General features: G+C 43.0%; 4 protein-coding genes and 1 pseudogene across 12 annotated transcripts; 2 read left to right on the forward strand and 3 right to left on the reverse strand.

Annotated features, from left to right (window-relative positions):
- The first annotated feature begins 21,841 nt into the window (after positions 1-21,841).
- Positions 21,842-67,334, forward strand: NPHP3 (nephrocystin 3). 7 transcript variants are annotated; one of them, XR_016232817.1, is made up of 27 exons: positions 21,842-22,284; positions 23,716-23,841; positions 24,349-24,499; positions 26,806-26,958; positions 29,803-29,936; positions 31,729-31,889; positions 36,097-36,250; positions 40,035-40,109; positions 43,804-43,977; positions 46,562-46,665; positions 48,753-48,867; positions 49,103-49,246; positions 49,716-49,813; positions 50,799-50,901; positions 51,248-51,330; positions 52,546-52,730; positions 54,898-55,062; positions 56,664-56,758; positions 57,180-57,302; positions 58,750-58,989; positions 59,131-59,372; positions 60,461-60,536; positions 61,868-61,995; positions 63,134-63,374; positions 64,983-65,108; positions 65,665-65,780; positions 66,329-67,334. XR_016232817.1 is itself a non-coding variant. In XM_008266202.5 (27 exons), the coding sequence occupies exons 1-27, from the start codon at positions 21,904-21,906 to the stop codon at positions 66,507-66,509; spliced, it is 3,978 nt and encodes a 1,325-aa protein (XP_008264424.2). In that variant the 5' UTR covers positions 21,848-21,903; the 3' UTR covers positions 66,510-67,334. The 7 variants fall into 7 exon arrangements, 3 of the variants coding, with proteins under 3 accessions (XP_069928912.1, XP_008264424.2, XP_089187304.1); XR_016232814.1 differs by having other exon boundaries at positions 52,592-52,730; XM_008266202.5 differs by having other exon boundaries at positions 21,848-22,284; positions 52,592-52,730; positions 58,800-58,989.
- A 2,377-nt stretch (positions 67,335-69,711) lies between these two features.
- UBA5 (ubiquitin like modifier activating enzyme 5) lies at positions 69,712-87,220 on the reverse strand. Of its 2 annotated transcripts, none has more exons than XM_051859000.3 (12): positions 86,567-87,220; positions 83,288-83,333; positions 83,083-83,172; positions 80,302-80,411; positions 78,401-78,487; positions 76,763-76,847; positions 75,420-75,524; positions 75,123-75,250; positions 72,465-72,600; positions 72,150-72,225; positions 71,909-72,015; positions 69,712-69,894 (listed from the first exon to the last, which is right to left on the reverse strand). In XM_051859000.3, exons 1-12 carry the CDS (start codon positions 86,725-86,727, stop codon positions 69,811-69,813), a joined length of 1,215 nt encoding a protein of 404 aa, XP_051714960.1. In that variant the 5' UTR covers positions 86,728-87,220; the 3' UTR covers positions 69,712-69,810. The 2 variants fall into 2 exon arrangements, with proteins under 2 accessions (XP_051714960.1, XP_051714959.1); XM_051858999.3 differs by having other exon boundaries at positions 83,026-83,172; positions 86,567-86,969.
- Positions 87,221-87,342: 122 nt separating this feature from the next.
- ACAD11 (acyl-CoA dehydrogenase family member 11) lies at positions 87,343-184,018 on the forward strand. 2 transcript variants are annotated; one of them, XM_002716554.6, is made up of 20 exons: positions 87,343-87,520; positions 100,511-100,610; positions 102,553-102,678; positions 103,271-103,432; positions 107,302-107,466; positions 117,146-117,287; positions 118,685-118,806; positions 124,560-124,666; positions 127,088-127,214; positions 133,180-133,257; positions 133,937-134,075; positions 137,313-137,420; positions 139,219-139,317; positions 165,181-165,247; positions 165,857-165,942; positions 166,851-166,922; positions 167,770-167,924; positions 180,090-180,206; positions 181,059-181,168; positions 182,912-184,018. In XM_002716554.6, exons 1-20 carry the CDS (start codon positions 87,372-87,374, stop codon positions 183,024-183,026), a joined length of 2,346 nt encoding a protein of 781 aa, XP_002716600.4. In that variant the 5' UTR covers positions 87,343-87,371; the 3' UTR covers positions 183,027-184,018. The 2 variants fall into 2 exon arrangements, with proteins under 2 accessions (XP_002716600.4, XP_089187305.1); XM_089331179.1 differs by lacking the exons at positions 165,181-165,247; positions 165,857-165,942; positions 166,851-166,922; ... (2 more) ...; positions 181,059-181,168; positions 182,912-184,018 and adding an exon at positions 139,750-139,980.
- ACKR4 (atypical chemokine receptor 4) lies at positions 140,599-145,917 on the reverse strand. Its single transcript, XM_008266199.5, has 2 exons — positions 145,102-145,917; positions 140,599-142,184 (listed from the first exon to the last, which is right to left on the reverse strand). The coding sequence occupies exon 2, from the start codon at positions 142,173-142,175 to the stop codon at positions 141,123-141,125; it is 1,053 nt and encodes a 350-aa protein (XP_008264421.4). The 5' UTR covers positions 142,176-142,184; positions 145,102-145,917; the 3' UTR covers positions 140,599-141,122.
- Positions 184,019-213,587: 29,569 nt separating the features above from the next.
- LOC138849508 (pannexin-2 pseudogene) lies at positions 213,588-216,046 on the reverse strand (annotated as a pseudogene).
- Between the last annotated feature and the right edge of the window lie 72,312 nt (positions 216,047-288,358).

A 288,358-nucleotide genomic window follows, 5' to 3' on the forward strand; every position in this document is an offset into this window, starting at 1 on the left:
GCCAGCGTTAAGTGTACAACATGGCTTTTTTGTCATGGATTGAATGTGCGCTCACACACACAGACTCACATACACACCCCTACCTCCCTTCCCAGCCAAGAGTAACTGGCACAGGGTGAAGACTCTCATTATAATTCAGTCAAGGACAAGGTATTGGATACTCTCTGTCTGGCTTCTCAGATCTTGCTGATGAAATGAGGATTATGTTTTCCTTGAAGTATAATTGTAATCACAGGTAATTTTTGAGATGTGTATACACATCTTGAAAGGTCTTGAAACTTACGATAATAGAGAAAATTTCTCATCATATTTTTATCATTTTTGACTAGAAATGAAAGATGAAAGAGTATAAAGACTTTATTAATGAGATCATCTAGAAGAACCATTGTTAGAAATAGGACTTTTTTAAAAAATGAAATGTTCTATCTACATATATTTGTTGTTAGAGAGGAATGTCTCTTTTAAAGATTTCTATGTTAACAACTCCTCAGGGGTAGCGTATGTGAGGAACTGTGTGTTCTGGTTGCTTTAACTCATCTATGCATTGCTTCTCGGCTTTTTGGCTAAGATCAAGAGTGGTATTTGTCTGTGGTTTTACGCTACTGGCAAAATTCTGCTTTGCCAACATTCTCAGATTTAACATGTAATCTTCAAAGAATACACAATAGATGCAATGGGTCTTCAGAGAGTTTGCAGAAACGTGTATTATGGAAAAACTATGCATCTACTTACTTAAAAAATTTTGCACCAAAATATATTTGGTTTTTAATTCCATTTCCATGGACTTTTTGAAGTACACTGGGTATTTATAATATGCACTCATATTACTTCAGTTGTATAGCCAATGTTTGTTACAGTAAGTCTGCTCTTGTTAGATATTTTTGGAAATTCCAGAAGGTTTTGCTTTAAAGCACCAAAACTAGAAAAATACACAGGTTTTATACACAGACACACGCACACACGTGCACATGCACACACGTGCACACATGCACACGTGCACACACACTCCAAGCTTTACTCAGTCACTAGCGCTACAATCAGCTCATGTACACTAAGCACTGCCTGCATGCTGCTCACTGTGCTGGGCGCTTACTTTTTGGGCATCACCTCCCACCCCTCACTCCAACTCTGTGGAGCAGATTCTGCCTCTGTTCCCATTTTATCATCCTTTTATTAATGCTGATAAAATAGTAACGCTTAAAAAGTCTAACCAAAATACTCAAGGCTATATGCATTCAAGGCACTAACCTTGGTTAGATAAAACCTCAGTCTGAAGTATAGCAATTAATATATGCACAAACCAGACTGTTAGTTGCTGAGTGGTTTTAGCACAGAGCTGTGGTGTCCACATGTATACACAGTGATCTAAAATGTCAAGGTTGGAAGGAGGAAGTAACTGCAGAACAGACATGCTGAGGAGCACATCACCCTCTCCATCCCAAGTAAGGATTTCCAGGTCTCTCAGGCATATAATTCCAAAGCTCAAAAAATAACCTCTGGAAAATATCAGTTAATAGTTTGTGTGGGGAGCAGCTCGGACTAGACTAAGTTACTGGAATTAAGACTTATTCTATGCATCTGCTCTCCCACAATATGGCGCTGGGAGAGGAGAAAACAGCTTCTACCCAGCTGCCTCCAGTTCAGCCAATAAACTGTAGGACTTGCTCCTGATTGGAGGAGAGCGGCGTGCTCGGCGTGTGGGCAGCCGAGTTGGGATTGGCAGAGGAGGACTATAAAGGAGGAGAGAGACGGCATGCACCAGGAACATCTAAGAGGAACATCTAAGGGGAACACCTGTGCAGCCCCCGAGAGAGCCGGCCGGCGGTGTGCTGCTCCCCTGCGGAAGTGGGGAATGTGGCAGGGGGAACCGCCCTTCCACGGAGGTGGAAGGGATAGTAGCCAACCCGGGAAGAACCAGCAGCAAACCCGGGGAGGGCCGAGCAGACGAAAGAACAGCGCAGGGTCCTGTGTCGTTCCTCCACAAAGAGGGGGAGTGACAGTTTGCTGTGAATCAGTGTTGGCTTTGCAATTTCTGATTACTATTTTGGAAATGAGTAGAGCTGATCCCAGCACAGTGGTCTTTCTTTGGTTGCTGGATTTGGGGGAGTTAAAATCCGAAGTTCAATAGGAGGTGGACACAATCATTAGAACACTGGGTAGCATCATCACCCTGGACACTCACAGAGTCCTGAATGTGTTTCTATTTCCCACTGAGGCTTTGGTTAAATTTCTAGTCTCATGTTAGAAAATGTTGTCTGTCCTACTTTAACAAAACTCTCTATCGGGGAACAGAATTCACAAGGTAATTACTATGGAGTGGTTGTGTTAGTTCAGTGTTTGTCAGGGACCATCATTATCTCTGGAGAAATTTTTTGTCCTTACGCCACTCTCCTGCTCCATGCCAGAGACCCTTAACACTGTCCACTCTCCAGATGGCCACAACAGCCAGGACTGAACAAGGCTGAAGCCAGGAACCTGGAGCTCCATCCAGGTCTTCCATATTCGGGTTTTCCACAGCACTTGGACTGTCAATAATGCTTTCCTAGGAGCATTAGTAGGGAGCTGGATTGGAAGCAGGGTAGCTGGGCCTTGAACCAACACTCCAATGTGGAATCACATCATCACAGTGCTGCACCACAGTACAGTCTGAAACTACTTGTTTCATTGACACATAATAATTATACAAAGTATGGGGTACAATTTGATGTTTCAGTAAGCAAACACAGCATGTAATGTCAAGTCAAGGTAATTAGCATTTCCATCACCCTAAACATTTGTCATTTACACATGCTCAGGTTTGAGGGCATCTTTCCTGTTCTACTGGAAACACAATTAGATCATTCTTTTAGAACCAGAAGCGTGTTGGCTCTCGGCTAATGAATTTTGTGGTTAAAAAGCACACATTTTTAAGTGATCTGCTTTTCATTTTGAGGTAGCTGTGTTGTCAGTCTGAAGCTATGGACAACTCCAGAATAGAAAGACCCCAGGTTCTGGTATAGGTCTTAGCATTTGTTTCTAGGCTTGAACTAGTTTTTGAGAAAAAAAAAAAAAAAAAAAAAAAACAAAAAAAAACAAAAAAAAAAAAAACGGAAACTTTTCTGCCTCCGTTCTCACGACAGTTGATCTTTCAGGTCAGTATCAGGCGTTTGGCAGAGCAGTTAATATGCTGCTTGGGACACTTGCATCCCATGTCTGGACACCTAACATTAAGTTCCAGATTTCTGCTAATGCACACCCTGGGAGGCAACAAATTATGGCTCAGATGCTTGGGTCTCTGCCATCCACATGGGAGACTTGGATTGAGTTCCAGCTCCTGGCTTCAGCCTGGCCCAACCTTGGGCATGGGGAGCATTTGGGGATTGAACCAGCAGATTCTCTCTCCCTCTCTCCCCTTACAAATAAATAAAATAAAAATCTCCGAAGTCTACAATGAGACTATGGTTTCATAATCCAAAGGAAGCCACTTGATATAGGTAAGACAATTTAAACTCATAAGGAATATTTGTGTCTTCTATTAACCGAAGAGGAGTAGCTGCCCTTGGTGATCTTTCAGACAGCCTTGCTGCATCTGACAGTAAAGGATGTCTTTAAAATGCACCTTCTTCGTTAAGATGTGTCATTTTTCCTCACTCTTCCTAGGGTGTTGCATACATTGGCCATTACATCTGTTCTCAATGACATGTCTTTTGTTCTAGGAAATTGTTTTTCTTAAATATAATAAATTTATTTCTTCCTTAGAAATAAGATACATGCATTTTTATTATATTTTTATGTCATGCAAATATAAAAAGTCTCTACATATCATACAATACATTCACTAAAATGGCTTATTTGCATAATAATACTTCATATTTAATTAAACTGTCACCCAGGAGTCTCATACATTTTCAAAGTGTATCTGTATTTTATACATGAAGGAACTAGCTGAGGATAAGCATAGAATCTACTCATGGATACATAGTAATTGCTGAGCAGGTTGAAGTTGAATCCTTACTCTAACATCCCAGTGAAATACATTAGGATTAGCTCATCATTGTCACCTGCCCTCTGCCCTGAAATTTTACTTTTGTTTTATTTCTTGATATCTTTATAGCACAGTTTTTTTTTGGGGGGGGGTGCTAGAACCATTAACATAATCAAGGTTTGTGACCCAGGAGATTATGTAGCCACTACAACATCGGAAGCCCATATTTATTCAGGTACTCACTGCACAACTTCTGATTCAGCTTCCTATCATGAGTCGGGAAAGGCAGCAGAGGATGGCCCAAGTGCTAGGGCCCCTGCCACTCATGTGGGAGATCCTGATGAAGCTCCTGGCTTCTGGCTTTACCCTGGCACTGCCCTGGTTGTTGTGGTCATTTGAGGAGTGAACCAACAGATGGGAGATGTCTCTCTCCTCTGTTGCTCTTACAAGTGAATAAATAAATCTTTTTCAAAAATCTGAATTGAAGCAGAATAATGCAAATATAAAATAAAACAAAAGTGGTCAATATCCTTAATATATAAATTTCTGGAACAAACTCATAGCAAATTAAAGTAGGATCCCTATAGATAATTAACCAACAAATGAGCATAGTATATAAAACAGCTATTCAAGAATGAAGAAAAGAAGTCTAGTAAATCCATTTTAAAAATTCAAAATCCTTATTAATAAAAGAAATACAAAATGACACTGCAAGAAAAACCTTCTTTAACATATCAAAGGCTCAAAGATTTTAAAGGACAATATTCAATGATAGAATGAGATGGGACAGCCAGTCTCCTACTGCTGGAGAGAATCCAAATGGTCACATTATTTTTTGCAAAGCATTTGGGGATATCGTGTATTAAGAGCCTTAAAATATTTAATACTGTTTGGTTTGGTAATTCTGTCTCTAAAAATACACCCAAAAGAAGTAATCTAAAGTGTACATGTATATATAAAAATATTTTCATTGCAAATATTTTTTGTTGAAAATTAGCCTTTTATTAGAAATGTGGTTTAGTTGAAAGAACATGGATTCTGTATTAAATCTATCCCTGTGTGATCTTTTTTTATTTATTTTTTTTATTTAGTAAATATAAATTTTTAAAGTACAGTTAATGGATTACAATGGCTTCCCTCCCCCATAATTTCCCTCCCACTCGCATCCCTCCCATCTCCTGCTCCCTCTCCCGTTCCATTCACATCAAGATTCATTTTCAATTATCTTTATATACAGAAGATTAATTCAGTATATATTAAGTAAAGATTTCATCACTTTGCACCCACACAGAAACACAAAGTGTAAAATACTGTTTCAGTACTTGTTATAGCATTACTTCACATTGGACAACACATTAAGGACAGATCCCACATGAGAAGTAAGTACACAGTGACTCCTGTTGTTGACTTAACAATTTGACACTCTTGTTTATGGCATCAGTAATCTCCCTAGGCTCTAGTCATGAGTTGCCAAGGCTATGGAAGCCTTTTGAGTTTGCTGACTTTGATCTTATTTAGACAAGGTCATAGTCAAAGTGGAAGTTCTCTCCTCCCTTCAGAGAAAGGTACCTCCTTCTTTGATGACCCTGTTCTTTCCACTGGGATCTCACTCGCAGAGATCTTCCATTTAGGTCTTCTTCTTTTTTTTTTTTTTTTTCACAGGGTGTCTTGGCTTTCCATGCCTAAAATACTCTCATGGGCTCTTCAGCAAGATCCGTGTGCCTTAAGGGCTGATTCTGAGGCCAGAGTGCTATTTAGGACATCTGCCATTCTATGAGTCTGCTGTGTATCCCGTTTCCCATGATGGATCGTTCTCTCCCTTTTTTATTCTATCAGTTAGTATTAGCAGACACTAGTCTTGTTTATGTGATCCCTTTGACTTTTAAATCCTATCATTATGATCAATTATGAACTGAAACTGATCACTTTGACTAGTGAGATGGCATTGGTACATGCCACCTTGATGGGATTGTATTGGGATCCCCTGGCATGATTCTAACTCCACCATTTGGGGCAAGTCTGATTGAGCATGTCCCAAATTGTACATCTCTTCCCTCTCTTATTCCCACTCTTATATTTAACAGGGATCACTTTTCAGTTAAATTTAAACACCTAAGAATAATTGTGTGTTAATCACAGAGTTCAACCAATAGTACTAGAACAAAACAAAGAGAAAATACTAAAATGGATAAAGTATTACATTGTACATTGCAAATATTATTTACAACAACCAGGAAGAGAGAGAAAGAGAGAATAAGCTCAATGTCCAAAAATAAAGGGATAATTCAATAAATTATAGCATATTCATAGCATGGCATGTAATCCAGTCCCTAGCGTCATTTATGGAGTGTTTTCAACATCATGTGAAAAGACTGATGAACAATGTTAGAGGTGGGAGCAAGTTAGAGATCTATATACACAGTATGACTTCAAGTATGTGATATTAAAATAGATTATAGACCTAAACATAAACCGAAAACCATAAAGATTTTGAAGAAAATATAAAAACATGTTTTTTATAATGTTAAGTGGGCAAAAATTTCTTAGGCAAAGTGTAGACAGTGATACCCACAGAGGGATAAATTAGACTTCATCAGAGTTTAAAATTTGTACTCAACAAAAGGAAGAATTCAAGAAAAGAAAATCCACAGACATACACAAAATGCCACAAATCCTATGCCTGATGAATAATTTTATACAGAATATATACTAAATTACTATAAATTAATAATAGTAATGAGACATTTGTCCAAGAGAAAAGAAAACTTATGTCTACATAAAGGCTTATACAAGACTGTCCATAGCAGTTCTAGTCACAATAGCCGAAAACTGGATTCAGCATCAGCATGAGAATAAACAAAGCACAATATATTCATACCATCGATACCACTTGACCTTGAGAAGGCATGAGCTGCTGACCCACATAACAACATGACAAAGTCTTAGACATAATATTAAGTGAACAAACAACATATTGACTTATTATGATTATTAGTTCATTTATATAAATGTATAAAACAAAATTCCTGCTAATGTGCACCCTGGGAGGCAGCAGTGAGGCCTCAAGTGGTTGGGTTCCTAACATCGATGTGGAGCCCTAGATTGAGGCTCCTGACTTTGGCCTGGCCTGGAACATATTGTGGGCATTTGAGGAGTGAACCAGTGAATGGGAACTTTCTCTCTCTCTCTCTCTCTCTCTCTCTCTCTCTCTCTCTTTCTCTCTCTTAATCTCTGTCTTTCAAAGAAATTAAACTTTGACAAATTAAATTTAAAAGACTTGTATACTTCTCTGTCACTCCCCCTCTTCACGGAGGAACGACACAGGACCCTGCGCTGTTCTTTTGTCTGCTCGGCCCTCCCCGGGTTTGCTGCTGGTTCTTCCCGGGTTGGCTACCGACCCTTCCACCTCTGTGGAAGGGCGGTTCCCCCTAGCCACTTTCCCCACTTCTGCAGGGGAGCGGCACACCGCCGGCTGGCTCTCTCGGGGGCTGCACAGGTGTTCCTTCAGATAGATGTTCCCCTTAGATGTTCCTCGTGCATGTTGTCTCTCTCCTCTTTTATAGTCCTCTTCCACCAATCCCAACTCGGCTGCCCACACGCCGAGTACGCTGCTCTCCTCCAATCAGGAGCAGGTCCTGCTGTTTATTGGTTGAACTGGAGGCAGCTGGGTAGAAGCTGTTTCCTCCTCTCCCAGCGCCATATTGTGGGAGAGCAGATGCATAGAATAAGTCTTAATTCCAGTAACAGTCTAGTCCGAGTTGCTCCCCAAACTTCTCAATATATTTAAACCAAATACAAATAACATAATACCTAGTTTGACAATTAAGGAGTCATTGGTTACCATGCTATCCCATAATGCTCTCAGGGACTATGGGAAGGTGCTATTTCAGTCATTTTAAAAATTGTCTCCTGAGACTGGTGCTGTGGCATAGTGGGTAAAGCCACCACCTGCAGTACCGGCATCCCATGTAGGCGCAGGTTCGAGTCCTGGCTGCTGATCCACTTCCCATCCAGCTTTCTGCTAATGGCCTGCAGAAACAGTGGAAAATAATGCAAACTCTTGGGCCCAAACTCTTGTACCAATGTGGGAGACCCAGAAAAAGCTCCTGGTTCCTGACTTTGACCTGGCCCAGCCCTGGCCGTTGCGGCTATTTGGGGAGTGAACCAGTGGATGGAAGATCTCTCTCTGTCTGTCTCTATCTCTCTCTTTCTCTGCCTCTGCCTCTCCTTTGTAGCTCTGACTTTCAAATAAAATTAAATAAACCTTTTTAAAAAGTCACATTTCTGAATTTTGTGCTTTTCCTACATCTGTTACTTTGGGCCCCAACAGTTGCTTTCTCTACTGTCAGTGTTCCAGCCTGATCCAACTTTTCCCAATCTGCCATCACTCTGGAAGCCCATATCCAGCACAGTAGGGCTGGGTCCTCGCTGAGGCTTCCATCCTCTGCTGTGGGTAAGGGGACTGCTGGACACAGAAAATACATGGCATTCTCCCAGCATCACTTTTCCCCATTCCCATTGTGGGTTTCAGGTAGTATTTTGCACGGCTGTGGTCTCCCTGTTAAGTCAGCTACATGGAAGTGACAGCCATGTATTTGTTGATTTCTATTAGTGATGCATGTATGTCAGACCTGCTTCTGTCTGAACTCTAACCCTTGAACTCTCTCAGGAAGTTGGTTCTGTGAAGTTCCCAGACACAAGGGCATGGGATGGAGTGGGAGGTAAGGTAGAAAGGGTTGTACTTAATTCTCACAGCCTGTCTATGAGGCACATGTTGCCAACTCCATTTTACAGCTAAGAGAGAAAAAAAAAAAAAAAACTAACAGAAAAAAGCAAGGCTTGGAGAGATCAAGGAACTTCCCCAAAGTCACGTTGCTAGAAAATAACAGAACTGGAATTCAAACCCTGGAATGTCTCACTGCCTCTGTACCTCACCAATGCTGGGGAAAGCACTGTGATGAAAGTATGGCTCCAGCATTCTGAGCATCATTGCTGTGGCTCTAAAACTCCACAGAGGGAAAGCTAAATGAAAGGTGAGCAATCCTACAGAAGAGGGGCACAAAGAGGAGATTTTAGATGAATCTGAAGTTTCTTCTTAGTTGGCATCTTTAAGCTGCCCTAAAGAGAAATAGGATCAAAGCACTAAGGATCAAAATGAATGTGAGTAAGGTGCAGGGGGAGGCAGGGCAGTGGGCTTGAATCTCTGGAAACTGTTTCTAGTGACTGGGATTACACTGGCTTGGGGGAAGTGGTGAGATCCTATTGTTAAGACACAGCTGTGACTTAGGTACCTGATTTGAAAACAGGCAGTGGCTACCCCTTCTCTGGGAAAGATTAGAAGATGGACTTCCATACAGTGGCATCATTTGAGCTATAAATGAGTGTCCAGTGGTGAAAGTGTATTTGACAAAGGGAAATGTAAAAATGGATGGAGGGGAAAAGTTCAAGAGTAAGAGGCTGTGTTCTGATATTAACTTGTGTGCAGATGGCAACTGAGCTCTTGGCTGAGGACAGAAACATTCAAAACCAAGACACACTGGAGAAAAAGTAAGGGACACAGTTTTGTGGAGATTCCTTGGGTCCAGTAGGAGTGGAGAAAACATTAATTACAGATAACAAAAAGTGGTTAAGCTACCCCCTGTAATTTTGTGGTATCAGTTAAGGTTTCCTCCACCATGAAAAACGAATTTTCTTTCCATTTTCTGCATGGCCTTTTTTTGGCTTGAGCTTTATTTTGGTTTGGTTTGGTTCAATTCCATTCGTGAGTCTACTATCATTGAATAAGCTGATGTGTGAGACAATTCAGATGCTGCTGAAGGAAATTGATGAAGGGCCCAGCACTGTGACAGAACAGGTAAAGCAGCTGCCTGTGGCATTGGCATCCCATATTGGCACTGTTTCGAGTCCCAGCTGCTCCAATTCTGATCCAGCTCTCTGTTGGTGTGCCTGGGAAAGCAGCAGGCTCAAGTGCTTGCACCCCTACATCCACATGAGAGACCTGAAAGAAGTTTCTGGCTCCTGATTTTGGACTGGCCCAGCTCTGGCCATCACAGCCATTTGGGGAGTGAACCAGTGGATGGAAGATCTCTTCTTTCTCTTTTTCTTTCTTTCTCTCTCTCTCTCTCTCTCTCTCTCCTCGACCCCCGTGTGTGTGTGTGTGTGTGTGTGTGTGTGTGTGTCTGTCTGTCTCTCCTTCTCTCTCTGTGAGTCTGACTTTCAAATAAATAAATACATTTTAAAAATGAAATTGAAGAAACAAAAATGGAAAAATATCCCATGTTCATGGACTGTGAGAATTAATGTTGCTAAAATGTCCTACCCAAAGTGATATATAGATACAGTGTAATCACCTACCAAAATTCCTGTGAAATTTCTCATGAAATGGGAAAAACAACCCTAAGATTCAAAAAGGACCTATAATTGCCATTTTAATCTTAAAAAAAGTACAAAGCTGGACACATCACACCAAATGATATCAATGATGTTTAAGATTGTTTTAGCTGTTCAGGATCTCTAGTGTTTCTATATGAATTTTAGCGTTGTTTTTTCCACATCTGAGAAAAATGTCTCTGGTATTTTGACTAGGATCACGTTGAATCTGTAAATAGCTTTGGGTAGTATAGACACTTTTGATTATATTTATTCTTCCAATCCATGAACATGGAAGATTCTTCTATTTTTGTGTGTCTTCTATTTCTTTCTTTAATGTTTCATAGTTTTCATTGTAGAGATCTTTCACCTCCTTGGTTAAATTTATTCCAAGGTATTTAAATTTTTTGTAGTATTGTGAATGATACTGTTCATTCTCAGCCATGGCATTTTTTGTGTATACAAAGGCTATTGATTTTATATCATGCAAAGTTACCAAATTATTTTATGAGCTCCAATTATCCCTTAGTGGAGTCTTTTGGTTCCCCTATAAACAGGATCATGACATCTGCAAACAGGGGTAGTTTGACTTTCTCCTTTTCAATTTGTATCCCTTTGATTTCTTTTTCTTGCCTAATGGTTCTGCTTAAAATTCCCAGAACTATATTGAATAGCAATGGTGAGAGTGGGCATCCTTGTCTGCTTCCAGATCTTAGTGGAAATGCTTCCACTTTTCCCCATTCAATATGATGCTGACTGTGTGGGTTTGTCATATATTGCCTTGATAATGTTGAAGAATGTTCCTTCTATACCCAATTTGCTCAAGATTTTTTTTATCATGAAATCATGTTGTATTTTATCAAATGCTTTCTCTGCATGTTTTTATGTATTGAGATAATCATATGGTTTTTATTCAATTTGTTAATATGATGTATCACATTTATTGATTTGCTTATGTTGAACCATCCCTGCACAGCAGGGATGATTCCCATTTGATCCAGGTGAATGATCTTTATTTAAAAAAATGTATTTATTTATTTGAAAGGCAGAATTATGGGGAGGGAGGGAGAGAGAGAGAGAGAATCTTCATCTGCTGATTCACTCTCCAAATGGCCACAATGGTTGGAGCTTGGCTGATCCGAAGCCAGGAGCCAGGGGCTTCTTCCTGGTCTCCCATGTCGGTGCAAGTGTCCAAGTACCCAGGCCATCTTCTGCCGATTTCCCAGGTGCATTAGCAGGGAGCTGGATGGGAACTGGAGCAGCCAGGACATGAACTGGTGCCCATTTTCCATGCTGGCATTGCAGGCAGTGGCTTTAACCTGCGATGCCACCACACCAGTCTAAGTGAATGATATTCCTAATGTATTTTTTGCATTCTATTAGCTAGTATTTTGTTGAGGATTTTCGCATCTATGTTCATCAGGGATATTAGTCTATAATTGCCCTTCTCTGCCATATCTTTTTCTGATTTTGGAATTAATGTGATGCTGGCTTCATAGAAGGAGTTTGGGAGGATTCCCTTACTTTCAATTGTTTTGAATAGTTTGAGAAGAATTGGAATTAGTTCTTCTTTAAAGTTTGTTAGGGACTGGTGCTGTGGCCCGGCATGTTAAGCCACCATCTGTAGTGCTGGCATTCCACATGGGCACCAGTTCAAGTCCTGGCAGCTCTACTTCTGATCCACCTCCCTGCTAATGCACCTGGGAAAGCAGTGGAGTATAGTCCAAGGGCTTGGGTCTCTGCACCTAAGTGGAAGACCTGGAAGAAGCTTTGGCTCTGCCTAGTGCTGGTCGTTGCAGCCATTTAGGGAGTGAACCTGTGGATGAAAGATCTCTCTCTCCCTCTCTTTCTCAGTAACTCTGCCTTTCAAATAAATAAATTACTAATACAAGCTCCTGTTAGTGTTAAAAATTGAAGAAATTTGTAAACATGATAAATCCTATCTAAAAGATAAATTCTCCTATGTCATAAGCTCTTTAAATTAAAACTGGCCATTTTTATCCATGCAATGCTGGTGAGGAGAGACATGAGCTGACTCTGTTCTCTGTGGCTGATTTAAGTCAGAAAAGGCACATCCTTTCTTTGAGGTGAGGAGGAGTGTGGAGGGCTTGGTTTCCTCTGTAGGAGCTAGCTAAAGCTGGCTCCTTGCCTGCTTCCTGGCATGTGGGCCTGGGGGTGGGGAAGAGGAGATGATGGGCTATGAAGTGGGTGCTGCTTACCAGATTTAGGATGTGGTTCCCCAAAAGACATTAAGGGTAGATGTGACTTCACAGCTGAACGTGATATGGAGGTGGAAGGACACTGGGCAGTTGTGCATCTGAGGAGTAAAAGGACCTCTTCAGGGAGTAAGAAATAGGCAGGTCCTGCCTCCTACAGCTGCTTCTGCTCCAGGAAGTAGAACTTTTGCCTGGCTCAGCCCTGGCTATTGTGGCTATTTGGCGAGTTAACCAGCAGACGGAAGAGCTTTCTTTCTGTCTCTCTGAACTCTGCCTTTCAAATAGTTTTTTTAAGAAAAATCACTGTAGCTCTCTCTGCAGCACGGACTTCTGTCTGTTCTCATACAGATATTTATTTAGCCCAGGGTGACCTGACCCAGGCAGTCCTGCCTTTAGAGAAAAGCCCCCCCACCATGTCTGCATTGCCTTTATTTGCTTCACCCTTGTGCTCACCCAGGCACTACATCCCTCCTAGGCACTAAATTCCTCCGCCAATGTGTAGCCCCCAAAGAAATGCAACTACAGGAAATTTTTGTGAATTTACTGAAGGCTCTACAGACTTTTCGACATTTCCCCTCTGCTTTCTGTTCCTCTCCCTCTACCATTTGCTTCAGTCTCCTGTCCTTCCCAGTTCAAAGTAATTCCTGATGCCCCTCCATCAGTCAGGGTGGGTTAGGCTGTGCTGTTGTAGAGAACAACCCCAAGACCAGTGGCTTACAAACACACGTGCAGGGGAATGGGCCTCTGTGAATGTGCTTTGCGAGGATTTCTGAGCCTAACTTTATGTTTGTATCTTTTACATTATGGAGAGTTACTCAGACACTGAAGCTACTATACTATGCCAAGTGGGACCTTACCTATGGTGCCCTAAAAAGAGCAGTCAACTTTACTTTGGCCTAATGGTTTAGGATCACATGAGAATTTTAAAAAAAAGTTTAGCTATGTGTGAACTTCACTCACAAATATTTTGATCCAGTGTTTTTGATGTGTTGCACAGGACTCTAAATTTTTAATGATATCCCCAAATAACTGGAAATCATCCAGGTTTAAGAACTACCTCCTATTCTTTTTTTTTTTTTTTTTTGACAGGCAGAGTGGACAGTGAGAGAGAGAGACAGAGAGAGAAAGGTCTTCCTTTTGCCGTTGGTTCACCCTCCAATGGCCGCCGCTGCAGCCGGCGCACCGCGCTGATCCGATGGCAGGAGCCAGGAGCCAGGTGCTTTTTCCTGGTCTCCCATGGGGTGCAGGGCCCAAGCACCTGGGCCATCCTCCACTGCACTCCCTGGCCATAGCAGAGAGCTGGCCTGGAAGAGGGGCAACCGGGACAGAATCCGGCGCCCCTAGCGGGACTAGAACCCGGTGTGCCGGCGCCGCAAGGTGGAGGATTAGCCTATTGAGCCACGGCGCCGGCTCGAACTACCTCCTATTCTAAGAATAAACAAACTATAGCTTTCAAATCAAGCTAGCCTGCCACCTATTATTGTAAATAAAGTTTAGTTATGTCATTACACAGTACCCTATAAATTTGTATAATTTTTAAATCTGCTAAATTTTTAAATAAAATAAAAAAAGTTTAATTGGAATGCAATGTGCCATCTGTCTGTGTATTATGTAGGACTGCTTTTATGCTATGATGGCAGAGGTGAATAACTGATGGAGACCATATGGCCCACAGAGACTAAAATACTTTCTGGTCTTTTATGGAAAAACTTGCTGATTCCTGCTCACACCTCCTCCATAACTAATTTCCAGTCATGTTACTACTTGTGGTCAGAACTCAATAAGACAACGTAGAGGATCATTCATGAAAACGACACCTGGGCTAAATGCTTTCTGGTCAGTTTCAGGTGAAGAAGATGATTTTTTTCATATGTGCAAATTACCAAATTAAGTTTTCCTGCATTATACTGACACCTAGTGATAGAAATGTCAGTTATACTGACACCTAGCAATAGAAATGTTAAATTACAGTTGCTTAATTAGACAAGTGTTTCTCCTAGTAAATTATTAACTCCTGAAATTAATAAATCATACTTAATAGATTTTATAGTAAAAAGCTTTAGAAATTAAAGTTAATTTGACAGAATTGAGCCAGAATAAATAGCCTGAAAGAAGTCTAGCAATGTTAATGGGAACTAGAATCCCTTCCTTCTCTGGAGTTCCTCTCTCTTCAAATATTGTTATTCAATGCGGTATTTCCAATTAGACAGGTCATTTATTCCAAGGTGACAAACTTTCTCAGATACATTATGACCATTTGTGATGTCATGTTTATCTCTAAAACACACTACTACTGATATGGCCAAAATCACATGAGCATCCACTATGATGAAGTGTGATGGAACCGAGGCTCAAAGAGGAATCTCCATGTATGCAAACACGTGCCAAGATGGTTGCCAAAGGGCATTGCGCACCATGTTGTCAGTAATGAGACAGATAGGAGCTGGTGTGGTGGCACAGGTGGTTAAGCCACCCCTGTGATGGTGGCTTCCCGTATCAGAGCATGGGTTCAAGTCCTGGTTGCTTTACTTCCCATCCAGTTCTCTGCAAATGTGCCCAAGAAAGTAAAGGAAGATAGCCCAAGTACTTGGGTCCATGCCACCCACATGGGAGTCCTGATTGGAATTCCTGGATCCTGGCTTCAGCCTGGCCCAGCCTTGACTGTTTCAGCAATTTTAGCAGATAGCTGTGTGTGTGTGTGTGTGTGTGTTGCTCTGCCTTTCAAATAAATGTTTAAAAAATAATGAGACAGGTGGCAGAAATGAAACCACTAGTATTCAACCCTGACAACTGATTAGTAGTCAAAAGATTCTGGAAATTCTGATCTCATTGGTCTGGGATGGAGCCCAAGCACCAGCGTGCGTTTGTTTATTTATTTATTTATTTAGTTTTCCAGGTGATTGTAACGTGTAGCCAAGGCTAAGAATGATTATTCTACCACAATGTTTCTTAAATTTTAGTGTACATTCAAATCACCTGGAATCTTTTTAATATGCAAATTGCAACTCAGAAGTTCTGTGATAGCATCTGAGAATCTGCCTCCTAACAAGTGTAAAGGTGAAGTCGATGGTGCTGTCTGTGCACCACACTCTGAGTAGCAAGGAATAAAATCATTCCTAGCCACAATTTTTTTGAATATTTATTTATTTAGAAAACTTTTATTAAATAAATATAAATTTCGAATGTACAACTTTTGAATTATAGCAGTTTTTTCCACCATAACCACCCTCCCACCCACAAACCATCCCATCTCCTACTCCCTCTCCCATTCCATTCTTCATTAAAATTCATTTTAATTATCTTTATAAACAGAAGATCAACTCAGTATATACTAAGTAAAGATTTCAACAGATTGCACCCACACAGACACACAAAGTATAAAATACTGTTTGAAGACTAGTTTTACCGTTAATTCTCATAGTACAACACATTAAGGACAGAGATCCTTAATGTGTTGAGTAAGTGCACAGTGACTCCTGTGGTTGATTTAACAATTAACACTCTTTATTTATGACGTCAGTAATCACTCAAGGCTCTTGTCCTGGGCTGCCAAGGCTATGGAAGCCTGTTGAGTTCACAAACTCCGACTTTATCCAGACAAGGCCATAATCAAAGTGGAAGTTCTCTCCTCCCTTCAGAGAAAGTTATCTCCTTCTTTGATTAGCCACAATTTTTATGCGATCTCAAAGGGTCTAGGGTCTTAAAAGTTATCACCTGGCCCTAAATACACAAATTCACAAGTTCCAGTCTCAGAAATTAAAACCCAGGATATCTTATTTTTAAGCAACTATCCAAAGTAAATCTGAGATTCACAGCCTGAGGACCAAACACACACAGATTATATAATTCACAATTTGAAAACAGCAGTAACACTGATCATTAATTTTGTAAGCTTCTCAGATAGAATACATGGACTTTTTTTTTTTCTGACTCCAAGTATGAGAAAAAATTTCCCCTGAAACTTAGTGGCTTAATCCAGCAATTTTATTATATCTCATGATTTTTGTGAGCCAAGAATTTATGCAGAGTCAGCTGGCTGATTTGCCCCTGTGGTATAGACTGAAGTCACTTAGTGTCCAGCTGGTGAGTGGGATAGGCTGAGGAGTCCATGATAGCTTCACTTCACATGCCTTGGTTAATGTGGCCAGAAGACTGGGCTGAGCTGAGATTCTCAACTGGAAGGCCTGCACATGCCTTCTGCAGTCTGGCAGTAAATCTCTTTATGTGGAGGCTGAAGGCTCCCAGAGTTTCCAAGTCACAGGAAGTGGAAGCTGCCAATGCTCTCCAGGGCTAGGCTCAGAATCCTGCATGGCATCACTGCTGCCTTAGTTTATTGGGCAGGGCAGTCTCAGAGCTCACTGAGATTCAAGACAAGGAGTCAGAAGCAGGCTGGCGGCCTTGGACACACAACCCCATGAATAGCCCCACAAACAACTGCTCAGCCCTCACCCCCATTCAAAAGAGCCCCATGCTTGGTTTGATGTTTTCCACTGACATCTTGAAATTCTAAGTTTTAAACAAAGGAACACTATATTTTCACTTTAAACTAGGTCCTAAAAATTATGTAGCCTTTGCTAGTCATATACTTCACTTTCTAGTAAGAGAAGTGTTTAAAAAAAATTGGTGGTCAATTCCTGGAGCAAAGACAGTCTCTTCAACAAATGGTGCTGGGAAAACTGTTTTTCCACATGCAGAAGTATGAAGCACGACCCCTACCTTAAGCCTACACAAAAATCCACTCAAAATGGGTTAAAGACCTAAATCTATGACCTGATACCATCAAATTAGTAGAGAACATTGGGGAAACCCTGCAAGACATTTGCACAGGCAAATAGTTCTTGGAAAAGACCCCAGAGGCATAAGCAATCAAAACCAAAATTAACAAATGGGATTACATCAAATCGAGAAGCTTCTATACAGTAAAAGAAACATCCAGGAAAGTGAAGAAGTAACTGAGAGAATGGGAGAAACTATTTGCAAACTACACAACTGATAAAGGATTAATAACCAGAATCTACAAAGAGATCAATAAATTCCACAACAACAAAACAAACAACCCAGTTAGGAAATGGGCAAAGGATTTAAACAGGCATTTTTCAAAAGATGAAATCCAAATGGCCAGCAGATACATGAAAAAATGCTCAAGGTCACTACCCTCAGGGAAATGCAAATCAAAACCACAATGAGGTTTCACCTCACCCCTGTTAGAGTGGCTTTCATACAGAAATCAACAAACAACAAATGCTGGTGAGGATATGGGGAAAAAGGCACCCTAATCCATTGTTGGTGGGAATGTAAACTGGTAAAGCCACTATGGAAAACAGTTTAGAGAGACCTCAGAAATCTGAATACAGACCTGCCATATGACCCAGCCATCCCACTCCTGGGAATTTACCCAAAGGAAATTAAATCAGAAAATAAAAGAGTTATCTGTACCTCCATGTTTATTGTAGTTCAATTTACAATAGTTAAGACATGGACTCAACCTTAATGCCTGACAACTGAAGACTGGATAAAGAAACTATGGGATATGTACTCGATGGAATACTAAACAGCAGTAAAAAAAAAAATGAAATCCAGTCATTTGCAAAAAAAAGGATGAATCTGGAAAACATCATACTTAGTGAAATAAGCCAGTCTCAAAGGGACAAATACGGTATGTTCTCCCTGATCTGTGATAACTAATAGACACCTAAAAGAAAATCTGTAGAAATGAAATTGACACTTAAGAGAAGCATTGACTTGAACAGCCCTTGTCTTGACTGTCAAGGAAGAGTGTTTTTTTCTTTCTCTTCATACTATTTGATGAACTCTTAACAGAGTTAATCAGATGTGTATAAAGTCAATTGAGTAGATCTTGGTAAAAAATAAGAGTGGGAATAAGAGAGGGAGGAGGAAGCTTGTAACTGTAAAGCTGTATAGTTCTGCATACATTCCTATGGACTTCTAAGTGTACAGTTTAAAACCTTGTCATGGGACCCCAAATCCCATTAAACTGGGTGCTAAAAATATCATCTTAAGAGTTAAAGTGACCATATTAAGTGTTAAAGTGATCATACAGATAGGATTAAGTGTTAAAGGTGTTAGGTAGGAAGTTAGATATGAGCTTATGTGTGTGTGACATAAAGGCCTAAAGAGAAGCCATCTATATCCAGCATATGCATCTACATCTCAAAGTCATCCATTTCAGGGGCACCCCAGTGTTCGCATTCTGCCCTGCCCCCTTCTACCTGCCAGGTTGGAGTCCCCGCCCCTTCTACCTGACAAATCTTCCACAGTCTCCCAGATGCAGCCCAGTATCTGCATTTCAAACACCCTGCTCCGGATCCCCATTCTCTAGGGGGTCCTGATCACCCTTCCTTTGAACCCAGGATGGCCCCAGCTAGGCTTCCTCCTGTCTGCTACCTTCAAGGAAAAACTCAGATAGGAGCTTCTTAATATTTACAGCCATAAAATCCTTTGTTTCAGGGGGAGATGTGTGAAGACAAAGACCCATCTCCTTAACCCCTCCCACCCTCATCCCCCCCCACTCCCTCCCCCTCAACCAGGCTGCATGTTCAACCCTCTGCCTCTATGCTGAGTGGTCCGCCTGCCTGGCCAGGTGTAATCTCTCCACTCAACCATGTAACCTTGCTTCTTCCCCTGTCCGAGCGACGGCATTCTCTCTCAGGTCCTGTCTGGAGAGGTGCCTATCCGTTCTTGCGGATGTCTCTACCCTAATAAACTTTGCTACTTTTTACTTTCCACCACTCTGTCTTACGCCTGAATTCTTTCTTGTGCAAAGACAAGAACCCTGCATTTCTCTGGTAACAAAGGGATCATATAAATGAGATCAACTTGTAATAATAGATAGAATTAAAAAAGAATGTTCCAACACAGAAAGCGGTCTACACAGCAGACTCATACAATGACAATCACTTTAAATTGCACCCTGACCTCACAATCAGCCCTTAAGGCATTCTGATCTGGTTGAAAAGCCCATGAGAGCATTTCAGGCATAGAAAACTAAGACTCTGTGGCAAAAAAAGTCCTACATGAAGGATCTCTGTGAGTGAGACTCCAGGGGAAAGAAGGGCCCATCAAAGAAGGATGCACTTTTCTCTGAAGGGGGGAGAGAACTTCCACTTTGTTTATGGCCTTGTCTAAATACTGACAGATTGTGGATTCAAAGGGCTTCAGTAGCCTAGGCAGCACATGTCAAGAGCCTCAGGTGATCCCTGATATGTGTAAGAGTGTTAATTGTTAAATCAACAACAAAAGTTAATGTGCACTAACTTCCCATGCAGGACTTCTATTAGTGAGTTTTATTAAGATAATTAACTAAGACTTGTTCTCAGTTTGTGTGTGTGTGTGTGTGTGCAAATTGTTGAAATCTTTACTTAGAGTTGGTCTTCTATGTATAAAGTTAATTGAAAATGAATCTTAATGGAGAATGGGACAGGGAATGAGAGAGGGAGGAGCTGGGGTGGGAGGGCAGATATGGTGGGAAGAATCACTATATTCATAAAATTGTACTTATGAAATTAGTACTCATTAAATGTTTCTTTGGGAAAAATAACACACACACACACACACACACACACACACACACACAGAAAATTGGTGGCTATCTTTAATCAACCACTAGCCTCCTGCAAGTGATTTTATTCCTCACTCTGTGTTCAGGGTTATCGTTTCAAAATGCAGCACGAGCTGTGTGTGCTAAACTCAGCGTAAAGAAAAACAGATTATGAAGTTGAAAATTAGACAAACTTGTGTAATGTTTCATCATTAAGAAATATGTTGGAAAACAACCACATTATCATACTGAGTATCCAATAGCATCCTATTTGCTCACTGCTGGACTCATTTTAACATTGACCAACAGTGATCTAAGGCCAGTATGCATGCTCTGTGTATACCAAGAGCCTATGATGAGAAATAGCTGAGATCCCTTCACAGAGGGCTGTCTCCAGGATTTCAGCCAAACAGATTGTTTTGGAACACCTGCACATGTCTGTGTAAATCAGATCACTGAGGAAGGCAGTGACAATTAGTCCTTGGGCTTTTGGGGAGCTGAGGCCATATTTGATAGCTCTTTGGACCACCAGCCATTTTCAGAGATGCTAAATAAGGTTTGCTGGTGATAAATCTAGGCAAAAAATGGTCCAACAGCCATAATGAGAGCTACTGCTATAACCCTAGATTGACAGAATGCGGGCCCAAGTAGGGGAGGAGAGGTCAGGAAAACACAGAACACAGGGCTTTGTGCCTCGTGGGCAGTGGCTGATGAGTCGGAACTGTTGCTGTGAGGTCATCCAGAGTTGGCTTCTTAGACATCGCAGCACGCCTTTGAGAGAAGCGAGGTTCAAAGTTTGAGCTTTGGGGCCGGCGCCATGGCTCACTTGTTAATCCTCCGCCTGCAGTGTCAGCATCCCATATGGGTGCGGAGTTCTAGTCCCGTTTGCCCCTCTTCCAGTCCAGCAATCTGTTGTGGCTTGGGAAGGCAGTGGAGGATGGCCCAAGTGCTTGGGCCCATGCACCCGCATGGGAGACCAGGAGGAAACACCTGGCTCCTGGCTTTGGATCTGCGCAGTGCTGGCTGTTGCGGCCATTTTGGGAGTGAACCAATGGAAGAAAGTCCTTTCTCTCTGTCTCTCTCTCTCACTGTCTATAACTCCACTTGTCAAAAAAAAAAAAAAAAAAAAAAAAAAAAAGAAGAAAAGAAAAAAGTTTGAGCTTTGACGGTTGCTGGACAGTGCTGAGAGGAAGGAGAAGCCCTTCTGGTGTGAGCAGAAAAGCAGGCTGCCAGGGCGGAGGAAGGTGGGCTGGCGGGTGTTCCGGGACGGGGAAGATACCGCGTCGGGGCACTCCTCCTTCCTAGACCGTGGAACCCGGGAGGCCTTAGTGCCAGAGGCCCTCAGGGTGTCTGTTGGAGGACTCAGGCCTTGCTAATTTCATTTACGCAGGAATTGCCTCGGGTCTTTAGCTGAGGGACACTGCGAAGGAGACACAACGACGCAAAGTTTTCCAAAGGATCTGGTTGGAAACCGATGGGTGACCCTCAAACCTCCGATCACATCGAGGGTACAAACAATGAGAAATTAGCAGAAAGGATTTGACAGGCGGGATGTCCTTCAGGGGCCGTGACGGGGCGAACGCTTCCCTCACCTCAGGCGCAGGCGGAGGAACTTCCCGCCCCCTCGCTGTCCCACCCCCCTGACCCGCCCACGGGCTCGCCCCGCCCCTCTGGCCCCGCCTTCTTCCCTCGCTCCAGTGGCTGCCCCGCTCAGCTCCACTAGTCCCGCCCCTTTCGCCTCGCCCTCCATTTCGGCCCGCCCCTCCTGTCCCCGGCGCGCGTCGCGGCGGCATGCCATGGGGACCGCGTCGTCTCTTGTGCGGCCCGCGGGCGGGGAGGTGATTGAGGACACGTACGGCGCGGGCGGCGGTGAGGCGTGCGAGATCCCGGTGGAGGTGAAGCCCAAGGCCCGCCTGCTGCGCGGCTCGCTCCGCCGGGGCGCTGGGGCCGGGCCCGGGGCGCAGGCGCGCGGCGCGGGCGGCGGCGGGCTGTTGGGGGCCAGCTTCAGGTCCACCGGCTCGTCGCTGCCCGAACTGGAGTACGCGGCGGCCGAGTGCGAGCGGCTCAGGAAGGAGTACGAGATCTTCCGGGTCAGCAAGACCCAGGAGCTGTTGTCCATGGGCCGCCGCGAGGCCAAGCTGGACACGGAGAACAAGCGGCTGCGGGCCGAGCTGCAGGTAACGCCCCGGGCGGCGGCGGGCTCGGGGCTGCCGGCTGTCCGCAGACTGGGCGGTGGGGCGCCCGGGGACGGAACTGCCCCCCTGGCTGGCTGTGGGGCTGCTGTCTCCTGTCTACACGGGCTCCTCGGCCGCCCTTCCTTCCGTTTGTTTCCGGTTGCTTCTTACGCTCCAAGACGTGGCCTGGGTGGACTCAGCTGCGGTCCCTCACCCCAAGACAGGTGACACGTCTTCAGGCAGCTCCGCGACCTCGCCCTCGCCCCATTCCACCTGGGGGCGCCTCCCGGTGGGGCTCAGGGCCCCGCGTCCCTGTGCAAAGCTCCTGGGATGTTAACAATGTTGGCGTGAGTTTTTCTGGACGCCTCCTGCTTTTCACCCTCTGAGGTGCTGCAGTGGGAAACCTTCCTAGTCAGATTCCTTAGTTCCCTTATTTACTCTAAACCCCAATGCGGGTCCATTTGTAATTCCTTAAGATAGTATATAAAGCCGAGGTTGCTTTTGCGTAAGCCAGATTCTGAGACTTGGAGCCGTCGGTTGTGTCATTTGTTCTTTTTCTGTCTATGGAAGAGGCTTCTAGGCAGCCCAGGCCCCTGAGATCATCACGGTAGGATCTGAGTGAATTCCTGGTTTTTTAAAAGAAAGAAATCTGCCTCCTCATTTAGGTGTTCCTGTGGTCAGGTTGATTTTTTAACTCCCTCATCAGCCGATACCTAAAGGGTGCTTGTTGGTTTTGGTGTCTTAGTGTTTTCCTGCTGGGCAGTGTTAATGTATTTGCCTGTAGAAAATGGACTTGCGCATTTCGTGTATCCACACTGCGGACCGTGTGCAGGGCACACGGGAAACAACTTAGATGGCAGGTAGGAAAGAAGGTGGAGGTCAGCGGGCAGAGTGCGGCGTTCCCGGAGTACTCCTGCTGCCCGCCTGATTCCTGGGGAAGCCTACTTGCTTCCTTTCTCACATTTCTATGCATGGAGAAACTCTCCCGCCAGACTTTTCTGGGCGGCCTGCAGTGTATCAGACACTGCATGGGACTTGGGGTAGCAACACAAATAAGATGTGGTGCCAAGGAGTGCAGGGTCTCTCAGAATTAAGTATCCTTCAAGTGAAGCCTTTCAAGTTGTACTTTTAAAAGAGTCTCCTAAAGATGGGACAATGGAAGTAGAGGGAAGTTCAAGAGCTGATGGAGATGATGCAGAATTTCAATGAAAAATTGATTTCCATTGAAAGCTTAACATTGATGTGACCTCATTTGCTATAGTTCAAGTGTGTTTGCATTTTCCCATCATGTGTTTGAATGAAATGGCAACATATAATTCTTGAAAATTGGTACAATAATAGGTTGTTAAAATTTCAAGATATGTAGCATGTCAGAATGTCGAATTTGGGAGAAAGGCTATTTTTGTTAAACAGTAAAAAAGTAAATTATTCCAGGCACTTCAGAAAACTTACCAGAAGATACTTCGGGAAAAAGAAAGTGCTTTGGAAGCAAAATACCAAGCAATGGAGAGAGCAGCTACATTTGAACATGACAGAGATAAAGTTAAAAGGCAATTCAAGGTACGCTCCTACATCTTTACCCCCAAAGTGACATGGAATAAAAAATAGTATATTATAAAAGCTTCTATAACGTTGTGGGGAACAATTAGGAACAAGTCATGTATGGCTTATGAAAGTGATAAGAACCGGAATAAGTGCTTTTTACATTTTTGAGTTGGACGTGGTACCCTCGAGATAGTTCAGACAAAAAATATAAAGGTGAACATATGAGTGGGGATTTTGGAAAGAATGTGGAAACGTTTGGGGAGGACGTCAGGTATTTAGGGGAGACTGAACGTCACTGTGCTCGCCAGCCCCGCACTGCAGACGTGCACCCTGCTGGCATTTATTTCAGTGGGTTCCAGCTACAAGGCAGTAAGATAAAGGCATTGGGATTCTCCCTCCTAAGAAAGAGTGTATTGTGGACCAAATGCACATTGGTTTTATGAATGATAGTTCCTTTAGAAGTTGAAGGCATGACTTCTTTTTATCACAAAAATGTTTTCAAAATGTAAAATCTTTTTAAAGATTTTTAGGGAAACCAAAGAAAACGAAATTCAAGACTTACTAAGAGCCAAGCGAGAGCTGGAGAGCAAACTTCAGAGGTTGCAGGCTCAGGGGATCCAGGTGTTTGATCCTGGGGAGTCTGATTCGGATGACAACTGTACAGATGTTACTGGTAAACCTATTTGCTGTTTACGGTTTTGTGTGCTTTCAGCATAACTGGAGTAAAATTGTAGAGCCAGCTTAGAATCCTGCCGTATCTGTATTGGCTAGGCTATTGCTTTGTGTATTGATACAGATAGAATTGTTCTCTCTTTTTCAGTCAGCTGTTGGGGCACCCAGGAAGTCAGGGGCTGGGGCTTATTCTGTCTTGTTGCCCTGCCATGTCTACTCCACAGCTCTTCCCTCTCTGGTCTCAGATAGCTAAAGGGAAGAAGAGAGGGGGGAAGCAAATTCCTTTCTTTGAAGGCACATCCTGAAAGGTATACAGATCACTTCTGCTCAAATCTTGTTGGCCGGAACTATACCTAGGAAGACGGGAAAATGGAATCAGTTACTGGGCAGATACGTGTCTGGCTAAAATGTGGAGTTCTGGTACCAAGGGAAGAATGGATATTACAGGTAGTAGTCTCTGCAGCATTATTTTTCCACTCAATGATGTGTTCTTTGCCATTATTGTTTAACTTTTTATTAATTTTTATATGTTTGAAAGGCAGACAGAGGGAAATTTCCCATCTACTACTGGTTTACTATTCAGATACCCACAACATCCAGGGCCAGGTCAGGCTATAGCCTGGACCTGGGAACTCAGTCTGGGTCTCCCATGTTGGTGGCAGGAACATAACTACTGAGCTGTCACCTTCTGCCTCCCAGGCTGTGCATCAGCAGGAAGCTGGGAACTGGACCTCAAACCCAAGCAGTCTGTTAGGGAATGTGCACATCCTACACAGTGTCTTGACCACTGCCCTAGACACCTGCCCTACAGCTGCACAGAGTTGTTTCCAATGTAGTTTGGTGAAATATTCAAGGAATTTTTTGTTTGGGGGCAGGTGTCTGGCCTAGCAGTTAAGATAGGATGCTCATGTCCCATGTTGGAGTACATAGGTTCCACACCTGGCTCCACTACTGATTTTAACTCTTGCTAGTATAGACCCTGGGAGACAGCAGTGGTGACTCAAGTGACTAGGGTCCTTCTACCCATGTGAGAAGCCTGGGTTAAGTTCTAGGCTCCTGGCTTGTTCCTCCCCAGCAAGGGGCCGTTGCTAGCATTTGAGGAGTGAACCAGTGGATGGCCGTGTTCTTAGGCCCTCTCCTTCCCCAACACAGAATGTCTACCTTGCAAATAAATAAATTCTTGATAATTTATAATGAAACATATATAAGGTGTCTTTCCAGAAATAAAAGTCTGAGGTCAGAATGAAAGGATTCATCATGTTCCAAGAAAACACTAGCAAAATATGACTAATTCTGGGAAAAGATAAAGATTTTGTTTTAAATGTAGAAAAATATAGTTACTTTCCCACTTACAAGGGACTGTAATTCTTACAGACTGAAGCATTGTGGAGTAAAATGATTTTAATTTCATTTTAATTCATTAGAATCTGACCAGCAACTTGGCTTTTAATCATAACTTCTGAGGAAGAAATGAAGTAGTTTTTACTGGCCAAGAGTGACTGAGAAAATATGCCTTTATGCCCCTGTATTATTAGTCTTGGTGATCATTTCAATATTGACATTTCCAAATATGTAGTGTTTTAAAACTATTGTACTTGTCGAGGTAGCAAAAACTGTTCAGTATTCTTTTCTGCATCTTTCTTATTATTTGTTTCAAACATGAAGGAGGAAAGTTGAGGGTAGGCTGCCCATTTCAGATTTAAACAGTAAGCTCAAGTTTGCCAGAGATTTAGCCCGCATAGCAGTGTATGATCAGGAGGCCTTGTAGACACTTGGCAAATATGATTTCTTATAGAATCATCCACATGTCATCTGCAGCTGTTGATTTAGATGTTAATTTTCCTGCCTTGGGAGCCTTAGAACCATGTACTCTCTGCTCAGAGAGCTTGCATCCTAACAAGTCACAAATATTAATTATTAGTGTGTTAGTAGAATGTATCTCTGAAGTTCTTTCCTTTAGATTTTAATTGATAACTAAGCTGTATAGTTAGAAGTGGTTTTTAGAATTTCTTCTGGGGATGTTTTTAACTGCTGTCGTTATAATTCCTTTATTCTTATTTCTTTTCATCTTTCTCTATTTATTTCCTTTTTTGAACTTGGAATGATAATCAGAATTATGCTAAATAGTGCTTTAGAACTTTGCCAAAAGTCAGTGGCAAAGTGCTTTCAAAATCATCGTTTGAGTCTTTACTGTCTTTATGATGTTGTAGTATTTTTAAAATTAGAAATCCTGTTCAGTATGTGTGATGAGTTTTTGAACATTCAATAACTCAGTTTTCACAAAGTAAAAACCTCTTGTTTTAATAGCTGCTGGGACCCAGTGTGAGTACTGGACTGGCGGAGCCTTGGGGAGTGAGCCCTCCCTAGGAAGTATGATCCAGCTTCAGCAGTCTTTCCGAGGCCCTGAGTTTGCCCATAGTTCTATAGATGTGGAAGGACCCTTTGCAAATGTCAACAGAGGTAAGGCACACTGTTTACCAGTTATGCACCAGCAGGAGTGACTGTTGTGTTATCTTGGGCTAGGAGAACCACCATCAGAGAGAACGGTATTTGTGTTCTGGGCATCTTCCATTGACAAACCATCATGCACTGATGCTATGGTGAAATTATATAATTCAAGGCATCCAGGCGCTAGCAACTGCTTCTGGTCTGAATCCTCAGGTGTTTTAGTTGAACAGGAAGAATCTTAAATAGATTAACTGAGAAACTGGGTTTTAGTTTTTCCCTCTGCTTGTTTCATAGTATTGAAGGTTAGAGTAGGTCATGGAGCAAAATATACAAATACTTCCAAAAGTTCCTGGGAAACTGGCCAGTGTGTGTCGCAGTGGGGTAAGGCACCACTTGTGATGCCAGCATCCCATATTTAGAGTCTCCAATGCAGCTCCCTGTCAGTGTACCTGAAAGGATGATCCAAGTACTTGGGTCCCTGTGACCCACGTGGGAGACCTGGATAGAGGTCTTGGCCTCTAGGTTCAGCATGGCTTACTGGCTATTGCAGCTATTTGGGGAATAAATAAATGGATGGAAGAGCGCTCTCTCTCTCTGTCTCTGTCTCTTTCTTTCTTTCTCTCTCCCCTTCTCTCCTTCCCTTCCTCCCTCCCTCCTTCGTCCTCCTTCTCCCTCCTTTCCTCTCTGTCATTCTGCGTTTCTAATAAATACATAAATCTTTTTAAAAACTTCATGGAAAATGGAATTAAAAGATAAGATTATATTGGTGCAAAGAATCTGAAATCCATGCATACAAAGGGTCTTCAAAAAGTGCATGGAAAATGCATGTTATGAAAAATTCTGCATAGATTTCAAAATATTTTTGCACCAAAATAAACTTTTTAAAAATATTTATTTATTTGAAAAGCAGAGTTATAGAGAGGTAGATAGAAAGAAAGAGAGGTCTTCTATCCTCTGGCTCACTCCCCAGATTGCTGCAATGGCTAGAGCTGTGCTGATCTGAAGCCAGGAGCTTCTTCCGGGTCTCCCACAAGGGTGCAGGGGCCCAAGGACTTGGGCCATCTTCCACTGCTTTCCCAGGCCATAGCAGAGAGCTGGATCGGAAGTGGAGCAGCTGGGACTCAAACCAGCGCCCAGTGCCGGCTTCACCCACTACACTACTCTGCCAGCCCCAAATAATAAATAAACTTTTAAAAATTATGTTTTTTTCCATGATTTTTTTGAAGTGCCCTCATACAGAAAGCCTAGTTAGGTAATGTATCTTTTTTTTTTTTTTTTAATTTATCTTATTTATTTGAAAGGCAAAGTTATTGAGAGACTGGGAGTGAGAGATTTGCCATACACTGGTTCACTCTCCAAATGACCACAATGGCCAGGGCTGAGCCAGGCCAAAGCCAAGAGACCAGCGCAGCTTCTGGATCTCCCATATGGGTGCAGGGATCTAAGCACTTGGACCATCTTCTGCTTTCCTAGGCCCATTAGCAGGGACCTAGGGAGCTAGATCAGATGTGGAACTGCTGGAACTCGAATATGGACTGCCAGTCTCACAGGTGGTGGCTTAACCTGTTATACCACAGTGCCAGCCCCAGGTAATAGAATATTTTGATTATATTTATATAACCTGGTGTCTAAAATAACGCTAAGATCTCAGAATTTCAGTATCACTATAGACACAAGAAGTTGTAAATAGCTTTACTCCTTTTCCTTCAAACTATAAAATTATTTCCTTACTAACAAAATGAAAATAATTTTTAAAATTTGCTTTTTGATTGAAGCAAAAATTTCTTAAAATTTTCATTTTTGGGGCTGGTGTCATGGTGCAGTTGCCACCTATGACTCTGGCACCACACATTAGAGTGTTGGTTCAAGTCCTGACTGCTCTGCTTCCAATCCAGCTTCCTGCTGATGTGCCTGGGAAAGTAGTGGAAGATGGCCCATGTACTTGGGCCCCTTGCCACCCATGTGAAAAACCCAGATGGAGCTCCTGGCTTTGGACTGGCCTAGTCCCAGCCGTTGCAGCCATTAAGGGAGTGCCCTGCAGATAGATCTCTTTCTCTGTCTCTCCTTCTCTCTCTCCCTTGCACTCTGCCTTTTGGATTAATTTTTAAAAAATTTATTCTCACTAAATAGCATAAAGTTATTTTTCATTTTATGCCGCTGTTGAGGTTTCTTTTCAACTCAGTGTATTTCAAGAATAGTAAGAAGGTGACACCACAGGTCAGCTTGGTTGTGTAGGTGCCCCTCAGGTAGCAGACTGAACGGTTCATGTGCAGTAGTTGACAGGAGCCACTGGTATCCAGGGAGGATCACTAGTGACTGTTGTCATTTCCTGTTCTGGGTAGAATTTGGGGAACTGGGGCGGTGCTGTGGTGTAGTGGGTAAAGCTGCCGCCTGCAGTGCCGGCATCCCATATAGGCTCTGGTTCTAGTCCTGGCTGCTCCACTTCCAATCTAGCTCTCTGTTATGGCCTGGGAAAGCAGTAGAAGATGGCCCAAGTCTTTGGGCCCCTGCACCCATGTGGGAGACCTGGAAGAAGCTCTTGGCTCCTGGCTTCAGGTCAGCTCAGCTCCAGCCGTTGTGGCCACTTGGGGAGTGAACCAGCAGATGGAAGACCTCTTCCTCTCTCTCTCTCTGCATCTCTTTCTCTCTCTCTGTAACTGTGACTTTCAAGTAAAATAAATCTTAAAAAAAAAGAATTTGGGGAACTGGTTGCCTTCTAATGTTATTCTAGAAACTAAGTCGGTATTGACATGTGAGATTGAGTTTATCGTATAAACCTGTTGTGTTTTTTTTAGACTTTTGGAGTCATTAGATGTACTTCTAACAGCTTTTTCCTGAACTTTAATTTTATTTCAGATGACTGGGATATGGCTGTAGCTAGTTTGTTGCAGGTTACTCCCTTGTTTTCACACTCTCTATGGAGTAACACTGTCAGATGTTACCTCATTTGTACAGAGGAGACCCAAGTGGAGATGGATCTTTTCCTTAAGGTGAGGATATTTAGAAATTTGTACTTACCAGTGTAAAACAGAAGTCAATGTATTCTATTTATGATACTGTGATATCTATGTAAATAATTTATTTCCTATTTGACCATACATATTAAAGAGCAAGAAGCATCTTGGGCTTTTCTTAAGAGAAAATCTGTTCAATGTTTTTATTTTTATTTTTTTATTTTTTATTTTTTTTTAACTTTCTGCGATTAACTGTTAGGATAGGAGCTAACAGAAAAAGAAGTTTCTGGGGCTGGTTTTGTGGCATAGCAGGTAAAGCCACCACCTGCAACACTGGCATTTCATATGGATGTTGGTTTGATTCCCAGCTGCTCTACTTCTAATCCAGCTCCCTGCTAATATGCCTGGAAAAGCATCAGAAGATGGCCCAAATGTTGGGGCCCCTACCACCCACGTGGGAGACTCAAATGAAGCTTCAAGCTGCTGGCTTTGGCCTGGCGCAGCCTGGCCATTGCAGCCATTTGAAGTGTGAACCAGCAGATGAAAGATATATCTATTTCTTTCTCTGTTTCTCTCTGTCTGTTTCTGATTTTCAAAATAAGTAAAATAAATCTTAAAAAGTTTCTTACTCATTGTAGTTTTGAACATCAAATTAATATGTTAGAGGTTTTTTTTTTTTTTTTTTTTTTTTTTAGTATTTTCTTGAATATTCTTCACAATGTTTAAAACCCTCATTGGTCATACTTTAGATAATATTGTTACTACCTTCCAGTACTGTTGCAGGTAAAAACAAAATAAAATCTTTGTCATGGGCTTTGATTTTTGGTGGTGACTGGAGTTGTAGTAAGGCAGGGGAGTGAATTCTAGCCTGCTGGCCAACTCTGGTGTGCTGTCTTTGTATGGTTCAGAGCTAAGATTAATTTTCACATTTTAAATGGCTGGGGAAAAATGTCAAGAATACTACTTTGTGACATGTGAAAGTTACATAAAATCCAGATTTTAATGTGTTAGTAAGGTTGCGTTAAGACACTGTCAGCGTATTCACTTACATATTATCTATAGCTGCACTGCTTTGACACTTTAAGGGCAGATCAGGTTGTTGCATGAACCATCATACTACAAAGACCCTTGCTAAGGCAGCCAAGTGGTTAAGCATTGTTATTTTTGTAAACTTTCTTGCCATGTGACCCTTTAAAAAAAAGTTGGCTTATTACTTTTCCCAGTGAATTTTAAATAAATCTACATGTGACGTGCAATATCTGCTATATTAATATTCTCCAGACTGCTGATTTGTAATACATTCATTTAGCAATCCTTTGTGATATTACTTAGTTTGGTAAAAAGATTTTAAATCTTTAAATCTAAGATTTTAAATCCCAAAGCTTCCAATTCAGTTCAGTAATTGAATGTAAGTTATTTCTGAGATGAGATCATTTTGAGAACATCACAGATTTCTTGCCTAAGTGTAGTAATCACTACTTAGTAACTATTTATTATAAACCAACATGTTTGTACCTTGTGTTTGCTTCAGTGTTCTAATATGTCATGAAGCTTTTTATATGCAGATCTACAGGATATCCTATTTTAGGTTTACTATGAAGTAAATAATTTTCTAGGCTAGAAAATAGCCAAAGTTAAGCTATTATTTTTGCTTTGGAGAGGAATTTGTCTTTTTTAAGATGTTCATTAAAAAGTGATTACATCATTATCTTTTAATTTTTTATTGGAAAGTATCCAGCATAACCTGTTTTGATGCATGCTTTGTTTTTAGCTCATGAGATCTTTACTTAAATATGTTATACTTTTATATATTCTAATTTGCTTTTAGGTCTATTCACCTAAACTTAAAAGAATGTGTGAGACAATGGGATATTTTTTCCATGCTGTTTATTTCCCAGTAGATGTTGAAAATCAATTCCTCACTGTAAGAAAATGGGAAATTGAGAAGAGTTCATTAGTTATTTTATTCATTCACGTAACGTTACCAAGGTAAGCTGAAAAAAATCTGTAGCTTGTTATAGGCATTAGGCTTTAAACAAAATAGATTGCAAAGTGAACTGCAAAGATGTTTAAATTGTAATATAACCAAAAACAATCTGAATTCTGTTTTTTTGCTGTAAGATTTGTTTCATAGGTCATACAATTAACATTATCAGTGTAAAGATTATTTTAAACATGGATGGATTGGCAGACTGTAGCCTAAGGGCGAAATCTAGCCAAGTGTCTATTGGAATATAGACACATGCATTCATTTATGTATTTTCTATGGCTGCCTTCCTTCTATAATAGCCAAGTGGAATAGTTATAACAGACCCCGTATGTCTAGCAAAGCCTGAAATACTTACTATATGACCTTTTATCGAAAAAGTTGCTGATATATGGTTTTAATAATGAACATTAACCTTCACTGTTTTCTTTCTTTGGACACAGATTAAGAGAAGTGAACATTAAATGGTACATGTGTTCTTGAATACTTCTATAGTTGTTGAATCATAATTTAAATGCTCTGAGTAGCTTACTAGTTCAAAAAGCCCAGTAAAGTGAACTGTTTTCTTATAATGTGAATACATTTGTGCTAATGAATTTTGTCTACAAATATTTTTTAACCAGTTAGATATCTAGATAAAAGACAAAGTAGTTTTTATCAGAGGTTAGCTTTCCTTTTAGATTTGTCATCTGATTGAAATTAATCTTTTCAAAGCATTTTTTTTTTGATTGTGGATCAGCTCTGACATTAATTTATACAGAAGTGTGTTGGGGCTCAAGTTTGACCAGAGTTTTCCTGCAGTGTAACCTACCATTGATCCTTGAGACTGAGCCCCAGTGGCCTGGAGGGCAGGGAACTTCCTGGTCAATGGGCCTCACCCAGAATGCTTAAGGAGTCCTTCAACTGGATTGCTGGGTTTCATTATTATCCACCCTCTTCTTTTTCTCACCCTGTTTCTATGTTTATTAGGTTATATCTTGTTTTATTCCTGAACATTTGGATGGTGTTTGATGTTACCTTGTAATATGTCATTTGTTTTTACATTATTTTTCTTTAATTTATAGCTTTAATTCTTAAAGCCATATTTTTTCACTTCCTTAAATTTGTTTAAATACTGTCCAGATGTTTTCTCACTCTTATCATCTGTTTCTAAATTTAAACTCTTAATGTTTTCTCTCCCTTCATGTTCCTTTCATATTTTATTACTTTTGCTTAACTAATTTCATTATATCTCCTTTAACAGAACTTTCATATTTTAAAAAATTGTAACTATTTTAAAATAAAAATTTTAATGTCTTACATTTAACCTTAGCTTTTGCCTTTTGCCTTGACTTTATTTTGCCTTGTTTTTTCTCTTACTCCATTTGCTTATTTTATTTCATTATTTGTTCCTTTCATGGTTGTCAAGCATGGCTCTAGGAATGGACTTCACACTACAAAAAAGGGAACCTTTGTCTATCTCAGGTTTCTCCTCTCTTGAATTACACCCTGCTGGTTTCCCATCCTTCTAAATGATCCCCAGATCTCCCTGGGACAATGTGGGGGTTCTACCCAGAAATACTTTTTTAAATAAGATTTATTTATTTTATTTGAAAAGCAGAGTTACAGTGAGAAGGGGAGACAGAGATCTATTCGCTGGATCATTCCCCAAGGTGGCCACAGCAACCAGGCTGGGCCAGGTTGAAGCTAGGAGCTTCATCAGGGTCTCCAGTAGGTGACTGGCCCAAGCACTTGGGCCATCTTCTGCTGCTTTCCTAGGCACATTAGCAGGGAGCTGGATCGGAAGTGGAGCAGCTGGGACATAAACTGGCACCCATATGGTATGTTGGCATCACAGGCAGCAGCTTCACCCACCGTACCACAATGCTGGCCCTAGAAAATACTTTTCTGATCAGTAATCAATCCTTGTGTGCAGATTGTACTGTTCACAGGTTTCTCATACCATGCAGTCATCCCAGAAGAAGTTCTGTCTTTAAAAATTCATGGTTTTGGTCTGGCTGTTTGATGTAACCATTAAAACACAGCTTGGAGTGTCTGCACCCCATATTGGAGTGTCTGGGTTTGAGACCTGGCTCTGTTTCTGATTTGACTTCCTGCTAATGTGCACCTTGGGAGGCAGCAGGTGATGATTCAAGTGCTTGAGTCTCCACCACCCATATGGAACATCCAAACTGAGTTCTGGGCTCCTGGTTTCAGCCTGGCCTAATCCTGACTGTTGTAGGCATTTGGGGACTGAACCAATGGATGGATGGAGGATCCCTCTATCTCTCTGCCTTTCAAATAAAAAAAAAAAATAGGATTCCACTAAATCTAAGTCTATAGCTACTATCTGTGTACTTGAGGCTTCTCCTGCCAAGTAGACCTACATACAAAAAAAAAAAAAAATCAAACCCAAAAATCCCCACCGTCTTTAGAATGTGAAATGACTTAGCTATAGGAGCGGAGAGTAGGCAGGAAGAGGTGGTGCTTAGTGAGGAACACGGGCACTGTGCTTCTTGGTTGTCATTCATTGCACAGGGAAGGCCCTCAGGCCTCTGACACTGCTTGTCCAAGTAGTTGTCTTCAGTGGATTTAATTTAACCTGTTTCCCTTCACGGCAGAATCATAGGAGAAACCTCTTACAATAAAGGATGAGGGCCGAAATACAGAGTCCAGCAGAGGTTGGCCGAGTGAAGGTTTCAAAATGGGCTGTTCTTTGCTCATGACTGGGCCTCCTTCATTGTCAATGCCCTAGTTGGGCAAGGCAGGCTCACTGAGCATGCTTGACCCTGAGTAGAAGGAAGGCTGCCCTGCCTCTGGAGAGCAGGTGCAGGTCCTGGTTGCACAGAGGGCTGACGGATGGTTTTCTTCAGAGTGACACCAGTCTTTCTCAAGGGAAAGGAGTTCAGTGCCCAAAGGGTAATTGTGTCTTTTAGGACATCGTAGGACCTTTTCCTGGCTTCCTTCAGTTCTTTTTAACTAACTCTCTTACAAAATACCTTAAAGAATTTGCTTACGCGGAAGCTCTTGCTTGTTCTGTGAGTGAACTTTCTTCATTGCTCATCAGCCTCCAGGTGTAGTGATCACTCCTCCCCTGTGCTCTGTCTCCTCTGGTCACAGCTGACTGCATCCTGAAGTGCAGATTAGCATGTGAGCTGGCTTTCCTTACTAGCGACTTCAGCAGTTTGTTTCATCTCTCCTATCTACTTCTCTTCCACAACATTATTTGAATCAAGTCCTAGAGAGCATATTTCATTCGAGTCCTGGGAGTCAGTTTTGTTAGGAATGATTCTGAAATCTGAGCATGTGGCTGGACAGAAGGCCCATTCTTTGTGTTCATGTAGGCCACATACTTCTCCCCAAGCAATTAACAAATGAACCATTAGAATTCTAGAAGTCTATACAGCATGCTCAGAATAATTTAAAAATGGAAAACTGTGGTTTGGAGAGATTGAATTAGTGCAGAAATATGTAAAAAATTAAAAGCATTACTTCTTCTGATTTTTATTTGGGGTAGTACTTTGATTTGTGAATTCTGAATTGTGTAAGCTCCCCATTATACCCAGCACATACACAATCATTCCCCAATTTGCCTCTCTGACAATTTCAATTTAATACTTCCTAGAAAAGGATTGGTTGCAATGTTCTTTCTGATGTAGAAAACCCCAATGGATTAGTCTAAGATTGTTCTAGAACTTTTGTAAAGAGATAATGATTTCCTGTAGCAAATTTAATTTTTTTTAAACTTTAGCCTCAGTCAAGGTTTTTACTTGCCATCTAACCCCCAGATACTTCTTAAAAGAAGTATTGGGTATAAGGCTTTGGGTCATTGATTAGATGAGAAAAAGCTGAAAGATGAGAGACAAGAAAAATCTTGAAACCTTGGGGCTAATAATACCTGTGTTTGAATTTTAGATCTGTAAATAAAATTTTGTTTTTTATTTATGTAGTCTCATGAGTCTGATCCATTATTTTGAGCTATGTTTATAAGGTATATGTACTTTACAGTGTAATGCATAATTTCATATACTGACTCTGTCAGCTGATGAACACCATGTATTTTAAGATCAAGCTAAAACAGGTATAAAAATACCAAGTTTTGGAAAGTTTCACTAGTTCTGCGAGGGAGCCTTTTCTGACCACTTGTCACACTGTAGTGAGACCCATTGTTGGCGCTTGGGTTGGTTGTTTGCTGCAGAGTAACACAAGAAATGCTAATTTCCAATCTAGCCTTTTATTGGAAGACTGTGAAGAAGCTTTTCTGAAAAACCCTGAAGGAAAACCACGATTAATTTATCATCATTTGGAAGAGGGGGAAGTCAGTTCTGACTCTGTGCAACAATTGCTTGATCAAGTTTCCAACCTAAAGACCAGCAAAGCCAAGGTAAAGCTCATAGGATGTTTTTTAGAGCATGCCTGGCAGAGGGAAGAGCTAGAACAAAGGCTGTGAGGAGTGGGCTGGAGCCTGGTGTGTTTGGGAGGGGAGGGAAGCCATCACAGCTGCAGCAGAAGGAGTGGGGTACAGGAGAGGCACCCTAGGTCCATCCTGAGGTGGGGAGCCACTGGAGGTCTTGAAGCAGAGGAGTGATAGGACCCGATGTGATCCCGCAGCAGGAAGGTTCTCAGGCCACTGTGTGAGAATGGGCAGTAGCTTGGAAGGTGCTGGGCAGAGTCTGAGAACTGCTGCCAGCATCCAGGTGAGAGATGTGGTGACTTGGGTGAGTCGGATGCTAGGGGAGGTGTCAGGAAATGATGGAGTCCAGGATAAATTGAAATAGAGCCACCAGGATTTCCTAACAGGTTGGTTGTGGGCTGTGAGACAGCAGGAATGTGATCTGTGAATGAACAAATTAGATTCTTAGGGCTTTTCTTCTAAGCCCTTATCACCTGACCAAGAGTTAGTGTACGATTTTCTTATAGTGACTTTCCTAAGAGAATTGGAAAAAGCCAAAAGCTGATGATGGTATAAGAGAAATTGGGTCATTCTTAGATGCAAATAGAGATTGCATACTTTCTGTTACTATATTCTCAAATAACTTGGTAAACTTTTAGAGTTAATATGAAGGATACAATTGAAAACAGGCCTTTGTCTAGGGTGTGTTTTTTTTGTTAAGTTTTATTTATTTGAAAGAATTACAGAGAAAGAGAGATAGGAGAGATCTTCTATCTGCTGATTTCACTCCCTGAAAAGCCACTGCTACTAGGGCTGAACCAGGACGAAGTCAGGAGCTTCATTTGCCTCTCCCATGTAGGATGCTAACATCACAGGCAGCAGCTTAACCCACTATGCCACAATGCCTGCCCCTGTCTAGGGTTTTTTTTTTTTTTTTTGAAGATTTATTTATTTAATTGAAAGACAGATGAGATGGGGCTGGCGCTGTGGCGCAGAGGGTTGATGCCCTGGCCTGAAGTGCTGGCATCCCATATGGAAACCAGTTCAAGACCTGGCTGCTCCACTTCCAATCCAGCTCTCTGTTATGGCCTGGGAAAGCAGTAGAAGATGGCCCAAGTCCTTGGGCCTCTGCACCCATGTGGGAAACCCAGAAGAAGCTCCTGGCTCCTGGCTTCGGATTGGCACAGCTCCAGCCGTTGTGGCCAATTGGAGGGTGAACCATTGGATGGAGGACCTCTCTCTCGTGCTCTCTGCCTCTCCTCTCTCTATGTAACTCTGACTTTCAAGGAAATAAATAAATCTTAAAAAAAAAAAAAAAAAAAGAGACAGAGTTAGAGGGAGAGACAGAAAGCAGAAAGGTCTTCGATCTATGGTTCATTTCCCAAATGGCTACAATAGCCAGAACTGGGCCAGGCTGAAGGCAGGAGTTTTTTCCAGGTCTTCTATATGGTGCAGAGGCCCAAATGCTTGGGCCATCTTCCACTGCTTTTCCCAGGCACATTAGGAGGAAGCTAGATCAGAAGTGAAACACCCATGACTTGAACAGGTACTCATATGGGAAGCTAGCATTGTAGGCTGTGGCATAATCTGCTACACCACAGTGCCATCCCCTTTCTAGATTCTTTTTTTTTTTTTAAAGATTTATTTTATTTATTTGAAAGACAGAGTTACAGAGAGAGGTAGAGACAGAAAGAGAAGTCTTCCATCTGCTGGTTCACTCCCTAGATGGTTGCAGAAGCTGCACCATTCTGAAGCCAGGAGCCAAGAGCTTCTTCCATGTCTCCCAAGCAGGTGTAGGGGCCCAAGGACTTGGACCATCTTCTACTGCTTCCTAGGCCATAGCAGAGAGCTGGATTGGAAGTGGAGCAGCCGGGATTAGAACTGGCATCCATATAGGATGCTAACACTTCAGGCCAGGGCTTTAACCCACTGTGCCACAGTGCCAGCCCCAACCCTGTCTAGATTCTTGACAAAGTTATTTCTCTGTGCCTAACCAGGAACAAAAATCAAATATGAATACAAACATTTTCCTTTATATCTTTTAGTATTGAAAAGGTAGGTTGAAATCAGCATGACGTATTAAAGAGTATGAAATAAAATTCATTTTTATGATTTTCAATGCCATTTCTTTTTTTTTTATTAATATCATCCTGGTACATTAGATTCCACAAGAGAAGATAAATTCATCTTTCTTTTCTTTATTCTATAAATAGTACTTTAAAAAATTATCACTCTAGGGGCCAGCATTGTGGCATAGCAAGTTAAGCTTCCACCTGCTACACTGGCATCCCTTATGGGCACCGATTCAAGAGCTACTCTGCTTCTTATCCAGCTCCCTGTTAATGTGCCTGGAAAAGTATCCGAGGATGGCCCAAGTGCTTGGGCCCCTGCTGCCAATGTGGGAGACCCAAAAGAAGCCCCAGCTCCTAGCTTTGGCCTGGCCCAGCCCCAGCCCCAGCCATTGAGGCTATCTGGGGAGTGAACCTGAAGGTGGAAGACTCTCTTCCTCTCTAACTCTGCCTTTCAAATAAATAAGTGAATCTTTAAAAGAAATAATACACCAGAAAAATGAATTTATTTTATAAAAATAGGAGTAAAGTAAGCTGCCTACTATGATTTAAAGTATAAGATAAATTTTCATTCTGGTTATTTGACATGCTTTTTGAAATCATTTGCTTTTTCTAATTTTATCAAATATTAACTACTTATTAATAATATACATATTCTTTACAGATAGAGGATTCTTAAGTTTTATTTATTTGAAAAGCAGAGTGATGAGAGGAGAGAGAGAGAGAGTTGTCTTCATCTGCTGGTGTACTTCCCAAGTGCCTGCAACACCCAGGGCTAGACCAGGTTGAACTCCATTCAGGTCTCCCACATGGGTGGCAGGGACCCAACTACGTGGGCCATCATCTGCTGCCTCCCAGGTGCATTAGCGGGGAGCTGAATTGGAAGCAGGGGCAGGACTCAGTTCCAGGCACTCTGATGTATGACATGGGCATCCCAAGCGGTGGCGTACTTTGCTGCACCACAATGCCTGCCTCAAGGGCATTCTTTTAGCAAACTCAGGACTGTTGTTTTATATAGCCAAATGACATTTTGCTTTCTTTGTTTACTAACATAAGAATTATTTTGGGAAATGGGAGCAGGCCTTTGGCTTAGCAGGTAAGCTGCCACTTAGGATGCCTCCATATCGGAGTGCCTAGGTTTGAGTCCTGGCTCTGCTTGCAATTCTAGCTTTGTTCTAAAGTGCACCCTAGGAGGCAGCAGGTGATGGCTCAAATAGTTAGGTTCCTGCCACCCACTTGGGAGACCTGGATTGGGTTCCTGATTCCCAACTTTGACCTGGCCCAGCACCAGCTGTTGCAGGTATTTGGGAATTAACCAGCATATGAAGTTCTGTTTCTATCTACCTCTCAAATAAATAGGTAAATTAATTTTAAAAATCGATTTTCATCCTTTTTAAGGTATGTCTGTTGAGTGGTATGGAAATATATGAGACAAAATTTGGATACAAACAGCAAAAACCATAAACTTTTGGTTTTGTTGCATCTAAATCTTCATGTGACCTTGGACAGATTATGTGTCTCGCTTTCTTCTATGAAATGGGGGTGATAACAGTTTGTCCCTCGTGAGGTGGTTGTGTGGATCTATGAGCTAATTAAAGCACTTAGACCAGTAAGTCCTGACACATACTCGAAGTGTTCACCAGTATCTCCTGCTGCTGCTGCTGCTGTTTTTGTCATTGCTAAACTTCTTTTTTGTTAACTCCTAGATCATTGATCATGTGGGGGATCCTGCAGATGGAGTATATAAAACTTATATTTGTGTGGAAAAGATTATTAAACAGGTACGTGTGAATTCCTGGTTATGATCTCATCTGAAGTATTTTTAAGATTGTTTCTTTTCTTTTTTTTAACTTTTATTTAAAAATATAAATTTCTGAAGTACAGCTTTTGGATTACAGTGGCTTCCCCCCACCCCCATAACTTCCCTCCCACACACAACCCTCCCATCTCCTGCTCCCTCTCCCATTCCATTCACATCAAGATTCATTTTCAATTATCTTTATATACAGAAGATCAATTTAGTATATATTAAGTAAAGATTTCAACAGTTTGCACCCACACAGAAATACAAAGTGTAAAGTACTCTTTGATTACTAGTTATACCGTTGATTCACATAGTACAACACATTAAAGACAGAGATCTTACATGGGGAGTAAGTGCACAGTGACTCCTGTTTATTTAATAATTGACACTCTTGTTTATGGTGTGAGTAATCACCCTAGGCTCTTGTCATGAGTTGCTAAGGCTATGGAGGCCTTTTGAGTTCACCAACTCCGATCTTATTTAGACAAAGTCATAGTCAAAGTGGAAGTTCTCTCCTCCCTTCAGAGAAAGGTACCTCCTTCTTTGATGGCCTGTTGCCTGTTCTTTCTGCTGGGATGTCACTCACAGAGATCTTTCATTTAGTGTTTTTTTTTTTTGCCAGAGTGTCTTGCTTTCCATGGCTAAAATACTCTCATGGGCTTTTTAGCCAGATCTGCATGCCTTAAGGGCTGATTCTGAGGCCAGAGTGCTGTTTAGGACATCTGCCATTCTATGAGTCTGCTGTGTATCCCACTTCCCATGTTAGATCCTTCTCTCCTTTTTAATTCTCTCAGTTAGTATTAGCAGACACTAGTCTTGTTTATGTGATCTCTTTGACTTTTAAATCCTATCATTATGATCAATTATGAACTGAAACTGATCACTTGGACTAGTGAGATGGCATTGGTACATGCCACCTTGATGGGATTGAATTTGAATCCCCTGGCACGTTTCTAACTCTGATGTTCAGGGCAAGTCCGATTGAGCATGTCCCAAACTGTACATCTCCTCCCTCTCTTATTCCCACTCTTATATTTAACAGAGAACACTTTTCAGTTAAATTTAAACACCTAAGAATAATTGTGTGTTAATTGAAGAGTTCAACCAATAGTATTAAGTAGAACAAAAAAAAAATACTAAAAAGGATAAAGTATTAAGTTGTTCCTTGACAATCAGGACAAGGGCTATCCAGTCATTGTTTCTCATAGTGTCCATTTGACTTCAACAGGTTTCCTTTTTGGTGTTTGGCTAGTTGCCAGGGAGAACATATATTTGTCCCTCTGAGACTGGCTTATTTCACTCAGCATGATGTTTTCCAGATTCCTCCATTTTGTTGCAAATGACCGGATTTCATTGTTTTTTTTTTTTTTTTAATTGCTGTATAGTATTCTATAGAGGCATGTCCCATAATTTCTTTTATTTATTTATTTATTTATTTATTTTTAAATTTTTGACAGGCAGAGTGGACAGTGAGAGAGAGAGACAGAGAGAAAGGTCTTCCTTTGCCATTGGTTCACCCTCCAATGGCCGCCGCGGCCGGCGCGCTGCGGCCAGCGCACCGCGCTGATCCGATGGCAGGGGCCAGGAGCCAGGTGCTTTTCCTGGTCTCCCATGGGGTGCAGGGCCCAAGCACCTGGGCCATCCTCCACTGCACTCCCTGGCCACAGCAGAGAGCTGGCCTGGAAGAGGGGCAACCAGGACAGAATCCGGTGCCCCAACTGGGACTAGAACCTGGTGTGCCGGCGCCGCAAGGCGGAGGATTAGCCTAGTGAGCCGCGGCGCCGGCCCCCATAATTTCTTTATCCAGTCTACTGTCGATGGGCATTTAGGTTGATTCCATGTCTTAGCTATTGTGAATTGAGCTGCAGTAAACATTAAGGTGCAGACAGCTCTTTTATTTGTTTGTTTAATTTCCTTTGGGTAAATTCCAAGGAGTGGGATGGCTGGGTTGTATGGTAGGGTTATATTTAGGTTTCTGAGGAAAATCTTTGCAGATGATATGATTCTTTACTTAGGGGATCCAAAGAACTCTACTGCCCTGTAGTATGTCCTGAAATCTGGTCTTGTGATGCCTCCGGCTTTGTTTTTATTGTACAAGATTGCTTTAGCTATTCGAGGTCTCCTGTGCTTCCAAAGTAGCAGGATATAAAATCAGTGCACAAAAATCAACAGCCTTTGTATGCACAGGCAATGCCACGGCTGAGAAAGAACTTCTAAGATCCCATTCACAATAGCTACAAAAACAATCAAATACCTTGGAATAAACTTAACCAAGGACGTTAAAGATCTCTGCGATGAGAATTACAAAATCTTAAAGAAAGAACTAGAAGAGGATACCAAAAAATGGAAAAATCTTCCACGCTCATGGATTGGAAGAATCAATATCATCAAAATGTCCATTCTCCCAAAAGCAGTTTAAGATTGTTTTCTATAAAGTTGAGGGTTTTCTGGAGAAAATCACTGGCTTGTTTCTTGGAAAGCCTGGTTGTTGTGGTGGGAGCCCGTCCTGTGCCACAGTGTGTCTTTCTTGCCCGTCTGTCTCAAGGACACTGTGGTCCTTCAGTGGCTTCTAGGTTTAAGATGTGTTACACAGCTACTCGTTAAAAAATAAGCGTTTGGGGAGAATATTTGCTTTCCTCGATCAAAGGCTCCTCAGATTCTGTGTGTGCTCTGGATTCTCAGATGTTAGAAAAGTGCTTACATTTTCCACCCACGTCATTCCTAGTAGCACAGAGGGTGGAACGCATCCAGCAGGATGAAGACCTGGGCCGGGAAGGGTGTAGAGCTGGAAGTCTCTCGGAGGCCTCATGTTTTATCTTTAGAATATATGTGGGGTATATATTCTACTTGAGAGTATGATGTATTTGGTCTTAATATAAAAACTCATTGAAAAGTATGTATCAGCAAAAATGTGATAATGCTAAAAAGAAAAATGGCGCCTCCATCTTTAAGTAACATGAGCACAGTAGGAAGATGTATTGGGGTTGGCCTATGTTGCCTCTACCACCTGACACTTCCCCCCAGGAACCAGAGACCCTCTGTGGATGAGGAGTGAAGGAGGTGATTACTTTTCCTGATGAACTTGCATAAAATACATGGAGGCTTATTCTTGGAGAAAAAAAAGTGAGCCCAAAACATAGTGCTACGAGTTCTGTCTAGTGTAGAGGTGGTTGTTATCAATTTTGATCTTAACAATCTTTGAATTTTAAGACCAAGATAAATAATTTAGTAGAAAGAAGGGCAGCAAGTGAAAGTGAACATATGAACCATTGTTGACGCTTGAAGAACAACATATTTTCAGGATCAAATGTGAAGCCTAGATGTGACTGCAAAGATGCTTGATATCAAGAATCCCTGTTTTAGTAAATTCCTACACTGTAGTGTGTTTCTAAGGCCTTAACAAACCTTTAAAACTATTGTCAGCCAGATTTAACTAAAGATACTGCGTAATATTTCTCAGGGAACAAATCCTGTGGGAGTCAAATACCTCTAACTATTTTTAATAAACAGATATCTTTGTTTTCATTAATTTTTTTCCTTGTAAATTAGTGTTTGTTTTTGTGCTTATTGACTCGTTCTTGTAGGTATAACAGTAGGCGCACACAGAGCCTGTGTGCCAAGCCCAGCTACAAGGTCTTTCTGTTCATTCACATGTTTGCTCTTGCATTCAGGACATCTTAGGCCTTGAGAACACAGACCTGGAGTGTAAGGATTTGGGCAATGAAGAGTCCATTCCAGAAAAAGACGACTTTGGTGATGTTCTGTGGGACATACATGATGAGCAAGAACAAATGGAAGCCTTCCAGCAAGCTTCTAATTCTGCCCACGAGTTGGGATTTGAGAAAGTAAGCGTTTGGAGCATTGCTGCAGTAAAGATGAGTCACTACCCAAAGACTGTGTCATGATTCTATCTTTACCAGGTTTATAATTGTGTTACTGTCTGCTCTCGTAGCTTGGTGATCCGTGTTGACATGTGCTTAGGTTTGTATTGTATGAAACATGTGAGATTCAAATGTTCTTCTGACATTTTTAGTGCTGTTTTGAGATTTTTAGTTACAATTTGGGATTTTTCAACTATATGTTTATTTTGCCATCATCTGTGGCTTGCTCTGAAGGATTGGGATAGCTTGGTGACTTGCTAAGGCTTTCTGTTCTTCCAATTCTTTTTTTTTTTTTTAAAGATTTATTTATTTATTTGAAAGTCATTGTTACACAGAGAGAGAAGGCGAGGCAGAGAGAGAGAGGTCCTCCATCTGCTGGCTCACTCCCCTATTGGCCGCTGTGGCCAGAGTTGGGCTGATCTGAAGTTAGGAGCCAGGAGCTTCTTCTGGATCTCCCATGTGGGTGCAAAGGCTTAAGGACTTGGGCCATCTTCTACTGCTTTCCCAGGCCACAGCAGAGAGCTGAATTGGAAGTGGAACAGCCGGGACTCGAACTGGTGCCCACCTGGGATGCTGGCACTGCAAGTGGTGGCTTCACCTGCTATGCCACAGTGTTGGCCCCTGTTTTTCCAGTTCTTAACAGAGTAAAAATGTCAAACATGAAGAAAACAAAGCACAGTTTGTGCAATAGCTGGATCAGTTCTTTATTGATCCCATCGGCATTTTAAATATCTAGACAAATTAGCAGAACTTGAAGTATAGAAAGAAATTTAAGTTTTAAAAAAACTTGATATTATTTAAAAATTAATGTAAGAACCAGTATTTTAAAGAATAGTACTGTGGGGGGCCAGCACTGTGGTGTAGCAGGTAAAGCCGCTACCTGCAGTGCCAGCATCCCATATGGGCGTGGGTTTGAGTCCTGGCTGCTCAACTTCCAACTCAACTCTCTGCTTTGGCCTGGGAAAGCAGTGGAAGATGGCCCAAGTCTTTGAGCCCCTGTATCCACATGAGAGACTGGGAAGAAGCTCCTGGCTCCTGGCTTTGGATTGGCGCAGCTCTAGCCATTGAGACCATTTGGGGAGTGAACCAGCAGATGGAAGACCTCTCTGTTTCTCTCTCTCTCTCTCTCTCTTTCCCTCTGCCTCTCTGTGTAACTCAAATAAATAATCTTAAAAAATCAATTGAAAAATAGTACTGGGGCTAACATTAGTAGTGTTTTAATAGAACATTTATGATTTAGACCATGTGTACTGATTCTGACATTTTCTAATTGGACTTTGATGAAGTTACTTGACCACTATAAACTTTGATTTCCTTGTCTATAAAATGAGAATATTAATATCTACCTCATAAAGTTCTTAGAAGAACTAAACCAGATAATGATTTGATATAGTACCTGGTATATGGTAAATTAGTCATTATTTTAAGAGAGATGTTGTTATTTTATAAAAGAAGAAGATGTGTTTCAGGTTATGGTTTACTTGTGCCCAAACAGTAGGTTGCAAATCTGAGACTTGAACCTTTGTCCTCCGGCTCCAAATCCTGTGCTTTGTCTTCTGAGCAAGGGGTCTTGGAAGCCATGGTTCTGTAAGTGGGCTTTGTGTGGGGGCCATGATTAGTTGTTAGGATTTAGGAGGTCATAAATCATTAAAGCCCATCCCTTGTTCCTCTAGAAGCATCTTTGAGTTCTTTGGGAAAATATTCTGTGTTCAGATATAAGAAGAAAACAAATTGAAAACCTATTCCAAGTAATCATTTATTGTAGTTGCTGGAGAATTTTACCACCCTAAAGCTCTCCGCAAACTGCCTGTTATGAGTTTCGTTTTACTGCCTTACTAGCTGTTGTTCAGACCACTGGCGCACTTGGTAAACATCCCAGCTGTCAAGATTCCTTGGGAGACTCTTCAATAAGTGCTATGATACTTTGATTTTCTGAGTATATTTTCATATCTCAACCAGTTTTATGTGTCTGGAGAAAGCCCGGGAGATATGGGTTCTTGGGCTTCACAAAGAACTTAACTTGATTTCAGAAAGACCTCAGGCAGCCTGTCCTAAGCTGATCCTATGGGGCGGGTTGGAAGAGCCACAGCCCCAGTGGCAACCTGTTCTTGTTGAGAACTGTTCTCAGCAATCCCTGGAAACTGAGGTGGTCTCTAAGGCCAAAGACCCTTCTGCTGGCAGGATTTTGAGGCTGCCTGCCGGAACCCTTGAGGCCTTCTGTGGAGTCGGAGCCCTCCCGGCAGCATCCTGCTGAACGTCTGAATGTTCAGACCCCAGGGCATCTGTTGGAGCGGCTGTCCAGTACCATCCATTTCCAGCAGTACAGGGTGTAGAAGAAATGGGGGCCCATTCTTAGTCGACTGCTTCAGGCCTATGTCACCAACCATAGAAGTAGCAGTCATGAAGCTGCCGTGGACCGAAAGTGGGTTCGTTTTTCTCATGCAGCTTTTCTCTAGTGTTTTTAGAGTTTAAGCGGAAGTTGATTCTCTTTAGTAGTATTCTTAGAGGCATGTGTTTCCTCACAATTCAAATTCATTTTTATTTTTAGTATTACCAACGCCTTAATGATTTAGTGGCAGCACCAGCCCCAATCCCACCCCTTCTGGTGTCTGGAGGCCCTGGTTCTGGAAAGTCCCTTCTTTTATCAAAGTGGTATGTATGATGCGGTGCAGTTCAGTCATTCTTGTCATATTTGTTGAATTCCTAAAGTCACTCAGCAAAATGTATTGGTTGTCCACCTTCCTGCATGGCCTGTACTAGACATTAAAAAAAGTATGGAGAAATAAAATGATAGGCGCATGCCCTGAAGTGTGTAGAATTTTAGAGTGTTACAAGATGCAGAGAGAGAAAGGATCAGGTAGTACGAGCATTCACGATTATATACAAACATCCCATAGGGCTGTGGGAGGGCTAAGTAAGGGGGTGGCTAGTGTGGAACTGCACTAGATGGAGTTTAGAGGGATGTGCCTTTATTTCATTATTTGGCTTCATCTTAAAATTATATTGGGATTTTAAATATTTGGAACAAAACAAAAGCACATCAAAATTAAGGATTACATTCACTGTGAATGTAATCTAGTCTTTAAATAATGGACTAAGGTTCATATAAGCTAATACACTTTTTTGTTGTATTTTTTAAAAATAAGACAATATTTTCATAATTATTTACATTGAGGAGTTAGCATAGATAGCTTCCTTTTTATTGCCCTTTTATTTACAATTATGTGTAGAAAATTTTTTGTAAGATTTATTTTATTCGAAAAGCAGAGTTAGGGAGAGTCGAGAGAGAGAGAGAGAGATATCTTTCATCTGCTGGTTCACTGTTTACTCCACTCCCCAAATGGCCACATGGCCAGGGCTGGTCCAGGTCTCCCACTTGGGTGCAGGGGCCCAAGCACTGGGGCCATCTTCTGCTGCTTTCCCAGAAACATTAGCAGAAAGCTGGATTGGAAGTGGAGCAGCTGGAACGTGAACTGGGGCACATATGGGATGCCAGCCCAATAGGTGGTGGCTTCACTCACAATGCTACACTACTGGCCCCCTAAAATAATCTCTTTGTCCCTCACATTTTCCTTTGGGTAACATATTTGTAGTTAAAAATGCTTGTTTTATTAATAACTGTATCTCCATTGTACAACTATTTTGTTTTGCATTAATTAGCATGAATTTATACTTTTTTAAAGTTTGAGACTCAAATGGAAATTCCCATATTTATTCAAAAGTGACTATGCATGTGATTGTGGAGACTGGATTTTTTTTTCTTTTTTTTTTTTTAACTTTTATTTAATGAATATAAATTTCCAAAATACGGCTTATGGATTACAATGGCTTCCCCCCATAATGTCCCTCCCACCCGCAACCCTCCCCTTTCCCACTCCCTCTCCCCTTCCATTCACATCAAGATTCATTTTCGATTCTCTTTATATACAGGAGATCAGTTTAGCATACATTAAGTAAAGATTTCAACAGTTTGTTCCCACACAGAAACATAAAGTGAAAAATAATAGGTGATTTTTTAAATGATGATGAAATCAGATCAGACCTATTGTCATGTTTAATCCCAGTGAGAGTCAAGTTGGGAATTGATAATTTCTTCTTCTTCTTCTTCTTCTTTTTTTTTTTTTTTTTTTTACAGAAGATCAGTTTAGAATACACTAAGTAAAGATTTCAACAGTTTGCACCCCCATAGAAACACAAAGTGAAATATACTGTTTGAGTACTCGTTATAGCATTAAGTCTCAATGTACAGCACATTAAGGACAGAGATCCTACATGAGGAGTAAGTGCACAGTGACTCCTGGTGTTGACTTTACAAATTGACACTCCTGTTTATGGCATCAGTAATCTCCCTATGCACCAGTCATGAGTTTCCAAGGCTATGGAAGCCCCTTGAATTCTCCGACTCTTATCTTGTTTAGACAGGGTCATAGTCAAAGTGGAGGTTCTCTCCTCCCTTCAGAGAAAGGTACCTCCTTCTTTGAAGACCTGTTCTTTCCACTGGGATCTCACTCACAGAGATTTTTCATTTAGGGTTGTGGTGTTTTTGTTTTTGTTTTTGTTTTTGCCAGAGTGTCTTGGCTTTCCATGCCTGAAATACTCTCATGGGCTTTTCAGCCAGATCGGAATGACTTCAGGGCTGATTCTGAGGCCAGAGTGCTGTTTAGGAGAGACTGAATTTTTTTGCTGTTGACAGAAAGGCGTTTCCTTGGCTTTGTAAGATTCCTGCCCTTCTCTTTCAGGATTCAGTTACAACAGAAGAATTCCCCTACCACACTGATCCTGTCTCATTTTGTGGGGAGGCCCATGTCCACCAGCGCAGAATCTTCCTTGATTATTAAACGACTCACTCTGAAGGTGTAGTACGCCATCTTTTGGGATTCTCTGGAGATTATGTAGATTCAGAAATTGTTGGGATAAACCAGTTGTCAGTATTACCCACTTGTTTGGGTTTTCCAGAAGATGGAAATTAATACCTGGTACACTCAGTCTTCTTGGTGACTCAGTTTTAGTGTGGAAAGTAGGGATGGAAGCACTTCCCACAAGCTGTGATAAAATGTGACGACTTCAGTTACACATTCACATCTTGTAGTTGATGCAGCACTCTTGGTCAGTATCTGCGATTACGCTGGATCCTGCTAAGCTTCTGGAAGAATTCCCACGTTGGTTAGAAAAACTCTCTGCTCGTCATCAAGGCAGCATCATCATCATCATTGATTCTATAGATCAAGTTCAGGTATTGACTTTTAACCTATTGACACCTGACAAAGAGACAGCATTATCAATAGTGGCTCTGGCGGGCGTTTAAATGACATGTTTACGAGAGGAAATTGGTGGTGTTTCTTTTGTTTCCACTTAATTTTCAGGGAAGACACAGCAGATTTTAAAGAATGTACCTTATGCCAGCAGACACACATACCTTATGGGGAAAGACAAACTGAATTTACGCAATTAGCAAACACTTTGTTTTGAAGTATTTTGGGGGCCTTCAAATTGCTGTAACTGTCAAGAATTCAAATCTGATTATAATGTCTTACCACTTGTTCTTAAAATTCTTAAAATTACAAGATAAGTCATCCAAAAATGAGATGTTAGCCCTTAATAAAAGATACATCATGAGAATTTCATTTTATTTGGGGAGCTATTCTTGGGTCGTTTTGAAATACTTTGATTAATAGATTGAATTTTGTTTTTATATTTTTAAGCAAGTTGAAAAACACATGAAATGGCTGATAGATCCTCTGCCAGTGAATGTGAGAGTAATTGTTTCTGTGAATGTAGAAACCTGCCCTCCAGCATGGAGGTATGACACCAGCTTTCCTTCTTTCAGATTTCGGAAATGATTCAAGTGCAGATGAGGAAAGGCTTTTGATATGTTGCTGTGTTTTTCAAGGAAGTGGCAGGGAGGGTCGGGAGATGGGGACCAACTCAAGAACGAGATGCAGCCTGTAGGATTTGGTGCGAGGTTAGCTCTGGGATATGCAGGAAAAGGAGAAAGCTGGAAGGTTGCCTGAGTTTCCAGCTTGAAGAAATTAAGGAAATTATGGTTTCTTGAACTGAAGTAAGAAACACAAAGGCAGGCATGGTGGGGTGGGGGAAGGGAAGTGAGTTTTGGGGCATCATTAATTTGAGGTGGCTGCAAGTAACGCAGTCTAGTGGGCAGTCAGATTGGAGTGAGCGAAGTAGGGAGCTGGCTGAGCTGAGAAGAAATAGACTAGACACAGGTTATCTTGGAATGCATGGTCCTTTTACCAGTCCCCACAAAAGCAGGGTGGTGGTTCCACCCGGAGGGCAGTGTCTCTCAACTGGTTTTGCCCCTGTAAGGAGGCTTTTTAAACATTTTCTTCTACTCCTTCCTCCTGAGGAATTTTACTGGGCATATAAACAGATATGTGTATATGTGCTTTATGTATTTTATCACTCTCCTGAGAAACCGTTTTCACTCTTCTGTGAAGAAAGCATTGTAGTAATCATTGGGGGCCAAGCCTGTGTCTTGTACCGTGCTTCATAGGCACTACACCTGCGTGCAGTTTTACTAATAGTATAGAACACAAAGGAACTGAGTAATGCATATGCTGTTCACACTTTGTTGTGAATTGATTTCTGAAAATAATTTGCATTAGATTGAATGAAATAAATGATTAGTATAATTAACACATTAATTTTTACTTATTTTATAAAGGCAGTTATTAAAAGATGTTCAGTCCTGTGATGGGTTTTAACTTGTGGGTAGATTACGATTCTTAATATATTGTTAGAACTTCATTTTTCTTTTCTTTCCATGAAAGGTTGTGGCCAACACTTCATCTTGATCCTTTAAATCCAAAAGATGCAAAATCTATTATAATTGCAGAATGCCACTCTGTAGACATTAAATTGAATAAAGAGCAGGTAAGGTGGTTTTAACTCTTTCACTCCGTAACTTCCTATAAAACAACTTATGAGGCTTACAATTCAACATTGGAGTTCTGTTATTTGATAAATGCATTCTCTTGTAATCTGACACCACATAAAGAAGCAATAACAGATTGGGGGTCTCAGTTTACAGTGTAGCATCAGGCAGGACATTTGGAGTGGGACTGCGTGTGTCTGCAGTAGGAAGGCTGTGGTAGCTGCAGAGCCGTGGCTGCTTTGTGTGGTGGCACTAGTAAGATGGCGGGAGCAGTGTTGTTTCTGCTGGAATGTTTATGGCTGACTTGGTAGTCACGCCATAGTGGCTTTTTGCATTTGTGTGCAGGAGAAGCAGCTGGAACGACACTGTCGTTCGGCTACAACCTGCAATGCCCTTTATGTCACGCTCTTCGGCAAAATGGTCGCACGGTAAGTATCGCATGTTTTGTTTGCTGCGACATTGAGAACTGATCATTGCAACCGCCTCCTGGGCCTCTCTGATTCTGTTCTAATAGTGATACTAACATTCTGTGACAATGTGATTGACAGCCGAAGGTGGAATAGGCTGTGAATTACCAGAACCTGTGGATAGATTTGTCCAACTTTCATCACAAGTTTTTCCTGTGGGGGTTGCAAGAGAACATCTCCATCCTCACACGGGGCCCACCTGTGAGCCCTCTTTATCACCTGCAGGGTCCCCTAGTACAAGGGAAGTGAAGCAGACCCCGAGGCCTGAGAGTGTTGGTAGGTAGGTATGTAGGTGGGCTGGTTTTTTTTTTTGTTTGTTTCTGTCCTCAAGTCCTAGTAAACTTTGTATCATATCTTGTGTTTAAGCTGTCCTTTAGAAATCTGTATTAGAATATCCATTAGAAATAAGCAGTTTAGAGAGTGTCACACCTTTTATATCTTCATTTTCTTTTTGGTATTCATCACAATAAATGGTTGTCATAGCACAACTCTTTGATTTCCAGACACTGAATCTAATACCCTTGTCTTGTAATTGCATGTTCTCCTCTGGAGCACCAAATTTGAAATGAAAAAAAAAAAAAAAAAAAAAAACACAAACTTTTAGAACTTTGAACTGCCCCTGGTATTGCCACTGTGAGAACTGGCAGTGTGTCTGGCCCTGGGATTAGTTGTAGATTGAGTGCAGTTAAGGAGTGCGTCATTCCCCATGCATTTCATAGTATGTATTGAATGTATTTTAAGGGGCACCAGGGACCCTTTTTTATTTGTTTCTCTTTATATGTCTTTGTGGTTAAAAACAGAAACTGCTGGTAAATACTTTGTGATGTTTAAAAACAATCCTGTTCAGTGTTTTCTGAGTTCTGACCCTATACAACTTTGATTTGCATGGCTAACTAACAGTGCTGCTTACTCCCCTGCTTCTGGGATGTCCAGGGTTTGCCTCTGGATGATGAGAGCCAGGTCTTCATCATTTTTATGTTACATAATGCAAAATACTTGCCTGACAGTCTTGATGTGCATTTATTGAATTGAATTAAATTGTATACTAAAACCAATGCAGTGACTCCAGCAGCTCCCTAAAGCTACCGTTTTCCTGTATCATGTTTTCTTGAATTCCTGTGGTCAGTTGCAGTACTTAGGTAGAGATGACATTGTTTTATCCCCAATTTTTCACAGATGTTGGCAGTTTATAAGAAATTAAATATATTCTCAATTCCAACAGTGCTGGGAAGGCAGGGAATTTAGATAAAACCCTTCACCAGTGTTTCCAGTGTCAAGATACTGCTTCGTTGTACAGGCTTGTTCTGCACTCCATCTGGGAGTCCATGGCAAATGATGGGGATAAGGAACTAATGAAACAGGTAACGTGTAATTGACATATGAAAGGAAGATCAGTTTGTCTTGCTTGTCCTTATGAGTAAATTGAAGGAAATAAAATTCTTTAAATCTTTAAGAATGTTCAGTAATGCTAGCAACCATTGTGTTCTTGTGGAAGATTGTGTTTTCATGATTATGAATGTGCTTTATTAGCTTTTCATACATATTGGTTATCCTAGTTTGCTCCTGTATGAATTGTAGGTTCTCGTCCTTCACCCCTTAAAAAAATTTATTTTTTCATTTTTGTTGAAAGGCAGAAACAGAGACAAAAGAGAGGTCTTCCATCTGCTGGTTTACTCAGCTAAGGCTGGGCCAAGCCAACGCCAGGAGCCCAGAACTCAGTCAAGGTCTTCCATGTAGGTGGCAGAGATCCACATACTTCCCATCACCTGCTGCCTGCCAGGATGGGCGTTAGGGAAAGCTGGATGGGAAGCAGAGCAGCCAGGACTTGAAATAGGTACTGCTATACGGATGCAGCTGTCCCAACTGAGGACTTAACCATTGCACCGAACACTTGCCCTCCCCCTTCTCAACCTATTTTTAAGAAAGGTTGTCCTTTCTTACTGATCTATTATTAAATATTCTGCATACTGAACACAGATGCCTTGTTAGAGAGTTTGCACATAAATATCTTTGTCCTGTTTCTTTTGACTGTATGATGTCATTCAAAGTTTTATTTTGATAAAATTCTACTTATCACCAATTTTTTCATGGTTTACACCTGTTGTATCTTAAAAAAAAATCTCTTGCTCTCATATAAGTGTTCCTGTGTGATTATGCGCAAGTTCCCTCAAAAAATTTACAGTCTTGTTCTTGGTGTCTTAAGTCCCTAACTCATGGTGATTGATTTTATTATGTAAGGATGGAATCTGCTATTTTTAATCTTTTGTCATGTGGCTAGCTGTTCTTGACTAAATGGTACATCTTTGCTGCTGCCTTGCAGTGCTGCCTGACAAATACCAAGCTCATGTATAAGTATGTGTCTGTTGCCTGTTCTTTGCCTATACCACACTGTCTTAGCCACTAGAGCTTTAAAGTAAGTTTTGACATTTGGCTGGGAAAGTCTCCTTTAATCTTCACAATTTTTTTGGTTCATTCTCCATATTATTTTTAGAATGGACTCCACATGTGTCCTGGTAACCCACTTCGGAATGTTAGTTGGAATTATGTTGAATTTAGAGATTAAAGTGGGGAGATTTATTGTGTGTCTTCCCCTTTGAGGAAAGCTAAATGACTGTCCATCTTCCTTAATATCCTTCAATAATGCTTTATCTTTTTATCCATAAATTTCATGCATATCTGTTATTAATATTAGTTTCTAAATACTTTATAATTAAAATACCATTTTAATTATTAATGTAGTCAACTTTGATATTTGACAGTTTAAAACCGATCCAATTTTATGTTGATTTCTCAGCTTGGTGGTTCCTGGGGTCCTGACTCCTTATTTCACCCCCAGGCCACAGCCTGCTCCTATCCTTTCTGTGTCTGCGGGTCACATTTGCCTCAGGGGTCCTGCTGTTGGCCAGTGTTGTTCCTTCCCCTCTCCTCTGGGGACTTCGGGCTCACCTCCCATCCTACTGTGGGTGTGAATGCCTAAGCCCATAAGTTCCTGGAAATGCTGCCTGTCCTCTCTCTCCAAGGCACAGCAAGCAGCTCCAGCTGGTGGCTCTGTTTCCTGTTTGTGTTTGGCACCTCAAGGACTTTTTCTTTGTTTTGTGGGCTATTTTTAGACTTGTTCTTTTCTGTTTTATATGTCAGTAGGATGAGTGTTTTCTTCCACTGTCTTCCCAGAATTAGGATTCTGTCATTAAAACTGCATAAACAATACATTTAATGGAGTTTAATTTTTAATGAGCTCTATACAAATATTGTGTTTGGTGCACTAGATTTTGTATATACATTATCCTATTCTTGATTAATGCCTTTTTTGGTAGTGTGTTTTATTGTAAGAAATTTGTTTCTTGATTTATTAAATTGAATTATAAATAAATTTAGGCAAAATGTTAATAGGCTTATGGAAGATTAAAAATTATGGAAATTTCAGTTAGTTATAGAGGTGTTTGTATGGTGACTATTATTTTGCCTCTCTGAATTTCAGTTAGTTACGAGGAGTTTTTATGGTGACTGTTACTTTGCTTCTCTGCCTAGATTCTCTGCCTCATCAATGTTAGTCACAATGGTGTGAGTGAATCAGAGCTGATGGAACTCTACCCTGAATTATCCTGGGCTGTCTTGACCTCTCTTATTCACAGTTTATACAAAATGTGTTTGTTAACTTATGGTTGTGGCTTGCTCAGGTTTCAGAATCTACAGGTAACTGTTATTTTAAGCATCTTCTAATAAGATTTTGTGCTTAATGAATATCAGCATATCACTATGTTATCCTGTACTATTGTAGGTTAAATGTTTCAGTTATAAGCCAGCACTGAAGTCTGCTATTTGGCATTACAGTTTTTTGGGGGTGTTTTTATTTGGGTTAGGTGTAACTTGTGGCTACTGTTATGCTGATTCCTGTGAGAGGTGGTTTCTACCAAGTGAATAAGATCTCAGATGTGCTGTACAACATCATCCCCATGGTTACCAGTGCTTAGACATTCCCTAACAGGGTGGGGCTCCTGTTTAGTGGTTTTACTGTAATACGACAGTTTTAAATCGAAAATGAGAAAGGGTTGTTTCCTTCGTTTCTTTCTGGAAGAGAATGTTCTTTTTGGTTCATGTTTCTGTGACGTGCTGATGTTACACACGTGTTAAGAGCATGGACTCTAGAAGCGCGGCCTCCTCCTCTCAATCCCTGGCTCTTCAGAGCTTAACAGCTCTCTTGCCGTGCACAGGTCCTGCTGTCCTGCTCCCGGGCAGACTGGCCCGCCTCACTCAGACCCTGAGAGCACCCAGGGAGCTGGTGCTGGGCCCCAGTGAGGCCCTGAGAGCACCCAGGGAGCTGGTGCTGGGTCCCAGTGAGGCCCTGAGAGCACCCAGGGAACTGGTGCTGGATCCCAGTGAGGGCCTGAGAGCACCCAGGGAGCTGGTGCTGGGTCCCAGTGAGGGCCTAAGAGCACCCAGGGAGCTGGCGCTGGGTCTGGGTGAGGCCCTGAGAGCACCCAGGGAGGTGGTGCTGGGTCCCAGTGAGGGCCTGAGAGCACCCAGGGAGCTGGTGCTGGGTCCCAGTGAGGCCCTGAGAGTACCCAGGGAGCTGGTGCTGGGCCCAGTGAGGCCCCGAGAGCACCCAGGGAGGTAGTGCTGGGTCCCAGTGAGGGCCTAAGAGCACCCAGGGAGCTGGTGCTGGGTCCCAGTGAGGGCCAGGTCTGGGTGGGGCCCTGAGAGCACCCAGGGAGCTGGTGCTGGGTCCCAGTGAGGGCCTGAGAGTACCCAGGGAGCTGGTGCTGGGTCTGGGTGAGGCCCTGAGAGCACCCAGGGAGCTGGTGCTGGGTCCCAGTGAGGGCCTGAGAGTACCCAGGGAGCTGGTGCTGGGTCTGGGTGAGGCCCTGAGAGCGCCCAGGGAGCTGGTGCTGGGTCTGGGTGAGGCCCTGAGAGCGCCCAGGGAGCTGGTACTGGGTCTGGGTGAGGCACTCAGCATCTACGTGTGTGCTGCATCCGTAAACAAGATGTGTTTGTGATTTCACAGGCTCACCTTTCTCTGTTGTGTATTGCTTTGACTTGGTAACTTTTCACCTTACGTTTCTGAGATCTTAAATGTAGTAATGAAAACTTTGAATTAAAATGTGTTTTGAGTTATTAAATAATAGTAGGAAATTTTATTTTAAATCAGCTTATCACATAAAGATATCTTGAATTTAAAAGTATCCTGTGATTTCTATTCTACAACTGTAAAATTGAAGTAATGATGCATCCTTTTCACACTCACTGTGAGGTACATGGTGACGTGCATAAAGTAGAATGCATGTCGTTCTCCCTAGGCCTGGGAAACAGTGAGGCTGGAGTACCTGGAAGGGCCCACGCTTACTTCTTCATATAGGCAGAAGCTGATCAACTACTTCACCTTGCAGCTCAGGTAATGCAGATGTCCCCATAGTGTCTTTTGTGCTTCCCACACTTTTGTGTCCTTGTCTCTCTTTCTTAAACCTTAAGGTATAAAACTTCATTACTATAAATAGCTCTGCCAATTCTGTTAACATCAAGACAAGATGATCTTATAAGTCTTTTAATACACTTCAGTGACATCAATGCCGGATCATTTTATTTTATTCTAACTAAACAGTTTAAAATACATGTGCTTGTATTTGGGTCCATTGTGGGGTTTCTTAGTTTTTAGGGCAATACCTTTGGAGTTTGTTTAGTTAATGGTCCTGAATGTTGTGGAACTTGTTTTCATGGTTAGATTGGTAGAGGTTGGGGTGGTGTTCTGCCTTTCTCGTAGAGTGGCAGAGGCGCGCTGGGTGTGTTCCCTCCTTGAGCCGCCCTCTCCCCCGCAGTCAGGACAGGGTCACCTGGAGAAGTGCGGATGAGCTCTTGTGGCTTCTTCAGCAGCAGGGGAATAAGCAGCAGTTACACGATGGCCTGCTCAACCTCCTCGTGTCTCAGAATCTTTATAAGAGGTAAGAAACTTCTCCCAGGACGTCTTCCCAGGGGAGTCCATCCGCTCTCAGTGGGCGTGAACTGCACACAGCATGGGGGAGATGTGCGGGCTGCGGGGAGAGCTGCTGCTTCCAGAGGGAAGCGTGGGGCACCGCTGCTTCCTGGAGTCAGAGCCTCAGAGAGTGGAGACCAGTTTATGACTTCTTGCGTTAAGCAGGTGGAGCTTGAGCCTCTTGATTTAAGCGGCAGAGGCGGTTGATGTCTGCCTCCTGGGGCTGTCAGTGTCTCGGGTGTAGCTGTCAGATCTCACTCTCGCTCCACATAGAATCTGACTGGAGATGAACTTCACCCTGATGCGTGGGGGTTGTAATTCTTCCTGTTTCTTGTGGTTGGTTTGGGTTTGTCCGTGACAGAAACTTCTTTTTGTGAGCCAAGCTTGTGACCTACTAAGCATCACGAAGATGTGATCTGCCTTGCTTAGAGATTTCTGGGGAAATGGCTACATAATTTTAATTTCCTGAGTGAGCTCTCTCAGGGCCTGCTGCACCTCTTAAATTATTTCTGATGTCCACTCCAGTTTTTCGTGATGCCTTTCTTTAGCAGCTTCACTTACCAGCTTTCTTTACCAGATTCATTCTTTACCAGCTCGCCCATCCACCCACAAGTGAAGAAGCTTCTTGCCATTTAGTTCCTTGATGAAAATAGAGTAGACACTCCAGTAGTTTCTGATTTCCATCATTTGAGATAATTCTGGCGGTGGGATTGTCACCGCCAGAGGCCAGCTTGCTTCAATGCCATCTCCACGACACAGTAAGGAATTACAGATCCGAGAGATGAAAGGAGGAACAGTAGAGCAAACGTTTATTAAAGGGTGTTCCAAGGGAGGAGTGGGCCACTGCAGAGAGCCCAGGGCCACCCTTTCTGATTTGGGGTTTTTCTCCCTAAAGTGTGAAGGGCGTTGCCTGGCGCTGTGACCTTGGTGCTCATGACGGACATTTGTGATGGACCTCTGGGAGAGGCGTATACTGTGGATTCCCTGTGTGTGTGGCAGAGAGCTCCCATGTTGTCAGGATACTTGAAGCACAAAGTGAAACTCAGAGTGTGTGGTGTTGAGGGGGGATCTCGAGGGCCCTCCCCGGTCACTCAGTTGTCAGTATATTGTGAAATACCTAGAGAGGAATCAGATGCCTTTCCTTTGGTGAGAAACCATGATGACAACAGCGACAGCAGCCAACACCGTGGTGCCATCATCTGCTGTAGTAACAGCCGTGGCGTGTAGTGCCGGTGTCCCCGCTTCTGTGCCCGAGTGTGGTGTGGTGTAAGACGTCAGATCCCTGCTGGAGAGTGTGCAGCTAGGAAGTGCTGGAGCTCAGATGCCTGGCAGTCTGTCTCCCCTCACCATACTGTAGTCCCCTCCTGATAAATTGTCAGTAACTTGCTATGAATTCTGCCGTTTTCATTCTACAGAGGACGTTTAAGTTAGTTTTTCATTAAATTGCTGTCATGTCTGGACACAGAGGACACTTTGCTGAGTTGCTGAGTTATTGGCAGTTTGTTGGCAAAGACAAAAGCGCGATGGCAGCAGAATACTTTGAGTCATTGAAGCGGTATGAGAAAAACTGTGATGGCGAGGAGAACATGATTTGCTTAGCTGATCTTTATGAAACCCTGGGGCGGTTTCTCAAGGACCTAGGCCTCCTCAGCCAGGTAAGTGGAAGTCAGGAGACAGGGTGGGCTTTTACTAGCTGCTCATCCCCCTTCCCAGGAGGTAATGCCACTTGCCTGTGTCATGCTGAGAGCTGTACAGCACTTCCCTAACTTTCATTGGCCTTTCCCCTGTCTCCCCAGGCTGTAGTACCTCTGCAGAGGTCTCTAGAAATTCGCGAAACAGCTTTAGATCCAGATCACCCGAGAGTAGCTCAGTCCCTTCACCAACTAGCAAGTGTGTATGTGCAGTGGAAGAAGTTTGGCAATGCAGAGCAGCTGTACAAACAGGCCCTGGAAATCTCGGAAAACGCCTATGGTGCAGACCATCCACGCACTGCCCGGGAACTTGAGGCACTTGCGACTTTGTACCAGAAACAGAATAAGTAAGATGTAGATGAGTAGTCCTCTGGCTTTCTGCGGCGGGGTTACAGGTTGTTAATGTACAGATGTGGGAAGCATTGCTTTGTGGCTGTGTACTTTTCCTTATCCTGTGCATCAGGTTCAAATAGTATTTCTTGGTCAGAATCTTGGTGAGGTTGAGAAAATTATGACTGCGAGATTCATATCTAAAGATGCACAAAGGGTAGAGCGTGGACTTTGGAGTCTGTGGTCTTGGGTTGAGTTCTGGCTCACTCACCAGCATGGAGAATTGCACGCATCTCCAACATGGGGTCAACACTGCTGAGAGGCCACATCCGTTTCATGGACAAGGTTTCATGGGAACACAGCCACATATGTTTGTTTCTATTAGCTGCTGTTGCTTCTGTGCTCCAGGGTCGGGGTTCCTGAGGTGCAGCACAAAGCCTGGGATACTGCCCAGCCCCTCACAGAGACTGTGCTGACCCTTTGTGTCAGAGCCTCTAGGGCTGACAGGCACTGGGTGGCACCTGGCCCCTCACAGAGGCTGTGTTGACCCTTTGTGTCCAGGCTTCTCGGGTGACAGGTGCTGGGTAGCACCCGGCCCCTCACAGACTGTGCTGACCCTTCCTGTCAGAGCCTCTTGGGGTGACAGGCCCTGGTGGCACCTCTTCCCCCGAGAAATTGTTTCCTTGGTGCCATGATTGATCCTAGTGCATGTTATAATTTTTTAATTTCTTGTTTCATTCAAGTTTTCAGCAAATTTCACATTTGTATTTAGCTAAAAGTTAGCCTGTACAGAGAGAGGTGCTATATACTAAACTAAAATTGTGGATTTTCATTGTTAGGTTGGCCTGTAGAGATTCAAAATTAATTAAATCAGTTAAAAGAAATTATTCAGCTACTCCGAGAACTAGATTTATTTATTGTTTGTCAAATTTTGTTTTATGAAGGTTTTCATTAAATTTTTAATTACATTTGACTGCCACTTGTAGAATAATGCTATAAGTAAAAGGTTTTATTCTATGTAAGCACCATTTTCATTTCACTGAGGTATGCTTATCTTGTGATTATTTACATATTGTTTGACTTAATATACTTTTTTCTTTTTAAGATATGAACAAGCTGAACATTTTAGGAAAAAATCCTTTAAAATTCGTCAGAAAGCTACAAGGAGAAAAGGCAACCTGGTAATGAGAGATTGCTTTTTTTTGTTTGTTTTTTGTAAGATTTATTTAATTACTTGAAAGGCAGAGTGACAGAGTGAGAGAAAGAGACAGATAGATCTTCTACCCATTGGTTCACCCCACATATGGCTGCAACAGCCAGGACTGGGCCAGGCCGAAGCCAGGAACTTGGACCTCCATCCGGGTCTCCTAGATGGGTGGTAGGGGTGCAAGTGTGATCCTTCAAAGCTAGGATCAGAGGTAGCATCCAGTATGGGATACCAGCATCAGAGGTGATGGCTTCACCTGCTGCACCTCAATTTTGGCCCCTGTGTTACGTTTGAACCAAGGAGAAAAAGAGCATCCTCTGAATATCCTAAGTGTATAAACTTTGCATGGTTAAGAGCTTTAAATTCTAAAGTGACCTCTAGGAAAATACTAATTAATAGTTTTTATTTATAATACATCTCTAAATAAAATTATAAGAAGTTTAACTTGGACTTTTAAAATGTGGAACTATAAAGTTCGTTTGAAGGTTAGCCTGTGGATGATAGAATTTAAAGCTATTTCAGTCTTTTATGTAAAGGGTTAGAAAAGGGAATAAAAGGGATTGACATGCTGAATTCCTATGAAGAAATTCTCCTTGAGCATAAAAAATTATTTTCATGTTTCTAAATTACTGATCAAATCTAAATGTAGCATATTTGTGTATTTTTTCTTTTTTTTCTTTTTTTTTTTTTTTGACAGGCAGAGTGGACAGAGAGAGAGACAGAGAGAAAGGTCTTCCTTTGCCGTTGGTTCACCCTCCAATGGCCGCCGTGGCCGGCGCACTGCGCTGATCCGATGGCAGGAGCCAGGTGCTTATCCTGGTCTCCCATGGGGTGCAGGACCCAAGCACTTGGGCTATCCTCCACTGCACTCCCTGGCCACAGCAGAGAGCTGGCCTGGAAGAGGGGCAACCGGGACTAGAACCTGGTGTGCCGGCGCTGCTAGGCAGAGGATTAGCCTATTGAGCCGCGGCGCCAGCCGCATACTTGTGTATTTTAACTTAGAATGCTGCTTGTATTTCTAAGACCCTAATGAGTGCTTAGCAGTGGGGTTGGTAATTATCTGCAAGTGAATTGTTCCTAATTGTTTTGAAGCACTTTGAAATATACTGTGCTGAAATATCTCAGTCATTTTCATGATAGTGTTTAGTAAGAGTTACTGATACACATTGATTCAATGTGATTCTTAAAAGAATTGTCATCTAGAATTAGAGGGAGTGAAAGGAGGATGTTTTGAGGCCCCAAGATGGTGTTTCAGGACTGAGGCGGCACCCGCTCAGGTGGTGTCCATCTTTGTGTTTGCTGCAGTATGGATTCGCCCTTTTGCGTAGGCGGGCCCTGCAGCTGGAAGAGTTGACTCTGGGTAAGGACACGCCTGATAATGCGCGGACCCTCAATGAACTGGGTGTGCTGTACTATCTACAGAACAACCTGGAGTGAGTACCATGGTGTTAACAATGAAAATAAGTACCTAATGATGCCATGCTGTCTTATGTTTCCATCAAGTCTGAAAGCCAAGAAAAAAGTTGGCTAAAAAAAAAGCTACATTTCATGTATGAGGGATCATAGCATTTTTCCTGCCATTTCCTATTATTTTTTAAGGTATTTATTTATTTGAGAGGCAGAGTTATAGACACGGAGAGGGAGAGACAGAAAGGTCTTCCATCCACTGGTTCACTCCCCAGATGGCTGCAACAGCTAGAGATGAGCCGATTCAAAGCCAGGAGCCAGGAGCTTCTTCCGGGTCTCCCATGTGGGTGCAAGGGCCCAAGCACTTGGGCCATCTTCCACTGCTTTCCCAGACCACAGCAGGGAGCTGGATTGGAAGAGGAGCAGCAGGGACACAAGCCGGCATGCCTGTATGGGATGCCGGCACTGGTGCTGCAGTGTTGGCCCATCCTGCTATTTCCTTTAACATTATTTCTGAACTAGGAAGTTAACTCTGTAGCCTCCCTTCCATGGCATATGTATTTGTGAAGGATGAACTATGTACTTACTGCACATGAGACCCTGGAGAAGAAACCTGGGATTAATGGAGAATGAAGAAAAATGTAGATGGTTGCCATGTAGATGGTTGCCAGTTTTACTCATCATTTTACTTGGTTATATACGATTCACATAGTGTTCATACTTCCATTTTATAAAAATATTTTTGGATTTTAGGTGACAGAAAAATACAACATTTGAAACTTTGGATGTCAGTAAAAAGTAATTGATATTTAGTTCACAGAGGGCAGGTTTATTAAAAATTAGTACAAACTCTAAAGGGAGGAAGAATGAAGAGCAAGTCCTTTTATTTGACTTAGGTTTAAGAATGTTAAAGGTATAAACAGTTTGTTTTGGAAAACATTTGTCTTTTAGGAGAAGAGAATCAAAGCAGTCATCCTGATATTTTGTCCCTCTAAGCCTCAGGAACACAAAGGTGGGGGCATGGTGCAGGGGATGCAGAGATGAGTTTGAGCTGAATTCATTTTAACAGGGGTCTAAGAATAAGAGATTTCATTTTGTACTTAACTAGAGCTTCAGATTGTAGCGTGCAGAAAGGTTTAACCTGCTGCGGGGTTCCGTCCCTAGGACAGCTGACCAGTTTCTGAAGCGGTCCTTGGAAATGCGGGAGCGCATTCTAGGGCCGGATCACCCTGACTGCGCCCAGTCCCTCAATAACTTGGCGGCTCTGTGCAATGAAAAGAAACAGTATGAGAAGGCGGAGGAGCTTTACGAGAGGGCGCTGGACATCCGGAGGCGAGCGCTGGCTCCTGACCACCCTTCTCTGGCCTACACCGTGAAGCATCTTGCAATCTTGTATAAAAAAATGGTAAGTGAGCCTTGCATGCTCATGTGTTTTTTTTTAAAGATTTATTTATTTTAAAGAGTTACACAGGAGAAGGAGAGACAGAGAGAGGTAGAGACATAGAGAGAGGTCTTCTATCCTGTAGTTCACCCCCTAGCCGGCTGCAACAGCCGGAGCTGTACTGATCCAGAACCAGGAGCCAAGAGCCAGGAGCTTCTTCTGGGTCTCCCATGTGGGTGCAGGGGCCCAAGGACTTGGGCCATCTTCTACTGCTTTCCCAGGCCATAGCAGAGCTGGATGGGAAGTGGAGCAGCCGGTACTCAAACCGGCACTCATATGGTATGCCGGCACTGCAGGCAGTGGCTTTATCTACTAGGCCACAGCACCAGCTCCGCTCATGTGTTATTTTATAATAAGCCAGCAAGTTCGGTGTCTTCTGAAGGATAGATGTCTTTTATATGAACCTTCAAATTGTAGTGATTTATTTTTTAACATATAATTGAGTAGAACATTTCAAGAAACTATTTGAGGCTTAATGAAGACATTGGTTTAGTTTTGTTAAAATACATTCCAAATACAAGTGTGTTCATCAGCATCCTAGTTTAATCTTCCTGCATTTCAATTCTACAGTCCCACTGCTATTATGTTTGTTGTGAAAGCAACCACAAATGTAACAAGTCACACAGTGCCAGTGCTCTGGGAGGTGTCTTTTTAGTTGATTAAATGAGCATTTTTTTTGTGTCTTGACTTTGCCTACAATTAAATGCAACCATTCTTTGCCATGGGAGGGAAGTCTGGAAATTTTTTATCTGCCCTGCAACACAATGCCTGAGAAGTCTGCTGCATGGAGTCTGCTGTGTGTGGGGGACCCTTGCTGGCTGTCCCTCACTGAAGTTGTTATAGTAAGGATACACTGTTGCTGTTTCTCCCAAACTTTCAAGTAAAGGGAAATAATTTGGAAAATCTGGAAGGAACTTGGTTGGAAATCAGTTTGTAGTTTCATACCATCTTGTATATATGTGTATGTGTATATATATATATATTTGTGTGTGTGTGTATGTGTGTATATATATATATGTATATGGATTTTATTTATTTGAGAGGTAGAGTTACAGAGAGAGAGAGGGAGAACCATCCCCTGGTTCACTCCACAAATGGCTGCAATGTCCAAAGCTGGGCAATCCGAAGCCAGGAGCCAGGAGCTTCTTCTGGGTCTCCCAGGCAGGTGCAAGGGGCCAAGCACTTGGGCCATCTTCCAATGCTTTCCCAGGCCGTTAAGTAGCGAGCTGGAACAGAAGAGGAGCAGCCAGGACTGGTGCCCGTATGGGATGCCAGTGCTACAGGTGGAGGATTAGCTTACTGAGCTATAGCACCTGCCCCTTTGATGCCATCTTGCAGTAGCAAATTTACTCTAATTGGCATATACAGAAACAGTGAGTACTGATAGGTGATCCTAAAGGGCTTTGCACATTATCAAAGAATGTGTTTCTATAATCACTGTCACTTTACCTACAATTGTACTAGATTGTCACTTATCTATAAACTTTTTCCCACAAAATTATTTTGAATGTAAAATTCTATTTATTAGAAAAGCTCTGATCACTAGTATTGATTATACTTTTGTTTTTATAGGGAAAACTGGACAAAGCAGTACCTTTGTATGAATTGGCTGTTGAAATTCGACAGAAATCTTTTGGTCCAAAGCACCCTAGTGTAGCCACTGCCTTGGTGAACTTAGCAGTTCTTTACAGCCAAATGGTAAGTCCCCACGTTGTAACTCTTCATAAATGAATGCCTTTAAGGCATAAAATATAGCTGTGAGGTAGGCGTAGCACAGTACAAATTGATTACAGATGAGTACTAATGCCTCCTTTTTTATTACTTGGATAAATTTTCAAAGTTATAGTAGTAAGGTGGTCAGTCCCTCTGGGTGTAAAACACCAACTGCTTGGTTCAGAACATAGGCTTACTTTTTTTAAGTTCCAGAGATTCCCTCTTCTCTGTCTTTAAGCCTGTACAGCATTTGCCTGTTACTGAATGAGACTGTGTAGTACCCATTGTGTAAGAATTAGGTTTGTGCTTATTTTATTGGGTTAAAGTTAAACACTTACCAAGCCAGACTTAAAACAGGCTTCTAACTTTATGTTGCTTTTCTCATTTTTATTATTCATAACTTAATGTTTATTTGTATCCTTTAGGAGACTGTTAACATTTTAAATGTGCTTGCCAACGTAGGTTGGCCAGCTAAGTGTAGGATATGCTAATACTAACCTTAGAAACTCAGTGTGTTAAATGAGTATTACTTTTTCTTAAGAAAAGACACAAGGAAGCCTTGCCATTATACGAAAGAGCATTAAAGATCTATGAAGATAGCTTGGGTCGGATGCATCCTCGAGTTGGAGAAACATTAAAAAATTTAGCTGTGCTTAGGTAAGAATTTCTTTACGTTCCTCCTGCAGCCTGATGCATTAAAAAGAGTCTTGACTCATCAGCACAAATATTTATTGCTGGGCCTGTTTTTTTCCTGGAGGGAGGAAGGCATTTTTTGCTGATCTCCTCTGATTCTAAAGCAGTCTATGGGAGCGAAACGAGGGCTACATGATGTAGGTTTGCAGCGGCACCTGTCACAGCAGACAGCAAAGGATGAGATTTGTAGCTAACTGGCTTTGGGGTGATCTGAGCAATTTGCTGTCCTCTGGGCATTATTTGTTGAGTTTTGCGTTTGCTTTTGTCTTGGGATCCACTCCCACTGCATCCATTACAACATGGTCATCTTCCTGGTGTGCACGAGACACTGGGGTGTCACACTGTGCAGAGAGAAGTTTTTGAGAAATCCATTTTATTGGTCTGCCCCAGTGAACACACTGGGAAAACGGGACATGGAGCCGTTACCACAGCTTGTCTTTCTTTATCTCATAAGGGCATTTAAAATTGTTAAAGGGGTCACAGTTTCATTTTAAATTGTTTCCTTCTCAAAGCTATGAAGAAGGGGATTTTGAAAAAGCTGCTGAGCTATACAAACGGGCTATGGAAATAAAAGAAGCAGAAACATCACTCTTGGGTGGAAAAGCTCCTTCGCGACATTCGTCGAGTGGAGACACCTTCAGCTTAAAAACGGCTCACTCGCCTCACGGTTTCATCCATCAAGGCCAGAAGTAACGGCAGAACTCACAGCCCTTTGCCCATGTAACGTAGAATGAAAACAACATTCAGCACATTGGAAAACAAAAATGTCAACAGTATTTATTTGTGCTAATGACTTTATATGAAATTGCACGGGACTCTGTTAAGCGTGAGTTGGGCTTGTGTCTGACTTCCCTACTGTGTGAGATCCAAGGATGCAGATGCTAGCCCTGCATGCTGACCAGCAGTGAGTATGAGGCCTGCATCTCTTGCTGCGCAGTTACACACGGAGTCAGAATCCATGCACGGCTCCTCAAGCTCCCTTAGCCATGTCTTTGTTTCTCAGCAGTAGTCTGACACAATTCTCTACCTCAAAGAGTTTCAAGGATTTAAAGAGATAATGTTTAGGAAGGTATGAATTGTTTTCAGTGAAATAAATTGCTCATAGCATTTGGGATTACTTTTTTTTTTTTTATTCTGTCAACAGATGAAGATCAACTGCTTTCTGTGCTCATTGTGCATGCATTGGCTCAACCCCACAGACAACAGCCATACCAGGGCAGGCTCTGTAGATTTGAGCTGTCCCAAAATATGGACCTAACATTCTCCTCTGCTCTCATAAGTGGCCTAAATCTGTCTCCTTTACCTCAAACTCAAATTAGTCTGGTACTTTTATATTGAAAGCTAAATATTTTTTACAGTTGTATAAGTATTGCCACAGTTTGGATACTGTTTTATACCTTTTATATTATTTATACATAAAATCAATGTTAATATGTGTAAGATTTCAACATGTATTATAAAGATGAAAGATGTAATAACTATACTTTGCTATTTAAAATAAAGTGCAATTCCAAGTTCTCTGTTCCCCACTCTGGTTTATAAAAGGTTATATTTTGCATAATTATTTAAGAAATACTCTGAACAAAATAAGAGGTAAATGGTTTTAATAACCCCTAAATAGTTTGTCCCACCTGAAGAACTCTGTAGGGTTTTGGTTAATATTCACAGAGTGATGCCCAGACCACATCACCACCACCTGGGGCTTATGAAAAATCCAGACTCTCAGGGTTGTCTCCAGCCCTGCTAATCAGCATGTGCATCTTAGCCAGGTTCTCAGGGGATTCATATGCTTGTGAAGCAATGGCCTAATTCTGAGCATGACAGTGGTAAGTTAGGCAGGATCTTGAAAAAAAATGAGCACCCTGCTTATCCTTTTTGAGAGAAGTTCAAGAGGAAAAAAACCTAAAAAGATAAAATAGGAACATATTTTCTTTACTACTTAAAAACATTTAGTAGGACTGTAAGTCGATTACCAAAGTTGAATGACTTGTCAACTATAACTCATCTCTGTGCTAAGGCAATTTGGGGGCTGCTTTTCCATTTTTTTGCATTAGAATCACCAGTATTTACAAGCCTAGTCAAACATGAGGGCTTTATTCTAGAAATAGCTGCCTACTTAGAAAGGTTTCCATGGCATGCAGACTGTCAAGTGGGCACTTCAGGTAGCAACAAATGCCTGTTACTAGATTTTTTTTTTCCCCTGGTAAAATAACCCAGCCATCTTTAATGAAAAATACTGCACAAAAAAATTGATGATCTGGGTGCAGTGTAAGATACCAGCAGTGATGCAGTACCAAGTTAAAAGTAGATACTTTATCAGAACACAGAATTTTGTATGTAAAACCTTACCAGATTTGTGTGTCGGAGATTTCATTATTCAGAAAGACTGCATTTCATTTTGCAAATTCAAAGCATCTCTAAGCAACTAGAAAAGTGATGTTTCAACACACCATTTAAAAATGGTAGAAGACTTAACCAGGAAAATATAAGCTTCAAGGCTAGAAAAACTACCCCCCTCTTTACTGAATTCACTTTAAACGTAAGAATTAACAGTACAGTCTTAGAATCTTAAAACTAATACACTGAACATATTTGAGACTTTCTGAAACTAATTTTCAGATCTTAAAATGGGAAATATACTTTTAGTTTTTCACTAACATTTTCTCCCTAGAGATCAGCTTGGATATTAATATCTTCAAAGTAAGAATCATCAGAATAAGAGATTAGCATAAGGGCCGGTGCTGTGGCGCAGTGGGTTAAAGCCCTGGGCGCTGGATCTAGTCCCGGCTACTCATCTTCCAATCCAGCGCTCTGCTTGTGGTCTGGGAAAGTAGTAGAAGAAGTAGTAGTAGAAGCAGTAGAAGAAGTAGAAGAAGTCCTTGGGCCCCTGCACCCACGTGGGAAACCTGGAAGAAGCTCCTGGCTCCAAGCTTTGGATGGGTGCAGCTCTAGCCGTTGTGGCCATCTGGGGACTGAACCAGTGGATAGAAGACCTCTCTGTCTACCTCTCTCTGTAACTCTTTCAAATAAATAAAAATAATTAAAAAAAAAAATTAGCATAGAAAAAGCCGACTGGTAATGGATACACCTGCATGTCATTTATTGGTCTCCAAATCACTAGGATGCATCTCTAGCCTGCCTTATTCGTATGCAATACTTCAAAGAAAAAGTTTGTCAGTTTACAGGTTGTGGTCACAATCATGGAAAATGATACTCTTCTAGTGAACAAATAAACATACTTCAGTCACTGAAGAAGCAATTTAGAGTTTTTCTTTTATGCCCACTGTGAAGACCTAACCTTGCCACTCTTATTGCCTGGAGAACTGAATTTAAGTGAAGTCTCGGGGGACCCTGTCTGACAGGTGCGATCTCTGCAGTCTCAGCCTACACTTAGGCCTCCTTCGGGAGTGCACAGGGACTCGGGTCTGCACAATAAAATACAATCTGAATATCTGTGAAGACAGCTGCCTTTTATTTGCTTTTGTCTTATATGAATAAATAATGGATGGATTTATAGGCTTGTCTCCCTTCAGGAAACCTTTGATAGGATGTTTTTATAGGTTAACTTTTAAATTCATTGTTGGTCAAGTTAGGGGTAGCAATTCCAAGCAGCGCCAGTGGAGTGCACCTCTGTCCCCCCTGTGCTTGCCCTACCTTACTGTTCTGTCCTCAGGCAAAAGGCCACAGGGGATCACTGGGTCACACTGGTCTTTTCCACTCCAAAAGGCTAAAACATTTCAACAGCTGTTTTCAATTTATAACTGCCCACAGTAGACTCTTGGCGTTTTCTTACTAGAATGAAACATTATGGGAGAGTTACTTAATTGGAAAGGGGGGGCTTGATAATAGTATTTTCAGTTGAGTATAACAATTAAGTGAAGATTATATACATCAGTTAATGTTGCCCTAATTTTTATTAGTTTAAGGGAAAATATTTTTAATTTCAAGGGAATAGGCTTAAATACCAGAAACAGAATACAAGCCAGTCCATTATTTACATATTCTTCATTTTGGCCATGAGTTCCTCCAAGCTTTCACCAGAATCTTCCACTGTTACTGCAGGTACAGCATCTTCTTGCTAATAACAAATGAGGCAAATACAGGGAAAAAATAACCATATGAAATTCTTAGTGTAAATATAACCAGTAAGCTTTAGTCACACTCAAATTTATGAGGTAAATGTTCTGTAATAAATGCCCCTTCTGAGTTTTAGGAGAAAGTTCTTTCCTTACTAGTTTTTTAATTTATAAGCAATAATTTTAACACTGGCACCTGTGCTTAAGTGTTTTTAAATGGAATTGTGGCTAAAGCTATCAATATAAAAATGCCTTCATTTAATTAAAATCTATTCTACTTGGGTGGGCATTTGGCCTTGTGTTTAAGATGCCTACTCTGGAGTACCTGGGTTCAGTCCTGGCCTCCATCCACCCCGTCTCACCCAGTAAAACTACTTCTGCATCACCACAGGCTGGCTCAACTATCCCCTGGAGAAGCTGGGCTTCTGGCGATGCCTGCAGGACCTCATCCAGGCCCTGGCCGGCAAGAGCCACAGGCAGATGACATGAAGTGGGACTGAAGATCAAGTGACTTCTAGCCACCATCAGACTACTGACCTCCCCCAGTCCGAACTGAAGGCATCTGCCAAACTCCATCCTTCCCCCCTGGCTCCCCAGGTGGAGAGGTGCCTCCTGGACTGGGGCCGGGCACCCCCAGCCCACCTCTTGTGACACAGAATACTTGAGCCACCTTTTCCTTTCCTTTCCTTGGCCCCTGCCCAGCCACCTGAGCTGCACTGCCTGCCAGGCCTGACTGCAACAGAGGGAGCCCTGCCCACTCCCACCCTGCAGGGCAGCCTGCAGTGTGGCTGGCGCTAGGGGCACTGAGCCATCTCTGTCCTCCTGTCTGCTCCCAGGCATGTAGGGAGTCCCAGACACACCCAGTATCCCTGGAAACTGACTTGCTGCACACTGATCCTGGAGGCCGGGGTTGGGGTTGGGGGAGCGGATAGCCACCACCTTGAGCGCAGCCTTATCTACACAAGGATAGCCAAGCTCAACAAGGACCCCTGGGGCAGTCTGGGGAGAGGACCCTGTGGAGAGAGGCTGCAGTCTCCTGTCTGGGACCCCCTTCCCCTCTCCTGTTTGCCCTCCAGCACCCAGCCCCTGTGACTCCAGCCAGACCCAAGGTTTCCAGTGTGAGGCTGTTTGCACATTCCTGCAAAAGTTCTTAGTCATGTGGATGGGGATACAGCGTTCCCAGTGGCCAGGCTGTGTCAGGAAGAGTGTGGCTTTTTTGATTTGTTTGCTTGTTTAATGTAAATAATAGAAAGCTTTAATATCTTTTCTGTAACATGGAGGAATATTTTACTGTCACGTTTTGGATGTATATAATATAACAAAGCAACAAGACTCAACCTTGGCTGCCTCATGATGTTTTCTAGTTGGCTGGGGTAAGGGATGGGGTGTTATGGAGCCTGGAGGGTGAGGCCCCGCCCCCTTCCCAGTGCCTCCAATCCAGGCCGGAGCCAGTGAATTAGTGATGCCATCTGCTCACAGACAGCTGGGCTGAAGACCTCCATTGGTGGAGTGGCCTCTCCACTGACTCGTGATGGTGGTGTCATGGAGGCTGATCCCTGTTCTTGAATTCCTTTAGCAAATGTTCAGTGGCACCCAGTGTGCTAATGCATATCCCAAGGGAGGCCAGCAGTGATGGCTCAAGTAATTGGGTTCCTCCCCTATGTAGGAGACCTGGATAGAGTTCTTGGCTTGAAGCTTCAGCCCCAGCCAGAGGCTGCTGCAGGCATTTAGGAGTAAAACCTCAAGATGGGAGCTTCCTTGTTCTGTGTGCATCTCAAATTTAAAAATCTATTATACTTGATCCATTAATGAGTACACAAAACCATTTTATAACTACATTTTCAAACTGCATATCTCCATGTGAACACTGAATACCCTTCTCTTTTCTCACATCTTAATGCCTATTGTGTAAAAATATCTAAAACAAGAAACAGTACATTACAAAATAGGATGGAGGTGAAACACATTTTCTCTTCCATGGCATTCACTTACAAGTAAATCAGCTATTAGAGGTACCTGTTTTGGAACTGTATATGCCACTGTAATTCCTTCAGGTAGGTCAGGAACTGGACCTGAAGAATTTTTCAGTTCCTCTTCTGAAACCTCCGATACCAGCTCAATACCTATAAAGTTAAAGTTTATCCTATTATAACCTTTAATGAATTTATTACCAAGCAGTAATTATTCAAAATCTGTACAATATTCCCTGCCATAAAATGTTTCATGCTGCCACTTCAGTTTACAGAAGAATTCCTACCCCATTCATTATCCTCATGTATTATTTCCTCCTCTTCTTGAATGACATCCTGCTTGGGCAGTGCTGCTTCCTTTCTCTGTAGAAACCAAATAGCATCACAGCTTTTACTCATTCTTGGTTACTCGAGAATCCAGACATGCTTTTTATCTCACCAAAAACAAGAACAGACTTCCATTTTTAAGTGTGGTGAATAAATTAAAAATATAAAAATCTAGAATCCATTCATCTTGTATTCCAAACCCGTTTGGATCTATTCCCAAAATCACTGATCTATGTAATGGGATCCCTCATCCATTCTGACAGATTGACACACACCTTATATTCTTCCTGCTGCTTCCTGCAATTTCTGTCATCACACTGTGGATTTGGCTTCATGGACATTGTAGGGAAAAAGTCCTGCATTGCATTGTATCCAAGGTAAAAACTAACTGTACCAAACTTTAACAGAAACCTAGAAAAAGAAATCAAAGTAGAATTAAATAAAACCATGAAAGTACTGGAAATAATGAAATTTTTTAAAAATGAGATGGACTAGGTCATGATTTTAGTAACATGCATGCTCCCTATAACTAGGAAAGATAAAGAATACTAGCAGATTATCTGCTGAAAAATACAAGCCCTCAACCCTTTTTACAAATGTTAAATTAAGAGGAAACTTCCATTGTTTTTTAATTTATTTTTTTGCTTATCAGACTGACAGGGTGAAGAATTAGGCGACAGCCAATGTTATCAAAGGAATGGGTGAACAGGTACTCCTACACTATCATGCAAATGCACACAATAACCAGTAAGCTTTAGTCACACCCAAATTTATGAGGTAAATGTTCTGTAATAAATGCCCCTTCTGAGTTTTAGAAGAGAAATGCAATAATATCTGTCAAAATAAACACTGCATAAACTCAATCCCACTTAAAAAATTCATTCTAAAACAGAAATCCAGTACTCAAATAAACATGGGGCTGGCGCCATGGTTCACTTGGTTAATCCTCCGCCTGCGGCGCCGGCATCCCATATGGGCGCTGGGTTCTAGTCCCAGTTGCTCCTCTTCCAGTCCAGCTCTTTGCTGTGGCCCGGGAGGGCAGTGGAAGACGGCCCAAGTGCTTGGGCCCTGCACCCACATGGGAGACCAGGAGAAGCACCTGGCTTCTGGCTTCGGATCGGCACAGCACTGGCCGTGGCGGCCATTTTGGGGAGTGAACCAACGAAGGAAGACCTTTTTCTCTCTCTCTCTCACTGTCTATAACTCTGTCAAAAAAAAAAAAAAAAAGAAACATGTGAGCTGTTTTCTGCAGCACTGTTAATAAACTTGTAAGCATCCTAAATGTCCAGCAATAGAGGGCTTGATAAATATGACATCCCTAAGAGAAGACTTTTTCCTTTTTGGTACTGTCCTGCAAAGTGTCCATTTAGGCAGGGCCTACTGAAGTCTGCATAGGCTATAGGCTTAGACTGTCTGTTATGTATGCTTTTTACAATGGCTTTGTCATCACTCACTGTATCAGGGGGCCCACTTACACTCTGCAGTTCTTATAATAAATTGGAAGCTTAGGAAATACAACTAAGCTTACTAAAATTGTAAAGAGAGAGAAAAAATGGTCTGAGTAAGGAAACACTTAAAGCAGTTCTACTTTAATAAAATGAGCTCTTTTACATAAATTTTACCTGCAGGGGCCAGCATTGTGGCATAGTGGGTAAAGCAGCCACTTGCCATGCTGCCATCCTATATGGGCACTGGTTTGTGGCCTGGTTGCTCCACCTCCAGTCTAGCTCCCTGCTGATTGTCTGGAAAAAGCAATGGAAGATGGTCCAAGTATTTGGGCCCCTGCCATCCACATAGAGACCTGGAAGAAGCTCCCGGCTCCTGGCTTCAACCTGGCCCAGCTGTGGCCATTGTGGCCATCTGGGGAGAGAACCAGCAGATGGAAGCTCTCTCTCTTTTTCAAATAAATAAATAAAAACCTTAAAATTTTTTTTTACCTGCAAAGGAACCTTTTTCCTTGTTTTTAGCTATGGTTAAAAAGTGAAATTGCTAGATACCTGTTTTTGGATAGCAAAGGTATTAACCCTAATTAATGTTTAATCACAAGATATGTTAAATAAGGAAACAAATGTCTATGCCTCAGTTTCCATCCACTAGTTAAACCTGCAGAGATTTGCATTATTTGATTAATGCTTCATAAAATACTTGTAAACATACAAGTATCACTGTGCCATTTAGCAAGATTCTAAATGCAGGGGATAACTGACATTCATATATAAATATACACGTGTGTTATGAAAAATTAACATTTAGCTATATATGTAAATTAAAAGTACACATATGCAAAGATATTCAAAAGTTCATGACAGTGGAATGAAAACATGAACTTAGGGGCAGGCATTTGTAGCTGTTACAATGCTGCTTGGGAAGCCCCCAACCCATATCAGAGTGCCTGGCTTCCAGTCCCAGCTCTGCTCTCAATTCCAGCTTTCTGCTAATGCACCCCCTAGTAGGCAGCTGGTCATGGCCCAGATAATTGGGTTCTTCCCACCCACATGGGAGACTATTGAGTTCCCAGCTCCTGGCTTTGGCTTGGCCCAGCTCTGGCCATTCTAGGCATTTGGAAATTAACAATAAGATTTGAACTCTTTATCTATATCTTTCTGTCTCTCTGCCTCTCAAATAATTTTTAACCTTATAAAAAATTTTAAAGTTAACTTTTTGATGCAAAAATATTTTGAAATCTACTTTTTTCATAATATACATCTACCATGAACTTACTAAAGTACCCTTGTACATAAAAGCACACATATGAAAATATACACATATGTAACTTACATCTATAAAACATTTATTATATAAATATATAAAATATTTAACACAATGTACATTCTAAAACACTAATTATTGGTAATGTCAATTTTTAAAATGTTTTGTGAAACATTTTTATCAAAAGCATATAGGACTATTCAGAAAAATTAGCCCTCACTCACTTTAACACATTTTGTACCAGGATCCCAGCCACTACTCCCATAGTGGTAGGAAGACTAGCTGCACAGACACCTTCTCGTTTCAGAGTTTTTTCATCGATATTTGCAGCAACTACAAGAGGTGGTGCACACTATATAAGACAAAAATAAAGAAAACACATTTCAAAATACATAGCCAAAAAGCATGAGATGTTCCAAATAGTATTCAATCTCACTGAAGTTTTCCTTTAATTGTAATATATTTTCAATGTCCCTGGAACTCAACTACCTAACAGTAAAACAATCCCAAATAATGCATACCGCAAAGCAAGCTGATTCTCCAGGAATGATGAGCTGTATGTGCCCGGAAACTGCATTTTCACTGACCCCAGATTCCATCCATGTTTGTCCAAGTTCATTACAAGCCTTATAAATAAAAAGGACAGAAATTAATTTACTATAAAATCTTTTCATAAAAACTGAGGGCTTTAGCTGACCAGAATAAAAGAGGAAAGCTGTAAATATGGCATTCCTTGGCATGCACCACATTCTACTTAGAGAGTAAAATGGAAGCTGGTGTTGTTTTGCAGTGGGCGAGGCTGCCACCTGTAGTTCTGGTACCACATGAGCTCCAATTCCAATCCAGCTCCCAGCTGTTGTGCCTGGCCTGGGCCAGGCTGAAGCAGCCATTTGGGAAATGAACTAGCAGATAGAGGATCTCTCTCTCTCTTTGACCTTCTTTCTCTGTAACTGCATTTCTAATAAATAAGTCTTTAAAAAACAGAAGAAAAAATAAACTGACTATTCAAGACAGTATTTATTAAACTAAATCATAGCTTATTGGATTTCTTGTCAGATGAATTTAAAAATTCACTTCAAAAAATATCTGAGAGACAACAATATGCCAAGAAAGTTTAAAACAAATATTCAAAAGAAAACATTTATTTTTGAGAAACCATCTTTAAGCAATTTACATACATTTAGACATTTAGAAGATAAAGCAACAAAAGTTAAAAGCAACGCTAACCAAGAATAAGTGCTATAAAATATTAATTTACTTTAAAAACAATACATTATAAGGATTTGCTGGCTTATGGTTTTCTATACTGGTAAAAAGAAAGTAGGATACTGTAATGTATGTAATGTCTAGCAAGGCTAGACAGTCCACAATTATTAGAATAAATTTTATTTTATTTTATTTAAAGATTTATTTATTTATTTTGAAAGAGTTACACAAAGAGGAAGGGACAGATCTTCTATCTACTGGTTCACTCCCTAGACAGCCACAACACCCAGGGCTGAACCCTTGCCAAAGCCAAGAGCCAGGAGCTTCTTCTGGGTCTCCCACGTGGGCAGCAGGGGCTCAAGCACTTGGGCCATGTTCTGCTGCTTTTCCTGGGCCATTAGTAGGGAGCTGGATCAGAGGTGGAGCAGCCAGGACTTGAATCAGCAACCTTAAGTGATGCCGGCATCACAGGCGGTGGCTTTACTTGCTACACCATAACACCAACCCCATAGACTAAATTTTAAATGTGGGTTAAGAGAACATGAAAGAGTTTAAATTCAGAAGTATTTTTTAGAATGGGGCTTTTAGAATATCATATTGATAGCAATATAATAGATAAATCCATGAGTATAATGCCTTACACAACAGGAATACTCACTGTATTTATTGTCATTCGAGCTTCAAAATTGTCCACACAGCTAAGAACTAGATCAACAGGTTTTCCTTCTTCTAATCCGCCATTACTGGTCAAAGAAAGGAAATATGTTTAAAAAAAAAAAAAAAGACAGAAAATACATTGTAATTAGACTTTATTTCTTTCCTCATTAAATGTCAGAATGTAATTATAACAGCACTTAACAGTAAAGACCTTGCAGACACTGTGTATGAGTGACTATCAGTGGTCCTGGGGCAGCACTTGTCCAGGCAGTGCAAGGGGGAAGGAGTACAGTCTGTTCACAACAGTTACCTTTCCCTCATCAGCTTTCACAGACTTAAGTCATGCTTTCCTACAAACAGAAATGTAATAAAAGCTAACTGAATGCAATTCATTATTTCAGTAGTGTTCTGACAGTCTGAAGAATACCGTTTTCACATAGAAATATAGTCTAGAACATGGAATTCCTCATTACATCACTGAATTTTCAAGGATTTTCCCCTCATTTTTAACTTTTTTAGGTTGTCTGTCTTGGACAATATATACTTCTGTTGCTGTTGTAGAGTGGCAGAGAGGGGTAGACAGAGCTCCCACCCACTGGTTCACTCCCCAGCTGCCCACAATGGTCAGAGGGCCAAAGCCAGGAGCAGGAAGGGAACTCAACTATTTGAGTCATCACTACTGCCTTCTAGGGTTTGCACAGGCAGAAAGCTAGAATCAGAGTAGAGGCAGGAATTGAACCCAAGCACTCTGATGTGAAATGATCTAGAACAGCATCTTAACTGCTATGTCAACTGTTCACCTTTTACTTAGCTCCTAATACATAAAAATTATACAAAGAATACTATTTTTAAAAACAGGAAGGTAGGGGCTGGCACTGTGGCAAAGTAGTAGGTTAATCCTCTGCCGGCAGTGCCAGCAACCCATATAGGCACTGGTTCTAGTCCTGGCTGCTTCTTTTCTGATCCAGCTCTCTGCTGATGGCCTGGAAAAGCAGAAGATGGCCCAGGTGCTTGGGCCCTGCACCTTGTATGGGGGACCCAGAAGAAGCTCTTGGATCCTGGCTTTGGATCGGCGCAGCTCTGGCCATTGCGGACATTTGGGGAGTGAACCTTTCTCCCTCTCTGTTTGTAACTCTACCTTTCAAATAAATAAATAAAATCTTTGAAAACAAAATAAGGGCTGGCGCCGCGGCTCACTAGGCTAATCCTCCGCCTTGTGGCGCTGGCACACTGGGTTCTAGTCCCAGTCGGGGCGCCGGATTCTGTCCTGCTTGCCCCTCTTCCAGGCCAGCTCTCTGCTATGGCCCGGGAGTGCAGTGGAGGATGGCCCAAGTGCTTGGGCCCTGCACCCCATGGGAGAAGCACCTGGCTCCTGCCTTTGGATCAGCGCAGTGCGCCAGCCGCAGCGCACCGGCCATTGGAGGGTGAACCAACAGCAAAGGAAGACCTTTCTCTCTGTCTCTTTCTCTCACTATCCACTCTACCTGTTAAAAAAAAAAAAAAAAAAAAAAAAAAAACCTGGAAGGTATATATCAATCTGGCAATTCACTGAATTAAGATTTCTAATAATAGATTTTCTAGTAGTGCTTGCTTAGCTGACCTGGATATTGTGCAAAATATCTATAAATAAAAACTTTACCTTATTCTATCCATGAAATGTTGAAAGTTTTCCACTGTGGTTATATTGTAGTTGTGTACTTCAAAAAGAACATCAGGATTAATGTTCCTAAGGGGGAAAAAGGGAATGATTACAGACTATCAGCAGAAATAATAAGAAAAAAAAATGGAAAAAAGGATTGAAAGAATTAAAGAACAATGAACATACATTAAAGAAGTGGAATTCAAGTGATTCAAAGAAAATTTAAAGTCCTCTTTCTGCCTCTTGTCCTTAAGGACTAGGTTCAAAAATGAGGAGATTGTTGAAAGAATTTTATAAAAACTTCCCACCCCTGCAATGCCAGCATCCCATATGGGCACCCGTTCAAGTCCTGGATGCTCCACTTCTGATCCAGCTCCCTGCTAATGCACCTGGGAAGGCAGAAGAAGACAGCTAAGTCCTTGGGTTCCTGCACCCATATCGGAGATGAAAAGGAGGCTTTTGGCTCCAGTCTGACCCAGCCCTGGGCCGTTGCGGCCATTTGGGAAATGAACCAGTGGATGGAAGATCTTTATCTGTCTCTCTCTCTCTCTCTCTCTGTAACTTTTTCAAATAAATAAATAAAATCTTAAAAAAAAAAAAAGGTATAAAAAGGTAAGTGCTGTGGTGCAGCAGCTTAAGCTGCCATCTGCAGTGCCAGCATCCCACATGGACACTGGTTTGAGTCCTGGCTGCTCTGCTTATGATCCAGCTCTCTGCTAATGTGCTAGGGAAAGCAGAAGCTGGCCCAAGTGCTTGGGACCCTGCAGCCATGTGGGAGACCTGGAAAAAGCTCCAGGATCCTGGCTTCAGCCTGGCCCAGCCCTGGCCATTGCAGCTGTGTCAGGAGTAAAACAGTAGATGGAAGACGTGTCTGTCTCTTCCCCTCTCTCTCTCTGTACCTCTGACTTCCAAATAAATAAATCTTAAAAAAAAAAAAAAAAAAAGTTTCCCATGCTAACTCAGGTCAATCAATTTACATGCAGGGAATTAAACCTGCACCACTTCAGGTAGCTCTGACTCTTTCTGGCAAAAGAACTTCTTTGTTCCTTATTCAATTCAGCAGAAGTGTGTTTGGGCCACAGAGAAAGTTCCTAGAGCAGGGATTGACAAGCTTGCCTGTGGGCCAAATTTGGCCTAGTGCCTGTTTTTGTGCAATTTTCATGCTAAGAATGGCTTTTACATTTTTAAAAGGTTGAGAGTAAAATCAAAAGAGAAACTATTTCATCATATATAAAAATTAGATGAAATTTAAATTTTGGAATCTAAAAATAAAATTCTATTGGGGCACAGACATGCTCATTCATTTTTGTGTTATCTATGGCTACAATCACATTACAGCTCCATGCTGAACACTTGCAACAGAAACCCTATGGCCCTCAAAGACTAAAGCATCTAGCATCTAGCTTCATAAGGAAAACTTTTGTCAGAGGCTGGCAATGCAGCGTAGTGAATAAAGTGTTGCCTGTGACACAAGCATCCCATACGGGTGCTGGTTTGAGTCCTGGGTGTTCCACTTCCATTCCAGCTTCCTGCTAACACGCCTGGGAAAGCAGTGGAAGATGGCCCAAGTGCTTGTGCACCTGCACCCATGTTGGAGACCCAGATGGATAGCTCCTGGCTTCAGCCTGGCTCATCCTGGGCCATTGCAGCCATTTGGGGATTGAACCAGCAGATGAAAGATCTACCTCTCCTCCTCTCGAACTCTTTCGAATAAATAAATAAATCTTAAAAAAAAAAAAAAAGAGCTTGTCAACCAATGTGCAAAAAGTAAGAGAATTCTCTGTATAAATGGTATCTCCATTTTTATATAAAAAAATTCAGGCCCATTGTATATTAGGTTAATTCATACCAAGTACACAAAATAAGAATCCACTGAATATGATCTTTGTTATTCCATTTACCTCAAAGTATGTTCTGCTGCTTGAACTTTACTTAATCCTGCTTGATGAGGCTGGAAGAAAAGTCTATTCATATTGGCCAGTTCCACCTTGTCATAGTCAAAGAGTAGCAACTAAAATGAAAATAGTGGTATTTCAATGAAAACCATAGCATAAAACCAAAAATATCAAAGACTAACCCAGTGGACTTTACACATCTGCTGGAACAACTGGGTTCACGTAATGCACACGTGAGGTAAATGCACAGTATTATTATTTATTATCCTCATTTTGAAGATGAGGCAACTAGGGCACGTGCCTGATGGCCACTCAGCTACTATCAAGTGAGAACAGCACCACATTCAGGCATTCTCAGTCCAGCATCTGCACTCTAAAAAATGCTGTGCTGCCTCTAACATGACTCACTGAGAACTTAACGTTCTGTTCCATCGGTTTCTAGAATTTGTGCCCAAATCCTACCCATACCAATCTGTTGTTAAAAGCTAAGAATTTGTTGGATGAATGAATCTTTATATAAGATACAGACAAATGCTGTAAACTTAAAATTGTAGTATAACCTGACTCCTTCTGTGAGTATGGCACTACATGACACAATGCCCTGGCTAAAACATTATTCCAAATAAAATTACCAAATAATTTTAAACAGTAAGATCACATTTCTTATCAGGAAGACCATGTTAAAACTAGGGATTTCCAAGGTTCCTGATTTAATATTCAGTGAACTTGTAATGCAATTCTCAGCAAGCTAATTTTAAAAATAAAAACAAAAATTGGATTTTCTTCTCAATCTAGAAACTAAAAAACAAAAAACTTAAGCCAGACCATAACAACATCAGATAACCCTTAACACTTAGGGTTAATAAAGACCTCACTTATACCATCTATGATCATTTTCTAACTCTACTCCAAAACATGGTTTAAGTTTATTCAACAAATATTTAATTAGGTCAGGCCAAGCAAAATTTGAGTTTCATAGCTTGTTCACGAATAAGATGTAAGAAATACCGAACTTGAGAATGGATGGTGTTGAATCATGGGTGAATCTCTTCCACTTCTGGTTCACTCCCCAAATGTCCACAACAACTGGGGAATTCAGACAACAGTGTGAAGCCAGAGACCTGGAACTCAATCCACATCTCTTATTTGGACCATCACCTGCTGACTTCTAGGATACATATTAGCAGCACCCTAGAATCAGAAGTGGAGCTGGGAATTGAATCCAGGCACTCTGATACAGGTGGGCGTCCCAAGTGGAGACTTAACTGCCACACCAATGACCACACCCCAGATACTTTCAAAGGGTTCCAGATACCTTCAGGGTTAAGATGAGAGCTCTGGACCCCATGATTTAGCTTCAGATTTATCTGTTTTACAAATTGAATAAAGAGTGCCTGAAACTTACCTGCATGGTTCTTAGTTTACAAACTTGACTACACATTGAGATCACTTGGAGTTTTAAAAAACACAGATGGCCGAGTCCCATCCTCAGAGATTCTGATTTATGCTTTATGTGGAGCCATCTGGACATCAGAATTTGTTAAGACTCCCCAGGTGATTCTAGTGCTAGCAACATTTGATGACTACTGTTATCAGTAGAGGCCTGGTCTAGCAGCATCACTGGGAGCTCGTTAGAGGTACAGGAGTACTTGCCTGCCTGGGGATCCTGCTAAAACACAGGACTGGATTCTGTAATGTCTAGGGTGCAGCCTGAGAGCCTTCTTTTCTCACAGGCTCCCAGATGCTGCTGATGCTACTACTTCAGGCACCAGACTTGGAGGTGCAAGGTTCTAGAGGTTCTCAAAGTGTAGAGGCTAACATCACAGGATCACCTGGGAACTTGTAGAAATGAAAATAAGATGTATCTCACACTGTAGTGTCAAACCACCAGGGCAGGTTCCGGCAATGCCTACTAGCTCTCCACAAGCGAGGCTGAAAACAAACTTGTGAACCACTAGTCCCCATGGTCTCTAATATTCTGTGTCAGGCAGGCCCAGGCATGTGAGTCACCTATACACAATTCTGGCCTATTTTTTTTAAAACCTGTTGAAAGATACTAAAATTTTCATAAACATTTGTTTTCTTTTTTATACTGATAAATGACTGCCAATTTTGAAACCACTTTAAGAATTTGGAGTGGAACAATGTACTGAAACTTTGTGGAGAATGCTTGCTTTATCAAAACAACAAAGGGCACATAGTTGTAGAAAGCTTCAACCACTGTGTATCTATCATATGGATCTAACATCATAGACCCTGGCTTCATAAATCTCAGATTACTAGATTATATTCTGTTTAAGAAAGCTACTTTTCCTATCTACAAACCAAATCAACTCTAGAAAAAAGTTTAAAAAAGTTTGAGCTTCAAAAGAAGTCCAGAGCATTGTCTAGTTCAAATTTTAGAGTAAGAAAAATATGCTTGCTTTCTAGTCTGTCTGGTGTAAGCACATTTTCAACAAAATGTTAGATGTTTCAGTCTTTCACACACTTCATCAATCGTCCGGTCTGCTACTGTAAGGCCAAGTTTCTAAATCTAAAACAGTTAGGCCCAGATTGCTCATATTACTCCAAACAAAAAAGTTCCTGAACACAATTAGATAGTCGTTATATAATCAACACTAATATTGGCATTTGTTTGGGTAGGGATATGGTAGAAACAACAATATGAATACATACAGCATAAATTAACAGACCAGTAGCAATGAGGAAAAAAAAGGTCCTAATTTGTACCTGATTTACTCCAGGGTGACTTGTTCCTTTTGTGATAGGCAAAGAGAAATGTTTTACCTTACCAATGCCACATCTTGTCAGCATCTCTGCAGTCACACTCCCGACTCCACCAACACCTACTATTGCTACAGCAAAGGTCCGGATTTTCTGTGAAGGAACAGAATTTCATGTGTTTGTTAATAACTTCTCATCAAACAGGTCACCAGAAATTATTCTCATTTACTGAAATAATCTTTAAAAACTTGAAAAAGGTTTATCATACCTCATAGTCACTCACAATTCCCATTCGTTTCAATGCCATCAGGCGGCTTAAAACAAAGAAAACAATGTGTTAAAGCTTACAGTCTTTTAGTGAACAGTAATCATCATAGAAACACTGAAACTTAACCAGGACAGGAATCCTTAACAGGACAGGAATCCTTCAGCAGGCCTTCATTAGAAAGAATTACCTGGGTAGCTTTGAAAACACTGATGTTCAAGCACACTCCGACGGGGAGCCGGGGAAAAATGACTTCCTTTTTGTTGAAGGCCCATGTACGTTCTAATGTGCAGCCAAGATTGAGACTTAATGCTGTGGAGGCTAAGCCTCCCCCTGCACAGCCAGGATCCCAGATGGATCTCCCAAATTAAAAGGCTTTTGAAGTTCAGAGGCTCTATATGAGGGCATTTCAATAAGTTCATGGAAAAATGGAATTAGAATTTATTATGTTCAAATTTGTTTGAAATCCATGCATAGTTTCTTCATAATACACACTTTCCAGGACCTTTTTCAACACCCCTTGTATGTATGACTTGCAATTTCTTTTTGCACCAAAGGAAACATCTTTTACTTCTTTTCCACAAATCTTTTGAAGTCCCCTTGTATTGCTTTTTCTATCACTTGATGCAATTAAGATGGTGTTGCGGGGCTGGTACTGTGGTGCAGCAGGTTAAAGCCCTGGCCTGAAGTGCTGGCATCCCATATGGGCACTGGTTCTAGTCCCAGCTACTCCTCCTCCAATCCAGCTCTCTGCTGTGGCCTGGGAAAGCAGAAGAAGGTGACCCAAGTCCTTAGGCCCCTGCACCCACGTGGGAGACCAGGAAGAAGCTCCTGGCTCTTGGCTTCAGCTCAGTGCAGCTCCGGCTGTTACGGCCATCTAGGGAGTGAACCAGAGGAAGACATCTCTCTCTGTCTCTACCTCTCTCTGTAACTCTTTCAAATAAATAAAATAAATTAAAAAAAAAAAAGATGGTGTTGAACACACATGAACTCACTTCCTATATTTTTTGATCACCTTGTACCTTCCTTGTCATTCTTAATACCTGTACTTGCAACCACATGTTTACCTATCTCATTCACTTATTAAGCTCCGGAGGGAAAAAGACCAGCCTGGGGTGTCAACTGACATCTCCTAGACAGGAATTTTAGTAAAGACAAATAGTGCAAACTAGTTAGAAAATATTAAGTGTTTCCACTGAGTTCTGAAAAGTTTTGTGATTATATACTGTCAGATTAAAATAATATCTGATATATAACTTTAAATATATAACCCACATTCCTTTCATTCCTTTAGTCTTCATTCTTGGAAGGAAAATTTCAGTCTTCATTTGTAAAACAGAAATGTTTAAAGATGCCAGATGGAACAGTTTCCACCACTTCTGATTACAGTTATCAGTTCACACTTATTCAACCTCTAAAAATTTTCATTTCATTTCCAAATTGGCTTTGCAGTTAAAAGAGTGAATTCCTCACTTCCACTGAGGCTTTGTATGTCATCACTAAAAGCTTTTTCTTTTTTTAAATTTATTTGACAGATAGAATTAGACAGTGAGAGAGAGATAGACAGAGAGAAAGGTCTTCCTTCCATTGGTTCACCTCCCAAATGGCCGCTATGGCTGGAGCTATGCCAATCCGAAGCCAGGAGCCGGGTGCTTCCTCCTGGTCTCCCATGAGGGTGCAGGGGCCCAAGCACTGGGGTCATCCTCCACTGCCCTCCCAGGCCACAGCAAAGAGCTGGACTGGAAGAGGAGCAACTGGGACTAGAACCCGGTGCCCATATGGGATGCCAGCGCCTCAGGGGGAGGATTAACCACGTAAGCCATGCGCCAGCCCCTATAACCTTTTTCTTTTCTTTTCCTATTTTTTTTTTTGTTTTTTTTGACAGGCAGAGAGAGACAAGAGAAAGGTCTTCCTTTGCCATTGGTTCACCCTCCAATGGCCGCCGTGGCCGGCGCGCTGAGGCCTGCATTGCGCTGATCCGAAGCCAGGAGCCAGGTGCTTTTCCTGGTCTCCCATGGGGTGCAGGGCCCAAGCACCTGGGCCATCCTCCACTGCACTCCCTGGCCACAGCAGAGAGCTGGCCTGGAAGAGGGGCAACCGGGACAGAATCCGGCGCCCCGACCGGGACTAGAACCCGGTGTGCCGGCGCTGCAAGGCGGAGGATTAGCCTATTGAGCCACGGCGCCGGCCTATTACTTACTTCTATATCTCTGATCTGACACAGCTCCCACCTATGTAATGGGGCAGTTAAGAAGAGGCTTGGGAGGACTGCATCCCACACAGGTATGCCTGGGTTCCAGTCCCAGCTCTGCTTCCAATTTCAGCTTATGCTAATGTGCACCCTGGGAGGCAGCAGGTGATGGTTCAAATACTTGGGTCCTTGTCACCCACGTGCGACACTGAGTTCTGGGCTCCAGACTTTGGCCTGGTTCAGCCCTGGCTATTGCAGCTGGGGAATGAACCAGCAAGATGGGAAGATCGCTCCTTTTTTCTGTCCCAGTGTCTCTGCCTTTCAAATAAATAAAATTTTAATGAGGGTACAATAGTAGCAGTCTCAGAGTTGTGGTAAGACATGCCTGTAATGTGCTTCGCACACAGTGAGAGCTCAACTACTGCTTGCTGCCAGGTGCACTGGGCGATAGTCTAACAAGGCTCACCATGTACAAACGGCATTCCATATGTACTGCCTTTTTCGACCCCCACAGCTCTAACAGGTGGCTATTACTGTGACCCCCATTTTGCAGGTACGAAATACTTGGAGAGGTTCAGAACTGCTTAAACGTACTCAGGATCTGAGTGGGAGCAGTCGGTCCGCAAAGTCCTTCCCTCAACCACTGCACTGTATTCCACCTGCTGAATCGAGAAGCCTTTCAGGAAAGCAGCAAGGAGAGGGGCCGGCGGGCCTGGTGAGGTCGCACCGTCTGGGCCCTCAAGGAGCACGCTAACATCTGGGATTAGGGCTAACCGCGCCCCGTTTAACATGCGTTGATAAACCTTTAGGAAACTCGAGGGTGACACGTAGCAGGTGTTACAGTTCATGTCTCCCGCGGAAGGAACAGGCCAGAGGGCTATGGGGAACTGGACAACGGCCCTCAGAGGCCCCGGGACGGCTGAGTCACTCGGGCTTTTCGGAGAAGACAAAGGGCATCTTCTGAGCAGTCCGTCCCGTCTGCGACGAGGACTCCCGACCAAGAGAAGAGCGGCGGGAGCCCCCTCGAGGCGGGATGGGGACAAGCCCTCCGGACCACAGGGGTTCTGGGCCGCTCTCCCGGCGCAGCTCACCTGTAGGGATTGGAATCTACCACTTCGGGACTCATCTTCTCGATCCGGGCCCGACCGCCCGCCCCGTCGCCGCCCCCAAGGACGCGCCGGCTTCTCTCCTGGGCCAGTTCGCGCTCCAGCTCCTGCACCCGCTGCTGCAGCCGCTCCACAGACTCGGCCATGGCTGGAGCCGCACGCGACCACGCAGCCGGCCGCCGCCCAGCTCGCGCAGGCCCGCGGAAGCGCCCGGCGCCTCACGGCCCGCCACGTCGTCCAGCCGCCACCGCACGCTTCCGGGGCGTCGCGGCCCTCACTCGCCGCGGCGGGAGCCGGCCTCCGTCGTCGCTGGCTCTGCCCAGCCAGGCCGCAGCAGGCCCCTGTTATCCGTGCCCTGGGCCAGCAGCCTGCGACTGGGCGCTGAGCTGGAGGCCGCGAAAACGCCAGGATCTGTTATTCCTGGGCTCGAGGCCCTGCCGGGCCCTTTTCTGAGACGGACCCCGTGGGTCTTCCGCCTGCCGGTGCGAGTGGGAGACACCTCTGCAGTGTTGCCCGTAGCGACTACAGGAGCTCTGGTTTCTTTAAAACAGAGATCGCTAACTCGTCTGGAAAATTTTAATTCGAATATACACGGTGCGTTTTCCACACTTCCAGACCTGAGCCCAAGCTCCCCCCGTTGCCTGGCAACGGGGTCGTGGGTGCGTGTTATAGGCTGAGCCAGGCCCCGCCTCCGATCACGGCTGTAGCTCCGCCCACGGGGACTCGGCCGCTCTCTCAAGACCTAGGGTTCCGAGTCCCTCAGAGTACACTGCGCTGGCGACGAGCAGTCATGGAGGCTGGAGCCGCCTATGAGCCCGATACGGTCGAGGTGCTGCCTCAGCACCGGTTCGACCTCCAGTCCCTGGAGACCTACCTTAACCGGCACCTGCCTGGCTTCGGGGCCGAGCCCGCGGCCCCGCTGACCGTCACACAGTACAGGTATCCGCCGGCCGTGGGCTCCAGCGGAAATGAATCGGTGCTCCCTGCTCTCTCCTCGGGTCCTGGGTGGGCTCCTGGTTCCCCGCTCAGGACCTTGCCTTTCGCGCTGCGTGGCGGGGACAGCCGGCGTCCCAGTGTGCGAAGGGAGCCTGCTGAAGGCCGGGACGCCGGGCGTGGAGGGCTCCGTGAGGCGGCGGAGGCTGGCAGCTCTGGGCTGTGGATGCCCGCTCTGATCCTGTGTGCTGCTCTGATTCCCGGATCCTGAAGCCATGGGTTCCAGCTGTCCCGTTTGCTAGTTGAGTTGGATGAGGTGGTCCTGGGACTGCTGTTCCCCACTTGGAGCCTGGCTTCAGTCTGATCTTTTGGACTGAATAATGACATTTTAAAACTTAACTCTAAAAGCACTATTTTCTTTAAACCCAGGGCTTTAGAGTCCTAACTTGCAGGAAACTGGAACTGAAGCTTACGATCTGGGAGTGTGAATATATTATATAAATTCTAAGAACAAATTTGCTAATTTGTAAGATCTGTCTTCTGTTTAGGCAGGAAGTGAAGTCCTGTGGGTGAAAGGTCATGCACCTTGCGTTAACACTGTATACTAGTGGCATTTTTATCACTAACGTTTATATTTTTTGCTGGTTTCAGTGAAGCTGGTAGTTAAAGGAGATGGCTAATAGAATGTTTTGGGGTGTAAAATTCAAAAGACCCAGTATCCCGGTAGATATGGAGGAATGAGAAAAAAGGTGGAATACAGGAAAGCTGAGCTTTCTGTGATAGAAGACCTGAATTGTAAACACTGCAGATCAAAGTTCACATTCCAACTGTTCACCTGCTGTGGAATTTGAACAAGCTATCTTTTGAGCGTGAAGTTTTGCTTTGACAAAAAGGGGATAATAATGTCTTCTAGGATTATTGGAGATTTATCCAACTGAAAGATTCTCAATTCTGTACTAAGTCGAAGGTTAAATAAACCATAATTATGCTCAGTAAATGAAATTAGTCATGACTTCTTTTGGAAATGTTAATGTAAGCTTGATTGAATATATATGTGTGTAACTGTGGGTCCCACAGAGAATACGCCTTTATTTCTAGGACACATGCAGAAGTTCTAAAAATTGACAACACATTAGGTCACAGGAAAAGTCTCAAAAATTCTAACGTCAGTCATTGCAAAAGCAACATTTTTGAAACATAAATTCCAAAGGCTTAACAGAGTAACAGCTAACAAATACATGTTTAGAAATGAATTGATTCATGGATTAAAGAGCTGGTAAAATGCGCAACAATAACAGAATTTAGGGAACCCTGGCATCCCATATCAGAGCTCTGGTTTGAGTTCTGGCTGCTCTGATACTGTTCCAGCTTCCTGCTAATGTGCCTGGGAAGGCAGCAGAAAATGGCCCAAGTACTTGGGCCCCTGTGATCCATGTGGGAGACCAGAATGAAATTCCTCACTCCTGCCTACAGTCTGGCCCAGACCTAGCCGTCATGGTCATTCAGGGAGTGAACCAGCAGATGGAAGATCTCTCTTGTTCCCTCTCTGTTGCTCTGCCCTTCAAATGAATAAATATATAAATCTTGAAGTTTATCAAAGTTCAGTATACAAATCAACTGCATTTCTATACTTTAGCACCAAACAGTTAAAGTGTAATTTTCAAAAAGCTTCTATCAGAGACCTTGTTGAACAGTGGTTGGAGCTGCTACTTCTATCATACCAAACCCATATCTGAGTACCTGGGATCTAGTACCACTTATTCTGATTCGGATTCTACTAATGCTTCTGGGAAGCGTTGGATGATGGTCCAAAGTACTTGGGTCCTGCCACCCATATGGAAGACCTAGATAGAGTTCCTTGTTCTTGTCTTTGGCCTGGCCCAGCCCTGGCCATTGCAAGCATTTGGGGGGTAAACCAGTAAATGAAAGATCTCTGTCTCTCCCCTTCTCTCTCTCACTCTACCTTCCAAATAAATAACTGAGCAGATTTTTTTTTAAAAAAACCTACAATCAATAAGAATATCAAAAATAGAAATTATCTAAATATTAATAAAGGGTATACAAACCCTTTGTAATATAAAAAAAATGAAACTTTATTGGGCCCTTAAAAGGAAGTTTTAAAATTGACAGATGTCATGTTTGTGACTAGGAAAACTCAATATTTTACATTTTTCTTTTTCCTCCAGCTGATCTATATATTCAGGGCAATGGTCATTAAAAGTCCAAGTTTTTATCTAATTTGAAACATTGCTTCCAAATTTTATGTACAAGAACAAAGGGCTAGGAAGAGCAGAAACACTCCTAACCAACAGCAAAGAGGGAACTTGCCATTAGGATGGCATGATTTTAGCACAAAGGTAAGCCAACAGACCAGTGAAACAGAGAGCTTACAAGAAGACCCACGTGTTTGTAGAACTTTTTTTTTTTTTTTTTTTTTTTTTTTCAGGCAGAGTGGACAGTGAGAGAGAGAGACAGAGAGAAAGGTCTTCCTTTCTGCCGGTGGTTCACCCTCCAATGGCCGCCGCGGCTGGCGCGCTGCAGCTGGCGCACTGCGCTGATCCGAAGCCAGGAGCCAGGTGCTTCTCCTGGTCTCCCATGCGGGTGCAGGGCCCAAGCACTTGGGCCATCCTCCACTGAACTTCTGGCCCACAGCAGAGAGCTGGCCTGGAAGAGGGGCAACCGTGACAGAATCCGGTGCCCCGACTGGGACTAGAACCCGGTGTGCCGGCGCTGCTAGGCGGAGGATTAGCCTATTGAGCCGCGGCGCTGGCCTCTTGTAGAACTTTGATAGAATGCAGTGCTGGTGTTGAGAGTGAGGAACAGAAGGCCTTCCCAAGAAATATGGGCATGCTTGTTGTCCATATGAAAATAAGGAATTACTCTCTTCCTCACATAGTTCCATGGGGATAATAGACTTGAATGTTAAAGGCAAAACTGGAAGTGTTGGGAAGATAGGTAAGGTATTTTCTTTATGACTTGGAAATCGCAGAGGAAATTATTGATTTCATTAAAACAGTCCTTAAGGAAAGTGAAGAGACAATAGAAAAGTATTTTCAGTATATATCATGGATAAAATATTAATATCCAGACCATAAAGAGTTATGATAGCCCAACCAAAAAAATAATAAAAGAAATAATAATAATAATGATAAAAATAAGGGAAATCAGGTAGAATTTCATGCCACCATATATATTTTTTTTAAATCAGAGAATATAAGGATGCACAAATAACAGACTCATATGGAGGTGTGAATTGGTATAGCCAGGATTGGAAAGTAACTTGGCACACTCTTATAAAGATCAAGTTGGGAAGATATGTGTGCCCTGTGACTCAGCAATTCTATTCCAACATGTGTCTTCTTCAGAAATTGTCATACTAGTGTATCAGAAGGTAATCTGCAAAAACTTTATTATACTGTTTGTAATAGCAAAAGCACAGGACACAATGTTTGTCAACAGTAGAATGAATTAATGCATTATGGTAAAGTCATTTAGTGGAATACCATACAGCAGTGAAAATTATTCAGTTGCAGTATTGTACAACATGGAATCAAAACCAAGCACAAATGAGCATGTTGTTTAAGGAGAAAAAATTCAAGGGAATGATAAATACAAAATTAAGGACAGTGAGTTATTCTGAAGGACAGTACTCATAAGGGCTTCAGAGATGTAATTTTCTCAGGGTAGTCAGAATACTGGTATCTGTGATATTATTCCTGAGGCCTTACAAGTTTTTTAAATATTCTTTTATATCTATGCAAACTTTTTTAAAAATTTGTAAAAATCAAATCATTGGAAGAATAAGGTGTTTAGAATGCTACAATGAAAGCATTATAGGACAAAACTTGTGATGTGTAGTTGAGGTCCTAATATGTACTTGGCACTGTCCCAACCACTGAGGGTATAACCAGTAAGTCTTGCCTCTGGAACCTCCATTCTATTTAAAGAAGAGAGAGTAAACAAAAACAATTTCTAAATGTTTACAGTGCAGTAGAAATTGATATATACTGAGGGGAAAAGAGAATAGCAAATGGGTATGGACAAGGTGGGGGCTTCACTGAGGTGTCACTCAGCAAAGGCTCAGGAGATGAGCATGTGAGAAGAGTGTTTCAGATGCATGACTGCCAAGGCCAAGGCCAAGGCCCTGAGGGTGAGAACCTAACATGTTGAGGAATACAGGCCAAAGTGTCTGAAATGGTGTAAGCAAAGACAGCAGGAGCACTGAGTTGAGATGGGGAGAGATTAGAGGTTTTTGAGCAGGGGAGGGAAGTGATTTGCCGTTTTAAAAAAACACAGTCTGCCAATGGTGTTGAGAGCTGATGGAAGACAGTAAAGACAGAACAAGACTAGCATATGACAGTGTTCAAGGAGAGAGGTCAGTGGCATGGGGCAGCATGGTAGAGGCCATAATACTGGGTTGTACTAAAGGATTTACTAGTAGGCATGGAGTAAAAAAGGAAAGGAGACAAAGAATATTCCCTTTTTGCCATGGTAACTGGAAATATGGGGTTATCATGAAGGGAAAGAGTTGACTGGAGAAGAAAATTTAGAATGTTAAGTTTCTTGAGATGTGTTTCAGGCATCCAGGTGCTCATGAACCTTAAGCAGTGGGATCTAAGAGTCTGGAGGTCAGACCAGAGATGTGGAGCAAACATAGAAGCTTAGGAATCATCAACACAGAGAAAATAGTTAAAGCCAGGGGATCAAAGCACTTACCCGTGCAGAGGAGGTTTAGAGACTGTCAAGGGCACCTCAATATTAAGAAGTTGGAAAATTAAGAGGAATCTATTGAGTATCCAGAGTGGTAATGGAAAATCATGGTTTGTGTGAATGAACTTAAAAGAGCAATTTTAGTTGGAAGATTGGAATGAAAGCTTGATTGAGATGGATTTCAGAGGGAAAGGGAAGAAAATTGGAGCAGGGAGCATAAGCAACTCGTGAGTTTTTCTACAGAGGGGAGTAGGAAGGCTTTGAGTGGAGAGGGGAGTAGGGTGAAGAGAAGGCTTTACCAAAATAACAGCCTGTTTGTGTACAGGTGAGTCAGTAATTAGAAGAGAGAATTTGTACAAGAGGGAGAGGGCAATGAAGTCCTAGAGAAGGCAAGAATAAGCTGGAGTCTAATTCACAGAGAAAGGGGTGTCCTCAGAAAGCAATGTGAACCTTGTTTTGTAGACTGGCCGGAGGGCAGAATGTGGGATGTGATTGGCTGCAGCAGATGTTGGGTGACTTTGTGGAGGTTCTCATCTGATCCTTTCTGTTTCCTTGATGTAATAGGAATCAGGTGATTAGCTGAGAGTTAAGTGGAAAAGGCATTAGAGTTTGAGAAGAGAGGAGAAGTTATGAAATTGTCATCCAAGGGCATATGAGAATGAATGACCTAAGCAAATATGATTGCCAAATGTGGTTCATGTTGAAGTTCAAGGTCATGGGTTTGAAGCAAAAAGTTATTTTAGTAGATCCCAGACCCTCTTTGATCCTTTTCTGTTGTTTCCATCCATACTCTGGTTGGTTGGCTTTTGCTTCCCAAGAGCCAGTGCCTGTGGCTCTTGTTTGGAGAACTGCCCTTGGGCTGCTGGAGCTTCCTCTGCCCTGACCTGTGTGGAGCCTGAGATGATTCGGGAGCAGGGACTCTCCACCGTCCTCGCTTCTGGAGTTGTGTGCCTCTCAGGTGTGACTGACACTGCAGTTATCCCCATGCCATACACCGGTTAGGTCAGACTGCAGGTACCCTCCAGGAATTCATCTTACGACTCTCTTCCCTGACCTGCTTCCCTCAATTCCTCACTAGTTTCCCGAGCAATCCTTTGCTAAGCCACTTTTTTTTTGACAGGCAGAGCTAGACAGAGAGAGAGAGAAGAGACAGAGAGAAAGGTCTTCCTTTTCCGTTGGTTCACCCCCCAAGTGGCCGCTACGGCTGGCACGCTGCACGGATCCGAAGCCAGGAGCCAGGTGCTTCCTCCTGGTCTCCCATTCAGGTGCAGGGCCCAAAGACCTGGGCCATCCTCCACTGCTTTCCCGGGCCACAGCAGAGAGCTGGACTGGAAGAGGAGCAACCGGGACAGAATCTGGCGCCCTGACCAGGACTAGAACCCGGGGTGCTGGCACCGCAGGTGGAGGATTAGCCTAGTGAGCCACGGTGCCGGTCTGCCATATTATATTTTTTTTCTCCCTCAGAATCTGCTTCTTGGCAGCCTAACTTAAAATGATCATGACTATTTCTCTTTCCCACTACATTCAGTTATATGAGTACAAGCTAAGAGTTGGGTTTAACCAGGATGGGGGTTTTGCCATGCAAATACCATGAAGTGAGAGAAGGGCCAGGGTGTTGAAAGTGCATTCAAGTTAGTGGTTCTGTAATTACCATCAAATTCAAGCTGGTTGACAAAGGACGTGGTGGCGAGAAGTGAGGTGAAGGGCTGCGTGGTCAATGGATGTAGGGGCTAGGATGGAAGGATTGTTGGAACTGAGGTTCCACAGGAGTGAGTAGAAAGGACATCGGAGATAGAAAGGCTTACAACCTAGGATCGTGCAGTGCATGGCTTGTTGACATTGATGAAGTGTACAGAATCATTCTTTGGATGAGTGACAGAGATAATGTCAAGGACTATATCACTGGAGGAGAAAAAGCCAAGATACTGATAGACCTGAATGTTAGAATGGAAATCTGTATGGATTTTGACATTATTAATAATTAAGATAGCAGTCATGCTAATGAGAATAATAATCCATCAAGCTAAAATCCTCAGGGCATGAGAGGAATGATCCAGAAGATAGTAAGTGACTACAGTAAAAAAGGGTAGAGGGTAGCAGTCTCATGTCTGGAGATTCAAAGCTGGGGAAAGGGTTTAGACAGTAGGGAGAGCAGAGTATGGAAGGAACAGTGAATATCATACTAGTGTATTTTCTATGGCTGTAACACAATGCCCGACTGAGTAATGTATGAAGGGAAGCTTTTTTAGTTACTCAGTTTATTTAGAAGTTTATTGGAGGGACTGGTGCTTTAATGGGTTAAGCTGTCACCTCTAGATCAGCTTCAGTTCAAGATTTCTCCACTTCTGGTCCAGCTCCCTGCTGATGTTTCTGGGAAAGCAGCAGAATATGGCCCAAGTGCTTGGGCCCCTGCCACCCATGTGGGAAACCTGAATAAAACTCCTGGATCCTGGCTTTGGCCTGGCTCAGCTCTGGTCATTGCTGCCATTTGGGAAGTGAACCAGCAGATGAAAGATCTCTCTCAATCTCTCTCTCTCTTCCTCTGCCCCCCCATCTCTCTCTATCTCCATCTCTCTCTGTAACTCTGCCTTTCAAATAAATAAATCTAAAAAAAAAGAAGTTTATTGGCGGTCTAAGAGTGTGTGACCCTATGGTATATGGCATCACTGTGCTGGAAGAACTTGAACGAGCAATCACACAGCAAGATGTTAAGTCAGGGAAGGATTCAAGGTCCAGGTTTGCTCTTTTATAACAACTTGCTGGGGCAGGTGCTGAGCAGTGGGTTCAGCTGCTGCTTGGCCACTGTTAGGGATGCCGGCATCCCATATTGGAGTGCTGGTTTGAGTCCCAATTTCTCTGCTTCTGATCCAGCTACCTGCTAATGCATCTGGGAAAACAGTGATCCAACTTGGGTCCCTGCCACTGACGTGGGAGACCCAGAATAGAGCTCCTGGCTCCTGGTTTCAGCCTGGCCCAGCCATGGCTGGTTGTGGGAATTTGGGAAATAAACCAGTAGATGTAAGAGCTTTCTCTTTCTGTCTTTCCCTCTTTCTCTGTCACTCTGCCTTTCAAACAAATAAATGAATCTTAAAGAATAAAAACTTGCTCTTGTAAGAACTAATTGACTCCTTAAGACATCATTAATCCCTTCCGAGAGTGGTGTCCCAATGACCTAACCAACTTCCCCTGGGCCCCACCTCTTAATACTGCCACATGGGGAACCAATCTTCCAGAACATGAAACTTTGGGTGACAGACCACCTCCAAGCCTTAGCAAGTACCAAGAAGGACATGGTTTCCATCTCCAGACCCACTGGATGGCTGATGTATAGAAAGTATCTACTATTTAGGAGGCCTACAAGGGAACCAGGGTCCTCCAATATTGGTCCTCCAATTTCAATTTATAATCTGGGATATTTAGGTCCTAGTTTGAGCAAGAAGGTGAGAGTCTGTTCAGAGAAGATTTTGAAGGTATATGGGATTATGAAAGACTGTGAGTTCCAGGGGCACAGTGGAAGGGTGGCAGGACTTGGTGAAAGGGTGGGAGAACAAGAAAAAATAGGGAGTAGGCCAAGCCTTGTGGGAATTAGAATGTAGTAGACAAATTGCAATAGGAATCTGGAACTTCTTTATTTTTTTAAAAGATTTTACTTATTTATTTGAGAGTAGAGTTACAGACAGTGAGAGGGAGAGACAAAGGGCTTCCATCCACTGGATCACTCCCCAAATGGCCGCAATGCCCAGAGCTGAGCTGATCCAAAGCCAGAAGACAGGAGCTTCTTCTGGGTTTCCCATGTGGGTGCAGGGTTCCAAGGACTTGTGCCAATTTGCACTGCTTTTCCAGGCCATTGCAGAGAGCTGGATCAGAAGAGGAGCAGCCGGGACTCGAACTAGCACCCATATGGGATGCCGGCACAACAGGCAGAGGCTTAACCTACTGTGCCATGGTGCTGACCCCTGGAACTTTTTGTGTTGATGATACACATGGGGATAAAGAGCAAGTGAGACCAATTCTGGTGGTCTCTGGGCAGCAGGGCTGTGAGTGATAGGAAATGGGAAGGTATTCATGCCTGGGGAAGGGCAGGCTTAACACTAAGTGCCCTGGACTTTTTTTTTTTTTAAGTGATGCTAATTTTAGAAAGTGCTTTGCTTTCTGACATGAGTCTCCGTTTTCACTTATTTACCATATGGATAATGGGTATGCTATTTTCACTGTAAGTAGTGTTGCCTGGAAATACAACTGGTGTGCCATGTTCACTAAGTTTCCGGAGTGACAAGGCTAGCAAATTAGTTCTCCTTGTCCACAGAAAAGGATTATTACCCTTTATTCACATCATGGTGGATAAGACTCAGACTCATGGCATCATCTGAATGAGTAGCTCCACCTGCATTTCCAAGCCTCAGAAACAAATCCCTGTAGGACCTTTTTCAGCAAAAGGAAATTGAAAAAAATATCATCCATCCTGATAACAACGACAGTTATGTTTACATCTGTCTTGGCAGCCATCTTGTCTTCTGTCTGTAGATAAATCTGGACTCTGTTCAGAGTCTACTGCCCTCCACTATCACCCCTTTCCTTTGGTGGTGAAGCCATTTGGGGAGCCATGACTATTCCAATCCTGTACAATAAGCTGTTCACACCAGGAAACCCCTGGCCCTCACCATCTACTCTGACAACCAGCTTGGTTTGTTCACTCAAGTCTATAGAATTGAGTGACCAATGATGAAGAACAGCAACCAGCTTGGCAAACTCGAACTCATGGATATCTGCACCATTCCACAGATTGAAATAAATTTTGACATCAATGCTAATAGCATCTCAAATGTGTTTGCTATAGATAGACATCAGGAAAAGAGAAGCTTCAAAGATGAATGACATTATTAGAATCATGCTAGGTAATTTTTTCAGAAGAGAAGTTGAAACTTTAGTTTTTCAATGTTTGAGGTAAAATTAACATAGCGTAAAATTCACAATTTTAGCAATTTTAGTGTACAACTCAGTTGTTTCCCATATATTCATTATGTTGTGCAAACATCACCACTATCTAATTTCCAGCGACCCAAAAAGAAACCCTGTGCCATCCAATTCGGTCTTCCTACTGTCCTTTGGCAGCCATGTTCTGTCACTAGACATTTCATAGAAGTGAAGCCACCAGGTGTACCTTTTGTGTCTTCCTTCACTTAGTGTGTTTTCAAGTTTCATCCGTGCTGTAGCATGGATATACCATATTTTCACCTGCTGATGATCTTTTGGAGTTTTCTTAAAGTACTGGTCATTTTTTTTAAAAGACTTATTTATTTGAAAGGCAGAGAGAGAGAGAGAGAGAGGCCTTCCTTCCACTGGTTCATTCCCAAGATGGCCACAACAGCAGGAGCTATGCCGATCTGAAGCCAGGAGCCAGGAGCTTCTTCCAGGTCTCCCACACAGAGGCAGGGGCCCAAGGACTTGGGCCATATTCTACTGCTTTCCCAGGCTATAGCAGAGAGCTGGATCAGAATAGGAGCAGCTGGGACTTGAACCGGTGCCCATATGGGATGCCAGCACTGCAGGCAACGGCTTTATCCGCTAAGCCATGGTGCTGAACCCCCGAGTATTTGCTATTTTGTACTGCTGTGATACAAGTATTTATTTTGTGTAAACTTTATGTTTCCAGTATTCTTGGATATATACATACATATATAGGAGTGGACTTCCTGGGCCATATGGTAACTCTATTTTTAACAAGAAGCTTTTTTTTTTTTTCTGTTTCATCTGAGTCATTTACATCATGAAAAACCAGTGATTCCCATAAGACGTGAAATGCATCCAATCTTGGAACTGGGTAGCATTATAGTAAGTGAAATAAGCCAGGCACAGCAAGATACACACTACATGTTCTCAGTCATTTGTGGAGGCTAAAGGATTGGTTCCATGCAAGTGGAGAGTAGAACAGTGGTTACTGGAGGCTGGGAAGAGTTGGCAGGGATGGGAGAGGTCAGTTCACAGGCAGCATAACAGAGAAATGAGTGTTAGTGTTCTACAACACAGCAGGGGGACTGTGGTTCACAACAGCTCTACATTTTATGAAGAACTAGAAGAGAAGAATTTGAAGGTTCCCAACACAAAGAAATGATCATGTTTAAGGGCATGGAAATGCTAATGACTCTGATTTCATGATTACACATTGTGAATATGTATGGAATTATCACACTATACTCAACAGATATTTTCAATTAAAACTGTTCTTGAATGCAGTCAATCAGACATTTGTCATTTAACAAATGTGCTCATCAGGTTCATTGCTACTGGACCTTTTGCAGTCTCATGGACAAAATGTCTCATCTCAATGAAGATAGCGTAGCTCAAAGTGGTTCCATTCGTTGACTATTGGCCATTATCTTCACTGTGCTATGCTAAAAGATGGCCACATAAGAATAGATGCTGTCAGGATCACTGCTCTTTTTTTTTTCTAAAGAAAAGAAGAGATTTGTTTTATTTATTTAAAAGGCGAAGTGACAGGAAGAGAGAGTGAGAAATCTATCCACTGGTTCATTCCTCAAATGGTCTCAACATTTGGGCTGGGCCAGGCTGAAACTGGGAGCCCAGAACTCTGTCCCAGCCTCCTGCAGGGGACAGTGGCCAGCTTCCACTGCCCCCTGGCACCATAGCAGGGAACTGAGGGTCTGTGTTTTTTGATGTGATTGCTGGGGAAGGTCTGGCTTCTTGGATGAGGATGTAGAAGGTGGATGCTGGGGCTGGGGCTGCATGCACTCTGTGCTTACTCCTCTTTCCTGGTGGAGGTGCAGTCCTGAGAGAAACTTCACAGATCACCTGTTACCTCAGGAATTGATCCTTCCATGTGTCTAACCTAGGATCTGTCTTCTATACTGTTGAGCTGTTGGAAAGTTAAGTACTTCTTAAGTACTTAAGTATTGTAAATGAAGGAATGGTTTGAGAGTTTTGGTAGCTGGAGATGATATGCTTCATCCACGTGAGGATTTCTGCTCGCCTGGTGGGGAAAGCCCATGCCGCTGGATTTGATGCCACTTGGACCTCACGTCTCAGAACTGCTGCTGTAGAGAACTGCACTCAACTGCTGGCCTTGGTGATATGTATGGGGGAGGGGATAGGTTCCTTTTCTTAAAGATTTATTTCATTTATTTGAAAAGCAGAATTACATGGAGAGAAAGGGAGAGAGAGGGAGAAAGACACACACACACACACACACACACACACACAGAGAGAGAGAGAGAGAGAGAGAGAGAGAGAGAATCTTCCACCAGCTGGTTCAAGTGGCCACAACAGCCAGGGCTGAGCCAGGCAGAAGCCAGGAGCTGGGAGCTTCATCCATGTGGGTGCAGGGACCCAAGCACTTGCAAGGGCCATCCTCTGCTGCTTTCCTCAGTGCATTAACAGGGAGCTGGATCATAAGTTGAGCAGCGGGTCTCATGTCAGCACCCATATGGGATGCTGGCACTGCAGGCAGTGGCTTAACTGTTAGAACACAACATTGGCCCCATGTGGGAGTTTCTCTGTGAGGGCAAATGAAGGAGCATAGCCCAGCTGTCCAGCAGCCATTAATTCATTTTCTGACTGATAACCCATAATTGCTTCTCCCAGACTTTATTTACCCAGGTCTAGGCATTGTTCCATGGAGAATTCTGGTCAAACTTGGATTTGCTGCCAGTGGGTGGGGCCATCTCTCCTCCCTTTGTGCTAGAGATTTGCTGCTCTTTGTCCAATATTACCCAAAAACCTGTTCTCTGAATGGCTGAGAGCAGCCCCCTTGGCTTCCAGTGTTGTGAGGGATTCATTTTCCTTTCCTGTTTATTCTAAAATTTCAGTAGGATTTTGAAAGGGAGGGAGGGAGGGAGGGAGGGAGGGAGAGAGAGAGAGAGAGAGAGAGAGAGAGAGAGAGAATGAGTGAGCAAAGGAGGGAAGGAAAAAGGGAGGGAAGGAGAAAGAGAGATCTTTCATCTACTGCTTCACTCCCCAAATGCAGGCAACAGCTGGGGCTTGGCCAGGCCGAAACCAGGGGCCTGAAATTCAGTCCACATCTCGCACATGGATGGATGGATGGCAGGGGCCTAACAACCTGAGCCGTCACTGCTGCCTCCCACTGTGCATGTTGGCAGGAGGCTGCAGTCAGGAGTGGAGCTGGGACTCCAATGCAGGCCTTCTGATACAAGATACAGGTGTCCCAAGCAGTGGCTTGCTAGCTGCGCCAAATGTCAACACCCCCTACCACCCCCCCCCCAAAAAAACCCTCACATCTTTAAAATTGACTTTTTCTTTTATTTCATCTAGATCAGGACAATCCAATCCAACCTTTTATCTCCAGAAGGGCTTACGGGCGTATGTACTCAGGAAGAAGCCACCAGGCTCCCTTCTCCCCAAGGCGCATAAGGTCTGGTATCCAAATGCACTGGTGAATTCTCTGCTGGGAACAAAATGCTTTCTCTACACACACACACTTTGGATTGCTCTAGAAGCTATTATATGATTACTAAATATTAGAAAACACATTTTATTTCTAACTGAAATTTCACTTGAATTGTCTTTTTTTTTTGTCTTTGAAAAGGCTTTTGGTTGAAATCTAATTATCTTTAGGCTCTTAAACTTGAGCAGTCCCCAGCCCTCTTGTGGATTTTCTTTCTCCATTAATGATTGACAGCCAATGAATACTTCCTGTGATACTCAGTTTGCTTTCTTCTTGTCATGTTTTGTTACATATTTTAACTATACACCTAATAATAATAGTACTCATATCTACTCACTGCATTGTTTTATTGTATTTGCTGTGACAATCCTCTAATCTTTTGGTGATAAACAGAAAGATTGGAATAAGCATTTATAGTATCCTCTAAATATTAGACTTTGTGAGAACTGTAAAAGACTTACCAAAACTGAGTTTTGTCTGTTTTCAGAAGACAGATGTTTTCCATAGATTTTTAGAGAATAGGAGAACAGAAGTCAAAGTATTGGTTAATGCTGGAAACACTGTGTCTGCAGGGTTCCTGGGATTGTGTCTATCAGGTGCCTCCAAGGCCAGCTCTGGGGATGGGCCACTGGGGACAGGCTGTTGTGGAGTGGACTTAATAGCACAGTACCAGAAAATGCAGATTTGTGCTTTCTTAGTCCCAGAAACGTGAAGTGCGTTGGCTGCTTAAGATAAACAAGTTGGCTAGCCTTTACGAAACCTCAGCCTGGCATGGCTGGAGGACAGTGCCACTCAGAACCAGAGCTGTATGCCCAGTGAGTGCTCAGTCTGCTCCTCTTGTGGATGGCAGCCCAGCAGAGCACATCTGAGCCTCATGCAAGGCAGGGCCCAAGAACACCGCATGATCCAGAGTGCTTTGTTTCAACTCCCCCGATCGCTCCCAGTCTTCACTGCAAAAGCAGCACTCCTGCTCTGCCGTCGACCTTATTTCTTCCTAATCTCCTTGTCATTTCTCTCTTACCACCTACCACACGTTTCCCAGTACCAGGCTGGTTATAAACCCTCCATCCTACAGCCACTGGCACTGCTTCTCTGCTACAGTGGCATCAGCAGCGGCTGCTCTGCTCCCTGGTGTGACAGTGCTGTAGTGTTCCCCTCCTTAGCAGGGTCAGGCAGCACAGCCTGCTGGGCAAGGTGACTTTACCTGGGGTGAGTCATCCATGCTTGGTCTGCATCCCAGCTTGTGCCATAAGAGGTGTCCTCAGTCCTGGGTGACCGACTTGCACATCTGCCTGGTCAAGGAGGTCAGTTTGTGCTCAGTGTCTCATTTGGGCTCCTGCTTCAGTACCAGTGGACTTCTGTTTGCTCACTTCTCCAGTAGTCATCTTGAGCTCTCTGTGGCCCTGGTATCAGGAAGGATCCCCATTCTCTTGCCTTGGAAGTGCACACCTCCTTTGATCTCCAGAAGGGGGCGGGGTCCTTCCTCTTTCCCACTCCCACCTGCTGCCTGCCCCATCTCTGGTTTGCCAAATGCAGAAGAATGCTGCAACAGACACTTGCCTGAGCCCTCTGGGAACACCAAGGAGTGATAGCAAGCCAGGAGCAGAGAACTGCTGAGAGTAGAGGAATATTGTGGCCCAGAACTATTGCTTTCACATTACCAGAGCCAGGATGAAGCCCCATACAGGAGCCCATTCTTTTAGCCTAATTAAATGATCATGTTGTTAGTGGTAGTATAATGTATGATCTTAATGTTTGCATTGAGGCTACTGTTAAGGAAAATATTACTGTTATCCTCTGAGTTATTTGTCAACATTGTTTTTATAACTGATTTCTCGCCTTCAGATTGGCCCATGAGTAGTTACTAACTTTGTGTTTCTGATTTTTGGTTATCCATCATTCTATTTAGATTGATAGAGAATTTAAAGTCCAGAAGGCTTTATTTGCCATTGGATTCCCTGTTCCCAAGCCTTTATTGTACTGCAGTGATGCTTCTGTCATTGGGACAGAATTTTATGTGATGGAACATGTGCGGGTAAGCTAATGATCTTGTTTAGTTATCTCTTGTATTTAATTATGCAATTATTTATGATATTTTATTAGATGAAGCTTTTTATAACAGTAATAAGTGTTTTATTCAATTATTTATTAATTTATAAATAATAAATATATAAATTATTACATAATTTATAGTAATATATTATGCAATTTATTGTTATTTTATATAATCAGTTTGTTTTGCAAGGGCTTAAAATATTGTTTTAATTGGAGCACACATAGAGAGAAGGCTGGAATAGACTAGGAACAAATTTAGTAATTAGGGTGTATTGACATACTCAGATTTTCCTCTAGGTGTCAGTGAAGAGCCACATGAAATGGCAATAACCAATTTGTCCAGATGGTGGGGAAACGCAACTGACTACATAGAACCACTAAGAGCAGTAATTTCAAACTGCTTTTTAGTTGTGTGTGTGTTTGTAAAGTGCAAGTTGAGAGCAGTTTTAGCCTTTTAGTTCATCTTGGTGTCTTCCCTTTGACATGTTCCACAAATAAATGAATTTCTAACATATTCCACAAAGCATTTGGGGAGAAAACACTGAAATTCTCTGATGTAATTACTTTCCTAGGGCCGGATCTTTCGTGATCTGACAATTCCTGGAGTTAGCCCAGCAGAACGCTCGGCCTTGTACGTGGCCATGATAGAAACTTTGGCTCGGTTACATTGCTTGAACGCACAGTCCTTGCAGCTGGAAGGATATGGAATAGGTGCTGGGTACTGCAAGAGGCAGGTAATACACCCCCACAGAGGCTGCTTTTTCATGTTCTTGGAGACAACATAACTAAACATTATTAGTCAAAATAACTACCTGTTATTGTATTGTTTTCTAAAAGTTGGCTGTGACTTTTAACATTATCTTTCAGACTGCCTTGTTTTCAGCATAAAATAATTTCATATAGTTTTTAAAGATTTATTTATTTATAAGTCTGAATTATACAGAGAATAAGAGAGAGAGAGAGAGAGAAAGAGAGAGAGAAACAGACATTTTCCATCCACTTCCCAAATGGCCACAAAGGTCAGGGCTGGGCCAGGCTGAAGGCAGGAGCCAGGAACTTCATCCAGGTCTCTCACATGGATGTAGGGGCCCAAGGACTTGGGCCATCCTCTGCTGCTTTCCCAGTTGTTTCAACAGGGAGCCAGATTGGAAGTGGAGTAGCCAGGACTATAACCAACACCCAAATGGGGTTGCTGGCGCTACAGGCGGCAGCTTAACCCACTACACCACAGCACTGGCCTCAATTTTATATTCTTGGATCACATATTTTTTCAGATAAAGCTTCTGTTTAAACTCTTTACTTAACTGTCAGATATGATTTTTATGAAGTTTCCCTTGCTCAGTTGGGCTTATGAAACTTGACCAGTATTTAATATTTGCTGAGTACTATGCTGAATGTCAAGAAAATAGAAATAGGTTCTTCCCTTAAAGAAACTGGTGGTCACTTTTGAGAGATTGTACATAAATCTGATAAATAGAAAATAGAATGCAAGACTACATAAAGTAGTGGTAAATTGTTTGGTGCTTATCACGAGAGATGTGCCATCCACAGGTACAAATCCGTATGCCCCTGCTTAGGCAGGAAAGCTTTCTGGGAGAGATAAGTCTTGCAGTGAATATGTAAGAACAGATAAAATTTAGAGTGATGGGAAACAGAATGAGCATTTAATTTTTATTTATTTATTTTTAAGACTTATTTGATTTGAAAGACAGAGTTACAGAGAGAGAGAGAGGGAGAGGCAGAGAGAGAGGTCATCCATCTGCTGGTTCACTCAGATGGCCACAGCAGCCAGGGCTGGCCAGGCTGAAGCCAGGAGCAGGAGCTTCATCTGGGTCACGTGGGTACAGGGGTCCAAGCACTTCAGCCATCCTCTGCTGCTCTCCAGGTGCATAAGCAGGGAGCTGGATTGGAAGTGAAGCAGCTGAGACTAGAACAGATGCTCATATGGGATGCTGATGCTGCAGGTGCCAGCTTAACCCACTGAGCCATAGCACCAGCCCCAAGGCTAGTTCAGGTATGTATGAGGCTGTTTTCCTTTGTAGATTGATGAGGGGAGAGAGAAGGCAGCTAAAACTAAGGTTTGGAGAGTACTCACTGTATGCCAGGTCCCCTGCTGAGTTATGGACTTTATTAATCTTTGCAATACCTGTGAGACATAGGTATTATTACTCCCATTTTGCAAATATGAAAACTGAGGCTTAGATCAAGTAACGTACAAGTACATGGCTGAGATGTAATTTAAACCCAGGTCAGTAAGACTCCAGAGATAAAGATATTTTCTCTATTGCACTAAAGTTACAGATGGAGAGTGGTGCAGTGACTCTTCCTCATCACTGCCGGAGAATTAGGCTGTCCCCTGAACCCCGGGGGACAATCAGACATGATGGGGAGCCTAGTCAATGCAGGATCTCACTTTATTGTAAAAGGGAGGTGTATATATAGCTGAGGTACAGAGCGGATGGTGGGCAAGGGGTGGGGTGATGTGATGTAAAAGGGTTTTAGCCACTCCTATTATACCACCTTAATGATCCTTAGGCAAAAGCCCCTTGGGGCTGGGGTGTTTGCCACCAGGGATTTGAAACTTTGAAGACAGGTTTTCAAATTCGAGGCAGGCTCAGGAAGTTTCCTCTAGGCCTCTCTGGGTTCAGCATCCCCCACAACATGGTATAAGCAGGTAAATAAAAGAGTCCCACTTGTTGGAGGATTTTGTGAATAGGGTGATTTTTTTGCATTCAGTTCTAAGAACAATGGAAAGTATTTGTACTACCTATACCCATAATGTATTTAGAAGATTTGGGGGCTGACATTGTGCCTCAAGCAGGTTAAGCTGCTGCCTGCAATGCCGGGATCCCATACAAGTGCTGGATCAAGTCCCAGCTGCTCTGCTTGGATCTGTTACCGGAGAATGGCAGGGTTCTTGTCTTCGCGCAAGAAATAATTCAGGCGTGTGACAGAGAGTAGTGGGAGGTAAAATAGCAAGGTTTATTAGGGAAGGGACATCCGTAAGGATGGATGGGCACATCTCTAGACAGGACCTGAGAGAGTGCTCCATCGCTCGGACTGGGGGTGGGGCGAGGTTACATGGTTGAGTGGAGAGATTACACCTGACCAGGCCAGGCGGGCAGCTCAGCAGAGAGGCAGAGGGCTGAGCGCGCAGTCCGGTTGAGGCCGGAGATTTTTAAGGAGATGGGTCTTGCTTCCCTACCTCTGTTCCCATCTGAGTTTTCTCCCTGAAGTTATCAGACAGGGGGAAGTCTGGCTGGTGCCAGGCCTTGTTAGAGGAAGGGCAGGGAGGGCGTTTGAAGTGCAGATAGTGGGCTGTACCTGGAAGGTTATCAGGCAGAAGGGGCGGGGACCCCCACCTGGCAGGTTATCAGGTAGGAGGGGGCAGGGCAGGATGCGAACACTGGGCTTCGGATGACTTTGAGATGCAGATGCATATGCTGGACATAGATGTCTTTTCTTTAGGCCTTTATGTCACACACAGATAAACTCATATCTGACTTCCTACCTAACAGATCCAGCTCACTGTTATGTGGCTGGGAAAGCAACAGAAGATGGCCCAAGTGCTTGGGTACTTGTCACCCACAATGGAGTTCTAGGTTCTTGACCTTGGCCTGTCCCAGGCTAGCTCTTGTGGCCATTTGTGGAGTGAACCATCAGATGGAAGGTCTCTCTCTCTCTCTGCCCCCCTTCTCCCCCCACCCTGTCTGTCCCTCCCTCTCTATAACTCTGCCTGTCAAATAAATAAATAATAAAAAAGATTATGTGATTAGTAAGAAAGGGTATTAAAGTGAAAAGAAAAAGCAACCCATCTTTTAGTTTTCATATTCCCTGTTATCAGTGACCCTTTCTAGAAATTCTCTGTGCCTGGGGCCGGCGCTGCGGCTCACTAGGCTAATCCTGCGCCTAGCGGCGCCGGCACACCGGGTTCTAGTCCCGGTCGGGGCGCCGGATTCTGTCACGGTTGCCCCTCTTCCAGGCTAGCTCTCTGCTGTGGCCAGGGAGTGCAGTGGAGGATGGCCCAGGTGCTTGGGCCCTGCACCCCATGGGAGACCAGGAAAAGCACCTGGCTCCTGGCTCCTGGCTCCTGCCATCGGATCAGCGCGGTGCGCCGGCTGCAGCGCACCGGCCGCGGCAGCCATTGGAGGGTGAACCAACGGCAAAGGAAGACCTTTCTCTCTGTCTCTCTCTCTCACTGTCCACTCTGCCTGTCAAAAAATAAAAAAATAAATAAAAATAAAAAAAGAAATTCTCTGTGCCTGTGTGTATGTGTGTGTGTGTGTGCTGGGGGTGAGCATGCACATGGGGGTGTGTGCATTCCTTTTTTTCTTTGGCAAAATAGTTTGTAAATGCAGATTTCCACTTACATCTCTTGCTCCTACACCAGCATTTTTTTTCTTGATAAAAAACAGTAAATAAAACAGAACTGATAGAAACAAGACTTAACTTATGATGCTTTTAGGGTGATAAGACACAGGTGTCACATGATATTTGGAGCAATTAGGAATAAAATGACATTTGACGTAATTGGATTTTGTTTTCTTGCATTTCTTATGTTTGACTTTCAGTTCTGTCCTTTTCCTTCCTTATGCATCTGTAGGTGTCAACCTGGACAAAGCAGTATGAAGCTGCGGCTCATCAGGACATCCCTGCCATGAAACAGCTGTCTGAGTGGCTGATGAGAAACGTGCCAGATGATGACAATGAACAGAGTTTGATTCATGGAGATTTCAGACTGGACAACCTCATTTTCCACCCTAAAGAGGTACCAGCAGCCATCTTTGCAGTAAATTGAGTGGGTCTGATTGAGGTACAAGCAGTAGGTGGATGTCCTGGAGCCCTGAAGGGGCACAGCCATGCCCATTCTTCCTGCAGCCAAGCACTGACTGCACCACTTGGAACGTGGGTTTTCTGGCACAGCTCTCTGCCTGACTGGTGTCTGACTGCAGCTTGAAAAGCACCTGGGGTTTGCATGTGCTTGCCCCAGTTTTCTTCAAGGGAGTTTTCCATCTACTGCTGAGAACATGGTGCTTACCCGTGTTCTTTGCTCTTTACTTCTCATTCATTCAGCTTTCCTGGCTTCTTTTGTTCTATTTCCTGAAGAATTTTCAGTTTGTTTATTACCAGATCAGAGAAGACAGACTTAGAAAAGCCTCTTTTGAGACTTCAGAAGGACTGCATGAGACTAATGTGGCCTTGCTGTGTGTTACTGTACACAGTGACTGCTGGCAAAGAGTGCAGGCAAGGCGAAGCTGTCCTTCTGCAGGGAGCAGGGAGCGTAGGCAGTGGCCCGGGAACCGGAGGAGTGGACCAGGTGTGAGATGGATCATGCCTGTGTGCCAGCCCTGGACACTTGCATTCCTACATTACTGAGAAGGATTTGTAGTTCCTGGAATCCTGTTTCAGAACGGAGAATTTTGAGGGCTCGTTAGATTTCTCAGAAGGCTGAGACATTTTAGGGCAGGAAGAGCTGCTCTACATTCACATGCTAGCTTTTGGGATTCATGTTCTTTCCCTATAGGAAGAGGGGGGAAATACCAATATAAATCTCATTGTTGTCATAATTCAAAATAGTACAATATCAACTGAAAGCCCAAGAATAATATAAAAGCACAAGAGTATATTTAACTAGCAGGAGATAAAAAATGTTTATAGAAAAGTCAATTTGGATATTAAGACAGAGTGTCTCTAAATATATAAAGATGCTCCTTGACTTCCAACGGGGTTACATCTATCAGCCCATTGTAGGTGGGGAAATGCATTCATTGCAGCTGAACTGCCACATCATAGAGTGAAGAGCGTTGGTTGGAGCTGCAGCTTGTTGCCTTGTGTCCAGAGAGAGTGGCAGGTGAGGGAGAGGGGAAGAGAGAATCTATTGAGTGTTGCTTAGCCCAGAAGATGAGAAGGGCCCTCATCGCGGCTCACTAGGCTAATCCTCCGCCTGAGGTGCCGGCACCCTGGGTTCTAGTCCCAGTCAGGGCTCTGAATTCTGTCCCGGTTGCTCCTCTTCCAGTGCAGCTCTCTGCTGTGGCCCGGGAGTGCAGTGGAGGATGGCCCAAGTCCTTGGGCCCTGTACCTGCATGGGAGACCAGGAAGAAGCACCTGGCTCCTGGCTTCAGATCAGCACAGCACGCCGGCCGCAACGTGCAGGCTGTAGTGGCCACTTGGGGAGTAAACCAACTGAAAAAAGGAAGACCTTTCTCTCTCTCTCTCTCTCTCTCTCTCTCTCATTGTCTAACTCTGCCTGTCAAAAAAGAAAAAAAAATGAGAAACCAGGAAAGGATCAAAACTGAAAGTATGGAAGTATGGTTCCTGCTGAATGTGTAATGCTTTTACATCATTGTAAAGTTGAAAAATCTGAAGTTGTGCCATTGTAAGCCTAGGACTGTGTGTGTGTACTATGTAACTTGTGTTAACAGCACAAAGGAATTCTGAATTCGGACTTTCTTAGCTATCTATCTTTAGATTAGGAAATTTAAATAATTTTGATTTGTAATCCAGATGAATTATAAAATTTATGCATCAAAACATAGCAGGTTCTGGCATATAATTTGTTCTGTAAATATTTTAAGAGCCTATCTTTGGTGTGTCAGAATCCTCTGCATGTCCTGTAGCTATAGAGCCTGTGCATTCTTTTTTTTTTATTTTGAGAACTCTTTTTTTTTTAAACTTTTATTTAATGAATATAAATTTCCAAAGTACAGCTTATGGATTACAATGGCTTCCCCCCCATACCGTCTCTCCCACCCGCAATCCTCCCCTTTCCCACTCCCTCTCCCCTTCCATTCACATCAAGATTCATTTTCGATTCTCTTAATAAACAGAAGATCAGTTTAGTATACATTAAGTAAAGATTTCAATAGTTTGCTCCCACACAGAAACATAAAGTGAAAAATAATAGATGATTTTTTAAATGATGATGAAATCAGATCAGACCTATTGTCATGTTTAATCCCAGTGAGAGTCAAGTTGGGAATTGATAATTTCTTTCTTTCTTTTCTTTCTTTTTTTTTTTTTTTACAGAAGATCAGTTTAGTATACATTAAGTAAAGATTTCAACAGTTTGCACCCCCATAGAAACACAAAGTGAAATATACTGTTTGAGTACTCGTTATAGCATTAAATCTCAATTTTCAGCACACTAAGGACAAAGATCCTACATGAGGAGTAAGTGCACAGTGACTCCTGTTGTTGACTTAACAAATTGACACTCTTGTTTATGGCATCAGTAATCACCCTAAGCTCTTGTCATGAGCTGCCAAGGCTATGGAAGCCCCCTGAGTTCACTGACTCTGATCATATTTAGACAAGGCCATGGTCAAAGTGGAAGTTCTCTCCTCCCTTCGGAGAAAGGTACTTCCTTCTTTGATGACCCATTCTTTCCACTGGGATCTCACTCGTGGAGATCTTTCATTTAGGTTTTTTTTTTTTCCCCCAGAGTGTCTTGGCTTTCCATGCCTGAAATACTCTCATGGGCATTTCAGCCGGATCCACATGCCTTAAGGGCTGATTCTGAGGCCAGAGTGCTGTTTAGGACATTTGCCATTCTATGGGTCTGCTGCGTATCTCACTTCCCATGTTGGACCATTCTCTCCCTTTTTGATTCTATCAGCTAGTATTTGCAGACACTATTCTTGTTTATGTGATCCCTTTGGTTCTTAGTCCTATCATTACGATCAATTGTGAACAGAAATTGATCACTTGGACTAGTGAGATGGCATTGTTACATGCCACCTCGATGGGATTGAATTCGAATCCCCTGGTATGTTTCTAACTCTACCATTCGAGATAAGTCAGCTTGAGCATGTCCCGAATTGTACATCTCTTCCCTCTCTTATTCCCACTCTTATATTTAACAGCGATCACTTTTCAGTTAAGTTTCAGCACTTAAGAAGAATTGTCTATTGATTACAGTATTCAACCAAAAGTATTAAGTAGAACAAACAAAAAAAAATACTAAGAGGGTTAACATATTAAGCTGCTCATCAACAGTCAGGGTGAGGGCTGATCAAGTCACCGTTTCTCATAGTGTTCATTTCACTTTAACAGTTTTCCTTTTTGGTAGAGCCTGTGCATTCTTAAGCAATTAAGGAACGATCCATTTCTAGATCTCCTAGTGGATTATATTTTGTTTACTAAGTCGCTTAAGTTTTAGGATTAGTCACAATATTATGAAAGCAATAATAAGCCACTGTAAGCACCATATTGGTTTTCCTTTTATATTTAATTATATTCAATATCATACTTTAAAACCATTTTTTTATAGGATTAAAGTTGTCAACCAGGTTTCATTTTCCTTTGGACAGGAAGGGTATTTATTAGTTTGGGTGACTTTTTTTTAGAAGCAACTTAATAAAGGCATGACTTTTAGTTATTTAGCTGTAATGCTAATTTGGTAACATATTTTATCTTTTAATAATTTAGAGTTATGTAGTAGTTGGTAAAGTATCATCTGCCTTATACCCAGTAATCTCATAATTATTAGTTATATCACATTTAATCATCTTATTCCTCTTGTAAATATTGTAGCAAAGTTTTCAAGGAAGTAACGTATGATTGATAGAATTCAGGTCAAGCTACGTTTATTCATTACCAGCTGTGTGTTCTGAAATAGTGGTTACAAAGGAAGGAGAATCTCAGAATGCAGATGGGGAGCAAGGATCCTGGGTACCTGCGAGAGAGCAGCACCCACCCTGCTGCTGCGGTGAGCCAGCCTGGAGAGCTGCCAGTGCAGACTGGGAAGGAAGGCACTCTGTGGCCCAGCAGGGAGAGCTAGGAACTTTACTGTGTAATTTCAGTCAACAGTTGACCATTTCTCTTTATAAAAAATAGTCACAAGTGAATGGGAAATTTGACTATGGTTCTCTTAAAACATTTATTTATTTATTTTTATTTATTTGAAAGGCAGAGGGACAAAAAGAGTCAGAGAGACAAAGTGAGAAATCTTCCATCTGCTGGTTCACTGCCTAAATGCCTGCAACACACAAGGCGAGGCCAGGCTGAAGCCAGGAATCCCGAACTCCATGTGGGTCTCCCACAAGTACTTGGGCCATCATCTGCTACCTTCCCAGCCATATCCCGCAGGAAGCTGGATCCACAAGCAGAGGCAGGTCTTGATCTCAGGCACTCTGATGTGGGATGCAGGCATCCCAAGTGGCCTGTTTACCCAGTGAGCCACAATGTTTGCCCCTAGATTATGTTTCTGTCCCCTGGAGTCAATTGTACAAGTTAGGCAGTCTGCCCTGGGTTATAGTGAGTTAGATGTGTGCCTGTGTGCATTCCCCTGTACATGTGACAGGACTTCAGAAATTTGGGGTGGGAAATAGAATTAACAGACAAGTTTATCTGAGTCCAAAAAATTTTGAAGTCTGTGCATAATTTTTTACAAGATGCGTTTTTCACGGATATTTTGAGGACCCCTCATATTTGTAGGATTATGGGTGAAAACGGTTTTTTTCTCTTTGAGGTTAAGATATCTTTAAGGTTAGAAGATGTCTATCTTTTCTTATCTTTGTCTCTAGAGTCTATATGATGGATGCCCAGTAAACAGGAATCTATTGGATTAGGTTCACTGGATAAGAGCAGTGACTGTATCTTACTCATTTTTATACAGCAGATGCTTACATGATTATTATGAATCTTTGTTGAAGGAATTGATTTTATTTATTTGAAAGCAGAGTTACAGAGAGAGGGAGAGAGGTTCATTCCTCAAATGGCCACTAATTGCTGGAGCTGGGCCAATATGAAGCCAGGAGCCTGGGGCTTCTTTCCAAGTCTCCGACATGCTTGCAGGGGCCCAAGTACTTGGGCCATCTTCTGCTAATTTCCCCAGGCCACTAGCAGGGAACTAGACTGGAAATGAAGCAGCCTGGACTTGAGCCAGAGCCTATATGGGATACTGGCATCACAAGTGGCAGCTTAACCCCAGGAATTGATTTTAGGTAAATAATTGTGAATTAATTAATTATGTAAGCATTTATTTATGCTTAATTTTCATTCCCTAGCAGTATGACCTCAAAGCAACTTACTCAGTTTCTTACTCTGCCTTAGTTTTTACTTTAACTTTGTATTTTGAAATAAGAATTGACTCTCAAGTAGTTGTAACAATAGTACCCTGAGCTCCCCTGTGTCCATCATGCAGATTTCCTGAAATGGTGGGTTACCTAGGGCAGAAAATCAACGTTGTGTGCCTCTCGCAAACTGCAAGAAAAGCACCACAGTATCAGGGTTGCGAGGCAGCCACAATGAGGTGACTGGGATGGAGCAAGTGGCTGGTACCTGGCAGGTGGCTGGTGCTCAACTTACTTCAGTTATCTCTCTTTTCCGTTCTTTGCCCCTTGTTTTTTCTTTTCTAGTTTTCTAAGCCTGCTTGTCAAGTTCTACTCTTCAGAGAAATATTAAGATATAAGCAAATTTTTATATTATACACTAAATCCTAAACATTTCCACAGTGTTTAAAGTTTGAGGGTTTTTTTTTTAAACACCAGTGTTTTTATTTGTATCATTAAAAATACAACAATTAAGAAAGGAAAAAAAACTAAACAATTTCAAATGACAAACCTTCCAGGAATGTGTAAAGTAAACCGGTAGACGTTTACTAAAGGGGATGGCAAAACAAAGGCATGTTGCCCCGTTTCATAATCCCGAGTTATTTGCAGTTACTTAGTTGTAAAGCATCTGAAGCATGTCTGAGCGAGTATTTCAGTAGCACATCCGGTTTTCCTGGAACACGTTGTTGACTTTCCAAATATAAATCTTAGGGTAGAGAAATGCTTAAGGTTTTGGAGTTTGATGCATAGTGACATTTCAATTTGAAAAACAAACGTATTTAAAAAGAAACAAATAGCCAAAGGTTTTCCATCTGCTCATTAATTAGGACTCAAATTAACTTAAAATACAAACGTACGAATGTGCACCCAGGTTCTTCTAAAGTCCTCTGCCCTGAAGACTTGTATTTATATTAACTTCTGGAGTAAGAAATGATTGAGTAGGCAAAAATAAACTTGTACTTCAAAGGATGTTTCTTTTGAATTTCCCATTGCCTCTACAATGTCAGTGTAGTTGAGAAATACATTGTTATGGAATTTAATTTTATACTTAGGAAAGCCAGAGGAATTATTTTTTCCCCAACTGTTTCATTTTACGAATAGTTTTTCAGTGCTCTTCAATAGCTGTCCTTTGGTAGTTGTTTTAGTCAGTGTGAGTGCTGTAACAGAGTGCCATAAGCACAGTGCTTAACAGACGTTTATTCCTCCCAGTTCTGGAGGCTGTGAAGTCCAACATCAAGATGGCGACAGACCATTGTTTGGAGAGCGCTTGCTTACTGGTTTGCAGATGAATGTCTTTTAAAAATTAACCAATACATTTTATTTGAAATGCAGAGACAGAGAGAGCTCCCATCCATTAGTTCATTCCCCAAATTCCCACAACAGCCATGGCTGGGCCAGACTAAAGCCAGGAGACCAGAATTCAATCTGGATCTCCCCTGTGGGTGCTAAGGAGCCAGATGCTTGAGTCGTCACCTGCTGTCACCCACGATGCACATTAGCAAACAGGTAGATTCAGGAGTAGAGCCAGGACGTGAACCCAGGTACTTTGGTTTGGGATGCTACCCCCCCCACCCCCAGCGATGTCTTAACCACTGAGCCAAGGACCCATCCCAGGTGGCCATGTCTTGCTCTATTCCCTGGAGTAGAGGCAGTGTGTGGGGGCAGTGGGAGCATGCTCTTCTCTCAACTCACAGGGGACTAATCCCATTGTGAGGACTCCATGATCTAATCACTCTTGTGGCTTCACCCACTAGTATCATCATTGGGGTTAGGATTTTAATATCCAGAGTTTCATGGGCACAACCATGTGGACCCTAACAAAGGTAAAGTATTTCACTGTGCTGAGGTGTCAGAAAAGCTGTCAGAGGGGCCGGATCTGTGGCACAGCAGGTTAGGCTGCTGCTTGCAACTCTGGCATCCCACATCCGAGTGCTGGCTTGAGTTCTGGCTGTTCTGCTTTCCATCCAGCTCCTTACTAATGCACCTGGGAAGGCAGCAGAGGATGGCCCAAGTGCTATGGCCCTGGTTGCCCATGTAGAAGACCAGGATAGAGTTCCTGGCTCCTGGCTTTAGCCTAGCCCTGGCTGTTGTGACCATTTGGGGAGTGATCCAGTGGATGGGAGATCTCTTTCTCTCTCTCTCTTTCTCTCTCTGGGTCACTCCCTATTTCTTCCTGACACTCTGCTTTTAAAGGGAGAAGAAGGAAGGTAGGGAGGGAAGAAAGGAAATGATCCAGATAATGAATGTGTTCCTTGGCAAGTAATGAACCAGCAAGTGTTCATCTCAACTACTGGGAATTATGCCAAGTTTTTTGTTGTTGTTGTTTTTTTTTTTTTTAGTCTTGAATACAAACAGGCACAGGCAAGATTCTAGTAAAATATAGTCAGCTAATTTATATTAATTGATATAATTTGATGAGCCATTGACTGTTTTGTAGTTAGTTATGTGTAATTGCCCGAAAAATGTGTCAGATATCTTGAAACTTAACTCCAGGGAAATTTCTCAATTTGTGTGTGTGTGTAAAATTTTAAATAAACATTTATAGGGCAAGGAAATATCTCTTCTGTTTGTGTGTTCAGAGCATAGATAGCAAATAGAGTGATTTAAAGAGAAATTTGCATCTTTTAAAAAATATGGTTTAACAAGCTGAGCTGATAAAGTAACTACTGATACAATATAATCACAATAATCAAAGGCCTTACAAAGTCAAGTTATGCAAGAGGTTGCAATCTCTTTTTCCCATAGTAATGCTAACAGATCTTTGATCAAATTTTTGATCCATCTCCGTACTTAATCCTTTGAAAAATACGTTTTGGCCACCTACTGTGTGCCAGATAGTTTGCTAGGAAGGGAAAGTGAAACAGACGTGCTGCCTGCCCTCGTTGAGTGCCCCTTCACATGAACCGTGCATAAGCAGTGTTACGTTATGGCTGAGAAAAGTGAAGATCAGGGAAGTTAACTAACCTGTCCAGTAGAAGGTGGAGCTAGGATTGGAATATAGATCTGTCTGGTTTCAAAGCCCACATTGTTCCACAAAGCTGCAGGGATCCCTATAGGTGTTCCAGAGGAGCCAGGCAGGACGAGTGTGCACAAAGTCCTAGGGAAGTATGGCACCCAGGGATCTGCATTGCCAGAGGGCTCTGCTGACCTGTGTGGCCTAAGCCAGGTGAGTTGCTTCCTAAATGCCTCCCTTACAGCTTATCCAGTGCATAGCAGCCAGAGTGACCCCATTGAAATACAGATCTTACCATGTCACTCCTCTGTAGAGAATCCTCCAGTGGAGGCTCCCTGCTGTGTTCCTGGTCCTTCCTGTCCCAGTCCCTGAGGTAGCCACAGTCATTGCGATTGGGTGCATAGGGAGTATTCATTTATAACCTTTTTAAAAAATAAAACAAAAATAGGATCATACCCTGCATTTTGTTCTGCAGCTTGCCTTTTCCTGTTACTTACAGTTAAAGTTTATGTGTTCTCAATATAAAAGTATATATTCACTTGGTACATGTTATTACAGAGTAGAATAAAGAAAGCTTTCTGTTTTATTGGTTCCAAATTAGATAATAATGATTTGTTTTGTTTGTGTGGATTTTGCACTTGTTTACAAAAAGGTGCCTTTTTTTTTTTTTTAGCAATTATGTTTATCTACAGCATGAAATAACTTACTTTTAAAAGTGTTATTGTGGGGCCGGCGCATGGCTCACTTGGTTAATCCTCTGCCTGCAGCGCCGGCAACACATATCGGCAGTGGTTCTAGTTCCAGTTGCTCCTCTTCCAGCTTAGCTCTCTGTTATGGCCTGGGAAAGCAGTAGAAGATGGTCCGAGTGCTTGGGCTCCTATGTCCGCGTGGGAGACCAGGGAGAGGCACCTGGCTCCTGGCTTCGGATTGGCGCAGCGCCAGCTGTAGCGGCCATTTGGGGAGTGAATCAACGGAAGGAAGACTTTTCTCTCTGTCTATCTCTCTCACTGTCTATAACTCTACCTGGCAAGTGTTATTGCCGTAATAGTGTAATAGTTGCTATATAGTTAAGTTCATCGCCAGAGCAAGTGCTTATAATGGAATCTTGAAATACAGTCAGTGACTGTGGTCATTTTTTCTTTCTGCATTTACTCTGAGAAGTTTCAACTGCTTTTGGCCCTGCTGATCAGTAGGGGTGTTGAGGCAGTGTGAGGTCAACTGCAGAAGGGCTGATGGTAGTACCAGCACCAGAGGACCTAGCACCGCAGGATCTGGGCTAACTGGTCATCTTGCAGATGAGCTGTGTCCCTCTCGTAAAGACTGCCAACGATGGCCTCAGGTTGTCTTTCGAAGGGAAGCATGGTTTTGTGTATCTTCTGTTTTACCCATTGGATTTGTTTCAAATTTTAAAACATTAACGACTTTGTTATTTTGAATTCCAGTCTCGAGTTATCGCAGTGCTGGATTGGGAGCTTTCAACCATTGGTCATCCTTTGTCAGACTTAGCTCATCTTTCCCTGTTCTACTTTTGGCCAAGGAGAGTTCCACGGATAAACCAATCTTCTCATATTCAAGAAGGCATAGGTATGAAAGCATAATATTGTTTAAATTGCTATTAATATAAAATTGTCTTTATTATCTTCATAACTAAAATAATTTTCTTGCAATTTTAGATAGTTTTTGTTTCTTAAAAATGTTTACAGGGGTGAGAGTTTTGGTGTAGCTGGACAAGCTGCAGCTTTGGATACCTACATACTGTATCAGAGTGCCTGGTTCATGTCCTGCCTACTCCACTTCCAATCCAGCTTCCTGCTTATGCATCTCAGGAGGCAGCAAGTGATGGCTCAAGGACTTGGGTCCCTGCACCCACATGGGAGACCCAGATAGAGTTCCTGGCTTCTGGCTTCAGCCTGTCCCAGCTCTGGCTATTTGTGGGCATTTGGGAGTGAGTCAGCAGGCAGACAATCTTTCTCTCACTCTGTCTTTCTCTGTTGCTCTGCCTTTCAAATAAATAAGATAAATCAAAATTTTAAAGTTTCTGTTTTAATTTTATTATTTTAAAGCCCTAGCTTTTAAAATTTATTTATTTGAAAGGCTGAGAAGCACCCAGCGCAAGAAAGACAGACATCTTCCATCCGCCCATTCACTTCCCAAATACTCTCGAGAACCGTTGGCCTGCAAGCTGAAACCTGGAGCCCAGGTCTCCCATATGGGTGACAGGGCTCCACCTACATGAGCCATCACCTGCTACCTTCCGGAGTGCACATCAGCAGGAAGCTAGAGTCGGGTATCAAACTCCAGCACTCTGATTGATGTGTGGTACAGGCATCTTAACTGCTATGCCAAATGCTCACCCTCATTTTGTTCTTTTTTTTTTAAGTATTTATTGATTTATTTGAAAGCATAGTTAGAGAAGGAAGCACACGCACACACACATGCACATACACACACACACACACACAGAGAAAGAGAGAGAGAGAGAGAGAGAGAGAGAGATCTTCCATCTGCTGGTTCACTCCCCAAATGGCCACAAAGGCCAGGGCTGGGCCAGGAGCAAGGAACTCATCTGGGTCTCCCATGTGGGTATGGGAGCCCAAGCACTTGGGCCATACTCCACTGCTTTCCTGGGCACATTAGCATGGAGCTGGATCAGAAATGGAGCAGCTGGGACTCAAACTGGTGCCCATATGGGATGCTAGCACTGCAAGCTGTGACTTTACCCACTGTGCTGCAGTCCTGGCCCCATTTTATTCTTATTCTTTATTAATTTGTTGAACTTATCCTCCCACTTCTAGCAATTCACAGCAAAACATAATCCTTTGTATACAATGATCTTTTTGGAAGCAGCATTTAGGATACATTTTATTGTGTGGATTAAAGGTTATTATATTTGGCTATACATATATATGGCTTATTAGGTACATTTTGAAACTCCACTGTGACATTTTTATTGTTTATTTTATACACTATTTTTTTAATAGGAATACCATCATTGGATGAACTGATTTCAATATATTGCCATTACCTGGGAATTAGTACTGCTCTTCCTAACTGGAATTTCTTTCTCGCTCTTTCATATTTTAAGATGGCTGGAATAGCACAGGTAATTGTTTTTAGCTTATGTTTCACCGTTATTTACTAATATACTAATGACAGTGTTTTATGGCCTTCAGAGTGTTTGTATTCTTTATCCTTTGATCATTTTGCTTTTCATAATAACAAGTATCAGACATGAGTGAAATATAAATTCATAATTTACAGAATAGGAATTTAGCAGGAAAAAATTTGATACTTGTATAATAAATTGAGAAGATGGAGGGTGAGAAAAAGACATAATGACAAAAAGAGAAAAACATATGAGAGCCATTTCTTAAATATCCAGTATAAGAAAAAGCTAAAATCTTCTGATGATCTGTGCCTCAGGCTGAGGACGAGGGAAGGATTCTCTCTGGATTTCCCAGAAGCAGCCCAGAACCTAGGATGTGTTATTCCCTCAACGTGTTTTTGAGTGAATAGAGGTATAAAACTTTCCTTTCTGAAACAGTCATATTCATGTGATGGATTTTGAGGGGAAATTGAGCATAAATTCAGGTTTTTTTCCTAATTACATATTAATCAACAAATGCCTCCTTAATATAAATCCAGTTTCCAGTTTTGGAGGTTTAATAATTGAGGTACTGGGGTCAGTGCTGTGGGGTAGTGGGTAAAGCCTGTGGTGCCAATATCCCATATGGGTGCTTGTTCAAGTCCTGGCTGCTCCACTTCCAATCTAGCTCCCTGCTAAGGCACCTGGGAAAGCAACAGAAGATGGCCCAAATACTTGAGGCTCCCTGCATCCATGTGGGAGACTTAGAGGAAACTTTGGGCTCCTGGCTTCAGATTGGCCCAGCTATGGCCATTGCAGCCATTTGGGGAGTGAACCAGCAGATGGAAGACCTCTCTCTCTCTGTCTCTGTCTCTCCCTTTCTGCCTTTCAAATAAATCAATTAGTAAATTTAAAAAAGAAAAAGTAAAAGAATTGAGGTAATTCATCACTGGCCAGGGACTACGATTTAGAGGAAGATTGGGAAGAGGAGGCTGAAGGGAGCATTATGAATGTTCTTCCTGTGCTGGAGTTCATGTCCTTATGAGCAGCTGTGATGTCTCTTCCTGTGGGCTGAGAGTTGACCGTATTGGATAAATGAGTGTCTCAGAATAGGAATGTTTCATTATCTGTCAATTTCCACAGATCAGATACCAAATAGTCTTTAAGTTTAAAATGGCTTTTCAGGGGCAGGTGTTTGGCCTAGATGCCCATGTCTCATTTTGGGGTGCCAGCTCATTTTAAGTTCCAGCCCCATCTCCTGGTTTCAGCCTCCTGCTGGTGCGCACCCCAGGGGGAAGCAGTGGCGGCTCAAGTAGTTGGGTTTATTTTTGTGCCAAGATTTTTGGAATGCACTTTGAAGATCCCTCATAATGTATATATTTCAAAATTTTTTTGCACCAAAATAAAATTATCTATTTTTAAATTCCATTTATTTGAAAGGTAGAGAGATGGATGGAGGGAGAGACAGAGGCTAATAGATAGAGATCTTCCATCTGTTGGTTTACTACCTGAATGTCTGCAGCAGCAGAGACTGGGCCAGGCTGAAGCCAACAGCATGAAACTCAATCTGGGTTTCCCACGTGGATGGCAGGGAAATCAGTTGACTCCCGGGGTCTAAATTAGCAGGAACCTAAAGTCAGAAGTGAAGCTGGAACTTAAACATAGGCACTCTGATGTGGGATGTAGAGGTTCAAGTAGCATCTTAATTGGTGTGCCAAATGTCCAAACAGATGTATTTATTTGAAAGAGTTAGAGAGAGAGAGAGAGAGAGAGAGAGAGAAAGAGAAAGAGAGAGAAAGAGAGATGGAGACAGAGAGATTTTCCATCTGCTGGTTCACTCCCCAGATGGCTGCAATGGCCAGGGCTGGGCCACCCAAAGCCAGGTGCCAGGAACTTCTTCCACGTCCCCCAAGTGGGTGCAGGGGTCTAAACACTTGAGTCACCTCCTGCTGCTTTTTCAGGCACATTTGCAGGGAGCTGGGTTGGAAGTGGAGCAGCCGGGATACAAACTGGTGCACCTAATGGGATATTGGCATTGCAGGAGGCAGCTTTACTGGCTATGCCACACTACCTGCCCCTATATTCATCTTTTAGTTCCATTTTCTGTGAACTTTTTGATATACTGACATAAAAGAAACTAATGGACTATAGCTGTTTGTATTTAGAGATGGTGGATTTGGTATGTTGGAAGTGCAGAAATGAAAAATAGGAAGGGGAGACTGAGAAGCGTTTGACCTTCTCTGTTCTAAGGGGCAGTTTCACCTAAAATGGAGGCCCATAAATGAGGTTGAAAATCCTTAGAGATCATCTCATGGCCTGCTCTTTGGCTTGGCAGTTTTTAATCTTACTTTGTTGTTTTTAGATTTACCCCCACTTTGAACAGAGACAGAGGTCTTTAGGTCATTTTCAGGTTTGCTCTGACTATTTGTTACAGTTCTGATAGAGTGAAAGGGCATTCACTGGAAGCTGTGAGTATGGCTCTTTAATGTGAAGGGGCGTAGTTTCCTCTGCAATAAGCTCACTGTGTTGGCAGGCTGATCCAAATCTTTTTTTTTTTAACTTTTATTTAGTAAATATAAATTTCCAAAGTACAGCTTATGGATTACAATGGCTTCCCACCCCCCCCCCCGCCAATAACTTCCCTCCAACCCGCAACCCTCCCAACTCCTGCTCCTTCTCCCATTCCATTCACATCAAAATTCATTTTCAATTATCTTTATATACAGAAGATCAATTTAGTATATATTAGGTAAAGATTTCAACAGTTTGTACCCACACAGAACATAAAGTGTAAAATACTGTTTGAGTACTAGTTATAGCATTAATTCACATTGAACAACACATTAAGGACAGAGATCCTACATGAGGAGCAAGTGCACAGTTACTCTGTTGTTGACTTAACAAACTGAAACTCTTGTTAATGGCGTCAGTAATCACCCTAGGCTCTTGTCATGAGTTGCCAAGGCTATGGAAGTCTTTTGAGTTTGCCTAGTTTGATCTTATTTAGACAAGGTCATAGTCAAAGTGGAGGTTCTCTCCTCCCTTCAGAGAAAGGTACCTCCTTCTTTGATGGCCCATTCTTTCTACTTGGATCTCACTTGCAGATCTTTCATTTAGGTGTTCTTTTTTTTTTTTTTTTTTTTTTTTTTGCCAGAGTGTCTTGGCTTTGCATGCCTAAAATACTCTCATGGGCTCTTCAGCCAGATCCGAATGCCTTAAGGGCTGATTCTGAGGCCAGAGTGCTGTTTAGGACATCTGCCATTCTATGAGTCTGCTGTGTATCCCGCTTCCCATGTTGGATCCTTCTCTCCTTTTTAATTCTCTCAGTTAGTATTAGCAGACACTAGTCTTGTTTGTATGATCCCTTTGACTCTTAGACCTATCAATATAATCCATTGTGAATTGAAATTAATCACTTTGACTAGTGAGATGGCATTGGTACATGCCACTTTGATGGGATTGAATTGGAATCCCCTGGAACATTTCTAACTCTACTATTTGGGGCAATTCAGCTAGAGCATGTCCCAAATTGTACATCACCTCCTCTTATTCCCACTCTTATATTTAACACAGATCACTTTTCAGTTAAATCTAAACACCTAAGAATAATTGTGTGTTAATTGAAGAGTTCAACCAATAGTATTAACTAGAACAAAAAAATACTAAAAGGGATAAGGTATTAAGTTGTACATCAACAGTTAAGACAAGGGCCGATCAAGTCACTCTTTCTCATAGTGTCCATTTCACTTCAACAGATTTCTTTTTGATGCTCAGTTAGTTGTCACCGATCAGGGAGAACATGTGATATTTGTCCCTCTGGGACTGGCTTATTTCACTCAGCATGATGTGTTCCAGATTCCTTCATTTTGTTGCAAATGACCGGATTTCATTGTTTTTCTTTACTGCTGTATAGTATTCTATAGAGTACATATCCCATAAATGATGCTGAAATTCATATGGAGACAAAGGAGACCTCGAATAGCTAAAGCAAACTTGTACAACAGAAACAAAGCTGGAGGCATCACAATACCAGATTCCAGGATATACTACAGGGATGTTGTAATCAAAACAACATGGTACTGGTACAGAAACATATGGATAGACTAATGGACCAGAATAGAAACACCAGAAATCAATCCAAACATCTACAGCCAACTTATATTTGATGAAGGATCCAAAACCAATCCCTGGAGTAAGGACAGTCTATTCAATAAATGATGCTGGGAAAACTGGATTTCCATGTGCAGAAGCATTAAGCAAGACCCCTACCTTTCACCTTACACAAAAATCCACTCAACATGGATTAAAGACCTAAATCTATGACCGACACCATCAAATTATTAGAGAACATTGGAGACACCATTAAGATATAGGTACTGGCAAAGACTTCTTGGAAAAGACCCCAGAAGCACAGGCAGTCAAAGCCAAAATCAACTATTGGGATTGCATCAAATTGAGAAGTTTCTGTACTGCAAAAGAAACACTCAGGAAAGTGAAGAGGCAACTGACAGAATGGGAAAAAATATTTGCAAGCTATGCAACAGATAAAGGGTTAATAACCAGAATCTACAAAGAGATCAAGAAACTCCAAAACAACAAAACAAACAACCCACTTAAGAAATGGGCCAAGGACCTCAATAGACATTTTTCAAAAGAGGAAATCCAAATGGCCAACAGACACATGAAAAAATGTTCAGGATCACTAGCAATCAGGGAAATGCAAATTAAACCACAATGAGGTTTCATCTCACCTTTAGAAATCTACCAACAACAGATGCTGGGGAGGATGTGGGGAAAAAGGGACATTAACCCACTTTTGGTGGGAATGCAAACTGCTAAAGCCACTATGGAAGTCAGTCTGGAGATTCCTCAGAAACCTGAATATAACCCTACCATACAACCCAGCCATCCCACTCCTTGGAATTTACCCAAAGGAAATTAAATTGGCAACCAAAAAAGCTGTCTGCACATTAATGTTTATTGCAGCTCAATTCACAATAGCTAAGAACTGGAATCAACCCAAATGCCCATCAACAATAGACTGGATAAAGAAATTATGGGACATGTACTCTGTAGAATACTACACAGCAGTAAAAAACCATGATCCACATCTTTCTGCCCTGTGAGCTTAGTGGCCCATGTGGGGAGCAACCCGGACTGGACTGAGTTACTGGAATTAAGACTTATTCTATGCATCTGCTCTCCCACAATATGGCGCTGGGAGAGGAGGCAACAGCTTCTACCCAGCTGCCTCTCACCAACTTGACAAGCTGCAGGTCCTGCTCCTGATTGGAGGAGAGCAGCGTACTCGGTGTGTGGGTAGCCGAGTTAGGATTGGCGGAGGAGGACTATAAAGGAGGAGAGAGACGGCATGCACCAGGAACATCTAAGGGGAACACCTGTGCAGCCCCCGAGAGAGCCGGCCGGCGGTGTGCCGCTCCCCTGTGGAAGTGGGGAATGTGGCAGGGGGAACCGCCCTTCCACGGAGGTGGAAGGGACGGTAGCCAACCCGGGAAGGACCAGCAGCCAACCCGGGAAGGGCCGAGCAGACGAAAGAACAGCGCAGGGTCCTGTGTCGTTCCTCCACGAAGACGGGGAGCGACATAATGGTGCCGTGACTCGGATATGAAGCCTAGGCAGGGTTTAGTGTCGTTCCTCCACGAAGAGGGGGAGCGACAGCCCACGTGGCAGAGAAACTGCGGAACAGAGATTGGATCACTGAAGGACGGTTTTCCATGAATTGTAATTGCTCCCTGCTCATTTGCTCCTAGGGAGTATATAACAGGTATCTTCTGGGCAATAACTCCGCTGCTGACAGCTTTATGTTCGCCAGTATCGTGGGACCTCTGGCAGAAACTGGATTGCAACTCTCAAAAAGGTAAGGGAGCACCGCTTGGCTAAACCAGATTGGAGACTTTGATAGGTACTTGAAGGTTATCACCGTTAGGGGGCTAGGACTCTTTTTTATTTTTTATATCGCTGCTGTCAATCACCGTAGTTCTTCAGTAAAACTCTTAGATGCCTAAAAACAGACTGACCTAAAATACAGAGAAAATCTTTATCTTTAGGATTAGAAGTATCTTTTTTTTCCTATTTGAATATCTTAACTATTTAATGATACAGACAAAAGTCTTAAATATTTCCCTCTAATATTTAAATTATTTACATCTGTTTCGAATCGTGTATTGTTAACAGGATTTATTAGCCCACTGTCACATTCTGGGAAATTTAATTCAGGCATTTCCCAAGTGTCTTTTGAAGCTGTGATCTCCATCAGTGGAGTACTTTTTGAGACACATAACACATGTTGCCAGTGTGAACCAAAAGTCAGAAACACGCAAAAAGTAAAAGCCAAGGCAGTTTACTTCAGCTGCACAATAGATGTGCAGATCAGGAAGGGGAGGTTCGGCCTAGAGGGCAAAAGCAGGTCCATGGAGGGTGGGTGAGGCCGGGCGAATCTGGGGCAGGGGATGGGGGCGCACAGTTTGGTGTTCTTTGTGGGGAGGGGATGCGCTGGGCCAGCCCAGTAGGTGGAACTCAACACAAACCAGTGTAGTTCTGAATTTTGCTGGTCCATTGAAATAGCCAGGTCATGGCTCAAAGTGGCCACGATGGGATCTCAAGGTCTGTGGGCTGTTGAAAGTCTGGACAGCTGTTTAATTTCCAATCCCCAGTGTCGTGTCCTGTGGCAGCTTGTCCCTGCTGGGAGGTCCCTATGGCTCACAGAGGGAAACTTGCTTTCTCTGACCACAGTGTGGCCACTGTGACATTGGGTGACCGTCAGTCATGTCCCTGTTACCGACTGCATGCGTGTCCCATGTCGTCCCCAGAAATGCTGAGCAAGCCATGACAACCCTGGATGGGTGTTTTTCACACACGATCTTATGGATGGATGTTTGAGATTCCTAGTGACTTTCACAGGTCTTCAAAACGACATCCAGCAGCTCTATTTGTGAGACATGTACACAGGATAATGATTAGTTTGTGTTGTTTGCTTCCCTTCAGTAAAGATTCAAAATGAACACTGGTGGAGGCCACGTCCATCTTATGGTCTCCCCAAGTCACGCTTTAAGCAAAAGAAAGTGATTCTGCATTCACCCCATAATATGAGAGATGTTAAAAAATCCAAAATATGGCAGCTCCTTTGAGAAATATTTTTGGGGAGCTGTGAGAGACTTTGCATTTTATTCAGAAATATATAATAATGAGTTTGGACATCTTTGTAACTTTTTAAAGATTTGTTGATTTGAAAGGCTGAGAGAAAGAAAAGAAAGAGAGAGAAAGAGAGAGAGAAAGAGAGAGAGAAAGAGAGAGAGAGAGAGAAAGAGAGAGAGAGAGTTATTTTCTGTCCATTGGTTCACTCCCCAAATGGCCAGGACAGGGGGCCCGGCTGAAGCCGCAGCCTGGAGCTTCATCTTGGTTCTCCCATAAGAGTACAGGAGCCCAAGCACTGGGGCCATCTTTTGCCCCTTTTCCAGGGGCATTAGCAGGGAACTAGGGTGGAAGTGGAGTGGCCAGGATGTGAACCTCCACCCATATACGATGACAGCCTCGTAGGTGGAGGCTTAACGTGCTATGACACAATGCCGACCCCCATCTTCCTAACTATTTATTTATTTATTTATTTGAGAGATAGAGACAGATAGATGAGCGACACACTGAGAGCTCCTATCCCCTGACTCACTCTTTAAGTTCCTACAACATCTGAGAATCAGCCAAGCCACAACTGGGAGCTGGGAGCTAGGAACTCAAACCAAGTCATCTACATGGGTGGCAGAGACTACATTACTTGAGCTAGAACTGCTGCTTCCCAAAGTGTCCATTAGCAGGAAGCTAGAGTCAGGAGCCACAGCCAGGTATCAAACCAGGGCACTTTTTTTTTTTTTTTTTTTTTTTTTTTTTGTCAGGCAGTGTGGACAGTGAGAGAGAGACAGACAGAGAGAAAGGTTTTCCTTTTTCCGTTGGTTCACCCCACCATGGCCACTCCGGCGGCGTGCTATGGCCAGCGCACTGCGCTGATCCAAAGCCAGGAGCCAGGTGCTTCTCCTGGTCTCCCATGCAGGTGCAGGGCCCAAGGACTTGAGTCATCCTCCACTGCCCTCCCGGGCCACAGCAAATAGCTGGACTGGAAGAGGAGCAACCGGGACAGAATCCAGCACCCCGACTGAACTAGAACCCGGTGTGCCGGCGCTGCAGGTGGAGGATTAGCCTAGTGAACCCCGGTGCCGGAATGCAGGCATCTTGACCAATAGGCTAAATGTCTGCCCTCTTTGTAACTTTTTTTCCTCTCTTTTTACAGAACTTTCAGTACCACACCACCACAGATTGACACCACTGGGCAGTTGTTTGCACAAACTAGGAAAGGCCAGGAGGTTCTTGATAGAGTGAAGCAGTTCATGAAGGAGCACGTCTTTCCAGCTGAGAAGGTGGGTCGTGCTGGTGCATTTGCACTGGGGGGCTGTTGATGGACACTTCTGTTACCTCTGCTTGTGGGACAAATACAGTCATTTTCTCTGCAGTCAATCCTGACCCAGTTCCCCCTCCCCCCTAAGCATAGAGCTGCAACAGAATCTGAGTCAGCAGAATTTCAAGCTTCTAAAATATGCCAAAAGAATGCACAGATAAGTCTGTGGAATTTAAATAAAACCCAAAGGAATTAATGGCTTGTGGTGTTGGGAACTTGAATATATGGAGTAAAATACTACTTTGGGCACCTTTTCTAAAGCATTGAATTTCAGTTGTTTTTTTTTTTTTTTAATAATAATGACCCCTTAGAGAATTTAATGAACTAAACCCTATACAAGATGGACATATCCCAAATTTTACATATCATTTCAAGCTCTGCACAAATAACATAACTCCTCTTCCTCCATAAGCTACTATTTCAAGCTGCTAAGTTTCAGTAAGTTGCCTGAGGATGGAGAGGCAATGTGCCACATTCTTCCATTCAGTTAACAAGCAATTCCTGGGTAGCTAATGATGGATTAGGCACGTGGTGAACCATTGGATGTAGAAGAAAGAACAAGGGAGACAGGGCTTAGTCCATCTGCCGTGACTATTCCCGAGTCTGGATAGTTGAAAGAAGAGGTTTATTTAGCTTACAGTTTAGGAGACTGGAAGTCCCAGCGTGGGGGCTCCACCCTCAGTTTGGCCTCTGGTGAAGAGCCTCTTGGCTGTTACAGTGTGGAAGATGACACCAGGGTATGAGTGAATGCAAGAGGGAGCGATTGCATGGTGAGACAGGAAGCCAGGGAGCAGGGAAGGGCCAGCCTTGCTTTGTATAACAACCTGCTCCTGAGAACTAACCATGGTCCCATGAGAACTACATTAGTTCCTTCAGAAGGCAGCACCCCAATAACCCAATCACCTCACTAGGCTCTGCTTCTTAAAAGCACACCTCTTCGGTACCCTCACATGGAGGGCTAAGGCTCTAACACATGAACCTATGGGGGATAAACTCAAACCATGGCATGTTCCATGGAGCTTGCATTTTAGCAGGGAAGAGAGACATTAAATAAGAGAGGATAGATCTGTGAAGAAAAGATACAAGCACTCATGCAATATGTAAGGGAGTTGGATCAAGGCATGTGTGTGGGTAGAACACTGGTTTAGAACTCATAGGGGCTTGCTTCTAATAAATCCCTGCCACAAATTAGGTGGTTCCGTGTTGGGTAGTCTTGTGTGGCCCCTGCCTCCATCTGCCAGGTGAGTGGGTAAGGCTGGATGGACAGATTCCCATTCTGAGAGGCCTATAACTGGATTGGCAAAATCAAATAGGGAGGCCGGCACCACAGCTCACTTGCCTAGTCCTCTGCCTGTGGCACCGGCGCCCTGGGTTCTAGTCCCGGTTGGGGCACCGGGTTCTGTGCCGGTTGCCCCTCTTCCAGTCCAGCTCTCTGCTGTGGCCCCGGGAGAGCAGTGGAGGATGGCCCAAGTGCTTGGGCCCTGCACCCGCATAGGAGACCCGGTGAGGGGGGAGGCACCTGGCTGTTGGCTTCAGATCGGTGCAGCGCACTGGCCATGGCAGCCATTTGGGGGGTGAACCAATGGAAAAAGGAAGACCTTTCTCTCTCTCTCTCTCACTGTCTAACTATGCCTGTCAAAAAAAAAAAAAAAAAAATAGGGAACTAGAAAAGGCCAAATCCTCTCAGGAAAAACGTTCCAAGGCCAGAGGTGTTTGTAGGGCAGTCAGTGTTGTTGCTTGAGTGATATCAATCTTTTTAGTAAATACCTGACTTGAGATGAACTTTGCTCACAGAGGGGAGTAAGTTTCTTTTTAGAATTGAACTGAAAGATTAAATTCATTTTTTTGAGTACGTGTTTATGGGTTACAACATGGTATTTCATACATCTGTACAGTATACCCATCAAATTAGGTAGAGTATTTCCATTGCCTTGTGTATTCTTTATGTTCCTCCTTTCTTCTTTTACTTCATCAAATACATAATAGGCTGTTGTGAACTAGAGTCACCTCACTGGGCTGTGCAACAGGAACCTGCTCCTCCTGTCTGTGTTTTGGTGCCTGTTATCCAGCCTCCCACTCAGTCAATCATGGCTCTAATCCCAAGCAAACTTTTGAGTCTTGTGTGCATGAGGGAGAACCTACAGTATTTGTCTTGCTGTGTCTGGCTTATTTTACTTAACACAATGAACTCCAGATCCATCCATTTTGTCTACAACTGATGGGATTTTGAAACTCTTTCTAAATAGGCAAACTTCTATGTGCCCAAAGAAGAATATGTCAGTGAATAATTTCTGCTCTGGTTAATGTGTATTCAATTTTGACTCTGAACTTTGGATGTGAAAAAGGTAATGCAACACTTTTAGTTTAAGGTGGTAGCATGAATTCAACATTTCCCTCTCCTTCTCAAATAAAATCCCATTGAATTAACAAAAAATTGTTAAGAAATAGAATACATTAGTTAAAGCAGGAAAACAGGAGGGGGACACACAGAGGACAAAAGGCTTTGAGAACAGCTTGGAAATTAGATTTGGAAAGAAGAACAGAATAAACCATGACAAAGGAAGCCACATCACAAAAGAATTTTGAAACAGGAGAAGGCTGTAGCCTGGGTGGTAACCATTTACACAGTGCAGTCCCTGTTGTGGGGAGCAACTGGGAGCAACTCGGACTAGACTAAGTTACTGGAATTAAGACTTATTCTATGCATCTGCTCTCCCACAGTATGGCGCTGGGAGAGGAGAAAACAGCTTCTACACAGCTGCCTCCAGTTCAGCCAATAAACTGTAGGACTTGCTCCTGATTGGAGGAGAGCAGCGTACTCGGCGTGTGGGCAGCCGAGTTGGGATTGGCAGAGGAGGACTATAAAGGAGGAGAGAGACGGCATGCACCAGGAACATCTAAGGGGATCACCTGTGCAGCCCCCGAGAGAGCCGGCCGGCGGTGTGCCGCTCCCCTGCGGAAGTGGGGAATGTGGCCAGGGGGAACTGCCCTTCCACGGAGGTGGAAGGGATAGTAGCCAACCCGGGAAGAACCAGCAGCGAACCCGGGGAGGGCCGAGCAGACAGAAGAACAACGCAGGGTCCTGTGTCGTTCCTCCATGAAGAGGGGGAGCGACACCTGTGACTGCCTGGTGTGGACAGCAAGAATGAGAGGAAGGGAAATCAGGACACTGGGCTGAAGAATTGCCAGGTGGGTTGTGGGTTGTGGGTTGGTCTCTGCCACCCTAAAACTAAGCCTAGCTGTTTAGGTGCTAGGCTTGCAACCCCCACACAGAGCGCAGGCCAGCACTGGCACAGGAAACCAAGCAGGTTTGCTCTTTCGCTCTTAAGTGCATATAGCTTTTCAGGGAAAACTGCAAGATTTTATTTGAAAAAGAGATATAGAGAGATCTTTCATTTACTATTCATTCCCTGAATGCCTGCAATAGCTGGATCTGAGCCAGGCTGAAGCCAGGAGCCTGGAACTCAATCCTGGTCTCCTACATGGGTGGCAGGGACAACTATTTGGGCAATCACCTGCTACCTTCCATGGTCCACATTAGCAGAAAGCTAAAATCAGAAGTGGAGCTGGAACTCCATGGGGTATGGGGCTCCTAAGCAGTGTCTTAACCACTATGCCAAGCACCCACCCCAACTTACTCTTTTTTTTAAAAAAATTATTTATCTGAAAGGCAGAATGATGGGGGAGGGGAGGAGGAGAGAGAGAGAAAGAGTGGATGAAAGGGGAGTGAGGAAAGGGGAGAGGGGAGAGAGACTCTTCCACCCATTGGTTCACTCCCTAAATGCTCACAACAGTCAGGAGCCAGGAACTCATCCAGATCTCCCATGTGGATGGCAGGAACCAAGTGCTTGAGCCTTCATCTACTGCCTCCCAGGCTCATTAGTCAGAAGCTGGATCAGAAGTGCAGAGTAGCCAGGACTTGAACCAGGCACTCCAACATGGGATGAGGCTTAACCTGCTGTGTCAAATCGCCTGCCTCTTACCCTAATTCTTGCAAGATAGTTTTATTGGATATAGAATTATAGGTTATTAGTTATTATAGCAATTAAAGATTTTATTCCACTGATTTTTTTTTGTTTCATTTGTTGCTGTGGGAAGTCAGCTTTTGATCTTAGTTTATTATCAAAAATCTTTCTTTGGCTCTGGCTTTGTGGGATGTTCTGGATTTGCAGCTAGGTGCCTTTTATCAGTTCTGAAAACTTCTTAGAGTAGTGTTCCCCAATATTGCCTCTCTCCTGCTTCTGGTCGTCTGGGGCTCCACCTGGACTCACAGAGGAACTTCTCTCTAAATCCCTCATGCCGGGACCACTCCTACTTCCCTTCTTTTGAATGTCTGTACTTTATCCCAGTGAATTTCTTCAGATCATTCTTCAGTTGATTGTTATTGCTTCCAGCTGTAGCTAATCTAACTCTTAAACCATCCCCAAAACAGCCGTTCTCAAATCTCGGAGTGTGTCCCAGTTGCCTAGGCACAGAAAACAAGCTCATTGGAGGGGGGCAGATCTTGTGCCACTGTGTCTTCACCAAGTGGTACTGCTGCCTCACCAAGGCATGATAACCACTGCTATGGAGGCTTTTTGAGTTTAATTATGATGGTTTTCTTGTCTACAAGTTTCATTCAGTTGCTTTTCAAATTTGCATCATTTTTCATCATACTTTTCATACTCATCATTCTTCTTCATACTTTGGTTTAAAGCTCTCTGCCAGGTACTTGTAGGCCCTGCCAGGAACATTGTGAACTGAATTGTGGACTGACATTTTAGGGCCCCACAGCTCTGCAAATTCAGATCCCAGACATGGGTGAAAGCATGCTTTAGGTTTAAAAAGTCTCATTCTTCTGTTTCACCCTGAACTAAGACCTGGCTATGTGCCTGTATCCTCCTGGTATATCTCTGTGGGGTGGGTGCTTTTGTTTTGTTTTCTATGTAGGTTTTACCCATCGATCTTCTTGGCTTTTGTGGAGGAAGGAGGTTATCTCTGACCACTCTCTCTTGCCATGTTTGGGGCACTTGGCTCTGTCTCTCCTGATGTCAGCCAATGTGGCCCCTTGAACCTCGGGGCCAATGCTCACGTAGATCAGCCCACATCCCCCAGGCACGCTTGGCTCCAATGCTCACTCACACCTGACGAGTTGGAATTTTTTTCCCTTGGCCTTTGAGAAATTTTCTTATTTTTAATTTAAGGTGTGCATTATTAAATATATTTTATAAATATATATTTTATATATTAAATATATTTTAAAATTAGTTGTAAATTTTACCTAGCTTTTTTTTAAAAAGATTTATTTATTTGAAAAGTAAAGTAATGGAGAGAGAGGGAGGGAGGGAGACGGAGAGAGAGAAAGAAAGAGAGTGAGGAAGAGAGAATCTTACATCCACTGATTCACTCCCCAAATGGCTGAAACAAGCTGGACTGGGCCAGGTGGAAGCCAGGAGCCTAGATCTCTATCCAGGTCTCCCAGGTGGCTGGCAAGACCCCAAGTACGTGGGCCATCTTCTGCTGATTTCCGAGGTTTATTGTCGGGAAGCTGAATCAGAAGCAGAGCAGCCAGGACTCAAATGAGGGTTCAAATATGGGATGCCCGTGTTACAAGTGGCAGCTTTAACCTACTGCACCATGATGCCAGCCCCCAACCTAGCATTTCTGAGGTATTTGAGACATGTCTAATACCATCTAGTGTGCCCTATTGCTGGAAATGGAACACTCAACTCTTGGTATAAGGTTTGGAAGTCTACCATGTAATGTTGAGGCAATATAATTTTGTAACCAGCAACCCCTTAGAATGTATGAATCTGTGATTGACTTGAAAAATACATATTACTGACATTATAGCAGCTGAAAACATTTACGTTGAATATTAGCAATTTGACTTTTTTAAACTTTGAATTAAGCTTAAGTAATATTTCTTTTTCTCTTATTACTTTAAGGAGGTGATTGAGTACTATGCTAACAATGAAAATGTGATAGATAAGTGGAGACAGCCTTCAGTGATTGAAAAACTCAAGGTAAGGAAAAAATTAATATGAAAAAAATCCTATGCAAGTGTTTTTTGAGACCTTAGTTTGTTGTGATGGTTATATTAGTAGAATTTCAATATATCAGTAGAAATTTTATTAAAGGACAGTTAAAAATAGAGTTGATAATACACAAATTAGGATACATAGTGTTCTGTAAATGGTGTGTGATGAAAACAGCCCCTTACAGCTGTTCAAAGAAAAACTCAAGATCAGAACCACTCATTATCACCTGTCACTAAATTGAAACTGAAGTCAAGGCAGGGCATTTGTCCCACAAGGGCTTCATTCAAATTCCATGCTTTCAAATCTTCAGAGAAACACATGTAAGAAATTGAAATGTCTGACACAGTATTTATACTTGGCAAAAATCTGCTCAAATGTGGGAGATTTTTAACTTTTGTGACTTAATAAGTTTTCAAGTAACCAAATTCAGTTTTTTCAGCCAAATCTAAGGAACCCTGGAGGAAAAGGCACTCAACAGTGAAGAAATTGTTGATCCATGAGTTAGTAACCATTTGGCTAGAACACTGCAGGACACAATGAAATGTGTAACTCCATAAGTGTGGTTTTAAAGTTCAAAAGACATCAATGCCAATATCTTTTCAAAATGAGCTACTTTGGCTCGTGGTTAACTGTGATCACTCTGGCATGTTTGTCACCCTGGCAGGAAATGGCCAAAGCAGAGGGCCTCTGGAACTTGTTTTTGCCAGCTGTCAGCGGTCTCAGCCAGGTGGACTATGCCTTGATTGCTGAAGAAACAGGAAAATGCTTTTTTGCTCCAGATGTCTTCAACTGCCAAGCACCAGGTAACTACATCAACTCAAAACAAAAGCTGCTCTGATAGTTTAAGCAGTTTTAAAATTTCTGTTTTATTACCAGGAAGTTTTTCTACACAAAGTAGATTGATAAATTTGGCTATTCTTTTCAGTTGCTGTTTTTATTATTTGATAGATAGAGTTAGACAATGAGAGAGAGGGACAGAGAGAAAGGTCTTCCTTCCATTGGTTCACCCCCCAAAATGGCTGCAACGGCTGGCACTGTGCCGATCCAAAGCCAGGAGCCAGGTGCTTCTTCCTGGTCTCCCACGCGGGTGCAGGCGCCCAAGCACTTGGGCCATCCTCCACTGCCCTCCCCGGGCCACAGCAGAGAGCTGGACTGGAAGACAAGCAACCGGGAGTAGAACCCGGCGCCCATACGGGATGCCGGTGCTGCAGGTGGAGGATTAACCAAGTGAACCGTGGCACTGGCCCCTTCAGTTACTGTTGATACATAGATAGTACTTATTTTGTGGGAAGGAAACTGAACTGGTGGTGTTTTAGGTTAGAAGCTTTTTGATCAGGGAAGATATTTTCTACTATGACCGAATATGCAGTATGTATGTGTGTTCATAGAGGGATGGACGAGTATGCTGATAGACCCATATATGACTAGGACAAAGTTTTCAAGAAATTTTCCCTGCCTACCTGCAGTGCATTCAGGTATTTTCCAGAGTCTGAGCTATCCTATTCTACTTTGTTCTGTTTTCTGTTTTAGGGAATGCTATCTATATTCAGTTGATGGATTTTGTAATAACTAGTGGGTCATAATAAGAAAAGCAATTCCACTGAATGCTTTCCTTGCAGGTGCAGCTTTGCTACTGTTTTCCCTTTGACCTGTGAACTCAACATTTTATTGAATGATCAGGGATGTTTTTTCCAGCATTAAAATTTCAGCTGTCTGTAGCTGTACTGCCTCAATGATATCACAATATTATTGACATTTAAAATTTGGAAACAGAATGTGTTTTTCTTGACTAAGGCGGTGATTAGCAGCTCTCCCAAGCAAGTGACCCATTTGGGAAGGAAGTGGAAAGCTGGGTGTTTTCTCTTCGTGGTGGAGATATCTTTATGACGGCCTTGGGCGTAGTGTTTCCCAGAACTTCCAAAGCAGATAAAATGGAATGTCAGTGATGCGGAATAAACACTTTGGGAGGATTCTAAGTATAAAGATGAATTTCCACTTTCTCTATCCAAATCACCTCCCAAATACTGTAGTTACAAAAGCTAATGGGAAACATATGTAGTCTTCCAATGTATGAGGTTTTTCCATGTGCCCTTTAATAAGTCATACAGTATTGTATGTTAGAATGTTGAAAATAGCAGTTTTAATCCAAAAACTATTACTGGAAAATGTGGGGGCTTTGGGGGTGATTTTTTTTAAATGGGAAAAACTTTTTTGCAGAAATAATTTATCTGAGCATGTTTTCCCATAAATGCATAAATGATAACTTTACTGAATTCTCAGAACAAATGAATAACTTTTGGAATTTTTTTACTCAATATTTATCTTAACTATAACAACTGAATTGAAGACAACTGAAGAAAACAAACAAAAAGCTTTACAAGTTATAAATTAGGGCTTCTTTTTTCTCTCAAACTGAATGTTAAGCTTGTGTTAATCTACTAGGAATTTTGTGCATTTCAAGTGTCTGAAAAGAGTACAAACATATCCTGAAAGACCCAACTTAGACTTAGCTTAAATTTCATAGGCATTTCACTACCTATCCTTGAAGTCATTGTTTAGAAGCAATATAAAAATTCTGGGGGTGGGCATTAGACATAGCCATTTAGGATGCCAGCATCCCGGGTCTGAGTCCCAACTGTGCTCCTGGTTTCAGGTTCCTGCTAATGCACAGCCTGGGAAGCAGCAGATGATGGCTCAAGTAATTGGGTCCCTGCCACCCATGTGGGAGGAGTTCCAGGTTCCTAGTTAAGCCTGGCCCAGCCCTGGCTGTTGTAGGCATTAGAGGAGTGAACCAGTGAATGGAAGATTATCTCTCTCTCTCTCTCTCTCTCTCTCTCTCTCTCTCTCCCTCTTTCAAGTAAAATATAGAAATAAATCTTTTTTTTTTTTTGACAGGCAGAGTGGACAGTGAGAGAGAGACAGAGAGAAAGGTCTTCCTTTAGCCGTTGGTTCACCCTCCAATGGTCGCCGCGGCCAGCGCGCTGCGGCTGGCGCACCGCACTGATCCGATGGCAGGAGCCAGGAGCCAGGTGCTTTTCCTGGTCTCCCATGGGGTGCAGGGCCCAAGCACCTGGGCCATCCTCCACTGCACTCCCTGGCCACAGCAGAGGGCTGGCCTGGAAGAGGGGCAACCATGACAGAATCCGGCGCCCCAACCGGGACTAGAACCCGGTGTGCCGGCGCCGCTAGGCGGAGGATTAGCCTAGTGAGCCGTGGCGCCGGCCGAAATAAATCTTTTTTTTAAGAAGGGGAGCATATATCAGAGAAAGACATTTGGAGCATTTTGCTCCATAGCAGACACAATATATTCTTTCTAGCTGAGGTTAGACACCACACTGTATCCAGTACCAATCCACACCTTCCCAGGTTTGGAGAGGGGCTGGATATTCTGTCCAGGGCAGGAATTATATCTTTAGGTTCCTGAGAGAGGATCTGCTACTTTTTCAGGTACTATGGGGTACACAAAAGTACAGCCCGATGTTAGGGTCAGAAGACTGTAACTGACATGAGAACAGAGGAGGGGTTGTTTCTGTGGTGGTAATGCGAGATTCTACACAGAGGAGCTGGCTCATAGCAGGAATTGTGAGTGACAGAATTGCGCTGGAGAGAAGGCCTGTTCCAAACAAAGCTGTAGAAATAAGAAAGCAGAGTATATGTGCAGAGCAGCAAAAAGACTAGAGAACTGGGGCCCCTGGGGGACATGTGATGTCTGCTCTTCAAGAGCATTGTTGCCACTCTAAGCAGGACACCCGGTATTTGTGGTATGGCAGGCAAGTTTAGGTGAGTGAATTCAGCCCCCTGTGAGCCAGGGCTCGTTAGAGCCAGGCTTCATGGAGATGAACAGGTTCGAGTCTGTGATTCAGGACAAGTTGAATGGACATGCACTGGATGCCATATCGTCATCATAAAGCATGTTCTGTATTTCTCAGAATCTGTCAGCAAACACTTGCTTTACGAAGATGCAGCCCGTATTGTGTGCATACATGTGTGGGTTCCTTGCTGGTAAATATTTATGTGCACACCATGCTTCTTCTGTGTAGATACGGGGAACATGGAGGTGCTGCACCTCTATGGGAGTGAGGAGCAGAAGCGCAAGTGGCTGGAACCTCTCCTTCAAGGGACCATCGTCTCTGCCTTCTGCATGACAGGTAAAGACCCACCACCCTCTGCTCCTGGCATCGGCAACCATCTGGGGGTACTGTAGATGAGCTGCAGAAATGTGGTATGTGGCTCTGAGTGCCCTTCGGGCTTGCCCGTGGCTGGATATGGAAACATGTTTGTTTTGAGCCTGGTTTTAAAGTTTAGGATTTGAAAATTTGCAGAATGGTCATCCCCTTTGAGAGGACACCAGATGCTGTGTTCTGGCGTCTTGCTTTAGCTTCAGGGACTGAGTAAGCCTGGTTTCTTAGTCTTTTTATTTGCATTTTTAAAATTCCCATCTATGAATAGTTACGATCATCTTTGCCCGTATGTATCAAATATTCATCTTTGTGGTAATTTTGTATCAGTATTTACCAAATATTCAACTTTTCCATAAACCCAGGAAAAACAGAGCTTTCAGCAGTGCTAGACATATGGCTCAAATTATAATCCTGTGGGAAAACAGAACTAGGGACATGTTAATAAAGATGGGTTTGGTACCTCTTGAGCATAGGAAACACTGAAGTAAGAGCTCCTCAAAAGCCAGTGTTACTCCTTCATGACTGAGCTTAGAATTAAACTGGATTTCCTTTGGCCATAATTTTTAAGGGTTTTTCAATAATGCCCTGTTTTGTTGTTTTCTATTACATGTGCACATTTATAATAACAAAGCTAATCTTCATTTAAATCAGCAAGAGGCATTTATTGAATACCAACAGGATGAGGTGTTATAGAGCACTCATTGTGGGTTACAAAATAAGTAGAGTACAGAACCCTCCTTTGACAAGAAAATCATCTCAAGTTTTAGGAACAGAATTCTTGGCTTCCCTGCAGGGCTCCTTTAAAAGAGTGGCATGTTAACCAGGGCAGGTTCCTGTGATGGAGCTAGCGGGTTCTGAAATGCCACACAAGAAACAGTTGCTTTAAAGGGGTCCCAGGGAAAACTTTTTGGAGACCTTAAATTTGAGCAGACTTCAAGGAAGGCAATGCATATAAATTGGTGAAACTTTTCTTGATGGAATTTGTAAGAGATATTGCTTAAGATAGTAAGCAAATTATGAGGTGAGGAAATAGGGCATGCCAAGACAGTACAGATTTTCCTGTGGGAAGTAGAAACAGTATTTTTTTTTTTTAAATTTTTTGACAGGCAGAGTGGACAGTGAGAGAGAGAGACAGAGAGAAAGGTCTTCCTTTTTGCCGTTGGTTCACCCTCCAATGGTCACCGTGGCCAGCGCGCTGCGGCTGGCGCACCGCACTGATCCGATGGCAGGAGCCAGGAGCCAGGTGCTTTTCCTGGTCTCCCATGGGGTGCAGGGCCCAAGCACCTGGGCCATCCTCCACTGCACTCCCTGGCCACAGCAGAGAGCTGGCCTGGAAGAGGGGCAACCATGACAGAATCCGGCGCCCCAACCGGGACTAGAACCCGGTGTGCCGGCGCCACTAGGCGGAGGATTAGCCTAGTGAGCCGCGGCGCTGGCAGAAACAGTATTTTAATCTACCTCTGGTGATTGGAGAAAGGATTGAGTTAGATGTATCCCAAGCCATACATCAATGAGAAGCCAAGAAAACAGTTCAGAAGACTGAGCATGGTGTCTCATCTACATTCATTCATTCTCCCAATGTGTATTTACTGAATACTTGCCATGTATAGGTTATGGGAGGACCAGGGCAGAATGGGGGAAGGATAGGAAGATAAAAAAGCCAAGGAGGATTCAGTCCTCAAGAGTTTACATTCCCTTTGCTAATCCTCTTTTGCTAACTGATGCTATTGGCCAGCATGTAAATTCAGCCTTTGTTTATTTATAGAGCCGGATGTAGCCTCTAGTGATGCCACTAATATTGAATGCAGCATTGAACCAGATGGTGATAGCTATATAATTAACGGCAAGAAATGGTGGAGCAGTGGTGAGTTTTCCAAACAATTTTTTCGCTCAACAGATAGATCTTGTTGCTAGATACTATGCAAGAACAATGTTATGATACATAGTTGTTAATTTCATGATCATAATTCTTTAAATTCTGCCCTTGAGATCATCTTCAAAATTTAGAAAGAGTAGATCAAAGGAAAAGTAATTTTAACATTACCTGATTTGGTGATGTCTTGATTAGGTGATGTTGATTTTAAAAGCAGAAAATATGTCTTTTGTCTTTTTCATGTTTTGAGAGGTGAAATGCTTAGCATGTCCTACTTTTGACTTTTATAATTTCAAAGTTTAGTTTTAATGATGCATTTTACATGTTTAACAATAATTTACATGGATTTTTTTAAAAGATATGCTGTGTGTGTTATTAAAAATAACTGATTGTGGCTCCTGTTTTCACGGTTTACAAATACAGTGTTTCAGGGTGGGCATTTGGCACACTGGTTAAGACACGGTTTGAGACATCCAGACCCCATGGAAGGGTGGCTGGTTTGAGTCCCAGCCCCTTTGCTTCTGATCCAGTTTCCTGTTGATGCTCACCCTGAGGGTCAGCAAGGGAAAGCTCAAGTATTTTGTCCCCTGCCTCCCACATGGAAGACCTGGATTGAGTTCTGTGTTCCTGGCTTTGACCTGGACCAAGGCATGGCTGTTAATAGGCATTTGGAGAGTGAACCAGTGGCTGGAAGATTGCTTTGTGTGTGTATGTGTGTGTGTATCTGTCTTTTTTTGCCTTTCAAATAAAATAAAATAAGAATTTCTAAAAATGCAGTGTTTGAAAAATAGGAAACTTTATATATATAGGATAATACATTTTTAGCTAACTCTCAGTGATGTAGTAACAAATAGATGAGTTCTTTAAGGAGTTACAAAAATTGTACCATAGATTAATATGGTCCTCTGAGGGCTGCTTCTAAATCATACAGGAGAAATCTAACATTTACCAGCATAAGCCCTTATTCTAAAAATAAGTTGACATCATGGAAGCAAATTATATGTCTTGAAACTTACCAGGGATGAAACAAAAGGGCCAGAAAATCTTATGAACTTCTTTGTTGTCATTAATTGCTATTCTTTCTGGGATTTTATAAAAATTACTTGCAAATTAAGAAATGGAAAAAGATAGTTTTACTGCATAATTATTCAAGAATTAAAATTATGCAGGGAGATCATTCTCACATTAAAAATAAAAATAATTACAGATACCTCTTAACATAAGCATCTTCATTAATACATTTTAGATGATCTAACTTACAGAAGAGCAGGCTTTTTTTTATTTTGAAAAACTCCCTTTATTTTGAAATTATTATAAATTTATAGCAACCTCTAAAGAAAGTATAGCGTGGTCCCAGGTAACCTCCACCCAGTTTCTCCCTGTAGTTCTCATCTTACATGATTATAGGTTAATTACCAAAACCAGGAAGTTGAACTTGCTGCAGCGTCTGTCTGTGTGTAGTTCTGTCATGTTATCACGTGTGTAGATTTGTGTAAGCACTACTGCCATCAAGACACGGAACTATGCATCACCACAGGATCTTCCTCTTCATGGCAGGCGTTTTTATTTATTGCTGTCCCTTACTGCTGTTTGCCTGTGTCGCTAGTGTTGATTTTCACACTTTGCACAGCTATTACCTCCTTTCCTCTTCTTGGCTCCCGTCCGGCCCCTCCCCCAACCCCTTTCTGGTTATAAGCGGCAACCACGGAGTCTGATTCTCAGAACACCGCAGATGTGTGAACTGAGGCAGAAGCACCACTCGTGCGTGTCCAGGCAGAGGCAGGGCCGCTGAACATTTAAATGCTGAAGGTACTGGTCGGCTCTGTAGGGCCCTCGGAATCGAAAGGAATCTCCTCTGCGTTTTGTCGCTGTCTTCTCCAGGACCCGTATTTCTTGGCCACTTTCATGATGTAGTTTTTAAAAGAGGCGCCCATGAAGACGTAGAGGATGGGGTTGAGGCAGCTGTGGAAGAGCGCAATGCTCTCGGTGACCTGGATGGCGACGTCCAGGCGCTTGCTGGCGTCACAGTCGGTGATCAGGGAGTAGATGATGTCCACGGCTTGGCAGAACTTGACGACGTTGTAAGGCAGCTGCGTTATGATGAAAACTAGAACCACGGCGAGCACAACTTTGAGGGGTCGGGATTTCTTAATGTTCGGCGTCTTGATGAGCGTTCTTGCCGTAATGAAGTAACACACCCCCATGATGAGAAAGGGTATCACGAACCCGATGCAGATCTCCAGCATCTGGACCGATGCTTTCACCGAGGTTCCCAGCTGGTGGGGAAAGATGGGGATGCAGCGGGCATTGTCGTTGACCGTGTAAAACACCAGCTGGGGGGTGCTCAGCAAGGTAGCGGCCAGCCAGACGCAGAGACAGATGAGCCAGCACGGCCTTCCCGCCCCCGCTGGGCCGGGGACTTTGGTTACTGCCCAATATCTGTCGATGCTGATACAAGCCAGGAACTGCATTCCTGAGACAAAGTTGACTGTGTACAAGGCCGACGTCACCTTGCACATCACTTTACCTAGAACCCACCCGTGAACCGCATTGACTGCCCAGAAAGGTAGGGTAAACAGCAGGAGTAAATCAGCCACGGCCAAGTTCAAGATGTACACATCGGTTTTGGTGCGCTGTTTCTTGTAATAGGCATAGATGGCCACTACGGTGGAGTTGCCGGCAAGTCCAGTGATGAAAGTGATGGTGAAGAAGACAGGGAGGAAAACTTTTGCAAACTGTCTCACCTCTTCCTTTATGCAGATAGCTTCGTACAGGCTGTAGTCGTGCGTGCCATTCAGCTCATTCTCCTCGTAGTAGTAATCTGTTGACTGGTTCTGCTCCAACGCCATGTCTCCCACCTAAGTAGCAAAGAGAACATGAAACACTCGTCTGAATGTTGCTTTATAAAAAGCAGGCTTTGGCTGGCGCCACGGCTCACTAGGCTAATCCTCTGCCTGTGGCGCCGGCACACCGGGTTCTAGTCCCGGTTAGGGCACCGGATTCTGTCCCAGTCGCTCTTCTTCCAGGCCAGCTCTCTGCTGTGGCCCAGGAAGCCAGTGGAGGATGACCCAAGTGCTTGGGCTCTGCACCCGCATGGGAGACCAGGAGAAGTACCTGGCTCCTGGCTTCAGATCGGGGCAGCACGCCAGCCGTAGCAACTACTTGGGGGGTGAACCAACGGAAGGAAGACCTTTCTCTCTGTCTCTCTCTCACTGTCTAATTCTGCCTGTCAAGAAAAAGAAAAAGCAGGCTTTATCTTTTCCCCAGGGAACAGGTTTGCTGCAGCCAGAGTGAGCCTGAACCCACCATCCTGAAATGCTCCAATTAGACCCTTGCCTTTTGTTCTTGTAACAATAGCATTTCAAATGTGAAAATTTAGTCAGATTTCAACTAAAGGGAATAAAAGTTATAACTTTTACATAAGTATTAGTGATTCTGATAGGGACATATTTATAAAAACTTAAAAACAAAAATGACTTCAAATACATTTACTTTGGTTTTTGTATTACTTATTTATAAATTTAGTTAAGTGCCTTATCTCAGCATCTACACTGAATGTCCCTGGTTGACTTTTTTTAAGATTTATTTATTAATTATTTGAAAGGCAGAGTTACAGAGAGGCAGAGGCAGAGAGAGAGAGGTTTTCCATCCGCTGGTTCACTCCCCAGATGGCCACAATGGCTGGAGAAGCACTGATCCAAAGCCAGGGAGCTTCTTCTGGGTCTCCCCTGTGGGTGCAGGGTCCTAAGCACTTGGGTCATCTTTCACTGCTTTCCCAGGCAATAGCAGAGATCTGGATCGGAAGTGGAGCAGCCAGGACTTCAACTGGTGCGCATATGGGTTGCTGGCATTGCAGGTGGTGGCTCTACCAGCTGCGCCACAGTGCCGGTCCCTGGTTGGCTTTTATAACACAAGGTCTCCTTAGCTGACTTCCCTCCTAAGCCTGCACTACTTGCTTATCATGTGCTATTATTTGATAGCACTTTCATCCCTGTAGTGCTACGCTGTAAGCCAGCACTGCTCTTGACTTCTCTCTTATCTTCATCTCTGATTTCCAGTCAGTCCCTAAATTCTGATTCCACCTTCCCAGTAGGTCCTGTTTCTGTCTCCTTGTCATCTGAACTCTTCACATCTGCACACACTGACCATCCCGTTTCTCACCTGGCCTGCTGCCATGCCTTCCCAGCTGGCATCCTCCCCTTGTTACACCTCCTTACCACCTCTTGCCAGATACCACAAAGACCAGGATGTTCTGTCTCTGGCCATCTGTCACTCACCTGCTTAGCTCCTCAGCTGGAAGGCCCACTGCTTGGCCTGAAACACGGAATCCCAGCTCCTTAATATGGTGCCACGCAAACCTCCTCTACTCTGCCTCCCCTGTGCCCTACCTCACAGCCAGCAGTTGGTTAGCCAATGTGGCTGACAGGCACCATGCTGCAACATCTTGCGTTCCTTTCTCTGCCATAGTGTTTCCTACCCTTCCCTTGAAGGGCCGGTTGTTACTCAGTTTAGCTTGCATGTTGCCTCCCCAAAAGACCTTCCTGATCCTACAGCAGTCTCTGCCTGTGGCTTACAGAATTGACCCTGTGCCATGGGAAAGATGTTTCTCAGACAGCCTTGTCCCTCTGAGCTCCCCAGAGTTAAGCTCCCCAAAGTTTGTCTTGAAAACTCTATCAGCCTGCCTGGCACACACTAGCTGCTCAGGAAATACCGGTTAAGCTCAAAGTTTTGCCAGAAGGTATGAGCTATTACTCCAGAACATAGACGTGCATGCCAGAAATCTCCTGTCTCAACATCAGTAACTGGATTGTGTTGGCTAGTAGCACCCCGTAGTACTCAGAAACACTTGCACAGAATTCACAAGCTATGTAATAATGCACAAGTATGTAATAATGACTTTCAGTGTTTTCATTATGTGCTGAGTTTGGTTTTGCTTTTCTTTACCCTTTTTATCTCTTGTTGAGTATTTTTGTCCTTTGGGGGAAAATAATCTCAAACTATTTTTGTCTTTCAAAGAATCTCAAACATCCTTATAGAATAGGTAATACAAATATTATTGTCAAAAATGTGTTCCAATGTATGGTTCATTCTCAAAATCCTGTTCTTAGGCTTGCTAAGCAGTCCTGCTTGGGGAAGTGCAGCAGAATGAAGAGGGCCTGTGGGGGAAAAGGCACAGAGAAGAGCTGCTTTCTCTTGGCCAAGACCAAGAGCCCACAACTTAACAGGGCTGTATTTATCATCAAGATTATCTGGAATGGTGCAATCTGGTCTTCATTTTCTTATGTGTTAATTATTAACACAACATGAACTTTGTTCTTCCTCTTTCTTACAGAAATCTTAAATCTGATAAACAAGAATATGGCCAATAATATATTAAGGAAGAGTATTTTTTTAAGTAAGAATCTGACTAAATATTTGAGTAAATAAGATCAGGAATGGGAATGGTTTGCAATAATAATATTTCTGGCAGATACACAGAAACACATTTTTTTAAAGAACGAAAAAAATCAGCATTTGCAGAAAAAAGTAGTATAGCAAAATATATTTTCTCCTTACAAAGTTGTATAGCCATGCAATGGAATTTAAAATAATACTTCTTACTGGTTCAGATTTTCATTTTAAGGTGAAAGTGTAGAGCAGTTTTCAAATAGCTCATTTTTTGGACATGCACACATTTAAGTTTTATAGTTGAAAGCTCCCTCTCTATAAGTAAACATACAGTCTCTGGTCCTTAAAATACCATCATATTCAAGTGAGAAAAAAGAAAGAACTGACCTGTTTCAGTGGACAGAGAGTAGTGGTCCAGTGCTGCGTGAAATCCAGTGACTGCCCCAACTCTGGTTACTTTTGTTTTGGTTTCACACCCGCCTTTATCTTGCCTCCAAGAGGGCTTTCCTGCAATTTAACGTTGTGATAACTTGATCCTTTTTTAAAGCGAAATCCTGTGAAAGCAAATCCAAGTTCTTCAGTAGGCTAGGACATGAATTTGGAAGCATTCCATCTTGTTTCCAAAACTACAGACTTTTCAAAGTTTCCACGTGGCGGAGGGAACAGGAAAGTGCCTGCCTCGAAGCAGCTGGCCAGGACCTGCAGGGAGTGCCCGGAATGTCGCCAAGGAGATCCTCAGTGAAGCTATTCCGCCCCACCCCAACAGGAAACAAAGATTGTGTTAACCCAGAAGATGAAGCTATCAAAGACTACATTCTGAGAAAGCATGAGTAGGGATTAATATTTTTATGCTACAAGATTTAAAGTTCACTTCAACTAGGAGACTCCTGGCTTCACTGTCCCCTTTGTCCCTGACTTGGCGTGTGCCTTTCCCCAGGCTTGAAACTCTCTTGCTTCTTGTAAACAAATGCAGTGTAGCAAAAGAAGAGAAAGGCATGCAGACTTGGCCCTCAAGGTCTGTTTGGACTAGACTCTCCCCCTCCTTTGCATGGCAGTTGCCTTATTTATTTTCTCATGCAAAGCCAGCCTCTCCACCTGCTCGTTATTTCAGACTCAGATTGTTTTGATTTTCTCCAAGCCATTAGTCTCCCTCCATGTTGATTCGCAGGAAGACTGTTCAGTAGCGTTTCCTTACTGACCCCAATGCATCTGGGACAGCCAGCTGCTCTCCATTATCTACCGCTCTTTTTTTTTTTTTTTAAGTTTTAATTATTTGAAAAGCTGAGTGAGACAGAAGAGAGAGAGGTGTCTGCCATCTGTTAGTTTACTCCCCAGAGGCCTGCAACAATTGGGACTGGGCCAGGCTGAAGTTGGGAGCCAGGAACTCCATCCAGGTCTCCCACATGGGTGGCAGGGATTCAGGCACCTGGGCCATCATCTGTTGCTTCTCAAGCGTGTCAGCAGGGAGCTGGATTGGAAGTGGAGCAGCTGAGACTTGAGCCCACATTCTAAAATGGGATGTGGGTGTCACAAGTGGTGGCTTAAGCTGCTGCGCCACCATGCCCACCAGCCTGCCACTCTGCCACGTAGCTGTGTGTGGCTATGCTAGTTTACCAAGAGAAAAAGCACTTAGATTTGCACCATTTGCATTTTCTGTGGTGTGAACACCCCCATTGTGGCCAACTTCAGGCTATGGAAACACAGTTGTGCAAGTGCTCGGTGAACAGCCTCATTGGCATCCTGAGCAGACCCCAGCACAGCTCTTCCCCAGGAGGCGTCTCTCTGACCACTGCTCTGAATGCTATGCCAGCCCTGGCTGGACTCTTTGGTCTGCCCCTTCCCTTCTTTTCAGTTATCTGGGAATCCCAGCCAAAGGGCATGATCGAAGATCCTCCACTAAATGGTTGCCTCTGGGCCTTATCTCTCACCCCTTCTCCACTGCATCTGTCTCTTTGCTTCACACCTTTTGTGCCAGCTTTCCTATTTGCCTGGGATGTGCTTTCCACACTTGCAAGGCTTACTCTCTTATCTTTTCAAAACTTTGCTCAATTTCCACTTACTCCTGGGGCAATCCCTAACTGCTCAAAATACTCCGCACCCAGCTGTACTCCCAATCCACCTCCTCCATAGCATTTTTGTCCTAATGTAGCTTATCACTTTTATGTCACTGTCTATTATCCCCAACCCCATATTAGAATAGAAACATCATCATTTGTCTGCTGTGCTCACTGATGTCTCCCAAGGGCTTAGAATAGTGCCTGGTTTATCAGAGGTGCTCAAGAATTATTTTGAATTATTAAGGAAGATCCTACTATTCTTCTATGACTATTCCATTTGGCTTACCTTTAATGCTCTGCATGATTGGTCTATGCAGCCTCCATGATGGCCAATCACATCTTCTATTTGATCTGCCTGTAGAATACACAGTACTGGCTTGTGGGTGGGCCTTTGCGTGTTCTGTTATTCCTGTCTGGAATATTCCCCCACTCCACATTGGAGCCCTAACTCCTCCTTAGGATTCAGATTCAGGCCTGACTTTAACATTAATCAATCCAGGAAGCCTTCGATAACCATTCTAGATTAGATAAGACATGCCTATTCTTAGCTTCTAGAGTACAGCTCGCTCCATTGTTAGTGCTTCCTAAAATTTTCTCTCTGTTGGAGCTGACATTGTGGTTTAGTGAATTAAACCACCACTTGTGATGCCAGCATCTTGTATCAGAGTGCTGGTTTGAGTCCTGGCTGCTCCACTTCCAATCCAGTTCCCTGCTAAAGCACTTGGAGAAGTAGCAGAAGATGGCCCAAATATTTGGGCCCCTGCGACCCATGTGGACAACCTGAATGGAGTTCCAGACTCCTGGCTTCAGCTTGGGCTGTTCTGACCATTTGGGGAGTGAACCACATATGGATCTCTTTCTCTCTTTTTTTTCTCTCTCACTCTGTTGCTTTGCCTTTCAACATCTGTTTTTTTTTTGACAGGCAGAGTGGATAGAGAGAGAGAGAGAGAGAGAGAGAGAAAGGGCTTCCTTTGCCATTGATTCACCCTCCAATGGCTGCCGCGGCCAGCACACCACGCTGATCCGAAGGCAGGAGCCAGGTGCTTCTCCTGGTCTCCCATGGGCTGCAGGGCCCAAGCACTGAGCCATCCTCCACTGCACTCCTGGGCCACAGCAGAGAGCTGGCCTGGAAGAGGGGCAACCGGGACAGAATCTGGCACCCCGACCGGGACAAGAACCTGGTGTGCCGGCGCCGCAAGGCGGAGGATTAGCCTAGTGAGCCGCGGCGCCGGTGCCTTTCAACATCTTAAAAACTTTTTTTCTATCTTTCATGGCTATTATGTACCCCATTATATTCTCAACATACAGCTTGGTGCCTTACTCATGGGTCCAGCTTAGCAAATAGTAATTAAATACATGAGTCAATCACTTGGTGCTTAAGTAACTTATCCTCCACAGATGCTTAAGTGTAGCAGTGGAGCCAGAACTTGAATTGAGATCTCCATTCTTCAGCTATTCTCATTTTGTTAAGCTGTCTCTTGAACATCTGTATTATCCCATGCTGCCATCTCTTCTGGAATCTGGTTACTGCCTTGTGAATATTTGAGAGTATCCCTTTCCTTTATTGACCCTACTACCAACCACATCCTTTCTTGTACATAGGATTTCCTTCTTCTAAATTGGCTCTAATTTCCATCTTTTGGATTTGCATTATCATTTTTGCTTACTCAAATACATTCCCAGCCCTTGGGGCAAAAAGGATCTGGGGATTGAGCTGCTGCGTCTGGTATCATATGAGTCCCACCTGTGTGGAATCATGGCCAAAGCAGCACACCAGCTGGCCTTCTCCTGGATTTTCTTCTTCTCCAGGTGGAAGTAGGAGATTTGGTGTATTGGGAGAGATTTGAAAAAATATGAAAGGCAGTCCTGTAGCTTGTAGGGGACAAAGAAGCTTCACTCACTGCAGGCAGCTTTTCAGAGCACTAACTTGATATTTCTTGAATGCCTTATTTTCTCTAACTCTCTTCTACTTCTCATATCCCTAAGAACTCAGTCCTTGTGCTTCTATTCTGCCCACCATCAGTGGTCTCCTGCCTCATTAATAGAGCAATGCCCCTTATTCCCAAGGAATCTCTCTCCCCACACCCATTCCTCATCCTTCCTGTTGGATGTTCAGGAAGCAGTCTCACTATAAACTCTCAACTACATGTGATCACTGAAAATATCATTGATATTGAGATATGCTTGGGCATTATTTGGATAACCTTATGATTTCTTTTGAATGTCCATATCATATACTGAAATCTTACTATACATGACTTTGTTAACTTCACGTCTTTGCATAAGTAAGATGTTTGAGTTATTACAAATTCACTATAAATGGCATTTTCAGTAGGTAAATAATATTTTGTCATGCATTATGAATTATTATAATTTGGTGTATTTTCCTATTATAGGATTTTTAGATCATTTCCAGTGTTTTGTTATTTCAAATAATGTTACAAAGAGCACCTTTGTGTGTGGGCATATATATTATATGTGTATGTGTGTGTTTGTGTATACAGTTTTTCTTTAGATGTGGGAACCCAAACTTAATCTAATCTCACTGAGGTGTGTTCAAGAATATCCTTTTTGTTCTTACACAAAAGACAGTGTTTTTACTACTCATACTGAATAATAATCCTAGAGATTTGCTTTTCCATTTTGGTGCAAACAAAGCTTCCTTACTCTTTTTATTTATTTACTTTAAACTTTATTTGAAAGGCAGAGAAAACTGGTTCATTCCCCAAATGTCCTCAATGCCTGGCACCAGCCTGGGGCAGAGCTGGGAGCCAAGAACTCAATCCAGGCCTCCTACATGGGTGCCATAAACCCAACTACTTGGACCATAACTACTGCCTCTAGCTGGAGTTAGAAGCCAAAACAAGGTAATGAACCCAGGTACTCCCATATGGGATGCAGATATCTTAAACAGTGTCTTAACTGATGATCAGACACTCAGCCTCCTTATTATTTGTAGAAGAGTTCCATTATGTGGACATACACGGTATATTTCAACAGTCTTCTCTTGGTGGACATGGGTGTGCATTCACATCTTTGCAAATACAAACAATACTTCTGTGAAGGATAATCTTGAGCACTGTCATTCCATTCAGAAACATCTACATCTGTAGGATAAGTTTAGAAGCCAGATTGATACGTCAAAGACTAAAGGCATCTGTAATTGTGAAGGTTGTTGCCAGCCCATGCTCTGTTGGGATGCTGTCACTCTGTTCTCCCACAAATCATAGATGGAAGTACCTATGTCTCTAAGACCCTGGCAATAGAATATGTTGTTTTACTACCATTTCACTTTCTAAATGACTTGTAACAGATGTAGTACCCCTAACTCTGCCCTTGCACACCAAATGCAAAATACTGTGCAATAAGCTGCTGTTGAATATTATCTTGGTCAGCTAATAATACGTGAAATGGCACTCCATTGTAGTCTTATTTTGCATTTATTTGGTTTGTGGTAAAGTTAAACACTTTATAAATCTCTTTATTCTCATCTCCTCTTTCTGCAATTGTATTCTTTGCCTGTCTTTACTCTGGATTTTCAGATGTTCTTTATATTCTCAGGATGTAAGTATTATATGCATTTTTCATAAATGTTGAACTATTTTCCACCAATTTTTCCTTATTTTGCAATGTGTGAGTTTTCTAATGACAACCCAGTTATAAACCACCACTTTATAAACTTTATAAACTTTCAGAGTGTATTTCCCTTACCAAAGATAACACATGCTCCAAGAGAACACATGAGTTGTTTTTCCTTAACTGTGGGATTGTATGATCAACAATTTTTCACACATAAGAATTTTATTGTAAAATGGTGCTTAACTCAGAATGTTATTTTCCACTTTGAATTGGTAATATTTTCCAGATTTATTTATTTGAAAAGCAGACTGACAGAGGGAGAGACAGACAGATGCACACAAAGAGAAGAGAAGGGAAGGGAAGGGAAGAGGAAGGGAGGGAAGGGGGAGGAAGGGGAGGGGAGAAGAGGGTTTGGGAGGGGAGGGGAAGGGAAGGGAAGGAAAGGGAAGGGCAGGGAGGTATCTTCTACTTGCTGGCTCACTTTCCAGATGCCCACAACAGCCAGGGCTGGGCCAGGCCAGATCCAGGAAACCTAGGCTCCATTTGGGCCTCCTTCATGAGTATCAGGAGTCCAAGTACTTTGGCTATCTTCCACTACCTTCCCAAGCACATTGGCAAGAAGCTGCATTGGAAGTAGAGTAGCTACGACTTGAACTGGCACTCTGATATGGGATATGGGCATCCCAAGCAGGGTTTTTTGTTTTTTAAGATTTATTTATTTAAGAGGTAGAATTATAGACAGAGAGAGGGAGAGACAGAAAGAGAGGTCTTCTATCCTCTGGTTCACTCCCCAAATGGCTGCAATGGCCAGAGCTGGGCTGATCCAAAGCCAGGGGTCAGGAGCTACCTCTTGGTCTCCCATTCAGGTCCAGGGATCCAAGCACTTGGACCATCTTCTACTGCTTTCCCAGGCCATAACATAGAGCTGGATTAGAAGAGGAGCATCTAGGACTTGAACTGGCACCCATATGAGATGGGCAGCTGCTTTACTTGCAACACTACAGTGTAGCCCCACAAGCAGTGGTTTTACAATTGCCCCACGGTGCCTGGCCCAGGATTGTTGATATTAAAGCTAAAGCCAAAAGAAGTTTAAATATGTCACCTCAGAAATCTAGCATTGATAGAAGCACAAAACTGCCTCCTATTATATAATCATTTATGTCACTTTCTTAGTTGTTGCCTAATACATCCATACCCACCCATATTTTTGTTTTTCTACTTGACATCTTGCCTTTTTCCAGAAATGATCTTGCTTGATAACCATGTGGTTGTAGGAGCCTGGAATTAAGTCATCAGCATATATCACAGAGATAAGATTTTTAGCTTGACTTAATCCTGGCGCTTGAATAGTCTTGAAATACTGCAAAATGTGGATGAAAAAAAAGTTATTTCTCTCACCATTAAAAAAACAACTAGAAGATGGAATTTTGGATATTTTCTCTATAAAGAAATGTTAAGTGCTTAAGAGGGTAAGTATATTTACCCCAGTTTTGGGGAATCACATAGTAATGCTTAAAACACACCCAGTGATTGATGTGTGCCATCTGTTTTCCTTCATGAAGGCCTCAGTCCCAGCGATCAGGTAGGAACCTTCTCTTTCTATTCATGTTTCCTCTGATAGATTGCATCTGTGACATCTGATATCTTGTTAACCAGATGCTCTAAAAGAGCAAAATCATTGAAAAGAAGGATATTTGCTGCTGCTGCTGCACCTGCCAAATTCTGCTGGTAGCTAAGGGATGATGTATTTGTGAGGGGTTTTTCCTCATTTTTCTGAATCATCAAGTTTGAGCCATAGTATTTCAATTTTTGTAAATTATGCTCTCACCTTTACTTCCTCTACCTAATGATCACAGAAAGAGGGCCAAGTTGGACATTTCATTTTTCAGAATCTGAATTGTTCTTCAGAGTTATTTTGTTTCTTCAGTTTTTTCAAACTTAACCTGATATCTAAAATCTATTGAGCATTTATATAAGAATGTCATAAGAACATTTTATTATAGAAATAACGATGCAAGAAATGATATTGGGTAATATTAGAGGAAAAATGATATAATCTGCAATTAGAAAAATCAAGTTTTGGACCCACATTCAAAAGAATTATAGAAAATCCTCTGTTTGATTTAAGGGAGAGAGGAGAAAGAGAAAGAAGCAGATACAGATAGATCTGTTGCCTGCTAGTTCACTTTCCAAATGGTCACAATGGCCAGAGCTGGTCTAAAATTGAGAACTCAATCCAAGTATCCCCATCTCCAATGTGGGTGTGTCGCTCCCCCTCTTCATGGAGGAACGACACTAAACCCTGCCTAGGTTTCCTATCCAAGTCACGGCACCATTATGTCGTTCCCCCTCTTCGTGGAGGAACGACACAGGACCCTGCGTTGTTCTTTTGTCTGCTCGGCCCTTCCCGGGTTTGCTGCTGGTTCTTCCCGGGTTGGCTACCGTCCCTCCACCTCCGTGGAGGGGCTGGCCCCCTGCCACTTTCCCCACTTCTGCAGGGGAGCGGCACACCGCCGTCCGGCTCTCTCAGGGGCTGCTCAGGTGTTCCTTCAGATAGATGTTCCTGGTGCATGTTGTCTCTCTCCTCCTTTATAGTCCTCTTCCACCAATCCCAACTCTGCTACCTACACGCCGAGTACGCTGCTCTCCTCCAATCAGGAGCAGGTCCTGCTGTTTATTGGTTGAACTGGAGGCAGCTGTGTAGAAGCTGTTTCCTCCTTTCCCAGCGCCATATTGTGGGAGAGCAGATGCATAGAATAAGTCTTAATTCCAGTAACTTAGTCTAGTCCGAGTTGCTCCCAGTTGCTCCCCACATGGGTGGCAGGGACCCAAGTATTTGGGCCACCACTAGGATCTCCATTACCAGGAAGATGGGATCAAGAACTGGAGCTAGTACTCAAATACAGCCATTCTGATGTGGGAAGTGGGCATCTTAGTGTCTCAACTGTTAGGCCAAACACCCATCTCCCCAAGAAGTTCTTGATTGCCAGGATGAAAAATATAGAAAGAAAATATCTCTAATGAAAATGAACCACAATTTCTGAAGTATGCCCACTTAAGGAGACAAGGCATTGTATAGGGCAAGTAGCTTCTTCCCTTTAGTCCATAAGCCACTGGACACTGCATGAGACTTCCTGTAACTAAAACCTCAAAGCCAGCCCCGAGCAGAAAGATATACAATTAGAAAATTAAAAGTGAGCCACTCTGTAACTTCCTCTGTAATTTCTAACTAAGAATCACAACATGAGTGCATATTATTGTACAGTCAGGGCCAATCAAGGTTAAAAAATTATTACCCCAGCTGAGTATTTTCAGATAAGTAATCCTAGCTAAGACTCACAATGAAATGTAAGTACAGGTTGAATATCCCTTATCCAAAGTGCTTGAGAGAGAAAGTATTTCAGATTTCAGAATTTGAGATATTTGAATAGTCATTATTGGTCCACACATCTGAAATCAGAAATACCGACATGATGCACAAACACTTTGGACTTTGGAGCACGCTGGATTTTGGGTTTTGGAATTAGAGACGCCCAGCTTTTTTTTTTTTTTTTTTTTTTTTTTTTTTTTTTTTTTGACAGGCAGAGTGGACAGTGAGAGAGAGAGACAGAGAGAAAGGTCTTCCTTTGCCATTGGTTCACCCTCTAATGGCCGCCGCGGCCGGCGCACCGCCCTGATCCGATGGCAGGAGCCAGGAGCCAGGTGCCTTTCCTGGTCTCCCATGGGGTGCAGGGCCCAAGCACCTGGGCCATCCTCCACTGCACTCCCTGGCCACAGCAGAGAGCTGGCCTGGAAGAGGGGCAACCGGGACAGAATCCGGCGCCCTGACCGGGACTAGAACCCGGTGTGCCGGCGCCGCTAGGCGGAGGATTAGCCTAGTGAGCCGCGGCGCCGGCGACGCCCAGCTTTTATTATCATCTGCCATTGAATCATCCTACTATTCTTCGTGTTGGTCCTCAGATAAGTAGAATTGATTTTTATTTTAATTTATTTTGATTGCTATAACTCAATACCATAAAAGGATGGATGATTGGAGTAGACAACAGAAATTTATTTCTCACAGTTTGGAGGCTGGCAAGTTAAAGATTAAGGGTCCAACAGATTCGGAGTCTGGTGAGGGCTCACTTGCTCATTCATGAAGGTTGTGTCCTTGTGGTAGAAAGAGCAACTGAGTTCCATCATTCTCTACCCCCATTCTATTTACCTAATCACCTCTTTTGGGACAGAATTATCTGCCAAAGGCTCCACCTCCAAATAGCATCACCTTAGGAGTTAGGATTTCAGTATATGAATTCCAGCAGTCACAGACATTATCTGTTAACTCCCATAAAAATCAGAAAAGGGGCTAAAGTGTTGTGGCACAGTGGGTTAAGCCACTGCCTGGGATGCCTGCATCCTGTATCTGAGTGCCTGGGTTAAAATCTCATGTCCGCTGTTAATCCAGCTTCCTGCCAGTGTGCACCCTGGAAGGCAGCAGGTGATACTGCCCATGTGGGAGACCCAGTAGAGTTCTGGGCCCCTGGCTTTGGCCTGGTGCAGCTGCAGCCATAGCTGGTGTCTGGGGAGTAATTTGACACATGGAAAACTTTCTCTTTCTCTTTCTGTCTCTCTGCCTTTCAAATAAATAAAAGTAAACTTTTAAAAAATATTTTATTTATTTGAGAGCCATAATTACAGAGAGAGAGAGAGAGAGAAAGTGTGTGTGTGTGTGTGTGTGTGTATGTGTGAGAGAGAGAAAGAGAGAGAGAGAGAGAGAGAGAGAGAGAGAGAGAGATCTTCCATTTACTGGTTCACTCCCCAAATTGTAGCATTGTAGCAACAGCCAGTGTAGCAGGATTCATGCACCCAGACATGACATCAAGGCCTCTTAACAGGAAGTAGTCTTTTATTAGGCTGGCATAAGGCCCAGGTGAAATTTCTGATCCAAAATCCTGAGACCTGAATGAAGAAGGGTTTTCCCTTATAAGGCTTTAGCCTCTTTGTCTCCCTTATATAGTTACCTGCATACATGTGATTGGAAATTCTAATATTACATGGTGGCCACAGGATTGATACAATACTGTGCATGTGAATATAGTTACTAAAGGCTTTTGTTTGTTTGTTTTTGTAAGCTGCCTGTCAAGGGTTAACATCATTGCTCTGTACTAACAAGCAGATCCTGCAATGGTTACATATAAGCAGACAGGGACTACAGTTGATTCATTCACAGGCAAGCAGATAGCAACCACGTTTCATTCCCAGGACAGATGCCTCCGTTTTTCTTCTAGCCTTGGGAAGGCCTCTACAACTTTAATCATCTCAGAAACAAGTTTAATTAAAAAACATAGGCCTCTGCTACAGCAGAGTTGGGCTGATCTGAAGCTAGGAGCCAGGGGCTTCATCCAGATCTCCCACATGGGTGCAGGGGACCACGGACTTGGACCATCCTCTGCTGCTTTCCCAGGCACACTAGCAGAGAGCTGTATCAGAAGAGGAGAAGCCAGGACATGAACTGGCACCTATATGAATGCTGGCGCTGCAGGTGGAGGCTTAGCCTACTATGCCACAGTTTTGGCCCAGGAAGTAAACATTTTTAAAAATCAGAAGAACACAATCTAGTAAATGCAAACCATTAGGAATTTTTTTCAATAAATAGTAAAGTGGATGCATCACAAGGAGTATGCTAGCTGAGATTTTACAACTTTGAAATATGTGAATGGGGAAACTTTTCTCATTAGTGCAAATGAGAATGGTCCTTTTATTTTTTTTTTTTTTTTTTTTTTTTTTTTTTTTTTTTTTTTTTTTATTTTTGACAGGCAGAGTGGACAGTGAGAGAGAGAGACAGAGAGAAAGGTCTTCCTTTGCCGTTGGTTCACCCTCCAATGGCCGCCGCTGCAGCCGGCGCACCGCGCTGATCCGATGGCAGGAGCCAGGATCCAGGTGCTTTTCCTGGTCTCCCATGGGGTGCAGGGCCCAAGCACCTGGGCCATCCTCCACTGCACTCCCTGGCCATAGCAGAGAGCTGGCCTGGAAGAGGGGCAACCGGGACAGAATCCGGCGCCCTGACCGGGACTAGAACCCGGTGTGCCGGCGCCGCAAGGTGGAGGATTAGCCTATTGAGCCACGGCGCCGGCTGGTCCTTTTAGAATTTATTAAAAATAGACTCCATTAAACTTGGAAGAAATCAAATTACAAACAATGGTTCTAAGGCAATTGATTTTAACTTAGTTTTATTTTACATGTGTAACAGTACAAAACAACTGGTGATTGGAATTTCAAGCTTGTATAGGTTTTTTTAAATTTTAGAACATCTACAATTTCTAATTCCGCTTCTATGATCATATTTTGAGATGAGCATTGCATTTATCAAATTTCAACTGACACATATTTTAAATCTGTTTTTCAAGAATACAAATATACACATGTATTCCAGTATATGAAACTTGCGCACACTGGGTGAGAGAAGACCCAGTTTTGACAAAGTTTAAAAGAGAAAACCCAGGTAATTGCACCTTCAGTCTGATGGAGTTAGCACATAAGACCAACTTTCCTACAGATCACAACTAAAAATAACTACCTGAATTCTCTGGGGGGTGAACAAAGGCAAAGTGATTTTGCAGGGTTGTCAAAATTTAGAAGAAGATCTAGGCACCAGGTGAGTTTTCCATCTATGTGCTTTAGCTTCAGCACATTGTGTGGGCTGGGGAAGCAGAGCTTCTCTGGAAAGCTCTTGTTCCAGCCCTGAGGAGCCAGAGCACAGAGCCTGCTGGAAGGTGGTGGCGCTGGGGTGGCAGCAGGGGTGAGGCAGGGGCATGGTTGTTATTCCTAGAAAGAACAAAGCTGGAAAGGGCAGCTCCAGCTGACTCCTGAACCCCAGCCATGCAAAGGGCAGATCCAAAGCAGCTGGCAGCTACCAGCGAGCACCAAGTTGAAATTTAATCTCCCACCCACCTAACTTGAGGCAGACTGTGCCTAAGTTAGACAAGACATTAACGTTCTTTGGAGGAACTTGACAGAATCCAGAGATTCTAAAAGAATCACAGTGTCCAGAATATGGACAGAACCTGGAATTACCCAACAAATAAAGAATGAGGAAAACATGGCCCTTTTTCAAAGGGAAAGGCCAACCCCAAACCACTCAGCTGTTGGAATGTATCAGGGGAGGACTTACGACAGCAATTATAAATTTGCTCAGTGAGATTAAGAAAAATAAAAAGGAAATATCAAAAGAGAAAATATTAAACATAGGGTTGCACAGAAAATACTATAACTTTAAAATATCTGAAAAATGAACAGAATAGGTTTAGTAACATAATGAAAATGACAGGAAAACGTCCAACTTGAAGATAGGCCAATAGAAAGAATCCACTTTGAAGCAAAGGTGGAAGGAAATGAATGGACAGAGTGTTAAGGACTCATCAATCAAAAGGTATACAATATGTGTGATTGGAATTCTAGAAGAAAAGGAGAGGAAGACATTGACATTGAAATGAAGAACAAATTCTAGAAATCGAAAACTGCCATTTATTATTGGTTGAGATAAAATAAATGTGTTTCCACTGAATTAAGGGCCTGTGTTTTCTAATGGCAGTGCAGACGTTTTGAGGCATGGGAAATGTTGTACTGGAACAAAATTACATTTTTCCTTCTTGTATTTATGAAATTTCTTGCATTTATCTTCTAATAAAAAGGATTCTGAGGCTGACATTGTGGTGCAGTGTGATGAGCTGCTGCTTAGGATGCTGGCACCCCCTATTGGAGTGCCTGCCACTCTGCTTCTGATCTAGCTCTCAGGAAGGCAGCAGAGGATGCCTCAAGTACTTAGGCCCCTGTCACCCCTGTAGGAGACCTGGGTGGAGTTCTGGCTACTTTGGGTATTTGGGGAGTGACTCAGCTAATGGTTCAGTTGTATATGTATGTCGCTCTGCTTTTCAAATATACAAATTTGCTCCTTTTCAATGTAATCATTTCCTATTTTAATGTTTGAGGCAGTTAGATTAGGTAGAGGTTATGTTGCCAATGCCCAGCAAGCTAGAGAAATTGTTCCTTTCTCTGTCTCATAGATAATAAAGACGGTAAGTCATGCATTAAGGAAAAAAGTGGGAGAGACCATTTTGTTCTTTGATTAGTGTGACATCTGTTGGCCAATTTAAGGTTTTGCTGCTTTTTAAAATTTCTTGGTTAAGTTAGTTAAATCCTCTTTTTGTCTCTAGTCATACATAAAATCATAAGTATGTATGCATGATTGCATGTTCTCACAATTCTGGTGGCTTTGACTATGGGGAAAGCAGTCTTGTGATCTCAGACCAATGCAGTGTGAGGTGCCTCATTTCTACACCCACCTGGGGTTGAACAGAGCTGCACATCCTTCATGCAATGCCTTCCTCCCTTTCCTGGACAAAATCTGATTTAATTTTTTCTAATTAATTTCCATGTTTTATCAGCAGTTTTATCAGCAGTGTTTCTGGAGTTAGGTGTTAGCACATCGAAGTGGGGAAATGGCCAGGATATGCAGGAGATGACTCCTCCACTGCAGGTTGATTGTTCAGATTGAAAAGTGCTTACAAAGGAAAGTTAATCACACTGTAGCTCCCTCAAATCTGCAGATTTGTTTACACAGTGGTAAGCTAGATTTTTCTTTAATAGTTTTTAAAGTTACTTTCCAATTAGAAATAACAAATGAGAAGATAACTAGGACATACTATTTCTCCTTCCATACCCCAGAGAATACTTTTTTTTTTTTTAAGTTTCTGTTTTTCATCTTCTGGTTTCTATTACAATTTTACATAACATTATTTCTCCATTTATTCATTTTTGACACTGTCACTGACTCTCTGATTTGGATACTGACAGTCTAGTCCACTTGTATTATAACTTTCTGCCCTTTCCCAATGTTTAGGCAGTTTCACATTGTTGGAATTTTTAAACTTTAAATTATCTTTACATTTCTCTTTCTGTATCCTCATTTAACAGAATCTCTTCAAGTTTCACTTAATTTTTTAAAGATTTTATTTATTTATTTGAGAGGCAGAACTACAGACAGAGAGAGGGAGAGACAGAAAGGTCTTCCATTCACTGGTTCACTCCCCAAATGGCTTCAATGGCCAGAGCTGGGCTGATCCAAAGCCAGGAGCCAGGAGCTTCTTCCAGGTCTCCCATGTGGATGCAGGGGTCCAAGCACCATCTTCGACTGCTTTCCCAGGCCACAGCAGAGAGCTGGATCGGAAGAGGAACAGCTGGGACACGAACTGGTGCCCATACGGGATGCTGGCGCTGCAGGCAGAGGCTCAACCCACTACGCTATAGCACAGCCCCCACGTTTTGCCTATAAAGGGCATGAGTTCTCTTATCTCTTTCCCTACCTCTCGTTTCTTCCGTCCTCATTACGGCTTGTCCTGCAAGGCTGCACTGTTGAGGAGAGCAGGGGGACAGTGTCCTTCTCACAAGAAGCACTGGAGACAAGTTTCCAAGGATGTGTCTGTCTTTATTCACAGCCACCTATACTTTTAAAGGGCAGCCACTTATACTTTTAAAGGCAACACCAATACTATAGGACAGAACCGACACTGGCGCCAATATGCCTTTCCAATTAGCTTGAAGATCACATAGCTAGGTTAGTTTCCAGTTGGTCCTAATGGGCCTGGGTCACATCCGGGAGCCGTTTACCTGATTGGCAATTTCAGGGACCTTTAACAGGGAGTGGGGTGGGGAAAAGTGCCTGCCAGCAGTCAGGTTGTGGGGTCCTTCCCGGGACACATGTGTGCCATGTCCTCTCAACCTCCCACTAGGTACAGGATCACCCATACCTCGTATCAAGGACAACCTTGACTTCACACCATCAAGATGACTAATGTTTATATTCTCTCTTGAAACCATGAATTGCTGATGACAGGATGCCTAAATGTTGATAACCAACACATAAAACTGATGTTACAAGAGTATGTACATGCTGTTCAGTACTGGTATGAGTAATGTGTTAGATTTTGTGTCCTAGAACTGTTATACATATATAAAATGTATCTATACATTTATATATACATATTTATATATTCATATATGTATATCTGTATTATACATATATGTATATTTGTATCATGTATACATGTATACATATACTTATATATGTATATATATACATACATTTATATATACATACATAAAATTTTGTATATATATATATAATTTCCTGAGCCATTCTAAGGAGTATTCCTAGTATCAAGGTCAATTGGAATAGTTTTTCTGATGCTCTATGTATTACTTAAATTCATATTACATTATAGTTTGTTTTTCATTTGGTCACAGTTCACTTGTACATTTAACAGCTTTCCCCCTGGAGTTTTGATGGTGTCGTGTGTTGATTTTATAAGATCTTCTTCCCCTCCACACCTGTGCCTATGCTTTGCACTTTTTTTTTTTTTTTGACAGGCAGAGTGGACAGTGAGAGAGAGAGAGAAAGGTCTTCCTTTTGCCGTTGGTTCACCCTCCAATGGCCGCCATGGCCGGCGCACTCTGCTGATCCGATGGCAGGAACCAGGTGCTTATCCTGGTCTCCCATGGGGTGCAGAGCCCAAGTACTTGGGCCATCCTCCAGTGCACTCCCTGGCCACAGCAGAGAGCTGGCCTGGAAGAGGGGCAAGTGGGACAGAATCCGGCGCCCCGACCGGGACTGGTCGTGCCGGCGCCGCAAGGCAGAGGATTAGCCTAGTGAGCCACGGCGCAGGCCTGCTTTGCACTTTTAATTGCAGTGGCTTTCCCCTTGTCTGGAAACCCCTCTCTTGGAGTCTTTAGTCTGTCTTTTGCAGTCTGGACTGGTTACCTTGTAGGCATGGTTTATGCAATTATCCAGGCATTTCCATAAATTTCCCTCCTGGGCTTCCTTTCTCTTCAGTTACTTCCTTATTTTGCTTGTCTATGTTCTTAACTTCTTGGGGAGAAAGTACAGAACAGCTAAATTTTATAGGATCTGTTGTCATGTTTCAATAAGAATTTATGTTGCCTTCAAAAAAGTGCTAGTTTGAATGAGTCTAGAAGTCTAGTTAGAGTTCTTCATTTTCAGCTAGCATCCCTGTGGCTGAGAAGAGTCTGAGCCACTCTGACCCTCATTCCTTTCAGGTGGCTTGTTTTATTATCTCTGAAACCTTTTAGGATTTTCTGTTCATCAGTGACGTCTTGAAATGTCACAGAATGGACACTTCTTGGCATCAGTGACTCAATCTGTTTTTGTTTTGTTTTAGAAAACTTTCTTCTACATGTTTATTTGCTAACTTCTTTTATGTTTTATGTTCGCTCTTTTTCTGTCTCCCTTTACTTTGATGTTGGACTTCATGTTTTGTCTCCAAGTGTCTCTTACTTTTGCTTTCCTATTTTCAGTCTCTGGCTGTCTCTTCTAGCCGTAAGCTCATATGCTTGTCAATTTTAGTGCTTCAGAAATTGTGTGTTCATCTCTGAAAGTTGTGATGTTCTTGTCTGGATTGTTTCTGTTTCAGAGATCCCTCTTCTACTTTGATGCAATACATTAGGACCTCTCAATATGAGGTCCTATTATTTTTGTTTTGTTATTTGGTTTAGCTCAGTTTCTTGTTAGTTGCTTGCTTTTAGGTTCTGTATCTTATTTTTGTTATAATTTTATTTTCATTTAATTTGAAAGGCAGAGGGACACATAGAGAGATCTTCCATTCACTGGCCTACTCCTCATATGCCTGCAATAGCCAGGGGTGGGCCATGCTGAAGCCAGGAGCCCAGAACTCAATCTGGGTCTTCCACATGGGTGGCAGGAACCCAGGTATTTGAGTCATTACCTGCTGCCTCCCAGAAGTGGAGCCCAGACTTGAACCCAGGCACTTTGATAAGGAATGCAGGAATCCCAAACAGCATCTCCACCACTGTGCCAAATGACCCCTTATCTCTAGCTTTGTTTTATTCCATAGTGATTAGTTTTCCAGCTTATTTTGGCCAGTCTCTTTGGCTTTCCATTCAATTTAAGAGAAAAGGAAAAGTAGGTGCAGGTTTTCTGTTATTGACATAGAAGAGTTTCTGGCTATGTTTCTTTGCTGAGTAGGAATTCTGTAGGAAAACTCCTGGTGGAGCAGGATTCACTTTAGGGTCAGCTTTCAGACTGCTCCCCTGAGGGTCCCCTTATAACACACTGTACATTTTCCCTTCTAAGTGTCCAACACTTGCCTCTGTGAGTGCCATCTGTTAGAGTTATGCCTTCATTGCCATTTCGTATTTTTACTTCAGCGCGATCTCAGGAGCAAGGGGAGATAAACATGTATTTCTGCCGTTCTGATTCTCTCCAAGTTGGTTTTAGAAAAGTTACCAGCTCAGATTCCATTCTGAACTGTAGGAAATTCTAGGTTATTTCTGTTGTAAGGTTTTCTCTGTTTACTCGGTATCTCATGAGATAGACTGAAGGCTCTCCAAGAGCTCCTGTTTGCATTGTATTTCATTTATTTCTTTGTCTCTGCCTTTCAAGTAAATGGAGAAAAAAATTAAAAGGTAAAGTATACTACTACTCCTCAACTTTTGCCTCTTTGATGTTGTACTTTCTCCTCTCTCCCTTTTCTCTGCTAGCCTTGTCTCTGTGTCTTGCCTGGCCATCTTTCTCTTGGTACTTTTTTCACTGTGTCATCTTTCCAACCCCTTCTCCAACCATGGAGGCCCAGTGGCACTTCCCACCAGGCTCTGCCGTCATGGGAGCTGTTCCCAGGCATTTCTATAGGGCATCCACATTTCTCCTTCATATCCTGGCTGCTCATTGAGGTCTCCCAGGAATTCTCTCTGAATACTTTTGAGACTCCACAGTTTTGAGTTCATGGCCAGTCTTGTGTCATACTTACTCCTATTTCCTCTTCTCCCTGTATTGTTTTGAAATAAATCCCAGACATCTATGAAGATATTTTAGTATGGATCTCAGTAAAAATACTGAACTATTTTCATACTATTATGACATATCCAGTAAGCATTCACATTTCTAGTGGTTTCATTTATATTTTGTTTGACTGAAGTAGGATCCAATAAGATATAATAATTGTTTTTTTATTTTATTTATTTTTTTGACAGGCAAAGTGGACAGTGAGAGAGAGAGAGACAGAGAGAAAGGTCTTCCTTTTTGCCATTGGTTCACCCTCCAATGGCCGCTGCAGCCTGCGTGCTGCGGCCGTTGCACCGCGATGATCCGAAGGCAGGAGCCAGGTGCTTCTCCTGATTTCCCATGGGGTGCAGAGCCCAAGCACTTGGGCCATCCTCCACTGCACTCCCGGGCCACAGCAGAGAGCTGGATTAGAAGGGGGGCAACCAGGACAGAATCCGGCGCCCCGACCGGTACCAGAACCCGGTGTGCCGGCGCCGCAAGGCGGAGGATTAGCTTAGTGAGCCGCGGCGCCGGCTGCTTTTTAAGTCTCTTTTAACATGTATGCTCCCCCTCCATCTCCCCTTTTTTATTTTATTGTAACTTAACTGAAGAAGTTGGATTAGTTGGCCTGTACATTTCCCACTGTCTGGATTTTATTGACCATATCCATGTAGCTTCCTTTGTTATGTTCCATGGGGTTTATTCTTTTCACCCATGAGATTTTATGACATTATTCAACTGTTTGACATAAACCCTAACACTTTTCATTGAACGTTGGTGTTATTTCAATCTCTCTTTACGTGATTTCAAATCACTTGAAACCTTTTTTTTTTTTCCTAGAAGAAGTTAAAAAAAAAAAAGAATGTGAAGGGCAGGTGTTGTGGTGTAGCAGATTAAGCCCCTGTGTGGGGCACCCACATTCTTTATTGGAGGGTCTGGCTACTCTGCTTCCAGTCCAGCTTCCTGCTAATGCACGTGGGAAGTCAGCAGATAATGGCCCAAGTGCTTGGGCCCCTGCACCCAGGTGGGAGACCAGGATGGGGTTCCTGGCTCCTGACTTCAGCCTAGCTCAGCCCTAACTTTGATTGGCATTTGGGAGAGTGAACCAGTGGATGAATGATCTTTTTTACTCTGCCTTTCAAATAAATAAATCATATACAAACACACACACACACACACACACACATATATACATATGTACTTGAGACTTTGTATGGATGTGTCTAACTTAGTGTGATCCAGTTATCTGTGCCCTTGCAATTGGCAAGCAAGGTATTACATATTATTTTAATTTGGCAAGCAAGGTATTACATATTATTTTAATACATTTTAAAATGGCAGCTTTCCTGAGTGACCAGGTACTTCAGATCCCTGGCCAACATGATATGCACTGTTTTGCAAAAAGGCCTCAGGAAGAATCCCATAGACTCCTGAAATGTGAACACATTTTACATTAAAATGAGAAAAACTTTACATTTTAAAATGCTGATCATTTTTCACTCCCTGAAGGAGAACTTCGTCTTACTAAACATGGGATCAGAGCCTCTTACTTGTGGCCAAATAAAATCTTACATCCGACATGTAAAACTCCTGTCGGATTCTCCCGTAAGAAAGGCAGTTCTATCAACTCTAACATCATCCCAGAGCCTTCTGAGCGTGCTGCTGTCTGCAGTGGGCAGTGGGAGGGCTGTCATTTCCCAGTAAGGACTGCGACCTTTTCATGCTGCTTGACTTCTGGGGAAGGTCACTGAGGGAGTCCCTTCTTGGATCCTTGCCTGAGCACTTTTCTTGGGTGACATGTAGGGATATACATAAACATGTTATGTATATTACATATTATTTTAATACATTTTAATTTAGAGTTTTCCATCCTGTTTTTTTTTTTTTTGGTTGTTTTTGCTAGCATTAAATTTGAAAGGATTAAAAGCTTCAGGGTGAAATGTCAAACTAGAAATTTCCTTTTTTAATGTATTCTGCTCATTTCCCCCCTTGTTTTAGGAGCTGGGAACCCCAAGTGCAAAATTGCAATTGTTCTGGGAAGAACTAAATCTGCTTCTGTATCCAGGTGATAAAATGATTCTGACTGAGAAAGCTATGTAGGAATTAAAGTCAATCTTTATCCACTTAGTTTACTTGATATATAATGTTTGGCATCATTAATCACAAAAATAGAAAAAATAGCATGAGATTAAATGTCCCATGTTGTGTTTCACGAGTATTTTGCCAAAAGATACATTTGGAAAACGTTCTGGGGCGTGTGTGCTTCTGTTTGCTCTCTATGTGGTGTTGTCACCATTAGCAAGTGTTGCTGAGTCATCAGGTAGCTTTGGGTCTGATTATGAAATGTAAGATTTTTCAGCACTCTGCAATACCCAAGGGAACAGGTGTTTGGCTTATAGACAATGGTCTTGGAACATTTCACCCTGCTTATCAGTTCCCATTTACCATTGTGGAGCAATGAGAGCAGCATTAACCTCTTTCTAAATCACTGATCGCAGATCACAGCCCACTGCAGACCATGCCAGGTGCATGTCTGTTATGCATTCCCATGGCAGTCACCTTTGCTAATGTGATTGCTAACAAGAACAACAACAACAAAAAAATTTTGAGTCTTCTTAACGTGTGTATTTTTGGTCCTAGCAAATCTTTCCTAATGCTGCTTTTTTTTGACTAGGCACAGACAACACAGCATGATTCTCGTTCCTATGGACATACCTGGCGTACAAATCATAAGGCCTTTGACAGTTTTTGGCTACATGGGTAAGGCTCAATAAACAGGTTTTGCATTAGCAAGCAGGCAGACTGTTGGAGGGACAAGATGTCATTTGAGTGCATGAAATGTATTTGTAGAAATTCCTGTGGTCCTGACAACTGTCTTAATATGCTTAATATGGGATTCAGAATGGAGCAAATAAGCAGCAGTACAGCCTTCTGCCCTGTGCTGTCACTTTGGGAAAGGGCAGATTGTATTCAAGGAACAGCAATGCTGACTGTCCACCTCCTCTCCTCTCCATGGGAGACTGTTCCCGGTCTCAGGGACAGAAATACCAGCATTTTTGGGAGGCAGAGGCACAATGAGACAAGTGTGGATTGGGAGTAATCACACCTGAAGGTCCAGTCTCAGTGCCAACTCCCAGGAAGAGCCTGCACCATCCCCTAGAGCAGGCCCTATCATCTTCAGACATTGCTTTCTACAGGCATAAGAGAGGAAGCTTGAATTATGTTGCGCACCATTAATTTTTGAAGCACTGATTCTTTTTTTCCTCCCCAAGCAAGATTCTTTGGAATTCTTTTATTTTTCTAAGCAAACTTTTCTTTTCCCAAGAAAAACTTTCTATGGAACCCCATATACAAAAATGTAAAGAAGAGGCAATTATGAAACAATAGTAAAATAGTCTTGTTGGAGCAGTGGAGACTAGTCTTTCTTTTTCATAGCTGTATGATTTCAGGGAATGAATTGGAGCCTCTGAATCAAATGGCTTCTAAAATCTGTAATGTTATCAGTAGCTCTCTCTTTGGGGCTGACTTCTCTCTGGGAATGCCCATGACAATTGGGTCTTTGAAATCCTACCTTCTTTGAGTAATTATACTTCAGCAGGTTGATTATGTGTGATGCTGTTTTTGGTCAATTCATTTTGTTCTTCAAAATTTTCTTGTCTACTTTATAGATAACTTACATGGAGGACATTTTGAGATCCATTTCAATCAAGTGCGAGTTCCAGCCTCCAACTTAATCCTAGGTGAGATAAATTTGGTAAAGTCCTTCTGCAGTGTTGTATATTAACACTTTCAGGTTAAAATCTGGAAAATCTATGAGTCTACTTTGAGCTATTTTCTCCTTTATCAAGGAAAGCTTTTGCATACTGTAGAATTTTCTTCCAGGGAATAATTATTTAACTGGTAGATGTGTTCATGTATGCCACATCGACTGAAACGTGGCTAAGCAGAGTTTACAACTCAAAGCAAGATGCTTTTTCTAAAACATGATATGTAGTCCTCTACTTGTTTTAAGACAACCTCAGTGCTTCATGAAGTCAAGTCTTGTCCTCATATACAAGTTAGAATCATAAATAACTTTGACTATCATGTACTTGGAGTGTCTCCATCCTTTTGCTTATTGAAATCCAACCCAACCTTCAAAGAACATCTCTGCCCCCTTTCAGGGATGTTTCTTGCTGCACCCACTCAATGGGCCCCTGACTCTACAGCCTGGGACAGAGAGCCCCTCCCCTCTGCCTTTCTTTGTCCCTCTTCATAGCTCTAATCCTGTCCCCCTCTCTGGATACTAAACTAATGCAGGGACCGTGTCGTAGCCACCTCTGTAACTGCTGCAGCTCCAATAAAGTAGCTGCTGCATAGTAAGTACTCCAAAGCCAGTTCTATAATCTGAATGAAATTTTTCTTGATGATGGTTTTAAAACAATAGGTATCAGAATTCCCGTCAATGCATAGTGAGCCTTATAGTAGCACGGACTTTCCCCTCAGCACAATGTTGTTCTTATTGAAGGCAGTGCATCATTTCCCCCAGGATTTCTGAAAATAGGGAATACCCCGGGCCATGTTCACGTTCCCCTTTCTTTCTCCCAGGTGAAGGCAGGGGATTTGAGATTTCCCAAGGCCGGCTGGGACCTGGCAGAATCCACCACTGTATGAGAACAGTGGGTGTGGCGGAGCGCGCTCTGCAGATCATGTGTGAACGGGCAGCACAAAGGGTAGCCTTTAAGAAGAAACTCTATGAACATGTAAGAGTGGTTGCTTCTTTGTATCTATCATAGCTCAGTAAACCACCCTACTCTTGAACAAAAGCATTACTGGGGTGAGCACTAGGCACAGCAGGTAAGTTGCTGTTTGCTTGGGACACTCTTATCCCCCATAGGAGGACCTGGTTTGAGTCCTGGCTAGCCACTCCACTTCTGGTCCAGCTTCCTGTTAATACAGGCAGTAGGGGCTGGCTCCAATTGTCACCCAAGTGGGAGACCCAGATTGAGCTCCAGACTCCTGTGCCTTCTACCTGGCTCAGTCCTGGCTGTTGCAGACATTTGGGGATCTCTCTGTCTTCGTGCTTTTCAAATAAAAGGAAGATTAATTAATTAACAAACCCACCAACATTGGGGAGAGCTATTTCCTTTACATGAATAAGGTGAATCTTTTCCATAAAGCACACTTACACCTGTGTTTAAATATGGTCTGAGGGGAGGTCTTTATCTTTGGGGGAGATAAAATAGCTCCTAAAATGCTCAGCACACAGAGCACACACACAGTTCCGTCAACTTCTAGACTCTGTTTTGTACAACTGTCTGCATTAGAGCTCCGAAGGGCATGAAGAGGCTGCCGCAGGAAGAGGGATTTACCTTGTCCTTTGGTTTTCTGGAAGGAGTTAGGACAGATCCATGTAAAGATACAGGAAAAGAGCTCAAAACTCAGTGAAAGGAGGAATGTTCTGACAGATTTTTTAAAAAAGATATATTTATTTATTTAGAGAGGTAGAGTTACAGAGAAAGGGAGAGACAGAGAAAAAGGTCTTTCATCTGCTGGTTCATTCCCCAAATGGCCACAGTGGCCAGAGATGGGCTGATCCATAGCCAGGAGACAGGAGCTTCTTCTGGGTCTCCCACATGGGTGCAGGGGCCCATGCACTTGGAACATCTTCCACAGCTTTCCCAGGCACATTAACAGGGAGCTGGATTGGAAGTGGAGCAACCAGGACTCAAACCATTGCCCATATTGGATGCTGGCACTGCAGATAGAGGCTTAATCCACTATGCCACAGTGCTGGTCACAATAAATAAATTTTTTAAAAAAAGGAAATATGTATTAAGAAGAAAAAGAAGGGGACAGCACTATAGTGCAGCAGGTTTGAAGCCCTGGCCTGAAGCGCCAGCATCCCATATTGATGCCGGTTCTAGTCCCTGTTGCTCCTCTTCTAATACAGCTCTCTGCTGTGGCCTGGGAAAGCAGTAGAAGATGGCCCAAGTCCTTGGGCCCCTGCACCCATGTCTCGGGAGACCCAGAAGAAGCTCCTGGCTCCTGGCTTCAAATTGGCACAGCTCTGGCCATTGCAGCCATCTGGGGAGTGATCCAGTGGATGGAAGACCTCTCTCTCTGTCTCTACCTCTCTCTGTAACTCTGTCTTTCAAATAAATAAAATAAATCTTAAAAAACAAAAGAAGAAAAAGAAGGTATCAGTTTAGACTTCTTTGGAAAACTCTTTATAGAGATATGGGATTGCCAAATTATCCCCCCCCCCAAATGTCTTCTAATATTTAAGAAAACAAGAAAAATAATTATCATTATTTAGCATTCAGTGTTGCGAACTTTTTAGTGTAGGTCAAATCTGTGGTAACAGAATTGTGTGTTTTGTTGCTGGCCATGTGTTTTTCAGTACATTGACACCCCTGTGAGGTGTATCTATGACCATTGTATAAAATTTTGCAGTACCTTCTTACTTTGTTTTTGTTTTTTTTTAAAGATTTATTTATATATTTGAAAGTCAGAGTTACACAAGAGAGAAGGAGAGGCAGAGAGAGAGAGAGAGAGACACACACACACACACACACACACAGATGTCTTCCATCTGCTGGTTTACTCCCCAGTTGGCGGCAACAGCCTGAGCTATGCTGATCCGAAGCCAGGAGCCAGGAGCTTCCTCCGGATCTCCCAAGAGGGTGCAGGGGCCCAGGGACTTGGGCTATCTTCTACTGCTTTCTCAGGCCATAGCAGAGAGCTGGATCAGAAGTGGAGCAGCTGGGACTCGAACCGGTGCCCATATGGGATGCTGGCACTGCAGGTGGCAGCTTTACCCACTATGCCACAGCCACAGCACTGGCCCCAAGTACATTTTTACTTTGTTACATGCTATGTTTGCTTTCTTGTGAATTATTCTGGACTCAATGTAAGGAATAGTTGCAATATTTAGTACTATTATTTTGTGAAGTATCATATGTTCAATCAGCATGTATGTTTTTATATGTGATTGATTTGCAACAGTGTTAAGAAAAGATACATCCTGCTTTATGACACCATACCTGGGGCTACTTTGTGGGCACTACTTTGGTCTATGGCCAGGACAGGGGTTCAACTGTTGATAGGCACTGAAGGAGGAGGTAAGAAAAGTGAATAGAGGGACTATGGGTACAGCCCCTGTTGGGGAATAGGGATGAACACATTACTCATGGTCCCAATAAGTACTCCCTGCCCTTTATTTCTTTTTAAAATGTTTATTTATTTTCATTTTATTTGGAAGGGGTGGAGGGAGTAGAGAGAGATCTTCCATCTGTAGGTTCACTCCCCAAATATCTGCCATAGCTAAAGTTGGACCAGGCTGGAGCCAGGAGCCAGGAAATCCATTCTGGTCTCCCATGTGGGTGCAGGGGCCCAAGTACTTGAGCCATCATCTACTACTGCCTCACAGGATGCCCGTAAGCAGGAAGCTGTATTGGAATATGGGATGGGATTGGATTCCAGGCTTTGCAATATGGGATGTGGGTGCTCCAAGTAGCAGCTTAACCCATTGTACCACAAGCCTGTTCCTTTTAAAAGTTTTATTTTTATAATATATGTTTATTTAAAGTGTGTAGAGGGTAGACAGTTCGAGAGACCTATCCACTTTTTTTCAAGCTTCAGCAAAACCTTGACAAGCGGCCATAATGGACATGGAAGTGCACTGCCCAGGTGTTGCTTTCATAGACGATGTTTTATGCTGCACTAAAATTTCCCTCCTGCCTTCTAAAGTTAATGGATTATGCAGGGCAAGCCTGGGCTTTTAAAAAATGTGCCTCTCTTCACTGGAAACGTTTTGCATCTGGCATAGATAAAATGATATGGCAAGAGCAAAAAGAGACGTGTGAGCTAGTCATCAAGAATGTCTGGGCCAGCGTTGCCTTTTTCCGGTTCGTGAAAGTAACGTTCCATTTCCCTGAATTTGGAGACTCCTTCCAGCTGCCTCCTAAGTTATTCCAGGCTCTACAGCAAAATATTCTCAATCCTAGTTCTGTCTTAGGAAATAAACTTGGTAGTTCTCTGGGCCACTAAGCTTCTACCTACTTAATGATTTTCAGCAAGTCTTGGGGGTATACAGACTCAGCTGAAAACAGTTTCCTTGAGACATGAAGGCCTTCTGAGTCTTTATAAAGCCATGATTCCCCACCCTAACAGCCATCAGAAATGTTCACTGACTGCTTCCTCTTATACTTGCCACCAATGTAATTTATTTTTAATTGCAAGGCAGAGAGAGAAAGTCAGGGATGGGGAAATGACAGAGAGAGACTTTCCATCTACTGGCTCAATCCTCAAGGGCCTGCAACAGCCAGGGCTGGGCCAGACTGAAACCAGGACCACAGAACTTAATCTGGATCTCCTCTGTGGGTGACAGGGACCCAAGCACTTGAGCCATCACCTGCCACCTCCCAGGTGCACATTCATAGGAAGATGGGATCAGAAGCAGAGCTGGGACTTGAAGCAGGCACTCCTATGTGGGACATGGGCCAGGTGTCATCCTAACCCCAAGCCAATGCCTGCTGTACGAATGTAATTTAACATTTTCTAGTACTATAGCAATGTTTTTAAAAAGCTAAAAGAGGGGGTCGGTGCTGTGGCATAGTGGGTAAAGCTGCTGCCTGCAATGCTGGCATCCTATATGGGTACTTGGTCGAGTGCTGGCTGCTCCACTTCTGATCCAGCTCTCTGCTATGGCCTTGGAAAGCAGTAGAAAATGGCCCAAGTCCTTGGGCCCAGCACCCACCTGTGTGAGAGACCCAGAAGAAGCTCCTGGCTCCTTGTTTCGGATTGGCTCAGCTCTGGCCACTGTGGCCAACTGGGGAGGGAACCAGTGGATGGAAGACCTCTCTCTCTCTGCCTCTTTTTCTCTGCCTTTCAAATAAATAAATAAATAAATCTTAAAAAAAGTTAAAGAAATAGGTGAATTTAATTTTAGTAATATATTTTATTTAGCCCAATGCAGCTATCATCTCAACATGAAATCATATAAATATTAGTAAATGAGGTCTTTTATATTATTTTAAAAAGAGTGATTCTTTAAAATTGGGTGGGTGGGGCTGCCACTGTGGTATAGCTGGTTAAGCTGCTGCCTGCAATGCCAGCATCTCATACGTGTACTGGTTCAAGTCCTGGCTGCTCCACTTCTAATCCAGCTCCTTGCTAATGCACCTAGGAAAGCACTGGAAGATAGCCCAAGTGCTTGGGCCCCTGCACTCATGTGGGAGACCCTGATGGAGTTCCAGGCTCCTGGGTTCAGCCTGGCTCAGTCCCGGCAGTTGCTGCCATTTGAGGAGTGAACCAGTGGATCAAAGATCTCTTTCTCTCTCTGTTTTTTTCCCTCTGTATCTCTGTAACTCTGCCTTTCAAAATAAATAAATATTTTAAAAATTGGGTGTATATTTTATATCTATAATGTATCAGTTCAGATGAGGCATATTGCCTTTTGTTTAATTTTACTTTTTTTCATTTATTTGAAAGGCAAAAAGAGAGAGAGGTCTTCCATTTGCTGGTTTACTCCCAGTACACCAGCCTCAGCTGGGGCTGGGATGGCTGTAGCCAGGAGCCTAGAACTCCAGGTGTCCCACATTGGTGGCAGAGACCCAAGTACTTGAGCCATAACCTGCTGCCTGCCAGGGTATACGACAGCAGGAAGTTGGAATCAGGAGTGAAGAAAGGACTGAAATTCAGGCACTCTGATTATGGGGAGTAGGCATTCCAAGTAGCACCTTAACCGCTGTGCCAACACCCACCCCAGATGAGGTGTATTTCCAATGCTCGGTAGCCACACATTTAGAGGCTAGTATACTGAACATCATTCATCTAGGGGCTTCTCCTCCAACTTCTGCTGTTGAAGAATCATGCTGAAGAAGGTTACTGTAGCCTAATGGAAGCACCACTATGGTCTGCTGGCCTAACTTACCCTAACAAACCGTATTCTCCATTGTGAATGCCAAGTCTACTTTTAGGACTGGGGACCCAACAGCCTCTTACAAACAGTTGGAAGTATGTAGTAGGTCCCAGCTATCAACATGAAATTCTCAGTGTTGCTTGTGGGATTTATGGTGATCCCTTGTACTCGTCATCATTTCTCCCTGTTGACCTCTCACAAAACTGTAGTATGGTGTCAGAGCCGAGATGTTGTCACTGATGTGGTCGGAATACTGAACCCACCCATCCTGACATGAGTCCTTCATTCTGCCCTTTATAACCTCTCATTATCTCCTGGCAACCACTGCCTGTTCTTCATTTTTACAATTTTGTTGTTCCAAGAATGGGCTCATTCAGCATGTAAAATTTTGGGATTGGCTTGTTTACCCTACATAGTTCTTTGGAGATTCTTCCAGGCTGTGTGTATCAATACTTGGTTCCTCTTCATTGTTGTGTTGTGTTCCTGGGTGTGAATGTACTACAGATTGTCCAAGGGTTTCCCTGTGGAGACTTCTGGGTTGTTTCCAGTCTGGGACTGTTAGAAATGAAGCTGCTATGTAGATTTTGCATGATCTTCAGTCTTCATTTCTCTGAGATGAATACCCCGGAGGGCAACTGCTGAGTCAGAAGCTAGCTGCCTGTGTAAACAAACTACCAAGCTCTCTTCTGTTTACCAGTCAGCAGCTGTGTGTGAGTGCTCCAATTTGTCCACATCTCCGCCAACCTATAAAGTTGTTGCCTTTTTAAAATTCTAGCTATTCTGATGGGTTTGCAAGCTTTCTAATTGTGGCTTCTATTTTATCCTAAGAGCTAGTCATGAAGGTCTTTTCATCTGCTTAGTTGACATCTCTTCTCCTTTTCAGTTCATGCCTTAACTCGTGTTTTAGATGAATTGTTTTCTCATGTTGTCAGAGTTCCTTATATATTATAGATACTATCATTTGTCACATCTATGATTTATAAACATTTTTAAGATTCTATTTATTTGAAAGGCAGGGTTTGGGAGAGGAAGCGGGAGAGGGAGAGGGGGAGGCAGAGAGAGAGAGAGAGAGAGAGCGAGCGAGTGAGTTTCCATCCACTGGTTCATTCCCCAAATGGCTGCAATGGCCAGGGGTGGACCAGGCCAAGCCAGAAGCCTGGGACTCCATTTAGGTCTCCCACAGGGGTTGTAGGGCACCAAGCACTTGAACCGTCTTCTACTGCATTAGGTGCATTAGCAGAGAGCTACTTTAGAAGTTGAGCAGCTAGGACTTGAATCCTCAAGTCAGGCGCTCATATGGGATGCTGGTGTTTCAGGTGGCAGCTTAATATGCTGCACCACAATGCTGGCCATAACAAATATTTTCTCCAATTCTGTAGCTCAGCTTTGCATTCTCTTAACAGGGTGTTTCACAGAGCAAAAGTGTTTACTTTTTGATTTTACGGATTATGCTTTTGGGTCAAGTCAATGTAAATCTTTGCCTGGTCCTATATCCTGAAGATTTCCTGCTATAATTTTTTCCCATAGGTTTTACATTTTAAGTTTGATTCTGTAATATATATATATATTATATATATTAAGATTTATTTACCTTTATTTGAAAATCAGAGTTACAGAGAGATAGGAAGAGAGAAAGAGAGAGCGAGAGCGAGAGCGAGAGCGAAAGAGAACCATTTGCTGGTATACTCCTGAAATGACTGCAATGACTGGGGTTGGGCCAGGCCAAAGCCAGGAGCTTCCTCCAGATCTCCCATGTGAGTGCAGGGGCTCAAGCACTTAGACCATCTTCCACTGCTTTCCTAGGTGCATTAACATGGAGCTGGATTGGAAGCAGAGCAGCTGGGACTCTAACCGGCACCAATATGGGATGCCTGCCTGCAAGCTAAGGCTTTACCTGCTATGTCACAATGCCAGCCCTCATTGTGTAATTTGTTTTGAATTATTCCTGAATAAGGTATGAGAATTAGGGCCTGGCTGTTGGCTTCAGATTGGCAGAGCTCCAGCTGTTGTGGCCATTTGAGGAGTGAACCAGCAGATGGAAGACCTCTGCTTCTCTGTAACTCTGCCTTTCAAATAAATAAATAAATAAATATTTTTAAAAAAACTTTTAGTAAATTTAGTTTTAGTAAATATAAATTTCCAAAGTACAGTTTATGGATTACAATGGCTTCACCCGCGCCCCCCCCCCATAACTTCCCTCCCACCCGCAACCCTCCAACTCTCACTCCCTCTCCCATTCCATTCACATCAAGATTCATTTTCAATTATCTTTATATACAGAAGATCGATTTACTATATATTAAGTAAAGATTTCATCAGTTTGCACCCACACAGAACATAAAGTATAAAATACTGTTGCAGTGTTAGTTATAGCATTAATCCACATTGGACAACACATTAAGGACAGAGATCCCACATGAGGAGTAAGTGCACAGTGATTCCTGTTGTTGACTTAACAATTTCACACTCTTGTTTATGGCGTCAGTAATCTCCCTAGGCTCTATTCATGAGTTGCCAAGGCAATTTTGCCTTTTGAGTTTGCCGACTTCGATCTTATTTAGACAAGGTCATAGTCAATGTGGAAATTCTCTTCTCCCTTCAGAGAAAGGTACCTCCTTCTTTGATGGCCCATTCTTTCCGCTGGGATGTCACTCACAGAGATCTTTCATTTAGTTGTTGTTGTTGTTGTTGTTGTTTTTTTTTTTTTTTTTTTTTTTTTTTGTTTTTTTTTTTGCCAGAGTGTCTTGGCTTTGCATGCCTAAAATACTCTCATAGGCTCTTCAGCCAGATCCGAATGCCTTAAGGGCTGATTCTGAGGCCAGAGTGCTGTTTAGGACATCTGCCATTCTATGAGTCTGCTGTGTACCCTGCTTCCCATGTTGGATCGTTCTCTCCCTTTTTAATTCTATCAGTTAGTATTAGCAGACACTAGTCTTGTTTATGTGATCCCTTTGACTCTTAGACCTATTAGTGTGATCAATTGGGAACTGAAATTGATCACTTGGATTAGTGAGATGGAATTGGTAAATGCAACCTTGATGGGATTGTATTGGAATCCCCTGGCATGATTCTAACTCCACCATTTGGGGCAACTCTGATTGAGCATGTCCCAAATTGTACATCACCCCCCTCTCTTATTCCCACTCTTATATTTAACAGGGATCACTTTTCAGTTAAATTTAAACACCTAAGAATAATTGTGTGTTAATTACAGAGTTCAACCAATGGTATTAAGTAGAACAAAAAATACTAAAAGGAATAAAATACTAAGTTGTTCCTCAACAGTCAGGGCAAGGGCTGATCAAGTCATTGTTTCTCATAGTGTCCATTTCACTTCAACAGGTTTCCTTTTAGGTGAATAGTTAGTTGTCACCGATCAGGGAGAATATATGGTATTTGTCCCTCTGGGACTGGTTTATTTCACTCAGCATGATGTTTTCCAGATTCCTCCATTTTGTTGCAAATGACCGGATTTCATTGTTTTTTACTGCTATATAGTATTCTAGAGAGTACATGTCTCAGAATTTCTTTATCCAGTCTACTGTTGCTGGGCATTTGGGTTGATTCCATGTCTTAGTTATTGTGAATTGAGCTGCAATAAGCATTAAGGTTCAGACAGCTTTTTTGTTTGCCAATTTAATTTCCTTTGGGTAAATTCCAAGGAGTGGGATGGCTGGGTTGTATGGTAGAGTTATATTCAGGTTTCTGAGGAATCTCCAGACTGACTTCCATAGTGGCTTTAGCAGTTTGCATTCCCACCAACAGTGGGTTAGTGTCCCTTTTTCCCCACATCCTCTCCAGCATCTATTGTTGGTAGATTTCTGAATGTGAGCCATTCTTACTGGGGTGAGGTGAAACCTCATTGTGGTTTGATTTGCATTTCCCTGATTGCTAGTGATCCTGAACATTTTTTCATGTGTCTGTTGGCCATTTGGATTTCCTCTTTTGAAAAATGTCTATTGAGGTCCTTGGCCCATTCTTGAGTGGGTTGTTTGTTTTGATGTTGTGGAATTTCTTGATCTCTTTGTAGATTCTGGTTATTAACCCTTTATCTGTTGCATAGTGCAAATATTTTTTCCCATTCTGTCGGTTGCCTCTTCACTCTCCTGAGTGTTTCTTTTGCAGTACAGAAACTTCTCAATTTGATGCAATCCCAAATGTTAATTTTGGCTTTGACTGCCTGTGCTTCTGGGGTCTTTTCCAAGAAGTCTTTTCCAGTACCGATATCTTAATGGTGTCTCCAATGTTCTCTAATAATTTGATGGTGTTGGGTCATAGATTTAAGTCTTTAATCCATGTTGAGTGGATTTTTGTGTAAGGTGAAAGGTAGGGGTCTTGCTTCATGCTTCTGCACGTGGAAATCCAATTTTCCCAGCAGCATTTATTGAATAGACTGTCCTTACTCCAGGGATTGGTTTTGGATCCTTGATCAAATATAATATATAATATATTTTTTAAAACAAGCTGAGTTCCCCCTCTATGAATAATTTCTTAGTTTTTTTATTATGAAAGAGTACTTAATTTTGACAAATGCTTTTCTGCATTGATTTTTATGACCATGTGTTTTTTCTTTAGCTTATTAATATGGTAGAATACATTAATTGGTTTTCAAAGACTGAACTAGTTCTGCGTCGTTGGAATAACTCCACTTTGTCTCTTCATATATTGTTAAATCCTATCTGCTAGTATTTTGTTGAGGATTTTTGCATCTGTATTTTGTGTCTGAAGGATACTGCTCTGTTGTTTTTCGTTGTCTGTACTCTTTTTGCCTGGTTTCATAGCAGAATAATACTAGGTTTACAGAAAGATTGGGAAGTGTTCCATGTATTTTGCTTTCTGACAGAGATTGTCTAGAATTTGTATTGATTTTTCTTTAAAACATCTGATAGAGTTATCCGGTGATATTGTGTGCTTGGAGATTTGGAGAGATGGTATTAAATTTTAAATTTTATCATTTATTGGGTTCTTCTATTGGATTCTTTGTGTTTTTGAGGAAGTGGTCCATTTTGTCTGGACTGTCAATTCTGTGTGTTCAGAGCAGTTAATAGTAGTTTTCTATTATCCTCTTGACGTCTGAAGGGAAGGCACTTTCCGGCTTCTTCCTGGTGTCAGTGATTTCTTCCTGCTTTTTCCTTTGTTAGTCATGCTAGAGGTTTGTAAATTTTGTTGATCTTTTCAGAGAATGTGATAGATTAATTATTATTATGAGTATATATGTCACTATACAATATAATTGACATGTTAGTGCTTAGCATTAACCAGATCTTTGTTTCATTGATTTTCTCCATTTTTTGTTTTCATTTTTATTTATGCTTTTTATTATTTCCTTTTGCTTTCTTTTGATTTTCTTTACTCTTCTTTTTCTATGTTCTTGACCAGGTGGCATAAATCACTGAGTTGAAACTTCTCTTGTCCGATATATGTGTTTGACACTCTAAATATCCCTCTCAGCACTGCTTCTACTGTGCCCCGTAGATTTTGTATTTTTACATTCATTTAGCTCCTTTTTTTGTTTGTTTGTTTGAAAGGCAGAGTTGCACAGAGAGGAGAGACAGAGATCTTCTACATGCTGGTTCATTCCCCAGATGCCCTGGGCTGGGCCAGGCTGAACCCAGGAGCTACATCTGGGTGTTCCAAATGGATGCAGGGGCCCAAACACTTGGGACATCCTCCACTGCATTCCCCGGTTACTAGTAGGGAGCTGGTCCGGATGTAAACCTCCACAAAATTTAACCCCAAATACATCATAGATCTAAATGTATAAGGTAAAACTATAACATTTTTAGAAGAAATTGTGCTGGCACTTTGTTTCCTGGGATTAGGGAAAATGTTCTTAGATGTACATGAAAAGCATGACCTACAAAAGAAAAAAAATGGGCAAATTGCTCATATACCAAATAATTAGTATCTTGAATATATAAGGGATTTTCTAAACTCAATGGTAAGAAAAAGAAAATCACCCAGTTGAAAATGAGCAAAAAGCTTGAACAGACACAGCACCAAAATTGATAATCAGATGGTAAATCGGTAGGTAAAGAGGGATCAATATAATTAGCCATTAGGGAAATATAAATTAAAACCACAGTGAGATGTTTCTGCACCTGATTAAAATGATGACAGCTGTTTAAAAATGCCAGTGCCAAGTGTGGATGGTTTGAGGAGCAAAAGGAACCCGTATACATGCTAGTAGAAATGCACTTGGGAAAACTGGTTGACAGCTGGTTAGCTGGTACATCTTTACAATGGAATTCAGTTGGCAGTACAAAGGAATCTGCAGTTGATTCCCAGAAAAATTTGGATGAGACTCAAAGGCCCCGTGCTGAGTGAAAGAAGCCAGTCTCAAAAGAATAGATGCTCTGTGATTCTATTTACATGACATTCCAGAGAAAAATCAAAACTATTGTGATGGACAACCTATCAGTGGTTGACAAAGGTAGGGGTTGGAGGAGGCTGTGACTACAAGAGGGCAGTACTGGTAAGTTTTGTGTGGAGATGGACTGCTGTCCTGAGAGTGCTTAAACCAATTTGTATGTCTATTAAAATACAAAGAAGATGTTCATTTAAAGTAAAGAACAGTAACAACACAACAGAGGGCAGCTGGGCAGTTCCAACCCGGAACTTCTGGGAGTGATCTAGTTTGTCTATATGCAGTTGCACCTCCACACCTTCAACAATGCTGCAGTGAGAGCTTGCAGTCAGCATTCAGGAGGGCTGAAGAAAGGTACTTTGGCAATAACGAAGTGGCTCATCACACCATTTTGTCCATAAACATTAAAATATCCAAAATAAAGGATATTTCAAAACAAAATGTCTTTCTGAAATCTCCCACCTCTGTGGCATTATACAGGTATGTGGCTGGGCTGGTGCATATCATGCAAATTCACTCTTCTCTTTAAAAACACATAGAGGAAGGCTTGGCCTCGACAGCGTTTCTACCTGACCCAAGGACCTCTGACACCAGCTCATCTCCTCTCTCCTTGTGCCGCCTTCTGCTCCCTGACAGGAGGTGGTAGCTCACTGGATTGCTGAAAGTCGCATTGCCATTGAGGAGATCCGCCTGTTGACCCTGAAAGCCGCCCACTCTGTGGACACCATAGGCAGCGCTGGAGCTAGGAAGGAGGTGAGGTCCCTCAGACCACCAGTGGCGGAGCTTTCTCTGGCTTCTACCACCAGCTGGGCATTTCAGGTCACAGACACCTTGCTGGCACTCAGAAGACTGGGAGACCCCATGGCATCTGGTTGAAAGAGCATACATGGTGGTCACTGGCCAGGTTTTTTTTTTCACTGAGCTGCTTTTGGGAATCATTTTCAGTCCATCTCCAGCTTTCTGGAGATGTAGCAAGAAGGAATGTTGGAATCCTAGGCTTTGAGAGACCTGGGATGAATTGTACCTACTCTGCCACTTTTTTGCCATCCTCATGGCCAGAGGCAAGGTGTCTCACCCTTCTGCCTTTGGCCTAGGTTTCTTGTGGAGAGTAACAGAGATGACATGCATAGAATGCATCATGCAGCCACACAATAAATGTGTCATATAAGGCATCTCTCATCCCCAGCCTTCTCGTGTTTCTGGCTTAGATGGAATAGGGGCAAAATCACTTAAATTGCTAAGAGAAAACTGATTAGTGAGCAGCAAAGACCCTTTAAGTCTTTTTTGATTTTCTAAAGTGGTGAGCATGATTTATCAGCTGCTTGAAATCTTTCTGGCAACAAGGCAAGTAATAAATAAATGAATATACTCTGATTTGCATGATGTATCTCCTTCCAGAAGGCCTGTATTGAGTGAAATACGGCCAATCACTGCACAATAGCAAATCCCTTTGTTAGCTTTCACGTAAGATGCTGTTTTGGCGGTGACTTGGGTGTGGGAAAGGTTGTTTGTGTCACTTCACAAGAACTTGACCATACAGAGCATGCCCAATCCCAGCACATCACGTGTGGCCTAAGAAAGGAGCATCCTTTGTGCACCTTGCAGATTGCAATGATCAAAGTGGCCGCTCCACGGGCCGTCTGCAAAATCATTGACCGGGCCATCCAGGTGTGCGGGGCGGCAGGTGTTTCCCAGGACTACTCTCTGGCTTACAGGTGAGTAGGCTTCATTTAACAGCAGCTGCATTTGATAGGCTTCGAGACAACACTTTCCAGCACTCTAATTGTTGAAGAAAAAATAAAGATACCAACTTATTTCAAAGTGTAAGTGAAGTGATAGTTTCTTTAATATGCAGCTCAGCACCCAGAAATAGCCTCTCTTGTGACTACAATCAGCACCTGGCTCCACTGTGTTAACTTTTTTTTTTTTAAGATTCTACGTATTCACTTGAGTTACAGAAAGTTAGGGGCAGAGAAAGAGAGAAGTCTTTCATTTGCTGGCTCACTCCCAGATGACTGCAATGGCTGGAGCTGAGCCGATCTAAAGCCAGGAGCCAGGAGCTTCTTCCGGGTCTTCCACATGATTGCAGGGGCCCAAGGACTTGGGTCACCTTCCACTGCTTTTTTCAGGCTATAGTAGAGAGCTGGATCGGAAGTAGAGCAGCCAGGACTTGAACTGGCACTCATATGGGATGCCAGCTCTGCAGGCGGCAGCTTTACCTGCTACATCACAGCACTGTCCCCCACTGTGTTAACTTTAAAGACAAAATTATTTAAAAGACAAGAGAGGGAGGTTTAGGGCTTGAGGAGAGAGAGAGAGAGAGAGAGAGAGAGAGAGAGAGAGAGTCCTTGATCTGTTGGCTGGAAGCAGCCAGGGTTGGGACAGGCTGAAGCCAGGAGCTAGGAACTTAATCTAGGTCTCCCATGTGGGTGGTAGAGACTCTTGAGCTATCGCCTACTACTTAGCAGGGTGCTAGCATCAGCAGCAGAGCCAGGACTTGAACCCAGGCATTCTGGTATGGGATATAAGCATCTCAAGCAGTGGCTTAACAGCTGTGCCAAATGCCCACCCTAACTGTGTTAACACTAAGGGTTACCCACCAAATGTTTGCCATCTGCACAGGGAGGCAGCAGCTGAATCTGCTGCAGCAGTACATGGCAGTGTGCATCTACTGTACAGATTCTGATTTCCAGAAGATGAGAAAGAACATCCTCCATTCCCCATATGTCCATCTCTGTATGTTCTCTGTCACAATAGAGATAATTTCTTGCCCATCAGTTTTTAGCCTTAAAAACTAAAGATGCCTGTGGCTTGCCTCAGGTCTCTCTTAATCCTAGCAACCTCTAGGAACCTGGAGTTAACCAAGCATGAGATTACTTTGCCATTTAATATTCTGTTCTCCCAAGCTGGGAACTTTACTTTTTAAAAAGTATTTATTTATTTAGTTGAAAGGCAGAGTTACAGAGAGGGAGGGAGAGAAGGAGGGAAAGACATAGAGAGAGAGAGAGGGAGAGATCTTCCATCTGCTGATTCACTCCCCCAAATGGAAGCAGTGACCACGGCTGGGCATATCCAAAGCCAGGAGCCTGGAGCTTCTTTTGGGTCTCCCACACAAGTGCAGGGCCCAAGCACTTGGGCCATCTTTTACTGCTTTTCCAAGACCATAGCAGAGAGCTGGATTGGAAGTGGAGCAGCCAGGACTCGAACCAGCACCCATAAGGGATGCTGGCACTGCAGGTGGTGGCTTTAACCGCTATGCCCCAGTGCTGGTGCTTATCTGGTAACTTTAGCATGGTGTTTCAGAAGCCCTTTGGCTTACTTTCTGTGATTTCCCTGTATTCTTTTTCTTATCCCTGCCCTGGCAGGATGAATGTGTTCTTGGTCTAGAGTTAGAGTCATGCTGAGGTATCATGTTCCTCTTTGCTAACTGCCACCATCCCTGCTCTGGCTGTTTTCAGGTATGCCCTGATGCGAACATTGCGCTTGGCAGATGGACCTGACGAAGTTCACCTCTCCACTGTCGCAAAATTGGAGCTGCGTGACCAAGCCAAACGGTTGGCAGCCAGGATGTAGGGAGCGCACAAAGTCTGATTTCCACACACCCAATCAGCTCCACATCCATGCCTCATATTTCTGCAGCAGGCTGGCCACAGGGTTAATCAAGCATTAGTCATGATTTTAGCAGCAGGGATTTTATGAATTTCATCAATGACAAAGGCATATAAGTAATTTGGTAGCTGTTATAAAGGTAACTTGTAAAGAGATCAAAGTACACTGCAAAGCTAAAGCATAATCTTAGCAGTAGTGTCACATTTTGATTTTCAGGAATTGTTCCATGTGAGTAACTCCAGGAATAGTTCTTCATTGCTCTGAAAAAATAGTGGGGGCCCTGCTTTTTTTTCTTTTACACTTTAGGGATTGAACACTTTGTAATAACGTCTGCCCTGAGAAAAAGCCATGCCTGACTGTTTTCTACTTCAGGTAATTACAAACCTCTTCGTAATTCAGCAGGAATTATTTATGCATAAAGTCTGACTGTAGATTAATGTTTACTAGACAGCATGAGAAAATGTGACACACTTTAATTGTTTATAAGGTGGTGATGAGAACAGTGGGCTGTCTGAGCTACAAGAAAGTTGTTGAGTTTTGAGGAAAGAAGAAGTCTGCTCTGAAGGCCATCGTGTCCCTGAGAACACCTGGGTGCACGTCCCTCTGGCTGTGAGGTCAGCCCTGGCCCACGGAGTGTGATTTTTGGACACTTGAAATGTGGCTAGTGAAACTGGGGAACAGATTTTACATCATTAAACATTTAAATATTGTTTCTCAATATCTTACTCCAAGTATGCTCAGAGTGACTTGGGTACATGAATCTACTTCTTCAACTATAAATTTTATGAAATCTAAACACACAACAAGTATTTTGAATGAAAATTTAACCAAGAGCAAGACTTAGTATGAAAAAATGCAAAATATCTCATTAATACTTTTTAGTATTATCAAAATAGTTATCTTCAATATTCAAAATATTGAATAATAAAATCTATGATTAAAATTTATTTCACTTATTACCTGAGTCTTGGCTCTTCCTTTTTTTCTGTCTGAAAGGATCTATCTACTCAGAGTTTCCAGTTGCCAGTTACAAAGTCACCTTATCCAAGTGTCCTCTCTTGAACATTATTCTAAACTAGCACCGCTGCTGTGCCATTTTCTATCTCCTCCTCTGCCTGCCTTTCTCACAACACTTATCATCTGATGTATTTCATGTCTATTCATTATGGCCTGTCTTCTCACTGAAGTCTAAGCCCACTCTTGCCCTGCTATGTTCACTTATCTCTCTTTTTGTGGGAACTTATTTTGTGTGTGTGTGTGTGTGTGTGTGTGTGTGTGTTTGACAGGCAGAGTGGACAGTGAGAGAGAGAGACAGAAAGGTCTTCCTTTACCGTTGGTTCACCCTCCAAGGCTGCTGCAGCCGGCGCACTGAGGCCGGTGCACGGCGCTGATCCGAAGCCAGGAGCCAGGTGCTTCTCCTGGTCTCCCATGCGGGTGCGGGGCCCAAGCACTTGGGCCATCCTACACTGCACTCCCGGGCCACAGCAGAGAGCTGGACTGGAAGAGGAGCGACTGGGACAGAATCCGGTGCCCTGACCGGGACTAGAACCCGGAGTGCAAGTGGAGGATTAGCCTAGTGAGCCGTGGCGCCAGCCGGGAGCTTCTCTTGGGTCCCTAGAACTGTACCTGACATCCTGTAGGCACTCAAAGATTATCAATGAATGAATGAGCATGGATGGGCATCCAGCATCCATGAGAAAGCAAAGTATTCATTTACAGATCTAAAACAGAACAGAGTCAAAGCCTGAGCCCACCCCACGAACACAGGAACTGGGCTTCAGACCCAGGGTGAGTTAAGGGTGGCTGCAGAAACTCCAGGTCTGAGAAGGGATGTGGGTGCGCCAGCAGTGGAGTGCACAGAAGTCTGGGCAGATGAAATAGGTGTGTATTGAATACTTAACAATCCAGGGAGGGAATGCATTTTTCTCTCCTGGTGTCTAATCCAGTGGAATCAGCCAGAAGAGTGTGAGCAGCTCCAGTACAGACGGAAGTCGGGATAAGAAGAGCAACAAACCCATTTCTGGTGATGGCTAGAATTTTCCAAGTAAGCATGAATTCCTCCCAGAATTCATGGCAGATAGAGGTCCTTTAGGCTTTGGGATTCTGCTACCGTGTTTGTCTTCTCTTTTCCAGCACCTCTTTCTCATTGTGGCTCTGTGCTCACTGCACTGTGATGTGCAAATTTCCCCTGAGCTGTGTGAGGCAAAGGTTTTTCCCTGCCAATTTTCATCCAGAACATGAGAACACGTAGGGGAGATGATGGCTCCCGGAGCAATGCCTCACCCTCAGCACCCCATCAAGTGCTGTTAGAGTCTCCTGAAGGCCTTTTATGCAGCTCTGCTCCCCCTGCTGCTGGTGGCTGCCTCCACCAGGTCAAGGGGATGCACTACTTTTGAGTGCGTGACAATGAAGGTTGAGACACCTCCCATCCCCACGGCCCCCACCTCTCTGACTCCAGTTTCTATTGCTCCATTTCTCCTCAGCAGCCACCTATGTGCCTACCTCAGGGTCTTTGTCCTGCATTTCTGTTTGCCCAGAAAGCTCTTCCCCCCACATCATATCTTTGAGGCTGGTCCATTCCTGCCAGTGCAGCCTTCGAGGGATTCCTTCTGACAGCTCCACCTACATTCTTATCCCCTCCCAACACAGGCACACGCACACACACACACACACACACACACACAAACATGTGCATGCGCCCCTAGCCCTCTTTTCTCAGAACTTTTCATCATGCAGCACACTCCCTTATTATCCTGTCCTCTCCTCCTGCTAGCAAGGATGCTTTAGCAGAGTGGGTCTTGGTCTGTGCTCGCTGCCACTTCCCTGGCAGCAGAGCAGTGCCTGGCAGGCAAGCACGAGTGGGCACATGTTGGACACTTGCTGGCTGCAGGAGGGGCCCCAGAACTGATTCCCATCAGAGTGTGCAGCTCAGTCCCATGGTTGCTCACTAGATGCCATGCACGCTCTCAAGACTGAGCTGCTATCCCCCTGCTGGCTGAGCATCAGAAATGCCCAAGAACCCCAGCTGCCGCTGCTGTGATTTCAGGGATTTCGAATGAATCAAAGGTCAAGAGTGGCGCTGTCCTTCCTGACAAACCGCTGTGAATCTGCTAGAGTGTGTGGCTGCAAACCTCAGCAAGAGACAGACTTGTGCAGGAAGGAATCTTTCGGAGGGCAGAGGAGAGAAGGCTAAGGAGCATTACAGAGACACAGGTGTGACTGAGCCGCCAGAGCAGTTGAGCAGACCGCCGGAAGGACTGCCCTGTGTTTGGGCCCCCAGCTGACCTGGTCCTCCAGTTCTCTTTGCCCTGGCCTAGTTTGCTCAGGCTCTGAAGATTATGTGGTTGGCCAAGCACAGGTTACAGGGCTGCCCTGAGCTGTCCAGGAGGAGGGAAGTTCTTCAGTGCTGCTCAGGGAAATAGAACACAAGGCTCATTAAAAAAGGAAAATGAAATGTGAAATTTGTTTTATTTTACCTAATACAAGCATACCTTGTAAAATTTACAGTTAAACTAGGCTCACATATCTAAGTTGTCCTTAACATATTTAAATGTTTTCAGAAAACTAAATGATCAGTGTTTAAATGTTCATTAAGGGGCTGGTGCTGTGGCACAGCCAGCACATAAAGCCACCGGCATCTGACATGGGCAACGGTTCATGTCCTGACTACTCCACTTCCTGTCCCATTCTCTGCTAATGGCCTGGGAAAGCAGAAGATGGTCCAAGTGCTTGGGGCCCTGCCACCCATGTGGGAGACCCGAATGAAGCTCCTGGTTTCTGCCTGCCACAGTTCTGGCTGTTGTGGCAATCTGGGGAGTGAACCAGCAGACGGACAATCTCTCTGTCTCTCTCTCCCTCTCTCTAACTCTGACTTTCAAAATGAATAAATCTTTAAAAAAAAACTAAAAAATTCACTTTATTGTACACGCATATATATTTTTCATCAACTGAAGATTTGTGTCACTCCTGTGTCAAGGAAATAATTTTTTAAAAAATTTAATTTATTTTTTATTTATTTGAGAGAGAGAGTTACAGAGGGAGAGAGTGAGAAAAATGCCGTCCATCTGCTGGTTTACTCCCCAAATGGCCACAACGGCTTGAGCTGGGCCAATCTGAAGCCAGGAGCCAGCAGCTTCTTCCAGGTCTCCCACATGGGTTCAGGGTCCCAAGTTCCTAGGCTATCTTCTACTGCTTTCCCGGGCTATAGCAAAGAGTTGGATCAGAAGAGAAGCAGCAAGGACTAGAACCTGTGCCCATATAGGATGCTAGCACCACAGGTGGAGGCTTAGCCCACTATACCATAGCTCTGGTCCCAAGCAACTATTACTGGTGCCACTTTTCCAACAGTTCATATGATCATTAGCATTTTTTAGCAATAAAATATTTTAAATAAGTAATGTGTATTTCCATAATGCTATTGCACACTTAATACCGACCACAAGTACAGTGTAAACATAACTTTTATATACACTAGGAAACCAACAATGTCCTGTGACTCACTTTCTTGCATGTTAGACTTGCTGCAGTGGTCTGGAACCAAACCCCCAGCTCCTCTGGGGCATGCCTATATAGTCACACATTGTCATTTCGACATATAATTTATATAAACAGTTATCAGTAAGGTATTTTACACTTTCCCTCTAAAACCCAGTGTATTTTACAGTATATCTCAATTTAGGAGCTTCATTTTCAGTGAAAGTACTTAATTTGTAAAAAGCTAACTATATGTATACTTAATATAATTTACAGTTTAAAAAGTAGGCTCATATGCCTAAGTTATTCTAAACATTTAAGTTTGCACAAAATGAAACTATCAATTTTTAAATGAGTTAATTAAAATTAGACATTCAGTTCCTCAATCACCTTAGCCATAGCTCAAGTACTCTACAAACACATGGAGGCAGTGGTTGCTGTACTGGACACTCAGCTCCAGCCCCCTGGCTTCCTCAGTTACCAAAATCATACTTACTAAGTGAAAAAGACTTAGGGTATTGTTAGAAATGGAGAATGAGGGTCTGACATTGTGGTGTGGCAGGTAAAGCCACTGCCTGCAACACCAGCATCCCGTATGGGTGCCAGTTCGTGTCCTGGCTGCTCCACTTCTTCTTCTTCTTTTTTTTTTAAAGATTTATCTATTTTGTTTGAAAGGCAGAGTTACAGAGAGACATAGGCAGAGAGAGAGAGAGAGAGGTTTTCCATCCCTTGGTTCACTCCCCAGATGGCCAGAGCTGCACCGATTTGAAGCCAGGAACCAGAAATGTCTTCCTGGTCGCCCACGTGGGCACAGGGGCCCAAGGATTTGAGCTGTCTTCTACTGCTTTCCTAGGCCACAGCAGAGAGCTGGATCAGAAAAGGAGTACTCAAACCAGTGCCCATATAGGCGGCAGCTTTCCTGCTATGCCACAGCACCAGCCCTGCTGCTCCACTTCTGATCAAGCTCCTTGCCAATGGCCTGGGAATGCAGTGAAAGATGGCTCAAGTACGTAGGCCCCTGCCAGAAGCGTGGGAGACCCGGAAGAAGCTCCTAACTTTTGTGTGCCCCAGCCCCTATGGTTGTGGCCATCTGGGGGAGTGAATCAATGGATAGAAGATATGTCTCTTTCCAAAAAAAAAAATCAATATTTTTAAAAAATGGAAAATGAAAATATATTTGCAAGTTACCTCAATAACAAATAACCACAAATAATACAATTTAAAAATGGTCAAAACAAACAACCCACTTAAGACATGGGCCAAGGACCTCAACAGATATTTTTCAAAAGAGGAAATCCAAATGGCCAACAGACACATGAAAAAATGTTCAAGATTACTAGCAATTAGGGAAATGCATATCAAAACCACCTTGAGGTTTCATCTCACCCCAGTAAGAATGGCTCACATTCAGAAATCTACCAACAATAGATGCTGGAGAGGATGTGGGGAAAAAGGGACACTAACCCACTGTTGGTGGGAATGCAAACTGCTAAAGCCACTATGGAAGTCAGTCTGGAGATTCCTCAGAAACCTGAATATAACTCTACCATACAACCCAGCCATCCCACTCCTTGGAATTTACCCAAAGGATATTAAATTGGCAAACAAAAAAGCTGTCTGAACCTTAATGCTTATTGCAGCTCAATTCACAATAACTAAGACATGGAATCAACCCAAATGCCCAGCAACAGTAGACTGGATAAAGAAATTCTGAGACAGGTACTCTCTAGAATACTATATAGCAGTCAAAAACAATGAAATCTGGTCATTTGCAACAAGATGGAGGAATTTGGAAAACATCATGCTGAGTGAATTAAGCCAGTCCCAAATGGACAAATATCATATGTTCTCCCTGATCTGCGACAACTGAGCACCAAAGGGGAAACTTGTTGAAGTGAAATGGACACTATGAGAAACAGTGACTTGATCAGTGTTGTCCTGTTGATGTACAATGTAATACTTTATCCATTTTAGTATTTTTTTTTTGTTCTAGTACTATTGGTTGAACTCTGTAATTAACACACAATCATTCTTAGGTGTTTAAATTTTAACTGAAAAGTGATCCCTGTTAGGATTTGGAAAACATTATACTGAGTGAAATAAGCCAATCCAAAAGGGACAAATATCATATGTTCTCCCTGATTGGTGACAACTGAGCACCAAAAAGGAAACCTATTAAAGTGAAATGAACACTATGAGAAACAGTGACTTGATCAGCCCTTGCCCTGTTGATGAACAACTTAATACATTATCCCTCTTAGTATTTTTTTTTTGGTTTATTTGTTCTACTTAATACTTTTGGTTGAATACTGTAATCAATACACAATTCTTCTTAAGTGTTGAAACTTAACTGTAAAGTGATCGCTGTTAAATATAAGAGTGGGAATAAGAGAGGGAAGAGATGCGCAATTCGGGACATGCTCAAGCTGACTTACCTCAAACGGTAGAGTTAAAAACATACCAGGGGATTCGAATTCAATCCCATCAAGGTGGCATGTACCAATGCCATCTCACTAGTCCCAGTGATGAATTTCAGTTCACAATTGATCATAATGATAGGACTAAGAACCAAAGGGATCACATAAACAAGACTAGTGTCTGCAAATACTAGCTGATAGAATAAAAAAGGGAGAAAACGATCCAACATGGGAAGAGAGATACACAGCAGACTCAAAGAATGGCAGATGTCCTAAACAGCACTCTGGCCTCAGAATCAGCCCTTAAGGCATGCAGATCTGGCTGAAAAGCCCATGAGAGTATTTCAGGCATGGAAATCCAAGACACTCTGGAAAAAAAAAAGGAAAAAAAAACTAAATGAAAGATCTCTGCGAGTGAGATCCCAGTGGAAAGAACGGGTCATCAAAGAAGGAGGTACCTTTCTCTGAAGGGAGGAGAGAACTTCCACTTTGACCATGGCCTTGTCTAAATATAATCAGAGTTGGTGAACTCAGGTTGCTTCCATAGCCTTGGTAGCTCATGACACGTGCCTAGGGTGATTACTGATGCCATAAAAAGAGTATAAATTTGCTAAGTCAACAACAGGAGTCGCTGTGCACTTACTCCTCATGTAGGATCTTTGTCCTTAGTGTGCTGTACATTGTGATTTAATGCTATAACTAGTACTGAAACAGTATTTTTCACTTTGTGTTTCTATGTGGGTGCAAACTGTTGAAATCTTTACTTAATATATGCTAAACTGATCTTCTGTATATAAAGAGAATCGAAAATGAATCTTGATGTGAATGGAAGGGGAGAGGGAGTGGGAAAGGGGAGGGTTGCAGGTGGGAGGGAAGTTATGGGTGGGGGGAAGCCATTGTAATCCATAAGCTGTACTTTCGAAATTTATATTCATCAAATAAAAGTTAAAAAAAATAAAAAATAAATCTTTTAAAGACAAAAAAAATGGGCTAAAGATCTGAACAGGTTATCTCTCAAAAGATATACCAAAGACCAACAGGTATATGTACAGATGCTTAACATCACTGATCATCATGGAAATACAAACATAAACCCGTTTAGGGTATCATCTCACCTCAGTTAGAATGGCAGTTACCAAAAAGAAAAATACCAATGCTGGCAAGGCAGGAGGGAAAAGGGAACTCTTATAAGTTAGTACCGCTGTTATAGAAAACAGTACAGAGGCCAGGGCCGTGGCTCACTTGGCTAATCCTCCGCCTGCTGCTCAGGCACCCCAGGGTTCTAGTCCCAGTTGGGGTGCTGGGTACTAGTCCAGGTTGCTCCTCTTCCAGTTCAGCTCTCTGCTATGGCCCGGGAGGGCAGAGGAGGATGGCCCAAATGCTTGAGTCCCTGCACCTGCATGGGAGACCGGGACGAAGTACCCAGCTCCTGGCTTTGGATCAGCACAGTGCTGTCCATAGCGGCTGTTAGGGGAGTGAACCAATGGAGGGAAGACCTTTCTCTCTGTCTCTCTCACACTGTCTATAACTCTCTCTCTCTGTCTCTCTCTCTCTCACTGTATAACTTTGCCTGGCAAAAAAAAAGAAAGAAAGAAAAAAGAAAATAGTACAGAGCTTATCCAAAAAAACTAAAATAGGTCTACTGATGATCCAGCTATCCCACTACTGGGCATATATCCAAAAGAAATAAATCAATACAACAAAGAATATCTATGTATCATGTTTACTGCAGCACTACCCACAACACTCAAGATCTGAAATCGACTGAAATGTCCATCAGTTGATGAACTTACTAAAGAATGTGACACACACACACACATACAGAGAGAGAGAGAGAGAGAGGGAGGGAAGGAGAGGGAGAAGGAGAGGAAGAGGGAGCCATTAAAAGGATGAACTTTGGTCACTGTGACAACATGGATGAACCCGGAAGGCATCACACTCAGTGAAATAAGCCAGACAGAAAAGACAAATACTGCATGATCACGAAGGGAAGCTTAAAAAGGTGACTGCATAAAAGTTGAGAGTCCAGCAGTGTTATGAGAGACTGGAGAGGAGAGGAGAAGGGAGGGGAAGGGTGGCTTGTCAAGGGGTACCAAGTTATAAGCAGCTGGGAGAGTCAGTGCTGGTATTCTGCTGCCCAGTTGAGTGATGAAGTAAACAATAGTGTATTTTTCAAATAGCTAGGAAAGAAGTTTTTGAATGCTGTCACCACAGAGAAATGACAATGTATGAGGTTATGGATATGCTACTTACCCTAACTTGATCATTTATGAACAGGGAGCATGTGGGCACTGTGGGGAGCAACTCGGACTAGACTGTTACTGGAATTAAGACTTATTCTATGCATCTGCTCTCCCACAATATGGCGCTGGGAGAGGAGTAAACAGCTTCTACCCAGCTGCCTCTCACCAACTTGACAAGCTGCAGGAGCTGCTCCTGATTGGAGGAGAGCGGCGTGCTCAGCGTGTGGGCAGCCGAGTTGGGATTGGCGGAGGAGGACTATATAGGAGGAGAGAGACGGCATGGTGGTGTGGGTTGGTTGGAGAGTGCGTTGGAGAGTTCGCGGGGAAGTTCGTTACTTCGTTCTTTCTCATTTCTCTCTACTCATTCTTGCTTTGGGAGTTTGCTGTTTACTTATTCTTGCTTTACTATAGAAAGGACTTGTAAAAAAAGGGGAACAACAAGCGCCCGGTCCGGTGCGGCTCCTCCGCGTGCGGAGGAGCAGCAAGTGGTGCCGTGACTCGGATAGGAAACCTAGGACGGATAGGAAACTTAGGAGGGAAGAAATGGGAAGAAGTGGGAAATTACTGGAGAGAGAGACTAGCAAAGAGCCTAGGGGAAGGCCGGACGGAAAGAGTGCCGGTGAAAAGCTAGTTAGAACCTAGGAAAAGAGCCGCAGGGGAAGAAAATTAGAAGCTAGGAAGGAGGTATTAACTGGGAACGTCTGGGAGACCCAGTCTTCCATTACGCCCACTGCTCCAACATGTCACAGACGGTACAGACAATGGAGTTCTTTGGCTACTCTTTGCCCACTGGCTACCTCTTCCTTCTGCTGGGCACCATCCTCTGTTTCTCCCTAAAGATCATCCATGGGCTAAATATGGTTTCTCTCTCTCTCTCTTCCTACTCCCCACCTCCTCGCAGCTTTTCCTCTAAGCAAGGGAAACGAGGGGGGAAGAAAATTCATGCATTCGTAAGAGCAGTCGTAGAGACGTCCCCCTGGTTTCTACAGCAGTGGAGGCAGGTGGGACGGAAATTGCGCGAGGCTGGGGAATCGATAGAAGTGCTGAAGCTGTGGCAACTCGTTGATCAGGTGCTTCAGAACCCCACGGAAGGGATCGAGTTGTTGCTTAATGAGGGGAGTGAATTGCAGGAAGAATTATGGCAGGGCAGTCAGGCGAGCAACTATTGTAACGAACAAGTGAGAAGAAAATCAAAGAAGGATTTAGAGAGCCAGGAAGCTTATGGGGGGGAGAAGGAAGCTGAGGAGGGAACCTCGCCCCCGAGAGAGATGCCAAGAATATATCCTGGCCATACAAGGCTGGCAAATTCAACCATAAAGGATGAATCACCACCCCGGTATCGCCCATTGGTACTACCAAAGTTTCCTCCTGTAAAGAAAAGCCCCTTTTTTCCCCATGAGATTGAAGAAGAGTGGGAGGAAGAAGAAGGAGTGATGGAGGGAGTAGGTATGCAGGAGGAGCTAGAAAGGCCAAGAACCGAAAACAAGCAAAGGGGAGCTGTTTATAGAAAACCTGCTTGGGAGCAGTACCAGGAACCAGGCCAGGTGTTTCCTGTATTTCAGGATCAACAGGGAAACAGGGGATGGACGCCTCTTGATCATAAATTACTTAAAGAGTTGCAACAATCAGTACAATTGTATGGGCCCCATGCAAGTTACACTCAGGCAATCCTTGATAACATTGGGCAGCAAGGCCTAATACCTGAGGATTGGAGAAACTTAGTAAAGGCGGTGTTAGGCGGGGGTGACTTCCTCTTATGGTTAGCTGCTTATAAAGAATTTGCGCGAGAATATTCAAAGCAGAACTATCAAACAGGGAATCAAGCATGGGATGAGGAAATGTTAAATGGAGAAGGGCGATTTGCCAATCACGATGAGCAGGCCCGATTACCAACAGCTGTCCTCTTACAAGTGAGAGAGATAGCAAGAAGAGCCTGGAAGGTGATACCCAGAAAAGGAGAAGTAAGACACAGCCTAACTAAGATAGTACAGGGCCCTACCGAACCTTACGCTGACTTCGTGAACAGATTAATGGAAGCAGCAGGAAACATTTTCGAAATCGTGGAAGAAGCAATGCCCTTAGTCAAAAGATTGGCGTATGAACAGGCCAATAAAACATGTCGGGAAGCTCTTAGTCCATGGCAGCATAAAGACATCCCTACCTTTTTGAAAATCTGTAGGGATGTCATGGATGATGTAGCTTCTGGATCACATGCTGCAGTAGCAGTAACCCGACAATTTAGACAGAACATGAGGGGTCGAATATGCTTTAGATGTGGTCGAGAAGGGCATCTAATGAGGGAATGTAGGGCCAAATTTCCAGCCCGAGATCGGCAGGGCATAGAGAACTCGAGAAGACCAGGCCTTTGCCCACGCTGTAGAAGAGGGAATCATTGGGTCAGTGAATGTTACTTTAAAATAAACAGCGCAGGCAATCCCCTGAGGATGCCAAATGAGCCGGGCCCCATAAGAAGATCAGGTGTATATGGTCAACAGCAAAAAAACGGAATGTGGGCCCCTGCACCCCGGGGCCAAAACAATCAGTGGGTGCCACGGTCCCAAAACCAAATATTTACCGCGCAGAGTTACGAGCCACCGAATATTCGGTACTAACACCTCAAATGGGGCCACAAGCCATAGAGGTGAGGGCAGAAACAATTTCAGCGGAGCATAACGGACTTGGAATAATCGTAGGAAAAGAAACAAATGCTTTGAGAGGCCTAATGGTCATCACCGGAGTCATTCAATTACCTTTTGATAAGTTAAAAGTGCTAATACAATCTACAAAGGGTATTATTCAAATCAAACCAGAAGAACCTGTGGCTCAAATACTGATCATGATTGGAGCGCAGGATGTTCATGGACCCCAAGGGGAGAAATTTGCAGCCTTGTCCCTATCTTTAGCAGATCGACCTCTGTGGACCTTAACCATTAGAGGAAAGTCAATTCAGGGCCTGCTAGACACAGGTGCGGATGTAAGTATAATCTCGGAAAATGATTGGCCGAAGTCATGGCCCCTTCAGCCAGGAGATAATACTTTAGTAGGCCTAGGTGCGGCCATGACACCATCAAGGAGTGCTCAGGTGCTTCGTTGGCAGGATCAAGAAGGGAACAAGGGAAATGTGCAACCTTATGTTAGTGCACTCCCCATCACATTATGGGGAAGAGACATTTTAGAACAATTGGGACTGACGTTAACAAATGAGGACCAATTGGAGAGTTCTACAGGACGGCGTATTATGTATAAAAAGGGATATCAGGAGAGAGGATTAGGCTCCAGAGAAGGCAGAAGGGACCTAGCCCAGCCCAAAGGCGATTTTAAAAGACAGGACACGGGTTTTTTGTGGGGGCCACTGAGATGCAGCCGCTGCCATTGTCATGGCTGGACAACAAGCCAAAGTGGATACCACAGTGGCCCCTTACCCAGGAAAAGTTGGCTGCGGTAAATGATATAGTATCACAACAATTAGAGGCAGGCCATTTGCAACCATCAACCTCCCCATGGAATACGCCAATATTCGTGATAAAGAAAAAATCAGGGAAATACCAGTTGTTGCATGATTTACGGGCTGTTAATCAGCAGATGCAACCCATGGGGGCATTGCAACCCGGACTCCCGGTTCCTACTATGATCCCAAAGCATTGGCCACTAATAGTACTCGATCTGAAGGACTGCTTTTTTGCATACCTCTACATGAACAAGACATTCAGAGGTTTGCTTTCACTGTACCTTCCATTAATCATCAAGGTCCCGACAAAAGATATGAATGGAAGGTGCTCCCCCAAGGAATGACTAACAGTCCTGCCATATGCCAGCTATATGTTGACCAGGCAGTAGAGCCGGTTCGACAACAGTGCCCAAAAGTACAAATTTTACACTACATGGATGACTTGTTAATAACGGCTGAAAGTGAAAGTCACCTAATGGAAGCATATAAGCTGCTGCTATTATATTTGGAAAAAGTTGGGTTACAAGTAGCGCCAGAGAAGATACAAAAAGGGGAAGTAGTACAGTACTTAGGACTTAAAGTAACTTCTGAAAAGGTAACCCCATTAGAATTTGAAATTGCAATAGATGGGTTACAGACCCTTAATGACTTCCAAAAATTATGTGGCAATTTAAATTGGTTGAGGCCCTATTGTAAACTAACTACCGAAGATATGATGCCATTATTCAATATTTTAGAAGGAGATGCCCAGCTTGATTCCCCTCGTAGATTGACAATAGAAGCCCGCTTGGCGTTACAGAAAATTGAAAAACAAATTAAAGCAATGCAGATGGAAAGATGTGATCCACAACAAGCCCTAGAAATATTAATTTTTAGGGAACAGCTGTATCCCTTCGCAGTCATTTGGCAAGGAGGACCCTTGTTGTTTGTATACCCACATTCACATGCACCGCGTGTACTATACACCCAAGGCATTGCGGTGGCTGATTTAATATTAACAGCAATAAAAAAGGCGACAGAAATGGCGGGGAAGACTCCAAAGCGATGTGTAGTTCCCTTTGCTCAAGAGGCAGTAGAAGCCTTTACAAGGGAATGCTGGCAATGGGCATACATAGTTCTCATTCTACAAATAGAGATTGACAATCACTACCCTCGCCATCCATTTGTTAACTTCTGCACACAGGTTTCAATAAAACGGGTGCAGAAGGTGCGAAGGGATCCAATTCAAGGGGCAGTTACCGTATTTACGGATGGAGCTAAAGGCGGAACAGGAGCAGCTATATTTAACAATCAACGATATTTTGTTTTAACAGCATCCCCTTCTCCACAACATGCAGAATTAGCTATTATCGCAACAGTATTACGCAGAGAGAGTGCACCCATGAATATTTTGTCTGATAGTGCATATGTGGTGAATGCAGTTCAGATGCTCGCTACACAGTGCCTTATTCTTAAATCCTCCTCAGTCTATTCTTATCTAAGTGAAATTCAGGGGTTATTAATTCAAAGAGAGCATGCTATTTACATAGGCCACATAAGAGCTCATTCTAATTTACCTCGCCCACTTACTCGAGGAAACATGATGGCAGATCACTATTCAAGATTCTTGCTTGCATGCACCGCTTTGGAACAAGCTAAAGAATATCACTCTAAATGGCATGTTAACACCCACACTTTAAGTTTTAAATTTAATATTCCCCGCAAGCAAGCAGAAGATATTATTAGATCCTGTGAAAAGTGCGTTGTTACCATAGTTCCAAAGATTCCTGCGGGAGCCAATCCCCATGGCCTTAAACCAGGACATATCTGGCAGATGGACGTTACACATATCCCCTCTTTTGGGTGACAAAGCTGTGTTCACGTCACTGTAGATACATACTCAGGTGTAGTTATGGCCACAGCCATGAATAAAGAAGGAGTACAACAAGTAATCCAACACTGCTTGCAGGCTTTTGCAGCCTGGGGAGTTCCTCATGTGATCAAAACGGATAACGGCCCAGCGTATACATCAAATCGTTTTGCTGCATTTTTGAAAGAATTCGGAATCTCCCATATTACCGGTATTCCATACAATCCACAGGGGCAAGCTGTGGTAGAACGCGCTCACTTATATTTAAAAAATTTAATAATTAAGCAAAAAGGGGGAATAGGGGAAATGGCCACATCCAACAAGGATGTCTTGGCCCTAGCTCTTTATACAATTAATTTTTTGAACAAGAAAAAGAACGGTAAAACACCTGCAGAAATGCATGCTCAATCAGCTGATAAGGAATCAATACAGTGGGTAATGTGGAAGGATTTACAGGACAACCAATGGAAAGGCCCGTTCCCCTTACTCAGAAGAGTACGAGGCGCCGTTTGTTTTTTTCCACAGGGTGCGGCACAACCAATATGGACCCCTGAGAGAAGAATTCGGTTGATAAACCTGCCAGCAGAAGATCTAGAAGAAGAAAACTCCATTTGAGGAAGAAAACAATGAATAACCAATCCCTGGGATCTTTGGAATATGGGACATTTTTCAACGAACTCTGAAGTAGCACGACAAACAAGACAGTCAATAGCATGAAGATCATGCTGAACTTTACACAGGCGCGTATCAACGCCAAAAAATAAAAAGAAAGGGGGATCTGTGGGGAGCAACTCGGACTAGACTGTTACTGGAATTAAGACTTATTCTATGCATCTGCTCTCCCACAATATGGCGCTGGGAGAGGAGTAAACAGCTTCTACCCAGCTGCCTCTCACCAACTTGACAAGCTGCAGGAGCTGCTCCTGATTGGAGGAGAGCGGCGTGCTCGGCGTGTGGGCAGCCGAGTTGGGATTGGCGGAGGAGGACTATATAGGAGGAGAGAGACGGCATGGTGGTGTGGGTTGGTTGGAGAGTGCGTTGGAGAGTTCGCGGGGAAGTTCGTTACTTCGTTCTTTCTCATTTCTCTCTACTCATTCTTGCTTTGGGAGTTTGCTGTTTACTTATTCTTGCTTTACTATAGAAAGGACTTGTAAAAAAAGGGGAACAACAAGCGCCCGGTCCGGTGCGGCTCCTCTGCGTGTGGAGGAGCAGCAGGCACTACAAAGAAAAACATAATTGAAAGATAGCAAAAAACTGAAATCCAAGTATGCTTTTATTTTTTTTTCATTGAACACTGAATTTATTAACTCATTTATACATTCATTCATTCAAAACTATGAGTGTTATCTAAGGGACAGATACTGTCCTTAGTACTGGGAATATAGCACTAAGCAACTTTTCTTTATTTTTTATTATTTAATAAATGTGAATTTACAAAGTGCAACTTTTATATTGTTGTGGCTCCCCCCCAACCCTCCCTCCCTCCCGTGGCCCTCCCCTCGCCAACTCCCTTTCACATCCCGCCCTTCATCGAGTTTCATTTTCAATTATCTTCATATACAGAAGATCAACTTAGTATACACTAAGCAAGGATTTCAACAGGCTGCCCTTACACAACCGCACAAGGTATAGGGTATTGTTCGACTAGTAGTGTTGTTTTTAAGTTTCATAGTAAAACACATTAAGGACAGAGATCCTACATGGGGAGCCTGTACCCAGTGACTCCCGTGGTTGATTTAACAATTGGCACTCTTATTTATGACGTCAGCAATCACCCGAGGCTCTTGCCATGAGCTGTCTAGGCTATGGAAGCCCCTTGAGTTCACCAACTCTGAACTTGTTTAGTCAAGGCAATATCACAGTGGAGGTTCCTTCCTCCCTTCAGAGAAAGGCGCCTCCCTCCTTGATGGCCCGTTCCTTCTGCTGGGGTCTTGTTCACCAGGATCTTTCATTTAGATCATTTTTGCCACCATGTCATGGCTTTCCATGCCTGTGAGACTCTCATGGGCTTTTAGCCAGATCCGAATGCCCCAAGGGTTGATTCTGATGCTGGAGTGCTGTTTGGGGCATTTGCCATTCTATGAGTCTGCTGTGTGTCCTGCTTCCCCCGCAGGATCATTCTCTCCCTTTTAATTCCATCCTTCATTATTTGCATACACTGGTCTAATTTGTGAAATCTCTTGACACTTACCCTATCTTTTTGATCGGTTATGTACTTATACTTATCACTTTACCAAGTGCGCTGGCATTGGTACATGCCTCCTTGATAAGACTGAGTTGAAATCCCCTGGCACATTTCCATGCACTTTCTCAAGTACGTGTAGGGAGGTATCAGATTATACTCCATAAATATGTACGGCAACTGGGATGGGTATTTGGCCCAGGAGTCACGACTCAGGTTAGGATGCCCACACACCACAGATCACATGGATTCCATACTCAACTTCTGCCCCTGACTACGCTTTCTGCTAATACAGATCCTGGGAGGCAGCAGCCATGGTTCAAGAAATCCAGCTCCTGCCTCTCACAGGAGAGACCTGGGCTGAGTCTTGGCTGCCAACCCCTGCCAACCCCCACTGTTGCTGTAGGAGTTTAAGGAGTGAGCAGCCGATGGGAACTCTCTCTCCCTGATAAACTAAAAATATATACATTTATTATCGTTCAACTAAGAAGACATGGAGAATGGATGCTTGTGCACTGCAATTAACTAGGGAGGACAGTGGTTTTATATTTATTGTGTTTTTGTCTGCAAAGGAAGAAAAGAAAACTGCAGTCCATCTACTGTGCTTAAGAGGAAAAAACAGGCCGGCTTTGTTGTACATTAGGTTAGGGCACTGCTTGCAGCACCAGCATCCCATTTAGGCGCTGGTTCATGTCCCAGCTGTTCCACTTTCTATCCAGATCCCTGCTAATGGCCTGGGAAAAGCAGCGAAGATGGCCCAAGTGCTTGGGTCCCTGCCACCCACATGGGAGAACTAGAAGCTCCTGGCTGGCCCAAAAACTGGCTGCTGCATCCACCTGGGGAGTGAACCAGCAGGTGGATGATCTCTCTTTCTCTGTCCATCCCTCTCTCTAACTCTTTCAAATAAATAAGTAAATCCTTTAAAAAGAGAGAAAAACAAAACATCTGCATGACCAGGAATTGCTAAGTATTTCTAGTTTAACAGAGATCCTGTGGTATAGAAATTCTGAAAGAGCCTGTGAGAGAAAACTGGTATTTGTTAAGGGTGGTAAGGTTTCCAGCTGGAGAAAGAGGTTGGCTCCAACACAAAGAAGCTAAAGTTTGTGAATGAAATCTCTTAAGATTGCAAGGCTGATTCGGGAGCCTGTTCAGTGGGTATTACTAATGATCTTGTCACAGGAAATGTGGAAACCATTTTTCATAAAATTCAAAACCATAATCATTCTTTCTCCTTTTTGCTCATGATGAGATATCTGGCTTTAGGGCAAACTGTCCCCAGATGCCTCACTTGCTGCCTTTCATTTACTTTGGACCACAATAACGGCCACTCTGCCCCAGAGGTGCTGAGTGAATCTCCATGATCAGAAATGAAGCCATGATGTAGGGCTGGAGGGGTGGCCTGCTCAAGTTCCCGGCGCAGGAGTGAGGCCTCTGCTAAGCATTGTGGAGCAGGTGGGCTTGCTTTCATAGCCTCCCCTCACTATGTCCAGGACTGGAGCTATCCAGCTGATCAAACACATCAACCTCCTCTGAGCTCCTCCTCTGGTCGAGGTTCGAGTACAGACGCTAAATCCAGCTGAAATCTTTCTGCAAGAGGTCTTTCTCCAGCGAGACAGCTGGACTAGTTTAATCCTAAAGCAGCGAGTAATTTGGCAGGCAAACCTATAATACATTGTGAGCTTCACATGCTATGATAATTATGGTCCTTGTCTACTTTTAACCTTTCTTTTGCCTTGCAAAGTTTGAGAAAACAAAACAACAGCAAACAACCTGGAAGAAAAGAAGCTGCAACCACTGCTGCCACATGTGGAGCACAGATTCTAAGAGACTTACGGTGTTTCTTTTGCATCCTGTTCAGTGGTGTCTTTGCTGGCTCATAAGTTTTCAAACCGATTTCTTGAATGGAGTTGAAGGAACACTGAGCTAGAACAATTGGGAGTGAAAGAACACATGCCTGTGATCCTGGGCTACTCAAGGAGTCCTTGCAATGTGGGGGAGGTGGGGAGATGCACCTGTGCCTAGGTCCTTGTCCTCAAGAGCTGAGTCATCCAGTTGACTTACAACACAAACTGTGAGTTAGTATCTGCAATAGGACAAAGTTTTCATTTAAATTGCTTTTACATATCAATTGTGGAATAAATTTGGTTCTTGCTTTGACAGGCAACTGGGAGGTCTGAGTATTTCCCCATTCTTTAAGGAGTTTTTGTATGTATTTTCCACATTTATATATTTTGGTTACATTAGATCTATGTGCTGAGATTGGAAATTTGAAATAGCATGTGTGCTTTAATTCAAAAATATTAGAGCTAATGTCACATATATAAAGTACTTATTAAAAGCCTGACACAGTCTCACTATATGGGAAATCAATGAGGTGCTATTTCCGGGAACTTAGATGTGCCTGAAATTTTTTTAACTTTTATTTAATAAATATAAATTTCCAGGCCGGTGCCGTGGCTCAATTGGCTAACCCTCCGGTGCCTGCGGCGCTGGCACCCCAGGTTTTAGTCCCGGTTGGGATGCCGAATTCTGCCCAGGTTGCTCCTCTTCCAGTCCAGCTCTCTGCTGTGGCCCAGGAAGGCAGCGGAGGATGGCCAATGTGCTTGGACCCTGCACCCGCATGGGAGACCAGGAGGAAGCACCTGGCTCCTGGCTTCGGATCGGCACAGCACGCCGGCCAGCCATAGCAGCCAACTTGGGGGGTGAACCAATGGAAAAGGAAGACCTTTCTTTCTGTCTCTTTCTCTCTCACTGTCTAACTCTGCCTGTCAAAAAAATAAATAAATAAATAAATATAAATTTCCAAAGTACAGCTTTTGGATTACGGTGGCTTTTTACCCCTATAACTTCCCTCCCACCTGCAACCCTCCCATCTCCCACTCTCTCTACCATTCTATTCACATGAAGATTCATTTTCAATTATCTTTATATATAGAAGATCAATTTAGTACATATTAAGTAAAGATTTCAACACTTTGCACCCACACAGAAACACAAAGTGTAAAGTACTGTTTGAATACTAGTTATAGCATTAATTCACATTGTAAAACACATTAAGGACAGAGATCCTACATGAGGAGTAAATGCACAGTGACTCCTGTTGTTGACTTAACAAATTGACACTCTTGTTTATGGTGTCAGTAATCACCCTAGGCTCTTGTCATGAGTTGCCAAGGCTATGGAAGCCTTTTGAGTTCGCCAACTCTGATCTTATTCAGAGAAGGTCATAGTCAAAGTGGAGGTTCTCTCCTCCCTTCAGAGAAAGGTACCTCCTTCTTTGATGGCCTGTTTTTTCCACTGGGATCTCACTCGCAGAGATCTTTCATTTAGGTGTTTTTTTTTTTTTTTTTTTTTTTTGCCAGAGTGTCTTGGCTTTCCATGCCTAAAATACTCTCATGGGCTCTTCAGCCGGATCCACATGCCTTAGGGGCTGATTCTGGGGCCAGAGTGCTGTTTAGGACATCTGCCATTCTATGTGTCTGCTGTGTATCCCACTTCCCATGTTGGATCATTCTCTCCTTTTTAATTCTCTCAGTTAGTATTAGCAGACAGTAGTATTATTTTTTTTTCCAACAGGCAGAGTGGACGGTGAGAGAGAGAGAGACAGACAGAGAGAAAGGGCTTCCTTTGCCATTGGTTCACACTCCAATGGTCGCCATGGCCAGCGCACCACGCTGATCCGATGGCAGGAGCTAGGTACTTATCTTGGTCCCCCGTGGGGTGCAGGGCCCAAGTACTTGGGCCATCCTCCACTGCATCCCCGGGCCACAGCAGAGAGCTGGCCTGGAAGAGGGGCAACCGGGACAGAATCTGGCGCCCTCACCGGGACTAGAACCCGATGTGCCAGTGCCGCAAGGTGGAGGATTAGCCTGACACTAGTATTATTTATGTGATCCCTTTGATTCTTCACCCTATCATTATGATCAATTGTGAACTGAAACTGATCACTTTGACTAGTGATATGGCATTGGTACATGCCACCTTGATGGGATTGGATTGGAATCCCCTGGCACGTTAATAACTCTACCATTTGGGGCAAGTCAGCCTGAGCATGTCCCAAATTGTACATCACCTCCCTCTCTTATTCCCACTCTTATATTTAACACAGATCACTTTTTAGTTAAATTTTAACACATAAGAAAGATGGAGGAATCTGGAAAACATTATGCTGAGTGAATTAAGCCAGTCCCAAAGGGACAAATATCATATGTTCTCCCTGATCGGCGACAACTAACTGAGCACCAAAGGGAAAACCTGTTGAAGTGAAATGGACACTATGAGAAACAGTGACTTGATCAGATCTTGTCCTGACTTTTGATGTACAATCTAATACTTTATCCATTTTACTATTTTTTCTTTGTTTTGTTCTAGTACTATTGGTTGAACTCTGTAATTAACACACAATTATTCTTAGGTGTTTAAATTTTAACGGAAAAGTGATCACTGTTAAATACAAGAGTGGGAACAAGAGAGGGAGGAGATGTACAATTTGGGACATGCTCAGTCAGACTTGCCCCAAATGGTGGAGTTAGAATCATGCCAGGGGATCCCAATACAATCCCATCAAGGTGGCATGTACCAATGCCATCTCACAAGTCCAAGTGATCAATTTCAGTTCCCAATTGATCACACTGATAGGTCTAAGAGTCAAAGGGATCACACAAACAAGACCAGTGTCTGCTAATACTAGCTGATAGAATAAAAAAGGGAGAGAACGATCCATCATGGGAAGCGGGATGCACAGCAGACTCATAGAATGGCAGATGTCCTAAACAGCACTCTGGCCTCAGAATCAGCCCTTAAGGCATTCGGATCTGGCTGAAGAGCCCATGAGAGTATTTCAGGCATGGAAAGCCAAGACACTCTGGAAAAAAAAGAAGAAGACCTAAATGAAAGGTCTCTGTGAGTGAGATCCCAGTGGAAAAAATGGGGCCATCAAAGAAGGAGGTACCTTTCTCTGAAGGGAGAAGAGAACTTCCACTTTGACTATGACCCTGTCGGAATAAGATCGACCTCGGCAAACTCAAAAGGCTTCCATAACCTTGGCAACTCATGACAAGAGCCTAGGGAGATTACTGATGCCATAAACAAGAGTGTGAAATTGTTAAGTCAACAACAGGATTCACTGTGTACTTACTTCTCATGTGGGATCTGTCCTTAATGTGTTGTCCAATGTGAAGTAATGCTATAACTAGACTGAAACAGTATTTTACACTTTGTGTTTCTGTGTGGGTGCAAACTGATGAAATCTTTACTTAATATACACTGAATTGATCTTCTGTATATAAAGATAATTGAAAATGAGTTTTGATGTGAATGGAATGGGAGAGGGAGCGGGAGATGGGAGGGGTGTAAGTGGGAGGGAAATTATGGGGGGGGAAGCCATTGTAATCCATAAAATGTACTTTGGAAATTTATAGTTACTAAATAAAAAAGAATAATTTTTTGTTAATTACAGAGTTCAACCAATAGTTTTAAGTAGGTCAAAAACAGTCAGTTCATCAACAGTTCATCAAGTTACTCTTTCTCATAGTGTCCATTTCACTTCAACAGGTTTCTATTTTGGTGCTTGGTTAGTTGTCGCCGATCAGGGAGAACATATGATATTTGTCCCATTGGGACTGGCTTATTTCACTCAGCATGATGTTTTCCAGATTTCTCCATTTTGTTGCAAATGACCGGATTTCATTGTTTTTTATTGATGTATAGTATTCTATAGAGTACATGTCTCATAATTTCTTTGTTCAGTCTACTGGTACAATTTCACAGGAGCACTCCTGGCATTTTAAATTTGAAATATGGCAACATGTATTGACTACCACACAGATCAGTACTTTCCAGCTGATTGGATATAAATTCTCTGCAAGCGTGATTATTAGATATTTCTTTTTTGCCTGGAGAATGGATGAAAAACATACCTAGACATAAGGGCATTGTGAATTGAGAAAATGTGGGAACCCCTGGGTGGTTCAAATTGTGAGATTATGGACTTAGAAGGAAGAAATCTATCATCGAAAGTGAATGGCTTCTTGGAAAAGGGAAATCAACTCCCAGATATTCTGAAAATGAAATGAGATGCTCTCTCCTTTCAGGTCCTGGCCTCTTTGGGGATGTGTTTGGTTCCCTGGGACTGAAGGTTCTGCTCATCAATAGGGTGGGACAGAGTAGCTGTGTCCCTTAGAGAAAGGTGGGAGACAGCAGGGGCTGTCAGAGTGTATGGCAAAAGTGCACATGGCCACCAGGCGTAAAGGAAGGAGAAAAGGTGAAACTCATACAGAGAAGCCCACGTAACACAACTGGCTACCATGATGGAGTCTAGGTACAAGGAAAATATCTTCCTCTACAAGTCCCAGTTCCTAAAATCATATTCACCTTGGCCTCTCCTCTTTTCCTGTTGTTCTTCCTTTTTCTACTGATTTTCTATGTGAGATAATTTGCATATTTTTACCATCATAGTTATTTTATAGGCCTTGAGCTCGTTGGCACCAAGCTGTTTTGAAATGTAATAAATGGCTAAGTAATTGAAGACGTTCAAATTTTTGCCCCAGGTTTTGAGCATGTGACTGAATGACATTGGCTCAGTGGTCAGGGAGAAGAAAAACATAAATATATTTTTGTTCACTCTCATCTTACTTTGAACTAGTAACTGACTTTATTTTATCTTATTACAAAAAACCCACTTAACTTGCCACACTCACCCAAAGGTATCAGAGCATCATATTTCATTTGCAAATTGAGTGCAGGGGTTGGATACAATCTGTATCTCTGAGGAGTGAGGGTAGTGTGGGGGAACAATTTTAATTAAATCAAATTTCAATTCAATATAACATTGAGTATATCCCATGGAGTTCCACCTAATAAGATTTTATCATAAATAGAAGTATTTGCCACTCTGATTAAACTCATGACATACACATTAATGAAAAAGCTCAAGCACACACAAAAGTTTTGGCAATGAGAACACATCAATTTGACTGGCAATAAGTGCAAAAGCTTTAACTCCTGAAACAGGAGTTACAGGACAAACTGATAGAAAAAATCTTCTCAACCAATTAACAGCTGAACAAAACACGTCAGATTGATGATATGCCAAGAATTGACACTTCTAGGGTAAACTCAGCTTATAGCCAATCCAGACTGCCCACTGGCTTCAGAATGACATACAACACCAGATTTTTACCATCTCCTTCTTGGATGGGTTTTTGTACAGAACTTGCCTGCCATGTGAGTAGTTTCAAAGTAGTGAAGAAATCTGTAAATATCAGTCTTTCTTTTCTCTCTTTTCCAACCACAGCTACTACTTATCATACTTTACACAGAAATAACGCCCCCTCTCAAGTAATAGAAAAGGCACATATAACAAGTTTTATGTCTCCTGTACTTTTTGTTTTCTATAGTTATTAGGGAATTTGGATGGGAGTGAAAACCAAATGAAGTCCAGGTCTCTGAGGATAAATCCCTATCTCTTCTCTATTCTAAGCACAGCACACACTTTTTGGTCCACAGCATGTCAGTAATTCAAGGAGACTGTAGTTATTTCATCAAGTCAAGTCAATGGAAGCTAAGTATCATGGAAAACAAAAAGAATTAGAGGAGGCCTTCCTGTAGAAAAGCTTACAATCTATATTCTACTATTCTTTAGGGCCAACTTTTAAATAAATTTTACTCTTAACTAAGAAAAATAAGGCAGTTTTCCTAATCATATATTCTCATATAAAAATAAATGATTGTAACAATATGAAAATATTGCTTATGAACTTTTACAAACAGTCTAAAGAAGTTTTAATGTGCCTATATGTGCAGGCTCCAATTTAGAAGCTATAGTTTCATCCCAAATTTGGTTTCTTAAGCATTTTAAAGCCTTGAGAGGCAAAGAAAGGAAAGAGATATGGGGAGGAGGAGAGCGAAAGCAAGAGCTCCCATCACTCACTAGCTCACTCTCTATATTCCCACAATGGCCAGATTGGGGTTGACCAGCCAGGCCAAGCTGAGACTTTAATCCAATTGGGTGCCTGCCATCCATGAGGGAGACCCAGAGAGATTTTCCATCTGCTGGTTCACTCTCCAAATGCCAGCAATAGCCAGTGCTGGTACATGCTGAAGCCAGAAGTCAGGAACTCCATCTGGAGCTCCCTTTTGGGTGGCAGGAACCCAACTACTTGAGCCATCATAACTCCTTCCCAGGGGCCCCATTAGCAGGAAGCTGGAGTCAGGAGCCAGAGCGGGGAATCAAATCAGAACTCTGATATGGAATGTGGGCATCTTAAAGCCAAGAACTAAATGCCTGCTCCTTTATTTCAAATCTGAAACAGAGATGGGTACAGAGTAACAACATATTCTAGGTATTTCTCTCCACAAGGCATGGAAAAACTAAAAGGAAACCTAGGATGCTCTCTGCTCTTCACATATATTCATGCTCACAAATTTAGGGCTTTGCTCCAAATAATACCAGGAGTGGATTAACATGAAAGTGGTCACAGTGAAGGATAAGACAGTAGTGTTACAGTAACATTGAAAATTAAAAGAAGGGGAAGGCATTGTGGCACCATGGTTAAATCACTGCTTGGGATGTCTGCATCCCATATTGAAATACCTGAGATTGAGTCTTGCCTTTACTTCTGATCCAGCTTTCTGCTAATTTTCACCCTTCGGGGCAGCAGACAATGGCTCAAGTACTTGAGCCCCTATGACCTACATGAGAGACCTGGATAGAGTTCTTGGCCTCTGGTTTCAACATGGCCAGCCCTGGCTGTTGTGGGCATTTGGAGAGTTAAACAATGGATAGACAATCTTTCTCTATCCCCTTCTCTCTTTGCTCTGCCATTCAAATAAATAAATAAACAAATGTGTTTAAAATTAAAACTTTCAAAGTCCCTGGAAAACTGGACAAGAGAACATCTGACTTCCAAAACAGAAAGAAAGGCCAAGGAGGAAAGACCCAAAGATGGAGCAAGAATGAGCATCATCAAATACTATATTCCGGGCACTATGCCAGGAGCATCTCATTGGACCAGATCTAATGGAATCCTAAGTTAATCATCCCTGTAAAGCTGAACTCTATCTTTAATTCTAAAATTATTGATCTGTATGTATTTTAGGCAGGAAGATTCCCACACAGATAATTTTCTTGTGACAGCAGCAGATGGCTGACAATGTTGAGAGGAAAATGAACTATTCCTGAGGAAGGGGTTTAGGAAAAAGATCCTATAAAACTTGGAGCTACATCTTTTTAAAAAAGATTTTATTTATTTTATTTGAGAGGTAAAATTACAAATAGTGAGAGGGAGAGACAGAGAGAAAGGTCTTTCTTCTGTTGGTTCACTCCCCAAATGGCTGCAATGGCTGGAGCTGTGCAGATCTGAAGCCAGGAGCCAGGTGCTTCTTCCTGATCTTCCATATGGGTGCAGGGTCCCGAGGACTTGGGCCATCTTTTACTGCTTTCCCAGGCTATAGAAAAGAGTTGGGTTGGAAGTGGATCAGCTGGGACTAGAACTGGCACCCATATGGGATGCCGACATGGCAGGCAGAGGATTAACCTACTGCGTCATGGCACAGGCCCTGAAGCTACATCTTTTTTTTTTTTTTTTTTTTTGACAGGCAGAGTGGACAGTGAGAGAGAGACAGAGAGAAAGGTCTTCCTTTTGCAGCCGCGGCCAGTGCACCGTGCTGATCCGATGGCAGGAGCCAGGTACTTATCCCGGTCTCCCATGGGGTGCAGGGCCCAAGTACTTGGGCCATCCTCCACTGCACTCCTGGGCCACAACAGAGAGCTGGCCTGGAAGAGGGGCAACCGGGACAGAATCTGGTGCCCCGACCGGGACTAGAACCTGGTGTGCCTGTGCCGCAAGGCGGAGGATTAGCCTAGTGAGCCGCGGCGCTGGCTGGCGCTACATCTTAAAGCAATCTTTCAAGTTAAAGGTTGAAGAAGATTGTGAACAGCAGACAAACTTAAGAAAATAAAACAGGTTAGTATAGAAAGCATCAAAACAGTACATGTAAAATGAGTGTGTGTATATATATATATATATTTGAGTATAATTAATATGCCCGTGAATGTATACTGGACAAAGGTGAGTGACATGGTTCTTTCTCTAGAAAACAGATGAAGCCTTTAGAAATACCTACTTAAGAGAATAAGTTTTACCTATCAGTGTTCAGATAAAATATTTATTGAGTGCCTGTTATGTGGGCAGCACAGTAGGCACACAGTTAAACAATTTATGTCTCTGAAGTCAGACTGATAGTTCAGTCTAGTATGGGAAATAATGAATCCAATGGAAATCATTAAAGTAGAAATGTTCATAAGGACCATGTGAGTACAAAGGAATTCAGACCAGTCCAAACCTTAGAAATAAGTAGTAATGAAAGCTATTATTTGTGAAGTGGGTAGAGGAATTTCTGTTTTGGAAACTATTCTTTTTTTTAACCTTTATTTAATGAATATAAAAATGAACAAGCCTATAGTCAACATATGCATGCAGCTGAAAAGCATTAATAAATATCTCATTCACAACAACCACAATAAAGTAACCATTACTTTATGAACACCAACAAAAAAGGAAGAGGAAAACCAAAATGTTATTCTGTAGTTTTAAAAATACATATGGATAGGTTAATGAATGTGGTTATCATTACCCATCAGTAATTCTTTTAAGTTAATTAGCACTAGCTGCTAATTAAATTGGCAAACAAAAAAGCTGTCTCCATCTCAATGTTTATTTCAGCTCAGTTCACAATAGCTAAGACCTGGAATCAACCTAAATGCCCAGCAACAGAAGACTGGATAAAGAAATTATGGGATACTCTATAGAATACTATATAGCAGTAAAAAAAAATGAAATCCAGTCATTTGAAACAAAATGGAGGAATCTGGAAAACATCATGCTGAGTGAAATATGGCAGTGCCAGAGGGACAAATACCATATGTTCTGATCGGTGACAACTAACTGTTCACCTAAAAGGAAACCTGTTGAAGTGAAATGGACACTATGAGAAAGAATGACTTGATCAGCCCTTGTCCTGACCTTTGAGGAACAACTTATTATTTTATTCCTTTTAGTATTTTTTGTTCTACTTAATACCATTGGTTGAACACTGTAACTAATACGCAATTATTCTTAGGTGTTAAATTTAACTGAAAAGTGATGCCTGTTAAATATAAGAGTGGGAATAATACAGGGAGAAGATATACAGTTCGGCACATGCTCACTCGGGCTTACCCCTAAAGGTAGAGCAAGAAACATGCCAAGGGATTCCAAATCAATCCCATTAAGGTGCATTGTACCAACGCCATCTCACTAGTAAAAGTTATCAGTCTAAGTTTATAATTAATCATAAAGATAGGATTAAGTGTCAAAACAATCACATAAACAAGACTAGTGTCTGCAAATACTAACTGATGGAATTAAAAATGAGAGAAGGATCCAACATGGGACATGGGATACACAGCGGACTCTTAGAATGGCAGATGTCCTAAACAGCACTCTGGCCTCAGAATGAGCCCTTAAGGCATTCGCCACTGGCTAAAAAGCCCATGAAAGTATTTCAGGCATGGAAAGCCAAGACACTGTGGCAAAAACAAACAAACAAAGACCTAAATGAAAGATCTCTGTGAGTGACATCCCAGTGGAAAGAATGAGCCATCAAAGAGGTGGTACCTTTCACTGAAGGGAGGAGAGTGCTTCCACTTTGATTGTAGCCTTGTCTAAATTGAGTCGGAGTTTGTGAACTCAAGAGGCTTCCATAGACTTGGCAGCTCATGACAAGATCCTTGGGTGATCACTGACGTCATAAATATGAGCCTCAATTGTTAAATCAATAATGGGAATTCTGTGCACTTACTCCCCATGTAGGATCTCTATCCTTAATGTGTTGACTATGTGAATTAACGGCAAAACAAGTACTGAAACAGTACTTTTTACTTTGTGTATCTGTGTGCGTGCAAACTGTTGAAATCTTTACTTAGCATATACTAAATTGATTTTCTGTATATAAAGATAATGGAAAATGAATCTTGATGAAGAATGGGATGGGAGAGGGAGTGGGAGATGGGATGGTTGCAGGTGAGAGGGAGGTTATTGGGGAAAAAATCGCTATAATCCAAAGGTTGTACTTTGGAAATTTATATTCATTAAAAAAAGTTTAAAAAAACTTTTATTTAATAAATATAAATTTCCAAAGTACAGCTTATAGATTACAATGGCTTCCCCGCCCCATAACTTCCCTCCCACCCACAACCCTCCCCTTTCCCACTCCCTCCCCCTTCCATCCACATCAAGATTCATTTTCACTTCTCTTTATATACAGAAGATCAGTTTAGCATACATTAAGTAAAGATTTCAACAGTTTGCTCCCACACAGAAACATAAAGTGAAAAATACTGTTTGAGTACTAGTTATAGCATTAAATCTCAATGTACAGCACACTAAGGACAAAGATCCTACATGAGGAGTAAGTGCACAGTGACTCCTGTTGTTGACTTAACAAATTGACACTCTTGTTTATGGCATCAGTAATCACCCTAGGCTCTTGTCATGAGCTGCCAAGGCTATGGAAGCCCCCTGAGTTCACTGACTCTGATCATTTTTAGACAAGGCCATGTTCAAAGTGGAAGTTCTCTCCTCCCTTCAGAGAAAGGTACCTCCTTCTTTGATGACCTGTTCTTTCCACTGGGATCTCACTCATGGAGATCTTTCATTTAGGTCTTTTTTTTTCCCCCCAGAGTGTCTTGGCTTTCCATGCCTGAAATACTCTCATGGGCTTTTCAGCCGGATCTGCATGCCTTAAGGGCTGATTCTGAGGCCAGAGTGCTGTTTAGGACATCCGCCATTCTATGAGTCTGCTGAGTATCTCGCTTCCAATGTTGGATCACTCTCCCCTTTATTTATTCTATCGGTTAGTATTAGCAGGTACTAGACTTGTTTATGTGCTCCCTTTGACTCTTAGTCCTTTCATTATGATCAATTGTGAACTGAAATTGATCACTTGGACTAGTGAGATGGCATTGGTACATGCCACCTTGATGGGATTATATTGGGATCCTCTGGCATGATTCTTACTCTACCGTTTGAGGTAAGTCAGGTTTAGCATGTCCTGAATTGCACATCTCTTCCCTCTCTTATTCCCACTCTTATATTTAACAGTGATCACTTTTCAGTTAAGTTTCAGCACTTAAGAAGAATTGTGTATTGATTACAGTATTCAACCAAAAGTATTTTTTTTATCAGAATAGTATTTATTGATACGCTCAGTGCTACCTTGTTAATACTGCCTCATGTTGCCATGTGGCTGAGGTAATAGGGGCGGGACCAGATGGCCCGACCAGGGCCCCCACAGGAAGAGGCGGGGCCTTGGCTGGGTGGCAGGGGGCCCAGGTGGGGGCGTGGTTATTGCGATGGACTGTTTCCCTCGTTTGCACACGGGCCCCTGCGCCTGCTGTGCCACAGCTGCTCACATGCACACGCCTGGTCACACACTTGTCACGTGTGCACATGCTCACGCTCTCACCTCCATGTGCACACTCCAGGCTCAGGCGCGCTCGCGCACACATCTGAACCTCACTCTGGCCTGCTCACGCTCCCACACGCAGGCTCACTCACGCACTCTCACCTGCACAACTCACCCACGCACACACATGTGCACGCACGCTGGCTCGCTCCCTTGCCCACGCTCGCATGCTCTGCCTGCCTTCCACCCACTCACACGCACCCCAATCTGTCTAGAACCCACCCTAGTCTCCTGATGACCAAGATGCTCATTAGTACGTAGTAAAATAAAGTGTGTGTCAGGCGACAAGGAGGAAGTGCACGTGGGAGTGCGGGAGGACAGCGGTCCCCGGGGGCGAGGTGGGGGCCCCTCGCCGTCCCGCCACGGCCCAGGCTCATGACAAAGTTGGCTAAAAAAATAAACTCTTCTCATCTCACAGCCCAGCACCAGTGCCCAAGCACCTGACGCAGAGGGCGGCGGCCTCGGCCCGCACCGGGATGGATGGCCGCTGCCCACCCCCCCCCCCCGCCTCGGCACCACAGCGATGCCATGAGGGGCCAGGCTCCCCGCTGAGCGGGTGGGCAGGCACAGAGCCCCGCGGCGGGTGGAGGGAGACTGGGGGGAGTGGGAGGCGCGCGGCGCTGAGACCACGCAGGGCCGCGGCCGCGCTCATGCAGAGTGGCCCTGAGCCCTCGGAATTCCACAGTGTTCACAACCGTTCTGGGCTCGTCAAAGGTGGCGATGAGCAGCTGCTGGGTGGGGGGGATGGCGATGAGGTTGCTCATGTCGGGGACCACGCGGGGGCCCCCTTCCTCCTCCTCCCGGGCCTCGTACAGCGTGTTGATGTGGAGCAGGGGGTGAGTGGCATTTCGGCTCAGGATGGCGAGGGGGTCGGCCTTGCCCAGGCCAGCTGGTGACGACAGAGAGGCCGCGGCAGGGGCAGCCGGGGGCGAGCAGACGTGGAACGGGCCCCCGGGGGGCAGCCCTGCCCTGCCGGGCTCTGCGGGGAACGGGAGTTCCTTCTCCGGGAGCGGAGCATCTTTGGCGGGCGCTGCGCCCAGGCCCAGCCCCCGCTCCTCGGCCTGGGACAGGAAGCCCCCCTCCTGACTCCGGGAGGTGGGCAGGGCAGCCGGCGTGGGCTCGGGCTTGGCCTTCTTAGTGCCCAGGATGTAGGGGTGCACGTCCAGGGAGAAGTGGCGCGCGTGCTTCTTGTCGGGCGCGGGCGCGGGCGCGGGGCCCGAGTCCCCGCCGCTGCTGCCGCCGCCGCCGCCCTTGTAGTGGTGCGCGGCGCGCGCGCCCGCGTCCAGCAGCGGGGCGATGAGCGTGTCGGTGGTCTTCCTGCGCACGGGCTTGGGCTTGTCGGCCTTGCCACTGTCCACGCGCGCCACGGCCAGCGGCTCCTTGAAGGGCTGCGGCAGCGGGTTGCCGGACGGGATCCACTTCATCTTGCGTCGCGGCCGCTTCACCACGGGCGGCTCGGCGGAGCCCGCGGGGTCGGCGCCGGGGTCGGCGCCGGGGTCGGCCGTCTGCACGCTGGAGTCGCGCACCGTGGGCGTGGCGTCGTGGTTGGACTGTGCCAGCGCGGCCAGCAGCTGCCGCACCACGTTGTCGTACATGAGGTCGCTCTCGTTGGTGATGAAGTCCAGGCGGTTGAGCGACTTGATGTGGTCGCGGTTCTCGTTGCAGAACATGGCCAGGATGTTGATGTGGCAGAACTGCGAGCGGCGCCACTGCCGGCGCGTCTTGATGCCCACCTTGTGCAGCTTGTCGAAGATGAAGTTGCTCTTGCGGAAGATGAACAGGTGCTCCAGGTTGACGAGGATGACCAGGTTCATGAAGCACAGCAGCACGATGTCCACGCCCGCGATGATGCGCTGCAGCTGCACGGACGGCAGCTTGCAGCTCACGCGCACGGCGGGCGCGGCGCCCAGCGCGCAGGTGAACTCGTTCTGCTTCTGCGTGGCGTAGTAGGTGCACAGGTAGGAGATGGGCACCACGCTGAGCAGCAGGATGAGCACGTGGCGCGCCAGGTACAGCTTGGCCAGGAAGTTGCTGCGGCCCCGGCGCTCCAGGTACTTCTCGAACAGGTTCTGCTCCGGGCTCTTCTCCTTTTCGGCGTTCTCGATGATCTCGCGCCGCTCCCGCTCCGTGATGCCGGGCCCCTTGGACTGGATCTGCTTCTCGATCTTGGGCGCCCGGCCCTCGGCCGCCCGGTGGTAGCAGTTGTCGATCTCCTGTAGCAGGAAGTTGAGCTCAGAGGTGAGGCGGGTGGCGGCCAGGAACTCCCAGCCCAGCGCCAGCACGTACATGATGGCGGCGAAGGCCAGCAGCGCGTAGGGAAGGAACTTGTGCTCGAACAGCGAGGGCCACAGGCTGGCGTCCACGCCGGGCAGCGCGTCCCGCAGCTCCGTCCAGCAGTAGCCGCGGGCGTACAGCGCCTGGTCGCGGGTGAAGTTGTGAGGGGTGTAGCAGTAGATGGGTTCCTCTGCGAAGTTCTTGGTGAAGACCAGGGTCACCAGCAGGATGGGCACGAGCACGGTGCCCATGGTGACCACGCGGTCGAACGGCAGCTCGAGCTTCAGCGGCAGCAGCAGCGCGGCCAGCGCGCCCGCCTTCTCGTCCTGCGCGCCCGGCAGGATCAGCTCCCGCAGCTTCTCGCCTGCCAGCAGCGCGGTCGCCATGTCCGCCGACTGCTCCAGGAGGTGGTGCATGGGCGGCGCGGGGCGCGGGGCCCGCGGCGGGGCCGGGGGCGCAGGAGCGGGGGCGCGGGGCCCGCGGCGGGGCCGGGCTCGCTCCGCCGCCGCCCCCGCAGGGTGCGGGGTGCGGGGCGGCCGCCTCCGCTGCAGCCCCGGCCCCGCGCCTGGCGCGTCCCTCCCGGCGGGGGCGGCGGCCGTCAACCAAAAGTATTAAGTAGAACAAACAAAAAAATACTAAGAAGGATAACATATCAAGTTGCTCATCAACAGTCAGGGTGAGGGCTGATCAAGTCACCATTTCTAGATAACAGTTTTTAAAAAAGATTAGTGCTAGGGCGAGGGTTATGGTTAGGATTAGGGTTATGGCTAGGGCTAGGGTTAAGACTAGTGCTAAGACTATGACATTGACTATGGTTAGAATTTGGGTAGGGTTAGTGTTAGGGTCAGGGTTAGTGTTAATGTTGGGCTTGATCTACGGTTAGGTGTACAGCAGGGTTAGGACAGTGCTATGGCTACAGCTTCACCTAGGTTTAGGATTAGGGTTAGTGTTAGTGCTAGGGCTAGGGCTAGATATAGGGCTAGGTTTAGGGTTAGGGTAAGTGCTAGGGGTGGGGTTAGGGTTAGGTTAGATCTAGGGCTGCGGCAAGGGTTATGGTTAGGTCTATGTTTAGAGTTAGAGCTAGGGTTAGGATTAGGGTTTGGGCTAGGGCAAGGTTTAGGGTTAGGGTTAGGGCTTGGGTTATGTTTATGGTTAAGGTATAAAGATAGTATTAGGATTAAACTTAGGTATCAGGCTAGGTAAGGGTTAGGGTTAAAGTTAGGGGTAGAGCTAGGGTTAGGGTTAGGGTTATGCCTAGGGTTAAGGCTAAGACTAGTGCTAAGACTGTGACTTCTACTGGGTGTAGAATTCAAGTTAGGGTTAGTTTTAGGGTTAGGTTAGCGTTTGGACTTGGGCTAGGGATATGGTTACGTGTACAGCTAAGGTTAGGACCAGAGCTAAGTCTAGAGCTTCACCTAGTGTTAGGATTAGGGTTAGTGTTAATGCTAGGGTTAGTGTTAAAGTTTTGGTGAGGTTTAGATCTAGGACTAGTGCTACAGCTATGGCTATAGTTAGTGTTCAGGTTGCCATTGGGGTTAGGCTTAGGGTTAGGGATAGGGTTACCTTTAGGTTTAAGGATATGGCAAGTGTTAGGATTAGCATTAGAGCTAGGAAAAGTGTAAGGGTTAGGATTAGGGTTAGGGTTAAGGCTAGGGTTAATGCAAGGGTTATGGTTAGTGTTAGGATTAGCAGTAGGGCTAAATTTATATTAGTGCTATGTCTAGGTGAGGTTCAGGGTTAGGGTTAGGGTTGGGATTAGTGTTAGGTGTAGTGATATGGCTAGGATTATATTTAGGGTTAAGTCTGGGGCAAGGGTTAGGTTTAGGGTTTGTGTTAGCATTAGGCTTAGGGATAGGACAAGGTCTAGGATTAAGGCTAGGGCCAGCATTAGGCTTATGGTTAAGGTTAGGGCTTGGTCTAAAGCTAGGTGCATTGTTAGGGCTAAGCCTAGGGCTAGGGTTAGGGTTAGGGATGGGCTAGGGTTAGTGTTAGTGTCAGGGTTAGGGTTAGGTTTAGGGCTTGCATTAAGGTTACAATTAGGGATAGGGCTAGAGTTATGGGTACGGCTAAGGCATGGGTTAGGGTAGTGTTAAGGTTAGGGTTAGTGTTAGGATTAGGGTTAGGGCTAGGTTTAGGTTAAGGCTAGGGTTGGGTTTAGGGTTAAGGGTAAGGATAGGGGTAGAATTATGCTTAGGGATAGGCTACTCAAGGGTTAGGGTTAGAGTTAGCATTAGGGCTAGAGTTAGTGTTAGTGTTAGGGGAAGGGCTTGTGTTAGGTCTAGAGCTAATGCTACAGTTTCAGCTTGGTTAGTATCAGGGTAGGGTTAGTGGTAGGGTAAGGGTTAGGGTTAGGGTTAAGTTTAGGGTTAGGGCTTGAGCAAGGGTTATGGTTTTGATTATGGATAGGGTTATGGCTAGGTTTAAGTCTAGGCCTAGGGTTAGGATTAGGATTATGGTTAGGTCTAGGGCTAGGGAAAGGGTTAGGGTTAGGGTTAGGGTTAAGCTTAGATTCAATTTTGGGTCTAGGGTTAGGATTACGGTTAAGGCTAGGTTTAGGGCATGGGTTAGGTCTAGGGCTAGGGTTCTAGGGTTGGAGTAGGGCTAAGGTTAGGATTAGGTTTAGGGCTAGGCTAGGGCTAGGTTTAAGGTTAGGGTATGGTTAGGGTTAGGATTATTGTTAGGGCTAGGGTAAAGCTAGGTCTAGAGTTAATGCTATATATAGGGCTAAAGTTAGGGTTAGGGTTAAGGCTAGGACTAGGTTTAGTATTAAGATAGGGCTAAGCCTAGGGCAAGGGTTAAGGTTATGGTTAGGTTTAGGGTCAGGGCTAGGGTTAGAAATAGGTTTAGGGGTAGGGCTTGGGCTATGGCAAGGGTTAGGGTTAGAGTTACAGTTAGTGTTAGGGTTAGGTTTAGGGTTAGAGGTACTACTAATGTTAAGATTAGGACTAGGGCTAGGGGTAGGACAAGTGTAAGGTTTATTGTTAGGGTTAGGGTTAATGCTAGGGTTGGGGTTAGGTTTAGGTATAGAACTAGAGTTGGGACTACCGCTAAGGCTCCATCTTGTGCTAGGTTTAGGATTAGGGTTGTAGTCAGTACTGGGGTTTAGTGTTAGGGTTATAGTTAGGGTTAAGGCTAGGGCTATGGATAGGGTTAGGTTTAGAGGCAATGCTAGGGCAAGGGTTAGGGTAGGGTTAGGTTAGGGTTACAATTAGAGTTAGGACTAGGGATAGGTTTAGGGATAAGTATAGGTTTGGATTAGGATTAGGATTTGGGATAAGGCTAGTTTAAGGTTTATTGTTAGGGTTAGGGTTAGGGCTAGGACTAGGATTAGGATTAGTGCTAAGGCTACAGCGTCAGCTAGGGTTAGGATTAGGGTGTTAGTGTTAGGGTTAGGGTAAATGTTAGGGCTTAGACTAGGGCTATAGTTTTGTGTACTGCTAGGGTTAGGGCCAACATAAGGCTACAGTTTGGCTAGGGTTAGGATTACAGTTACTGTTAGTGCTAGGGTTAGTGTTAGGGTTTTGGTTAGGGTTAGCACTAGGGTTAGGGGTAGGGCTGGATATATGGTTAGTGTTAAGTTTATGGTTAGGTTTACTGTTAGGGTTAGTGATAGGGTTAAGTTTAGTTTTAGGTGTATGGCTAGGGTTAGTATTCAGGTTAGGGCTAGGGTAGAGCAAGGGTTAGGGTAATGGTTTTGGTTAGGGTTAGTGCTTGGGTGGTTTAAGTTTAGGGATTAGGATAGGTTTAGGATTAGCATTAATGCTATGGCTAGGACAAGGGTTATGGTTTGGGCTAAGGTTAAGGATAGGGTTAGAGCAAGGGTTATCGTTAGGGTTAGGGTTAAGTTTTGGGCTAGGGTTGGGGTTAAGTTTATGGGTAAGACTAAGGTTAGGGCAAGGGTTTTGGTTAGGGTTAGGGCTAGGGCTAGGGCTAGTGTTAGGATTATGTGTAGGGTTAAGGCTAGGCAAGAGTTAGGAGGGTTTAGGTTAGCATTAGGGTTAGGGAAAGGAAAAGGGGTAGGGTTAGGGTATGTCTATGCTTAGGCTTAGGGATATGGTTAGGGCTAAGACTAAAGCTAGGTCTATGGTTGGGGCTAGGTTAGGATTAGGATTAGGATTAGGGTAGGCCTTGGTAATGGTTAGATTAGGGGTAGGGCTAGGGCTAGGGCTCAGGCTAGGGCTCAGGCAAGGGCTATGGTTAGGGTTTGGGTTAATCTAGGGATAGGGTTATATTCTGGTATAGGGCTAGGTCTAGAGTAACTGTTAGGGTTACGGTTAGGGCTAGTGTTAGTTTTAGGGTTAGTGTTTTGCTTAGGGTTAGTGGTAAGGCTTGGGCTAGGACTATGGTTTTCTGTACAGCTAGGTTTAGAACTAGAGCTAAGGCTACAGCTTCACCTAGGGTTAGGATTAGGATTAGTGTTAGTGCTAGGGTTAGTGTTATGGTTATGGTTAGGGTTAGGGCTATGGTAAAGGTTAGGTTTAAGTTTAGTGTTAGGTTTATGGATTGGTTATAGGTTGGGGTTAGGGATAGGGTTAGATATAGGGCTTGGTTTACTGCTAGGGCTAGGGCAAGGTTTAGGCTTAGGGCTAAGGCTAGGGCAAGGGTTAGGGTTAAGGTTATTGCTAGGGTTAGTGTTAGTGTTAGAGTTGGGTTTAGGGTTAGGCCTAGGACTAGGCCTATGGTTGTGTTAAGTTTTCAATTAGGGTTAGGGTTATGGTTAGGGTTGGGCTTGGGTTAGGGCTAGTGCTAGGGTTAAGGAATGGGCTAGGGCTAGATATAGAGCTAGACTTAGGGTTAGGATTAGGGCTACTGCTAGGTTAAGGGTTAATGTTTGGGCTAGTGCTAAGTCAATGGTTAGAGTTAGGTTTAGGGTTAGGGCTATGGTTAGAGTTTGGGCCAGGGTTAGGATTAGGGTTAGGGCTAGAGCTAGGACAAAAATTAGGATTAGGTTTAGACTTTGGTTGGCACTAGGTTTAGAGTTAGTGTTAGGGTTAGGGTTCGGGTTCGGGTTAGGGCTAGGGCTAGGGTTACTGTAAGGGTTGGGCTAGGGCTAGGGTGAGTGTTAGGGTTAGAGTTAAGGTTCTGGTTATGGCTAGGTTTAGGATTAGGTTTAGGGGTAGGGTTATAGTTAAGACTAGTGCTAAGACTAAGGCTTGGGGTAGGGTCAGGATTAGGGTTAGGGTTAGCATTAGGGCTAGGGTTAAGATTAGGTATAGGGCTAGGGTTAGGACTATTGCTATGGTTGCAGCTTGGGCTAAGGTTAGGATTAGGGTTACTGTTAGTGCTAGGGTTAGTGTTAGGGTAGAGTTAGTTATAGGGATAGGGTTATGGTTAGTGTTAAGTTTAAGGTTAGTGTTAGGGTTAAGGTTAGGGCTACAGCTAGGGTTAGGGTTAGGTCTAGGGATAGAGTTTGGGTTAGGATTAAATGTAGAGGCAGGACTAGGACAAGGGTTAGGTTTACTGTTGGGTTAGGGGAAGGGGAAGTGCTAGGGCTAGGGTTAGGGTTACATTTATGGTAGGGTTAGGGTTAGGGATTTGGTAGGATTAGGACTAGCACTATGGCTGAGGATTGGGCTAGTGTTAGGATTAGGTTTCTGGTTAGTGCTAGGCTTAGTGTTATGGTTAGTGATAGGGTAATCCTAGGTCTACAGCTATGGTTATTTTTAAGGTTTTGGTTAGGGTTAGGGTTAGGGTTATGTAGGGCTTGGTTTAGGGCCTGAGCTAGGGTTAGGGCTTTGGCTAAGGCTAGATATAGGGCTAGGGTTATGGTAAGGGTTAGGGCTATGTCTAGGGTTAAAGTTAGGGTTCTGCCTTGATGAGGCCAAGGCAACTTCGGCTGGCTGACCAGGTCATAGCAGAAGGTCTGTCTCAGCAAGGCATGAGGACAGCTGCAGTCCTCTTGGTAGTTTTAGGTTTGATGGGAACTACACTCTGCATAATCAAGCCAGAGCTTCCTGGTGGTCCTGCTAATGATTGCTGTATTCCTAATTTTAGGGAAGAGCATTTAGTCTCATAACCTCCAAAATGTCCATTGCTTTGTAGAATTTTAATCAAGCAGAATGTTACTGTAGGAGAAAGGGTTAATGCTTTATGTAAGGTTGAGCTATTTATGGAAAAGAATTAAAAGGCAACAGGCTCTCTGGTATGTATTTCCCACTAGAATAAAGATAGAGGTTAATAAAGCTTTAATTCACTATATGCTACAAATACTACAATGGTTAGGATGCCAAAATTGTAGAATAGAGCTAAGTGAACCTTTAAATAAGTGCAATAAAGAAATTAGATAATTACAGAAAGAACTGCAAAGAGGAGATACATTTTTATAAAGGGTCTGCTTTGAACTTGGGGCTTCTAGTAAAGATTAGATTAGGAAGGTACTATTCTAGCTTATGTAGCCAATTTCTGCATAGTTCAGCAGCACTCGAGGCCTTGGCTTGTGTGGGCAGCCTGTTATCTCGCACTTGTCTGTGATTGTTACCCATGCTCTGAATATGCCCTTGAAAATCAAAGAAACTGTAATTAGAAAAAATGGACAGCAGGCTTTTCATTGTAAGAAGAAAGAATCATTTTGTGGCTTATGATATAAAAATAAAGTCTGGAGCTCGAGAGCCAGAGCCATGCCATCAGCCTTGCTGTGAGCATCTCTCATTTCTTCGAGCTCCGACACCTCTCATATCTTGGGGCCTCTGGACTGGCTGGAGCTGGTCTCTGGCATGCCTAGTGCTAATACAAAGGTTAGTGTTAGGGTTATGTCTAGGGTAATGTTAGGGTTAAGGGTATGGCTAGTGTTAGGCTAATGCTAAGGCTATGGCTTGGGCTAGGGTTAGGATTAGGGTTAGGGTTAGTGATAGGGTTAGTGTTAGGGTTAGGGTTTAGGTTAGGGCTAGCTTTAGGCCTAGGGTTAGGGTTAGGTCTAGGGTTAGGAATAGTGCTAAGTCTATGGCTTGGGCTAGGGTTATAATTAGAGTTAGAGTTAGTGCTAGGGTTAGTGTTATTTTTAGGGTTAGGTTTTGGGCTAAGGCTAGGGCTATCATTAGTGTTAAGGTTCGGGTTAGGTTTCGGGTTAGTGTTAGGTTTAGGTGTAGGGTAAGGCTTGAGTTAGGGCTAAGGCTAGGGTAGGGCTAGGGCTAGGGCTAGGGCTAGGGCTAGGGCTAGATATATGGCTAGGGTTATGTTTATGGTTAGGGTTAGGGCTAAGGTTAGTGTTAGGGGTAAGAGTAGGTTTAATCTTAGGATTATTGTTAAGGATAGGGCTAGGAAGAAAAAGGGATTTAGGGTTAGGTTTAGGTTTAAGGCTAGGGTTATGGTTAAGATTAGGGGTAGGACTAGATTTGGATTAGGTTTAGGTCTAGGGCTAGGGCAACAGTTAGGGTTAGGATTAGGGCTAGTGTTAGGGTTAAGGTAAGGGTTAGAGCTAGGTTAGGATTAGGTTTAGTGCTAGGCCTAGGTCAGGGTTAGGGTTAGGTTTTGGGGTAAGACTAAGGTTAGGGATGGGTCAGGGGTAGGGGTAGGGCTAGGGCAAGGGTTAGGGTTAGGGTTAGGGCTGGGGCTAGGGTTATGATTAGGATTAGGGTAAAGTGTAGGGCTAGGGCTAAGATGAGGGTTAGGGCTAGGGCTAAGGCTACAGCTTGGGCTGGTTTTAGGATTAGGGTTGGAGGTAGAGCTAGGATCAATGTTACATTTAGGTTTACATTTATGGCTAGGCTTAGGGAAAGATTTAGGGTTAGGGGTAATGCTAGGGCAGGGGTTAGGATAGGGTTAGGGTTAGGGTCAGTTTAAGAGGTAGGGCAAAATTTAGGAATAGGGTTAGGACTAGGGCTAGGAGAGGGTTAGGTTAGATTTCAGGTTAGGCTTATGGTTAGGGTTAGGTTTAGCCTTTGGGTTAGGGTAGAGCAAGGGTTCATTCTAGCAATAAGGCTGTGGTTCATGCTAGATTTGTGATTAGGGTTAGGGTTAGTGTTAGCATTAGGAGCAGCTCTAGGGCTAGTACTAGGGCTATGGTTAGTGTTAAGGTTACTGTTAGGGTTAGGATAGGCCTTGGGATAGGGCTAGGGCAAGGGATAGGGTTAGTGTTAGGGTTAGGGCTAGGGTTAGGACTAGCACTTAGGCTATGGCTTTGGCTAGGGTTAGGATTAGGGTTAGGGTTAGGTTAGGTTAGGGCTAGCGCTAAGTTCAGTGTTAAATTTACAGTTGGTTTAGGCTTAGGGTTAGGGTAATGTTTGGGTTAGGGTTGGACTTGGGTAAGGGCTAGGGATAGTGTTATGGCTAGGGCTAGGGTTAGGGTTAGGGCTAATTGAAAGCATAGGGTTATGGTTAGGGATATAATTAGGGTTAGGGCTAGTATTAGGGTTAGGGTTAAGTTTGGTCTATGGTTAGGACTAGCACTAAGGCTACAGCTTTGGCTAGGGTTAGGGTTAGTGCTACAGTTAATGTTAGACTTTGGGTTAGACTTAGGGCTAGGACTAGGACTGGGGCTATGTTTAGTGTTAAGGTTTTGGTTAGGGTTATTATTAGGGTTAGGGCTAGGGTTACCTATAGGTAAAGGTAGGTCTAGGTTTAGGATTAGGGTTAGGGCTAGGGCTAGGGCTAGGGCAAGGTTTAGGGCTAGTTTTAGGGTTAAGGTTAGGGGTATCGCTAGGATTAGGACAGTTCTCAGTCTGAAGCTTGGGCTAGGGTGAGGATTAGAGTTAGGGTTAGTGTTAGTGTTAGGGCTAGGGCTTGGGCTATGGTTAGTGTTAAGGTTTTGGTTGGTTAGGGTTAGGGTAAGGCTAGGGCAAAGCTTAGGGTTAGGTATAGGATTAGGGTTAGGTTTATGTTTATGGGTAGGGCTAGGGTTAGGACTACAGCTTTGCTTTGGCTTAGGCTAGGGTTAGGGTTGGGGTTCAGTTAGGGTTTGTTAGTGTTAGTGTTAGGGTTAGGGTTAGTGTTAGGGCTAGCATTAGGGTTCAGTATAGGGTCAGGTTTAGGGTTAGGGGTAGGGCTATTGTTATTAATAATGCTAAGGTTATGGCTTAGGCTAAGTTTAGCATTTTGTTTAGGGTTATTGCTAGGGTTAATATTAGTGTTAGGGTTAGGATTTGGCTTAGGTTTATGGCTAGGGATAGTGTTAGAGTTAGCATTTGGAGTAGGGCTAGGTTTAGAATTACTGTTAGTGCTAAGGCTAGGGTTGGGTTTAGGGTTAGGACTAGGGCTAGGACAAGGTTTTGGGTTTGCTTTATGGATAGGGTTAGGGCTAGGGTTAGGGTTATTATTAGGTATAGGCCTAGGATTTGGATTACAGCTAGGGCTAGGGCAAGGGATAGGGATAGGGTTAGGTTTATGTTTAGGGTTAGGGTGATGGTAGGGTTTGAGTTAGGGCTAGGACTAGGTCAAGGTTTAGGGTTAGAATTAGCATTAGGGTGAGGACTAGGGCTCAGGCTACAGTTTGGGCTAGGGTTAGGAATTAGGGTTAGTGCTAGGGTTAGGGTTAGGGTTATGGATTGGGCTAGTGCTAGGGCAGTGCTAAGGTTACTGTTAAGTTTACAGTTAGGTATAGGGTTAGGGTAGTGTTAGTGTTAGGATAGGGCTTGAGTTAGGGCTAAGTATAGGGTTACAGTTAGGACTAGATACAGGGCTAGGGTTAGTGTTAGGGCTAGGGCTAGTGCAAGGGCTTGGATTAGGGTTAGGGTTATTGTTAGGGCTAAGGTTTGGGTTAGGGTTAGTGCTAGGACTAATGCAAGGCTTAGGGTTCAGATTAGGAATAGGGTTAGAGTTATGGTTAGCATTAGGGTTATGGTTAAGTTAGGTCTCATATTACGACTAGCACTAAGGCTATGGCCTCCGCTAGGGTTAGAATTATGGGTTAGTGCTACAGTTAGTGTTAGGTTTAAGGTTAGAGTTAGGGCTAGAATTAGGACTAGGGCTATGTTTACTGTTAAGATTTCGATTAGGGTTATTGTTAGGGTTAGGGCTAGGGTTACCTTTAGGTAAAGGTAAGTCCAAGATTAGGTTTAAGGTTGGGACTACCACTAAAGCTATGGCTTTGGCTAGGGTTGGGATTAGGGTTAGGGTTAGAATCAGTGCTAGGGTTAGTGTTAGGGATTTGGTTAGTATTAGGGCTAGGGCTTGGGCTATGGTTAGTGTTAAGGTTACAGGTATGTTTAGAGTTAGTGTTATGGTTAGGGTTAGGGCTAGGGTTAGCGTTATGGTTAGCAATAGGGCCAGGCTACAGCTTGGGCTAGGGTTAGGGTTAGGGTTAAGGTTCGGTTAGGTTACTGTTAGGGTTGGGATAGGGCTAGGGCAAAGGTTAGGGTTAGGGTTAGGCTTAGGGTTAGGGTTAGTACCAGGGGTGGGACTAGGGTTGGAGTTAGCTTTGGGGTAGGGCTAGGGTTAAATTTAGGGTTAGGTGTAAGGCTAGTGTTAGGTTTAGGGTTAGAGCTAGGTCTAGTGCTAGGGTAATGTTTAGGGCTCAGGTTAGGGTTAGGGCTAGGTTTAGGGGAGGTGCTAGAGATAGGGTTAGGTTTATTGTTAGGGTTATTGCCAGAGCTTGGTTTAGGGCTAGGTCTAGGGCTAGGTCTATGACTAGGGCTATGTCTTGGGTTTGTTTAGGGTTAGTGTTAGGGCTAGTGCTATGGTTAGGTTTAGGGTTAGGAATACTGATAGGTCTAGGATTAGGGCTTGGGCTAGGGTTAGGGTTAGGGCAATGGTTAGGGATAGGGATAGGGTTAGGGCTAGTTTTAGGGCTGGGTCTATGGCTAACATTTGTGGTAGGGTAAAGGTTATGTTTATGTTTAGGTATAGGGCCAGGTGAGGGCTAGGGCTAGGGTTACGACTACTTCTAAGGCTACAGCTTTGGCTATAATTAGTATTAGAGTTAGGGTTAGTGCTAGAATATTTTTTAGGGTTATGATTGGGGTTAGGGCTTAGACTAGGACTATGATTTTGTGTACAAGTAGGGTTAGAACCAGTGATAAGCTACAGCATTGCCTAAGGTTACAATTAGGTTTAGTATTAGTGCTAGGCATAGTGTTAGGGTTTTGGTTAGGATTAGGGTTAGGGCTAGGGCTAGGGTTAGGGTTAAAGTTAGGACTAGGGTTGGTGTTACATTTAGGGGTAGGGCTAGGCCTAGGGTTAGGACTATGGATAAGTTAAGGTTAAGGTTATGGATAGGTCTAAGGCTAAAGCTAAGTCTAGGTTTAGGACTAGGGCTAGGGCTAGTTATAGGGCTAGAGTTAGGGTAAGGCTAAGGTAGGGTTACAGCTAGAACTAGGGCAAAGTTTAGTGTTAGAGTTGGTATAGATTTAGGGATAAGTTAGGGCTAGGGTTAGTGTTAGGTTTAGGGCTTGAGTTAAGGTTAAGGTTAGGGGTAGGGCTAGATATAGGACTTGAGTTAAGGCTAGTATATGGCCAGTGTTAGCTTTAGGGTTAGGGCTAACGATAGGGTTATGGTTAGGGTTTGGGGTAGAGCTAGGTTTAGGATAGGGTTAGGATTTGGACAAAGGCAAGTGTTGGATTCGGGGTTAGGGTTAGGGTTAGGGCTAAAGTCAGGGTTAGTGATAGGCTAGGGTTAGAATTAATACTAAGACTATTGCTTGGGCCAGGGTTTGACGCAATACAAACAGAGTTTAGACAGAGGATCCATTATGAAATAAAAAACACAACCAATTGGCGTGTCATGCTTAGAAATCTCCAGGCAGCACGACCAAGATGAGCTTTTGTGTTTTGGAAAAAGAAAGGGAACCCTTTTGCAGAGGGGACCGATAATTAATTCCCCTCCCATCAAGTTTGACGGAGATTTTCAGGTGAATTCAATTAGTTTCCAAAGCCAGTCAGCTGGGAGGGGTGGATGAATCCGGAAACAGCCGGTTTCCTTGTGACTAAATCCAGCCCAATATCACAAAGGACTCTTGCATTTCTTTGGCTTTGTTCACATTTTTCTTATTTATCATGGTTTGTAATGAATTTTCTGATGTGAGCTTTGACTTTGAGGCTGGAATATGGAGTTCAAGACACGGAAGGAATGGTCCTTTTCAATCAGGGCACAGCTGTTGGCTTGCCCCTATTCTGGCTTTCTGTCACTGTTTTGGGTGCTTCAGGCACTTTTGGTTTCTAGAGCGGCAATTTCCTAAATGGTTTCTGGGTCTGAGTTGGTTTTACCTTCTTCCCTCCCAAAGTATGTATTCTGACGCAATACAAACAAGACTTTAGACAGAGGATCCCTTATGAAATAAAAAACACAACCAATTGGCGTGTCATGCTTAGAAATCGCCAGGCAGCACGACCAAGATGAGCTTTTGTGTTTTGGAAAAAGAAAGGGACCCCTTTTGCAGAGGGGACCGATAATTAATTTTCTTACAATCAAGGTTGACGGAGATTTTCAGGTGAATTCAATTAGTTTCCAAAGCCAGTCAGCTGGGAGGGGTGGATGAATCCGGAAACAGCCGGTTTCCTTGTGACCTAATCAGGCCCAATATCACAAAGGACTCTTGCATTTCTTTGCCTTTATTCTCATTTTTCTTATTGATCATGGTTTGTAATGAATTTTCTGATGTGAGCTTTGACTTTGAGGCTGGAATATGAAGTTCAAGACGCGGACAGAATGGTCCTTTTCAATCAGGGCACAGCTGTTGGCTTGCTCCACTTCTGGATTTCTGTCATTGTTTTGGGTACTTCAGCCGACTTTTGGTTTCTTGAGCGGCAATTTCTTAAATGGTTTCTGGGTCTGAGTTGGTTTTGCCTTCTTCCCTCCTAAAGTTTGTGTTCTGACCCAATTAAATCAAGACTTAAGACAGATGATCCCTTATGAAATAAAAAACACAACCAATTGGCGTGTCATGCTTAGAAATCTCCAGGCAGCACGACCAAGATGGGATTTTTGTGTTTTGGAAAAAGAAAGGGAACCCTTTTGCAGAGGGTACCGATAATTAATTCCCCTCAATCAAGTTTGATGGAGATTTTCAGGTGAATTCAATTAGTTTCCAAAGCGAGTCAGCTGGGAGGGTGGATGAATCCGGAAACAGCCAGTTTCCTTGTGACAAAATCAAGCCCAATATCACAAAGGACTCTTGCATTTCTTTGGCTTTTTTCACATTTTCATTATTTCTCATGGTTTGTAATGAATTTTCTGATGTGAGCTTTGACTTTGAGGCTGGACTATGGAGTTCAAGACGCGGAAGGAATGGTCCTTCTCAATCAGGGCACAGCTGTTGGCTTGCTCCAATTCTGGCTTTCTGTCATTCTTTTGGGTGCTTCAACCGACTTTTGGTTTCTTGAGTGGCAATTTCCTAAATGGTTTCTGGGTCTGAGTTGGTTTTGCCTTCTTCCCTCCCAAATTTTGTATTCTGATGCAATACAAACAAGCGTTTAGACTAGCATCCATTATGACATAAAAAACACAACCAATTGGCGTGTCATGCTTAGAAATCTCCAGGCAGCATGACCAAGATGAGTTTTTGTGTTTTGGAAAAAGAAATGGAACCCTCTTGCTGAGGAGACCGATAATTAATTCGCCTCCAATCAAGTTTGACGGAGATTTTCAGGTGAATTCAATTAGTCTCCAAAGCCAGTCAGCTGGGAGGGGTGGATGAATCTGGAAACAGCCGGTTTCCTTGTGACTAAATCCAGCCCAATATCACGAAGAACTCTTGCATTTCTTTGGCTTTTTTCACATTTTTCTGATTTATCGTGGTTTGTAATGAATTTTCTGATTTGAACTTTGACTTTGAGGCTGGAATATGGTGTTCAAGACACGGAAGGAATGGTCCATTTCAATCATGACACAGCTGTTGGCTTGCTCCAATTCTGGCTTTCTGTCCTGGTTTGGGTGCTTCAGCCGACTTTTGGTTTCTTGAGTGGCAATTTCCTAAATGCTTTCTGGGTCTGAGTTGGTTTTGCCTTCTTCCCTCCCAAAGTTTGTATTCTGACGAAATACAAACAAGAGTTTAGACAGAGGAAACTTTATGAAATAATAAACAAAACCAATTGGCGTGTCATGCTTAGAAATCTCCAGGCAGCATGACCAAGATGAGTTTTTGTGTTTTGGAAAAAGAAAGGGAACCCTTTTTTAGAGGGGACCCATAATTAATTCCCCTGCAATCAAGTTTGACAGAGATTTTCAGGTGAATTCAATTAGTTTCCATAGCCAGTCAACTGGGATGGGTGGTTCAATCTGGAAACTGCCGGTTTCCTTGTGACTAACTCAAGCCCAATATCACAATTACGCTTGCATTTCTTTGGCTTTTTTTCCATTTTCCTTATTGATCAGGGTTTGTAATGAATTTTCTGATGTGAGCTTTGACTTTGAGGCTGGACTATGGAGTTCAAGACACGGAAGGAATGGTCCTTTTCCATCAGGGCACAGCTGTTGGCTTGCTCCAATTCTGGCTTTCTGTCATTCTTTTGGGTGCTTCAGCCTAATTTTGGTTTCTTGAATGGCAATTTCCTAAATGCTTTTTTCGTCTGAGTTGGTTTTGCCTTCTTCCCTCCCAAATTTTGTATTCGGAGGGATACAAACATGCATTTAGACTAGGATCCATTATGCAATAAAAAAACACAACCAATTGAGAGTCATGCTTAGAAATCTCCAGGCAGCACGACCAAGATGAGTTTTTGTGTTTTGCAAAAAGGAAGGGAACCCTTTTGCAGAGGGGACCGATAATTAATTCCGCTCCCATCAAGTTTGACGGAGATTTTCAGGTGAATTCAATTAGTTTCCAAAGGCAGTCAGCTGGGAGGGGTGGATGAATCTGGAAACAGCCGGTTTCCTTGTGACTAAATCCAGCCCAATATCACAAAGGACTCTTGCATTTCTTTGGCTTTTTTCACATTTTTCTGATTTATCATGGTTTGTAATGAATTTTCTGATGGGAGCTTTGACTTTGAGGCTGGAATATGAAGTTCAAGACACGGAAGGAATGGTCCTTTTTTTATCAGGGTACAGCTGTTGGCTTGATCCCATTGTGGCTTTCTGTCCTTGTTTTGGGTGCTTCAGCCGATTTTTGGTTTCTTGAGTGGCAATTTCCTAAATGGCTTCTGGTTCTGAGTTGGTTTTGCCTTCTTCCCTCCCAAAGTTTGTATTCTGACGCTATACAAACAAGAGTTTAGACAGAGGATCCATTATGAAATAAAAAACACAACCAATTAGCGTGTCATGCTTAGAAATCTCCAGGCAGCACGACTAAGATGAGTTTTTGTGTTTTGGAAAAAGAAATGGAACCCTTTTGCAGAGGGGACCGATAATTAATTCCCCTCCAATCAAGTTTGATGGAGATTTTCAGGTGAATTCAATTAGTTTCCAAAGCCAGTCAGCTGGGAGGGGTGGATGAATCTGGAAACAGCCGGTTTCCTTGTGACTAAATCCAGCCCAATATCACAAAGGACTCTTGCATTTCTTTGGCTTTTTTCCCATTTTTCTGATTTATCGTGGTTTGTCATGAATTTTCTGATGTGAGCTTTGACTTTGAGGCTGGACTATGGAGTTCAAGACACGGAAGGAATGGTCCTTTTCAATCAGGGCACAGCTGTTGGCTTGCTCCAATTCTGGCTTTCTGTCATTGCTTTGGGTGCTTCAGCCGACATTAGTTTCTCGAGTGGCTATTTAATAAATGGCTTCTGGGTCTGAGTTGGTTTTGCCTTCTTCCCTCCCAAAGTTTGTATTCTGACGCAATACAAACAAGAGTTTAGACAGAGGATCCATTATGAAATAAAAAACACAACCAATTGGCGTGTCATGCTTAGAAATCTCCAGGCAGCACGACCAAGATGAGTTTTTGTGTTTTTTTTCTTTTTTTTTTATTTCTAGAGAACTGTTTATTCTTTTTTTTAACTTTTATTTAATGAATATAAATTTCGAAAGTACGATTTATGGATTACAATGGCTTCCCCCCATACCGTCCCTCCCACCCACAACCCTCCCCTTTCCCACTCCTTCTCCCCTTCCATTCACATCAAGATTCATTTTTGATTATCTTAATATACAGAAGATCAGCTTACTATACATTAAGTAAGGATTTCAACAGTTTGCTCCCACACAGAAACATAAAGTGAAAAATTATAGATGATTTTTTTTAAATGATGATGAAATCAGATCAAACCTATTGTCATGTTTAATCCCAGTGAGAGTCAAGTTGGGAGTTGATAGTTTCTTTTTTTTTTTTTTTTTTTTTTTTTTTTACAGAGGATCAGTTTAGTATGCATTAAGTAAAGATTTCAACATTTTGCACCCCCATAGAAACACAAAGTGAAATATATTGTTTGAGTACTCGTTATAGCATTAAATCTCAATGCACAGCACATTAAGGACAGAGATCCTACATGAGGAGTAAGTGCACAGTGACTCCTGTTGTTGACTTTACCAATTGACACTCCTGTCTATGGCATCAGTAATCTCCCTATGCTCCAGTCATGAGTTTCCAAGGCTATGGACGCCCTCTGAGTTCTCCGATTCTTATCTTGTTTAGACAAGGTCATAGTCAAAGTGGAGGTTCTCTCCTCCCTTCAGAGAAAGGTACCTCCTTCTTTGAAGACCCGTTCTTTCCACTGAGATCTCACTCACTGAGATCTTTTGCCAGAGTGTCTTGGCTTTCCATGCCTGAAATACTCTCATGGGCTTTCAGCCAGATCCGAATGCCTTTAGGGCTGATTCTGAGGCCAGAGTGCTATTTAGGACACCTGCCATTCTATGAGTCTGCTGAGTATCTCACTTCCCATGTTGGATCACTCTCCCCTTTATTTATTCTATCGGTTAGTGTTAGCAGGTACTAGACTTGTTTATGTGCTCCCTTTGACTCTTAGTCCTTTCATTATGATCAATTGTGAACTGAAATTGATCACTTGGACTAGTGAGATGGCATTGGTACATGCCACCTTGATGGGATTAAATTGGAGTCCCCTGGTATGTTTCTAACTCTACCATTTGGGGCAAGTCAGCTTGAGCATGTCCCAAATTATATATCTCTTCCCTCTCTTATTCCTACTCTCATGTTCAACAGGGATCACATTTCAGTGAATTTTCAACACTTAAGAATAACTGTGTATTAATTACAGAATTAAACCAGTCATATTAAGTAGAACAGACAAAAAAACTACTAAGAGGGATAATGTATTAAGTTGTTCATCAACAGTCAGGGCTATGCTGATCAAGTCACCGTTTCCCATAGTGTCCATTCCACTTCAACAGGTTTCCTTTTTGGTGTTCAGTCAGTTGTCACCGATCAGGGCGAACATATGGTATTTGTCCCTTTGGGACTGGCTTATTTCACTCAGCATGATGTGTTCCAGATTCCTCCATTTTGTTGCAGATGACTGGATTTCGTTGTTTCTTACTGCGGTATAGTATTCTAAAGAGTACATATCCCATAATTTCTTTATCCAGTCTACCGTTGATGGGCATTTAGGTTGGTTCCAGGTCTTATATTGTGAATTGAGCTGCAATAAACATTAGGCTGCAGACCGCTTTTTTGTTTGCCAATTTAAATTCCTTTGGGTAAATTCCAAGGAGTGGGATGGCTGGGTCGAACGGTAGGGTTATCTTCAGGTTTCTGAGGGATCTCCAGACTGACTTCCATAGTGGCTTGACCAGTTTGCATTCCCACCAACAGTGGGTTAGTGTCCCTTTTCCCCCACATCCTCGCCAGCATCTGTTGTTGGTAGATTTCTGAATGTGAGCCATTCTAACCGGGGTGAGGTGGAACCTCATTGTGGTTTTGATTTGCATTTCCCTGATTGCTAATGACCTTGAACATTTTTTCTTGTCCTGTTGGCCATTTGGATTTCCTCTTTTGAAAAATGTCTATTGAGGTCCTTGGCCCATCTCTTTTTTTTTTTTTTTTTGAAAGGCAGAGTGGACAGTGAGAGAAAGAGACAGAGAGAAAGGTCTTCCTTTGCCGTTGGTTCACCCTCCAATGGCCGCCGCGGCCGGCGCGCTGCGGCCGGCGCACCGCGCTGATCCGATGGCAGGAGCCAGGAGCCAGGTGCTTTTCCTGGTCTCCCATGGGGTGCAGCGCCCAAGCACCTGGGCCATCCTCCACTGCACTCCCTGGCCACAGCAGAGGGCTGGCCTGGAAGAGGGGCAACCGGGACAGAATCCGGCGCCCCGACCGGGACTAGAACCCGGTGTGCCGGCACCGCAAGGTGGAGGATTAGCCTAGTGAGCCACGGCGCCGGCCTCTTGGCCCATCTCTTAATTGGGTTGTTGGTTTTGTTTTTGTGGAGTTTCTTGATCTCTTTGTAGATTCTGGTTATTAACCCTTTATCTGTTGCATAGTTTGCAAATATTTTTTCCCATTCTGTCGGTTGTCCCTTCACTCTCCTGACTGTTTCTTTTGCAGTACAGAAACTTCTCAATTTGATGCAATCCCAATAGTTAATTTTGGCTTTGACTGCCTGTGCCTCCCGGGTCTTTTCCAGAAACGTGGAAATCCAATTTTCCCAGCACCATTTATTGAATAGACTGTCCTTGCTCCAGATATTAGTTTTAGATCCTTGATCAAATATAAGTTGGTTGTAGATGTTTGGATTGATTTCTGGTGTTTCCATTCTGTTCCATTGGTCTATCCATCTGTTTCTGTACCAGTACCATGCTGTTTTGATTACAACTGCCCTGTAGTATGTCCTGAAATCTGGTATTGTGATGCCTCCGGCTTTGTTTTTGTTGTAGAAGCCAGCTTTAGCTATTCGAGGACTCTTTTGCCTCCATATAAATTTCAGCACCATTTTTTCCAGATCTGAGAAGAAAGTCTTCGGTATCTTGATTGGTATTGCATTGAATCTATAAATTGCTTTTGGGAGAATGGACATTTTGATGATATTGATTCTTCCAATCCATGAGCATGGAAGATTTTTCCATTTCTTGGTATCCTCTTCTATTTCTTTCTTTAAGGTTTTGTAATTTTCATCGTAGAGATCCTTAATGTCCTTGGTTAAGTTTATTCCAAGGTATTTGATTGTTTTTGTAGCTATTGTGAATGGGATTGATCTTAGAAGTTCTTCCTCAGCCATGGCATTGTCTGTCTATACAAAGGCTGTTGATTTTTATGCATTGATTTTATACCCTGCTACTTTGCCATTTGCCAAACTCTTCTATGAGTTCCAATAGTCTCTTAGTAGAGTTCTTTGAGTCCCCTAAATAAAGAATCATGTCATCTGCAAAGAGGGATTGTTTGAGTTCTTCCTTCCCAATTTGTATCCCTTTAATTTCTTTTTCTTGCCTAATAGCTCTGGCTAGAACCTCCAGAACTATATTGAATAGCAGTGGTGAGAGTGGACATCCCTGTCTGGTCCCAGATCTCAGTGGAAATGCTTCCAACTGTTCCCCATTCAATAGGATGTTGGCTGTGGGTTTTTCATAGATTGCTTTGATTGTATAGAGGAATGTTCCTTCCAAACCCAGTTTGCTTAGAGTTTTCATCATGAACGGGTGTTGTATTTTATCAAATGCTTTCTCGGCATCTATTGAGAGAATCATATGGTTTTTCTTCTGCAGTCTGTTAATGTGGTGTATCACATTGATTGTCTTACACACATTAAACCATCCCTGCATACCAGGGATAAATCCCACTTGGTCTGGGTGGATGATCTTTCTGATGTGTTGTTGCATTCTATTGGCGAGAATTTTATTGAGGATTTTTGCATCTATGTTCATCAGGGATATTGGTCTGTAATTCTCTTTCAGTGCTGCATCTTTTTCCGGCTTAGGAATTAAGGTGATGCTGGCTTCATAGAAAGAATTTGGGAGGATTCCCTCTTCTTCGATTGTTCTGAATAGTTTGAGAAGAATTGGAGTTAGTTCTTCTTTAAATGTCTGGTAGACTTCAGCAGTGAATCCATCTGGTCCTGGGCTTTTCTTTGTTGGGAGGGCCTTTATTACTGCTTCAATTTCTGTCTCAGTTATGGGTCTGTTTAGGTTTTCGATGTCTTCCTGGTTCAATTTAGGTAGGTGGCATGTGTCCAGGAATCTATCCATTTCTGATAGGTTTCCCTGTTTGCTGGCATACAAGTCCTTGTAGTAATTTCTGATGATTCTTTTTATTTCTGTGGTGTCTGTTGTTACGTTTCCTTTTTCATCTCTGATTTTATTGATTTGGGTCTTTTCTCTTCTTTTTTTAGTTAGTTGGGCCAATGGGGTGTCAATTTTGTTTATTTTTTCAAAAAACCAGCTCCTCGTTTGGCTGATTTTTGTAATGTTTTTCTTGATTCAATCCTGTTGATTTCTTCTCTGATTTTAATTATTTCTCTTCTCCTACTAGATTTGGGTCTGGTTTGCTGTAGGTTTTCTACATCCTTGAGGTGATTTGAAAGCTCATCTATTTGGTGCCTTTCCAATTTCTTCATGTAGGCACCTATTGATATAAACTTCCCTCTTAACACTGCTTTTGCTGTGTCCCATATGTTTTGGTATGCTGTGCTGTTATCCTCATTTACTTCCAGAAAGTTTTTGATTTCTCTTTTGATTTCTTCTATGACCCATTGTTCATTCAGGAGCATGTTGTTCAATCTCCATGTGTTTGCGTATGCTCTAGGGATTCCTGAGTTGCTAATTTCCAACTTCATTCCTTTATGGTCTGAGAAGCTGCATGGTATGATTCTAATTCTTTTGAATTTGCTGAGACTTGCTTTAGGGCCTAGTATGTGGTCAATCCTAGACAAGGTTCCATGTACTGCTGAGAAGAATGTAAAATCTTTAGCTGTAGGATTGAAAGTTCTGTATATATCTGTTAGATCCATTTGGGCTATAGTGTCATTTAAATCTACTGTATCCTTGTTGATCTTCTGTCCTATTGATCTGTCTATTTCTGAGAGTGGAGTATTGAAGTCCCCCAGTACTATTGTATTGGGGTCTAAGTCTCCCTTTAAGTCCGTTAACAAATCTTTTAGATAAACCGGTGCCCTGTAGTTAGGTGCATATACATTGATAATTGTTATATCTTCCTGTTGAATTGATCCCTTAATCATTATGTAGTGTCCCTCTTTGTCTCTCTTAACGGTTTTTGTGGTAAAGTTTATGGTGTCTGATATTAAGATGGCTACGCCCGCTCTTTTTTCATTTCTGTTGGCATGGTATATCTTTTTCCAGCCTTTCACTTTCAGTCTGTATGGATCTTTGTTGGAAAGATGTGTTTCTTGTAAGCAGCAAATAGATGGGTTTTGTTCCTTAACCCAATCAGCCAATCGGTGTCTTTTAACTGGACAGTTCAGGCCATTCACGTTCAATGTGACTAATGATAAGTGGTAACTTTGCCCTGCCATTTGCCAAAGATAAGTTCTAATATATGCTTTGAATTCCCTGTGATCTTTTGCTGTGAGCTTTCCTTCCTTGGTTTCCTTCCTTTACCTTCTTTCATATTGATGACCGTGTTTCTTTGTTTCTGTGTGTAACACATCTTTAAGCATCTTTTGCAGGGCTGGATGAGTGGCAACAAATTCTTTCAATTTCTGTTTGCTATGAAAAGTCTTTATTTCACCTTCATTCACAAATGATAGCTTTGCAGGATATAATATTCTGGGCTGGCAGTTGTTCTCTCTTAGTACCTGGGCTATATCTCGCCATTCCCTCCTAGCTTGTAGAGTTTCTGATGAGAAGTCAGCTGTGAGTCTGATTGGAGATCCTCTGAGAGTAATCTGACGTTTCTCTCTTGCACATTTTAGGATCTTTTCTTTATGTTTCACTGTGGAGAGTTTAATTACAACGTGTCGTGGTGAGGATCTCTTTTGGTCGTGTTTATTAGGGGTTCTGTGAGCTTCCTGTACTAGGATTTCTCTGTCCTTCTCCAAACCTGGGAAATTTTCTGCTAATATCTCACTAAAAAGGCCTTCTAATCCTTTCTCCCTCTCCATGCCTTCAGGAACTCCTAGAACCCGAATGTTGGGTTTTTTAATAGTATCCTGAAGATTCCCGACTATATGTTTTAGATTTCTAATTTCCTCGTCTTTTCTTTGGTTTGACTGTATCCTTTCCTGTTCTCTGTCTTCTAAGTCCGATATTCTCTCTTCTGCTTCTCCCATTTTGTTTGTAAGGCTCTCTATTGTGTTTTTCATTTGATCTATTGAATTCTTCACTTCAGTCACTATCCCAGTTTCCTGTTGTACTAGTTGTTTCGTTTCATTTTGATTCCTCCTTAATATTTCATTTTCATGAGAGAGATTTTCTATCTTGTCCATTAAGGATTTCTGTAGTTCAAGAATTTGTTTTTGAGAACTTCTTAATGTTCTTATCAATTTTTTGAGATCTGCTTCTTGCATTTCTTCTATGTCATCATCCTCATAATCTTGAATTGGGGTGTCTTTTTCATTTGAGGGTGTCATGGTGACTTCCTTGTTTTTATTACCTCGGTTTTTGCGTTTGTTATTTGGCATATTGGAGATATTTGGTTTCTTCACTGTGGTGCTTTTTCTTGTTATACTATGACTCTAGATTAAGTGGACTATCTGTTTTTGATGGAGCCTTAGGGCTTGAGATGGGTGTGGCCTGAGAGCTCTGTTTGGTGTGCCAAAGGTGACACTCCCAGGTTAGGCGTGGTAAACCTCTCTCTCTCTCTTTCTTTTTTTTTTGATTCAAAAGGGAAGTTATTCTGCACAGCTGAACGAAGTTGGAGGTAGTTAGCAGGCAAATGATATACCCGCAGGAGCCAGAGATCGGAAGCTCTTTCCCAAGGACCACACAGGGAATCTGTTCGGCCCTCAGAGTGGGCTCAAATTCTCCTTCAGTCTCCCACTGGGTTGCCAAAGTTATGGAATTGTAGCGTCTCTGGAGAGTGCTCACGTGAATTCCATGAGTTCTCTCCCCCACAGTCTCTTTTTTCACAGTCTCAGTTCAGTAGCACCACAAATTTACTAGGTCCTAATCTCCTGTTAATTCGCCCCGCCCAGAGTCAGGTTTTTCTGCTAGGCTCAGGGCCGGTGCAGACCTGAGGTCGCTCTGCTTATGACGTATGTCCAAGATGGCGCCTGCTCTTTGTCTTGCTCGCCCTTGAGAGGTGAGTGGAGAGAGAGAAACCCGTGTCCATACCAGTCACCTTTTTTTTCCCTCTCTCTCTTCCAGTTAGCTTGGTGAACTTCCCCCCCCCCCCGGGGGGTTGTTCCCTCTAGTCTCCTCTCTCCGCTTGCCTGCCAGTGTCTCGGGTTATTGAGGTTCGGCTCACCTCGCGTTCCAGCGCTGGTGTGTTGAGTCTGCCGCTGGTGTCCCGAACTGTGGGCTCCCACGCTCTCCACGCAGGTCCGCTCCCCTTCCAGCGCCGATGTGTGGACTCGGAGCCCTGGATGTCCGAAGTCTCCCCGCTGTTGTCTGTGTGGCACGCACTCCCCTTCGAGCACTTGCGCGCAGACACTCCAGCTTGCGCAGCTCGGTCCCGCGGCTCGGCTTCCGTGGCTCGGTCCCGCGGCTCGGTCCCGCGGCTCGGCTTTCGCGCGGTGGGTGACCTTGTTCTCCCAGTAGGTCCTCCGATTCACGACCACTGGATCCAGAAGAGTTTCCTCTGCAATATTTTCCTGGTTCTTTTTTCTGAGGCTACCGTAACTCCCCTTTTATTAAACTAAATTTTCCCGGACTATTGGTGCGCGCCCTCACTATTCCGCCATCTTTGATATCCCACAAGTTTTTGTGTTTTTTAAAAAGAAATGGAAAACTTTTGCCGAGGGGACTGATAATTAATTCCCCTCCAATCAAGTTTGATGGAGATTTTCAGGTGAATTCAATTAGTTGCAAAAGCCAGTCAGCTGGGAGGGGTGGATGAATCCGGAAACAGCCGGTTTCCTTGTGACTAAATGCAGCCCAATATCACAAAGGACTCTTGCATTTCTTTGGCTTTGTTCACATTCTTCTGATTTATCATGGTTTGTAATGAATTTTCTGATGTGAGCTTTGACTTTGAGGCTGGACTATGGAGTTCAAGACACGGAAGGAATGGTCCTTTTCAAGCAGGGCACAGCTGTTGGCTTGCTCCAAACTGGCTTTCTGTCCTTGTTTTGGGTGCTTCAGCCGACTTTTGGTTTCTTGAGTGGCAATTTCCTAATGGTTTCTGGGTCTAAGTTGGTTTTGCCTTCTTCCCTCGCAAATTTTGTATTCGGACGCGATACAAACATGCGTTTACTCTAGGATCCATTATGCAATAAAAAACACAACCAATTGGCGTGTCATGCTTAGAAATCTCCAGGCAGCACGACCAAGATGAGTTTTTGTGTTTTGGCAAAAAATAAGGGAAACCTTTTGTACAGGGGACCGATAATTAATTGCCCTCCAATCAAGTTTGACGGACATTTTCAGGTGAATTCAATTAGTCTCCAAAGCCAGTCAGCTGGGAGGGGTGGATGAATCCGGAAACAGCCGGTTTCCTTGTGACTAAATCCAGCCCAATATCACAAAGGACTCTTGCATTTCTTTGGCTTTGTTCACGTTTTTCTTATTTACCATGGTTGGTCATGAATTTTCTGATGTGAGCTTTGACTTTGAGGCTGGACTATGGAGTTCAAGACACGGAAGGAATGGTCCTTTTCAATCAGGGCACAGCAGTTGGCTTGCTCCATTTCTGGGTTTCTGTCATTGCTTTGGGTGCTTCAGCCGACATTGGTTTCTTGAGAGGCAATTTAATAAATGGCTTCTGGGTCTGAGTTGGTTTTACCTTCTTCCCTCCCAAAGTTTGTATTCTGATGCAATACAAACAAGAGTTTAGACAGAGGATCCATTATGAAATAAAAAACACAACCAATTGAGTGTCATGCTTAGAAATCTCCAGGCAGCACGACCAAGATGAGGTTTTGTGTTTTGGAAAAAGAAAGGGAACCCTTTTGCAGAGGGGACCGATAATGAATTTTCCTCCAATCAAGTTTGACGGAGATTTTCAGGTGAATTCAATTAGTCTCCAAAGCCAGTCAGCTGGGAGGGGTGGATGAATCCGGAAACAGCCGGTTTCCTTGTGACTAAATCCAGCCCAATATCACAAAGAACTCTTGCATTTCTTTGGCTTTGTTCACGTTTTTCTTATTTACCATGGTTTGTCATGAATTTTCTGATGTGAGCTTTGACTTTGAGGCTGGACTATGGAGTTCAAGACACGGAAGGAATGGTCCTTTTCAAGCAGGGCACAGCTGTTGGCTTGCTCCCATTCTGGATTTCTGTCCTTGTTTTGGGTGCTTCAGCCGACTTTTGGTTTCTTGAGAGGCAATTTAAGGAATGGCTTCTGGGTCTCAGTTGGTTTTGCCTTCTTCCCTCCCAAAGTTTGTATTCTGATGCAATACAAACAAGAGTTTAGACAGAGGATCCATTATGAAATAAAAAACACAACCAATTGAGTGTCATGCTTAGAAATCTCCAGGCAGCACGACCAAGATGAGTTTTTGTGTTTTGGAAAAAGAAAGGGAACCCTTTTGCAGAGGGGACTGATAATGAATTTTCCTCCAATCAAGTTTGACGGAGATTTTCAGGTGAATTCAATTAGTCTCCAAAGCCAGTCAGCTGGGAGGGGTGGATGAATCCGGAAACAGCCGGTTCCCTTTTGACTAAATCCAGCCCAATATCACAAAGGACTCTTGCATTTCTTTGGCTTTGTTCACGTTTTTCTTATTTACCATGGTTTGTCATGAATTTTCTGATGTGAGCTTTGACTTTGAGGCTGGACTATGGAGTTCAAGACACGGAAGGAATGGTCCTTTTCAAGCAGGGCACAGCTGTTGGCTTGCTCCCATTCTGGATTTCTGTCCTTGTTTTGGGTGCTTCAGCCGACTTTTGGTTTCTTGAGTGGCAATTTCCTAAATGGTTTCTGGGTCTGAGTCGGTTTTACCTTCTTCCCTCCCAAAGTTTGTATTCTGATGCAATACAAACAAGAGTTTAGACAGAGGATCCATTATGAAATAATAAACACAACCAATTGAGTGTCATGCTTAGAAATCTCCAGGCAGCACGACCAAGATGAGTTTTTCTGTTTTGGAAAAAGAAAGGGAACCCTTTTGCAGAGGGGACCGATAATTAATTTTCCTCCAATCAAGTTTGACGGAGATTTTCAGGTGAATTCAATTAGTCTCCAAAGCCAGTCAGCTGGGAGGGGTGGATGAATCTGGAAACAGCCGGTTTCCTTGTGACTAAATCCAGCCCAATATCACAAAGAACTCTTGCATTTCTTTGGCTTTGTTCACGTTTTTCTTATTTACCATGGTTTGTCATGAATTTTCTGATGTGAACTTTGACTTTGAGGCTGGACTATGGAGTTCAAGACACGGAAGGAATGGTCCTTTTCAAGCAGGGCACAGCTGTTGGCTTGCTCCCATTCTGGATTTCTGTCCTTGTTTTGGGTGCTTCAGCCGACTTTTGGTTTCTTGAGTGGCAATTTCCTAAATGGTTTCTGGGTCTGAGTTGGTTTTACCTTCTTCCCTCCCAAAGTTTGTATTCTGATGCAATACAAACAAGAGTTTAGACAGAGGATCCATTATGAAATAAAAAACACAACCAATTGAGTGTCATGCTTAGAAATCTCCAGGCAGCACGACCAAGATGAGGTTTTGTGTTTTGGAAAAAGAAAGGGAACCCTTTTGCAGAGGGGACCGATAATGAATTTTCCTCCAATCAAGTGTGACGGAGATTTTCAGGTGAATTCAATTAGTCTCCAAAGCCAGTCAGCTGGGAGGGGTGGATGAATCCGGAAACAGCCGGTTCCCTTGTGACTAAATCCAGCCCAATATCACAAAGAACTCTTGCATTTCTTTGGCTTTGTTCACGTTTTTCTTATTTACCATGGTTGGTCATGAATTTTCTGATGTGAGCTTTGACTTTGAGGCTGGACTATGGAGTTCAAGACACGGAAGCAATGGGCTTTTTCAATCAGGGCACAGCTGTTGCCTTGCTCCAATTCTGGCTTTCTGTCATTGTTTTGGGTGCTTCAGCCGACTTTTGGTTTCTTGAGCGGGAATTTCCTGAATGGTTTCTTGCATTTCTTTGGCTTTTGCCACATTTTTCTGATTTATCATGGTTTGTAATGAATTTTCTGATGTGAGCTTTGACTTTGAGGCTGGAATATGGAGTTCAAGACACGGAAGGAATGGGCTTTTTCAATCAGGGCACAGATGTTGGCTTGTTCCACTTCTGGCTTTCTCTCATTGCTTTGGGTGCTTCAGCGGACATTGGTTTCTTGAGTGGCAATATAAGAAATGGCTTCTGGGTCTGAGTTGGTTTTGCCTTATTCCCTCCCAAAGTTTGTATTCTGATGCAATACAAACAAGAGTTTAGACAGAGGATCCTTTATGAAATAAAAAACACAACCAATTGAGTGTCATGCTTAGAAATCTCCAGGCAGCACGACCAAGATGAGTTTTTGTGTTTTGGAAAAAGAAAGGGAACCCTTTTGCAGAGGGGACCGATAATGAATTTTCCTCCAATCTAGTTTGACGGAGATTTTCAGGTGAATTCAATTAGTCTCCAAAGCCAGTCAGCTGGGAGGGGTGGATGAATCCGGAAACAGCCGGTTTCCTTGTGACTAAATCCAGCCCAATATCACAAAGAACTCTTGCATTTCTTTGGCTTTGTTCACTTTTTCTTATTCGTCATGGTTGGTCATGAATTTTCTGATGTGAGCTTTGACTTTGAGGCTGGACTATGGAGTTCAAGACACGGAAGGAATGGTCCTTTTCAAGCAGGGCACAGCTGTTGGCTTGCTCCCATTCTGGATTTCTGTCCTTGTTTTGGGTGCTTCAGCCGACTTTTGGTTTCTTGAGAGGCAATTTAAGAAATGGCTTCTGGGTCTCAGTTGGTTTTGCCTTCTTCCCTCCCAAAGTTTGTATTCTGATGCAATACAAACAAGAGTTTAGACAGAGGATCCATTATGAAATAGAAAACACAACCAATTGAGTGTCATGCTTAGAAATCTCCAGGCAGCACGACCAAGATGAGTTTTTGTGTTTTGGAAAAAGAAAGGGAACCCTTTTGCAGAGGAGACTGATAATGAATTTTCCTCCAATCAAGTTTGACAGAGATTTTCAGGTGAATTCAATTAGTCTCCAAAGCCAGTCAGCTGGGAGGGGTGGATGAATCCGGAAACAGCCGGTTTCCTTGTGACTAAATCCAGCCCAATATCACAAAGAACTCTTGCATTTCTTTGGCTTTGTTCACGTTTTTCTTATTTACCATGGTTTGTCATGAATTTTCTGATGTGAGCTTTGACTTTGAGGCTGGACTATGGAGTTCAAGACACGGAAGGAATGGTCCTTTTCAAGCAGGGCACAGCTGTTGGCTTGCTCCCATTCTGGATTTCTGTCCTTGTTTTGGGTGCTTCAGCCGACTTTTGGTTTCTTGAGTGGCAATTTCCTAAATGGTTTCTGTGTCTGAGTTGGTTTTGCCTTCTTCCCTCCCAAAGTTTGTATTCTGATGCAATACAAACAAGAGTTTAGACAGAGGTTCCATTATGAAATAAAAAACACAACCAATTGAGTGTCATGCTTAGAAAGCTCCAGGCAGCAGGACCAAGATGAGTTTTTGTGTTTTGGAAAAAGAAAGGAACCCTTTTGCAGAGGGGACCGATAATTAATTCCCCTTCAATCAAGTTTGATGGAGATTTTCAGGTGAATTCAATTAGTCTCCAAAGCCAGTCAGCTGGGAGCGGTGGATGAATCCGGAAACAGCCGGTTTCCTTGTGACTAAATCCAGCCCAATATCACAAAGAACTCTTGCATTTCTTTGGCTTTGTTCACATTTTTCTGATTTATCATGGTTTGTAATGCATTTTCTGATGTGAGCTTTGACTTTGAGGCTGGACTATGGAGTTCAAGACACGGAAGGGATGGGCTTTTACAATCAGGGCACAGCTGTTGCCTTGCTCCAATTCTGGCTTTCTGTCATTGTTTTGGGTGCTTTAGCCGACTTTTGGTTTCTTGAGCGGGAATTTCCTGAATGGTTTCTTGCATTTCTTTGGCTTTTGCCACATTTTTCTGATTTATCATGGTTTGTAATGAATTTTCTGATGTGAGCTTTGACTTTGAGGCTGGACTATGGAGTTCAAGACACGGAAGGAATGGGCTTTTTCAATCAGGGCACAGCTGTTAGCTTGCTCCAATTCTGGCTTTCTCTCATTGCTTTGGGTGCTTCAGCGGACATTGGTTTCTTGAGTGGCAACTTAGAAATGGCTTCTGGGTCTGAGTTGGTTTTACCTTCTTCCCTCCCAAATTTTGTATTCTGATGCAATACAAACAAGACTTTAGACAGAGGTTCCATTATGAAATAAAAAACACAACCAATTGAGTGTCATGCTTAGAAATCTCCAGGCAGCACGACCAAGATGAGTGTTTCTGTTTTGGGAAAAGAAAGGGAACCCTTTTGCAGAGGGGACCGATAATTAATTTTCCTCCAATCAAGTGTGACGGAGATTTTCAGGTGAATTCAATTAGTCTCCAAAGCCAGTCAGCTGGGAGTGGTGGATGAATCTGGAAACAGCCGGTTTTCTTGTGACCAAATCCAGCCCAATATCACAAAGAACTCTTGCATTTCTTTGGCTTTGTTCACGTTTTTCTTATTCATCATGGTTTGTCATGAATTTTCTGATGTGAGCTTTGACTTTGAGGCTGGACTATGGAGTTCAAGACACGGAAGGAATGGTCCTTTTCAAGCAGGACACTGCTGTTGGCTTGCTCCCATTCTGGATTTCTGTCCTTGTTTTGGGTGCTTCAGCCGACTTTTGGTTTCTTGAGTGGCAATTTCCTAAATGGTTTCTGGGTCTGAGTTGGTTTTATCTTCTTCCCTCCCAAAGTTTGTATTCTGATGCAATACAAACAAGACTTTAGACAGAGGTTCCATTATGAAATAAAAAACACAACCAATTGAGTGTCATGCTTAGAAATCTCCAGGTAGCACGACCAAGATGAGTTTTTGTGTTTTGGAAAAAGAAAGGGAACCCTTTTGCAGAGGGGACCGATAATGAATTTTCCTCCAATCAAGTTTGATGGAGATTTTCAGGTGAATTCAATTAGTCTCCAAAGCCAGTCAGCTGGGAGGGGTGGATGAATCTGGAAACAGCCGGTTTCCTTGTGACTAAATCCAGATCAATATCACAAAGAACTCTTGCATTTCTTTGGCTTTGTTCACGTTTTTCTTATTCGTCATGGTTTGTCATGAATTTTCTGATGTGAGCTTTGACTTTGAGGCTGGACTATGGAGTTCAAGACACGGAAGGAATGGTCCTTTTCAAGCAGGGCACAGCTGTTGGCTTGCTCCCATTCTGGATTTCTGTCCTTGTTTTGGGTGCTTCAGCCGACTTTTGGTTTCTTGAGTGGCAATTTCCTAAATGGTTTCTGGGTCTGAGTTGGTTTTACCTTCTTCCCTCCCAATGTTTGTATTCTGATGCAATACAAACAAGAGTTAAGACAGACGATCCTTTATGAAATAGAAAACACAACCAATTGAGTGTCATGCTTAGAAATCTCCAGGCAGCACGACCAAGATGAGTTTTTGTGTTTTGGAAAAAGAAAGAGAACCCTTTTGCCAAGGGGACCGATAATTAATTTTCCTACAATCAAGTTTGACGGAGATTTTCAGGTGAATTCAATTAGTCTCCAAAGCCAGTCAGCTGGGAGGGGTGGATGAATCCGGAAACAGCCGGTTTCCTTGTGACTAAATACAGCCCAATATCACAAAGAACTCTTGCATTTCTTTGGCTTTGTTCATGTTTTTCTTATTCATCATGGTTTGTCATGAATTTTCTGATGTGAGCTTTGACTTTGAGGCTGGACTATGGAGTTCAAGACACGGAAGGAATGGTCCTTTTCAAGCAGGGCACAGCTGTTGGCTTGCTCCCATTCTGGATTTCTGTCCTTGTTTTGGGTGCTTCAGCCGACTTTTGGTTTCTTGAGTGGCAATTTCCTAAATGGTTTCTGGGTCTGAGTTGGTTTTACCTTCTTCCCTCCCAAATTTTGTATTCTGACGCAATACAAACAAGACTTTAGACAGAGGTTCCATTATGAAATAAAAAACACAACCAATTGAGTGTCATGCTTAGAAATCCCCAGGGAGCATGATCAAGATGAGCTTTTGTGTTTTGGAAAAAGAAAGGGAACCCTTTTGCAGAAGGGACCGATAATTAATTTTCCTCCAATCAAGTTTGTCGGAGATTTTCAGGTGAATTCAATTAGTCTCCAAAGCCAGTCAGCTGGGAGGGGTGGATGAATCCGGAAACAGCCAGTTTCCTTGTGACTAAATCCAGCCCAATAGCACAAAGGACTCTTGCATTTCTTTGGCTTTGTTCACATTGTTCTTATTCATCTTGGTTTGTCATGAATTTTGTGATGTGAGCTTTGACTTTGAGGCTGGACTATGGAGTTCAAGACACGGAAGGAATGGTCCTTTTCAATCAGGGCACAGCTGTTGGCTTGCTCCCATTCTGGATTTCTGTCCTTGTTTTGGGTGCTTCAGCCGACTTTTGGTTTCTTGAGTGGCAATTTCCTAAATGGTTTCTGGGACTGAATTGGTTTTACCTTCTTCCCTCCCAAAGTTTGTATTCTGATGCAATACAAACAAGAGTTTAGACAGAGGTTCCATTATGAAATAAAAAACACAACCAATTGAGTGTCATGCTTAGAAATCTCCAGGTAGCACGACCAAGATGAGTTTTTGTGTTTTGGAAAAAGAAAGGGAACCCTTTTGCAGAAGGGACCGATAATTAATTTTCCTCCAATCAAGTTTGTCGGAGATTTTCAGGTGAATTCAATTAGTCTCCAAAGCCAGTCAGCTGGGAGTGGTGGATGAATCCGGAAACAGCCAGTTTCCTTGTGACTAAATCCAGCCCAATAGCACAAAGAACTCTTGCATTTCTTTGGCTTTGATCACGTTTTTCTTATTTACCATGGTTTGTCATGAATTTTCTGATGTGAGCTTTGACTTTGAGGCTGGACTATGGAGTTCAAGACACGGAAGGAATGGTCCTTTTCAATCAGGGCACAGCTGTTGGCTTGCTCCCATTCTGGCTTTCTGTCCTTGTTTTGGGTGCTTCAGCCGACTTTTGGTTTCTTGAGTGGCAATTTCCTAAATGGTTTCTGGGTCTGAGTTGGTTTTGCCTTCTTCCCTCCCAAATTTTGTATTCTGACGCAATAGAAACAAGAGTTTAGACAGAGGATCCCTTATGAAATAAAAAACACAACCAATTGGTGTGTCATGCTTAGAAACCTCCCGGCAGCATGACCAAGATGAGATTTTGTGTTTTGGAAAATGAAATGGAAACCTTTTGCAGAGGGGACCGATAATTAATTCCACTCCAATCAAGTTTGATGGAGATTATCAGGTGAATTCAATTAATTTCCAAAGCCAGTCAGCTGGGAGAGGTGGATGAATCCGGAAACAGCCGGATTCCTTGTGACTAAATCAAGCCCAATAGCACAGAGGACTCTTGCATTTTTTGGCTTTGTTCACATTTTTCTGATTTATAGTGGTTTGTCATGAATTTTATGATGTGAGCTTTGACTTTGAGTCTGGAATATGGAGTTCAAGACACGGAAGGAATGGGCTTTTTCAATCAGGGCACAGCTGTTGGCTTGCTCCAATTCTGGATTTCTCTCATTGCTTTGGGTGCTTCAGCCGACTTTTGGTTTCTTGAGTGGCAATTTCATGAATGGTTTCTGGGTCTGGGTTGGTTTTGCCTTCTTCCCTCGAAAAGTTTGTATTCTGATGCAATACAAGCAAGAGTTTAGACAGAGGATCCATTATGAAATGAAAAACACAACCAATTGGCGTGTCATGCTTAGAAATCTCCAGGCAGCACGACCAAGATGAGCTTTTGTGTTTTGGAAAAAGAAAGGGAACCCTTTTGCAGAGGGGACCGATAATTAATTTTCCTCCAATCAAGTGTGACGGAGATTTTCAGGTGAATTCAATTAGTCTCCAAAGCCAGTCAGCTGGGAGGGGTGCATGAATTCGGAAACATCCAGTTTCCTTGTGACTAAATCAAGCCCAATAGCACAGAGGACTCTTGCATTTCTTTGGCTTTTGTTACATTTTTCTGATTTATCATGGTTTGTCATGAATTTTGTGATGTGAGCTTTGACTTTGAGGCTGGACTATGGAGTTCAAGACACGGAAGGAATGGTCCTTTCAATCAGGGAACAGCTGTTGCCTTGCTCCAATTCTGGCTTTCTGTCATTGTTTTGGGTGCTTCAGCCGACTTTTAGTTTCTTGAGCGGTAATTTCCTGAATGGTTTCTTGCATTTCTTTGGCTTTTTGCACACTTTTCTGATTTATCATGGTTTGTAATGAATTTTCTGATGTGAGCTTTGACTTTGAGGTTGGAATATGGAGTTCAAGACACGGAAGGAATGGTCCTTTTCAATCAGGGCACAGCTGTTGGCTTGCTCCAATTCTGGCTTTCTGTCATTCTTTTGGGTGCTTCAGCCGACTTTTGGTTTCTTGAGCGGCAATTTCCTAAGTGGTATCTGGGTCTGAGTTTGTTTTGCCTTCTTCCCTCCCAAAGTTTGTATTCTGACGCAATACAAACAAGAGTTCAGACAGAGGATCCATTATGAAATAAAAAACAAAACCAATTGGCGTGTCACGGTTTGAAATCTCCGGGCAGCACGACCAGGATGAGTTTTTATGTTTTAGAAAAAGCAAGGGAACCCTTTTGCAGAGGGGACCGATAATTAATTTTCCTCCAATCAAGTTTGACGGAGATTTTCAGGTGAATTCAATTAGTTTCCAAAGCCAGTCAGCTGGGAGGGGTGGATGAATCTGGAAATTGCCGTTTTCCTTGTGACTAAATCCAGCCCAATATCACAAAGGACTCTTACATTTCTTTGGTTTTTTCACATTTTTCTGATTTATCATGATTTGTAATGAATTTTCTGATGTGAACTTTGACTTTGAAGCTGGATTATGGAGTTCAAGACACGGAAGGAATGGGCTTCTTCCATCAGGGCACAGCTGTTGGCTTGCTCCAATTCTGGCTTTCTGTCCTTGTTTTGGGTGCTTCAGCCGACTTTTGGTTTCGGGTGATTCAGCGGACTTTTGTTTTCTAGAGCGGCAATTTCCTAAATGGTTTCTGGGTCTGAGTTGGTTTTGCCTTCTTCCCTCCCAAATTTTGCATTCTGACGCAAGACAAACAAGAGTTTAGACAGAGGATCCATTATGAAATAAAAAACACAACCAATTGGCGTGTCATGCTTAGAAATCCCCAGGCAGCATGAACAAGATGAGTTTTTGTGTTTTGGAAAAAGAAATGGAACCCTTTTGCAGCGTGGACCGGTAATTAATTCCCCTTCAATCAATTGTGACTGCGATTTTCAGGTGAATTCAATTAGTTTCCAAAGCCAGTCAGCTGGGAGGGGTGGATAAATCCGGAAAAACCCAGTTTCCTTGTGACTAAATCAAGCCCAATAGCACAGAGGACTATTGCATTTCTTTGGCTTTTTTCACGTTTTTCTGATTTATCGTGGTTTGTAATGAATTCTCTGATGTGAGCTTTGACTTTGAGGCTGAAATATGGAGTTCAAGACACGGAAGGAATGGGTTTTTCAATCAGGGTACAGCTGTTGGCTTGCTCCAATTCTGCATTTCTCTCATTGTTGTGGGTGCTTCAGATGACTTTTGGTTTCTTGAGCAGCAATTTCCTAAATGGTTTCTGGGTCTGAGTTGGTTTTGCCTTCTTCCCTCCCAAAGTTTGTATTCTGATGCAATACAAACAAGAGTTTAGACAGAGGTTCCATTATGAAATAAAAAACACAACCAATTGAGTGTCATGCTTAGAAATCTCTAGGTAGCACGACCAAGATGAGTTTTTGTGTTTTGGAAAAAGAAAGGGAACCCTTTTGCAGAGGGGACCGATAATTAATTTTCCTCCAATCAAGTTTGTCGGAGATTTTCAGGTGAATTCAATTAGTCTCCAAAGCCAGTCAGCTGGGAGGGGTGGATGAATCCGGAAACAGCCAGTTTCCTTGTGACTAAATCCAGCCCAATAGCACAAAGGACTCTTGCATTTCTTTGGCTTTGTTCACGTTGTTCTTATTCATCTTGGTTTGTCATGAATTTTTTGATGTGAGCTTTGACTTTGAGGCTGGACTATGGAGTTCAAGACACGGAAGGAATGGTCCTTTTCAATCAGGGCACAGCTGTTGGCTTGCTCCCATTCTGGATTTCTGTCCTTGTTTTGGGTGCTTCAGCCGACTTTTGGTTTCTTGAGTGGCAATTTCCTAAATGGTTTCTGGGACTGAATTGGTTTTACCTTCTTCCCTCCCAAAGTTTGTATTCTGATGCAATACAAACAAGAGTTTAGACAGAGGTTCCATTATGAAATAAAAAACACAACCAATTGAGTGTCATGCTTAGAAATCTCCAGGTAGCACGACCAAGATGAGTTTTTGTGTTTTGGAAAAAGAAAGGGAACCCTTTTGCAGAGGGGACCGATAATTAATTTTCCTCCAATCAAGTTTGACGGAGATTTTCAGGTGAATTCAATTAGTCTCCAAAGCCAGTCAGCTGGGAGGGGCGGATGAATCTGGAAACAGCCAGTTTCCTTGTGACTAAATCCAGCCCAATATCACAAAGAACTCTTGCATTTCTTTGGCTTTGTTCACGTTTTTCTTATTCGTCATGGTTTGTCATGAATTTTCTGATGTGAGCTTTGACTTTGAGGCTGGACTATGGAGTTCAAGACACGGAAGGAATGGTCCTTTTCAAGCAGGGCACAGCTGTTGGCTTGCTCCCATTTGGATTTCTGTGCTTGTTTTGGGTGCTTCAGCCGACTTTTGGTTTCTTGAGTGGCAATTTCCTAAATGGTTTCTGGGTCTGAGTTGGTTTTACCTTCTTCCCTCCCAAAGTTTGTATTCTGATGCAATACAAACAAGAGTTTAGACAGAGGATCCATTATGAAATAAAAAACACAACCAATTGAGTGTCATGCTTAGAAAGCTCCAGGCAGCACGACCAAGATGAGTTTTTGTGTTTTGGGAAAAGAAAGGGAACCCTTTTGCAGAGGGGACCGATAATTAGTTTTCCTACAATCAAGTTTGATGGAGATTTTCAGGTGAATTCAATTAGTCTCCAAAGCCAGTCAGCTGGGAGTGGTGGATGAATCCGGAAACAGCCAGTTTCCTTGTGACTAAATCCAGCCCAATAGCACAAAGAACTCTTGCATTTCTTTGGCTTTGATCACGTTTTTCTTATTTACCATGGTTTGTCATGAATTTTCTGATGTGAGCTTTGACTTTGAGGCTGGACTATGGAGTTCAAGACACGGAAGGAATGGTCCTTTTCAAGCAGGGCACAGCTGTTGGCTTGCTCCCATTCTGGATTTCTGTCCTTGTTTTGGGTGCTTCAGCCGACTTTTGGTTTCTTGAGTGGCAATTTCCTAAATGGTTTCTGGGTCTGAGTTGGTTTTGCCTTCTTCCCTCCCAAATTTTGTATTCTGACGCAATAGAAACAAGAGTTTAGACAGAGGATCCCTTATGAAATAAAAAACACAACCAATTGGTGTGTCATGCTTAGAAACCTCCCGGCAGCATGACCAAGATGAGATTTTGTGTTTTGGAAAATGAAATGGAAACCTTTTGCAGAGGGGACCGATAATTAATTCCACTCCAATCAAGTTTGATGGAGATTATCAGGTGAATTCAATTAATTTCCAAAGCCAGTCAGCTGGGAGAGGTGGATGAATCCGGAAACAGCCGGATTCCTTGTGACTAAATCAAGCCCAATAGCACAGAGGACTCTTGCATTTTTTGGCTTTGTTCACATTTTTCTGATTTATAGTGGTTTGTCATGAATTTTATGATGTGAGCTTTGACTTTGAGTCTGGAATATGGAGTTCAAGACACGGAAGGAATGGGCTTTTTCAATCAGGGCACAGCTGTTGGCTTGCTCCAATTCTGGATTTCTCTCATTGCTTTGGGTGCTTCAGCCGACTTTTGGTTTCTTGAGTGGCAATTTCATGAATGGTTTCTGGGTCTGGGTTGGTTTTGCCTTCTTCCCTCGCAAAGTTTGTATTCTGATGCAATACAAGCAAGAGTTTAGACAGAGGATCCATTATGAAATGAAAAACACAACCAATTGGCGTGTCATGCTTAGAAATCTCCAGGCAGCACGACCAAGATAAGCTTTTGTGTTTTGGAAAAAGAAAGGGAACCCTTTTGCAGAGGGGACCGATAATTAATTTTCCTCCAATCAAGTGTGACGGAGATTTTCAGGTGAATTCAATTAGTCTCCAAAGCCAGTCAGCTGGGAGGGGTGCATGAATTCGGAAACATCCAGTTTCCTTGTGACTAAATCAAGCCCAATAGCACAGAGGACTCTTGCATTTCTTTGGCTTTTGTTACATTTTTCTGATTTATCATGGTTTGTCATGAATTTTCTGATGTGAGCTTGGACTTTGAGGCTGGACTATGGAGTTCAAGACACGGAAGGAATGGTCCTTTCAATCAGGGCACAGCTGTTGCCTTGCTCCAATTCTGGCTTTCTGTCATTGTTTTGGGTGCTTCAGCCGACTTTTAGTTTCTTGAGCGGTAATTTCCTGAATGGTTTCTTGCATTTCTTTGGCTTTTTGCACACTTTTCTGATTTATCATGGTTTGTAATGAATTTTCTGATGTGAGCTTTGACTTTGAGGTTGGAATATGGAGTTCAAGACACGGAAGGAATGGTCCTTTTCAATCAGGGCACAGCTGTTGGCTTGCTCCAATTCTGGCTTTCTGTCATTCTTTTGGGTGCTTCAGCCGACTTTTGGTTTCTTGAGCGGCAATTTCCTAAGTGGTATCTGGGTCTGAGTTTGTTTTGCCTTCTTCCCTCCCAAAGTTTGTATTCTGACGCAATACAAACAAGAGTTCAGACAGAGGATCCATTATGAAATAAAAAACAAAACCAATTGGCGTGTCACGGTTTGAAATCTCCGGGCAGCACGACCAGGATGAGTTTTTATGTTTTAGAAAAAGCAAGGGAACCCTTTTGCAGAGGGGACCGATAATTAATTTTCCTCCAATCAAGTTTGACGGAGATTTTCAGGTGAATTCAATTAGTTTCCAAAGCCAGTCAGCTGGGAGGGGTGGATGAATCTGGAAATTGCCGTTTTCCTTGTGACTAAATCCAGCCCAATATCACAAAGGACTCTTACATTTCTTTGGTTTTTTCACATTTTTCTGATTTATCATGATTTGTAATGAATTTTCTGATGTGAACTTTGACTTTGAAGCTGGAATATGGAGTTCAAGACACGGAAGGAATGGGCTTCTTCCATCAGGGCACAGCTGTTGGCTTGCTCCAATTCTGGCTTTCTGTCCTTGTTTTGGGTGCTTCAGCCGACTTTTGGTTTCGGGTGCTTCAGCGGACTTTTGTTTTCTAGAGCGGCAATTTCCTAAATGGTTTCTGGGTCTGAGTTGGTTTTGCCTTCTTCCCTCCCAAATTTTGCATTCTGACGCAAGACAAACAAGAGTTTAGACAGAGGACCCATTATGAAATAAAAAACTCAACCAATTGGCGTGTCATGCTTAGAAATCCCCAGGCAGCATGAACAAGATGAGTTTTTGTGTTTTGGAAAAAGAAATGGAACCCTTTTGCAGCGTGGACCGGTAATTAATTCCCCTTCAATCAATTGTGACTTCGATTTTCAGGTGAATTCAATTAGTTTCCAAAGCCAGTCAGCTGGGAGGGGTGGATAAATCTGGAAACACCCAGTTTCCTTGTGACTAAATCAAGCCCAATAGCACAGAGGACTATTGCATTTCTTTGGCTTTTTTCACGTTTTTCTGATTTATCGTGGTTTGTAATGAATTCTCTGATGTGAGCTTTGACTTTGAGGCTGAAATATGGAGTTCAAGACACGGAAGGAATGGGTTTTTCAATCAGGGTACAGCTGTTGGCTTGCTCCAATTCTGCATTTCTCTCATTGTTGTGGGTGCTTCAGATGACTTTTGGTTTCTTGAGCAGCAATTTCCTAAATGGTTTCTGGGTCTGAGTTGGTTTTGCCTTCTTCCCTCCCTAAATTTTGTATTCTGATGCAATACAAACAAGAGTTTAGACAGAGGATCCATTATGAAATAAAAAACGCAACCGATTGGCGTGTCATGCTTAGAAATCTCCAGGCAGCACGACCAAGATGAGTGTTTCTGTTTTGGTAAAAGAAGTGGAACCCTTTTGCAGAGAGGACCGATAATTAATTCCCCTCCAATCAAGTTTGATGGAGATTTTCAGGTGAATTCAATTAGTCTCCAAAGCCAGTCAGCTGGGAGGGGTGGATGAATCCGGAAACAGCCGGTTTCCTTGTGACTAAATCCAGCCCAATTCACAAAGGACTCTTGCATTTCTTTGGCTTTTTTCACGTTTTTCTGATTTATCGTGGTTTGTAATGAATTTTCTCATGTGAGCTTTGACTTTGAGGCTGGAGTATGGAGTTCAAGACACGGAAGGAATGGTCCTTTTCAATCAGGGCACAGCTGTTGGCTTGCTCCAATTCTGGCTTTCTGTCCTTGTTTTGGGTGCTTCAGCCGACTTTTGGTTTCGGGTGCTTTAGTGGACTTTTGGTTTCTAGAGCGGCAATTTCCTAAATGGTTTCTGGGTCTGAGTTGGTTTTGCCTTCTTCCCTCCCAAATTTTATATTCTGACGCAATACAAACAAGAGTTCAGACAGAGGATCATTATGAAATAAAAAACACAACCAATTGAGTGTCATGCTTAGAAATCTCCAGGCAACACGACCAACATGAGTTTTTGTGTTTTGGAAAAAGAAATGGACCCCTTTTGCAGAGGGGACCGATAATTAATTCCCCTGCAATCAAGTTTGACGGAGATTTTCAGGTGAATTCAATTAGTTTCCAAAGCCAGTCAGCTGGGAGGGGTGGATGAATCCGGAAACAGCCGGTTCCCTTGTGACTAAATCAGGCCCAATATCACCAAGGACTCTTGCATTTTTTGGCTTTTTTCACATTTTTCTGAGTTCTCATGATTTGTAATGAATTTTCTGATGTGAGCTTTGACTGAGGCTGGAATATGGAGCTCCAGACACGGAAGGAATGGGCTTTTTCAATCAGGGCACAGCTGTTGGCATGCTCCAATTCTGACTTTCTGTCCTTGTTTTGGGTGCTTCAGCTGACTTTGGTTTCTTGAGCGGCAATTTCCTAAATGGTTTCTGGGTCTGAGATGGTTTCGCCTTCTTCCCTCCCAAATTTTGTATTCTGACGCAATACAAACAAGAGTTTAGACAGAGGATCCATTATGAAATAAAAAACAAAACCAATTGGCGTGTCATTTTTAGAAATCTCCAGGCAGCATGACCAAGATGAGTTTTTATGTTTTGGAAAAGCAAGTGAACCCTTTTGCACAGGGGACCGATAATTAATTCCCCTTCAATCAAGTTTGACGGAGATTTTCAGGTGAATTCAATTAGTTTCCAAAGCCAGTCAGCTGGGAGGGGTGGATGAATCCGGAAACAGCCGGTTCCCTTGTGACTACATCAGGTGCAATATCACAAAGGACTCTTGCATTTCTTTGGCTTTTTTCCCATTTTTCTGATTTATCATGGTTTGTAATGAATTTTCTGATGTGAGCTTTGACTTTGAGGCTGGTATATGGAGTTCAAGACATGGAAGGAATTGGCTTTTACAATCAGGGCACAGCTGTTGGCTTACTCCAATTCTGGCTTTCTGTCCTTCTTTTGGGTGCTTCAACCGACTTTTGGTTTCTTGAGTGGCAATTTCCTCAATGGTTTCTGGGTCTGAGTTGGTTTTGCCTTCTTCCCTCCCAAAGTTAGTGTTCTGACGCAATAAACACAAGAGTTTAGACAGAGGATCCATTATGAAATAAAAAAAAAAAAATTGGCGTGTCATGCTTAGAAATCTCCAGGCAGCACGACCAAGATGAGTTTTTGTGTTTTGGAAAAAGAAAGGGAACCCTTTTGGAGAGGGGACCGATAATTAATTCCCCTCCAATCAAGTTTGACGGAGATTTTCAGGTGAATTCAATTAGTTTCCAAAGCCAGTCAGCTGGGAGGGGTGGATGAATCTGGAAACACACGGTTTCCTTGTGACTAAATCAAGCCCAATAGCACAGAGGACCCTTGCATTTCTTTGGCTTTTTCACATTTTTCTGATTTAGGATGGTTTGCAATGAATTTTCTGATGTGAGCTTTGACTTTGAGGCTGGAATATGGTGTTCAACACTAGGAAGAAATGGGCTTTTTCAATCAGGGCACACCTGTTAGCTTGCTCCAATTCTGGCTTTCTGTCCTGCTTTGGGTGCTTCAGCCGACTTTTGGTTTCTTGAGCGGAAATTCCCTAAATGGTTTCTGGGTCTGAGTTGGTTTTGCCTTCTTCCCTCCCAAATTTTGTATTCTGACGCAATACAAACAAGACTTTAGACAGAGGATACATTGTGAAACAAAAAACGCAACCAATTGGTGTGTCATGCTTAGAAATCTCCAAGAAGCACGGCCAAGATGAGTTTTTGTGTCTTGGAAAAAGAAATGGACCCCTTTTTTAGAGGGGACCGATAATTAATTCCCCTCCTATCAAGTTTGACGGAGATTTTCAGGTGAATTCAATTAGTTTCCAAAGCCAGTCAGCTGGGAGAGGTGCATGAATCCGGAAACAGCCGGTTTCCTTGTGACTAAATCAGGTCCAATATCACAAAGGACTCTTGCATTTCTTTGGCTTTGTTCACATTTTTCTGATTTATCATGGTTTGTAAAGAATTTTCTGATGTGAGCTTTGAGTTTGAGGCTGCTATATGGAGTTCAAGACGAGGAAGGAATGGGCTTTTACAATCAGGGCACAGCTGTTGGCTTGCTCCAATTCTGGATTTCTGTCCTTATTTTGGGTGCTTCAGCTGACTTTTGGTTTCTTGAGCGGCAATTTCCTCAATGGTTTCTGTGTCTGAGTTAGTTTTGCCTTCTTCCCTCCCAAATTTTGCATTCTGACGCAATACAAACAAGGGTATAGACAGAGGAACCTTTATGAAACAATAAACACAAGCAATTTGCGTGTCATGCGTAGAAATCTCCAGGCAGCATGACCAAGATGAGGTTTTGTGTTTTGGAAAAAGAAATGGACCCCTTTTTTAGAGGGGAGCCATAATTAATTCACCTGCAATCAAGTTTGACGGAGATTTTCAGGTGAATGCAATTAGTTTCCAAAGCCAGTCAACTGGGAGGGGTGGATCAGTCCGGAAACTGCCGGTTTCCTTGTGACTAACTCAAGCCCAATATCACAATTACTCTTGCATTTCTTTGGCTTTTTTTCCATTTTCCTTATTTATCATGGTTTGTAATGAATTTTCTAATGTGAGCTTTGACTTTGAGGCTGGACTATGGAGTTCAAGACACGGAAGGAATGGTCCTTTTCAATCAGGGCACAGCTGTTGGCTTGCTCCAATTCTGGATTTCTGTCATTCTTTTCGGTGCTTCAGTCGACTTTTGGTTTCTTGAGCGGCAATTTCCTAAATGGTTTCTGATTCTGATTGGTTTTGCTTCTTCCCTACAAAATTTTCTATTCTGACGCGATACAAACAAGCGTTTAGACTAGGATCCATTATGAAATAAAAAACACAACCAATTGGCGTGTCATGCTTAGAAATCTCCAGGCAACACGACTAAGATGAGTTTATGTGTTTTGGAAAAAAAAAAGGGAATCCTATTGCAGAAGGGACCGATAATTAATTTTCCTCCAATCAAGTTTGACAGAGATTTTCAGGTGAATTCAATTAGTTTCCAAAGCCAGTCAGCTGGGAGGGTTGCATGAATCCAGAAAGTGCCGGTTTCCTTGTGACTAAATCCAGCCCAATATCACAAAGTACTCTTCCATTTCTTTGGCTTTTTTCAAGTTTTTCTGATTTATCGTGGTTTGTAATGAATTTTCTGATGTGAGCTTTGACATTGAGGCTGGAATATGGAGTTCAAGACACGGAAGGAATGGGCTTTTTCAATCAGGGCACAGCTGTTGTCTTGCTCCAATTCTGGCTTTCTGTCATTGTTTTGGGTGCTTCAGCCGACTTTTGGTTTCTTGAGCGGAAATTCCCTAAATGGTTTCTGGGTCTGAGTTGGTTTTGCCTTCTTCCCTCCGAAATTTTGCATTCTGATGCAACACAAACAAGAGTTTAGACAGAGGATCCATTATGAAATAAAAAACACAACCAATTGGCGTTTCACGGTTTGAAATCTCCTGGCAGCACGACCAAGATGAGTTTTTCTGTTTTGGAAAAAGAAAGGGAACCCTTTTGCAGAGGGGACCGATAATTAATTCCCCTCCAATCAAGTTTGACGAAGATTTTCAGGTGCATTCAATTAGTTTCCAAAGCCAGTCAGCTGGGAGGGGTGGATGAATCCGGAAACAGCCGGTTTCCTTGTGACTAAATCCAACCCAATATCACAAAGGACTCTTGCATTTCTTTGGCTTTTTTCCCATTTTTCTGATTTATCATGGTTTGTTATGAATTTTCTGATGTGAGCTTTGACTTTGAGGCTAAAATATGCAGTTGAAGACATGGAAGGAATGGTACTTTTGAATCATGGCACAGCTGTTGACTTGCTGCAATTTTGGCTTTTTGTCATTCTTTTGGGTGCTTCAGCTGACTTTTGGTTTCTTGAGCGGCAATTTCCTCAATGGTTTCTGGGTCTGAGTTGGTTTTGCTTTCGTCCCTCCCAAATTTTGTATTCTGATGCATTACAAACAAGAGTTTAGACAGAGGAACCTTTATGAAATAATAAACACAACCAATTGGCGTGTCATGCTTAAAAATCTCCAGGCAGCATCACCAAGATAAGTTTTTGTGTTTTGGAAAAAGAAATGGACTCCTTTTGCAGCGAGGACTGATAATTAATTCACCCCCAATCAGGTTTGACGGAGATTTTCAGGTGAATTCAATTAGTTTCCAAAGCCAGTCAGCTGGGAGGGGTGGATGAATCCGGAAACAGCCGGTTTCCTTGTGACTAACTCAAGCCCAATATCACAAAGGACTCTTGCATTTCTTTGGCTTTGTTCACGTTTTTCTTATTTACCATGGTTGGTCATGAATTTTCTGATGTGAGCTTTGACTTTGAGGCTGGACTATGGAGTTCAAGACACGGATGGAATGCGCTTTTTCCATCAGGGCACAGCTGTTGGCTTGCTCCAATTCTGGCTTTCTGTCCTTGTTTTGGGTGCTTCAGCCGACTTTTAGTTTCTTGAGCGGCAATTTCCTAAATGATTTCTGGGCCTGAGTTGGTTTTGCATTCTTGCCTCCCAAATTTTGCATTCTGACGCAAGACAAACAAGAGTTCAGACAGAGGATCCATTATGACATAAAAAACACAACCAATTGGCATGTCATGCTTAGAAATCTCCAGGCAACACGACCAGGATGACTTTTTATATTTTAGAAAAAGCAAGGGAACCCTTTTGCAAAGGGGACCGATTATTAATTCCCCTCCAATCAAGTTGGACGGAGATTTTCAGGTGAATTCAATTAGTTCTCAAAGCCAGTCAGCTGGGAGGGGTGGATGAATCCGGAAACAGCCAGTTTCCTTGTGACTAAATCCAGCCCAATATCACAAAGTACTCTTGCATTTCTTTGGCTTTTTTCAAGTTTTTCTGATTTATCGTGGTTTGTAAGGAATTTTCTGATGTGAGCTTTGACATTGAGGCTGGAATATGGAGTTCAAGACACGGAAGGAATGGTCCTTTCAGTCAGGACACAGCTGTTGGCTTGCTCCAATTCTGGCTTTCTGTCATTGTTTTGGGTGCTTCAGCCGACTTTTGGTTTCTTGAGCGGCTATTTCCTAAATGGTTCCGGTTCTGAGTTGGTTTTGCCTTCTTCCCTCCCAAATTTTGTATTCTGACGCAATACAAACAAGAGTTCAGACAGAGGATCCATTATGAAATAAAAAACACAACCAATTGGCGTGTCACGGTTTGAAATCTCCTGGCAGCACGACCAAGATGAGTTTTTCTGTTTTGGAAAAAGCAAGGGACCCTTTTGCAGAGGCGACCGATAATTAATTCCCCTCCAATCAAGTTTGACGGAGATTTTCAGGTGAATTCAATTAGTTTCCAAAGCCAGTCAGCTGGGAGGGGTCGATGAATCCAGAAACAGCTGGTTTCCGTGTGACTAAATCTAGCCCAATATCACAAAGAACTCTTGCATTTCTTTGGCTTTTTTTCCCATTTTTCTGATTTATCATGGTTTGAAATGAATTTTCTGATGTGAGCTTTGACTTTGAGGCTGGAATATGGACTTCAAGACACGGAAGGAATGGTCCTTTTCAATGAGGGCACAGCTGTTGGCTTGCTCCAATTCTGGATTTCTGTCATTCTTTTCGGTGCTTCAGCCGACTTTTGGTTTCTTGAGCAGCAAATTCCTAAATGGTTTCTGGGTCTGAGATGGTTTTGCCTTCTTCCCTCCCAAATTTTGTATTCTGACGCAATGCAAACAAGAGTTCAGACAGAGGATCCATTATGAAATATAAAACACAACCAATTGGCGTGTCATGCTTAGAAATCTCCAGTCAGCACGACCAAGATGAGTTTTTGTGCTTTGGAAAAAGCAAGGGAACCCTTTTGCAGAGGTGACCGATTATTAATTCCCCTCCAATCAAGTTGGACGGAGATTTTCAGGTGAATTCAATTAGTTTCCAAAGCCAGTAAGCTGGGAGAGGTGGATGAATCTGGAAACAGCCGATTTCCTTGTGACTAAATCCAGCCCAACATCACAAAGGACTCTATCATTCTTTGGCTTTTTTCCCATTTTTCTGATTTCTCATGGTTTGTCATGAATTTTCTGATGTGAGCTTTGACTTTGAGGCTGGAATATGGAGTTCAAGACACGGAAGAAATGGGCTTTTTCAATCAGGGCACTGCTGTTGGCTTGCTCCACTTCTGCCTTTCTCTCATTGCTTTGGGTGCTTCAGCGGACATTGGTTTCTTGAGTGGCAATTTAAGAAATGGCTTCTGGGTCTGAGTTGGTTTGGCCTTCTTCCCTCCCAAAGTTTGTATTCTGATGCAATACAAACAAGAGTTTAGACAGAGGATAAATTATGAAATAAAAAACACAACCAATTGAGTGTCATGCTTAGAAATCTCCAGGCAGCACAACCAAGATGAGTTTTTGTGTTTTGGAAAAAGAAAGGGAACCCTTTTGCAGAGGGGACCGATAATTAATTTTCCTCCAATCAAGTTTGACGGAGATTTTCAGGTGAATTCAATTAGTCTCCAAAGCCAGTCAGCTGGGAGGGGTGGATGAATCCGGAAACAGCCGGTTCCCTTGTGACTAAATCCAGCCCAATATCACAAAGAACTCTTGCATTTCTTTGGCTTTGTTTACGTTTTTCTTATTCCTCATGGTTTGTCATGAATTTTCTGATGTGAGCTTTGACTTTGAGGCTGGACTATGGAGTTCAAGACACGGAAGAAATGGTCCTTTTCAAGCAGGGCACAGCTGTTGGCTTGCTCCCATTCTGGATTTCTGTCCTTGTTTTGGGTGCTTCAGCCGACTTTTGGTTTCTTGAGCGGGAATTTCCTGAATGGTTTCTTGCATTTCTTTGGCTTCTGCCACATTTTTCTGATTTATCATGGTTTGTGATTAATTTTCTGATGTGAGCTTTGACTTTGAGGCTGGAATATGGAGTTCTTGACACGGAAGCAATGGGCTTTTTCAATCAGGGCACAGCTGTTGCCTTGCTCCAATTCTGGCATTCTGTCATTGTTTTGGGTGCTTTAGCCGACTTTTGGTTTCTTGAGCGGGAATTTCCTGAATGGTTTCTTGCATTTCTTTGGCTTTTGCCACATTTTTCTGATTTATCATGGTCTGTAATGAATTTTCTGATGTGAGCTTTGACTTTGAGGCTGGAATATGGAGTTCAAGACACGGAAGGAATGGGCTTTTTCAATCAGGGCACAGCTGTTGGCTTGCTCCACTTCTGGCTTTCTCTCATTGCTTTGGGTGCTTCAGCGGACATTGGTTTCTTGAGTGGCAATTTAAGAAATGGCTTCTGGGTCTGAGTTGGTTTTGCCTTCTTCCCTCCCAAAGTTTGTATTCTGATGCAATACAAACAAGACTTTAGACAGAGGATCCATTATGAAATAAAAAACACAACCAATTGAGTGTCATGCTTAGAAATCTCCAGGCAGCACGACCAAGATGAGTTTTTGTGTTTTGGAAAAAGAAAGGGAACCCTTTTGCAGAGGGGACCGATAATGAATTTTCCTCCAATCAAGTTTGACGGAGATTTTCAGGTGAATTCAATTAGTCTCCAAAGCCAGTCAGCTGGGAGGGGTGGATGAATCCGGAAACAGCCGGTTTCCTTGTGACTAAATCCAGCCCAATACCACAAAGAACTCTTGCATTTCTTTGGCTTTGTTCACGTTTTTCTTATTCCTCATGGTTTGTCATGAATTTTCTGATGTGAGCTTTGACTTTGAGGCTGGACTATGGAGTTCAAGACACGGAAGGAATGGTCCTTTTCAAGCAGGGCACAGCTGTTGGCTTGCTCCCATTCTGGATTTCTGTCCTTGTTTTTGGTGCTTCAGTCGACTTTTGGTTTCTTGAGCGGGAATTTCCTGAATGGTTTCTTGCATTTCTTTGGCTTCTGCCACATTTTTCTGATTTATCATGGTTTGTGATTAATTTTCTGATGTGAGCTTTGACTTTGAGGCTGGAATATGGAGTTCTTGACACGGAAGCAATGGGCTTTTTCAATCAGGGCACAGCTGTTGTCTTGCTCCAATTCTGGCATTCTGTCATTGTTTTGGGTGCTTTAGCTGACTTTTGGTTTCTTGAGCGGGAATTTCCTGAATAGTTTCTTGCATTTCTTTGGCTTTTGCCACATTTTTCTGATTTATCATGGTCTGTAATGAATTTTCTGATGTGAGCTTTGACTTTGAGGCTGGAATATGGAGTTCAAGACACGGAAGGAATGGGCTTTTTCAATCAGGGCACAGCTGTTGGCTTGCTCCACTTCTGGCTTTCTCTCATTGCTTTGGGTGCTTCAGCGGACATTGGTTTCTTGAGTGGCAATTTAAGAAATGGCTTCTGGGTCTGAGTTGGTTTTGCCTTCTTCCCTCCCAAAGTTTGTATTCTGATGCAATACAAACAAGAGTTTAGACAGAGGATCCATTATGAAATAAAAAACACAACCAATTGAGTGTCATGCTTAGAAATCTCCAGGCAGCACGACCAAGATGAGTTTTTGTGTTTTGGAAAAAGAAAGGGAACCCTTTTGCAGAGGGGACCGATAATGAATTTTCCTCCAATCAAGTTTGACGGAGATTTTCAGGTGAATTCAATTAGTCTCCAAAGCCAGTCAGCTGGGAGGGGTGGATGAATCTGGAAACAGCCGGTTTCCTTGTGACTAAATCCAGCCCAATATCACAAAGAACTCTTGCATTTCTTTGGCTTTATTCACGTTTTTCTTATTTACCATGGTTTGTCATGAATTTTCTGATGTGAGCTTTGACTTTGAGGCTGGACTATGGAGTTCAAGACACGGAAGGAATGGTCCTTTTCAAGCAGGGCACAGCTGTTGGCTTGCTCCCATTCTGGATTTCTGTCCTTGTTTTGGGTGCTTCAGCCGACTTTTGGTTTCTTGAGTGGCAATTTCCTAAATGGTTTCTGGGTCTGAGTTGGTTTTACCTTCTTCCCTCCCAACGTTTGTATTCTGACGCAATACAAACAAGAGTTTAGACAGAGGATCCATTATGAAATTAAAAACACAACCAATTGAGTGTCATGCTTAGAAATCTCCAGGCAGCACGACCAAGATGAGTTTTTGTGTTTTGGAAAAAGAAAGGGAACCCTTTTGCAGAGGGGACTGATAATGAATTTTCCTCCAATCAAGTTTGATGGAGATTTTCAGGTGAATTCAATTAGTCTCCAAAGCCAGTCAGCTGGGAGGGGTGGATGAATCCGGAAACAGCCGGTTTCCTTGTGACTAAATCCAGCCCAATATCACAAAGAACTCTTGCATTTCTTTGGCTTTGTTCGCGTTTTTCTGATTTATCATGGTTTGTAATGAATTTTCTGATGTGAGCTTTGACTTTGAGGCTGGAATATGGAGTTCAAGACATGGAAGGAATGGGCTTTTTTAATCCGGGCACAGCTGTTGGCTTGCTCCACTTCTGGCTTTCTCTCATTGCTTTTCGTGCTTCAGCGGACATTGGTTTCTTGAGTGGCAATTTAAGAAATGGCTTCTGGGTCTGAGTTGGTTTTGCCTTCTTCCCTCCCAAAGTTTGTATTCTGATGCAATACAAACAAGAGTTTAGACAGAGGATCCATTATGAAATAAAAAACACAACCAATTGAGTGTCATGCTTAGAAATCTCCAGGCAGCACGACCAAGATGAGTTTTTGTGTTTTGCAAAAAGGAAGGGAACCCTTTTGCAGAGGGGACCAATAATTAATTTTCCTCCAATCAGGTTTGACGGAGATTTTCAGGTGAATTCAATTAGTCTCCAAAGCCAGTCAGCTGGGAGGGGTGGATGAATCCAGAAACAGCCGGTTTCCTTGTGACTAAATCCAGCCCAATACCACAAAGAACTCTTGCATTTCTTTGGCTTTGTTCACGTTTTTCTTATTCCTCATGGTTTGTCATGAATTTTCTGATGTGAGCTTTGACTTTGAGGCTGGACTATGGAGTTCAAGACACGGAAGGAATGGTCCTTTTCAAGCAGGGCACAGCTGTTGGCTTGCTCCCATTCTGGATTTCTGTCCTTGTTTTTGGTGCTTCAGTCGACTTTTGGTTTCTTGAGCGGGAATTTCCTGAATGGTTTCTTGCATTTCTTTGGCTTCTGCCACATTTTTCTGATTTATCATGGTTTGTGATTAATTTTCTGATGTGAGCTTTGACTTTGAGGCTGGAATATGGAGTTCTTGACACGGAAGCAATGGGCTTTTTCAATCAGGGCACAGCTGTTGTCTTGCTCCAATTCTGGCATTCTGTCATTGTTTTGGGTGCTTTAGCTGACTTTTGGTTTCTTGAGCGGGAATTTCCTGAATAGTTTCTTGCATTTCTTTGGCTTTTGCCACATTTTTCTGATTTATCATGGTCTGTAATGAATTTTCTGATGTGAGCTTTGACTTTGAGGCTGGAATATGGAGTTCAAGACACGGAAGGAATGGGCTTTTTCAATCAGGGCACAGCTGTTGGCTTGCTCCACTTCTGGCTTTCTCTCATTGCTTTGGGTGCTTCAGCGGACATTGGTTTCTTGAGTGGCAATTTAAGAAATGGCTTCTGGGTCTGAGTTGGTTTTGCCTTCTTCCCTCCCAAAGTTTGTATTCTGATGCAATACAAACAAGAGTTTAGACAGAGGATCCATTATGAAATAAAAAACACAACCAATTGAGTGTCATGCTTAGAAATCTCCAGGCAGCACGACCAAGATGAGTTTTTGTGTTTTGGAAAAAGAAAGGGAACCCTTTTGCAGAGGGGACCGATAATGAATTTTCCTCCAATCAAGTTTGACGGAGATTTTCAGGTGAATTCAATTAGTCTCCAAAGCCAGTCAGCTGGGAGGGGTGGATGAATCTGGAAACAGCCGGTTTCCTTGTGACTAAATCCAGCCCAATATCACAAAGAACTCTTGCATTTCTTTGGCTTTATTCACGTTTTTCTTATTTACCATGGTTTGTCATGAATTTTCTGATGTGAGCTTTGACTTTGAGGCTGGACTATGGAGTTCAAGACACGGAAGGAATGGTCCTTTTCAAGCAGGGCACAGCTGTTGGCTTGCTCCCATTCTGGATTTCTGTCCTTGTTTTGGGTGCTTCAGCCGACTTTTGGTTTCTTGAGTGGCAATTTCCTAAATGGTTTCTGGGTCTGAGTTGGTTTTACCTTCTTCCCTCCCAACGTTTGTATTCTGACGCAATACAAACAAGAGTTTAGACAGAGGATCCATTATGAAATAAAAAACACAACCAATTGAGTGTCATGCTTAGAAATCTCCAGGCAGCACGACCAAGATGAGTTTTTGTGTTTTGGAAAAAGAAAGGGAACCCTTTTGCAGAGGGGACTGATAATGAATTTTCCTCCAATCAAGTTTGATGGAGATTTTCAGGTGAATTCAATTAGTCTCCAAAGCCAGTCAGCTGGGAGGGGTGGATGAATCCGGAAACAGCCGGTTTCCTTGTGACTAAATCCAGCCCAATATCACAAAGAACTCTTGCATTTCTTTGGCTTTGTTCGCGTTTTTCTGATTTATCATGGTTTGTAATGAATTTTCTGATGTGAGCTTTGACTTTGAGGCTGGAATATGGAGTTCAAGACACGGAAGCAATGGGCTTTTTCAATCAGGGCACAGCTGTTGGCTTGCTCCAATTCTGGCTTTCTGTCATTGTTTTGGGTGCTTTAGCTGACTTTTGGTTTCTTGAGCGGGAATTTCCTGAATGGTTTCTTGCATTTCTTTGGCTTTTGCCACATTTTTCTGATTTATCATGGTTTGTAATGAATTTTCTGATGTGAGCTTTGACTTTGAGGCTGGAATATGGAGTTCAAGACATGGAAGGAATGGGCTTTTTTAATCCGGGCACAGCTGTTGGCTTGCTCCACTTCTGGCTTTCTCTCATTGCTTTTCGTGCTTCAGCGGACATTGGTTTCTTGAGTGGCAATTTAAGAAATGGCTTCTGGGTCTGAGTTGGTTTTGCCTTCTTCCCTCCCAAAGTTTGTATTCTGATGCAATACAAACAAGAGTTTAGACAGAGGATCCATTATGAAATAAAAAACACAACCAATTGAGTGTCATGCTTAGAAATCTCCAGGCAGCACGACCAAGATGAGTTTTTGTGTTTTGCAAAAAGGAAGGGAACCCTTTTGCAGAGGGGACCAATAATTAATTTTCCTCCAATCAGGTTTGATGGAGATTTTCAGGTGAATTCAATTAGTCTCCAAAGCCAGTCAGCTGGGAGGGGTGGATGAATCCAGAAACAGCCGGTTCCCTTGTGACTAAATCCAGCCCAATATCACAAAGAACTCTTGCATTTCTTTGGCTTTGTTTACGTTTTTCTTATTCCTCATGGTTTGTCATGAATTTTCTGATGTGAGCTTTGACTTTGAGGCTGGACTATGGAGTTCAAGACACGGAAGGAATGGTCCTTTTCAAGCAGGGCACAGCTGTTGCCTTGCTCCAATTCTGGCTTTCTGTCATTGTTTTGGGTGCTTTAGCCGACTTTTGGTTTCTTGAGCGCGAATTTCCTGAATGGTTTCTTGCATTTCTTTGGCTTTTGCCACATTTTTTTGATTTATCATGGTTTGTAATGAATTTTCTGATGTGAGCTTTGACTTTGAGGCTGGAATATGGAGTTCAAGACACGGAAGGAATGGTCCTTTTCAAGCAGGGCACAGCTGTTGGCTTGCTCCCATTCTGGATTTCTGTCCTTGTTTTGGGTGGTTCAGCCGACTTTTGATTTCTTGAGTGGCAATTTCCTAAATGGTTTCTGGGTCTGAGTTGGTTTTACCTTCTTCCGTCACAAAGTTTGTATTCTGATGCAATACAAACAAGACTTTAGACAGAGGTTCCATTATGAAAAAAAAAACACAACCAATTGAGTGTCATGCTTAGAAATCTCCAGGCAGCACGACCAAGATGAGTTTTTGTGTTTTGGAAAAAGAAAGGGAACCCTTTTGCAGAGGGGACCGATAATTAATTTTCCTCCAATCAAGTTTGACGGAGATTTTCAGGTGAATTCAATTAGTCTCCAAAGCCAGTCAGCTGGGAGGGGTGGATGAATCCGGAAACAGCCGGTTCCCTTGTGACTAAATCCAGCCCAATATCACAAAGAACTCTTGCATTTCTTTGGCTTTGTTTACGTTTTTCTTATTCCTCATGGTTTGTCATGAATTTTCTGATGTGAGCTTTGACTTTGAGGCTGGACTATGGAGTTCAAGACACGGAAGGAATGGTCCTTTTCAAGCAGGGCACAGCTGTTGGCTTGCTCCCATTCTGGATTTCTGTCCTTGTTTTGGGTGCTTCAGCCGACTTTTGGTTTCTTGAGCGGGAATTTCCTGAATGGTTTCTTGCATTTCTTTGGCTTCTGCCACATTTTTCTGATTTATCATGGTTTGTGATTAATTTTCTGATGTGAGCTTTGACTTTGAGGCTGGAATATGGAGTTCTTGACACGGAAGCAATGGGCTTTTTCAATCAGGGCACAGCTGTTGCCTTGCTCCAATTCTGGCATTCTGTCATTGTTTTGGGTGCTTTAGCTGACTTTTGGTTTCTTGAGCGGGAATTTCCTGAATGGTTTCTTGCATTTCTTTGGCTTTTGCCACATTTTTCTGATTTATCATGGTTTGTAATGAATTTTCTGATGTGAGCTTTGACTTTGAGGCTGGAATATGGAGTTCAAGACACGGAAGGAATGGGCTTTTTCAATCAGGGCACAGCTGTTGGCTTGCTCCACTTCTGGCTTTCTCTCATTGCTTTGGGTGCTTCAGCGGACATTGGTTTCTTGAGTGGCAATTTAAGAAATGGCTTCTGGGTCTGAGTTGGTTTTGCCTTCTTCCCTCCCAAAGTTTGTATTCTGATGCAATACAAACAAGACTTTAGACAGAGGATCCATTATGAAATAAAAAACACAACCAATTGAGTGTCATGCTTAGAAATCTCCAGGCAGCACGACCACGATGAGTTTTTGTGTTTTGGAAAAAGAAAGGGAACCCTTTTGCAGAGGGGACCGATAATGAATTTTCCTCCAATCAAGTTTGACGGAGATTTTCAGGTGAATTCAATTAGTCTCCAAAGCCAGTCAGCTGGGAGGGGTGGATGAATCCGGAAACAGCCGGTTTCCTTGTGAGTAAATCCAGCCCAATACCACAAAGAACTCTTGCATTTCTTTGGCTTTGTTCACGTTTTTCTTATTCCTCATGGTTTGTCATGAATTTTCTGATGTGAGCTTTGACTTTGAGGCTGGACTATGGAGTTCAAGACACGGAAGGAATGGTCCTTTTCAAGCAGGGCACAGCTGTTGGCTTGCTCCCATTCTGGATTTCTGTCCTTGTTTTTGGTGCTTCAGTCGACTTTTGGTTTCTTGAGCGGGAATTTCCTGAATGGTTTCTTGCATTTCTTTGGCTTCTGCCACATTTTTCTGATTTATCATGGTTTGTGATTAATTTTCTGATGTGAGCTTTGACTTTGAGGCTGGAATATGGAGTTCTTGACACGGAAGCAATGGGCTTTTTCAATCAGGGCACAGCTGTTGTCTTGCTCCAATTCTGGCATTCTGTCATTGTTTTGGGTGCTTTAGCTGACTTTTGGTTTCTTGAGCGGGAATTTCCTGAATAGTTTCTTGCATTTCTTTGGCTTTTGCCACATTTTTCTGATTTATCATGGTCTGTAATGAATTTTCTGATGTGAGCTTTGACTTTGAGGCTGGAATATGGAGTTCAAGACACGGAAGGAATGGGCTTTTTCAATTAGGGCACAGCTGTTGGCTTGCTCCACTTCTGGCTTTCTCTCATTGCTTTGGGTGCTTCAGCGGACATTGGTTTCTTGAGTGGCAATTTAAGAAATGGCTTCTGGGTCTGAGTTGGTTTTGCCTTCTTCCCTCCCAAAGTTTGTATTCTGATGCAATACAAACAAGAGTTTAGACAGAGGATCCATTATGAAATAAAAAACACAACCAATTGAGTGTCATGCTTAGAAATCTCCAGGCAGCACGACCAAGATGAGTTTTTGTGTTTTGGAAAAAGAAAGGGAACCCTTTTGCAGAGGGGACCGATAATGAATTTTCCTCCAATCAAGTTTGACGGAGATTTTCAGGTGAATTCAATTAGTCTCCAAAGCCAGTCAGCTGGGAGGGGTGGATGAATCTGGAAACAGCCGGTTTCCTTGTGACTAAATCCAGCCCAATATCACAAAGAACTCTTGCATTTCTTTGGCTTTATTCACGTTTTTCTTATTTACCATGGTTTGTCATGAATTTTCTGATGTGAGCTTTGACTTTGAGGCTGGACTATGGAGTTCAAGACACGGAAGGAATGGTCCTTTTCAAGCAGGGCACAGCTGTTGGCTTGCTCCCATTCTGGATTTCTGTCCTTGTTTTGGGTGCTTCAGCCGACTTTTGGTTTCTTGAGTGGCAATTTCCTAAATGGTTTCTGGGTCTGAGTTGGTTTTACCTTCTTCCCTCCCAACGTTTGTATTCTGACGCAATACAAACAAGAGTTTAGACAGAGGATCCATTATGAAATAAAAAACACAACCAATTGAGTGTCATGCTTAGAAATCTCCAGGCAGCACGACCAACATGAGTTTTTGTGTTTTGGAAAAAGAAAGGGAACCCTTTTGCAGAGGGGACTGATAATGAATTTTCCTCCAATCAAGTTTGATGGAGATTTTCAGGTGAATTCAATTAGTCTCCAAAGCCAGTCAGCTGGGAGGGGTGGATGAATCCGGAAACAGCCGGTTTCCTTGTGACTAAATCCAGCCCAATATCACAAAGAACTCTTGCATTTCTTTGGCTTTGTTCACGTTTTTCTGATTTATCATGGTTTGTAATGAATTTTCTGATGTGAGCTTTGACTTTGAGGCTGGAATATGGAGTTCAAGACACGGAAGCAATGGGCTTTTTCAATCAGGGCACAGCTGTTGGCTTGCTCCAATTCTGGCTTTCTGTCATTGTTTTGGGTGCTTTAGCTGACTTTTGGTTTCTTGAGCGGGAATTTCCTGAATGGTTTCTTGCATTTCTTTGGCTTTTGCCACATTTTTCTGATTTATCATGGTTTGTAATGAATTTTCTGATGTGAGCTTTGACTTTGAGGCTGGAATATGGAGTTCAAGACATGGAAGGAATGGGCTTTTTTAATCCGGGCACAGCTGTTGGCTTGCTCCACTTCTGGCTTTCTCTCATTGCTTTTCGTGCTTCAGCGGACATTGGTTTCTTGAGTGGCAATTTAAGAAATGGCTTCTGGGTCTGAGTTGGTTTTGCCTTCTTCCCTCCCAAAGTTTGTATTCTGATGCAATACAAACAAGAGTTTAGACAGAGGATCCATTATGAAATAAAAAACACAACCAATTGAGTGTCATGCTTAGAAATCTCCAGGCAGCACGACCAAGATGAGTTTTTGTGTTTTGCAAAAAGGAAGGGAACCCTTTTGCAGAGGGGACCGATAATTAATTTTCCTCCAATCAGGTTTGACGGAGATTTTCAGGTGAATTCAATTAGTCTCCAAAGCCAGTCAGCTGGGAGGGGTGGATGAATCCAGAAACAGCCGGTTCCCTTGTGACTAAATCCAGCCCAATATCACAAAGAACTCTTGCATTTCTTTGGCTTTGTTCATGTTTTTCTGATTCATCATGGTTTGTCATGAATTTTCTGATGTGAGCTTTGACTTTGAGGCTGGACTATGGAGTTCAAGACACGGAAGGAATGGTCCTTTTCAAGCAGGGCACAGCTGTTGGCTTACTCCCATTCTGGATTCTCCAAAGCCAGTCAGCTGGGAGGGGTGGATAAATGCGGAAACAGCCGGTTTCCTTGTGACTAAATCCAGCCCAATATCACAAAGAACTCTTGCATTTCTTTGGCTTTGTTCACATTTTTCTGATTTATCATGGTTTGTAATGAATTTTCTGATGTGAGCTTTGACTTTGAGGCTGGAATATGGAGTTCAAGACACGGAAGGAATGGGCTTTTTATATCAGGGCACAGCTGTAGGCTTACTCCCATTCTGGATTTCTCTCATTGCTTTGGGTGCTTCAGCGGACCTTGGTTTCTTGAGTGGCAATATAAGGAATGGCTTCTGAGTCTGAGTTGGTTTTGCTTTCTTGCCTCCCAAAGTTTGTATTCTGATGCAATACAAACAAGAGTTTAGACAGAGGATCCATTATGAAATAAAAAACACAACCAATTGAGTGTCATGCTTAGAAATCTCCAGGCAGCATGACCAAGATGAGTTTTTGTGTTTTGGAAAAAGAAAGGGAACCCTTTTGCAGAGGGGACCGATAATTAATTTTCCTCCAATCAAGTTTGACGGAGATTTTCAGGTGGATTCAATTAGTCTCCAAAGCCAGTCAGCTGGGAGGGGTGGATGAATCCGGAAACAGCCGGTTCCCTTGTGACTCAATCCAGCCCAATATCACAAAGAACTCTTGCATTTCTTTGGCTTTGTTCACGTTTTTCTTATTTACCATGGTTTGTCATGAATTTTCTGATGTGAGCTTTGACTTTGAGGCTGGACTATGGAGTTCAAGACATGGAAGGAATGGTCCTTTTCAAGCAGGGCACTGTTGTTGGCTTGCTCCCATTCTGGATTTCTGTCCTTGTTTTGGGTGCTTCAGCCGACTTTTGGTTTCTTGAGTGGCAATTTCCTAAATGGTTTCTGGGTCTGAGTTGGTTTTACCTTCTTCCCTCCCAAAGTTTGTATTCTGATGCAATACAAACAAGAATTTAGACAGAGGATCCATTATGAAATAAAAAACACAACCAATTGAGTGTCATGCTTAGAAATCTCCAGGCAGCACGACCAAGATGAGTTTTTGTGTTTTGGAAAAAGAAAGGGAATCCTTTTGCAGAGGGGACCGATAATTAATTTTCCTGCAATCAAGTTTGACGGAGATTTTCAGGTGAATTCAATTAGTCTCCAAAGCCAGTCAGCTGGGAGGGGTGGATGAATCCGGAAACAGCCGGTTCCCTTGTGACTAAATCCAGCCCAATATCACAAAGAACTCTTGCATTTCTTTGGCTTTGTTCACGTTTTTCTTATTTACCATGGTTTGTCATGAATTTTCTGATGTGAGCTTTGACTTTGAGGCTGGACTATGGAGTTCAAGACACGGAAGGAATGGTCCTTTTCAAGCAGGGCACAGCTGTTGGCTTACTCCCATTCTGGATTCTCCAAAGCCAGTCAGCTGGGAGGGGTGGATAAATCCGGAAACAGCCGGTTTCCTTGTGACTAAATCCAGCCCAATATCACAAAGAACTCTTGCATTTCATTGGCATTGTTCACATTTTTCTGATTTATCATGGTTTGTAATGAATTTTCTGATGTGAGCTTTGACTTTGAGGCTGGAATATGGAGTTCAAGACACGGAAGGAATGGGCTTTTTCAATCAGGGCACAGCTGTTGGCTTACTCCCATTCTGGATTTCTCTCATTGCTTTGGGTGCTTCAGCGGACCTTGGTTTCTTGAGTGGCAATATAAGGAATGGCTTCTGAGTCTGAGTTGGTTTTGCTTTCTTCCCTCCCAAAGTTTGTATTCTGATGCAATAGAAACAAGAGTTTAGACAGAGGATCCATTATGAAATAAAAAACACAACCAATTGGCGTGTCATACTTAGAAATCTCCAGGCAGCACGACCAAGATGAGTTTTTGTGTTTTGGAAAAAGAAAGGGAACCCTTTTGCAGAGGGGACCAATAATTAATTTTCCTCCAATCAAGTTTGACGGAGATTTTCAGGTGAATTCAATTAGTCTCCAAAGCCAGTCAGCTGGGAGGGGTGGATGAATCCGGAAACAGCCGGTTTCCTTGTGACTAAATCCAGCCCAATATCACAAAGAACTCTTGCATTTCTTTGGCTTTGTTCATGTTTTTCTGATTTATCATGGTTTGTCATGAATTTTCTGATGTGAGCTTTGACTTTGAGGCTGGACTATGGAGTTCAAGACACGGAAGCAATGGGCTTTTTCAAGCAGGGCACAGCTGTTGGCTTGCTCCCATTCTGGATTTCTGTAATTGCTTTGGGTGCTTTAGCTGACTTTTGGTTTCTTGAGCGGGAATTTCCTGAATGGTTTCTTGCATTTCTTTGGCTTTTGTCACATTTTTCTGATTTATCATGGTTTGTAATGGATTTTCTGATGTGAGCTTTGACTTTGAGGCTGGAATATGGAGTTCAAGACACGGAAGGAATGGGCTTTTTCAATCAGGGCACAGCTGTTAGCTTGCTCCACTTCTGGCTTTCTCTCATTGCTTTGGGTGCTTCAGCGGACATTGGTTTCTTGAGTGGCAATTTAAGAAATGGCTTCTGGGTCTGAGTTGGTTTTGCCTTCTTCCCTCCCAAAGTTTGTATTCTGATGCAATACAAACAAGACTTTAGACAGAGGATCCATTATGAAATTAAAAACACAACCAATTGAGTGTCATGCTTAGAAATCTCCAGGCAGCACGACCAAGATGAGTTTTTGTGTTTTGGAAAAAGAAAGGGAACCCTTTTGCAGAGGGGACCGATAATGAATTTTCCTCCAATCAAGTGTGATGGAGATTTTCAGGTGAATTCAATTAGTCTCCAAAGCCAGTCAGCTGGGAGGGGTGGATGAATCTGGAAACAGCCGGTTTCCTTGTGACTTAATACAGCCCAATATCACAAAGAACTCTTGCATTTCTTTGGCTTTGTTCACGTTTTTCTTATTCATCATGGTTTGTCATGAATTTTCTGATGTGAGCTTTGACTTTGAGGCTGGACTATGGAGTTCAAGACACGGAAGGAATGGTCCTTTTCAAGCAGGGCACAGCTGTTGGCTTGCTCCCATTCTGGATTTCTGTCCTTGTTTTGGGTGCTTCAGCCGACTTTTGGTTTCTTGAGTGGCAATTTCCTCAATGGTTTCTGGGTCTGAGTTGGTTTTACCTTCTTCCCTCCCAAAGTTTGTATTCTGATGCAATACAAACAAGACTTTAGACAGAGGTTCCATTATGAAATAAAAAACACAACCAATTGGCGTGTCATGCTTAGAAAGCTCCAGGCAGCACGACCAAGATGAGTTTTTGTGTTTTGGAAAAAGAAAGGGAACTCTTTTGCAGAGGGGACCGATAATTAATTCCCCTTCAATCAAGTTTGACGGAGATTTTCAGGTGAATTCAATTAGTTTCCAAAGCCAGTCAGCTGGGAGGGGTGGATGAATCCGGAAACAGCCGGTTTCCTTGTGACTAAATCCAGCCCAATATCACAAAGAGCTCTTGCATTTCTTTGGCTTTGTTCATGTTTTTCTTATTCATCATGGTTTGTAATGAATTTTCTGATGTGAGCTTTGACTTTGAGGCTGGAATATGGAGTTCAAGACACGGAAGCAATGGGCTTTTTCAATCAGGGCACAGCTGTTGGCTTGCTCCCATTCTGGCTTTCTCTCATTGTTTTGGGTACTTCAGCCGACATTTGGTTTCTTGAGTGGCAATTTCCTCAATGGTTTCTGGGTCTGAGTTGGTTTGGCCTTCTTCCCCCCCAAAGTTTGTATTCTGACGCAATACAAACAAGAGTTTAGACAGAGGATCCCTTATGAAATAAAAAACACAACCAATTGGTGTGTCATGCTTAGAAATCTCCTGGCAGCATGAACAAGATGAGTTTTTGTGTTTTGGAAAAAGAAAGAGAACCCTTTTGCAGAGGGTACCGATAATTAATTTCCCTTCAATCAAGTGTGACGGAGATTTTCAGGTGAATTCAATTAGTCTCCAAAGCCAGTCAGCTGGGAGGGGTGGATGAATCCGGAAACAGCCGGTTTCCTTTTGACTAAATCCATCCCAATATCACAAAGAACTCTTGCATTTCTTTGGCTTTGTTCACGTTTTTCTTATTTACCATGGTTTGTCATGAATTTTCTGATGTGAGCTTTGACTTTGAGGCTGGACTATGGAGTTCAAGACACGGAAGGAATGGTCCTTTTCAAGCAGGGCACAGCTGTTGGCTTGCTCCCATTCTGGCTTTCTGTCCTTGTTTTGGGTGCTGCAGCCGACTTTTGGTTTCTTGAGTGGCAATTTCCTAAATGGTTTCTGGGTCTGAGTTTGTTTTACCTTCTTCCCTCCCAAAGTTTGTATTCTGACGCAATACAAACAAGAGTTTAGACAGAGGATCCCTTATGAAATAAAAAACACAACCAATTGAGTGTCATGCTTAGAAATCTCCAGGCAGCACGACCAAGATGAGTTTTTGTGTTTTGGAAAAAGAAAGGAAATCCTTTTGCATAGGGGACCGATAATTAATTTCCCTTCAATCAAGTGTGACGGAGATTTTCAGGTGAATTCCATCAGTCTCCAAAGCCAGTCAGCTGGGAGGGGTGGATGAATCCGGAAACAGCCGGTTTCCTTGTGACTAAATCCAGCCCAATATCACAAAGAACTCTTGCATTTCTTTGGCTTTGTTCACGTTTTTCTTATTTAACATGGTTTGTCATGAATTTTCTGATGTGAGCTTTGACTTTGAGGCTGGACTATGGAGTTCAAGACACGGAAGGAATGGTGCTTTTCAATCAGGGCACAGCTGTTGGCTTGCTCCCATTCTGGCTTTCTCTCATTGTTTTGGGTGCTTCAGCCGACTTTTGGTTTCTTGAGCAGGAATTTCCTAAATGGTTTCTTGCATTTCTTTGGCTTTTTGCACGTTTTTCTGATGTATCATGCTATGCAATGAATTTTCTGATGTGAGCTTTGACTTTGAGGCTGGACTATGGAGTTCAAGACACGGAAGGAATGGGCTTTTTCCATCATGGCCCAGCTGTTGGCTTGCTCCCATTCTGGATTTCTCTCATTGTTTTGGGTACTTCAGCCGACATTTGGTTTCTTGAGTGGCAATTTCCTCAATGGTTTCTGGGTCTGAGTTGGTTTGGCCTTCTTCCCTCCCAAAGTTTGTATTCTGACGCAATACAAACAAGAGTTTAGACAGAGGATCCCTTATGAAATAAAAAACACAACCAATTGGTGTGTCATGCTTAGAAATCTCCTGGCAGCACGAACAAGATGAGTTTTTGTGTTTTGGAAAAAGAAAGGGAACCCTTTTGCAAAGGGGACCGATAATTAATTTTCCTACAATCAAGTTTGACGGAGATTTTCAGGTGAATTCAATTAGTCTCCAAAGCCAGTCAGCTGGGAGGGGTGGATGAATCCGGAAACAGCCGGTTTCCTTGTGACTAAATCCAGCCCAATATCACAAAGAACTCTTGCATTTCTTTGGCTTTGTTCACGTTTTTCTTATTCATCATGGTTTGTCATGAATTTTCTGATGTGAGCTTTGACTTTGAGGCTGGACTATGGAGTTCAAGACACGGAAGGAATGGTCCTTTTCAAGCAGGGCACAGCTGTTGGCTTGCTCCCATTCTGGCTTTCTGTCCTTGTTTTGGGTGCTGCAGCCGACTTTTGGTTTCTTGAGTGGCAATTTCCTAATTGGTTTCTGGGTCTGAGTTGGTTTTGCCTTCTTTCTCCCAAAGTTTGTATTCTGATGCAATACAAACAAGAGTTTAGACAGAGGATCCATTATGAAATAAAAAACACAACCAATTGAGTGTCATGCTTAGAAATCTCCAGGCAGCACGACCAAGATGAGTTTTTGTGTTTTGGAAAAAGAAAGGGAACCCTTTTGCATAGGGGACCGATAATGAATTTTCCTCCAATCAAGTTTGACGGAGATTTTCAGGTGAATTCAATTAGTCTCCAAAGCCAGTCAGCTGGGAGGGGTGGATGAATCCGGAAACAGCCGGTTTCCTTGTGAGTAAATCCAGCCCAATACCACAAAGAACTCTTGCATTTCTTTGGCTTTGTTCACGTTTTTCTTATTCCTCATGGTTTGTCATGAATTTTCTGATGTGAGCTTTGACTTTGAGGCTGGACTATGGAGTTCAAGACACGGAAGGAATGGTCCTTTTCAAGCAGGGCACAGCTGTTGGCTTGCTCCCATTCTGGATTTCTGTCCTTGTTTTTGGTGCTTCAGTCGACTTTTGGTTTCTTGAGCGGGAATTTCCTGAATGGTTTCTTGCATTTCTTTGGCTTCTGCCACATTTTTCTGATTTATCATGGTTTGTGATTAATTTTCTGATGTGAGCTTTGACTTTGAGGCTGGAATATGGAGTTCTTGACACGGAAGCAATGGGCTTTTTCAATCAGGGCACAGCTGTTGTCTTGCTCCAATTCTGGCATTCTGTCATTGTTTTGGGTGCTTTAGCTGACTTTTGGTTTCTTGAGCGGGAATTTCCTGAATAGTTTCTTGCATTTCTTTGGCTTTTGCCACATTTTTCTGATTTATCATGGTCTGTAATGAATTTTCTGATGTGAGCTTTGACTTTGAGGCTGGAATATGGAGTTCAAGACACGGAAGGAATGGGCTTTTTCAATCAGGGCACAGCTGTTGGCTTGCTCCACTTCTGGCTTTCTCTCATTGCTTTGGGTGCTTCAGCGGACATTGGTTTCTTGAGTGGCAATTTAAGAAATGGCTTCTGGGTCTGAGTTGGTTTTGCCTTCTTCCCTCCCAAAGTTTGTATTCTGATGCAATACAAACAAGAGTTTAGACAGAGGATCCATTATGAAATAAAAAACACAACCAATTGAGTGTCATGCTTAGAAATCTCCAGGCAGCACGACCAAGATGAGATTTTGTGTTTTGGAAAAAGAAAGGGAACCCTTTTGCAGAGGGGACCGATAATGAATTTTCCTCCAATCAAGTTTGACGGAGATTTTCAGGTGAATTCAATTAGTCTCCAAAGCCAGTCAGCTGGGAGGGGTGGATGAATCTGGAAACAGCCGGTTTCCTTGTGACTAAATCCAGCCCAATATCACAAAGAACTCTTGCATTTCTTTGGCTTTATTCACGTTTTTCTTATTTACCATGGTTTGTCATGAATTTTCTGATGTGAGCTTTGACTTTGAGGCTGGACTATGGAGTTCAAGACACGGAAGGAATGGTCCTTTTCAAGCAGGGCACAGCTGTTGGCTTGCTCCCATTCTGGATTTCTGTCCTTGTTTTGGGTGCTTCAGCCGACTTTTGGTTTCTTGAGTGGCAATTTCCTAAATGGTTTCTGGGTCTGAGTTGGTTTTACCTTCTTCCCTCCCAAAGTTTGTATTCTGACGCAATACAAACAAGAGTTTAGACAGAGGATCCATTATGAAATAAAAAACACAACCAATTGAGTGTCATGCTTAGAAATCTCCAGGCAGCACGACCAAGATGAGTTTTTGTGTTTTGGAAAAAGAAAGGGAACCCTTTTGCAGAGGGGACTGATAATGAATTTTCCTCCAATCAAGTTTGATGGAGATTTTCAGGTGAATTCAATTAGTCTCCAAAGCCAGTCAGCTGGGAGGGGTGGATGAATCCGGAAACAGCCGGTTTCCTTGTGACTAAATCCAGCCCAATATCACAAAGAACTCTTGCATTTCTTTGGCTTTGTTCACGTTTTTCTGATTTATCATGGTTTGTAATGAATTTTCTGATGTGAGCTTTGACTTTGAGGCTGGAATATGGAGTTCAAGACACGGAAGCAATGGGCTTTTTCAATCAGGGCACAGCTGTTGGCTTGCTCCCATTCTGGCTTTCTGTCATTGTTTTGGGTGCTTTAGCTGACTTTTGGTTTCTTGAGCGGGAATTTCCTGAATGGTTTCTTGCATTTCTTTGGCTTTTGCCACATTTTTCTGATTTATCATGGTTTGTAATGAATTTTCTGATGTGAGCTTTGACTTTGAGGCTGGAATATGGAGTTCAAGACATGGAAGGAATGGGCTTTTTTAATCCGGGCACAGCTGTTGGCTTGCTCCACTTCTGGCTTTCTCTCATTGCTTTTCGTGCTTCAGCGGACATTGGTTTCTTGAGTGGCAATTTAAGAAATGGCTTCTGGGTCTGAGTTGGTTTTGCCTTCTTCCCTCCCAAAGTTTGTATTCTGATGCAATACAAACAAGAGTTTAGACAGAGGATCCATTATGAAATAAAAAACACAACCAATTGAGTGTCATGCTTAGAAATCTCCAGGCAGCACGACCAAGATGAGTTTTTGTGTTTTGCAAAAAGGAAGGGAACCCTTTTGCAGAGGGGACCGATAATTAATTTTCCTCCAATCAGGTTTGACGGAGATTTTCAGGTGAATTCAATTAGTCTCCAAAGCCAGTCAGCTGGGAGGGGTGGATGAATCCAGAAACAGCCGGTTCCCTTGTGACTAAATCCAGCCCAATATCACAAAGAACTCTTGCATTTCTTTGGCTTTGTTCATGTTTTTCTGATTCATCATGGTTTGTCATGAATTTTCTGATGTGAGCTTTGACTTTGAGGCTGGACTATGGAGTTCAAGACACGGAAGGAATGGTCCTTTTCAAGCAGGGCACAGCTGTTGGCTTACTCCCATTCTGGATTCTCCAAAGCCAGTCAGCTGGGAGGGGTGGATAAATGCGGAAACAGCCGGTTTCCTTGTGACTAAATCCAGCCCAATATCACAAAGAACTCTTGCATTTCTTTGGCTTTGTTCACATTTTTCTGATTTATCATGGTTTGTAATGAATTTTCTGATGTGAGCTTTGACTTTGAGGCTGGAATATGGAGTTCAAGACACGGAAGGAATGGGCTTTTTATATCAGGGCACAGCTGTAGGCTTACTCCCATTCTGGATTTCTCTCATTGCTTTGGGTGCTTCAGCGGACCTTGGTTTCTTGAGTGGCAATATAAGGAATGGCTTCTGAGTCTGAGTTGGTTTTGCTTTCTTGCCTCCCAAAGTTTGTATTCTGATGCAATACAAACAAGAGTTTAGACAGAGGATCCATTATGAAATAAAAAACACAACCAATTGAGTGTCATGCTTAGAAATCTCCAGGCAGCATGACCAAGATGAGTTTTTGTGTTTTGGAAAAAGAAAGGGAACCCTTTTGCAGAGGGGACCGATAATTAATTTTCCTCCAATCAAGTTTGACGGAGATTTTCAGGTGGATTCAATTAGTCTCCAAAGCCAGTCGGCTGGGAGGGGTGGATGAATCCGGAAACAGCCGGTTCCCTTGTGACTAAATCCAGCCCAATATCACAAAGAACTCTTGCATTTCTTTGGCTTTGTTCACGTTTTTCTTATTTACCATGGTTTGTCATGAATTTTCTGATGTGAGCTTTGACTTTGAGGCTGGACTATGGAGTTCAAGACATGGAAGGAATGGTCCTTTTCAAGCAGGGCACTGTTGTTGGCTTGCTCCCATTCTGGATTTCTGTCCTTGTTTTGGGTGCTTCAGCCGACTTTTGGTTTCTTGAGTGGCAATTTCCTAAATGGTTTCTGGGTCTGAGTTGGTTTTACCTTCTTCCCTCCCAAAGTTTGTATTCTGATGCAATACAAACAAGAATTTAGACAGAGGATCCATTATGAAATAAAAAACACAACCAATTGAGTGTCATGCTTAGAAATCTCCAGGCAGCACGACCAAGATGAGTTTTTGTGTTTTGGAAAAAGAAAGGGAATCCTTTTGCAGAGGGGACCGATAATTAATTTTCCTGCAATCAAGTTTGACGGAGATTTTCAGGTGAATTCAATTAGTCTCCAAAGCCAGTCAGCTGGGAGGGGTGGATGAATCCGGAAACAGCCGGTTCCCTTGTGACTAAATCCAGCCCAATATCACAAAGAACTCTTGCATTTCTTTGGCTTTGTTCACGTTTTTCTTATTTACCATGGTTTGTCATGAATTTTCTGATGTGAGCTTTGACTTTGAGGCTGGACTATGGAGTTCAAGACACGGAAGGAATGGTCCTTTTCAAGCAGGGCACAGCTGTTGGCTTACTCCCATTCTGGATTCTCCAAAGCCAGTCAGCTGGGAGGGGTGGATAAATCCGGAAACAGCCGGTTTCCTTGTGACTAAATCCAGCCCAATATCACAAAGAACTCTTGCATTTCATTGGCATTGTTCACATTTTTCTGATTTATCATGGTTTGTAATGAATTTTCTGATGTGAGCTTTGACTTTGAGGCTGGAATATGGAGTTCAAGACACGGAAGGAATGGGCTTTTTCAATCAGGGCACAGCTGTTGGCTTACTCCCATTCTGGATTTCTCTCATTGCTTTGGGTGCTTCAGCGGACCTTGGTTTCTTGAGTGGCAATATAAGGAATGGCTTCTGAGTCTGAGTTGGTTTTGCTTTCTTCCCTCCCAAAGTTTGTATTCTGATGCAATAGAAACAAGAGTTTAGACAGAGGATCCATTATGAAATAAAAAACACAACCAATTGGCGTGTCATACTTAGAAATCTCCAGGCAGCACGACCAAGATGAGTTTTTGTGTTTTGGAAAAAGAAAGGGAACCCTTTTGCAGAGGGGACCAATAATTAATTTTCCTCCAATCAAGTTTGACGGAGATTTTCAGGTGAATTCAATTAGTCTCCAAAGCCAGTCAGCTGGGAGGGGTGGATGAATCCGGAAACAGCCGGTTTCCTTGTGACTAAATCCAGCCCAATATCACAAAGAACTCTTGCATTTCTTTGGCTTTGTTCATGTTTTTCTGATTTATCATGGTTTGTCATGAATTTTCTGATGTGAGCTTTGACTTTGAGGCTGGAATATGGAGTTCAAGACACGGAAGCAATGGGCTTTTTCAAGCAGGGCACAGCTGTTGGCTTGCTCCCATTCTGGATTTCTGTAATTGCTTTGGGTGCTTTAGCTGACTTTTGGTTTCTTGAGCGGGAATTTCCTGAATGGTTTCTTGCATTTCTTTGGCTTTTGTCACATTTTTCGGATTTATCATGGTTTGTAATGGATTTTCTGATGTGAGCTTTGACTTTGAGGCTGGAATATGGAGTTCAAGACACGGAAGGAATGGGCTTTTTCAATCAGGGCACAGCTGTTAGCTTGCTCCACTTCTGGCTTTCTCTCATTGCTTTGGGTGCTTCAGCGGACATTGGTTTCTTGAGTGGCAACTTAAGAAATGGCTTCTGGGTCTGAGTTGGTTTTGCCTTCTTCCCTCCCAAAGTTTGTATTCTGATGCAATACAAACAAGACTTTAGACAGAGGATCCATTATGAAATTAAAAACACAACCAATTGAGTGTCATGCTTAGAAATCTCCAGGCAGCACGACCAAGATGAGTTTTTGTGTTTTGGAAAAAGAAAGGGAACCCTTTTGCAGAGGGGACCGATAATGAATTTTCCTCCAATCAAGTGTGATGGAGATTTTCAGGTGAATTCAATTAGTCTCCAAAGCCAGTCAGCTGGGAGGGGTGGATGAATCTGGAAACAGCCGGTTTCCTTGTGACTTAATACAGCCCAATATCACAAAGAACTCTTGCATTTCTTTGGCTTTGTTCACGTTTTTCTTATTCATCATGGTTTGTCATGAATTTTCTGATGTGAGCTTTGACTTTGAGGCTGGACTATGGAGTTCAAGACACGGAAGGAATGGTCCTTTTCAAGCAGGGCACAGCTGTTGGCTTGCTCCCATTCTGGATTTCTGTCCTTGTTTTGGGTGCTTCAGCCGACTTTTGGTTTCTTGAGTGGCAATTTCCTCAATGGTTTCTGGGTCTGAGTTGGTTTTACCTTCTTCCCTCCCAAAGTTTGTATTCTGATGCAATACAAACAAGACTTTAGACAGAGGTTCCATTATGAAATAAAAAACACAACCAATTGGCGTGTCATGCTTAGAAAGCTCCAGGCAGCACGACCAAGATGAGTTTTTGTGTTTTGGAAAAAGAAAGGGAACTCTTTTGCAGAGGGGACCGATAATTAATTCCCCTTCAATCAAGTTTGACGGAGATTTTCAGGTGAATTCAATTAGTTTCCAAAGCCAGTCAGCTGGGAGGGGTGGATGAATCCGGAAACAGCCGGTTTCCTTGTGACTAAATCCAGCCCAATATCACAAAGAGCTCTTGCATTTCTTTGGCTTTGTTCATGTTTTTCTTATTCATCATGGTTTGTCATGAATTTTCTCATGTGAGCTTTGACTTTGAGGCTGGACTATGGAGTTCAAGACACGGAAGGAATGGGCTTTTTCAATCTGGGCACAGCTGTTGGCTTGCTCCCATTCTGGCTTTCTCTCATTGTTTTGGGTACTTCAGCCGACATTTGGTTTCTTGAGTGGCAATTTCCTCAATGGTTTCTGGGTCTGAGTTGGTTTGGCCTTCTTCCCCCCCAAAGTTTGTATTCTGACGCAATACAAACAAGAGTTTAGACAGAGGATCCCTTATGAAATAAAAAACACAACCAATTGGTGTGTCATGCTTAGAAATCTCCTGGCAGCATGAACAAGATGAGTTTTTGTGTTTTGGAAAAAGAAAGAGAACCCTTTTGCAGAGGGTACCGATAATTAATTTCCCTTCAATCAAGTGTGACGGAGATTTTCAGGTGAATTCAATTAGTCTCCAAAGCCAGTCAGCTGGGAGGGGTGGATGAATCCGGAAACAGCCGGTTTCCTTTTGACTAAATCCATCCCAATATCACAAAGAACTCTTGCATTTCTTTGGCTTTGTTCACGTTTTTCTTATTTACCATGGTTTGTCATGAATTTTCTGATGTGAGCTTTGACTTTGAGGCTGGACTATGGAGTTCAAGACACGGAAGGAATGGTCCTTTTCAAGCAGGGCACAGCTGTTGGCTTGCTCCCATTCTGGCTTTCTGTCCTTGTTTTGGGTGCTGCAGCCGACTTTTGGTTTCTTGAGTGGCAATTTCCTAAATGGTTTCTGGGTCTGAGTTTGTTTGGCCTTCTTCCCTCCCAAAGTTTGTATTCTGACGCAATACAAACAAGAGTTTAGACAGAGGATCCCTTATGAAATAAAAAACACAACCAATTGAGTGTCATGCTTAGAAATCTCCAGGCAGCACGACCAAGATGAGTTTTTGTGTTTTGGAAAAAGAAAGGAAATCCTTTTGCATAGGGGACCGATAATTAATTTCCCTTCAATCAAGTGTGACGGAGATTTTCAGGTGAATTCCATCAGTCTCCAAAGCCAGTCAGCTGGGAGGGGTGGATGAATCCGGAAACAGCCGGTTTCCTTGTGACTAAATCCAGCCCAATATCACAAAGAACTCTTGCATTTCTTTGGCTTTGTTCACGTTTTTCTTATTCATCATGGTTTGTCATGAATTTTCTGATATGAGCTTTGACTTTGAGGCTGGACTATGGAGTTCAAGACACGGAAGGAATGGTCCTTTTCAAGCAGGGCACAGCTGTTGGCTTGCTCCCATTCTGGATTTCTGTCCTTGTTTTGGGTGCTTCAGCCGACTTTTGGTTTCTTGAGTGGCAATTTCCTAAATGGTTTCTGGGTCTGAGTTGGTTTTACCTTCTTCCCACCCAAATTTTGTATTCTGATGCAATACAAACAAGACTTCAGACAGAGGTTCCATTATGAAATAGAAAACACAACCAATTGAGTGTCATGCTTAGAAATCTCCAGGCAGCACGACCAAGATGAGTTTTTGTATTTTGGAAAAAGAGAGGGAACCCTTTTGCAGAGGGGACCGATAATTAATTCCCCTGCAATCAAGTTTGACGGAGATTTTCAGGTGAATTCAATTAGTCTCCAAAGCCAGTCAGTTGGGAGGGGTGGATGAATCCGGAAACAGCCAGTTTCCTTGTGACTAAATCCAGCCCAATATCACAAAGAACTCTTGCATTTCTTTGGCTTTGTTCACGTTTTTCTTATTTAACATGGTTTGTCATGAATTTTCTGATGTGAGCTTTGACTTTGAGGCTGGACTATGGAGTTCAAGACACGGAAGGAATGGTGCTTTTCAATCAGGGCACAGCTGTTGGCTTGCTCCCATTCTGGCTTTCTCTCATTGTTTTGGGTGCTTCAGCCGACTTTTGGTTTCTTGAGCAGGAATTTCCTAAATGGTTTCTTGCATTTCTTTGGCTTTTTGCACGTTTTTCTGATGTATCATGCTATGCAATGAATTTTCTGATGTGAGCTTTGACTTTGAGGCTGGACTATGGAGTTCAAGACACGGAAGGAATGGGCTTTTTCCATCATGGCCCAGCTGTTGGCTTGCTCCCATTCTGGATTTCTCTCATTGTTTTGGGTACTTCAGCCGACATTTGGTTTCTTGAGTGGCAATTTCCTCAATGGTTTCTGGGTCTGAGTTGGTTTGGCCTTCTTCCCTCCCAAAGTTTGTATTCTGACGCAATACAAACAAGAGTTTAGACAGAGGATCCCTTATGAAATAAAAAACACAACCAATTGGTGTGTCATGCTTAGAAATCTCCTGGCAGCACGAACAAGATGAGTTTTTGTGTTTTGGAAAAAGCAAGGGAACCCTTTTGCAAAGGGGACCGATAATTAATTTTCCTACAATCAAGTTTGACGGAGATTTTCAGGTGAATTCAATTAGTCTCCAAAGCCAGTCAGCTGGGAGGGGTGGATGAATCCGGAAACAGCCGGTTTCCTTGTGACTAAATCCAGCCCAATATCACAAAGAACTCTTGCATTTCTTTGGCTTTGTTCACGTTTTTCTTATTCATCATGGTTTGTCATGAATTTTCTGATGTGAGCTTTGACTTTGAGGCTGGACTATGGAGTTCAAGACACGGAAGGAATGGTCCTTTTCAAGCAGGGCACAGCTGTTGGCTTGCTCCCATTCTGGCTTTCTGTCCTTGTTTTGGGTGCTGCAGCCGACTTTTGGTTTCTTGAGTGGCAATTTCCTAATTGGTTTCTGGGTCTGAGTTGGTTTTGCCTTCTTTCTCCCAAAGTTTGTATTCTGATGCAATACAAACAAGAGTTTAGACAGAGGATCCATTATGAAATAAAAAACACAACCAATTGAGTGTCATGCTTAGAAATCTCCAGGCAGCACGACCAAGATGAGTTTTTGTGTTTTGGAAAAAGAAAGGGAACCCTTTTGCATAGGGGACCGATAATTAATTTTCCTCCAATCAAGTTTGACGGAGATTTTCAGGTGAATTCAATTAGTCTCCAAAGCCAGTCAGCTGGGAGGGGTGGATGAATCCAGAAACAGCCGGTTTCCTTGTGACTAAATCCAGCCCAATATCACAAAGAACTCTTGCATTTCTTTGGCTTTGTTCACGTTTTTCTTATTCATCATGGTTTGTCATGAATTTTCTGATGTGAGCTTTGACTTTGAGGCTGGACTATGGAGTTCAAGACACGGAAGGAATGGTCCTTTTCAATCAGGGCACAGCTGTTGGCTTGCTCCCATTCTGGATTTCTGTCCTTGTTTTGGGTGCTTCAGCCAACTTTTGGTTTCTTGAGTGGCAATTTCCTAAATGGTTTCTGGGTCTGAGTTGGTTTTACCTTCTTCCCTCCCAAATTTTGTATTCTGATGCAATACAAACAAGACTTTAGACAGAGGTTCCATTATGAAATAGAAAACACAACCAATTGAGTGTCATGCTTAGAAATCTCCAGGCAGCACGACCAAGATGAGTTTTTGTGTTTTGGAAAAAGAGAGGGAACCCTTTTGCAGAGGGGACCGATAATTAATTTTCCTACAATCAAGTTTGACGGAGATTTTCAGGTGAATTCAATTAGTCTCCAAAGCCAGTCAGCTGGGAGGGGTGGATGAATCCGGAAACAGCCGGTTTCCTTGTGACTAAATCCAGCCCAATATCACAAAGAACTCTTGCATTTCTTTGGCTTTGTTCACGTTTTTCTTATTTACCATGGTTTGTCATGAATTTTCTGATGTGAGCTTTGACTTTGAGGCTGGACTATGGAGTTCAAGACATGGACGGAATGGTCCTTTTCAATCAGGGCACAGCTGTTGGCTTGCTCCCATTCTGGCTTTCTGTCCTTGTTTTGGGTGCTTCAGCCGACTTTTGGTTTCTTGAGTGGCAATTTCCTAAATGGTTTCTGGGTCTGAGTTGGTTTTGCCTTCTTCCCTCCCAAAGTTTGTATTCTGATGCAATACAAACAAGACTTTAGACAGAGGTTCCATTATGAAATAGAAAACACAACCAATTGAGTGTCATGCTTAGAAATCTCCTGGCAGCACGAACAAGATGAGTTTTTGTGTTTTGGAAAAAGAAAGGGAACCCTTTTGCAGAGGGGACCGATAATTAATTCCCCTTCAATCAAGTGTGACGGAGATTTTCAGGTGAATTCAATTAGTTTCCAAAGCCAGTCAGCTGGGAGGGGTGGATGAATCCGGAAACAGCCGGTTTCCTTGTGACTAAATCCAGCCCAATATCACAAAGAACTCTTGCATTTCTTTGGCTTTTTTCCCATTTTTCTGATTTATCATGGTTTGTAATGAATTTTCTGATGTGAGCTTTGACTTTGAGGCTGGAATATGGAGTTCAAGACACGGAAGGAATGGGCTTTTTCAATAAGGGCACAGCTGTTGGCTTGCTCCAATTCTGGCTTTCTCTCATTGTTTTGGGTGCTTTAGTCGACTTTTGGTTTCTTGAGCGGTAATTTCCTGAATGGTTTCTTGCATTTCTTTGGCGTTTGTCACATTTTT

The sequence above is a fragment of the Oryctolagus cuniculus genome, chromosome 4 (genome assembly GCF_051225735.1).
Source record: "Oryctolagus cuniculus isolate XC-2025 breed Fujian yellow rabbit chromosome 4, ASM5122573v1, whole genome shotgun sequence".
Classification (NCBI taxonomy): Eukaryota; Metazoa; Chordata; class Mammalia; order Lagomorpha; family Leporidae; genus Oryctolagus; species Oryctolagus cuniculus.

Coding starts and splice junctions, on each gene's coding strand:
- ACKR4 (XM_008266199.5), bottom strand. CDS start 142,175: ATGGCGTTGGAGCAGAACCAGTCAACAGATTACTACTACGAGGAGAAT.
- NPHP3 (XM_008266202.5), top strand. CDS start 21,904: ATGGGGACCGCGTCGTCTCTTGTGCGGCCCGCGGGCGGGGAGGTGATT. Junction 43,978..46,561: donor ACGAGTTGGGATTTGAGAAA/GTAAGCGTTTGG, acceptor TTTTATTTTTAG/TATTACCAACGCCTTAATGA. Junction 49,814..50,798: donor ACCTGCCCTCCAGCATGGAG/GTATGACACCAG, acceptor TTTCCATGAAAG/GTTGTGGCCAACACTTCATC.
- ACAD11 (XM_002716554.6), top strand. CDS start 87,372: ATGGAGGCTGGAGCCGCCTATGAGCCCGATACGGTCGAGGTGCTGCCT. Junction 124,667..127,087: donor GGATTGCAACTCTCAAAAAG/GTAAGGGAGCAC, acceptor CTCTTTTTACAG/AACTTTCAGTACCACACCAC. Junction 133,258..133,936: donor CAGTGATTGAAAAACTCAAG/GTAAGGAAAAAA, acceptor TCACCCTGGCAG/GAAATGGCCAAAGCAGAGGG.
- UBA5 (XM_051858999.3), bottom strand. CDS start 86,727: ATGGCCGAGTCTGTGGAGCGGCTGCAGCAGCGGGTGCAGGAGCTGGAG. Junction 83,334..86,566: donor GTAGATTCCAATCCCTACAG/GTGAGCTGCGCC, acceptor CTTTGTTTTAAG/CCGCCTGATGGCATTGAAAC. Junction 78,488..80,301: donor GCAGCAGAACATACTTTGAG/GTAAATGGAATA, acceptor TTTCCCCCTTAG/GAACATTAATCCTGATGTTC.